Source organism: Mesoplodon bidens, assembly GCF_964165515.1.
Source record: "Mesoplodon bidens genome assembly, chromosome: 3".
Classification (NCBI taxonomy): Eukaryota; Metazoa; Chordata; class Mammalia; order Artiodactyla; family Ziphiidae; genus Mesoplodon; species Mesoplodon bidens.
The window spans coordinates 123,522,335-123,743,655 of record NC_138178.1 but is presented as its reverse complement, the minus strand read 5'-3'; the positions used below and the strand labels follow the sequence as shown (position 1 = coordinate 123,743,655).

General features: G+C 37.2%; 4 protein-coding genes across 4 annotated transcripts; 1 reads left to right on the top strand and 3 right to left on the bottom strand.

Moving 5' to 3' along the window:
• Window positions 1-4,126: 4,126 nt before the first annotated feature.
• TOGARAM1 (TOG array regulator of axonemal microtubules 1) lies at window positions 4,127-81,366 on the bottom strand. The gene is made up of 21 exons (XM_081229063.1): window positions 79,126-81,366; window positions 64,509-64,665; window positions 61,646-61,780; window positions 55,012-55,305; window positions 53,437-53,699; window positions 50,989-51,221; window positions 48,088-48,188; window positions 44,280-44,432; window positions 32,894-32,992; window positions 30,658-30,830; window positions 30,028-30,172; window positions 26,157-26,310; window positions 21,045-21,150; window positions 20,509-20,744; window positions 19,945-20,103; window positions 16,800-16,926; window positions 15,449-15,567; window positions 10,600-10,789; window positions 8,810-9,029; window positions 5,890-5,976; window positions 4,127-5,267 (listed from the first exon to the last, which is right to left on the bottom strand). The coding sequence occupies exons 1-21, from the start codon at window positions 81,172-81,174 to the stop codon at window positions 5,014-5,016; spliced, it is 5,454 nt and encodes a 1,817-aa protein (XP_081085189.1). The 5' UTR covers window positions 81,175-81,366; the 3' UTR covers window positions 4,127-5,013.
• A 270-nt stretch (window positions 81,367-81,636) lies between these two features.
• KLHL28 (kelch like family member 28) lies at window positions 81,637-109,362 on the top strand. Its single transcript, XM_081229064.1, has 5 exons — window positions 81,637-81,742; window positions 97,584-98,482; window positions 100,742-101,185; window positions 103,171-103,379; window positions 104,518-109,362. Exons 2-5 carry the CDS (start codon window positions 97,584-97,586, stop codon window positions 104,679-104,681), a joined length of 1,716 nt encoding a protein of 571 aa, XP_081085190.1. The 5' UTR covers window positions 81,637-81,742; the 3' UTR covers window positions 104,682-109,362.
• A 12,356-nt stretch (window positions 109,363-121,718) lies between these two features.
• On the bottom strand, window positions 121,719-129,676 carry DORIP1 (dopamine receptor interacting protein 1). Its single transcript, XM_081227140.1, has 5 exons — window positions 129,573-129,676; window positions 126,536-127,060; window positions 124,684-124,773; window positions 123,348-123,482; window positions 121,719-122,509 (listed from the first exon to the last, which is right to left on the bottom strand). Exons 2-5 carry the CDS (start codon window positions 127,057-127,059, stop codon window positions 122,326-122,328), a joined length of 933 nt encoding a protein of 310 aa, XP_081083266.1. The 5' UTR covers window position 127,060; window positions 129,573-129,676; the 3' UTR covers window positions 121,719-122,325.
• A 29,072-nt stretch (window positions 129,677-158,748) lies between these two features.
• LOC308614704 (cold shock domain-containing protein E1-like) lies at window positions 158,749-162,435 on the bottom strand. The gene has a single exon (XM_081229283.1). It carries the CDS (start codon window positions 161,939-161,941, stop codon window positions 159,638-159,640), a length of 2,304 nt encoding a protein of 767 aa, XP_081085409.1. The 5' UTR covers window positions 161,942-162,435; the 3' UTR covers window positions 158,749-159,637.
• Between the last annotated feature and the right edge of the window lie 58,886 nt (window positions 162,436-221,321).

The following is a 221,321-nucleotide window of genomic DNA, read 5'->3' as shown; positions in this document are numbered from 1 at the left end:
CAAATATCAAAACCAGTCTTATCTTTCACTTACATCAAACTCCATCTAATTGCAGCTTTCCCTTTGCATTGCCTCTTCTACTCTTCAAGCTAACTTTTTTGAATTCTGTGACAGTGCAGCCATGCTTTTTACTGGTGTAACCAGTGACGTTTATGTTCACTATGGGAAGGAGCAGTTAAGGGTCTCTGATACATTGGGAAGGCATGCAGACTTTTCCACAAACACTGTCATTCAGTGGCTCTGAGTGCCACAGCTTTCACTCCTCTCCTGATCCTTTTCAAACTTTCCTAAAGTAATCTCAAATTCTTCATCAGTAAATAGGATTATCTTTGAGATTCTCATCTCCTCTAAGAGCCATTTTCTAAAACTCTACCTGCTTCTTCAGCTTTATTCACTGTGATTCATTGTTTCCCTTTATCTGGTTTTCTACATCTTAACCTTTCAAGCCAGTACTATTGCTTTCACGGTCCTGCTTAAAAACCTTCACTGGTTTCCCCCAATGCTTTTAAGAAAAACCTAAACATTTTAGCATTGAAAATATAGTCCTTCATAATAACACCAGCCCTCTTACTGGTTTCCCCATAAATTTACAAAACCCACTGTTCCCTTTTAAGTGTCTATGTCCCTTTTTTTTTTTGCTGCGTGAGGACTTCTTAGTTGCGGCATGCAGACTCTTAGTTGCAGCATGCATGTGGGATATAGTTCCCCAATCAGGGATAGAACCCTGGCCCCCTGCATTGGGAGCACAGAGTCTTACTCACTGGACCACCAGGGAAGTCCCTTGGTATTTTATGTAAGCAGTATGATACAGGACCATGGAGCCAAAATTCCTAGATTTGTAACCCATCTGTGCTACTAACTTGCCCATGCCAGTGGGTTTTCTTTTTTCCTTTTCTCTTTCTTCTCTTCCCTTCCCTCCTTCCTTTCTTTTTATCCTCTTGGCCATAGATTTAATAAATGTAAAGCCGTAATTTAAATTCAGAACTCTGCCGGGAATCCCCTGGTGGTCCAGTGGTTAGGACTCTGTGCTTTCACTGCCAATGGCCCAGTTCGATCCCTAGTCGAGGAACCAAGATCCCACAGGCCTGGCGGCGCGGCCATAAATCAATCAATCAGTAAATCAATCAATCAACAAATTCAGAACTGCCTTCAGAGTCGGTTCTCTCACAGGGGTCTGAAAGCATTACAATCTTCTTTTCTCCACCACCTGCTTCTCCTCCAGTGTTCTCCATTTCAGTTAATGGCATCAGCATTCACCAGTCTCTAGTGTGAGAAACTTTGACTCCTTTATGTTCCAAATCTAAGTACGTCATCAATTTAGTCAGTCCTGCCATCAGAATACCTTTCAGATCTATTCTTTCAATTCTCACTCCTGTTATACTATTCTTTAGACCTTTACTATCTAGAATCTGGCTCTGAGCCCTGGATAGTAAGTAGATCACTATACTCTTTCCTATTGAAACTTGCTAGAACCTCACAATCTTTTCAACACATTGAACAGGCAGACCTTATCTATCCATTAGGCTGGGACATCCTATGAAATCCATTTGCCACAGGAGGCCTTTGGATCGGTGTTTCCATCCAACTATCCCTCTTCTACTAGTTAACTTTTAAAATACACCACCTCCACCCTTGAAAACATTGCTCCAGAATAAATTTCAAACGTATATAACATTTTACTCAAGTACTATTTATTCAGCACCCAGTATAGGCCAAGGCACCCAGTATATGCATAGAGGTGAACAACTCATTCAAGACTGGTCATACCACACCATTGTTTTCATCTTACATAACATTGTCTCACACATTCCATGCTCCAGTATTTAAAAAGAAAAAAAAAAAAAAAAAAAGACTATTTGCTAAACCTACAACTCACTTTGAAATCTGTGTTTATCCCATTGTTGCCCAGAGAAGAGTTTAAGTATGAATTTAGGTACTCTTTTACAGAACACATTATGAGACTTGAATTCATTGATATAGTAGTTAAATGATTTTGCCTTCGTTTGATGTATTTAACCTCCTAACCAGTAATGAAATAAGTAGGGTTAGCTTATCTTGGCTCTAAAGATTTCTGTAGTGTTTCTGCCCATCTCTCCTCAACTTCATTTTCTGCTGGGAATAAGTCACCTTTGTACAGCATTTGAGGTTTACAAATGCTTTCTTATACATAATCCCATGTTAATTTTGTACCTCACACCAACTGGATATATGTAAGGTTTAACAAGTAATAGTAAACCTGGGTTCTAAATCCATGCTTTCTGAATCAAAGTCTTATGCTCTTTACCTTCACAATTTCTTGCTTCCCTTTCTTCTCATCTCTCTTCTAGTCGTACCACTGTCTACCTCCCTTTGCACTTTGATATTCACTACTGTCTCTTCTTTGCCATGTTTTCTTCTCTTCACGTTACCCTTATTTTCAGATTCTCTTCAGATTACCATATTGTAATTTAAACTTTATTACACAGGCAATACATGTTGCTCATTTCTGAAAAAATAGAAATTGCAGAATAGTGCCCTGAAAATATTAAAATAACTTCTTTACCCACAGATTACCACCACTAACATGTCAGTGTATATAATTCCACTTCTGTTTTCTCTGTGTATATATATTTAATAAATAGAGATACTGTATTTTGTAGTCAGGCTTTTTCCCTTTAACACATTGTGAACATGGTCCTGTGATTTAAATGATTAACATTTTTAGTAAATATATGCTATCAATTCCATTGGGTAAATATGCCATTTATATTTTTTGTTGTTTATTTTTTAGTTGCAGTGCTGGTGGGGTTAGACTTTTATCACTATCACTGCTTGTAAAAAAAAACAATTCCTTTATTTCAATTTATTCAAGCCTTCAGCTTTTCTTTAGTTCTTTCCATCAGTGATCAGTCTCCAATTCTTTTTGATTTCTGGGTTGGTAACAGTTCTTGGAAACAGAATGCTAGACTTCTGAGTGCTCAATATCAAGAAGTTACTAATATAGAGAAAAAACTTTTAGGCGTGGGACTCTGTTACATTATGGCTATTTTCTTTATAATAAAAACACACAGATTGTGTGAAGTAAAGTTTCCACATTATTAGTCGCGATATATTTACTGTACTTTTTTCAATGTAAAATTCAAACTATCTACTGAAAATAAGGGATGATTAAGCTTTAAGTAACGTAGTACTCTTCTTTGGCCTTTGAAATTTATATATTTCAATATATCCAACAATCAATCAATGCAAATTTACTAGGCACATTTGCAACGAAACAAGGGCTGTGGTAAAAATTAATAAAATTTAGAATCTGTAACTATTGTTTCAGTAATGAATATCACAAAGGTTGAAGCAAAATTTAATGATTTCAGAGTTACAACTGAAGTCAAAGAATCTAAGCCAGGTGTTGGCAAACTATGCCAGAGGCCTGAGCCAAGAATTTTTTTACATTTTTAAAGGGCTGTAAAAAAACAAAAACAAAAACAAAGAATATGCCAGAATCTGTGGCTTACAAAGCCAAAAATATTTATTTTCTGGTCGTTTACAGAAAATGTTTGCCAATTTTGGACCTAAATTATAGGAACATAATAAAATACATTTAGAAGAAAAGGAACTTTAGAAGTATGTATTTAATTATAAAACAGTATATACAAACAGAAAAAGTAGCCACATCTTACTCTCCTTTCAGATCAGCTTCAAACTTTTTTTTTTTGCTTTTTTCCTCAGAAACTGCAGATAATACAAAGAATCACAATTTAAAAAGTAGCCAAATATCAATACATTAGGAAACTAGTCAGTGACACAGAAGTGAAAAGGTAGTTTACAATTATAATAAAGTGATCTTAAACTACAACATAGAATCACAGAATTTTAGAGCAAAATGGAACCTTAAACATCATCTAGTCCAGTCCTCACATTTTAGAGATGAGAAAATTGAGGCCTAAATCTGGCAAGTGACTTGCCCAAGGTCACAGAGTGAATTTTCTGTAAAGCTAGAACTATAACCCAAGTCTATTGTTAGGTCAATAGAGATAGGTCAATATTGTATCAAGTATAACAAGTGAAAATGATAGGTCAATATCAGAATACCTATTTCCCCCATTTTATCAAATACGGAGTTGGAAAAATAGGACACCTCTCACACATCTACAGAAATAAATCCTTTTATTTTATAACATTCCTTTTCTTTTTTAAGATGCATACAGTACTTGTTGCCCAAGAATTCTGAGAAAGGCTATAGAAGACCTGGCACTATATTTGAGAATTACACAACTGGGCAGCAAAATAACACCTTTATAAATGTCAGGACATATAGAAATAAAATTTAGTGTTTGCACACAAAAATAGGGAAATTACATTCAACACGTTTTCTTAAACGTGCATTTAAAATGTTTAAATGTTTTCTAAAACTTTGGTCGTCATGCTTTATTATAACTTGTTAAATTTCACAATTATATAGATGATTAAACCCAAATGGTAAGCAAATATATCACATTAACACAGCAGCAAAAGCAAGCTAATACTGCACAATCATATTAACAGACTGATTTCAGGAATACATGTTTTTCACAAATAGCACACAAAACTTAGTTTGTGATAACATAGTTCAGTGACTTTTCTTCCACTTCATAAAATAAGGCTGAGTAATGACACATAGCAAAACATGATTACATAATAAAAAGTATATTTTTAATTAAGAGTCTAATTGTACATATAGGGCAACAAATTTCAGTTTCTATAAAATAGTGCAAATGAGCAGGACTTTTCTCAAAAATATTAAAATTGGATTCATTCCACATGCCTCAGATTCCATGAATATTAGATTATATTATTTTAGATTTTTGTGTGATGGGTGCAAGTGATAGGGTTGATATAGGACAGATGTGTACTCACAGGCTGCAAATAAAAATAGCTATTGACTTAATTTACGGGATGAGAAGTGCAGGCACTGAAAATCTAACTTTAAAAAACTTCCATTCGTCATCATGTAAACAGTTTTGTTCATCATATTTCATCAAAAATTCGTAATTCATTTCAAATTGTCATATCAAGCAATTCTTCTAAACTCTTTTTTATATGTGATGGTTGAGATGCAGCCTGATTTAACAGATTCTGACCCATCTGTGTAAAAAGTGCTTTTGATAATTTAGCTGTGGCTGTGCGTATATTTCCTCCAGCTCCAGGCAGCGAGCCACTATTTGTCATGTTCCCTAAGAGATGCCATAAAACAACCAACACTTTCTGTTCTGTGGCATGGGGCTTCCTTTGATAAAGTTCCGTAACAATATCTGAAACACAAAAATATGGTAAACAGTGAGGTTTAAAAAAAAAAAAAAATTCGAGTTTTGAGAATTAAAAAGCATATAAAATAAAATAAACTTCTTCTCTATGCCATTTGCCCTGAAATGTTTGGTATCTTAAAAAAAAGTAAAGTCAGAAACTTTGTTCCCAAAGATTGGGATCTTCAGGTATTAGAAATCTATATATTACAGGCAAAAGTAGTAAAGACAGAAACCAAACCAAAAATTCATGTCAGTGTTTTCCAAATGTAGTTAAATCAAGACATATACAGTTTTAACTCATGGACCTTTTATTAAATACATAATTTGAAATAGTAGTTTTCCATCTGTACCAATATTTGACTTTAATGTCTTTTTATTTATCCTGTTTATTTCTACTAACAAGAAGACTAAACACTTACTGGGGAAAAGAGGAATAAAATTCTTTTGAAGAAAATTTTTGGGTAAAAGTCTTAAAAGGTCCTCTTTCGGATCATTATACAATTTATTTCTACTCCTTGGATAATGATATTGAGTTTGGTAGCTATCCTAAAATTGAAATGAAATGTCTAGCAGTTTATCCTTAGTCAATAAATTATTTCTTTAGAAATAACAATTTAAAAATATTTACCAGCAAGCTTTTCGGTCATATCCTGTTTTGCCTTTCCATTTAAAAACTGGGCTTTTGTGCAAAATGGCTGTAGAAGTAAGTAATTATCTAAACAAAAAGAATAACACAGAGACACATGTTTAAAGAGTTATAAGATCTTATTTATTTTCCATTACATAGCATTGAAAGGAAAAAAAATCCATGCAAGTGAATGCAAATGTGTTAGAAAGATTTAATCTACATAGTTAAACACTTTTTAAAATTCTCTATAAAACCTTAACAGAGTAATATTCTTACAGCAAATGAGAAATAAAAATAGCTCACAGAATACTGAAGGAGCTGTCATATGGTATAAAAAAGAAAAAGAACTGCCTATCTCCTAGGCATCTTATTCCAAATGATAGTACATAGGTTTATCAAAAAAAAAAAAAAAAGAATTGAAATTTTGGGGATAGTTTTTACCTTTACTGATTTTTTTCAAATCTCTAATTTCATAGTTTCACAGGAAGTTGCAAAGACAGTACAGAGAGGTCTTGTGTACTTTCACCCAAATGTTACATCTTACATGATTATAGTACACATCAAAACAAGGAATCTGACATTGGAACAATATGTGTATATAATTCTAAGTCATTTTATCACATGTATAGATTGGTGAAACTATCAGTACAATTAAGATACAGAATTATTCTATCACCCCAAAGATCTACAGTCACATCTAGCCACTCCTCCTAAACTGCCCTTAAACCCTGATAACCACTAATTTGTTATCCATCTCTGCAAATTTGTCATTTTGAGAAGGTTATACACATGGAATCCTACAGCATGTGACCTTTTGGCACTGGCTTTTCTTCACTCAGCATAATGACCTTGAGATCCATCCAAACTGTTTCATGTATCAATAATTCATTCCTTTTTATTGCTAACTAATATTTTATGGTATGGATGTATCAGTTTTTTTCACCATTAGCACAGTGAATTATATCTAGTTTTTCGCTATTACAAACAAAGCTGTTATGAACAATCATGTGCAGGTTTTTCCATGGACATAGGATTTCATTTCTCTGGGATAAAGGCCTAGAACACAACTGATGGGTAAGTACATGCTTAGTTTTTTTTTTTTTTTTTTTTTTTTGCGGTACGCGGGCCTCTCACTGCTGCGGCCTCCCCCGCCGCAGAGCACAGGCTCCGGACGCGCAGGCCCAGCGGCCATGGCTCACGGGCCCAGCAGCTCCGCGGCATGTGGGATCCTCCCAGACCGGGGCACGAACCCGTATCCCCTGCATCGGCAGGCGGACTCCCAACCACTGCGCCACCAGGGAGGCCCACATGCTTAGTTTTTTAAGAAACAGCCAAACAGTTTTCTAGAGTGGCTATGCCATTAAATTTACATTCTCACCACCAACGTAAGAGATCCAGTTTCTCTGCAACCTTGTTAGCATTTGGTGTTGTCACTATTTTTAATTTTAGCTGTTCTAATACTTGCTGTGGACTGAATGTTTGCATCCCCGCCCAAATTTATATGTTGAAACCCAATCCCCAGTGTGATGGTGTTTGGAGGTGGGGCTTTTGGGAGGTAATAAGGTCATGAAGGTGGCACCCTCACGAATGGGATTAGTGCCTTTATAAAAGAGACCCCAGAGAGCTCCCTTGCCCCTTCCACCATGTGAGGACACAGCCAGAAGATGGCTATGTATAAACCAGGAAGAGGGCTCTCACTCAATACCAAATCTGCTGGTGCCTTGATCTTGGACTTCCCAGGCTCCAGAACTGTGAGAAATAAGTGTTTGTTGTTTTTAAGCCACCCAGGCTGTGGTAATTTGTTTTAACTACCTGAACAGGCTAATACACTTGTATAATGATTATGGTCTGAATTTGTATTTGCATTTCCCTAATGACTGGCGATGTTAAACATCTTTTCACGTGTTTATTTGCCATCCATATAAGTGTTTCTTCACATCTTTTGCCCATCTTCTAATTAGATTTTGTTTTTAATGTTGAGTTTTAAGACTTCTTTATTTATTATTTATTTATTTATTTATTTATTTATTGGCCAGGCCATACTGCACGGCTTGCGGGATCTTAGTTCCCGAGCAGGGATCGAACCCAGGCCCCCTTACAGTGGAAGCATGGAGTCCTAACCACTGGACCGCCAGGGAATTCCCAAGAATTTTTATATATTCTAGATATGCGTATTTATCAGATATGTGATTTGCGAATATTTCCTCCAAATCTGCAGTTTGTCTGGGAGGGTAATTGGGATGATGACATAGAGGATGACTTGTCCAATTAGTTATGAGCTAAACTATAGAAATATGGTTCTAAGATGGAGACCTCATAGCATCCAGAACAAGTATGAAGCAACCTAAACTTGAACTGTTTACTAACTTCTAGGACAGAGAGCCCAGGATGGGACACTTAAAAAATATGTTTATTTCATTATCTGCTTGGATTTATTTTTGTTTTTATAACACAAAAATAAATATTTTCATGTAAAAAAAAATAAGGTCTTTTGCAAAGTAAATGTTTTACATTTTGATGAAGTCCAATTTTATGGACTTTTTTTGGATCATACTTTTTTTCTTCTTTTTCACCAAGCATAGGTCCTAAGGATTTTTTCATGTGTTCCGAAAGTTTTACAGTTAAATTTTACATTTAAATCTGTGATCCATTTTGAATTAATTTTGTATCAGATATGAAGTTGAGGTAGAAAATAAGAATTGAAAAAGTCAAAAAGAAGGGAAGAGAAAGTCAATTTAATGGGATGGTATTTAATCACTAAAAATAATTAAAACTGTTACTGAGAAAATAAAAATTTCTGTCACAACATTAATTGACAAAAATTTAACAGCTAGGTTTTCAGCATTATAAAAAATGTGTAGAATCAGAAAATACAAAAGTAAAGCCAAAATAATTTGAATGCCAAAGTAAGATTTCTTACCTACATGCTGACTCAGTGCCTGAACAACATTTGTGGCAGCAGCATAGATGCCTGGATTCTTGGAATTCAGATTGTTATCTACTATTGCTGGGATGAGCATGTTGATTATAGGAGATAAGTTGTCTCTAAGCAAAGGAATCATTTTGTGCATTGTTTCCAGAGCCACCAGGTTTACTTTACTATTGGAATCATGAAGTCGAGATTTAAAAGCATCAAAGATCTGGAAGTAAATTGGTAAATTATTTAAAGTGAAATAATGTTGATATCTATTATATTTAAATTCCTTATGACATTTCATAGTATTCATCCTACTAAAGGAGAAATGTACTATTTATAAAAACACACACATCTTACTTAACTTGAACTTAGATAATAGGAACTTTATAAAAATGTTGATGCTAAATCTAAGTGTCCAATCTTCTTATAGCAAAAAGAGAAGGCTTCAAACATCACCTAAAAAGACACCCTACTAAATTAAGGTTGAGAAATTTGGTTCAGTACACAGATAACTGATTTACTATAAATGTGATAAAAATGCTGTTTTCTGAAATGTACAGGTTTAGCTAACTTTAAGAACTTAAGAAAAGTTTCTATTCTTATCTCTATTTGTAACAGAAGTAGTCATGTCCGTTTTACTACAGAGATTTAACGTAGTTTCAGTTTAGGTTTCTCATGAGAATTTTAGATGCAATTTCAGAGTTAAGTTTTTATTATTACCTCTTAACCTGAGTACTTAAACAACTGCTCCTTGCTCTTCTAATTCTTAGCTTTCATAACTTCAAGATATAATAAAGTGAATGCTAAGCAATTCTTTACCTATATCAGGTGGGGGAAGAGTTATTCTGTGAAACCAAGACTATTAACTAATTCCTGATATATATAGATATAGATATATGAAAATTACTCAACAGGTATCAGAAAATGTAACTTTCTGATTCCCATGACATGGTAACATGGTACTTTTCTTCTGAAAATTAAGAGACACCACCACTAGAATAGAGTTGTTATAGCATGTTTGCCAAGTTTAATGAACCTAATACAAATTTAAAATGGAATTTAATAAATAAATTACTAACGGGATTAACTGAACTAAACTCTGATGAAGCATAAGTAATCTCTACTCTGGTACCACTAACATTTATTAATTTACTACTGTCTCCCTTTCTATTGCTTCTTGTCTTCCTATACAAATTATAAAATATAAATATATATTTATAAATATATATTAACATAATATATAAAAATTAGCATACGCAGATTTCTAACCTACATATGAAAACTTTTACTAACTATTCCTAAGTAATATCAAGTCTCTTAAATGCCCTGGTTTTTAAAATACTTATTGATTCATTCAACACTTTTTTTTTTGGGGGGGGGGGTTGTACCTCATGGCTTGCGGGGATCTCAGTTCCCCGACCAGGGATTGAACTCAGGCCATGGCAGAGAAAGCCTGGAATAATGACCATTAGGCCAACAAGGAACTCCCTCACTCAACATATATTTACTGAATGCCAGGTTCTAAGAGCTCTGAGAATACAGAGCTTTCAAGGAGTTACCATCTAGTGGGACGAATAAATAAACTGCTATTTTCTTACCTCTTCCTCAATTACTTTCAATTGTCCTAGAATGCTTTTAACATTGCAAAACCTAAGCAGTGCATTCTTTTCACTAAGTTTAACACTTTACAGTAATATATATATATAAAATATTAAGAAATAGGGCAATTTTTTATGCTAATGAACTTTATTAACCACAGATTGAAAATGAAAATTAATCTTGACAGTCCTTACCTTCACAATGTTTCCAACAACAAGCTCTTGATTGTTTTCAGTATCTGATAAAAGCTGCTTAATCCCATTAATACGATCACGAAAGTCTTTTGCATTTAATAAACCTGTTATGACTTTAATGTACTCAGCACTTTCTAAGGAATTGCGGGGAACTGATTTTCTGGTGATTTCACGAATTTCAGTTACCTCTCTAAAGTGAAAGAAAGGTAAAACACAAGCACAATGAATAATTCTCAACATGTATTCATTTTTGAAAAATTCAAAAAATGACTTAACCCATAGCCATGATACCTGTGTTGGGGGTCCCTAATATCTTCCCTGGGTTTGGTGATTTGCTGGGAGAACTCAGGATTCAGCATGTAGCTTTACTCATGGTTAAGATTTATTACAGCAGAAGGATATAAAGCAAAATCAGCGAAGGGAAAAGGTACATGGGGTAAAAGTCTGAAGGAAACTAGATGGAAACTTCCAAGAGTCCTTTCCCCGTGGAGTCACACAGTATAAACTTAATTCTTCCAGCAACAAACTGTGACAACACATATGAAATGTTTTCTACCAAAGAAGCTTATTAGAGGCTCTGTGCCCAGGATTTTTATGGGCAGTTGGTCATGGGTGGTCTTCTGCCTTGGACATACCAAAATTCCAGACTCCCAGAAGGAAAGCAGGTCTTCAGCTTTAACCATACTGTTTGCCTAAATAATACAGGCACAGTAAACTACTCTTATCAAGTTAAAGAATGGGAGGGAAATCCTCCTGAAATTCTAGTTTCCAGATGCTAGCCAAAGGCTAACCTCACAAGCTGGCCTTTCCAAGGATACCAGTCTCAGGCCCGATATGTCAATCCTTTTCTGAAAAATAGCCATGTGAACATGCCTGGGAAAATTAGAATCTCAAGACCAGCGGGATTTACTATTTCAATGACTTAGTATTAGTAGCATAATGTTTTCCATATAAAGGAGTGACTATAAAGGAGTGATTCAGGACTTCCCTGGTGGTCCAGTGGTAAAGAATCCGCCTTCCAATGCAGGGGTCACAGGTTCGATCACTGGTAGGGGAACTAAAATCCCACATGCTGCGGGGGAAACTAAGATCCCACATGCCGCAGGGCAACTGAGCCCGCTCGCCACAACTATTGAGCTTGCACGCCTCAATGTGAGAGCCCGTCTGCTGCAAACTACAGAGCCCATGCGCTCTGTAGCCCTCACGCCACAACTAGACAGAAGTCCACGTGCCACAACTAGAGAGGAGCCCGAGCACCACAACGAAGAGACCACGCACTGTAACAAAAGATCCCACATCCCTCAACGACGATCCCATGTGCTGCAACTAAGACCCAATGCAGCTAAAAAATAAGGAAAATAAATAAGTATTAAAAAACAAAAACAAAAGTAAAAACATGTGTTGGCCTCTGAATCTTGGCTCTGGTACCTAACAGCTCTGTGACTTTGCACATGTAAATTATGAGAAAAAATAAAAAAGGAGTGACAATGTGACAGATGATGATCCCTTTGAAATTAGAGTCATACAAATTGACAGGGCAAGGCACACCTTTAAAAGAATGACAACCACCGAGGACATGGCATAAACTGGTTAGAGCCAAGGTCTTAAAGACAATGGTAATAATTTCCAGTTACCACCATTTGTTGGACTAGCAGTATTAAAATCGGCATTAAAGTCATCTTTTTTTTTTTTTTTTTTTTGCTGCGCCACGTGTCTTACGGGATCTTAATTTCCCAACCAGGGATTGAACCCGTGCCTTCAGGAGTGAAAGTGCCAAGTCCTAACCACTGGACTGCCAGGGAATTCCCTAAAGTCATCTTAAGAGCAATGATTAATGAATGGCTCAGAATCATTCTGAAAGTGGACTCAGGATGATGATTTTTTATTTTTTTGGCCGCACCCTGCGGCATGGGGTATCTTCCCTGACCAGGGAAGGAAACTTCACTCCTTGCAGTGGAAGCACGGAGTCTTAACCACTGGACCACCAGGGAAATCCCAGGATGATGATTTAAAATGTAGAACCTAGATGTATTTATCCATTATTTTTAATTTGTTTACATAAATTAATCTGAGGTTAATCTGTGAGGTAATTAATTCTATACAATGAGAAAAACAGAATTAAATTTATATTTAAACTAAGAACTATATGATATATAAAAGTCAAATAACAGGGCTTCCCTGGTGGCGCAGTGGTTGAGAGTCCGCCTGCCGATGCAGGGGACACGGGTTTGTGCCCCAGTCTGGGAGGATCCCACATGCCGCGGAGCGGCTGGGCCCGTGAGCCATGGCCGCTGAGCCGGTGTGTCCGGAGCCTGTGCTCCGCAGCGGGAGAGGCCACAACAGTGAGAGGCCCGCATACCACAAAAAAAAAAAAAAAAAAGTCAAATAACAGAAGAACACATCAAGAAGCCACTGAACTATTGAAACCTATCTTTAAAGATAGTTTTTTGTTGTTGTTGAAAACAGGATAGATTTGATAGTGAAATAACATGTAATATACTTTAGGGGGAAAAGATGAAGTAACAGTCAAAAGGAGAAACTCACTAGGTATATTAACATTAATAAAATTTATAAAAAAGAGAAGACATTAAAAATTATCATAAATCATAGATGGAAAAATCCTCAAAAATATATTAGCAAACTGAATATAACAATACATTAAAAGAATTATAGACAATGACCCAAAAAGGATTCATTCCAGGGATGCAAGGATGGTTCCACATCCACAATTAATTTATGATATATGGTCAATCAATGTAATATATCACATTAACAACATGAAGGATAAAAATCATATGATCATCTCAATAGATGCAGAAAAAGCATCTGGAAAATTCAACTTCCATTCACGATAAAAACTCTCTACAATTTGGGTATAGAGGGAACATACCTCAAGATAATAAAGGCCATATATGACAAGCCCACAACATCATACAACAGTGAAGGGTTGAAAGCTTTTCCTTTAATCTCAGGAACAAAACAGGGATGCCTACTCTTTCCATTCTTATTCAACATAGTACTGGAAGTCCAAGCCAGAGCAATTAATCAAGAAAAAGAAATAAAAGGCATCCAAATTGGAAAGAAAGAAGTAAAATTATCTCTATTTCCAGATGTTATAATATTTTATATAAAAAAACTCTAAAGATGTCACCAAAAAATGTTAGAACTAATGAAAAATTTAGTAAGGTTGCAGGATACAAAATTCACATACAAAAATCAGTTGCATTTCTATATACTAACAACCAACTATCTGAAAAAGAAATTAAGAAAACCATCTCATTTATAAATGCATCAAAAAGAATAAAACACCTAGAAATAAGTTTAACCAAGGAGGTGAAAAAGTTCCACACTCAAAATGAAAGAAATTGAAGACACAAATAAATGGAAGACATTCCATGCTCATGGATTCGAAGAATTAAGATTATTAAAATGACCATACTACTCAAGGCAATTTACAGATTCAATGCAATCCCTATCAAAATACCAATGGCATTTTTCACAAAATTAGAACAAATAATTCTAAAATTTGAATGGAACCACTAAAGCCCGATTAGCTAAAGCAATCTTGAGAAAGAACAAAACTGGAGGCATCACACTTCCTGATTTCAAACTATATTGCAAAGCTGTAGTAATCAAAACAGTACGGTACTAGTATTAAGACAGACCCATAGATCAATGGAACAAAGTAGAGCCCAGAAATAAACACACAATTAATTTATGATATATGGTCAATTAATTTATGATAAAGGAACCAAGAATATACAACGGGAAAGCACAGTCTTTTAAATGGTGCTTGGAAAACCAAACAGCCACATGCAAAACAGTGAAACTGGACCCCTATTTTACACCATACACAAAAATCAACCCAAATGGGTTAAAGACTTGAATGTAAGACCTGAAACCATACAACTCCTAGTAGAAAACACAGAGGATAAGCTCTTTGACATTGGTCTTGACAATGATTTTTTGGATTTTACAACAAAAGGCAACAAAAGTAAAAACAAACAAGTGGGACTACATCAAACTAAAAAGCTTCTGCGCAGCAAAAGAAACCATCAACAAAATTAAAATGCAACTTACAGAATGGGAGAAAATATTTACAAATCATATATCTGATAAGGGGCTAATATCCAAAGTATAAGAGGCACTCATACAATTCAATGGCAAAAAAAACAAACAACCTGATTAAAAAATAGGCAGAGGAACTGAGTAGACATTTTTCCAAAGAAGACACAAATGGCCAACAGGTACATGAAAAGGTGCTCAACATCATTAATCATCAGGGAAATGCAATCAAAACCACAGTAAGATATTATCTCACACCTGCTGGAATAGCTACTATCAAAAAGACAAGAAATAACAAGTATTGGTGAGGATGTGGAGAAAAGGGAACCCTGTGCACTCTTGGTGGGAATGTAAATTGGTGCAGCCACTATGGAAAATAGTATGGAGGTTCCTCAAAAAAATTAAAAATAGAACTACCATGAAGAACTCCAAGTGTGGGAAAGGGAGTGAGGCAGCCACTCACTGTTTTGGAAGATGACAACTGGGTGAGGAGGCCTCTAACTATGCCTCACCAGGGTCTTTAAAAAAACAAACAAACAAAAAAAACTACCATATAATTCAGAAACTCCATTTCTGATTAGCTCATGTAAAAGCAAGTTGCTGTGAATATACAATTACCTTATTAAATCTAATTACCTCACACTTTCTAAGTCCTTACCAACTTTTAAAACTCCATTAAATTTTGACAAATACCCCTGGGATAGTTCATGAAAACATTCAAATAGACTATCGTCACTATTAGGGAGTAATTTCTGTAATAATGTGGACTAGCAAATGCTTCTACCTTTCTGCTGAATTGAAAGCATCTCTAGAAACAGATGATGACCTTGTATTTCCAACACTGCCAGTATGAGATCGTCTTCCTTTTGCTGAAGGAGTATCTAGTGGTATCTCTCCCAAACCCTATAAGAAAGGCAGTATAATAAAAGTCTTAAAACTTGTAAAGTGAAAGAATGTGTACAATGGAATTTTCATAGCAGTCATTGTTGAGCTCTCATGGTTGAAAGCATTTTAATAATCTGCTATACTTGTGCTTTAAAGGGTTTCAGATATATAAACTATCTTGTAATTAGTAGTAAATTAACAAAATATGTACCCAACTACTAGGAAATGATATTGGCTTGGTAAAACTGTTTAAATGAAAAACTTAACATCTATGTTTTGTAACTACTCTTCTTCAACCTTAAAATCTATACAGAAAATATGAACACATTATATAAAAGATGAATTCCTATGCAACACTAGTATGAAAATAAACATTTTGAAATAACTATTTAAAACCTCTTTTTTTTCCTGATACCTGTACTTGAAATAACTCACAGATATAATTTGCCTCATTTTAGTAAGACAATCTTTTTGCATGTTTATTTTGATAAATTCTATATGAATTAAGCTGAAATCTTTAATATCAATAGAAAGAAAAAAATGCTCTAAAATGTTTACCACAATAGATATTTGAAGTAGTATCCCTTCATAAATGAATCCTTTGCCTAAGCTTACCAGAGAGGAATAACATAAATTACCACAGAAAAATTCTACATTATTAAATTAAGCACATTTTTGCAAAAAATAATGTGTAAACAGATTACTTTATAAGACACTTTTCACATTTCATTTCACTTGATATTCCCTCAGTCACGCATTTTACAGACATTTTTGAATCCCCATTATCTGTCATGATATATAAGACATGCGGCTTCCCCTCAAGGATCTCCTTATCAACACTCCACAGTGTGGTAGGAGCTCTAACAGTAGAACGTACAAGGTAAATAAAGTAGGAATCAATTGTAATAAACATCACTCTCCTCATTTTATAAAAATAAAAATTCTTGGTTAAAGAAATGAAGTGATGTGCCTAAGATTATACAGTTGCTAATTCTGAGTTGTGATTCAAACCTGTCTTGTAATTCCAATAAACCACACTACATTCTACCAAATATCAAGCTTCTGTTCAATAAACATCTACTGACACTATGAATGTCTACTCAGTACTGCAGTTGTTGAAATGCTACTGTAGATATATTCTAAATGGTTAACAGAAATAATCAAAGAAGTAATTATTTCTATCCTTTACCTTCCTCAGCAAATGAACTTTGTTTTTAAAGTTGTTTATAAAATAAACTTCTTCTACATACCTTTTGCCGTAAGCTTTTAACAGATTCCTTAATATATGGCAAATCTTTAGATGGGACATACTTTTCAAGCATTTTATCAAAGTTAGGATGACACATCATGAGGAAAAGCATCTTTCGGCCATAATACCTATGGATATTTAAGAAATATGTAAATAATTCTAGAAATCTTAACAAGCTCAGTTTCTGTCCTTAGACACAATTTTTTTTCCAATAGAAAAAACCTATCAACATCAAGATTATCATCTCTATTTTAAATAAGCCATTGAAATGTAGTTACACTAACTGGATTAGAGAGTACAGCATTCTCTTGCCACCCATCTTTAAAAAAACATGGCTTCAAATCTTTTAGCTATGTGTCAGATCAGAGCCAAAAGCTCTGACTCTATTTTTCAGGCACCCGAGGGTCCATATCAAGGCTGGCATTTGGCAGAACTGTGAATTAAGAGAAGTGTGTCTTTGTCCTGGGCTCCTTGCCTGGTGACCTTTTGCTGCGCACCTGCTGGCCAGATGTTCTGGCCTGAGACAACCTTCCAAAGGTTCTGTATTTCTGACCCTCTCTCTTTTCCTTTTCCTGCCAAAACTTACCTGGGTTTCAATTCTTCAAAAACCTACTCTTTGCTACTTAAAATACAACCAAAGTCAGTTGGTAAATCATGGCTGATATATTAATGAATGTCTAATGTTCTCCAAACTAGGTTTTTTATGCTATATGAATTTTAAAATAATTCTTTTAGGATAATACCTTAAGCCAAGATATCATTCTAATGGTAAACGATATGGTGGAAGTGCATACTGGAGATATTTTTGGATGGGGTGGTCGGTATAGTACCTCATAATAAAAATACATTATTATTCTTCAAGGAGGCTTGGCCCTAAAATAATTACAGTTATACTTTTACCTACAACTTGGAATTATGACACTAGAAGAACCAGGGAAGGCAAGGCTTTTGTGGGGGAGATGAATAGGATGATCTCAGCATCATTTATATTAACCAGACTCCTTCAAATGTAATGAAATTACAGAAAGGGAGGTAATAACAGAGAATAAAAATTACTTTTCTTGCCCCACAACCAGAATAAGGTCAACACCCGGATAAGTAGCTCCTAATCAGTTATAGTTTAAAAGGTGACTCTAAAGCTTATCCCAGAATGTTAAGGACTATAGGTCTATCATAAGCCTTAATGATATGGGAATGGCTAAAGCAAACAAGTAAACATGCAAAAGGGACACAAAGTGTAAGAAATACTAAAACTGGAATGTTGTAATTATTTTATAATTTTAAAATTTCAAATAAGAATCTAAGAAATGACAAAATGGATTAGAAAAATTACTATGCCATTAAGGAAAGGTTAAGATGTATACAAAACAACTATTGTAAATTTTATTTTGTTCCTAACTAGTCTATTATGATCCAGCCCAGCCCTCCTAAATTGTTTTGAACTTTACTGTAGTATTCAGGACTTCTAAAATGGTTCCCCCAAAGATGTCCTGCTCTAATTCCTACAATTTATGAATATGATGAGATATAACTTCCAGGATTATGTTATAGGCCACAGTTGACTTTAAGATAGGGGGATTGGGCTTCCCTGGTGGCGCAGTGGTTGAGAGTCCACGTGCCGATGCTGGGGACATGGGTTCGTGCCCCAGTCCGGGAAGATCCCACATGCCGCGAAGCAGCTAGGCCTGTGAGCCACGGCCACTGAGCCTGCACGTCCGGAGCCTGTGCTCCACAACGGGAGAGGCCACAACAGTGAGAGGCCCGCGTACCGCAAAAAAAAAAAAGGGGGGGATTATCTGGGTGAACCTAATCTGATCACATGAACCCTTAAATGCAGAGAACTTTCTGTGGCTGGTAGAAGAAAAGAAGTCAAAGAGATTCCAAGCATGAGAGGGATTCAACTTGCTGCTGCTGGCTTGAAGATGGAGTGGGTTGTGTGAGAAGGAATTCAGGTGGCCTTAAGGGAGCTGAGAGAGGACCCTAGCTGACAGCCAGCAAGGAAACAGGGACCTCAGTCCTATAATCACAAGAAACTGAATTTGGTCAAAAACCTGAATGAGTTTGTAAGCAGATTCGTCTATAGAGCCTCTAGATAAGAGCCCAGCACTGTTATTACCTTGATTTCAGCCTTGTGAAACCCTAAGCAGAGAACCCAGTTGAGCATGCCAGACTTCTAACCTAAGAACAGTAAGCTAAAAAAATCTGTGTTGCCTTAAATCACTATGTTTGTGGTTATTTGTTATGCAGCAACAGAAAATGAATATATCTACTTTCTATGTTGGCTTTTGGCATAATGACTTCTGCAAGATTTAACTGTAGTTACCTAAAGTACTGAATATCTTTGTCTTAAAATGTTAAAAGTTTGATATCCTTCTTTACTTTTTAGTCTCCATGAAGTCAGGATCCTACCTTCTTCCTTTAATCTATGTTCATATATAACTGCCATAATTTTTAGATTTTGTATGGGACATTATAAATATCTGGCCCAACCTTACAAATTTGATAGATGAGGAAACAGAGGCTAACAGAGGTTAAGTAACTTGCTTAGGGCAGACAGTGACTGGAGCTAGGAGTTGAACCTAGGCTTCTGACTACTTCCAAAACTTCTGTCAGCACTACAGCTATAGTACTATCCACATCTTAATTATTTTGTTATCTTTCTCTGACCTTAACCTTCATAAAACTGTTCTTCAAGTACAGACAGCAATCAGAAATTCATGGAATTTTCTAAGTGAACGTATCTCATGTTATCCATTTTGCTTCCTGTATTTTTCCTTGATTTTACCTGGCTACTTGGAAAATATATCATTTACCCCTAAAGGCATTACCTTACATTTGCCCACAATGAAGTTCTTCAGCCACTTTTCTGCCCACTCATACAGTCTTGTGCCGTTTTCATGCAGATCATCCCTGTGACACGGCATCTCACTACCCAGAGTATGTAGTGTCATCTGTAAATTTGGAGAATTCACTGTGCACTCCCTCAAGACCATTTACAAATTGGTTAAATAAGATCATCCCCCAGCACTAATCCCTGGGGATCCCACTTTTCCATTTAGAAAAATGTTCATTCTTCTTTAGCCTTTGTTTCTACATTTAAGCCCTTAAAGTAAGACATTCAGCAAATACTATTAGCAGCTACTCACCTGGTTTCTGGTGAGCTGTCCTGAGCAAATTTAGCAGCAGCTGGTAATATACGGTCAGCCATATCCTTTGTTCCAGATAAAATACGCTCTGGTTCCATAAATTTTACTACATCTGATAAGTGCTGGGCTGCACATCTTCTTACCGCAATGTGTAAATGGCTACAGGGAAACGTGGTCAATTAAAATAAGAGTTGATGTATAAACAATTTTTCAAAGATATACCTTAAAAGTCAAATGATTACTCCTAAGCCTCAGCAATCATCCTTGCAGGCTAAAATGACAAATTATTTGCATTAGCTATCCCTCCCCAAGAAGTTAAAAACAAAACTCATAATCACTGACATTTATTTAGCTCCAGATGTATGAATGTAAGTAAAGTCAGAATAACAATATTATTATCCTCTGTATGCTTAGTAACTAATATGATGTTTATCACGTAGGAATTATTTAATACATGTTTTTTGACTGAAATAACATTGAAATTTGCTTGTTTTTTTCTATACCCCAGATTACAAGCAACTGTATTTTTAATTAAGGACGTGTCCAGATTATTTTGAACATTACCTTTGTCCTCCGTTGATAAGAGACACAACTGCACGTGCAGGAGTTACATTAGTGATCATAGCTCTCAATGCCTTGTCAACATCTTCTCTTATAAATGTATTTGATTCTCCTGATTTATGCAACAAAACTTTTACTGTATTATCTAGTTCTTGATCCATGCTCTTTTTCAGGTAAGTGAAAAGATCACTTAAACAAACCACAGCAGCACGAGAAACTCCAGAGCGTAAATTTTTCACCTAAAAAAAATTTCCAAAATGTACATTTTGCTGACATTCTGAAAGAAAATCAGTAATAATGACTTTGAAACCAAATTTACTATCAAAGTAATGTGCTTTAAATATGTATTATATTATTTCCTAAAAATATCAACATTTTAGAAATTTTTTCAAATGTGGCAAAGTAAGGCATGAGTTACTTTACATACAAGTCTACTGATTTCATTTAGTACAACTTTTCTTTTTTAAGGTCAAATAAATGCGGCGTATTTATACTTTGTTATTCAAACAATCCTTAACTCAGCTGAAAAATAGGATTACCTCTTGAACTACTGCAAAATTTGTTTCATGCAACTTTGTGTTCAATATTTCAGAATGAAAAGCAGCTAAGCATCTAATAAAGTTCAGTCCCTCAATTTTCTTCTCCCTGTGGGAAAAAGAAAGAAACAACAAAATCATGCATTAAATGGGGCTCAACTGGAACAGGATCTCAGATTTCTTCTTTTGTGTGTATGGAATACTGTCAACGAGGCGACCCTGAGTATTTTCCCTTATCACGTAGGAAGCTCAAATAAAAAGATATGGAAAGTTTTGTTCACTCCTATAGTTCTCTTTCATGATTCAGAACATCTTTTAAGAGCCAAAACCACTATTGACAGTCAAACTAAGTTCATGCATTGTAAATAAAAAGGAACATTTCTCCACCAGTAAGAATGTCATATTCTTTTTAGAGAACAGAAGGGAAAGGAATGGCAAATAAAATGTGAGGGAATCAGTAAAACAAAAATGGAAGGAGATTAAGTTAACTATGTATTACTTTGTTGGTGAGTATATAATCCAAGTGCAGAAAACCATCAATAGATGTTTCTGTAACTTGTATTTCTTTTTCATTATCTTGCCTAATGACCCAGATGAAGGGTAGGTGAATACTAACAACAAGAGGGTAGATTCAAGTGGGATTAGGATATAACATTTTAAACTTGATGGTTTCCATCTTATATGTTTGAAAAATGTAAGCTGAGTTTCCTTAGTTGGTAATATTGATGGTGGTTATTTTTCTCAGCATTTAAATCCCCTGAATAAGTTATGGAAAATAGGGAGAAAAGACCTAAGATTCCAAGGTGGCAAGAGTAAACCTATTTAATAGCTGTCTGGTTCAAGATTTTCATTTTTTGATTAAGCATAAAACTGTTACAGTTACCGTTCAGATGCACAAACAACCAGATTCTGTACACAAACTAAATAACAGAAAGTGGAGTCAAGAGAGAGGAAAGCAGAAAAAGAAATTAAGAAATAGTGGCTGAAATTTTTTGATCAAAGCTATAAATTCTCAGATCCAAGAACAAATCCTAAACAGGATAACCATAAAATAAACACAAAATGAAACATCATTATCAAATTACTAAAAAGTGTTGAAGGGAATATTCTTAAAAGCAGCCATAGAAAAAAAGGGCAAATTACACACAGGAGAACAAAGATAACAATGATAAAAGACTTTAGCTCAGAAATGTGCAAGCCAGAAACCCACTGAACAAAATTTAAGTGCTAAAAAGAAACCGACAAAAAATCAACTTAATTTAAGGAGGAGTATACAAATCTTAAACTATAGTTGGAGATTGCAAAAGCCCAGTAACTGATGGAACAAATAAACAGGAAATCAGCAAGGATACAGAAAACTTAACACTGTCAACCACTACCAACCAACCTGATCTTCTTAACCTTTATAGAACACTACAAACAACTTCAGAATGCAGATTCTTTTCAAGTTCATGTGAAATATGCATCTGTATGGTTTTGACATCAGGGTGTACTGGTTTCAAAGAATGAGATGGGAAGTATACCAGCCTCTTCACTGTTCTAGAAGTTTGTATAGAATTGATTTCTTTCCTAAATGTTTGGTATGATTCACTAGTGAAACCATCCAAGCATGGAGTTTTCTTTGTGGGAAAGAAACTCAAATTCAATTTCCTCAATAGATATTGGGTTGTATAGATTATCTACTTCTTTTTGAGTGAGTTTTGGTAGATTCTGTCTTTCAAGGAATCTGTGCATTTCACTAAGTTGTCGAATTTATGGGCATAAAGCTGTTTATCGTATTCCTTTATTATTTAATAGCTGTATGATCAGTAGTGACATTCCTTCTCTCATTCCTGATGTAGTAATCTGTTTCTTCTCTTTTTTCTTCATCAGTCTGACTAGAGGTTTATCAATTTTATTTATCTTCTCCAAGAGCCCGCTTTTGATTTCATTTATATCCTCTATTGTTTGTTTTCTATTTCATTGCTTTCCATTATGTTATTATTTTCTTTTTTTTTTTTTTTTTGCTTATTTTGGGCTTCATTTTCTCTTCTGTTTCAGTTTAAGATGAAAGCTGAGGTCACTGATATAATGTTTCATTCTTAATTTCATTAAATTCAAAATACTTTCTAATTTCCCTTATGATTTCTTCTTACAGCCATGGGTGATTTATAAGTATGTTACTTAGTTTCCAAATATTTAGAGATTTTACAGGTATGTGTTTCTAACTTCTAATTTAATTCCACTGTGGTCAGAGAACAAAATTTGTATAATTTGAAACCTTTTAAATTACTTGTTTTATGTTCCAGAATATGGTCTTTCCTGGTAAATGCAGACTTGAAAAGAATGTGAATTCTGTTGTTTTAGGTGGAGTGTTCTATAAACGTCAATCTGGTCAAGTTGAAAGTCTTCTATATCCTTACTAATTTTCTTTCTACTAGTTTTGTCAATTAATGAGAGGATTGTTTGAGTTCCAACTATAACTGTGGATTTGTTTATTTCTCTTTGAAGTTCTACCAGTTTTTGCTTAATGTATTTTGAAGCTCCATTATATGGTAATATAATATATATAATATTATATTATATAATAGAATATAGTTCAGGATTGCCATGTCTTCTTGATCAATTAACTCCCTTATCAATATAAAATGGCCCTCTTTATTCGTGATGTGATAGAGTTCTAAGATGGCACCTTGATTCCTGTCCCAGGTGTACATGCCCTGAATAATACTCTCCCCTTGAGGGTGAATATGATGGGATATCACTTCTCTCAATTATGTTACATTATATAACAAAAGGGATTTTGCAAGTTGTCCTACAGCTCACTGATCCTCTGTTCATGTCTTTCCTCTAGCTTAACACATGGATTAGAATTATAACTATAGTTATAATGTCTTCGTCTACTAATTCTATCATCTATATCATTTTTGGATTAGTTTCAACTGTTTGCTTTTTTTCCTTTTCATTATGGGTTGTATTTTCCTGATTCTTTGAATGCCTGGTAATTTTTTATTGGATGCCAGGCCTTGTGAATTTTTATCTTAGATATTTTGTATTCCTATAAATATTTTTGGGCTTCATTATGAGATATAGTTAAGTTACTTGGAAAGTCTGATCCTTTCAGGCCTTGCTTTTATGCTTTGTTTGGAGAATCAAAACTAGTCTTTAGCCTAGGGCTTATTCATTCCATAGATGAAGCAAAACTCTTTTGAGTATTCTACCCAATGCCATTTGAATTATAAGGTTTTCCACTCTGCTGGTGGGGAGAGAAAGTATTCTTGGCCTTGTATACATCCCAGGGAACGTTTGTAACTTCTATGAGTGGTCCTTGTTCTGGCTTCACAAGCATGCCTTGACCAAATACTCAGCTAAACATTTGAGAATAATCCTCTGAAGGTTCTTAGAGTTCTTTAAGGAACTGTATCCTCCTCTGGCATTCTGCCCTGCAAGCTCTAGCTAGAGCTTTGGGTCTCCCCAAACTCCCAGCTCCATCTCTATCTCTGCTGGTATCTACATGGTTTTCCCCTCCCTAAGCTGTGCAGGAAGTTAGCAAGGGCTCACCTTGTTTGTTTCTCAGGGATCACTGTCTTTCACTGCCTGGTTAACAATATTCTGCAAACCATTGTTTCATATATTTTGCATTATTTCTTTAGTTCTTTCTGATGTGAAGGCAAATCTAATGCCTGTTAATCCATCTTGGCAGGAAGTGGAATTTCAAGAGTTCTATTTTGGCCATGTTAAATTTAAGATGTCTATTGGCATCCAAGTGGAAATCAAGGAAGCAGTTCGATTACAAGTCCAGAGCTCAAGAAGATACCAGGGATTCAGATATGCATTTATGAGAAATCAGAGTACAGATAGAATTTAAAGCTATCAAACTGAATGAGATCATTTAAGAAAGGGGTTGGCAAACTATGGCTCACAGACCAAATCTAGCCCCATCAGAGTTTACTTCTATAAGTAAAATTTTTATAAGTAAAGTTCACTGAAACACAACCATGCCCATTCGTTTTCATACTGTCTAAGGCTGATTTTGCACTATAACAGCAAAGTTGAGCAGCTGCAACAGAGACAAGTGGCCCGAAAAGCCTAAAATATTTTACTATTTGGCTCTTTATAAGGAAAGATTGCCAGCCTGGATCTATGGAATGAATGTAGATAGAGAACACCAGTGGATTAAATTCTGGAGCACTCCTAAATTTTGAAATCAAACATTAAGTACTGAAGAAGGAAAAGAACAAAGAGTCTCAAATTTTTCCAGGGTGAAATGAAAAAAAGTATATGAAGAAGGGAGTTTCAACTGTGTCAAATGATGCTGAGAGGCTAAGTATCATGAGGACTAATAAGTGACCAGTGTTTAGCAAATGGCCACTTTTGCAGTTTTAGTGAAGTGGCAGTCACGGTGGGGAGAGTTGAAAGCCAACTAAAGAAGGTTGAGAAAAGAACATGAGGTGAAAAAGCAGACACAATGAATTAGGCTTTTTGAGGACTTTTGCTAAAAAGGGGGGAGAAAAGAAATGTGAAAATGTGAAGAAGATGTGCAGTTTAGGAAGAAGTTTTAAAAATAGGAAATATTATGGCACATTTTTATGTTGATGAATATGAATCTAGAAAAGAAGCAAAACTGATGATGAGGTATAGGAGGCAGATGCAAAGAGAGACTGAAGGAATAGGGGAGGAAATGGGACAAGGGGAGCCAAGAGATGTTCCAGCTGAAGCAAGTGGAATGCCACTGTCTTTTTTTTCCCCTTGAGTTATTGGCTGGGTTGGCTGGGTGGCTGCTGTAGCTGTGGTATGAACAGAAAAGTATTTTCAGGATTTTTATAGGATATATTTCACAAAGAAACACTTGGAGAAATGATGAGATTTATACTTAATACCAAAAGGTTTGCATAATCCATAATAAAGCTAACTATGTCCTTATGGTATGTAAGTTATAATATAACTGGTAATACAGTGCTATTAGGACCAGAGTTCAGCTACATTAATAAGTTGGAAAAAACTCAGACTGCCTAAGAACTAAAATAATCATTCCTAAGACTATTTTAATAGGAAATGTTTCAAGGTTTCTAAAAATAAATTTTCAGAAAACTTTTGGAACTCAGCTTAGTTTTAAGTTAAGGATGGTGAACTCACCAATCGTCATCAGCTAAGAGCCTCAGAGCTTCTGTCAGTGCTAATTCTGGTTTGGAAAATGGCCGTAGTTCTGATGAATCCATTATTTCTGGACTATGAGTGACAGAAGGCATCCTTTCTTTATACTGTGGAATGGCTCCAGGAGATGCTTCATCTAAAACAAAGAAACATACTAAATAAAGCATCGAATAACTCTGATACAAAGGGGCACAAATAATATTCTGACCATAGACTCTATGAATATTTCTTATAGAAACTAGTAACTATTAGTTTAGTCTCCAACAAAATTGTAATACCTGGATACCAAAGCTATTTAAAACTATACTTTTATATATAAAATTATTAAATTACATTTACTGTAAGTATATAAGTGGTTTTTCAGTCATGAGTCATATAACAAAGTCTAGCTTTAAGAGCTAAAAGTCAGTAAGAAGCATATGATCCCATTTTGTAAAAACATGTGGATATATACCTGTTTTACTGTACAACCGATAACAGAAATGAAGCTTTGTGACAACTGTATATAAATTACCAATTTTTGCTATTATTATTGAATTAATGGTATACTAAAAATCCTAAGACCATGTGTAGTAATGTGGTCGATGTATCTTCCATAATCAAACATTTACTTTCCATTTTCCAGATGTAAGGCATTGCCCTAGATGTTGGGGAAACAAATCATCTGAGCGCTCAGGGTAATACCTTGAGGGCACTGCATAATGTAAGACACATGCAGTGAAGGTGTTAGAACGGAATAGACCAAAAAGATAAAATAGAATGTGTAATGATTTTTGTAAATGGGCAAAGATTAGTTATTTTTTCATGTTAAGAGATATATATATATATATATATATATTTTTTTTTTTTTTTTTTGCCGTACGCGGGCCTCTCACTGTTGTGGCCTCTCCCGTTGCAGAGCACAGGCTCCGGATGCGCAGACCCAGCGGCCATGGCTCATGGGCCCAGCTGCTCTGCGGCATGTGGGATCTTCCCGGACCGGGGCACAAACCCGTGTCCCCTGCATCAGCAGGCGGACTCTCAACCACTGCGCCACCAGGGAAGCCCCGTTAAGAGATATTTTTAAAAAGGTAATATTAAGCACTAGAAAACAACTATAATAAAAGTATTTATCAACCATGCTGTTCTTAAGAAAATGTTACATGAAACACGAGATACACAAATATAAGAAATTACACTTGATGCTGTATATTAATTACATATTCAGATGCAATTAAAAGCCAAAGGCAACAAGATATTAACGATATTAGTTAACATTTATTAAATACTTTGTGTTAGATGTTGTGATAAAGGCTTTACAAACTTTACTACATTTATTTCTCTCAACGAAGGTGATGGATATTCTCATTATGTCTAATTAGCAACCGAGAAAATAACTGAGTTTTACAGAGGCTAAGAAATGTATTCAAGGTCCCAATGCTAATGAGTGGCAAAGGCAGGATTTTCATCTAGGTCTGCTATCACCCTAGATTTTATACAAAGAGGTCTAAGACAGAATCCCTGCTTTCCAAACTTTATCACATACCTGATGAGAAGAGACATGCAAAAAGATGAATATGGTATTCTGGATTACTGTAGTGATAAATTTGTACCAGTTTTTGTTAGAGTAAATCACATATGAAGAAAATTATATGACAATTAATGAATATGATAAATAGACATCATTAATTTTTTTTGATGATTCAGATGCACCCTCATTAGGTTTCATATTTAAGACTGACATGTATTTAAAAAAAAAAACCCAAAAACTCAACTTTGGAATTTTACAATCCAGAAAGAATAGCAAATACAAAATAGCACTACTAACCGTCATTTATTGACATCTTGCCTGCACTGTGCTAAGTGCTTCACTTACATTATCCCATTTGATTCATTCAACAACCCTATGTGATGGTTACTATTATTCCTACATTAGAGGTGAAGAAACTGTTGCTAAAGTTTTAAGGATTCCCTCTCTATATCTACTCCACCTCCATTCTCATGAGAGAATAATTCATTAGGAAGAGATGCAGATAAACACCAAGTTATCAACCTTGGGGTTATACCACTATTTCTACTGTTTTTACCTGAAAAAAGTGAAAAAAAAAACAGAACAAATACTACTCTGGAAAAGGAGGTGTACAGAGTAGCAATCTAAAGCAGTGCTGACCAAACTAAGGTTTTTTTGTTTAAACATCCCCTCCTGAAGCCTGATACTTTTATAAAATACAACAAAAGTGTTGTGTCAAGTCTCTAAAAGGTTACTCTCACTTTTTGTAGTTATCCTGTAAGCATATTCTTCTGTTCAAAACATAAGCATGATTTCAAGGAAGAACTCTCCTTATACTGCTTAGAAATAAAATCTGCAAAGCCTATATTATAGGCAAGAAAAATCACAAAATTAGTTGATGTCTCTAGCACGAATGAATATGAAACAATTTATGATTTGCTACTCTTTGTATTATTTGCTACTATTTGTACTTCTATTCCTACTGTTAACTATTGACTTAGGTAAGAAGTTTTGTGGGTTTTTCTCCCCCTAGATTCTATGACAGTAATAATTAGTGAAACTATTTAAGAATGCTGAAAATAGGCTTAAATGTCACAAATGCCTAGATTTAACTGGTACTCAGGGCCGTGTTTAACCAGTAATTTTACAGGCCAACACCTCTCATCAGGCATACTCTCAATAATTACTAACTTTGAGGATACAGAATTTTTAAAACGTTTTCTACACTTCCTGCATTATTAAAAGAAATACAAGCTAGGAAGTATTGCAAACATTCATCTAGTTCAATTCTCTTTTATCTTTGGGAGAGGTTAAGTATGTTGTCTAAGATCACATTTATAAATTTACATTTTCTATACTTCTTGGGTTTTTTGTTCACACCTAGACTTCAGATCCAACATCAATTTAAGAATGTTTGTTATAGTTCATACAGTTTATTCCTTAGAAAAAAAATGATAACAAAAATAATAAGCAGTAATTTTTAATGTTTATTATAGTTCACACAATTTTTCATTTCAATTTCTGATTTTCCTAGCTGCTACTATACCTAAGACCTATTCAATATTTTTTAAAATAGCACAGGAAACATGGAGCTTAATCTTGACCAGGTATAGAACCTATTAAGTACACAATGACTAGCTGAATAAATGATAAATGCAATGATTTTTTTTATCATGATCTAATAAACCAGCTTCACAATCTCAGTTACCTTAGCTATAAAATGGAATACTACCCTCAGTGAAACAAGAATATTTTCAGAAAACAAAGACGAGATCTTTGAGATAATCTGGACCTTTCAGATAGTTTAGATATTTTACATGGCCAGAAAATAGAGGCCTGTTTTCAGGTCACAAAGCTAATTAAAAGGCAGAACTAATACTAAAGAAGCCAGGTCTGTCTACTGACTCCTACTGGTTTAGTGTTCTTTCCATCACAAAATGCATTGAACCACATGTGGTCTCTTCAACTTAAATAAGCATTTGTGACATTACTCCCTATATTTAAACATATCTTACCTGAATCTGAAAACACTAAAGATGGTGACCTTTTTAAACTGGCCTCTTTTTTTCAATGGAGGGCTGAAGGCAATGTTTTCTAAAGGAGAACTTTCATTTTTTTGATATTCCCACCTCATCCCCCAAAATATTTAAGTCTAGAAGGGAGAAAAACAATCAATCAGCTTCCTTTTTAAAAGAAACAATATTTATTACAATAGTTAGAAGTTACTGGGTCTTTCAAATTTCAGTGTTGTAGTTCAACATATTCCACTATTAGCCATACATCAACCTCAGTTAAACTAGAGTACATTAGTTTTAGAATATTACGAGTTAAATAAAACCACAGCAAATGTTAAATTCCACTTACTTTCAGATGCCATTTTCTCAGTTCCTGTATGTTTCATTCGTTCCCAAGGATTCTTTTCACAATCTTTAATGTCAAAAAGTTCTTTTTCCTCTTTTCTCTTTTGTCTCATGTTGTCATAAGTAGATTTTGAAATAGAAACTTTAATCTGCAGGAAAAAGTTGAAATACCTGAAATCATTCAGGGAGTTTGACATTTAAAATAACTATCTTCATCTTAGACAACTGTAAGCTATACAAAATAAACTATACATTTCTTAGTCCTTATTTCAGTAATTCTAAAACTGAATAGAATTACCTAGTGCGAATCTCCAACTAAATTTGTGCCTGAAGATACTAGTTTGTTACTCCCTGAGGATATCCTAGGAAACTGTTGAATATATACATACACATACATATATGTATATAAAGTACATGTAGAGTATCAAGTACACTAGATACTTTACGCCAGAATGACAACATATTTGGTGGGAAAGCAGAATAATCTATCATTTAAATGATTAAAGTTCAGGAATTTCAATTACACTGAGATTTAAAAAATTTTAATCAAAACACTTTCACTACCCCAAATCTGATATACACAAAACAATGATGCATCATTGAATTTATCCTAATAATTAGTAAATAACCTTACATCTTTTTCATTATCAACATCAACACATGATGGAATACTCTGCTGGACTGCTCTTCCATAAATCCCTGATGGTGGTTCAGTACTTTTAACTGAAAACGTATCCCCATTTTCCACAGAAAATATCACTGATTGGCTGCAGGTTGCTGGTGCTGGGACTGGACTTCCAAATACCCCTGAAAGCAACCATCAAACTGTCATTAAGTATTTATGTGATGTTACTCTGGACAGCAAAGTTTTAAAACAAGGCTCTTTTCTTCAAGAAGTATACGATATAGTTAATAAGAAAAACATGTTAAATAATCACAAAATATAAAAACACTCTAACAGGATGATAATATAAGAGGTACCACAAGACATTTCATGATAATATCAAATGAGAACACCGTATTGTAAGTTCTGAGCTCACAAGGAAGAAAGGTTGGGTGAGCTGGGGGCTTAAGATGGTTTCAAAGAGCAAGGATTTGAGCTGGGATTAGAAGACACAAAGAATTTGGATAGACAAGTGAGGAAGGAGGGGAGGACGTCCTATGAGATGGGATGCTCATAAGCAGAGCTGAACAAGTAGAAAGCATGTATGTGGAGTGAATAAGTTTTGTTGGGCACAAGGCAAATAGAGGAAAAACAGAAAATAAGTTTACAAGGGTAGGCTGGAGCCAATCTGAGGAGGGACTTTTATTTTTTATCATATATTTCCTTTAAAAATTTATTTATTTAATGTATTTATTTTTGGCTGCGTTGGGTCTTTGTTGCTGCGTGTGGGCTTTCTCTAGTTGCGGCGAGCAGGGGCTACTCTTTATTTATTTATTTTTTTAAAGAAGATGTTGGGGGTAGGAATTTATTAATTTATTTTATTTATTTTTGCTGCGTGCGTTGGGTCTTTGTTTCTGTGCGAGGCCTTTCTCTAGTTGTGGCAAGCAGGGGCCACTCTTCATCATGGCGCGTGGGCCTCTCACTATCGCGGCCTCTCCTGTTGCGCAGCACAGGCTCCAGACACAGAGGCTCAGTAGTTGTGGCTCACGGGCCTAGTTGCTCCGCGGCATGTAGGATCCTCCCAGACCAGGGCTCGAACCCATGTCCCCTGCATTAGCAGGCAGATTCTCAACTACTGCGCCACCAGGGAAGCCCAAGCGGGGGCTAATCTTCATTGCGGTGTGTGGGCTTCTCATTGCGGTGGCTTCTCTTGCTGCGGAGAACGGGCTCTAGGCGTGCGGGCTTCAGTAGTTGTGGCACACGGGCCCAGTAGTTGTGGCTCATGGGCTCTAGAGCACAAGCTCAGTAGTTGTGGTGCATGGGTTTAGTTGCTCTGCAGCATGCGGGATCTTCCCGGACCAGGGCTTGAATCCGTGTCCCCTGCGTTGGCAGGTGGATTCTTAACCACTGTGCCACCAGGGAAGCCCTGAGGAGGGTCTTAAATTAACTTAACAAGACTCTATCAAGCAAAGAAGTTAGGAAAGCTTTCTGAGCATTTCATTCTATTTACCAAAAATAAGATGTACACCCTCAATGTCTATCATCATATTCTAGTTTTTCAACTAGAAATGAAATTAAAATTAAACTAAAATTAAATTAAAATTTAAATTAAATTTTAACTTAAATTAATTTTAATTTAATTTAAAAATTAAATTTAATTAAAAAATTAAAAAGCAATCTAGTTGCATTGTGTTAATGAACTTGATGGGGAAATCCTTTCACAATGTATATGGATATCAAATCATCACACTGTACACTTTAAATATCTTACAATTTTATTTGTCAATTATACCTCAATAAAGTTGGGGGGAAAAACACTATTTTTAAAGGATATTTGCAAATATGTTGTTCAAAGGTTTCCTAACTCCCCTAAAATATATAAGAGATATTAAGATTTGTCTAGTCTTTGCATGGGAGACTATACAATTATATTAATTTATATTGATGACAAAGTCAATCAATAAGGACTACTATTTGAATTTAAACTGAGGTAAAATGGTCTAAGCTATCCTAAAAGTGTCTTAGAAGTACCTAAACTCCACCTGTCACATAACACATCTCTGAAAATTACTGACATGAATTTATCATTTCATTAGAGGATACAAATGTCATGTTACGTTTTCACTTTTAATTCTTTCAATTTAACAATTTTTAAAAAGAAAGTTCTACTCAACACCTGAATCACACTCTTCTCTATTCTTTATTGATATGCTTTGCTTATATGTGAAGAACATATTCAATTAAAAGCTAAAAAACTTTGAAATACCTTTTCCAACAACTACTACTGAGTCTTCTGATAAGGTATTTGTAGACATAAAGTCGAAACTGGAAATTTGGTGGAAATTTGATGATGACCCTGTAAATCCTAAAGAAACAAAAAAACCCACATTAAAAAGTACATATTTATATAGAATTTTAGGATATCATAACACAGTCTTTTAAAACTGAAAACTAACTTCATACAAAGAATTTACAACTTATATATTTATGCATGTTCATTAACTCAGTAAATATTTATAATTAGAATACCTGGTTTGTCTATTGTATATTCTTGCCTCCTTTGTCATAGATTGACTGTAGGTGTGTGGGTTTACTTCTGAGCTCTCTATTCTGTTCCATTGATCTATATGTCTGTCTTTGTGCAAATACCATACTGTTTTGATTACTGTAGCACTGCAGTATTGTTTGAAGTCTCGAAGGGATATGCCTCCAGCTTCGTTCTTTTTTCCTCAGGATTGCTTTGGCAATTCTGGGCGTTTTGTGGTTCCATATAAATTTTAGTATTATTGTTCTAGTTCTGTGAAAAATGTCATGCGTATTTTGATAGGGATCACATTAAATCTGTATAGTTTGCTTTGGGTAGTATGGACTTTTAAACAACATTAACTCTTCCAATCCAAGAGCACGGGATAGCTTTCCATTTCTTAAAATCATCATCAATTTCCTTTATCAATGTTTTAGAGTCTTCGGCATATAGGTCTTTCACTCATTTCATTTCATTTCTTCATTTTGCCACACCATGAGGCATGTGGAATCTTAGTTCCCCTCCCCCAGGGGTCGAATTCATGCCCCCTGCATTGGGAGTGCGGAGTCTTAACCACTGAACCACCAGGGAAGTCCAGTATTTTTTTTTTGACGTGATTTTAAATGGGATTTTTTTTAACCTTCTCTTTCTGATATTTCATTGTTAGTGTAAAGAAATGTAACAGATTTCTGTATCTTAATCTTGTATCCTGCTACCTTGCTGAATTCATCTATTAGTTCTAATAATTTTTGTGTGGAGTCTTTAGGGGTCTCTATATACAGTATCATGTCATTTGCCAATAGGGACAGTTTTACCACCTCCCTTCTGATTTGGATACCTTTTGTTTCTTTTTCTTGTCTGATTGCTTCCAATACTATGCTCAGTAGAAGTGGTGAGAGCAGGTATCCTTGTCTTATTCCTGAATTTAGTAGGAAGGCTTTTCACCATTGAGTATTATGTTGGCTGTGGGTTTGCTGTAAATGGCTTTTGAGATATGTTCCCTCTATACTCGCTTGGGTGAGAGTTTTTACCATGGATGGATGTTGAATTTTATCAAATGCTTTTTCTGCATCTATTGAGACGATCATATGGCTTCCTGTTGATGTAGTATTGATATATCACATTGATTGATTTATTATGATGAACCATCCTTGTGACCCTAAAATTAATCTAACTTGATTGTGATGTATGATCCTTTTTCCATATTGTTGGATTCAGTTTGCTAATATTTTGGAAAGTTTTTTTTTTTGATTGCGTGATTGATTTGGCTGCATTGGGTCTTAGTTGTGGCACGCAGGATCTTCGCTGCAGCACACGGGATCTTTCATTGCGGCACGCGGGCTCTAGAGTGGGCAGGCTCAGTAGCTGCGGTGCAAAGGCTCTCTAGTTGTGGCGCACGGGCTCCAGAGTGCGCGGGCTCAGTAGTTGCGGCACGCAGGCTCTCTAGTTGTGGCACATGGGCTCTAGAGCGTGTGGGCTCAGTAGCTGCAGCGCACGGGCTTAGCTGCCCCGCGGCATGTGGGATCTTAGTTCCCCGACCAGGGATCGAACCCACGTCCCCTGCATTAGAAGGTGGATTCATAACCACTGGACCAAATCAAAAAATATTTGCTAATATTTTGTTGAGGATTTGTACATCTATGTTTATGAAACATATTGGTCTGTAATTTTCTTTCTTTTTTCTTTTCTTAATGTCTTTGTCTGGTTTGGGTATCAGGGTGATGGTGGCTTCAAAGAATGAATCAGGGAGTGCTCCCTCCTCTTCAACCATTTGGAATAGTTTGAGAAGGATAGGTGTAAGGTCTCGTATGTTTGGTAGAATTTCCCAGTGAAGCTGTATGGTCCAAGATTTTTGCTTGCAGAGAGCTTTTTTAATTACAGATTCTATTTCACTTCTAGTGGTCAGTCTGTTCAAAATACATTTCTTCTTGACTAAATTTTGGCAGGCTGTATATTTCTAAAAATTTGTCCAATTTGTTGGCATATAACTCTTCATAGTATTCTCTCATGATTTTTTGTTTTTCTGTGGTATCAGTTGTTATTTCTCTGTACTTTCTTATGTTTTTTCGGGGTCCTCTCTCTTTTCTTCTTGGTGAGCCTGGCTAGAGGTTTGTCAATTTTGTTTATCTTAAAAACAAACAAACAAAAAACAGCTCTTGGTTTTATTGATCTTCTCTCTTTTAATTTTTTTTGATCTCTATTTATTTCCTCTCTGATATTTATTTATTTCCTTCCTTCTGCTGGCTTTGGGTTTTGTTTGTCCTTCTTCTTCTAGTTCTTTTAGGTGGTAGGTTAGGTTGTTTGAGATTTTTCTTGTTTCTTGAGGAATGTCTGTATCGCTATAAACTTCCCTCTTAGAAATGCTTTTGCTGCATCCCATAGATTTTGTAAAGTTGTAGTTTCATTGTCGCTTGTCTTGAGGTATTTTCTGATTTCCTCCTTGGTTTCATTATTTACCCACTGGTTTTTTACTACCATGTTGCTTAGTATCCATGTGATGGGTTTTTTTCTTATTTTTGTTTCTGTGGCTGATTTCTACAGTTTCATACCATTGTGGTTAGAAAAGATGCTTGAAATAATTTCTATCCTCCTAAATTTGTTGAGGCTTGTTTGGTGACCTAGTATGTCATCTATTGCAGAGAATGTTCCATGGGCACTTGAAAAGAATGTGTATTCTGGGTTTTTTCAATGTAGTGTCCTATAGATATCAATTAAGTCCAACTGGTCTATTGTATCACTTAGGATCTCTGTTCCTTTATTGACTTTCTGTCTGGAAGATCTGTCCATTGATGTCAGTGAGGTGTTAAAGTCTCCTAGTATTATTGTATTCCTGTCAGTTTCTCTCTTCATGTCTGTTAGTATTTGTTTTATATAGTGTATTTAGGTGCTCCTATACTGAGTGCATATATGTTAATGAGAGTAATATCTTCTTCTTGTATTGATCCTTTTATCATGATATAATGTCCTTCTTTGTCTTTCTTTATGAACTTTGTTTTAAAGTCTATTTTGTCTTTAGAAAATGGACTTGAGGACATGGGGTGGGCGGGCAAACCTGGGGTGAATTGAGAATAGCATCGACATACATACACTACTGAATGTAAAATAGTTGGCTGGTGGAAAGCAGCAGCATAGCACAGGAAGATCAGCTCGGTGCTATGCGGTGACCTAGAGGGGTGGGATAGGGAGGATGTGAGGGAGGCTCATGAGGGAGGGGATATGGGGACATGTGTATGCATATGGCTGATTTGCTTTGTTGTGCAACAAAAACTAACACAGTATTGTGAAGCAATTATACTCCAACAAAGATTTATTAAAAAAAGAAAAAGTCTATTTTGTCTGATATGAGTATTGTTACTCCCACTTTCTTGTTATTTCCATTTGCATAAAATATCTTTTTCCATCCCCTCACTTTCAGTCTGTATGCGTTCTTTGCCCTAACGTGAGTCTCTTGTAGGCAGCATATTGCAGGTTCTTGTTTTTTAATCCAATCTGCCATTCAGTGTTTTTTTTTTTGGTTTTTTGTGGGTTTTTTTGCAGTACGCGGGCCTCTTACTGTTGTGGCCTCTCCCGTTGCAAAGCACAGGCTCTGGACGCACAGGCTCAGCGGCCATGGCTCACAGGCCCAGCCACTCCGCGGCATGTGGGATCTTCCGGGACCGGGGCACGAACCCGTGTCCCCTGCATTGGCATGCAGACTCTCAACCACTGCACCACCAGGGAAGCCCCCATTCAGTGTCTTTTGATCAGAGTATTTACTCCATTGATATTTAAAGTGATTATTAATAGGTATGTACTTATTGCCATTTTAAACCTTGTTTCCCAGTTGATTCTGTAGTTCTTCTTTGTTCATTTCTTCCTTTTGTTTTTACTTTTGTGGTTTGATGATTGTGTATTATGTTGGAGTTCCTTTCTTTATGGTTTTTGTGAATCTATGTACGTTTTTGATTTGTGTGATAAACTTGCTGGGTAGAGTATCCTAGGTTGTAGGTTTTTCCCTTTCAGGACTTTGAATATATCATACCACTCCCTTGTGGACTGCAAAGTTTCTGCAGAGAAATCAGCTGATAGCCTTATGGAGGTTCCCTTGTAACTGACTCTTTGACTCTTTGTTTTTCTCTTGCTGTCTTTAGAATCCTCTCCTTAACTTTTTCCATGTTAATTATGATATGTCTTGGTGTGGGTGCTTGGATTCATCTTCTTTGGGACCCTCTGTGTTTCCTGTACCTGGATATCTGTTTCCATCTCTATGTTTGAGAAGTTCTCAGTCTCTTCAGCAAGTGGTGTTGGAAAAGCTGGACAGCTACATGTATATTAATGAAATTAGAACACTACCTCACACCATATTCAAAAATAAACCCATAATGACCTAAATGTAAGACATGACACCATAAAACTTCTAGAACAGTACATAGGCAAAACATTCTCAAACATAAATTGTACTAATATTTTCTTAGATCAGTCTCCCAAGGCAAAAGAAATAAAAACAAAAATAAACAAATGGAACCTAATCAAACTTAAAAGCTTTTGCATAGCAAAGGAAACCATAAAGAAGATGAAAAGACAACCTAGGGAATCAGAGGAAATATTTGCAATTGATGTGACCAACAAGGGTTAATATCCAAAATATACAAATAGCTCATAAAATTCAGTATCAGAAAAACAAACTCAAAAAATGGGCAGAAGACCTAAACAGACATGTCTCCAAAGAAGACATACAGATGGCCAACGGGCATATGAAAAGATGCTCAACATTGCTAAGTATTAGAGAAATGCAAATCAAAATCACAACGAGGTACCAGTCAAAATGGCTACCATCAAAAAGTCTACAAATATTAAATACTGGAGAGGAGGTGGAGAAAAGAGAACCCTTGTACATTGTTGGTGGGACTGTAAATTGGTGCAACCATGATGGAAAACACTATTACATGATCTGGCAATTCTGCTCCTGGGTATATATCCAGAAAAAAATGAAAACACTACTTTGAAAAGATACATGCACCCCAATGTTCACAGCAGCACTATTTACAATAGTCAAGACATGGAAAAAACGCAAGTGCTCATCAACAGATGACTGGTTTAAGAAGATGTGATATATATGTATATATTATATATATATAATATATGTATACATACATACATATATACACATACACAATGGAATATTACTCAGACATAAAAAGGATGAAATATTGCCATTTGCAGCAACATGGATTGATCTATAGAATATCATACTATGTAAGTCAGAAAGAGAAAGACAAATATTATATGCTATCACTATATGTGGAATATAAAAAATAATATAAATGAATCCATATACAAAACAGAAACAGACTCACAGACATAGAAAACAAACTTCTGGTTACCAAATGGAAATGGGAGGGAAGGGAGGAATAAACTAGGAGTATGGGATTAACATATACACACTACTATACATAAAATAGATAAGCAACAAGGATTTACTTTATAGCACAGGGAACTATATTCAATATCTTGTAATAACCTATAATGGAAAATAATCTGAAATATATATATATATAACTGAATCACTTTGCTATATATCTAAAACTAATACAATATTGTAAATCAACTATATTCCAATTAAAAAAAGAAACCTAGTTCAGACTAGGCACTAGAGAGAAAAGAAACCTTGAAACACTTAAGGAGTTTATACATGCCAAGGTTAAGAGTGGGAAAGATGGCACTTCCTTGGTGGTGCAGTGGTTAAGAATCCTCCTACCAATGCAGGGGCCATGAGTTTGAGCCCTGGTCCAGGAAAATCCCACATGCCACAGAGCAACTAAGCCTGTGTGCCACAACTACAGAGCCTGTGCTCTAGAGTCCACGAGCCACAGCTACTGAGCCCACATGCCACAATTACTGAAGCCCGCATGCCTAGAGCTCATGCTCTGCAACGAGAAGCCACTGCAATGAGAAGCCCATGCACCACAACGAAGAGCAGTCCCCACTTGCCATAACTAGAGAAAGCCCAAGTGCAACAACGTAGACCTGACACAGCCTAAAAAAAAAAAAAAAAAAAAAAAAAGAGTGGAAAAGATATACAAGAAAATAATCACCATATGATAATCAACCAACAAAAGGATAACTTTGAAGGAAAGCTTCTAACCCCCAGGAACAGATCAAGTCAATTTTACGGCAATCTGTACTTTCTGAGGTTAACTTCTAGCTCAGTTTGTGATTATTTATTTAATTATCCTCTCTCTCCTACTAGACTGTAAGCTCTATGGGGATAGGACCTATGTCTAGTTTTGATTATCATTCTTTTCCAGAGACCGTTAGCACAGTGCTTGGCACATCGTAGGTGCTCAATAAATGTTAGATGAATGTTATAAGGCAGAAAAAATGGAAAGCAAAATATAATTAATTTAGGGTCAACTGACAGAAACATCAGGTAGCCCCAAAAAGTGTTTGGTGACAAAGAGAAACAAATCTCAGTAAATGGAACAATATGCTCCACAATAGTTCACAAACATAAAATCTACACATAAACTATTATGAGATGATTGATAATTAGACAAATCTCATGAGGAAACACATAAAAAACATATTTAAGTAGTTTAATTTCATTTATGAGAGAGGCTGACATAACACCATTTTTTTTACCTTAACAAAACAAAGCTTTATTTTTCAATCATATAATATTCATTCTTGAAACAGGGGAGAGGTTCTGCTCCATATAGTCCTTACTCAAGGACCAGGGTTCATCACCTAGAACATCATAATCATAGTGGCAGGAGAAAGATGGAAAAAGAGAATAATGAACCTGTTCTAAAGCCCTTCTACCCACATGTCACTTCTGATTACGTTTCATTGGTTAAAGAAACTCATGTGATCATCTAACTGCAAAGGGTCAGAGAAGTGTATTCCTGCTGATTAGCCAAAAGGAGAACTGGAAATAATTAATGAGCAGTGATCATAACATCATTTTTAACGTTACTTTTACTTTTTACCCTACAGTTTCTTCTAAGCAAAGAATTACTGAAAGAAATATTGCTCAAATCTCAATTCTAACATATAAAGAAAAAATATGGGGCTTCCCTGGTGGCGCAGTGGTTAGGAGTCTGCCTGCCGATGCAGGGGACACGGGTTCGTGCCCCGGTCCGGGAAGATCCCACATGCCGCGGAGCGGCTGGGCCCGTGAGCCATGGCCGCTGAGCCTGCACGTCCGGAGCCTGTGCTCCGCAATGGGAGAGGCCACAACAGTGAGAGGCCCGCGTACCGCAAAAAAAAAAAAAAAAAAAGAAAAAATATGCTTAAAAGATTTTTTGCATATGAACTATCCTTATATAATCTTTTTTGTTGTTATTTCTGTCCCATTCATTCAAACAGAGAAAGAGAAAATATTAACTCATGGAATCTAGTTTGCTAACACTCCAAGCATCCATGTTAATCACTTTCTCAAATCATTAATTGGGGCTCCAGGTTAATATGCTAGAAAATGGGCAGGTTCAAAGGGACAACCAGCAGAGCAAAGGAAGAAGAGGTAGTTCTGAGAGCTAATCCTAAAAAAGTCTGAAGTTTCTTGTAAAAGGAATCCATTCACATTTGCCACTCATTGCCAATATTTCTTTTGGAAGTTTTTTTTTATTCCTTTCAGCATTGCACTCAATATTTACTTTAATCTGATTATTTGAGGATGCAAGTTTTGTCTGATTGTGCCCAAGGCCACACTATTAGTTTTGGTTGGCTCGTTACCACTCCATTCATTTAACATGTGGCATGAACACCATTATATACAAAGCATAATAGGGATATAAAGATGACAGTATCTTAACTTTATCTTATACTACTCCAGACCAGAAACATGGGGAAAGCTTCCTAAAGAAATGGCTTTTAGCCAGTATTCAAAAAACAGACATGATCTGGACACATTAAGATTAGGAAAGGGCATCAATGCAGACCGTACATACAAACCAAGAAAACTTTTAGTATTAAGAATTTTAGAGCATTGGGCATGAAAAGTAGTGAGAGGTAATGCAAGAAAGGTAAGCTGAGGCAAGATTATTAAGGGTCTCAAAAATTATGCTACAAAGTAGGAAATTTATTCTGTGAAAACCACTCAAGGTTTTGAGCATGGAAGAGATGATGACTGTACCTTAGAAAGATAATTCTGGAAGAGCATGTAGCCTTAATTAAAAAGAACTGAAAATAAGTGACAAAATGTCTTATCACAAGGCTACTGTAATTATCCAAGGAAGAAGTAATGAAAGCCCAAATTAAACTGAAAAGAATTGGTAAGACTGGTCACTGCCTGAACTTGGAGGATAAGGAGAAGTAGAAAAGATGACTGTAGGGCTTCCCTGGTGGCGCAGTGGTTGGGAGTCTGCCTGCCGATGCAGGGGACGCGGGCTCGTGCCCCAGTCCGGGAGGATCTCGCATGCTGCGGAGTGGCTGGGCCCGTGAGCCATGGCCGCTGAGCCTGTGCGTCCGGAGCCTGTGCTCCGCAACGGGAGAGGCCACAGCAGTGAGAGGCCCGCATAACACACACACACACACACACACACAAAAAGATGACTGTAAAGTTTTAAGTCTCCGTAACTGGGAAAATGGTAATGCTGCTAATAAAAATAGATAAAAAAGGAGGAGGAGCAGATCCAGAAAGAAAGGTAAGTTTGGTTTTGAACATGTTTATTCTTGTTGGCCAGATAGACCTAGTATATGTTTGGTTTAGAGTTGGAAGTCTGAGTGTGAAGTAATTTTCTGGAGTAGAATTAACTATTGATCAAAGATACAAATTTTTTTTTTTTTTGCAGTACGCAGGCCTCTCACCGTTGTGGCCTCTCCCATTGCAGAGCACAGGCTCCGGACGCGCAGGCTCAGTGGCCATGGCTCACGGGCCCAGCCGCTCTGCGGCATGTGGGATCTTCCCGGACTGGGGCATGAACCCGTGTCCCCTGCATCGGCAGGCGGACTCTCAACCCCTGCGCCACCAGGGAAGCCCAAAGATACAAATATTTTTATGAGTCTGTTGTCCAAAACAAAAAAAGCCACTGGCAGTAAATGAACATATTCAGCAATTATTTTAAAACAATTAAATTATATTACCTTTAGGAAGAAAAGTATTTTTACACTTGATTTTTTTATATAAGAAATAAAATATGTAAGTAAATATGAAAAAACACTGTCATTCTCTTTTGTAAAAACAGTGGACAAATGATCTCTCCTAAAAAGAACAGATACTATGAATTATATTAAGGATTAAATTTTAAGAAATTTACCAAAAAAACAAAAACAAAAAAACAAAAAAAAAACACAAAAGGTTTCTAATCAATTTCCCTCTTACTGAATTTGTGTTAGCTCCATGAAAAATATACATGTCTAAAATGCCTGATTACCTGCACATGTATGACTTAAGGTGATCAGAAACAAGAGAAGTTGACCATATGATAACCAAGATGGCTACACTCAAAAAAATGACAGCTCCTTACATTTACCGGTAGGCCACAATGCTTAAATACAGGTGACTTCTATTTACTCTACTGATATATTTATACCCTTCAAAATCACTCCCTCTTTGTTTTTTGACCCACCTCCTAGAATAACAAAAATAAAAACAAAAATAAACAAATGGGACCTAATGAAACTTAAAAGCTTTTGCACAGCAAAGAAAACCATAAACGAGACGAAAAGACAACCTTCAGAATGGGAGAAAATATTTGCAAATGAAGCAACTGACAATGGATTAATCTCCAAAAATATACAAACAGCTCATGCAGCTCAATATCAAAAAAACAATAAATGCTGGAGAGGGTGTGGAGAAAAGGGAACTCCTTGCACTGTTGGTGGGAATGTAAATTATACAGCCACTATGGAGAACAGTATGGAGGTTCCTTAAAAAACTAAAAATAGAGCTACCATATGATCCAGCAATCCCACTCCTGGGCATATATCCGGAGAAAACTATAACTTGAAAAGATACATGCACCCCAATGTTCACTGCAGCATTATTTACAATAGCCAGGACATGGAAGCAAACTAAATGTCCATCGACAGATGAATGGATAAAGAAGATGCAGTATATATATATATATATATATAAATGGAATATACTCAGCCATAAAAAAGGAACGAAATTGAGTTATCTGTAGTGAGGTGGATGGACCTAGAGTCTGTCATACAGAGTGAAGTAAGTCAGAAAGAGAAAAACAAATACCATGTATTAATGCATATACGTGGAATCTAGAAAAATGGTACAGATTAACCTATTTGCAGGGCAGGAATAGACACGCAGACGTACAGAATGGATGTGTGGACACAGGGGAGGGAGGAAGGGGTGGTGGGATGAATTGGGAGATTGGGATTGACATATATACACTACCATGTGTAAAACAGATAGCTAGTGGGAACCTGCTGTATAGCACAGGGAGCTCAGCTTGGTGCTCTGTGGCGACCTAGATGGGTGGGAGGGAGGTCCAAGAGGAAGGAGATATATGTATACATACAGCTGATTCACTTCATTGTACAGCAGAAACTAACACAACATTGTAAAGCAACTATACCCAAATAGTAAAAAACAACAACAACAAAACAAAATCACTTCCTCTTTACCCTGAGGAAAAAAGTTTAAATGCAGCTGAAATAGGATCTCCGAAAAAAACAGAGCAGTCACAGAAGTGCTGCTTGCTACTAAGTTTAAAAAAAAAAAAAGGAATGTAAATTATTAACAATGGTTAGTGATAACAAAGAAGCTTCCCAGGTTCTACCACAGGGAAATTATATTCCTGTTTCCACAGTTTTACTCCATAGTTACAACCTAAGTAGGCACCTGGGAGTCTTTGTTCACATGATTTCTCCGTCGCATTTTAATGGTAAAATGTCTGTATGTGTGTGTATGCGTGTGTGTATCCTGGGGTTAAAGGTCAGCAGGGAAACCCTAGTTTTAACCTCTTGGGTAATAGCTTCCCTGCATTGGCTCCTCAGACTAAAAACCATAAATTAATATGTGAACCTATGTGTTCTCCTATTTTGCAAAATTATTCAAACAACAACACAGCAGCAGAAGGGTAAGAAGAAAAATCTCAAAACTGAGGATCCTCAGTTAGTTTTTCTTTATTGGCATGCTTACAGAGAGACACTGAATCTTAAAAATGAACTTATGAAATTTACTAACCTTTTGTATGCTTATAATGTCTTGGGTGTTCCTTATTTTGTATCTTTAAAACACTAGGTGAAATGTCATGTGACCTATCATCTTCAAAATCACCACATCCAAACCCATAGTTCACACGTTGACCAATTATGCTTACATTGGCTGTTGTAATCCCTATAAAATAAATAAAATACATAAAAACATTTATTTGAATGATATAATACCATAGGTACATATCTCTCCTCTAAATCTATCTTGGCTTCTAACCTTTTAAAAAGGTTCAATAACATAATATTAAAAATTATAACATTTCAGTAATTTTTTAAAGTTTTATCTTATTTTAAATTTTTATAATACTTTTTACCTTACTAGCAGATCAGAACATTTATTATAAGCCATACTATCACGTTTTATAAAAGAAGCTTTAAAATTACAATGACATACAAAATTCAATGTTTGAAAGAGATAATCAAATATATATATTTTTAAAACATGACAGGCATTTAATGTTTAAACGACATTTTACACTTTACAGCAAAACAGAATTTTTTTAAATCTAGAATTTTTAAACTGCTTCCTGAGAGAGGCCTATATTCTCCATTTCTCTCTTTTCTCCCACTCTCATGGTCTGGCTTTGGAGGCAATAAACTATATAGGAAAGGAGCTCAGAATCTGGAATTATGCTTCCTGGCTTTAAATCATAACACTGCCACTTAAATTGCTGACAGAAGCTGGTCAAGACACTTAAGCTTATTTGTAAAATGGGGATAATAGTAGTAGCTCTTCCAGAACCTCTGTGAGGATGGAATGAAGAAAATGTAAAGGGGTTATTAGTTCAGGGACTAGTGTACCATAAATATGCAAATGTTATATTCCTAGTTAAAAACAAATCAAACCCTAATGTAGGCCTCCTTTTAATAAATACCTAAAATTTTAATCTACATTTGAATGTTTAAACTGAACACCCTATACTAATACTTTGCAGCTGTTAAAACCACAAAACTACTAAATGGAAAATCCTAGGCAATATATATTTAAGTCACCATCCATTTTTATGTATTGCTGCCATGTAAACCATTAAGTAATAACAATAAAATATAATTTGTTTTTCATACTGTTGAGGGTATTTTAATAAAAACAGGACAGCAGGGAGAGGAGGTGGCTGGTGGCCACTGGGCTAGAGAGTACTGCAGAGTATAGGGCACTAAGTCAGATTCATTGAGAAAGATTTAAAAAATATCTGCTATTAAATGATAGAGACCTTCTGGGAGTAACATGGATACCTTTCTAAATTCTTCTTAATTTTGATAGTTAATTCATAAAGTAAGCCTCATAAAGATATTGGCTTTGGATGGAAATGCTTTCTACTAATAGTTGATACTAACGTAAAGCTACAGGAAAAAAGTTTGCTACAACAACATTCAGGAAATTCAGCACAATGTGCTATAGTAGGTAGTAGTGGAATCTATGTGGAAATCTTTATTGGAAATGCTGATGTGAAGACAGATGAATTTATAATTTTTACGTAACTATTTTTGTTTTTATCTTCAGGTAGTCCTTATTCTGAGCATTACCATTTTTATGTTTCACTAATTAAACAATAAACTTGTAGAAATCACTTGCTTACTGAAAACAAAACAAACCCTACCCAAATAAACAAAAAATGTAAACCCAAATTTATAAAATCCTAAACCATTAGCAACTTAACATTTTGGAAGCATATTAAATTTAACCAAGAATATCTTACAATAAATACAATAATAGTGTTTCTAAAACTTGATCCTAGAAATATCTAACTTATTTGTTAAAAATACAGATTTCTAACTCTGAAGATTGATTCAGTAGGTATAAGGTGAGGCCCCAAAACCTATATGTTATATGCATTCCTAGTGATTCCTAGGATTAGGCAAGTTTGAGAAACACTGACTATTAAACAAGTTTGGGAAACACTGAACATCGCATACAGAAGCGTGTATTACTGTAAGACCTATCACTCCACTAAAATTTAAATGACTCACAAGGTTATACAACTAGGGTCAGAGGGAAACTCAAATCTCGGTTTTCTAAATCTACCCTTTTCTAATTCCAAGAATATTCTTCCAAAAGAGGGTTCCATTTTTATAAACTAGATACAACCTGGCAACAAAGTCTCTTCAAACTTAAAAAATTATTTGTAAAGTAATAAATAATTTATTAGGATAATCAGCCTTAAAAAAGAATTAAAGAATAAGTTTATGTATTATATTTCTTTGGGTCTTTCCCTTTAGGAGAACAAATACTTACCAAGTGCCCACTATGCACTAGGTACTTTATATATGTTATATACTTAGATCTTCACTACCCTTCTCAAGGTTTACATCATCAGATGAGGCAACTAGTTTCAAAGCAATTAAGTAACTTGCACAGAGCAAGAATATGATTATTAAAATATCAAACTGGGATTCCAGCTGGGGTCTTTCAGACTCCAAAGCACATATACTATTGCCTTCCTGTGCCTAGTAGAATAACTATCTCTTAGTCTAACACACAAGCTTTGTGGAAGCCAGTATACCAGACACACATAGCTGAGTTGGGCTTTTATAACTATCACAGGCACTTGTTGGCAATCAGGGGTAAATAATCTCTGGGGATCAAGAATCTGAGAGTCCAAAAAAGTAAAATAATTGCAATACCACTATAAAAATGTCAGTGCAAAATGTAATGATATTACAAAAGAGGTAATATCAATTTTATTTGTGAATTGGTAAGGCTTCCCAGAGAAAGCAACTGAGTTGTTTTCACAGCTGAATGGGGTGTGGTGTGGATTTCAGAGGTCATCCAGAAGAAACAGTATGTGCAACTGCAAAGAGATAGGAAATGGTACTGAAGGTAGTCTGATTTAAGTGGATCACAACATACAAAGCAGGAAATGAAAATGAAGCTGGAGATGTCTGCACGGCTCTGATCAAAGAAGAATGCTCTGAATAAATTTAGGCTGGGCAATATAGTCAGTTTTGCATTATGGGAAAGGGATTGTAAGTGGACGAGACTGAGCTGGAGAGAAATGTTAGGTGGCTAGGTAAAAAATGAGTAAGAGTGATAGTGGGAACTAAAAAGAGATGAAATTAAGATATATTTAGGAGGAAGAAATTTAAAATCTTAGCAAACAGTTAGATACACACACAGCTTTTTAGGAAAGTAATTATAAGGTAAACCTTAAGGTTGTTAGGACTTTCACACTGAGATCATGCAAAAATAAATATCATATCCCAACTTGCTACAATTAATTCATAATTCAATAGTTTTACAAATCATAAAGAACATATAGTTCCCATCCTAAATTGATCAGAATTCAAGTATTTTTCTAATTTATTACTAATACCTGAATCTATTTTCTAAGAACTGCTGTTATAAATTAGTGATTTCCAGGTTAGTTTGCAAAATGCATAACACAAGATATTTACACTAGTTAAATATTATTTTTAAAAGAAATTGTCTTTTGTGGCCCCTGGTGGTTTCTAAACTATGCTGCACTTTAGAATCACCTAGAGAGTTCTCAAAAACTTTGATGGCCAGGTCACATTCTGTATCAATTAAATCAAAATGTCCTGGTGTAGGAGCCAGAACGGGTAACTTATGGGTTTAAGGGGTATCAATTATTCAGGTAAGTATTTTTTCTTCCAAGAATAATAAGTATTCTTGCCAAAATGGCCTTTTAAGGAGTTAAGAAGATGGTTAGTCTTAATTAGTAATGACAAAATTCTAAATCTAAATTACATTTGCCATCATTTTTTAATCATTTAAAAATCATACTTTCTATAAAACATATTTATAAAACAGTCATAAATACCTGCACTGGGGCTTTGTTCAGCTACCTGAGAGTTCTTATTCTTTGCAGAAGAAAGTCTTGTTAGACAAGGTTTTGATCCAAATGTTGGAAATATGTCTGACCTACAATGAAACAAAGTAATTTCAATAAACATTGAAGATCTAGAGCTATTCAGCATTCTTATATCAAACATTCTCTATACTTTTATTAACTCACTAAACTTTGATAGTGAGGCAGCAACAAGTATGATAAACTATGGCTAAGAATATTTCTTATTGGTATTCCTATTGCACCTTTTGAACTTCCAACCTTTTCAACATATGGTCAATCCTTAATTATTCATGAGAGGATTACCAAAGGAAATGAAGACACTACAATTTGTGCTGTTTAATCTTTCTTTGGGTAAGGGGATAAAAAAAACCTGACCTAAAGACAGTCCATTCCAGAACTAAGCCAAATGATTCTAATCATCTAGTATATTATCTACCTTCATACATAATATAAAAATAGGGACTTAATAATATTATAAGAGATCAGCAACAAGTGAGTTTTAGCAAACGCCGCTGTCTTCGTGGACTATTTTTTGCTATACTTTCTTGACTTTATAAAGGCCTACAGGCCTTGTTTCACAAAGAAAGTAAACTGAAGAATATTAAGTCTGTACATAAAGGGAATTTTTTAAAATCAGTAAGAGCTAAAATGCCAATAAGTCAGTGATGGATATTATTAAGAAGAGATTTTACAAAGGAGTACATTCTTAGTAGTTGGGTAGGCATATTTGTTAATTGGCCTAGTGAGAAATCAATGTTAAATATTTTAAAAGAGTAATTTCTCTAGACTAGATGACTGTCAATTTACATTTATATTGAGGGTATTTGACTTAGATGAAAGAAAATAGTTCAGTCTCTAGAAAGTGGTTCTCAATAATTTTTCCTTCCCAACCCACGTAAGGATGAAAGCTCTGCAGAAGTACTAGTGACTTTCTTTGGCCATGATTCTTAAGGCAGGATGTAAGCTGGTTGAGAATAATTGCTCTTAAACTAATAAAATAAAATGTGGAAATACTAAATTCATTAAAGATAATTCAGTCCACAAATGAGGGTATACTGAACTCCTTTCTCACGGAGTTTAATATCTGAAGAGAATAACTATGAAACAATATTGTGAATAGTGAATTCTAAATGTTATATCAACAATATAAAATGAACTTTCCTTCCCAATTGCGTTCCAGATTACTTACAGAACCTTGAAACTGTAAGAGTATGTAACATAAAATTTCACATTCATGTAAGATAAAGGAAAAACTTTAGGTCTAAGAGATAAATGTATATATTTTAAATGTCTGGTAACTTAATGTAAACATAATTCCTTCACCAGCCCACATAGCCATTCCAAATTCATTTTGTAAATATATTGCATTACTCTACATAGGTAATTACAACAAAGGAATTTCCAGTAAGAAAAAATTTCCAACTGCAAAATAAGCTGCTGTTTCAGCTAAAAAATGTGGGAAAGGAAATCATGGAATGAGACAAACCTCTCACAATGGGACACAAAAATTTGGTTTAATTCTATGAACTGCTGAAATAAAAAACCCTTTTACATTAATGTTCAACAGAACATCATCTCTCCTTGGATTATGTAATCTCTACCTATTAGAGGTTCTAGTTCACTTAAGTAAAAATAATTTAAATTTAATTTTAAATATTTACCTCTATATGTAAATATGGTATGGATAAAATCAAAGGAAAATGAAATTAAACAGACTGACAACACCAAAGGTTAATAAGGATGTAAAACAACTGGAACTCTCATACATTGCTGACAGGAGTATAAAATTGCACAAGCATCTTAGAAAACTGCTTAGCACTTATTTAAAAAGTTAAATGTCCATCTACCCAAGACTTAGTAATTCTATTCCTAGGTTTTTGTCTAAAATAAAGAGGAATACACCTGAAACACAACATTGCAAATCAACTATAGTCCAATATAAAATAAAAAATAAAATTTAAAAATAAAATACAATAAAGAGGGAAAGGATTCCCCAAAATTCTAGAATAGGGTCACAGAGATTTTCAGAAATCAAGGTAGGATCACTGTTTACGATTTAAAGGTTATTGAGGGGGCTTCCCTGGTGGCGCAGTGGTTGAGAGTCCGCCTGCCGATGCAGGGGACACAGGTTCATGCCCCGGTCCGGGAAGATCCCACATGTCGCGGAGCGGCTGGGCCCATGAGCCATGGCCGCTAAGCCTGCGCGTCTGGAGCCTGTGCTCTGCAGCGGGAGAGGCCACAACAGTGAGAGGCCCACATACCGCAAAAAAAAAAAAAAAAAAAAAGGTTCCTGAGGTAATCTGGAAAAGTTTGTCGAATTGCTATGCTGTCAGTGTGGGGTGACCAGGACTCTAATTCTAGCACTGCTGTGGTAAGGAAACTCCTAAGAGGGCTGCAAAAGCTACTGCATGGAGTCCTAAACTCACACAAGATAATGGAATAACAAAATATAAGAAATAGTTGGGTAATGGCTGGGTGGAATTTATCCATCGATTAGAGGAAACTGGTGCTGAGTTTTAAACGAAAACAGTAATATCAGCTATCGGTCAATCGTCAAAGAGTCAATGATACAGAAAAGAGCTAAAGGACAAGGAATATTAGAATAAATCTTAGATAGCCATAAGAATAAGTGGGGCTTTGGGACTAGGATTTATATTAATTTAGTTGGGGTTGTGTTCTGTCTCTCCACCACCACCCCAAACCAAAGCCAACCAAGGTAATATCTGTAAATTTTCTGTTGTCTTTTAAATGTATTTCAACGTTTCAAAAACTAGAAAATGGTCTTAAAGTTTTTTTAAAAAATATGATATTAGAGCTTCAGACTACAAATTACAGATCAGAATTCATTTAACATATCAAAAAATAAAATACATTATTCTCTTCCCCTGGGGAGTTGTTGACAGAGAAGAAGTCAAAGATTCTTGGCTGTAAACTCCACTTTCACTGTAAGAGCTGATGTTTGGAGAGGAAGATCGAGATGGAGAGTCCACAGTCAAGTCGAGCTTAATTGCAGAATCAGGGCTTTCAAGATCAGAAGTACTGCCACTCAGTTTTGCTCTTTTCTTAGCTGCACTATTACGAAGGGACCTAAGAGAGCTCTGCATCTAAAAAAAAGTAAAACAATTAACTTTACAAAATAATTATATAAGTAAAAGTTATCTTTAAATTTCAAACTCCAATAACTATACCTAGCTAGCCACTCTCCAATCCAATACTAACAAGATGGATGTAAACATATCTGTACATAGTATAAATACAGATTTCATCACTCAGGTATTTATTTATAAACAACTTCCTAGGTTATAAGTTCCTTAAGAGGAAGGATCTCAAGATATTATTCACCATGGTATTTCCAGCACTGGGTACAATGACTAATATATTGTAAAAATTCATTCATAGGTGAATCACTGAATCAGATGGTAGCACAGTTGAAGTCACAGAGGTCCATCTAACCTTAGGTCAATAGTGTGCTGATGTGGCTATTTAGAAGTTCTATGAGAAGTTCAGCAAAAAGTAATCAGCTTTCTAAATTTGAAGTTTACACCAAGCTTGCCAGTGATAGAGTTCAGAGAATAATAGATCAACGTATGTAACATCTGAAGACAAGTATTTATAAAAATGCAGAGTAGAGATCTTTATCACATATATATTAAGTTTGGGAATAGAGCCTTGAACAAATTAAGGAACTCAGAAATATACATAAGCTGTGTTTTGCTTATATTTTGATTATAACAATTATAATAGTTGATTCGATAGTACAGCCACTTCTTTAGTAAATCCTTGGAAGGTTGAATATCCAAAAACATAAGTATCCACCTATATTTACTAATAATTATAAAAAAGAAATTACCCTTTCAAGTACCCACTAAAAGGGATATTTTTTTATTTTTTTTTGCAGTATGTGGGCCTCTCACTGTTGTGGCCTCTCCCATTGCGGAGCACAGGTTCCAGACGCGCAGGCTCAGCAGCCATGGCTCACGGGCCCAGCCGCTCTGCGGCATGTGGGATCTTCCCGGACCGGGGCACGAACCCGTGTCCCCTGCATTGGCAGGCGGACTCTCAACCACTGCACCACCAGGGAAGCCCTAAAAGGACTATTTTTAAGTTATCATAAAAAACAATATGTAGGATCAGATGAAATTTATGAGTTACACAGGAAAATGCCTCTTCTGTAAGTTTGTTTCCTGTAAATAAATTCCCTTCATAGTACCACTGGACTATGACTGGAAAAACAAAAGAAAAAAGAAAAAAACAAGAAAAGATTTTACAAGCCATTAGAAGTTGGAATGACTAATTAATTCATTAAGAACTAATTTTGATTCTTTATAAGTTAGTTTTACACATGCTTAATGTTAAAGAAATGCTTTTTAAATGAATATGCATTAATTTTTTTTGAGCAAACTATCAGTACATGATGCCTTACGTCTTAAAAACAGGCTAAAATAAGACCACAAAATATCATCATTGGGTGTTTCAGTTTACATATTTAATGTAAAACACTTTTCAACCTGACATCAGGCAAACTGAAATGATAAAAAGGAAGCATCTGTGGAAATAGTGCTCTGAATCCAAAGTAACATAGCAGCCACATCCCTTCTCTGGCATAATCAATATGTAGAGTTATCATATTGGCAATACATTTTTATAGTATAAATGGAGTGATCTAGGATTCAAAGATGAAAATACAATATGATGTCAATTTCATAAAGATAAATAAACTTGCACGTATGCACAAGGGACATGCTCAAGAATGTTTACTGCAGCATAGTTTGCAATAGCAAGACTAGAAATAAGCCAAAATCAATTATATGAATACATTATAAATATATCAAAATACTACTATATCAATATAAAAAGTACATAAATACAAAAAACACACAAACTAATGGTAACAGTGGTGCCTCCAGTGAAGAGGAAAGAGAAACTGGATTGGGGAGGGAACTATGTTATGTTTCATTTATTAAAAAAGTAGGAAACAAAAATGACAAATTGTTCATTTGGTAGGGGTTAGTGCATGGGTATATTGCTATATTATCTGTACTTTTAATTTGAAAAGGAATAATATATGCACAGAATACTGGAAGGGAAGACACTAGAGTGACAGTGATAAATTATTCTGGGTAGTGGAATTTGGTGTGATGAATTTTCTTCTTAATACTTCACTATAGTTTCCACGTTTTCTATTGTGAACATAAAATATTTTTACAAATAAGACACCATGTTATATGATAAAAAGTACTTGATTTTTCCTTAAATAACAACTATTATTTATAGACAATTACAAGCATTTAAAAATTACTGAAAATATTTGGTTCTAACCTCTTCTTGATCCAAATCTTTATCCCTGATATTTAATTCTGAAAGATCAATTTTAAGACTATCTTTTTCACTCTTCCAAATGTCTTCTGGCTCTTTCTTTTTGGGTCCCACTGTACTTAAATCAGCTTTATCAGGCAAAAGGCTGATACCCCGTGGTATGGGAGGTACAGGCTTGGTCCCATTTAAGCCTCGTCGGGAAGATGGTGATCTCACCAAGGCAGGTGTAAGTTGAACTGGAGAAGGTTTCTCTTGAGAATTTTCTCCTGCATGAAAAAGACATATTTTACTTTTTTTTTTCGACTTCAAGTTGAAAAACAGTTATCAATAGCATTAAAATCACAAGTGTTTAGGATTAGGTGTTTTTAAATTAAAAAGCACATTATATTTTACTAGAAATAAAGATTGCTACTTCTTAAGATGAGATAAAAATATCAGTGTCCCCTAACAAGTATAACAAAAATGGACCACCTAAAATCCTTTCATATCAAATAAAAATATTATATACCAAGTGAATCTTTTTTTTTTTTGGCCGCGCTGCATGTCTTGTGACATCTTAATTCCCTGACCAAGGATTGCACCCGCACCCTTGGCAGTGAAAGCACAGAGTCCTAACCACTGGATCGCCAGGGAATTCCATGAAATTTCTTCATACACATCATCATGATTAATACTTGTAAAGTCCGTAATAAGCTAGAAGGGTTAATTATCTGGCTTGATATAACTATGTAAGCAACACTTGAATGACTACTATGTGCAAAGCAGTAATACTGGGCACTAGGGAGAACAAGTTGAATAATGTCTCAGCTTTCAATACAATATCTGATTTTGGAGGAAAGACAAATACAGAAATAAATTAAAGAAGAGAATGACGACAGTGCTGAGAGAAAGTAATAAAATCGGCTGACTATGCAATAAATTGACCTTATGATTATAAACTGGAACATTTGCGTTGTAGGGTAGTTTAAAGGTGAAATATCTGACCTCAGGGGCTAGGGATAGAAAAGCATTTGGGACATGGGGCTTGCCTTTAATAGACTTCTTATTTTGAGACTGAATCTGTCTTAAGTAAGCTAACATGCTAATTTTATGATTTTAGACTGGGCTATTGTTAAGAAAAGAATATTTTAGTTAATAACAAGTAGTAGAAAAACCATCAAAATAATTTTAACAGAGATGTAATTTTAACAGAGAGTAGTCAATAAATGTTGAATAAATACTAGACATTATAGTAAATATATGAATGATATTTTATATTTGTAAAGCTAAAACTTGTTAGTAGGATCTCAGGCTGTTCCTGTTCATGTACATTATAAAGCATTATTATTTGTTTAGTTCCGAAAAAGGATTTTGAAGTGCCAATATAAGAAAAAAAAGAAATGAGAATTTCAATTGAATTTTATATTACACATTTGATCTATTTAATATTCTGTTAAAAATTTCTTAAATATTTACTAATTCAGAGAAATAAAACACAATTTACCAGCTTTTAAAGATCTAACAACCCGAACTTCAAAGTAATTATTCGAACATACAAATAAATTTGAACAAAGTATTAATTTTTACCATCATGTATACCTGTATGATCAGATGACTTTTGGCTGACAAGCTTTTTCTGCGGACTTGGCTTTGAAACTCCTTCAAAGCTTTGAAGAGGCCAGGAATTTGAGAAATTAACGGAATTATCTTGGGGCTTCTTCGGAGATACAGTAGGAGACGTGTGCTTTGGACTAGTTCGAGGTGATGAGAGAGGATAGGATGGATGAATGAAGCCTCCTGAACTTGGATTTGGACCAGAGTATGATGAAGTACATTCTGTCTGACTACCAAATGTTTGCTGTGTCTTACTGCCAAAATTTAGGGTAGCATAAACTGTAATAAAACAAAAGAGAATGTAATTTATTTATACACATCTTCTGAGAGTTTTAAGTTTTCTTGCTTTTCACATTCAGGTTTTTAATCCCATCTGGCATTTATATTTTTGTACGATGTGAGGTAAAGACCTAAGTTAACTTTCTGCTATATAGATAGTCCAGTTTTCCCAATGCCACTTTTTGAGTCACGCATCGTTTCTCTTTCATCTATAAATCTCCCATATGTATATTTAGGTCTGTTCTTAGGTACTTCTTATTGGTTGCCTTAGTCTTTTTGTCTGTTCTTGCACTAGCACCACAATGTTTTATTTATCATCATGCTGATAGGATGAGTCTCCTTCCATTTTTTTTCCAGTTTTATTGAGAGATGGTTGACATACATTACTGTATAACTTTCAGGCATACACCATGATGGTTTGATATATATATATATATATATATATATATATATATACACATTGTGAAATGATTACCAAAATAGGTTCAGCGAACATCTACCTTCTGACATGGATACAATAAAAAGAAAAGAAAAAGGAAAAACAAATTTTCTCTTTGTGATGAGAACACTTAGGATTTATTCTCGTAACAACTTTTCTGTATGCCACACAGCAGTGTTAACTCTAGTAATCATGTTGTCTCCTTCCATTTTGATCTTCTTTAGAATTATCTAGGCCATTCTTGGTCCTCCATTCTTTCGTATGAATTTCAGGATTAGCCTGTCAGGTTCCATAAAAGATCCTGTTGAGATTTTGACAGAAATGACACTGAGTCTCCTTGTTTAAAAATATAGGATCTCTTTTAATTTATTCAGGCTTTCTTTCATGTCTCTCAAAAAAGTAGTCTAGTTTTCATAATAAATGGTATGCAAATCTTCTGTTAGATTTCCAGATACTTACGCATTTTGTTGATACTATAATCTTTCTTAAAAACTACATTTTCTGAATGTTGCTGGTGTCTGGGAGCTTTATTGACCTTTCCTTTCAGGTTTTATATTTGGCAACCTTGCTAAATTATTTATTATTTTAATAGTTTTCTGTATATCCTTTTGGATTTTCTACATAGATAATTAATCCAATAATGGTAATAATGATAATGATGAAGACTATGATGACAATGATGAGAGCTAATATTTATTGAGCTAATGTTTATGTGCCAGGTGGTGTTCCAAGTACTTTATATGCATTAACTAATTTAATCCTCACAACAATTTTGTGGGGTTGGTACTATTCCTATTTTATAGATAAAAAAATGACAGAGTAAATTGCTAAAAATCGCACACTAGGAAATTATAAAGCTGGGATATGAACTCAGGCACTCTGGCTCCCAAGCCTGTGCTTTTAACCACTACATTGTACCATGTTTTATCTGCTTAGAAAGGTATAATCTCCCAAGACTGAACCAGGAAGAAACAGAAGATATGAACAGACCAATTACCAGTACTGAAATTGAGTCAGTAATTTTAAAACTCCCGACAAACAAAACTCTGGTACCAGATAGCTTCACAGGTGAGTTTTATCAATTCACCTATCCTCAAACTATTCCACAAAATTACAGAGGAAGGAACACTGCCAAACTCATTCTATGAGGACAACATCACACTGATACCAAAACCAGACAAAGATGCCACAAAAAAAGAAAATTGCAGGCCAATATCACTGATGAACATAGATGTAAAAATCCTCAACAAAACACTAGCAAAAAAAGTCCGGCAATACATTAAAAGGATCCTACACCATGATCAAGTGGGATTTATGCCAGGGATGCAAGGATTTTTCAGATAATGTGACATGCCACATTAACAAACTGAAGAATAAAAACCTTATGATCATAGCAAGAGATGCAGAAACAGCTCTTGATAAAATCCAACATCCACTTATGATAAAACCTCTCCAGAAAGTGGGCATAGAGGAAACATACCTCAAGCTACTGAAGGCCACATATGACAAACCCACAGCTAACATACTCAGTGGTGAAAAGCTGAAAGCATTTCCTAAGATCAGGAACAAGACACAGATGCCCACTCTTGCCACGTTTATTCAACATAGTTTTCAAAGTCCTAGCCACAGCAATCAGAAAAGAAGAAGAAATAATAAGAATCCAAATTGGAAAGGAAGAAGTAAAACTGTCACTGTTTGCACATGACATGATACTATACACAGAAAATCCTAGAGACACTACCAGAATACTACTAGTGCTCATCAATGAATTCAGTAAAGTTGCAAGATACAAAATATACAGAAATCTGTTGCATTTCTATACAATAACAACAAACTATCAGGGAATTCCCTGGTGCTCCAGTGGTTAGGACTCTACACTTTCACCGCCAAGGGCCTGGGTTCAATTCCTGGTAGGGGAAGTAAGATCCCACGAGCCGTGTGGCACAGCCAAAAAACAAACATGAAAAAACTATCAGAAAGAGAAATTAAGGGGCTTCCCTGGTGGTGCAGTGGGTAGGAGTCCGCCTAGCAATGCAGGGGACACAGGTTCGAGCCCTGGTCCGGGAAGATCCCACATGCCGCGGAGCAGCTAAGCCCATGTGCCGCAACTACTGAGCCTGTGCTCTAGAGCCCGCGAGCCACAACTACTGAGCCCGCGTGCCACAACTACTGAAGCCCACGTGCCTGGGGCCCATGCTCCACAACAAGAGAGGCCACCATAACGAGAAGCCCACACACTGCAATGAAGAGTAGCCCCCACTAGCCGCAACTAGAAAAGGCCTGCGCGCAGCAATGGAGACCCAATGCAGCCAAAAATGAATAAATGAATAAATAAATTTAAAAAAAAGAAAGAGAAATTAAGGAAACAATCCCATTTACCATTGCATCAAAAAGAATAAAATACCTAGGAATAAACCTACCTAAGGAGGTAAAAGACCAATACTTGGAAAATGATAAGACACTGATGAAAGAAATTGAAGATGGCACAAACAGATGGAAAGATATACTGTGTTCTTGGATTGAAAGAATCAACATTGTTAAAATGACCATACTACCCAAGGCAATCTACAGATTCAGGGCAATGCCTATCAACATACCAATGGTATTTTTCATGGAACTAGAACAAAATTTTTTTTTAATTTGTATGAAAGCACAGAAGATCCCGAATAACCAAAACAATTTTGAGAGAGAACAGAGCTGGAGGAATTACACTCCCTGATTTCAGACTATATTACAAAGCTATAGTCATCAAAACAGTATGGTACTGGCACAAAAACAGACACACAGATCAATGGAACAAGATAAAGAGCCCAGTAATAAATTCATGCATTTATGGTCAATTAATCCACGATAAAGGAGGCAAGAATAAACAATGGAGAAAAGACAATCTCTTCAAATAAGCAGTGCTAGGAAAACTGGACAGTTACATGCAAAAGAATGAAATTAGAACATTTCTCTAACATCATATACAAAACATAGACTCAAAATGGATGAAAGACCTAAATGTAAGACCGGATACTATAAAACTCCTAGAGGAAAATATAGGCAGAACACTCTTTGACACAAATCGCAGCAGTATTTTTTTGGATCCAACTACTAAAGTAAAGGAAATAAAAGCAAAAATAAACAAATGAGACCCAATTAAACTTAAAAGCTTTCATACAGCAAAGGAAACCATCAACAAGCGAAAAGACGACCTACTAAATGGCAACAAATATTTGCAAATGGTATGACTGATAAAGGATTAATATCCAAGCGTATAAACAGCTCATATAACTCAACACCAAAAAAACAAACAACCCGATTAAAAAATAGGCAGAAAAACTGAATAGACATTCTTCCAAAAAGGAAATGCAGATGGCCAACAGGCACATGAAAAAATGTTCAACATTGCTAATCATCAGGGAAAGGAAATGCAAATCAAAACCACAAGGCGATAGATATCACCTCACACCTGTCAGAATGGCTATCATCAAAAAGAACACAAATAACAAATGTTGGCAAGGATGTGGAGAAAGGGGAACCCTCAGACAGTGTTGGTAGGAATGTAAATTGGTGCAGCCACTGTGGAAAACAGTATAGAGGTTTCTCAAAAAATTACAAATAGAACTACAATATGACCCAACAATTCCACTCCTGGGTATATATCTGAAAAAAACCCAAAAACTCTAATTTGAAAAGATACATGCACCCCAATGTTCACAGCAACATTATTTACAATAGCCGAGATATGGAAGCAACTGAAGTGTCCAACAACAGAAGAATGGATAAAGAAGATGTGGTATATATCTACAATGGAATACTACTCAACCACAAAACAGAATAAAATTTTGCCATTTGTAGCAACATGGATGGACTTGGAGGCTATTATGCTAAGTGAAATAAGTCAGACAGAGAAAGATAAATACTGAGTGGTATCACTTACATTTGAATCTAAAAACTACAACAAACTAGGGCTTCCCTGGTGGCGCAGTGGTTGAAAGTTCACCTGCCAATGCAGGGGACACGGGTTCGTACCCTGGTCCAGGGAGATCCCACATGCCGCAGAGCGGCTGGGCCCGTGAGCCATGGCCACTGAGTCTGCGCATCCGGAGCCTGTGCTCCACAAGGGGAGAGGCCACAACGGTGAGAGGCCCGCATACCACCAAAAAAAAAAAAAAAGAAAGAAAGAAAAAAGAAAAATACAACAAACTAGTGAAGGTAACAATAAAGAAGCAGACTCACAGATATAGAGAACAAACTAATGGTCACCAGTGGGGAGAGGGACGGGAGGGGAGGGGCAATATAAGCGTAGGGGGTTAAGAGATACAAACTATTATGTATAAAATAAGCTACAAGGATATATTGTACAATGCAAGGAATATAGCCAATATTTTATAGCTATAAATGGAATATAACCTTTAAAATTTGTGAACCACTATATTGTACACCTGTTTCTTACATAATATTGTATTGGGTTGGACAAAAAGTTTGTTTGGTTAATGAATATGCTGTTCAATAAAGTTCTTGGTGAAAATGAAAAATTTGTCTTTTATTTTTACTTAAAACCAAATGAACTTTTTTAGCCAACCTAATAAATCAACTATACTTCAATTTAAAAAGTCTATTTGTAATCTTTTAGAGGTTCCCTCAAATTTTCCTTAAAATTTTTTGACGACTTTCTAAGACAACAGACCTAGCTTATGTATATAACAAATAAAACATTTTTCTGAAGACTTAAATGACTATGTATATCATGTATCATTTACTTTTAATTTACATCTGACATGCTTAGGACCTCTACTTCTACCTAAATCTTATTGGAGACTTAAGTGGTCACAAATTTACATACACAACCTACTAGTAAGTTAAACCTTGACCTTAGAAAAACATGATATTCCTTTAGTAGCTGCTCTAACAAGTATTCTGAGAGGTTATAAAAACCAGAGCTACTATGAAGATCTGATTAAACACTGAGAGTGGAGGTAGTCTACAAAAGTAATGTAATCATCCCGGGATATCCAAAACAGGAAGAGGCTAAGCAACACAGAGAAGCCTCTCTGTTTCTACTAATCACCAGTCACAAAAGTATCTCATCCAGATTTGGGAAAAAAAACCTATATCATTAAGAAAGATAAACTATTTTATTGGGAATAACACCATAAAGAAAAACTTTATGGAGTCATGTGGCCCTTTGGAGTGGGTGGAGGAAAGGATGGCTAAAGTGTAAGTGCTTTACTATTAACTAAATCTTCACTAATTTCTAATGAGCATTATATTTTCATCAACAAATAAAGACAGAAGTACAACCCTATCACTCAAAAAATTTTAGTAAAGGATATACAACAAAATCAAAATATCTCTAGAAATATTTGATTTGATTCTACTAAATAATAATTGATATAGCTATTAATTAGCATAGAAATTGAAGAAACATCTTCATATCCAAAATTCATATGACTGACAGCCAGCCTCAAATCCTCCCTTTTGTTCTATATCTTATAAATATGTAAGATATCTGAAATGATAGCTAGTCAGGAAGTTATGGTTCCTAACAGGAGACATAATAAATTGTTTAAAATTTAAAACTGTTATGGAAAATAACTGTCTTCTGCTAACACAGTAATCCTTAATGGATAATTTTATTTCCAATTACTTGGTATTAAAATGCTCATCTGTACCATGAATTTCTAAGCTCTCTAATTTTAATTAGTCATATATATATATATATATCAAGATTACTAAATCTAACATTTTAGGATAACAGTTATAAAAAATTTGATTAAAAAATTTTTTTTAAATACAACATCCTTTTCTTTTCTGTAATGAGTATAATTACCCAAAATAACACATAAAGTAGATTTGGAAACCCCACATAATAATTATAAATCATCTGTATCCAAATAAAGTTGGAATTTAAACCTTTATCTTGATGACTGTTAGTTGTCCCCAGGTACTGTAAGTCAGAATCCACACTGCCAGTTTTACCACATATCTGTGAAAATCCAAGTTGTCCACGTTTCCCAGAAAGATCTGTCTGATGAGTCCCAGTGGTGCCTTTGGAAGGAAGGAGGAGAAAAACATAAAGTCAAAAGTTAACTTTATTTCATGAACACATCTAATTTCACAAATGTTCGTGTCATTTGTGTGGGAATAAATACAGGAGTATATATACAGTGAGCCAGGAAGGCAAGAAAGGGATAAAGCTTTTGCTATTGGCAGATCTGATCAGTGACAGGGGTTAAAGGACAGAAGACAGACTGGTAAAGTACAGAGAAAAGAAAAATATATTGAAAAATATGTACAAAGGCAGTTTCTTCCTACATGCTCCCTTCTCTCACCATGGAAGGTTTCTCCAGACCTGGCTTTCCTTCTTCCCAGTATTTGTAAGTACATTTACACTCTACCCAAAAAGGTCTACTGCAGGATTCTTCTTTCTTTCCTAACATGTAATACAGCATCTGCACAGTTTCCAAGCTTATCCAGGCATATTTCCCAGATCCCTTTCCCCTTCCTGTGGCTGGTTAAGGTTATTCCTGGGCAGGGGAATAAGTCTGAAGAAAAGAAGGTGATATTGATCTCTTTGGTATTTAGTTTATTCATCTATAAAACCCTTTGTATGTATTTCTAAAATTCTGATTTTTTATAATTCTTTCTCTACGATTTCAAGCCCCTTTATCCTTCATGTACTGGACATCTTCTAAGGTAATTCTTACCTCCATGCTTCAGTTATACTTTCTCCTGAAATCTTGCCTCACTGCCAATCACAAACACTTCCCTTCTTTAAAATTCAGCTCAAGTCCAACCTCTTTCCTGGAGTTGTTGTAAACCACTTCCATACCTATGATCTTTTCCTTTCTTGAATCCCTATAGTACTTGTAATTCATATCATTCAATCTATCATTAAATTACATGTTGTCTCAGTTATTTAAAATCTGTAAAATTAGGTAAGAACTTCCAGATGGTACAAAAATACATGAGCCTTATAAAAATCCCAAGTAATGGTACAAGCATAACTGGATATATTCTTGCATTTCTTTTTGTCTATTAAATAAACATTCAACTACACAATCATTATAACACTTAATTTTTGTATGAAAATATTATGGAATTTTACTGCATAAAGGTCTATAAATTCTCCTAGGGTAACAATGTTTTCTAAATATTGTGTCTGAACTCATAGCAAACAAATTTCAATAACTGATACCATTTGGATCTTAAATAAAAAACAAACTCAATCTTTATGTTATACTCCATTTTCCCTTCCTAACTGGTTTCGTTCTGTCAACACATTACCATTTTTCTAATTACCTGGGTACTAAGTCTTGAAATTTTTATTCCCCTTCTTTATTTTTTATATCCAGTCATATTTTCCTGATTATTCATTTCTATTCAATTTGTAAACAACCTTGTAACCCTAGCTTCTTTTTTCCTTAACAGAAAAAATCTCTATTAGCTCCCTATAGCTCAAATTTTTGAATCTAGCACACAAGGGCTCCCCACATCCCAATTTATCTTTGACCATCTAAAATGAATCTTGCCTTTACTCAGTTGCCAGAACATCTCAAGCCCATTCCTAATGTGAGCCTTTGCTCTCTTCATACCTCCCCTCTAACATCTTAAATCATATATATCCCAAAAAGATGCAGTTCAAGTACTATCTCCTCTTTAATGCCTTTTCTATCTGATAAGGCCCATGATAGTGACCATGTTCTCTGAACTACATAATATTTCCTTTCTGTAACACTTACTTAGGCAATTAAACATCTTTCCAGTTGCTCTGGCCAAAAAACCTTAGAGCACTCTTGACTTCCCTCTCACGCTCCTACACAACCCATCAGCAAATCATATCAACTGTACCCTTGACATATATTCAGAATCCAATCACTTTTCACTACATTTACTGCTACACTGGTCAAAGCCTCCATCAACTCTAGCCTGGATTACAACAGACTCCCTGTTTTCTCCCTTGTCTCCTTTAATCGATTTCAAATATAACATCCAAAACAAGCCTGGAAAGCAAGGCAACTGATGTTACTTCTTTCCTCAAAAATATTCCTCACTCAGAGTAAAAGCCAAAGTTCATTCGAAAGACCATTAGGCCTTAAAATAAGAATCCCTATTATCTCTTCAAGTTAATTTTCCATTTCTCTTCCCCTTAACGCATTTCATTCCAGACTTACTAGCTTCTTTGATCTTTCTCAAACGTGTCCCATACTCTGCACTAACTGTTCCCTCTTCCTGGAATTATTCGCTGTTCTCTCTTGATATCTATGTGCTTTGCTTCAAATATTCCCTTCTGAATATGGCCTTCTTTCATCACTTTATTTAAAGTAGCCCCTCCTCTATATTCCTCTTTTCTGCTTTTTTTTCCCATAGCATTTATCACCATCTAACCTACTCTGTTTTGCATTTATTTAATGTTTGCTTTGTCCAACTAGAATGAAAGACCTATTAGGCAGAAAGTTTTCCCTCTTTTGTTGACTGCTATATCCCTATTACCTAGAAAAGTACCTGCACATAGGATATACTCAGTAAATATGGGTTGTTGATTAAGCAAATATTGCCTTACATTACTACTTAAAGGATTTCAGTAAGAAACACTCCCAGGGTCTTATGAGACAATTATGTCAAACTGTCCATTCTTATCAGATCTTTAACAAATATTTATTGAATCTGAACTGTCTACTAGATTATAAGTTCTATGAGCTCTTAAAAGAACCATGAAGTTTAGAGGAATCTTTAACTTGGTTCAAAATTTCCATTACCTGTAACTTTCACTTACCAGCAGCACATGTAGGAAGAGAATCTGAGTTAAATTCCCAACTCTTCTGAAATAAGTTTCTTGACACTCTTTTTCTGCTAAAACATAAACCATCATTGACTGGCATTCCTTGAGAGGGCTTTAATTTTGGAGATGGAATGAAATCATTGGCTGAAAACTATAAGAACAGAATAATAAATTAGCAAATGTGGATTAAGTCTACTTGGCAATAAATATGACACAATTTAGACCTAATTATGAAATTCAGATTAAAAGAAAAAAAATAAATTTATCAAATATACAATGATACAAATAAACGTCCACATACAGTATGGTACACTAGCAGTATTTTTTCATGCCATGATAGAAATGCTAATTTTTTTCCTCTTTCTTATATCTCACCCCAAACCTTTTCTGTACCTTACCTTCCTAGAGTACACACCTGGCAGCTAGGAAGGAAAGAAAGCAAATGACAAAAAGAGTGAAATGACAACTTGAATAGAGAAAAGGACATTTCTGATTCAGCAGCATGGCCAGTCACACTATGTCATCTTTGAGCATTGGACAATAAATGTTAATTGAAGATCACTGAACCTGTAAGCATCCCATTTTACTATTCTTAGTGAGACAAATTTACTATCCATATTCTGCAGCCCAAATGTAAATGTAACCTATGTCACAGTTCCCTTAGGAAATTTCTGTATGATAGGTCTTTCAGTCAAAACCAAGTACATAATACTTTATATACGTCTAGTACTTTATAGTTTCCAATTCCTTTTCCACATACCCACTTTGATCCTTAAGATACAAAAGTGCCAGGATAGAATTTTGAATTTCTACCTAATCATAGTTAAAGAATTAAGTGAAAGCATGATTCAAGTGTTCAGAATTCTTCACCAATGATGGCCTCAATTGCTCTGGATCATTTCACATTGATCATAGCTATAGAACATTTTAAAAATTGAGTGAACACACAAGAAATTATACTTACTGTCCATATATTTATTTGGCGCTTAGACACAATCAAATCTATACATGCAGTGAACTGTAAGTCTTCTCAGGAATCCTTCTCTACAAACTTTGTCAAGTGTCAAATCACAATGAAATACAATAAAATTAAAGATACATCTATTTGAAAACCTCTTAGCTACTTGACCATTACAAGATTAAGACTATAAACTACCAAATATACCTCAAGTAACTTCTTATTCCTCATCAAATTTTGTGAAAAACCTGTTAACTCCTTCAAAAATTAATCCCAAAACACCAGTGAGAAATAATGAATGCCTCAGCTGAAAAAGGCCTGACTTTACTTTCTCAAAATCCAATGTTATAATTTCTGTGACTGATTATACAGAAGGCAGTATGAAAAGGACACAATGGAATAAAAATGAAATCAATTACAGTCAACTTTTGGTTAGATACATTAAAAGAAGGTATACGAACCCAGTTAAAATCATGAGTAATCCAGAAATAATTCTCCAGTATGGAATATACTTGCATTAGAATTACTCCATAATTAATTTCTGCTTAGAGAACAGAACATGAATATGTATGACAGTGAATACAACAGCTAGTGGTAGTGGTGGTGGGGTGGAGATAATGGGGGCAGTGGTAGCAGTGGAGAATGTGTTTGTGAATCTGGCATTTTCAAGAATCTAGAAGTCAGGAATTACATTTTGCTGTAGAAAAATCTGCAAATATTTGAAAGCAGACTGTAGACACACCAATTATTATTAACATGAGAGGTCTCTTTTGGTCTCTCTTAAAAGCAGTCAAATGATTTTCATCAGGATAAGCTTTGATGGGACTAAACAAAAAAATAAAGGGAAAGGGAAATGAGTTAGCATAAAAGAGAAAAGCACACATATATTTTGAAAATGTTGTGAGCTAAATTTACAAAATATGAAGCAGTCTGTTTAGAGCACCTTATGACTCTTAGGAAGATGGAACTGAGTTTTAAGTCTTTGAAGTTAATATCTTAAAATTTAATTCACTTAATTCCTTACAGTAAATGAAACTGTTATAAAAGGCAAGTTTCACATTTAATATTAACAATGATTTGAAATTCACATAGTCTTATCTACTATTTTAATCTTGCTGTTTATTATCTCTTAACCTTTACACTTGATTGCTTATATATTTTTCATAAAAACATTTCTTTGACCTAACACATCTTAGTTCAGCTTTTGGCAAGGTATGTTAAGGACATCACAAAAATAGTTGTTGTTGTTTTCTTCTTTCTTTTTTGGCTGTATGTGGGCTTTTAGTTCCCTGACCAGGGAAAGAACCCGTGCCCCCTACATTGGGAACACAGTCTTAACCACTAGACTGCCAGGGAAGTTCCATTACAAAAATAGTTTTAATTCCACTTTGGTATAGTTAGTAGTAAATTATCAGGAAAAGACTTTTTAATAGCTAATTCTCTCAGAAACCACCTACACTCTTGCCTTTATTGAGCTTGTACTAAATTTATCTTAACCTCCGGCCTCCAGGTTTGGACCCATTCATATTCTACCAGTTCTTTCTGGTTTTACCTGGACTCCAAACTTGTCCCTTAATGGTGGCCATTAAAAAAGTTTATTCCGGGGCTTCCCTGGTGGCGCAGTGGTTGAGAGTCCGCCTGCCGATGCAGGGGACACGGGTTCGTGCCCCTATCCCGGAAGATCCCACATGCCGCGCAGCGGCTGGGCCCGCGAGCCATGGCCGCGGAGCCTGTGTGTCCGGAGCCTGTGCTCCGCAACGGGAGAGGCCACAGCAGTGAGAGGCCCGCGTACAGCAAAAAAAAAAAAAAAAAAAAAAAAAAAAAAAAAAAGTTTATTCCAATTACCTCCAAAGTCACCTTCTGAAACATCTTTGTGTGTTTTTTCAAATCATTTTCTATGCAACCTTTAAGAAAACAGAGTTGTGATACCATATATAACAAGTTTTATACCCCAGTTTTCCACTTAACATTATAATGAATTATTATAAACATTATATTTCCCATGTTATTAAAACCTCTCATAAGTGCTACAAACTTTCATTACAAAGAGTAGTAACTACTTATAGTAAAAAAAAAAAGATAAAAAGTCAAATTCTTCTTTGGCACCCTTTTCACTAGAATCATGTGGATAAACTCTGTTAACAGTTCTTTCTCAACATATATACATTTTTCAATAAGCAATTTTAAAAAGAAACAAAAATAGATCATATACTACTCTGGCACATAGTTAGTACTCAGCATACTGTAGACATCCTTCCATGTTAATCCGTACAAATCTTCTTACTCTTTTTAACTGTTGCCCAGTATTCCACATTATGGTTGGACTCACAGTTCCCAACTGATGGACATTTTCCTTGTCACAACTTTTTACTATTACAATCTTGTAGTGAACATGATTATGCACATATCCTTGTGTATTATATGCTCTACAGAAATATAATATATATAAAGAGAAATATATAGTTCTACAGAAATACTAAAAATGGAATTGCTAGGTCTAAGGACATAAACTATGCTTAAAGCCTGCATAATATTCCATTGACTAGATATGCCATTCTCCTATTATTGAACATTTGGGTTGCTTCCAAATTTTTTTTGTATATTGATAAGTAAGGAATTTCAATGAGGGAAATGGTACATACCTGGCATAAGGTACCAGTGCTGATGAAAGGAGACTAGCAGACCTTAGAAAGATTGTTGCATAGTAAGTATTTTTTAAAAACAACTAAAATGGTTTCTTTGATATCCTTAGTCTTCCTACAGAAGAACAGAATACCCAGACTGAACTCTTTGTATGTATCAGCTAACCAGTTTACCCACAAAATGTGCAAACAAGACTTAACTATGTCTAGTCTGTAATAATTTTTTTCTCTTTTCTCACTCCTGGTTTTTCCTTGATTTAGCCTATTAGCTGACTCTCCCTCATGTAAGAAAACAAATTGCAAAATAACAAACCAAATGCTTCTGACTGCTCTTTGATGTCTATTTCTGGAGGTGTCAGTAATATACTGCCCTTCTGGGTCCTAACTTGAGGATCAAACACATGGCCTCAAAGTGTACCTTTTCTGAGACTTGGACCGTTGAGTCCTCAGTGAACCTTTCCTCACATAACTCACTGAGCAATAGGGCTCTTGCAGTGAATCTGATTCTTGATAAAGTCTGTTTCTGGTTCTGATTTTGACTGGGCACATGGACAATAGTTTCCACACAGATGGCATCAATGGTGGAAATGGGTTTTGACTTCATGGTCTATCAGGTGATTTCTGCTGGACAGCAGTCTGCTTGTCAGGTGGCAGCTGACAGGGAATCTGGAATCTCGTTTCCTTATTGGTATGTTGTTTTTGCTTGTTTTGTAAATGTATGGATATGAGCTACTTTACTCCAATAACCAGAGTCCTCTTCCTCCACCCAAAATTAAGGTTTTTTTCATGTTTACTTATTATGGGCCCAATACCTGACAATATCCATAAAAATCAAATTCTTATACCAAAACTAAAGAAAACAAAACCCTTAACATTCAATGGTCAGCTTTCTTCGATTTCGCTAAATAAATAACTGCAAATTAACATTATTTTAGAATTCTAAAGCTAAAGAAAGGACAGTAAAGAAACTTAATTATAAATTAGAAAAACTTAGAAAAATGATGGTTTCCAAAAGCCAAACAGCACAATATTTAATAGTTTTCCAAACCTTAAGCAAGTTTAGCCTTTTAAAAACTAAGAAAATTTAATGCTGTTATTATAAAGGATATGGACATTGGAAAAAAAAATGTCTCACCAAATTCCTGGGAACCATAATTCTCAATCTAATAGTTATCTATTGCTGTGTAATGAGTTATCCCAAAATACAGTAGCTTAAAACAACAAACATAATTGTCTCTCTTTCTATGGATCAGACATTTGGAAGCAACTTATTAACTGGATGGTTTAGATATCTCTGAGGCTGCAATCAAGATGTTGGCTAGGCTGCTGTCAACTGAAGGCCTGACTGAGACTGAAGGATCACTGAAGTTCACTCAGGTGGCTACTGGTAGGAGGCCTCAGTTCCTTGCCATCTGGGCCTCTCCAAAGGGCTGCTCACAACATAGCAGCTGAGTTCCTCCAGAGCAAGTGATCAGAGAAAGAGAGCAACCAAGGTGGAAGCTAAAATGCCTTTTTAAGACCTAGTTTATGAAGTCACGCACCACCATTTCTCCTTTATTTGTTAGAAGTGAGTCAGTAAGTCCAGACACGTTCAGGGAGAGGGGAACTGGACTCCAGTTCTTCAGGTGAAGAATTTCAAAGTATTTGTGGAAATATATTTAAAACCAACACACTCAACAATGATACTTCCTTGATGAACCTACTGAATCTAATTATATTTTTGTTTCTTTAGCTGCTCAATATTCTTAATAGATTGGCACCTGCTTCTACCTTAAACTCTACTGATTTATCATAATTAGATCCTCTAAGTTATGTAGAAAGTAAAAAAAATTTCCATTTTATGAATATGAAGTTTTTTGAGCAAATTGGTATATCTTGTCTCACTACAGACAATATTAATCAATCAGTACAATATCAACTGGAACAAACTCTTGTTCCAATTGGCTTATAAAAATCATTATTACTAGGTTAAGTGCTTATATCACATTAAACTAAGTAAAACCCAAAAAGAGAATTTAAGATTTCTTTTATTTCTGATGCTTTAAATGTACTAGCTCTTTAAGGAAAAAAATGGTCTTGCCAAAAGTTATACATTCAAGGGAAAACACAGACTAGCTGTGGGTTTCATTAATGACCTTGGTTACTCGGTTAAAGAACAAGGAAAAAAAATGTTTTTAAACAAAAGTTTTAATACACTGTATATACTTGTATAGAAAAAATTCACATAAAAATTCTATTTAAGATGGCTCTTTGGACAAATCAGACTCATCTGAAAACTTGCCCAGATTTTATCACCATGTAAAAATAATATTAGGGGGCTTCCCTGGGGGTCCAGTGATTAAGAATCCGTCTTGCAATGCGGGGGATGCCAGCTCGATCCCTGGTCAGGGAACTAAGATCCCACATGCCACAGGGCAACTACTGAGCCCATGCCACTAGAGAGAAGTCCATGCGCCAAAATGAAAGATCCTGTGCACCCCAATGAAAGATCCCACGTCCCGCAACTAAGACGTGATGCACCCAAAATAAATAAATAAATAAATATATTAAAAAATAATATCAGTATGGTATAATTGTTTGTGCAAACTTGAACTCATCCTCTCAGGAAACGTCTAATTAACTTAAATTTCTTAAATTTCCTCTACTGGTTTCACTGGTTGGATACATTAACATCACTCATTTTCAAAATATAAAATTGTAAAATCACGTGTTCAATTAAATTTTATAATAGATAATATCTTTATTAAAAGGGATCAATTCTTATAATGCCATAAATCTTATAATGCTTAATACATTAGCTTACATTATAATTTCTAGACTCAGTTAACTTTAAGATTTTAGAGTAATACAAAACTGGGGCTTCCCTGGTGGCGCAGGGGTTGAGAGTCCGCCTGCCGATGCAGGGGACACGGGTTGGTGCCCCGGTCTGGGAAGATCCCACATGCGGCGGAGCGGCTGGGCCCGTGAGCCATGGCCGCTGAGCCTGCGCGTCCGGAGCCTGTGCTCCTCAACAGGAGAGGCCACAGCAGTGAGAGGCCCGCGTATCGCAAAAAAAAAAAAAAAAAAAAAAAAAAAAAAACTGAACTAATGAAAAATCTTTAAAACCTAATTTCTAATTAAGATAAAAATGCAAATCACTGATCACAATACTTTTTAAAAAATTTTATTGAAGTATAGTTGATTTACAATGTTATGTTAATTTCTGCTGTATAGCAAAGTGACTCAGTTACACATATATATATTCTTTTCCATTATCATTTACCACAGGATATTAAGTATAGTTCCCCATGTTAAATTTACCCTTGTCTGTTATACATTACAGGATAACCATCAAATAAACAGGTGAAAGGATATATAAATGACTTTGGATGATGACATATCCATGTTTATTTTTGCCACTTAAATCATTATGAAAAGGATATATATATATATACTCATGGAGAGAATAAAAAGACAGTTCTTGGTTACATGACTTTTAGTTTTTTGTCTGTGAGGAAACAAAAGTTGGTGTCTTTGGGTAAGGTTATATTTAATATATATAGCTGATGCTGCCTTAGGTTAAAAAGTTACAGGGCAATAAAAATATGTATACAAGGAAATGGGTATGTTTTATCCATTTATCAAGGGAATTGCTATAGCTTTTTTTAGATCGTAAAATCAATATAATACATAGTCTTATTTAATATGCTTTTTAAGGTTTATTTTTATTTTATTTTTATTTATTTATTTTTTTATTTTTTTGCGGTACACGGGCCTCTCACTGTTGTGGCCTCTCCCGTTGCGGAGCACAGGCTCTGGAAGCGCAGGCTCCGGACGCGCAGGCTCAGTGGCCATGGCTCATGGGCCCAGCCGCTCCACGGCATGTGGGATCTTCCTGGACCGGGGCACGAACCCGTGTCCCCTGAATCGGCAGGCGGACTCTCAACCACTGTGCCACCAGGGAAGCCCTAAGGTTTATTTTTAAAAACTTATTTTTAAATTATTTTTAAGTTTTTAAATAGATTGTTTACTCTGAGAATAGATACGCTTTTGGGTTACTCATGATTTTGACAAGCATTAAAAATAAAAGTTTTTTTGGGAATTCCCTGGTGGTCCAGTGGTTAGGACTTGGCGCTTTCACTGCCCTGGCTGGAGGTTCAATTCCTGGTCGGGAAACTAAGATCCTGCAAACCACGCAGCTTGGCCAAAACCAAAAATAAATAATTAATTAATTAATTTTTAAAAATTAAAAGTTTTTTAAATACTTCAGATATCTCAATAAAATTTTAAAAAGAAAATTAATGACTATTTATTGAAACAATCCAACATCTACACTGATATTAAATATGCTTTCAGGATTGTTTATGATTTTGACATGTTTTAAACTAAGGGTTTTTCTCTTTCAGATATTCCAATCATATATATATATATATATATATTTTTTGGCTGCATTGGGTCTTCCGTTGCTATGCACGGGCTTTCTCTAGTTGCGGTAAGCGGGGGCTACTCTTCGTTGTGGTGCGTGGGCTTTTCTTGCTGCAGAGCATGGGCTCTAGGCATACGGGCTTCAGTAGTTGTGGCACATGGGCTCAGTAGTTGTGGTTCGTGGGCTCTAGAGCACAGGTTCAGTAGTTGTGGCTCACGGGCTTAGCTTCTCCGCAGCATGTGGGATCTTCCCGGACCAGGGCTTGAACCTGTGTCCCCTGCGTTGGCAGGTGGATTCTTAACCACTGCGCCACCAGGGAAGCCCTCCAATCATATTTTTAAAAGAAAATTAAGGACTACTTACTGGAAATGATGTACTATCCAAGGAAAATTTCAATTTTTAGGATTAAGTTCACACCAAATACATTAGTGCAACTTAATAATTTGGGATTTTCTATTACATTTAAATTTGTCACATTAAGTATTCTAAATCTTTCCCACATTCTTCAAATCCCTGATCCTCTATTTTCCATTCTCAGCTTGCCTCTTAGTGTACCAGAATATGGAAGCCTAATATTAGAGCCCTGCCCTCAAAATGTGAATCACAAATCAGCAGCATCAGCAACACCTAGCTTATTAGACATGTAGTCTCAGAACCCCTCCCAAACTGAACCAGAATCTGTATTTTAACAAGATACTGAGGTAATTCATATGCACATTAAAATTCGATAAGCACTATTCCAGAGCTCATGTCTTCCTTTCGACTTCAAAAAAAATTTTGCTGTCTCAAAATTTTTCTGAATCCTAAGTCATCGTCCTTTTATTTTTCCTCCAGTTCTAGAAGAAAAGACTTCTGCCTCTATTCCAAAGCTAACCTCTCTATATACCTGTGTTCTTGACTCACTCAGTATTTAGGGACATTAATTCCTTGCCTTTCTCTCTCAAATTTGATTCTCAAATATGATTACAGGGATCAAATCATATGTTCCTTGCAAATCTAAAATCTACCACAGTACAAGACAGAGTAGGCAAGTTGAAGTCAGTGGTGGCTTCTTTCTCTGCTTCTTTCAAATCGGGTGTTTCCTATTTAAAAATAAAACATAGTAATAACTCATCCCACTACATCCTGCTATACCTTGCTTGGTCTTTTCTTTCACCCTCAAACCCTTAGATTCTATTTTCTCACTTAACAGATATTTGTTGATACTGATTGTAGGCACAGCACTATGTTAGTACTGTTATATAAACAAACAAACAAAAACAGTCCCTATCAGCACAGTGCTTACCATCACTGAGAAGAAAGAAGACATGGCTCACGTGCTAAATACAAACAGAGGAAAAAAATGCTAGGCGGTGCTTTATAGAGTAATCTATAAACTCGAACTTGGCTTCACACATAGTGGATGATCAAAAAGATGTTTAGTAAATGCTTACTGCCTGTATTTCCTTATCAATTCATCTCATAAACTTATAAATTTGGTCTGTCTAAAACCACTTTCGTCCATGTCCCAATTACCTTCCAATAACCAAATCTTCTACATTGAAAAAGCTACAGACCTAGTAACTACATACACATAAAGCACATATGCTCCTTACTTTTCAGTCTAGGTTACTGTAACTCTTAATACGTTGTAGAGAAATCTGTTAGGAAAAATATAGCTAACACGGCAGCCAGCTAGTGATGCCTGATTACTGGACTCCACTAAACCATTAAAAGTCATAAAAGCACAGAAAGAGATGCAAAGTTTCTGATAACCAGAATACCAGAGGAATCTGGTTATCAGTCTATATATCAGGGCACAAAAATAATCAACTAAATGGTGGAAATAAAAACAGAATTGAAAAGCCTAAATATTCAAAAGTAAGAGAACTGCTAAACAGACTTATATGATCTAATATTAAACAGCCAATAAAGATCCTACTACAAATTATTTATTTTCAAGAAAAAAACGTTCATGGTAAAGTTAGTGAAAGGGGGAGACGTTTGTGTATGGAAAAAATAATCTACATTTGTATAAATAAATTGAAATGATACTTGAAGAACAGGCAATAAAATATTCACAGGAAGCCTCAGTAGTGAGATTGCTGAAAACTTTAAATTTCTTCTTTGTGCCTTTTTATATTTTCCAAATTTTCTATAATAAGCACTATAATTTTTTACAATCAGAAGAATTATTAAGAGGAAATTAAGAAAGATAAAATTATGAGAAAGGTACCTTCAAAATTATTTTACAAGTAGCAGGCTGAATATATAAGAACAAATCATGCTTTTTCAATCTCCCCTGCATTTAACAGTACTGATGTGCTTCCTGAAACACTTTATTTACTTCACTTCTAAAACCTTTGTTCTTTCTTGGTTCTCTTTCAACTCTTAGGCACTCTTTCTCTTTGCCTTGTATGGTTCTATCTCCTACTGCTATTCCTGAAATGGACCTGTAGGCTAAAATTGAGTCTTAAGCACTCTGCTCTTACTCTAAATGCCCTTCACTGGAGAGCCCCTCCAATCTCACAGTTTCAACAATTACTTCTCAATATGGGACTTCCAAGTTCTACATCTCTAGTTCTTTCCTTGTCTCTTGAATAGTGGTCTTCAACAAACTGAGCTGAGTGTTCTATCTTCCTCTACCTAAAGCTCATTTTTCCCCAAATTAACTTCCATTTTTTTGGGTCTTCCTATTCATGGATTTATTATGCATTTTGTTACCTCATTCAAATTTGAGTTATCTCTCTTTACCTCCCTCTCCTCCTCTATATTTTAGAGCAGTTTTAGGTTCACAGCGAAATTGAAAGTACAGAGAGTTCCCATATATCCCCTACTCACACCCACACATATAGCAGATACCCACCCTCCACTAACACCATCCCTACCAGAGTGGTACATTTGTTACAACTGATGAACCTACACTGACACATCAGTATCATCGAAAACCCATAGATTTATATTAGGGTTTACTTTTGGTGTTGTACATTCTATGGGTTTGGAGAAATATATCCATGACCAGTATCCATCACTGTAGTATCATACAAAATAATTTCACTGTCCTAAAAATTCTCTGTGCTCTATTCATCTGCTTGAAAATATAGTATTTATTAATTTTTTAAAAATATATGTACTTTAAAAAACTGCACACATAAAAATATTTAAATATTTAATCCATGTCCTCCATTAAGATAATTTCCAATGTAGTTATTCTACAGACCATTTCTGAGCAAGAAAGTACAGTCAGCCCTCCAAATCGGTGGGTTCTACATCCACAGATTCAACCAACAGTGGATGGGAAATGTTTAAAAAAAAAAAAATTTCCAGAAAGTTCCAAAAAGCAAAATTTGAATTTTCCATTCCTTGGCAATACATAGCATTTACAACTATTTATATAGCATTTACATTGTATTAGATACTGTAAGTAATCTTGAAATGATTTAAAGCATACAGGAGGAGGTTATATGCAACTAAAATATGACATTTTATATAAGGGACTTGAGCATCTGTGGATTTTGGTATGCTTCTGTGTCCTGACACCAATCTCCCTCAGATACTGAAGGACTGTATAACTTAATTTCTGGGATAATTTTTAATTTCACCATAACTTCTTTCAAAAGCAATATATATCTACACTAGAATTTCAGAAATGTGTTAATTTTCAGATTCTTGGTGCTTTAGCCAGTATCAGAATCGTAATACATTAACTTATTTTTTTTTTTTAGGCCACACCACACAGCTTGTGGGATCTTTTTTTTTTTTTAATTTATTTTTGGCTGTGTTGGGTCTTCGTTGCTGTGAATGGGCTTTCTCTAGTTACGGTGAGCAGGGGCTACTCTTTGTTGCGGTGTGCAGGCTTCTCACTGTGGTGGCTTCTCTTTTCGCGGACCGCGGGCTCTAGGCATGTGGGCTTCAGTAGTTGTGGCACGCAGGCTCAGTAGTTGTGGCTTGTGGGCTCTAGGGTGCAGGCTCAGTAGTTGTGGCGCACAGGCTTAGCTGCTCCGCGGCATGTGGGATCTTCCTAGACCAGGGCTTGAACCCGCGTCCCCTGCATTGGCAGACGGACTCTCAACCACTGCGCCACCAGGGAAGTCCCAGCTTGTGGGATCTTAGTTCCCCAACCAGGGATTGAACCCAGGCCACGACAGTGAAAGCACCAAGTCCTAACTACTGGACTGCCAGAGAACTCCCTACACTAACATTTTAGATTTGACACATAACAAGCAGTGTTAAAATAAATGCTTACAGAAAATCATTCATTTCCCGGTACTTATGAGAAATACATGAGAAAAACCATATGACTAAATTATGTAAATACAGAAAAATTTTTTTTTAAAAATGAAAAATTTTAGAATTAAAAGGAACAAGAGAGAACACAGTTCTCCTCCATACATTCTGAGAAAGGCACGAACTACTTACTTACAAAAATGATCTCCATACTTGGTCCTTGCCTACATTTCTAGTTTCATCTTCTGTTGCTTCCCACCAAACTCCTTGTTTCAGCTGTTTAGAAATTCACCATTTTTTATTAACTCGCTAAGTCCTTTTATAATTCAGTGTCTCTGAACATATATATCTTCAGTCTGAAATTCACCAGGATGCATCCACACTTAGCAAATTCCTATTCATCTTTTATCATACCATTTTGATTATAATCACCTATAAACAAGTTAATTTAAGAAAAGTTTGACCATATGACTGTTGGATAATTCTAAGCATAAAAACAACTGCAAAGAAATCTTGAACTTTATTTATTAGGTAGTTAGTTGTTGTATTACTGGTGTAGTAATTATATTTTGTGTATTGTAGGCTACAGCATATGAATAAATATAACTGATATTGGGGACCAGAGTTATACTGTGGGAGAAGGGAGATACAAATATGGACTAAAGGAAGATGAGTAAGAACATTGTAGTGCTGGATTTGAACTAGAGGTATCAGTATGAATTTGTTTTAAAAAAATAAAAAAGGTATTGGGACTTCCCTGGTGGCACAGTGGTTAAGAATCCACCTGCCAATGCAGGGCAGACAGGTTCGATCCCTGGTCCAGAGAGACCCCACATGCCTTGGAACAACTAAGCCCGTGCGCCACAAATACTGGGCCTGTGCTCTAGAGCCCACGAGCCACAACTACTGAGCCCATGCACCACAACTACTGAAGCCCGCACGCCCTAGAGCCCGTGCTCCACAACAAGAGAAGCCACCACAATGAGAAGCCTGTGCACCGTAACGAAGAGTAGCCCCCTTGTTGCAACTAGAGAAAGCCCACGTGCAGCAACGAAGACCCAACACAGCCAAAAAATAAATTAAAAAAAGAAAGAAAAGAAAGAAAAGAAAAGAAAGAAAGAAGGAAAGAAAGGAAGGAAGAAAGGTATTCCCTGGTTCTATCCACTGAAAGGACCAATGCATAATGATAAGCAATAGCAGTGAGCACATCTATACCCAGACTTTGGTTTTAAAATTCCACTCTCCACGAAAAAAAGCAGTTCTTGGGCTCTTGGAAAAAAGGTTGATTCCAGGTCTGGAGCAAGAAAAATACAAGGTAAGGCTGGGCATCATACTGTTCAAAGACTGAAGAGTCATGAGAAAGGACACAGGAGCCAGCCACTGGTCAAATCAATTTTAGCATCAAAAGGAATACTAATGTATTTAATTATTACACATAAAATAAAAAAGAATGCCAGGTAACAAATACAGAAGGACCATTAGAATTTTCAGAAGTGTCACCCTTTTTTGTAGTTCCCAATGTAATAAATATACAGGTAAGGATCATTAGTGGATGCTAACAACAGGGGTCGAAGGTCATTGACATATCCATAAGGTCTCAAAATATCATCCTGCAGATCATGTGCTAATTATAAAGAGGAAAGTAAACCTTTGCAATGGAGTGATATGGCTATCACCACCTTAACCAAATGATAAAACTTAGCATCACCAATAGTGGGACACCTGATATTACATGCCTCATGAGGTGATGTCATGTAAAGTTCATCTCATTATAGATGGTAATGTGGTAAACACAGATGAAGCACATGAATATTCACTGTACTATTCTTTTAAGTAACCTACAGATTTGGAATTTTCAAAATAAAAACTTGAGGAAAAAAATCTCAGTTCAGATGTCGTATCTTATTGGAAGGCTTTTTTTTTTTTTTACTTTTCCAGTGGAATTATTTTTTCTATTTTCAGTATTCCCACAGGACCCTTTATATTTCTATTTCAGCACTTAACAAATTTGTAACTGCCTGTTTATAGGTATGACCTTTTCCCTAAACTCTGCAGAACTGGTCTCATCTTCCTTCCCAGAACTTGGCTCTTTATCTGGTACCTACCAGGTATTCAGTGTTTGTTGTATGAATGAGATAACTGATATGCCAAAGTGACAGGCCAAAACTGAAATCCAAGCATTGTCTATATCAAATTGTGCCTCAAATTTAATCCAATCAATCAAGCAGGAAACCTACCTAACCTACCAAACCTGTCTCATTATAATAGATACATCAGCGAATTGACTTAAAAACGAAGCATACAGTCCTCAAGGAGCCTCCCCTTTAAGTCATTACAAGCATACTTTCATTTTAAATTCTTTCATTGCTTCAACTCAAGGAAATTAGGGAAGATGCATACCTGTTCTATATCCTTTGAATTGGAGGTCTGGTTTTCTCCCGTGACTCCAGGCTGCTCATTTTCCCATGGTAATTTATTTTTTCCTTTTCCTGCACTTAGTACCCTTCGAGTACAGATAGTTGGACTATAAGATCCATAAATTTGCATGCTATCCCTTGTGTGGTCACCACAGTGACAGTGCGCACTCTGAGTTCTGTTACCCGCCAAAAGCCAGTCTGTATCTGCTCCATGTGCCAAATGGCCTGATCTACCCTGGGCAGATGATGGCATGAGTACTGCATACTCCACAAATCCCTCTTCTGTTAACTTTGGGAGGGTTTTCCTAGCCAATCTGGCCTGCACAGCATTCATCACTCCATCTCCGTTATCCTGCAGCTCAACAGTATCCACAGCTTTGAAAAGGATGCTGGTTTTACCTGAGCCCATTGATGATGCCAACACAGCAAAGGCTTCAAGAGCTGCTTGGCGTACCCTGCGTTTGCTATCTACAAGAGCTGGGGCAAGATCAAAAGACAGTTTGGATAAGTCAAAATCCTCACTGGGATAGGTCAGGAGGGAGCAGATGCAAATGTTCACCACTTCCTCTCTCACTCTGGAATGCTTATGTTTGAGATGTTCCAGGAGTAAGCAAAGCACCTGTTGAGGACCTACTTCCTTCATTAGCTTGAGGAAGATTTTCATGTATTCTTGTTTGATCACCAACTTGTTGTCTGCCAGCACTTTGACAGAAGCTGCTATAACTGGTCCCAAGAACTGTTGTACCTGCTCTCCAAGACGAACAACCAGTAAATGAAGAACTTGAAGTGTGCCATGGACCACTTTGAAGTTAGAATCGTCTAACAAATTATACATCAAACTAATGAAACTGACGAGGCTAGAATGAGAGGTGGAACTAGGGTTAAAGCGTCCCATCACCTGTTTTAGCTCCTCAATAGCCTGAGTCCGGTTCTTATAGTCTTCCTGATCTAACAACCTTGAATGCAGCTCCTGAGGAATAATCCCAAATTTAAGATTGCTGTTGGAAAGAGGCACTGCACTGGGAAGGGGATCTTCAGGAAATCCAGAGGCTTCAAGTTCCAAATAATAAGGAACCTGACTTCCAAACTGGGACTCCAGGCGGCGATTGTAGTGTCTCCTCAGGGCAGAAGGCAGGCGAGAGATATATGACTGAAACCTCTCTTGGCCAAGACGCTCCCCAATTTGTTGAAGTGCAGAGAAGGCTGTCTCAGATTCTTCTTCTATCTCCTGACCGCCAAGCTTTCGGGCTAAGGATATTATCACCTCGGTAAGATCTAGGCCGAGCAACAAATCCTCAGGAGTAAGCAAGATAGGGAACAGTAGTGCCGTGGAAGCTCTAAGCCGGGCATCGGTACTTTCCAGTCCTTGTTGTATAAGCATTCTCAGTACCTCTCCAGAACTACGTTTCAGACACACGTGTAGGATCTGCAGCGCATCTTTCCGCAGGGCTGGATTCTCTTCTCGTAAGGAGACAACTAGTTGAGGCAGAAGTGCTAGGCTAAAGGCCTCTTCCAACTGGCCTGCCTCCCCCTGACCCCGGAGAACGTCCGAGAGGAGTTGCAAGCAGAGTCGCTTCTCATCACTACTACCTCCTTCCACAAGCACTCGACCCACGGCCCGATACAATGCTTCCTTTCGTCGGGGGAAGCCAAGTCTACCGCCCCGGCGCGGCAAAGCAGCCTGTAAAGCCTGGAAGGCCTCGGAAGGATCCGGCGCGGTCCGGAGTTGTTGAAGGAGCCGAGTCTCCTCTTCATCTCCCCCTGACAAACCACCTCCAGACCCAGACCAATTACTTGAGATTGCCTCCGCGGGCATGAAGAGGGTAGAGGCCAGAGGCGAAGGTGTCGGGGGGCAGGAACCGTGGTCTCCAGCAGCTCCACGGCAGCAGTAGTTTTTCTCACCTCTCATGGCGCCCCCACCTCGTCTATCATCAGTCTCTGGGGCGGGAGGACGACTGCGGCTCCGGAGGCGATAGGCACAGAGGGCTGGAAGGGGCGGCAGCGGGAGCAGCGCGAAGGGCGCAGCCGCCATGAAGGGTCGTCAAGTGGCGGAGCCTGTAGGAAACCATCTTCTCCGAAGGGCTCGATGGAGCCCAGCCTTCCTGTTCTTCTCCAAGCCTCAAGCTGCAGAGGAGGAAAAAGAACAGCTTAAGCCCCCAACTCCCGGAGACTGCCTTCGGCAAAATGGCCCCCGTCTGAGCCCCAGACCCCACAGCTGCCTCCGGGCGTAACCAGGGGCACCACGTGACCAAACCGATCGCTTCCATGGTGATGTACCCAGCGCGGACCTCTTGACCCGGGAATCAATCTGCCGTGATGAATACTGGGTCATGTAGTCCACATTGGAAGATCGGACTAGGCAGAAGGCCCCTGGAAACGGAAGTGAAAACATTGCGAACGTAATAAACGAATCTGGAGCGGAGAAGGCGAGGAAGAGAGAAGGCATAAGGGGAAGTGACGCTCTCCTCGCTCAGGGCGGAAGTTCCCCGCCCCACCCGTAAGAACTGGGATTTGACTAAAGGCAAAAGAGGATCTTGCCCGGGTTCCCCTTGTCCACGGCTCCTCCTCCTGTTGCTGCGGGCGTGATTCCTGGGACTCAGGTATTTTCCTTTTGCTGTCCTTCTGCGGCACAGGCTTTGGCAGAGTTCTGCTGGAGTGCCGCTGGTGCTGGAGTAAGATGTAAAGAAATGAACGGGAGCAAGCAGGGAGAGAGGCGACACCTTCTTGTGCAGGGCTCAATCGTTGTAAACGCGTTGCTATCTACAGCCCTAAGTGCGATCCTTTCCGCCTGCCGTCCGCGTACCGGGACGGGAGATCCGACCCAAGGCCAACCTCAGAGCTCGCGTACTTTTTTCAAATCCTGGTGTTTTAGGCCTTTACTCTCCTCGCCCTCCCCCCCAACCCCCTTTTCCTACTTCGCTTACCCTCCGGTTTTGGAGGGTTAATGGTTTTCTGTCAGTGGTTTTCTGTCATTTTTCCTTATCCTCATCATTTTAAGTTCTCTTTGAAAACGTACTTGATCTGGAGATAAATCTGTTTTTCCTTGTAGCTAACCTTTCCCTCATAGTTCTCAAAGTCTAATGCAGTTCCTCTGTGGGACTCACCCCTTCCCCTCTCCCGCTCCCTCCGCAGCCCCAGCCTCCCTGCAGGATCCTCCCGCGTCTCTGCAGCCTTTCAGTATCCTGGAAACCGAGATTGCAAAGAATTTCAGTTGCTGTTGAAGTTCTTGGCATCACTGTCCTAAGAGAATTCTGCCCTGTAGATTTAGAGTTGATAATAGACGTTTTTTTGTTTTAGGCGAACTGTGAGTTTGGTGAGCATTTTTTCCTTCTTGTAATTAAACTTAAGCGGAAACAATTGAAGACCTGGAGTGCCTGGTGTGAGGCTGAGTTCTTTGGAGCGTGGAAGAAAATATTTTTGGGAAGGAATAATACAGTTGCTTTTGAATGACCCAGTGAGAAAAGTCTGTTATCATTTGAAGTCCACAATTTATGCACTTAAAATGCAAGTGTTCCTACCCTGTTCTGTACCACACGAGATGTCTCTTAAATACTTTTTTAAGTCTTAGCATACCAAACCACTTTATAAATAATTTTTGCTGGATAATGGAAGTTCAAAAATAACTTCTGGGTGTTGTCTTAAAGCACAATTTGATTATTATAGGTTTCTTTTCTTTTTTCTTTTTCCCCTTTCTTTTGGGAGTAGAGTAAATGTAAATGGGGCTTGTGTAAACATGCATCCTTCTGTTTTGGTTTAAGTTCTAGGTTGTTACTTTGATTTTAATTAGTCATTTCGGTGTTTAAATGAATCTGCCTAAACTTGGTTTAACTAAAAAAAATTTTTTTTTAATTTTAGGGGCAGGGTAAGGGCAGGGGAGTGAAAACCAAGTGATGATTTTAGAAGTTGTCAGTGAGAAGGAATGTCTGGTTCTCATATTTCCAACGTAAGAAGTTCAGATTTATACTTTTACTCATGTATGCTCAGACTTCAGGAACTCAATTCAGACTTAACTAAAAGAATGATGTACACATCAGAATGTACACATTAGAATGCCAGTTTATGTTGTAATAGAAGATAACCCTTTCCAGTAATCAGAATTTTCAGGTTGAAAATCCAGTGCACTCTTTCCTGTATGCAAGAACTTGGGAAGTTGTGTGGTAATCGTGGAACAAAGAAAGTGAACTTGGCAAGTCCTGAATTATATATCATCATCAAAATTATGGTAGAAGCTTAAGAATTACCCCTTCTCTCTATAAAGAATACATTTTCAAGGGGCTTGGATACTTAAATCAACTAGTTATATCCTTTTCCTTGGAACAAAGCACGATGAGTTTTCATTTTGAACCCTTTTCTCAGGGCCCTGTAGATCACTGTGTTATAGATTGCAGTCTATTTTATATCTATCTGTTACCTTTAATTTCCTTGATGAAGACTTGGTAGATGCATTAGTCTTCATGGTGGATGGGACCAGGAAATGGGACCTTATCAGCATCCCATATCTTACTATCTTTTAGAGTTATTTTGTGGAAAATAAATCTCATCCAATTAATGTATATTCTGTTTTTCTATCATGAAGCAGATTTTCAATAAATCTTATTCTTGAATTCTAGGAATTGTGTACTGACTAGAAAAGTCTTTTATATTTAACCATATAGAGAGGTAGGATAAAAATTTTTAAATCAAATTCCAGAACAATGGAATACACTATTAGGTGTATTAATAGTACACCTCTGAAAGTTGAAAGGGAGTAATTAAGAATACATTGAAAACAGCACATTCAGATAAAAGAAGTTAAAATAATAATTTCAAGATAATTTCAGTAAGTTCAAGAAAGTTTACTTAAATTAATGGATTAGTTAGTTAAATTAAGGAATGTTTCTGATACATACCTTAATTTTTTGAGCTTAAGTTAAGGTAAACACAGTTGCCCTAAAAGCATCCTTTATTTCCACAGTCAGAATAAAATATTAATTGGTTGGATGAATCACTATAGTTTTTTCCTTGTTCTTACTCAGATTTTACAGACATCCAGGAATATTGGAAACCAGTTTGAATTCTGTAAACTGTTAAGAATTTTGTATAGTTTAAGAAGTTATTGTGAAGAATTGCTATGGAAATGAAAGGTGCTATTAACATTAACAAGTAATTATAATTACACTATTATTTGAGTGTTTGCTGTGTGCCATACACTTTGCTGGGTACTTAATGAATATTAACTCATTGAATCCTCAACAATTTTTTGAGGTCACATCATCTACATTTGTACTGTGGCACATTTTGTGGGTGTTTGCATCAGAAAGTAATTACTCAAATGAGTCAATTTAGCTATTTGCTTAGAGCTTTGGAAAACTTTTGGTGGGGGAGAGTGTTGAAACTATAGGATAAAATTAGATTTTTCCATCATTAATCACTCATCTATTATTATGTATTATTTGATTATATGTATTTTAATCTTCCTCTTTGGGTTTATGTTCTGAACGCTTTTGGTTTCTTGTTTGAGTCACAACTTTAATAAGGTTAATAAATTATGAGCTTATTTTTATACATGTAGGATTAAACAGTTTTTCTTGATGTGTATCAGTGTTATATTTCATTTACTTAGGTTTATGCTCCAAATCCATTGTGCATTTCTGAGTCAAAATGCTACTTTTAAACAAACAAAAAAATTTGTTGCATTTTAAGCACTAATCTGTTTGTTAACAGGATTTCACATTTTTTGTAACCAGTTTTTCAGTAGATGGCTTAATTATGTAACTTAGAGCTTTTACTGGATGTAGTAATGGCTTTGGGGACTTGCTTTCTTCTGTGTTATTTTGGAATCTATGATATAATGACTCATAACAGGCTTCTAATTTTTCTTTTGTTTCTCTAGATATAATGAAAGTCAATCTCAGAGAAAAGGAAAATATGCCAACTTGTTCCATAGGCTCACTGTCAAAATTACTATGCCATCATTAGTTGAATTCTTCTGTGAGGAAAATTGAACTGTGGGAAAGAAATTTAAACAATTCTTATTTCTCTTGACCATTTATTTGCTCTCTTTGTAGTAGATAATTGCCTCCCAGCTGATTTCAGCACCACTGTTTTGTAGCTTAGGTGTCAATTAAGTATAATAACTCACAACTTGACCTTTAATCACTTGATTTCAGAATCTAAAATTGTGAAGCTGCTGTAGACTATGGAATGTTTGATTTTATTTTAAATTTATCTAATGTTATCTTTATATTGTGGATATTTATGTAATAAGAATGTGATTAGAAGTGAAGTACAATGCTATTACCTTTTTAAAACTTTTCAAATGGATACCATTTATTCAATTTTGACTAATCAGTCCAGTTACTTGGATTTAGAGTACTCCTAAGTATTTGTTTTATGGTACCAAAATTAAAAACAAAAAAGTATGGCAGGGATGTGGGGGAAGAAGAATCAATCCTACTATTATATAAATAACAGAAGGGAATGATTGTTCCATGGACCTCTCTTTATTTCATTTTAAAGCTCTGATGTATTCTTGTATCTGATCTACATAGAGTGTGTGTGTGTGTATATTTTATATATATGTATATGATCTGTCCTTTTTGGATTTCTGTTCTGTACCTTTTTAGTTTCTTGTTTGAGTTAAAACTTGAATAAGATTAAGAAATTATGAGTTTATAAGTGAGGCAGTATAACATAGTATTTAAGAACTCTGGAGACAGAGTGCAAAGGTTTAAATCTTGCCTTGGGCTTAATTTCTCTGTGCCTCAGATTTCTTCATCTGTTATATGGGAATAATAATAATAACAGTGCTTATCTCATGGTGTTACTCTGAGGATGAACGGAGTTAGTACATGTAAAAAGCTTAGAACAGTAGCTGGTACATTATGGCAATCAGAGATATTCTAGATGCTCTTTATAGAATAATTTAGTCTTATCAGGAATAGCAACAATTATAAATTGGTTCAGTAAATATTTTAAGCAGGTCAACACTGATCAGCATTGTAATTTTTTTAATGTAATATGTAAAGAACATTGTTCTAAGGTTAAGAAAACATTATAGCCCCAGTAACGTCTTAACTAATTGTGTGATCTTGTTAATTCATCTAAACTCTCTGAACTTCAGGTTCTTCATCTGTAAGTCTTATGTGAGGTTTAGTGCCATATATTTTTTTCTTTATTTCTTTTTTCCTGTACAAAATCTCATAAACATGCAAATGTATAATAATGTAATGAACCCTTATGTACCTGTCACCCAGCTTCAGCAGGTATCAACTCATGGCATCATATCCATTTCTATCCAATCCCTCATCCTATATTAATTTGAAGCCAGTCCCTGACATCATTTTATCTACCAATATTTCAGTATGTATTTGTAAAAGATAAAAACTCTTAAAAACAAAACTATGGTATCACTGTTCAACAACAAAGAATAAAATAACAGTGATTAGTTAATATAATCAATAATACAGTCAGGGTACAAATTTCCCAGTTGTCTCCTAAATGGTGTGTGTGTATGTATATGATATGTGTGTGCACGCACCTGTATGAATCACAGGTTGTATTTCGTTGATAATGTCTTTTAAGTTTATAGTAATCTGTAGGTTCATTTTCATCCTATTTCTTTCCGTTTATTTGTTGAAGCCGTCTACGTTATTTATTCCATAAAATTTCTCACGGTCAGGATGTTTTTGCTGATTGCATCCTTCTGTTATAGTTTAACATGCTTTTTCTGTTTTCTGTATTTCTTATAAATTAATAGTTGGATCTAGTCTGTTGACTACATGTTTGATTTTGGGGTGTGTGTGTGTGGTGAGTGGGAGTATGCAAAAATATTTATAGGTGGATTATGATCTTCCATCAGAAGACCCTGATGTCTGGTTGTCTCTGTTTTTGTGACGTTAGCAGCCCTTGATAATCAATGCCTACCTCTATTAATTCATTAAGATTGTAAAATGGTGATACTCTATCATTCCTTCTTTAATAACTGGAGTACTTTTATAAAGAAAAACTTACCCTTATCTATTTGGTAACCCAGTGGTACAGTTATTATAGGAAAGGCATGATAAATGCTTGATTCTTTCCCTTTATTTGCTAGGTTTCAAATAATGAGTTGATTCATTAGTATCCTCCAGTGGTGATCACTTTTTTAAAATTATCATAATTTTATTATCATTATGAACTCATGGATTTAAGCATGTCTGCTGTGTTTTAATCAATTGCAGTTACTATAATTGATGATCAGTTTGTCCTATCTCTTTGACTAATGAGAGCCTATTCAGTTTGGCTCCTAAGTTTTTTATGACCTTAGTCATCATTGATAGCTTTATTGCTACCTAGTATGTAAAGATTCCAAATTTATGGTGACATTTTCTGCCCAAGGTCTGGAATCAGCCATTTTTCCAAGGAGTTCTGTTCCCTTGGAGGGAAACAATATTTAGGGACCACATCTGGTGCTAGGAGTGCTCTTTGCTACTGGGTTGGTCATAATTTCTAGCCCTTTTCAGTAGCCAGAGCTAAGAAATACAATTTTTTTCTTAATGTACATTTTATACATTTGTATATCTCATATATTTCATATGTATAATACATATGTATTAGTGTATATAATGTTGTTTCTATATACTGATATTTTTAATTAAAAATCAGACTACAAGGTTTATATTTAATGTCTCAGTCTTGCATCTTTCTCTTCTCCCATATTGAGAATCCCAGATCACAAATGACTCTAGGGACGATAGAATTAGAAACGTCATGTAATTATGCATTGTGGCAATGAACAGTAACAGTTTCAGAATACAAATAACACTCTCACCAACAATGTGATTACTGAAAGTGATGTAAAAATTTTTAGGGCATACCCCACTAGGGATGGACTATCAAATTACTGTTTTAAAGTTATTTGGAATGGTATGGTTAGGCTACTAACTAGATGAACATTGGGTTCCTTTGCTTCCTTTTATTTTCAAGTTTCTTATGGATTGTGTTTTTAAGGTTTAATTTTGCTTTATAATTGGGTAAAATAATTCCCTAATTCCACAGTCAAATCTATAAATGGGATATATTCAAAGATGTGTAGCTTCTATCTCTATCCTCTCCACTCTTTTCTCTCCCTTCTCTGTTAGGTAACGTTTTAAAAAATATACCATGTAATATTTCCTTTTTTTAAAAAAAATAAGTGGGTATGTATATTTGTAACCTCCCCTTTCTTAGATAAATAGTGACATACTATACACACATTTCTCTTCCTTGCCTGGATCAGGGAGGTCCTGCCGAGTAGTATATGCAGAGATTCCTCATTTCTATTCACAGCTGCATAGTACTCCATTGTGTGGATGTGCCATAGGTTTTTTCAGCCATTCTTTGGTTGGTGGGCATTAGAGTTGTTGTAAAATTCTTGGTCAGTTGCCTCTTGGTCTCTCAAATATGAAAGTACAAAAGCATAAGGTATTATTCTTTTGCTTGTACAAATAGACCTACGATTATTACCTTATGCATTTGCCTTTATATATTTTTTGCCAGTGTATTTTTTGGATAAATTCTTAGAAGTAGGATTGTTGGATCAAAGGGTAAATGCAAATGTAATTTTGCTAAACTTACCAAATTTATCTCCAGAGGTCTGTATCATTCAGCATTCCCACAAGGATGTATGAGTGTGCCTCATTCTTACAGCCTCACCAAGAGTATATTGTCAGGAGAGAATTGTTAACTCCATATAGTTTTAATTCATTTGATGATAACTGAAGTTGAGTGATTTTTCATATACTTAAGAACCATTTGTATTTTTTAACCATCTGTTCATTTCTTCAGCCTAATTTTTCTACAGGGCTAGAGTATTTTAGGAATGTTTTATTTATTGCTGATACATTTTTTGTATATACTGTAAATTTTTCTCAATCTCATTTATATTTTGTTCTTTGCTTATGATTTTTTTAGCTATTCAAAGTTTTTTAATGTAATTAATTTAATCTACTTTTTCACTTATTGCCCCTGGGTTTTGTACCATAGTTAGGAAACTGTTCTCTAATCTCAAGTTATAGAGGAATTCACTCCATTTTATTCTAATACTTGTATGATTCAATTTTTTACATTTATACCTTTGATCCATAAGGAATTTATCCTGGCATAGGTATATGGAAGGGATCTGATTTTATCTATTTTCCTGAGGCTCAGTTATCCCAACATGTTTATTTAAAAGTCCCTCTTTTCCTCACTGATTTTGAGATGCTGCCTTTATCATAAACTAAATTTGCATATATTAAATTATCTATTTCTGTATTTTCTATTTTTCACCATTGACTTGTTTCTCCAAACCATTCTATTTAATCCACAACAAATTTTACAGATGAGAACGTTCAAGTTTAGAATAAGTAATTTGCCCAAAGTCTACAGCTATTAAATAGTCAAATGTTGACTTGAACCCACTAATCTCTCTGGCCCTGAAATTCACACTTTTCCTCACTGTTCTTTCCTGTTTTCTATGGTACTTGTTCTTCATTCTGCACAAGGTTGTTATTGAGATAAATGAAACTGCCAGTGTAAAACTGACAAAGGTTAGGTTTTGAAGATTAGGAATTATTGCTTCTGTGAGTTATTTTTAGCCATTTATGGGTAAATAACTAAGAACCAAGTATAGTCACAGTTGTAATTCATAATTTTGAAGGAGTAACAGTTATAATTTGCTATAATTTTTAAGCAGTTACACTTGTGCTGGAAATATTCTAACCGATTCTCAAACATTAGCATACATAAAAATACTAATGCATTCTTAAAACACAGATTGCTGCCCCTTCCTTAGTTTCTGATTCCTTAGATGTGTGGTTGAGCTCATGAATTTGCATTTCTAGCAGGTCCTAGGTGATGCTGATGCTGTTGGTGCAAGGATCATATTTGGGGAACCATTGTTTTAAAGCTCTCTCTTTTTAAAGTTCTGTTAATTTCTCTTAAGTCAGATTTCTTGAGAGAGAAAAGGAGTCAAATTTAAAATGTTAAGAATGATGTTATGGCAAACCTCCAATGTAATTCATTTTAAGTTCCCTATATTTACCTTGCCCTTTTAAAGTTCTTAGTTCAAATTGTTTTGGTTATGTGTTAAGAGTATAATCTCTTAAACTTTATTCTCAAGACTTCTTAAAGGGATTAAACGTCATGTCATTTGAATCCAGTACAATGATAGAAATATGTATGGGTTTTCTTTTATGAAGTCATCTTTACCAGTATCCTTCTTGAGTGGTTTTTAAACCTTTGATCATTTTTATTATTTTGGGGGGTAATAGGAAAGTGAGATAAAGGAAAAATACTACAGAGGGTATAAGTATAGGGGAATAGCTTCATCCTGGCATTCTGGTGACCTTGCATGTGTCCACATAGGCAAAAGCTTGGACTGTGGGACTGAAGTTTATCTGAGTCTTGGAACACCTTGCGATTCTCCTGGAACATGAGAGGATGCATGGTCTTTAAGGAGCTGCTGCAAGGCCATCTCTGACCTACCTCTCTGTCACCCCTGGGAGTCTGCCGTGAGACAGTTTCTCTTTACCTCCCTGGTGTGATGAAGTATGGGACTTTCGTGTCCCGCTGGCCCGCAGAATAGAGCTCCAGAATATTAAACTGCTGCTGCTGTAGTTTGGGTTCTTTACAACTTGTATTGCTGCCATCCAGCCCCTTTTGTTTCTGTGTTGTCCTTTTTAGTATGTGGGACAAGGATCCAGGGAGCTTAGTCTTCTTTCACTGTCTGTAAGTAATAAACTGTCTAAATTTAAAAGTGGCTCACTGTATCTTTTTTGGTCAAATTAGTCAGGTTTTGGCCTTGCCCTGTTTGTATTTATTCATTTGACAGTAAGTAAGCTTTGTTCCGTTTTTGGTGAGTGTGGAAGGGAGTCACATGGGTTTAGCTGGCAAAAACCGAGTCTTCTTAAAGAAGATAATGATAATAATAAATAGCACCTAATGATTATTGAGTGCTATGTGTACTATTTTGTCTGTACTTTACAGATGAGAAAACTGAGCCTTTAAGATCACTTTCCCAAGGTCACATAGCTATTAAATAATACAAACAATATTGTAACCCTAGGAACCTGATTCCAGAGCCCAGTCTCTTAAAATTATACCATCCTGCATATCTGGATATGTGTCATATATACACACAAACATATGTTCTTTTATGTGTTGCATGTGTACATATATATGTGTGTGTATGTATATTTACAAATCGATATTGTAGTATGCTTTTATATCGTGTTGATGGTAATTTACCAGTCTTGAATTGGATATACAAAAATTAGTATAAAGACCTATTACTGTACGATTTCTATTTATACTAAAAATGAATCTAACCAATAACTCATTAACCTGATTTGAGAATCAACAATTCTTCAATACTTTGTGTGGTCCAAGATGTCCACTGACATCTTGTACAAAGATGGTACTTGGTACAAAGTAGATTTCTTAGCCAGTAGTAAGAGATGGTACAACATAGAAAGCAGAATACCTCTTAAGCAAACAACGTAAAAAAATCACTAGTAATAAGATAACTTATTAATAAATAAGATATTTATCATGACCTTACTAAGTGATAGGCACTATTCTAAGCACTTTATATGCATAAATGCATTTAATCCTCAAAACAATCCTATTTTATTGTATTATTACTGAGTAACTTTCACCCTTTGGCTTTGCACATAACTCTCAGATTTCCTTTTTTTTCTTTGGACTCAACACCCATAAGATGTCTTGAATTTCTTCTCTTCATCAGGTCTTTTACTTTGTTTAGATCCCTTTTAAGGGATGGTACTCCAAATCTGTATTCCAGATGTGGTCTGACATTTGCAGAGCCAAATGGAATGTCTCCTCTCTAGTTCTGTATATTATAGTTCTATTAATGCACCTTAAACCTCCATAAGATTAGTGTGCTAAAGTATTGCTAAAATTAAAATCCCTAAACCCTTTAAACGTATCCTACAGATGAGTCTTTCCTCTCTTTTTCTGTACTTGTATAGTTGTTTTGAAATCCACTATAGAATCTTAACATTTATCCCTCTTAAATTTCTTCTTATTAGATGTCAGGTCTTTTTGGATCCATGTTTTGTTAGCTGATGTATTTGCTGTCCTCTGCAGCTTCATATCATCTGCAAAGCTGAAGAGCCCGCCTGCAGTATCTGCATCTCGGCCTTATGGTATACCATCAGAAACCTCCCTCCAGGTGGACCTCAGTTCATTAAGTAGTATATACTTCGGTGTGGTTGTCCAACCACTTGCTAATTTAGTTAACTGAACTAGCTTATATTTTTTGGTTTTGTTCTCAAAATCATAAAAGCATTATAAAATTCTTTACAAGTATCTAGTTAAACATTGTATATTTTTCTGATCTGCAAGTCTAAATACATCAGAAAAAAAAAAAAGGTTAATCTGTGACACGTCTTCTTGTTAACTCAAGCATCCTAGTCTTAGAGGTCACTACATCCTCTTCTAAGTTTCACATATCAAACCTTTGATCGTTTGTTTTAAAGTGTTATCTGAAATTAACATTAACCTTACCAGAATGTTAGTAGAAATTACACTCTTATTTTTGAAAATAGTCTCCTGTCTTGTGGCACTGGCAGTGATTCAGGGATCTCATTCACAGGTTCTTTTAAATATCTTGGAACATAATTGTTTGGTCTGGGAGAGATGTGAACTTATAAGGTAGCTAGGTCTCCTTTTTTTTAATTTACTTTTTTAAAAGACTATTTTTTTAGAGCAGTTTTAGGTTCACAGCAAAATTAAGAGGAAGGTACACAGGTTTCCCATTTATACCCTTCCCCAACACATGTGTACCTTCCCCCATTATCAACGTCCACCACCATGGTGGTGCATTTGTTACAATTGATGAACTTATATTGGCACGTCATTATCACCCAAAGTCCATAATTTACCATAAGGTTCACTTTTGGTGTTCTATATTCTGTGGGTTAGGACAAATATATAATGATACATATCTACCATTATAGTATCATATAGAGTAATTTCACTGCCCTAAAGATCCTGAGTGCTTTGCCTATTCATCCTCCGTCCCCCTTAACTCCTAGCAACCATTGATATTCTTACCGTCTCCATAGTTTTGCCTTCTCCAGAATGTCATATAATTGGAATCTTGCAGTATGTAGCCTTTTCAGATTGGCTTCTTTTACTTGGTAAGACATTTTCTCCATGTCTTTTCATAGCTTGACAGCTCATTTCTTTTAGCACTGAATAATATTTCATGGCCTTGTTGTACCATAGTTTATCCATTTACCTACTGAAGGACATGTTGGTTGCTTCCAAGTGTTGGCACTTCAGAATAAAGCTGCAATAAACAACCATGTGCAGGTTTTTGTGTGCACATAAGTTTTCAATTCATTTGGGTAAATACCAAGGAAGGCGATTGCAGGATTGTATGGTAAGAGTATGTTTAGTTTTATAAGAAGCTAACAAAGTGTCTTCCAAAGTGGCTGTACAATTTTGCATTCCCACGGCCATGAATGAAAGTTCCTTTTGCCCTACATTCTGTCCAGCATTTAGTGTTCTCAGTATTCTGGATTTTGACCATTCTAATAGGTGTGTGGTACTATGTCGTTGTTTTAATATGCAGTTCCCTCATGACACATGATCTTGAACATCTTTTCATCTGCTTACTTACCATCTGTATCTTCTCTGGTGAGGTATCGGTTAAGGTCTTTAATCCATTTTTTAATCAGATTGTTACTTGTTTAATTTTAAAAGTTCTTTGTTTATTTTGAATAACAGTTCTTTATCAGTTGTGTTTTTTTGCAGATATTTTCTCCCAGTGTGTGGCTTGTCTTCTCATTCTCTTGACATTGTTCTTCCCAAAGTAGAAGTTTTTGTGTGTTTTTTTTTGTTTGTTTTGTTTTGTTTTGTTTTATAGAGACATCCAACTTATCATTCTTTCTTGTGTGGATTGTGCCTTTGGTGTCTTATCTAAAAAAAAATCATTGCCATACCCAAGGTCATCTAGAATTTACTCCTGTGTTATCTTCTAAGTGTTTTATGGTTTTGCATTTTACATTTAGGTCTGTGATCCATTTTGAGTTAATTTTTGTGAAGGATATAAGTAAGGTCTGTGTCTAGATTCATTTTTTACTTTACATTCCAGCACCATTTATTGAAAAGACTATCTTTTCTCCATTGTATTACCTTTCCTGCTTTGTTAAAGATCAGTTGACTGTATTTATGCGGGTCTGTTCCTAGACTCTCTATTCTGTTCCATTGGTCTATTTGTCTGTGCTTTCACCAGTGCCGCACTGTCTTGGTTACTACAGCTTTATAATAATGCTTGAATTTGGGTAGTGTCAGATGTTCAACTTTATTCTTCTTTTTCCATATTGAGTTGGCTATTCTGGGTCTTTTGCCTCCCCATAAAAACTTTAGAATCAGTTTGCAACATCCACAAAATAACTTACTGGAATTTTGATTGGGATTGCATTGAATCTGTAGTGCAAGTCAGGAAGAACTGACATCTTGATAATGTTGAGTCATCTTATCCATGAACATGGAATATCTCTCCATTTATTTAGCTAGTTCTTTGATTTCTTTTATTAGAATTTTATAGTTTTCCTCATATAGATCTCGTACCTAATTTTGTTAGATTTATATCTAAGTATTTCAATTTTTAGGTGTTAATGTAAATGGTTATATGTTTTAAATTTCAAATGCCACTTGTTCATTGCTGGTTTATAGAAAATTGATTGACTTTTGTATATTAACCTTGTATCTTGCAAACTTTCTATAATTGCCTATTAGTTCCACTGTCTTGGTTTTTTTTTTTTTTTTTTTTTTGTTTGTTCTGGATTTTCTACATAGACAGTCATGTCATCTGCCAACAAAGACAGTTTTGTTTCTTCCTTTCCAATCAGTGTGCCTTGTATTTCACTTTCTCATCTCATTGTATTAGCTAGGTGTCATTCTTCATTTCCTTCTCTTATTTTCTGTATCATTCATGTTTCCTGTTTGTTGTTCACTTTTCATCCTGAATAACGTCTTCTTGTTGAATCAGACAAATGAGAGTTGAGACGGGTATGTTTCACAAAACAGCACTTATAATTAAATTAATTGCATGTAAAGGAATTGAGTACTTAAATGTTTATAGACTTTCAGATGAAGTTAATTTTGAACCAGCCTTTTGAAAATTTGAATTGGATGAAAAGAACATGGGAGAGGAGAAAGTTTATAGGCAAAATCTGGCAAATGTAAGAAAATATTTATATAGAGCTGTGGTAATTACATGAGCTTTATTGGAATGAAAGGTCATTATGGAAAGAATGGGAAATAGTGAAAGTGGGGATCATGAGAAGAGAATGAGACTTAAGTGCTGTATTTATAGCACTTCAAGTTGTGTGGAACTTTAAACTTTACAGAACAATTTTCATGTAACCTTCTGAGATAGGTGGGAGGTATTCTTATTTTAGGGATGAAAAAATTAATACTTAAATTAAGAAATGTACCAATTTCATATAATAGTATATGACCCAGTTAGAACTAAAACTCATTATATTTCCAAGGTCCCTGTTCTTCGCTGATACTGTTACATTTCTGTTGCCTCACCATAGTACCCTGTACTCATAACTCTTACAGTTTGTTATATGTTCCTGTGCATTATCTAATTTGATCCTCAAAAACCTTGTGAGATATATATAGTTCAGGTATTATTATGATCTCACTTTACAGATAAGGAAAATGAAGATAAGGTAAAGTTAATGATGTAAAGTAGCTAGGACTACTTCTTAATCCTGTCACTTATTTGCTATATCTACTTGCTTTCCTGTTGTTCATTTTTCTCTTTTCAGTCTAGATGTTAACTTTTTCCATTAAACTGAGGCTAAAAGAAGTTAAACAAGTTTAAGAGGTCAACACTATAGTAAGTAAAAAGAACAGACCCAGATCTAAACATGTGCCTTCTGGTTGCTGTTTTCTTACCAATATTCTGTTCTGGAATAAAGTACCTACTGGAAGACCAACAAGTTTCTTGAGACTTGTCTGTACCCTGATTGAGAATTATTCTGTTAGATGTGTGCAAGATTAGTTGGAGAGATCAGAAGTGGAGGCTGGTGATATCAGCTATAATGTGGTCATGTTAACAAAATTTGTTAATGGACATAAAATTCAAATGAAACAAGTGTGAAATGATGGTGTTCTTGATGAAGATAAAAGTTTTAATATTTGTATATTTGCACTTAAAAATTCACAGGAATGAAGTGCTATCCTCTCCCAGTCCTACCAACATTTATATTATTTAATAATGTTCAGAATTTTTAAGTTTATTTGATAATACTTTTAAAATAGGAACCAAATTTTCTGCTTTTTAAAATTATCCCCATTACTTGTGTTTGAGGTATGAATGAGACAGGAAAGAAACAGTTCATAATGTGTAGATGTCTTACATTCCTTTCATCTATTCTAAGCAACTGCTATGAGCCATTCTGAAGTATCCATGTGTTGATTTCTTATGGCTGCTATAACAAATTACCACAAACTCAGTTGCTTAAAATAACAAAACTTTATTCTCTCACAGTTATGGAGGCCAAAAGTCTGAAATTATTATCACTGGGCAGAAATTAAGGCGTTGGCAGGGCTCTGTGCCCTCTGGAAGTTCTAGGGAAGACTGTGTTCCTTGCCTCTTCCAGCTTCTAGTGGCTGCCAATGTTAATTGGTTTGTGGCTACATCAGTCCAATCTCTGCCTCTGTGGTCAGATTACCTTCTCTTCTGTCTGTGTCAAATCTCCTTCTGCCTTCTTATAAGGTACATGTGATTGCACTTAGGGCCCAACTAGATAACCCAGGATAATCTCCCCATTTCAAAGTCCTTAATCATATCTGCACAGTCTTTTTTTTTTTTTTTTTTTTTGCCATAAAAGTACCATTCAAAGTTTCCAGGGATTAGGATGCGGATGTCTTTTGGGGGAGCAATTATTCAACCTACCCCAGTCCTTATTGCCTCTCATTTTTTCTTCTTCTTTTCTTTCTAGTCTCTTTTCTTCTCTTCTATTTTTAATCTTGTTCATCTTCTAGAAGCACGGAGTGTGCTTAATATCTATAATAAAGGAGTTGAATGATTGTTAACTTCCCTTCTAACTCTAAAAGCCTCTGTCTAGTATTTAGTATTTAAAAAACAACAAACATGGGCTTCCCTGGTGGTGCAGTGGTTGGGGTCCACCTGCCGATGCAGGGGACACGGCTTCGTGCCCCGGTCCGGGAGGATCCCACATGCCGCGGAGCGGCTGGGCCCGTGAGCCATGCCTGCTGAGCCTGCGCGTCCGGAGCCTGTGCTCCGCAACGGGAGAGGCCACAACAGTGAGAGGCCCGCATACCGCAAAAAAAAAAAAAAAAAAAAAATGCAGATAAACAACAAATCTCATTTATTTTGTGCTACCTGTAAAAGTAATCACTTGCAAGATTATTTTGAAATAACTATTCATGCTTTTTGTTTTTCTGTAGATGGACCACACATCCCCGACCTACATGCTTGCTAACTTAACCCACTTACATTCTGAACAACTTCTACAGGGCTTGAATCTTCTTCGTCAACATCACGAACTCTGTGACATCATTCTTCGAGTAGGTGATGTTAAAATCCATGCTCACAAAGTGGTACTTGCCAGCATCAGCCCATATTTCAAAGCTATGTTTACTGGAAACCTTTCTGAAAAAGAGAACAGTGAGGTTGAGTTTCAGTGCATTGATGAAACTGCTCTACAGGCCATTGTGGAATATGCCTATACAGGGACTGTTTTTATTTCACAGGACACAGTTGAATCTCTCCTTCCAGCAGCAAACCTACTCCAGATAAAACTTGTCCTGAAAGAATGTTGTGCATTTCTTGAAAGCCAACTTGATCCTGGTAATTGTATTGGAATTTCTCGCTTTGCAGAGACATATGGTTGTCATGACCTTTATTTGGCAGCCACTAAATACATATGCCAGAATTTTGAAGCAGTTTGCCAGACTGAAGAGTTTTTTGAGCTTACGCATGCTGATTTGGATGAAATTGTTTCCAATGACTGTTTGAATGTAGCTACTGAAGAGACTGTTTTTTATGCACTTGAGTCTTGGATCAAGTATGACGTCCAAGAACGCCAGAAATACTTAGCACAGCTACTTAACAGTGTACGATTACCATTGCTGAGTGTTAAGTTTCTCACTAGATTATATGAAGCAAATCATCTTATTCGTGATGATCGCACTTGTAAACATCTTTTGAATGAAGCTCTAAAGTACCACTTTATGCCTGAAAACAGACTCTCTCATCAGACAGTTTTGATGACACGACCTCGCTGTGCTCCCAAAGTACTTTGTGCAGTAGGAGGAAAATCTGGACTGTTTGCCTGTTTGGATAGGTAAATAGAAGGCTTTTAAAGGATTGATGCTAATAGATTTTATACTCTTAACATTTGCTAATTTATTATATTTTTTAAATAGTTTGATTTTCCTGTTTATTTCCTTCTTTTTGTTGTTTTCTTTTAAAATCACTTACCTGATTATTTTAATCACATTGTCATCCATTCTCTACAACACTCTCAATTTTAAACACCTCTTCTCCCTCCCAGTGCACAAATTTTATCCATCCTGGTTATTCATGAACTTTTCTTCTACTTTATGCCCTTTTTTCCTTTGTGAAATCATTTACATCTTTATATGAGTCAGACCAGGTCAGAGGGGATTTATTATTGCTAGCTATATCAAAAAATGCTAAAGAGGAGAGCTAGGAATTTGTGATGAGAGCAGACTGGGACAAGAATATGTTTGAATGAATACAGTTAATCAGAGTAACCACCAAGAAAATAAAAAACAGGATATTGATATAAATCATGGACTTTACATGCAATTTATTTTCTTCAGCGTAAATATTTTTTTAACAACAGTAGTAAAAAGTGCTTTCTTTTCTGATAACTTAGAGTAGGAGTTGTCAGACTTTTTCTATAAAGAGCCAAATAGTAAATATTTTAAATTTTGTCATCGTCATATGGTCTCAGTTGTAACTACCCAAGTCTGCCATTGTAGTGCAAGAGCAGCCATAGATAATACATAAACAAATGAGCATGGCTGTGTTCCAGTAAAACCGTATTTACAAAAGTAGCTGGTGGGCTGAATGTGACCCGTGGCCATCATTGATTTAGAGCATTCTACAAGGAACTTTTTTTGTTTGTTTATTTGTTTAATTTTTATTTTATATTGGAGTATAGTTGATTAACAGTGTTGTGTTATACAAATAACTTTTATACATTGAAAATATAGCTGGATGTTACCTTCCTTTTCCCTTAAATGGGATTGCTTTATGAAAACTTTTGTGTTTAATTTATTTCTTTAATATTCTAAATATTAGAATAAATATTAGAATATTTAACATTCTAAAATATTTTGAAACATTTGGTAGATTGCATTTCTTTCCTCCAATAGGAGGAAACTGTTGATGTTTTATCAATGTCAATTGATATGTCCTTTATCTTTTAAAAAGTCTCAGTGTACATTTTAATTGTGGTCTAAAATAGTATTGTTGAGATTGGGCTAACAATAGTTTTAAAGTTCCCTTGTGCCCCTCCTTGATGCCATCTCCTTCTCTCCCCTAGAAGTAACCAGTATTCTGAATTTTTAATGTATTATTCCCTTGCTTTTTGTTATAATTTTGCCACATATTATATGTGCCCCAGTATATAGTTAGGTTTTACACATTTTTATGTAAATGCAGTAGTACCATGTATATTCTTCAGAGATGTGTTTTATCATTGAGCAGTAAGTTTATGAAATTGAGATTGCATGAGGAAATAATTAATTTAGTTTCATTGGCATATGGTATTATAGTAGATGGACATAATACAACATTTTCTTTCTACTATGAATATGATGACTGAAAATTAATTGAAATGTTTCACATATACAGAAAAGTCCACAAATTCCAAGTGTACAGCTCAATGAATTATCACAAAGCAAACATTAAAAACCATTTCAAGAAAAGAACATGAACAATACCCAGAAACCACCCTTAAGGTCCCTCCCTGCCCTCCCCAAAGGTAACCACCACCCTCATTTCTAATCTAGAGATTAGAAGTGTTTTTGAACTTGATAGAAATGAGACTATACTGAATATATTCTTTTGAATTTGGCTTGTTTCCCTCAACATTATATGTGTAAGATTCATCACTGTTACATGTAATTGTAGTTTGTTCATTTTCATTGCTGTATAGTATTTTCTTATATGATATGCACAATTTACTTATGCATTTTATGGTTGATGAAAAATTTGGATTGTTTCCAGTTTTCAACTATTACAAATAATGCTACTGTGAACACTGTTGTACATATACATATGTGTGCATTTCTCTTGGGTGCATATCTAAGAATGGAATTGCTTTGTCATGGGGTGGGTATACCACATCTTATTTATCCATTCTCCTTTTGATAGATGACTGTGTTGAGCTGCTGTAAACCTTTCTCTATTTGTGTTCTTTTGCAAAACTGGCTGTAATAGGCATTCAGTAGAGTAGATACACAGGAATGAAATTGCTGTGTCAGAGCATACGTGTATCTTCAGTTTTGCCAGATATTGTTTATGGGCCATTTTGATGTTTTAAATTTAATTTTTTCTGTTTATTCTTTAGTGTGGAGATGTACTTTCCTCAGAATGACTCTTGGATTGGTTTGGCACCCCTAAACATTCCTCGCTATGAATTTGGAATATGCGTTTTAGACCAAAAAGTGTATGTTATAGGTGGTATTGAAACTAACGTGCGTCCTGGCATCACTATCAGAAAACATGAAAATTCAGTCGAATGCTGGAATCCTGATACAAATACCTGGACTTCTCTTGAGAGAATGAATGAGAGCCGAAGTACCCTTGGAGTAGTGGTACTTGCAGGAGAACTTTATGCTTTAGGTGGTTATGATGGACAATCTTATTTACAATCTGTAGAGAAGTACATTCCCAAAGTAAGAAAGTGGCAACCTGTGGCACCAATGACTACAACAAGAAGTTGTTTTGCCGCAGCTGTGTTGGATGGAATGATATATGCCATTGGTGGGTATGGTCCTGCCCACATGAACAGGTATTTAACTTAATCAAGTTGTATATGCTTGTAGATTTTTAAAAGTATCATTAACAATGATTTCTGGATTTTAAACAATTTGTGTATATGAATGAACTTCCCTTTTTAATTTTTAAAGTAATATTGATAGACATTTGGGAAACTTAACCTGCTCCATAAGTATAATTGTAATTGTTTTACATGGAGATTTAATACAAAGCTAAAAATCAAATCCCTTTTATTAAATTTTACATTCATTCATTCAATATAAATGGACTGGATTTTAGAATTCAGAAATCTGAAAATAAGATGAAGTTAGATAACTTTAGATTTTGGGGTGGTGTGTGTATGTATAAATGTGTGTGTCTATATGTCTGTGTATGGATGGATCATCTGTTACTACATTGTTTAATAGAATAAAAAAGTGGAAAATGTAATTTCTATATGCTTACACAATATTATAGCACATCATAAACTTTAAGCCTTATTTAACTATTCTGTTCTGGATTCTTATTCTGTAATCATACATGTATCATTATGTATCTGAGCTGTGCTGAAATTTAAGTGTGAGATTTCTGTATTTTATAGTATTCTCTGAATAAAGGAGAAATATATATATGAGAAAAACAAAAGCATAAAGTGCTTATATGGAAAATTAATCATAATTCTGAACCTTTGTTGAAAGTCGATCTTCCAAAGATTTTATCTCTAATAGTATTTTATCTCTAATAGTGGTATGTGTTTTATTTATTGTGAGCATTTTAATAAAAGAGAGTATGTGGTGGTTTGTTAACAGGCTGAGAAAATAATGCCACAACAGCATTTCATCTATAAGTTTTTATTTCTGTGTAGGCTAAATTTTTCTCCCTTTTTATTGCTCCTTTAGTTGAAGGACAAGTATTTGGGACCCAGACATGCATTTCTATTTTTTGAAAAGCTGCTAGCAGAAATTTCTAAGATAAAAGGTTAAGTACTTTAATTTTGAGATAATGTTCTTGAAGTTTAAGTTCTTGTTACAGTTTTTCACAGGATTTTTCTTGTCTAGTGATTTTGCTCTAACGGTTTTTATCCTGGTGTCCTTTCAGAAATAGTTGTAGTTTAGTCTTCTAGTCTAGTCTAGTCTATCCCTATTCTGAACTTACTCTCAAATGCTTTAGGCTTTCTTGAGAAGTTAGGTTAGGACCAGAACAAGCTCAACCAACTTGCCTTTGCAACCATTCAGGGAAAGTGTAGGCTTAAAGGCCTTCTGGGATTTTCCAGGAAAGCTTATTTGGAAATTCTGATTTGATTTGAATTTCCATAAAGCAACTTGGAAATGCCAAGAATTCTCTGGCATACAGACTTTATTTAAATCTGTGAATTCTCATAAATTACTCTGATTATTATAATCATTACAATAATCATTATTATGATTAGCCAGTTTGTGTTATGAAGTATGTAGTGTTTGCTTTACAGTTAGTCACCATGAATTCACCTATAAGAAAAACATTCCTCTTCTTTCCTTCTCTTCATCTTCCCTTTTCCTTAGCTGTGTGGAAAATCCTTAGTATCTTTAGGAACCGTCTATATTCAGTTTGTGATTTTCAGAGTTCTTTCACATGCATGCTCATTGGACTTTATTCTTACATGAATCCTTGAGGTTATATTATGCCCATGTTTACAGGAAATGACTTATCCAGGAGACACAAATCCAAAGTGGTAGGTCTAGGTATGTAATATTAGTACTTGAACCCAGATTTTCTGACTTCAAATGCTCCATGCTTTTACTACACCTTGCTGCTTGTACAATATAATAGAGTAGGGTATGGCTATTATTGCACCAGTCTACAAGGTAAGCTTTTATCCCTGTGATTTTATCAGCAAAATCTGAACATTTGGGACAAACTACTCTTGTTTTATATCTGTCCGTTTGCACTTTTAAAACTCTGTTGGGTTTTAGTTGCTTTAGTAGGAAGAGTGACACAAAGGATATGTGAATTAATTCTTTCTTTTGTGAATATTTGCAGTGTGGAGCGTTACGATCCAAGTAAGGACTCCTGGGAGATGGTTGCATCTATGGCAGATAAAAGGATTCACTTTGGTGTGGGTGTCATGCTAGGCTTTATTTTTGTGGTGGGTGGACATAATGGTGTTTCACATTTGTCAAGCATTGAAAGATATGACCCTCATCAAAATCAGTGGACTGTGTGTAGACCAATGAAAGAACCCAGAACAGGTAATAATAACATACCAATTTCTAAACATATAGGACAATATTTTTTATAGTGATGTTCTTGAAATAGTAGTTTCTTGGGATATAAGAGTAAGAGTATTATTACTTGTCCAGAAAAAACATTTTTTGTGATAAACTTGACTGACAACTTGATTAGACAAAACTATATAGATTTTGTTACTGTGATTTTAATATGCCAAAGTGCATATTTTTATTTTTTAAATTTCTACAACACATCCTGAGAAATACTGATAATAGAAAGTATCTTATAGAAGCCCTTTGTGTCCAGGTAACAAATGTAATTGTTTTATGTGTTACACGCACATGTGCACACACACCCAGGATCCTAGGGTTGTTCTGTTTTGTTTTTTATTGTTCATCAGCAGTCTGTATGTTACTTTCAAATGTTCTCTCCTCCTAAAGGGGTATAGTTATAGTTGATCTAGAAAGGGTTGGGTTTCAGGTTTCATAAAGAAAAACAAATAAACCTTTGAGGAAAAGAAGAAATTATCCTTAAGCCCAAACTCAAATCACATTATTTTAAAAGGAACGTTTTAAGTTACTGGTGGAAATGCTTTAGGAGTATTCCTTGCATTTATGATTAAAGCAACTCCTGAAAAGTAAACATACAAAGGAAATTGAAAGGCTTGTTTACTAGAATTAGTTTCTGTGGTACCATTGAGAAGGAAAATCTTAAAACAATGAAAATGTAAAATATTTGCATAGCCTTGTTCTTTTTAGAACTATATATATATAAAGTAAAATTTTTTAAGCATAAATTATATAGTTTATATATTTAAAATTTTAACACATTTGAAAACAAAAATTAAAGATTTTTGAAAAATATAAATATAAATTGAGAAGAAAGCATATGGGAAGATATATACTACATTCTTAATAATATTTAACTGTGGTAGAGAGAGGCAGAGTAGGATTGAGGAGGAGAGATGAAGGAAGACTTCAGCTCTTTTATACTAAGGGATTTTTTTCCAGTAAGTACATATTGCTATATTGCTTGTATAATTAATAATAGATTGTTGAAATTATTTTAAGAAAACATTTAAATACAAATTTACTTTAGTGCGAAGTCTGCTTCATGGTTAACATATTTTTTTCCCCTATTTTTACCCACCTTTCCTAGGAGTTGGTGCTGCAGTAATTGATAACTACCTTTATGTAGTGGGTGGTCACTCAGGGTCTTCCTATCTGAATACCGTGCAGAAATATGACCCCATCTCAGATACATGGCTGGATTCAGCTGGCATGATATACTGTCGCTGCAATTTTGGATTAACTGCACTTTGACAAGTGTGGACTTGTGGAAATAGCGTAGTGATGAACCTTGTGCTGCATGAAAGGATGCCCAGTTTTCTGAAGCCCAAAAGCTACATTGCTTTCTTTTTAACTTGAAATGGCATGAAGACTCAAAGTTTTGTTGGGTACTTTGAACTGACAAGTAGCTTTGGTTGCTCTTGATTATACAGTGAATCGATAATCCAAGAAAAAAAAAAAGGAAAGATCTTGCCAATTGAATTGTGCACTTTTTTTTCCTAATACTGGGATAGAATAGTTTTATGTTCATAAGTGTACATGTGGAGAAAACCTTGTTGCTTTTTTAAAAAAAAATTAGCTTTCTTCCCTCTCCTTGTTCTGCACAGTTTTTTACCAGGATGAGAGATACTTAGATGCTGGAGTATACTGAGTGACTAGACAGAGTGCTGATACTATCTGTTGGATATAAATTCATATGCTTCACATCTTAAACAAACAAAGGGCTGCTTTTTTTTTCTGGTACTTTTAAGGGTTGTAAATTACATGCCATACTGAGTCACCTGGATATTCTTACTGCTAAATGGCTTTAGGGCTGGGGATGTAATAAGTTTGCAAGATAAATGCATTTACTGTCATGATTTCGGGCCCTATTTTAAGCAATCAGATACTTACTGTGTATGCCTTTTTTATATGGGCAGGTTAATGCTGGATGAATTTAGTTACCCATCTATGGTATGCTAAGCATGGATAGAAAGAGTTAAGCATATCAGTTTCAATTTTTTTTTAGTAGTCCAGCAGGCTTCCCAGTGTTGATGTAAATATTTGACAAATGTTTAGTACCACCCTTAGTGCACATTGAGTTTTTCATATATGCTTACAATAATTTTAGTTTTTTTAAGACTTTTGTTTGCTTTTTCAAAGTATTCAGATATAAAAATGGTGCTAACTGTAGGATCTGTAACAAGGCTATACCAATGTTCTTTTGGATGTTAAATATGAGATATGCATGACATGTTTTGATAGTATTTTTCATTTTTACTGGTTTGGCTCATTTGTGCTTATTAAAAATGTTAGTGTTTATACTAATATTTACATCCAAAAAACATTCAAATGGCCTGTTATGCTTTTCATGGTTCCTGAATAGTGATTTAAAGAAAGATACATTTTATCTTCTTTCTTCTTGTGCTAGATGTTATATGCCCTTCTTAAAAACAGAAATATATGCATTAAATATAAAGCACTAGGCAGTTAAGCATTATTTTGTACATTTCTTAGGTAACTGAATATTTTAAAGTTATTGAGGAAAACTGGAACTTGATGTTTACTTGAGTAATGGTTCTAAATTCAGTTCCACTTTGACTAAAGAAACGATCTTTTAAAGCAGAATTGTTTGCTTTACCCAAGTGACAGCTTATTTAAAAGAACTGGTTAATTCATTTTGTTTTGCATGTTTTAGTAAATGTCTCTTAATCTTGAATACATTACTTTGCATTTTATTAGGATGTTGGTACTTGTATTTTTGGTACTGTAGTCATTTTGTTTTCCTTCCCTTGATTTTTTCTTTCTCTTTTCTTTTTTTTTAACTTCCCACTATCTCTTTATAGTCTCTACAAAACTATATTTGTTTCCTAAGAAAAAGTTCTTATTGCATTCTTAAGTGCCATAATGTTCAGAACTATTGTTAAGAAGCCATTTGTAATTATAAAACATAGGTTCATTTCTTAGCATATATGTTATTTCTTGAAAACTATTTATAGCCAGGCAATTTTCAGTTTTCCTTGTTCTTCCATAAACTACCAGTTGTAGACTTAAATATGTACTGCAAAACTGTGTGAACTCATCTTTAATCATATAAGTAGTTTCATGCTGTATGAATATTTGCACAGATTATAAAACCTTGCAAGTGATTTTTAGTCTCTTTCTAATTAAGAACTCAACAGGAGCTACTAATAAAATTGACAGGCTGAATATTTTCTATGTTGCTTGTTTGAATAACTTAATGATATATAGCAATAACTTTATAATTGATTTGAATAAATCTGTTGAATAGAGACAAGGTGCACTATTGTGATTGGCCTAGACTTTATTTAAAGAAAGCAATTTAGGGCTTCCCTGGTGGCGCGGTGGTTGAGAGTCCGCCTGCCGATGCAGGGGACACGGGTTCGTGCCCTGGTCTGGGAAGATCCCACATGCCGCGGAGCGGCTAGGCCCATGAGCCATGGCCGCTGAGCCTGCGCGTCCGGAGCCTGTGCTCCGCAACGGGAGAAGCCACAACAGTGAGAGGCCCGCATACCACAAAAAAAAAAAAAAAAAGAAGAAAAAAAAAAAGAAAGCAATTTAAAATAGATTCCATCACATACTTAATTTTAAATCCCCATCTCAATTTTCTTTCTGTTTATATCAATTAGAAAGAATTGTTATTCTTGATAACATTAACAATCAATTATTAAATACATCCTATTACACTGTTTTTAAGCCCCTCTCCCCAGAAGATAAGGGAATTTGAAAGACTATAGAAATTTATTTTAATTGTAAACAGATCTATACTATACATTTTATTTTCACAATGTTTTCTTCACATATCATCCCCACTATCAAATTAGTATAAAATATATAATCGTTTGGTAAATTAGACCAAAGATATAAGTTGATCATTGTTTTGGAAGAATCTAAATTTCATCTCAGTGAAGACTAAATGTGAAACATTTTGGGCAGTAGTAAGAGCAATATACTAGAGAACAAACTATGAAACCCTGTGAAAGGAAGAGAAAAAAACCCCCCAAATTTAGAAATATTTATTTTAGGTTTGCTAAACCTACTTAATTGTGCATAAGAACCAGAGGTATTATGACCTGACAGCTGATAACTTTACAACAGAGCCTTCTCGTTCAGCTTGTGAGAAGTTTCATCATGAATACTTTGCTGACAAATTGTGAATTTAAAGCCACATTTCTAGTGTTAAAAAGGTTCGAAATGTTTGATTATAAATTCCCAGGGTTAAAGATTTTAGAAATAATTTTATATACTCAGGCAAGGAGGAGAAAGCTATTTAAGATTGCCCAGAACTATTTTGGAAAAAAGTAATAGTGGGAAATAGAAATTAATCATTTAGAAGATAATTGCCTTCTATAATTATGTTATGAAGACTTAATCTGTTAGAAATGTTTGGCTATTTAATATTTGTTAAATATAGTAATAGAACTCAAGTGATTTTTAATGTAACCCAAAGGATAGTTATATAAGTTCCATATATTATTGCTAATACTGTTTTAAACATGAATGAATATTACATTTAGGACGTAAAAGTAATAGGAGAATGGCCTTAGGTTTTGAAAAATTATTTTGTTAACTTGACAAATATGGAGGGTCTACTATATGAGATACTGTGCTAGATGCTATGGGGGCTAGAAATATAAATAAGATATAGTCTTTTCACCCAAAGAGTAAAATATAGTAAGGGAGACCTATACCCAAATAACTATTATGGTAAAGTGTGAATCTAATTCCTTATTTCCGACATCATGAAAAGTGATTGGAGATCCAATTTATGTATAAACATTTGTGTCCTCTAGTGTCCAATTAGGTTTTATTGACATGAAAGAGAATTATTTAAAAGCTAATATTTATAGAACTCCAACTTTCCTAAAATTGGATAATATATTTTCTAGTAGAAAAACAGAATTATAGAAACTTAAAAAAAAAATTATGTTATCAAGGCTCTGGCTAACATTGAAGGAAATATATGTAAATATAATGCTGTTTGTTTTCAGTTTTGGTGTTTGATTTCTGGTATTGTCACCGAAGTGCTCATTTTCAGGAAAATCAGATTCTACAATAAATACACTGCTTAAAGTTCAATAAACTTGTGATAACCTCTATAACCTCTGTAGTTTGAAAGTTAATAACTTATAAAGATGTCACACGTCAAGTTAACATCCAGTTCTACTTCTTAACCTCTTTTTTTTTCCTTTGTAAGACAGCACTTTAGTTAGACATGATTTAATTAGATACAGTTATTCTGTGGCTGGATGTTTATTAGATTTTCACTTACAGTATATTGATTCAGTATTGATTCACATTTGAAGAATGAGGAATACAATAAGTTTTCAATATTACAGGTTTACAGGTTTTCTTACTGGTGTGAATATGGAGTCAAAAATCCAGTTTACATCTCTGCAGAGAGAAAAATTGTTATCCATATCTTTTTATTTTATACATATTTAACTAGAGATAACTTATTGTTAATTTTGTCAGGTTATCATGTGTTAAGTCCCATTTAATTTAAAATCCTAAGCAAAAAGTTCCAAGTTTGCCTTAAAAACAAGTGATATTAAAGAACTGGATGATAATGCCTATATTTTTGCCTTATGAATTGTGCTGTATCATAAACCAGAGATGGTTTTGATTTTAACAGGATTTTGAAATTTTGTAGATGTAGAGTACTAATATCTGTACTCTCTTGCAAAGAATGTGATCTAGTTGTGGATTATGTTAATGTTAAGTGTTTTTGTATATGTATTTTACCTCTGAATATGTATCTTTTTAGCATCAGGGTTTTATTTTTGTTTACATAGTAAAGTGGCATTTAACTTGTTGAAGGTTGTATTCTTTTGTCTTTTATTTTTAAAGTTCTTTGTGTGTACTATTGTGGTAATGCTCTGTACTGAGTATGGTTAAATTTCATTTAATGTGAAATATTAAAAATAAATTTGAAAAACAAGACTTTGTGTGTGTCCATTGTTGTGAATTGACCCAAGCTAACTTTGTCATGCTTAACTTTTAGGTTCTTTTAGGTAGATAGTGGCCACAGAAGTTGAGTTGGATGTGGGATAGCCACTCCTTTACATCCTGATTACCAGGTTATAATGAAAACATGTCTTAGGCTAAATACTGCTGCATATTTAGACACTTATTAAAGAAACATTCATTAATAAAGCAGGCAGAAAAGAGTTCAGTTGATAAGTTCATTGCAGTCCCAGCTTTTTATCTTTTTAGATTCTTGAACCAGCCTTATAAGAGGGGTTTACTTGAGGCAGACATGGCAACATTCTAGAGGTTTCTGTTATTTTTATGGCCAGGATCAGGTAACCAATAGGCCTCCTAAAGGAAGAGCTGTAAACCTAGGTACTATCTTTAAGGAAGTTGTGAACTACAGGCCTGAAAGGATTCTGATAACCTGTCCATACAAGGGTTGGAAATGTATTTGTAGACAGTCCACGTATCTTGAAACATTAATTTCACCAGTAAGAGCAACTTTCTGGTATCAGGCTACAAGCCACTATTCCCCAATAAATATCCCTGACAATTAGTATACTAATTAGTATATTAATTAGTATTAATGTTAATTAGTATACTAATTACTAATACTAGCAAAACATTGGGTACTGATCAAATTATGGATAAGAGATGTATTTGTAGCTGCCTTGAGAATGGGTTTCCTGGTTAGCATGCCAGCTAACCATCCCTCAGCTGCATTCTTAATAAGGGCAACTCCTAAAGTTGAAGTAGAAACAACATATATGCTGAAGTATTTAAAGTATTATAGATGACATATGTTAATACATGTTTTGAGAGTCTATATTAAAATATTGGATTTAGATTTCTTGACTGGATGCTTTTGAAGTTCTGCTTTTTAATTCTAAGATATGCACAGATAGCTCTTAACATTACCCAGAAGATCTGTCAGCAGACAGTTATTAAGAGCTTAATATGTTTAAGACATGATGGAAGGTATAGAGGAGTAACAAGCCTTATCTTACAATCTGCTTGAGGAATGAAAAAGACACCTCGGTTGCTTTTGGGGTTTTTTTGTTTTGTTTTTTGAAGGGAGGGAGAATTGAAGAGATAATGCTACTCTAGCAGAGCTCTACTGGTGCCTCTCATGTTCTTTCTAAAATTACTAGATGCTTCTCTTGTTTGGGGCCAGTGCAGTAATGGAAGTAGAAGTTTCACTGAGTTTGGAAGACTGTGATGAGCGCATTGTAGGAATCAGCAATAGACTGATAATGGGATACAAAAAGCTGTTCCAGGAGTCCAAACTCTTAAGGCTAGGAGTAAAATTGAGTTCTGTGTCAAGGTAGTATTAAAACAGTACACATGGGTTTTGATATGTCTTCCAGGCTTTGTTTTTTTTTGGGGGGGGTTGGTGTTGGGTCTTCGTTTCTGTGCGAGGGCTTTCTCTAGTTGCGGTGAGCAGGGGCCACTCTTCATCGCAGTGCGCGGGCCTCTCACTGTCATGGCATCTCTTGTTGCGGAGCACAGGCTCCAGACGCACAGGCTCAGTAGTTGTGGCTCACGGGCCCAGCCGCTCCGTGGCATGTGGGATCTTCCCAGACCAGGGCTCGAACCCGTGTTCCCTGCATTGGCAGGCAGATTCTCAACCACTGCGCCACCAGGGAAGCCCCTTCTTTCCCCTCTTTTTAATAGAAATGGAATCTGCATGTACCCATCCCCCAGCTTCAACAAACACATTTTGTTAATCCTACTTTTCCTTATCTATTCACCCTTTTTTTTTTTTTTTGGCTGAAATATTTTAGAGAGAATCCCAAACATGCAATATAATATGACTGGTAAATAATTGAGGCTGCATCTCTAAGTGATAAGGACACTTAAAATTTTCATTCTGTAAGCTACACCAATATAATCACACTTAAAAATTGAATACTTTGTATTATTTAGTATAGTCTATTCAAATTTCCCTTGTCTCAAAAATTTTTTTCTGTTAGTTGGTTGAGTCAGGATCTAAATAAGGTTTATACATTGCATTTGACTGTTACATCCCTAAGTCAATTTTAATCTCTACCAGTCACTGCCCTCCTCCCCCTTTTCATGCCATTTACTTGTTAGTAAATGTGATTGTTCGTCTCGTAGATTGTTCCACATTCTAGATCTGGCAGATTGCTTTTTGTGTGTTTTGTTTGACTTACTGTCCTATTCTGCAAATGTTCTATAAACTAACTGATGGCTGCAGAGTCTTCATTAGATTCAGGTTTGTTTGTTTTTTGCAAGCATAGTTGATGCTGCATATACCTCCTATTGTATTGCATCTGAGGCATATTATGTCTGGTTATCCCACTTTTAGTGATGCTAACATTAATCATAGTTTGGGTTCAGTTGCCAACCTGATGGCTTCGTTATCAAGTTCCCCATCAAACTCTCACCAGATGGTTTTAGCAGCTATTAGTGACTACTGCTGGATCCATTATCATACTGAGTTGTAAAACAGTAGTTTTCTAACTCTGCCATTCCTTCTGCATTTATTAGCTGGAATTCTATAAAGGGAAGCATTTCTTCATCACTTATTTGGGTACCTTGAGATACGGTCTATTAAGGAAAGGCTGGGGAAATTGTGTGATTCATTCCTTTCTCAATCTTTAATGAATTAGTGCCCTAAAAAACTCCAAAGGTGATCAAGTATCATGAACTCATGATTTTTTTTAATATATTTGTTTGAATATATGTGTTTAAATCAACACATCTTAAGCCTGTGTATAAGATTAAGTTTCATTGAAAGCCTCCTTGCTTTTAAAGAATTATTTTCACATAATTTAAAATAAAGACAAACTTACAGAGATGTTGTAAGAGTAATATAAAAAATTACTATATACCTTTTTCAAGGTACACCAGTTTTTGACATTTGGCCACACTTGTTTTATCATCCTTTCATCTTTTTCAAGCCATCTGAAAGTAGGTTGCACACATTGTCTTTTTATCCCTAAATACTTAAGCACATATGTCCTAAGCATAAGGATATTCATTCTCTTATTAACCACAGTTCAGGTATCAGATTCAAGCATTGTTGTGTTTTGGCTTTTCCTTTTCATTTTCTTCCTCAGATCTAGAATCTCTAAATGGTATTTAGAGGTCCCAGTGTTTTGGTTGTGTTTTCTGCTACTGAGTTATCCTTGCTTCTGGCTATTCAATAGGCAGAGTCAGGAAATACCTCCTTTAAAATTTTACTTTATTTTACTTGAATTCTTGGATTTTAATGTTTTTTACTTAGCTTGAAAATATTGGTTTCTATCAACATTAACATAATTTAATTACCTATTTGATTTGTTTTACAACATATTTATAATGTTTTCAAAATAACAATACTGATATAAATAATAAGACCAATGAATGTAGTTGAGTCCTTTGTGACATTTTTTTGTCCTTAGAATATATTTCACAAGGATCAAAAATAAAAATACTGGTTTTAGAGTCAAATGAAGTGATATTTTTATTTGGTTAAAGCATAATTGATTCATGTACAGTGAGGCTATTTTAATTGAGGTTTTAATTTTTAGAACTATACTTTCTAATCTAATTTTATTTTTAAATTATATGGAATATTTACTTGACTACAAAGTTGAAACTATATGAGAAGATGCATTCACGGAAGTTTTGTCTGCATTTCCTTCTCTTTCACTCTTAATTTTTATTACTTTATAGGTAATCATTTTTATTAGATGCTTGTTCCATTATTTCATTTTGAAAAAATCCTTCCCCATTTCTTTACCAAAAAAATAGCATACTATAAAAACACTTTTTTCCACTTAAAATATTCTGGAGATTATGTCATGTTAATATATTAAGATAATTCTTAATCTTTTTTAAGATTACTTAGTACCTTGCTGTGTAGATATACCATAGGACTTTTATCTAGTCTTGTGCTGATGGACATTTGGGTTGTTTTTAGACTTTTGCATTTACAAATAATGCCACAATGAATTGCCTTGTGCATTTGTCATTTTGTGTTTTGAGCACATATATATATATTTTTTTTTTGGTGGTACGCGCGCCTCTCACTGCCGTGGCCTCTCCCGTTGTGGAGCACGGGCTCCGGACGCGCAGGCTCAGCGGCCATGGCTCACGGGCCCAGCCGCTCCGCGGCACGTGGGATCCTCCCGGACCGGGCCACGAACCCGTGTCCCCTGCATCGGCAGGCGGACTCTCAACCACTGCGCCACCAGGGAAGCCCCTGAGCACATATTTTTTAGAAGTAGAATTTCCGGGCTAAAGTGTAGATGATATGCAATTTTCCTAGATCATGCCTGTTTTAGTTCAGGCTGCCATAGGCTAAATACCACAGACTGAGCAGAAATTTATTTCTCACAGTTCTGAAGGATGGAAGTCCAAGACCAGGGTGCCAGCATGGTCAGGTTCTGGTGAGAGCTTCTTCAGGGTTGCAACTTCTGACAACTTCTCACATCCTCACATGAAAGAGAGTAGAGAAGGGGAGTAAGCTCTCTCATGACTTTTATAAGGACACTAATCCCATTAATGAGGGCTCCATCTTCATGACCTCATCTAATCATGATTACCTCCCAAAGAGCTCACCTAATACCAACACGGCAGCAGTGGGGGGGGGGGGCAGGGGGTAGGGTTTCAGTATTTAAATGTCGAAGAAACACAAACCTCCCATCCATAACATTGCCCAATTCTCCCAAGACGTACCATTTTCCATTCCCATCAACAATAGAAAAGAGGACCTTATAGGCTGTTTTTATTAGTTCACCTACGCAGTGTCCTATTAACAGGTAACACTTGGGGGCTTCCCCGGTGATGCAGTGGTTAAGAATCCGCCTGCCAATGCAGGGGACACGAGTTAGAGCCCTGGTCTGGGAAGATCCCACATGCCGCAGACCAACTAAGCTCATGCACAACTACTGAGCCTGCGCTCTAGGGCCTGCGAGCCACAACTACTGAAGCCCATGTGCCTAGAGCCCGTGCTCCTCAACAAGAGAAGCCACTGCAATGAGAACCACGCACCACATCGAAGAGTATCCCCCGCTGGCCGCAACTAGAGAAAGCCCACGCGCAGCAACGAAGACCCAACGCAGCCAAAAATAAATAAATAAAATAAATTTATACATAAAAAAAAGGTAATACTTGGTTTCATGTTCTTTTTGGTTCAAATTATGTCTAATATTAAAATATAATTAAAGACATGAAAAACTTCTTATTTTTAGAGTACATGAAAAGTGCCTTAAACCTTATTGAGTAAGGCAGGATCTAAATAAGGATGAACCAATCACTTTTGTTGTCCTGATTAGAAAGAAAGTATTGGAAAGGATATTCTTGTGTGTGCCCTGAGGACAGTTAGAGTTTAAGTAAGCAGGGGTCCTCGAATCTAATAAGGTAGGTGTTTCCAATGAATAGTGGACTATGTCTCAAAAACTTTTAGAGCCAGATGGCAGATAAACTATTTTGGACTGTATCTGGTGGATAAACGATTTTGAGCAGGAACAAGATATGATATTTCATTATTATTTAGTATCTAGGAAAACTTAAGCTATTCACTTTCCTCCAACATTTTTACTTTTGCTTTATTTGTTTTTGCTTTTCAAACTAATTCATGAATTTAACTTTTTTTTTTTTTACTTTTCTGATATTATAGTTTGTTCTGTGAGCTTATTTGCCACAGAAAGAGCAGCAATGGTTTTCAGTGTGAACTGAAAACTTCATTGTGAACTTGAAATCTTCACACAGAATTTATTCATCTCCTGCAGCAGCACTACTTACCTACTAATTTAATTTCTTAATAGAATATTGAGGACCTCCCTGGTGGTCCAGTGGCTAAGACTTCACACTCCCAATGCAGGGGGCCCGGGTCTGATCCCTGGCCTGGGAACTAGATCCCACATGCATGCCGCAACTAAGAGTTCGCATGCCTCAACTAAAAGATCCCTTATGCTGCAACTAAGAACCAGCGCAGCTAAACAAACAAATAAATAAATATTTTAAAAAATAGAATATTGAAAGAGGAGTCAACAGTAACTGTAGCAGGACTTCCCTGGTGGCGCAGTGGTTAAGAATCTGCCTGCCAGTTCAGGGGACACAGGTTCCAGCCCTGGTCTGGAAAGACCCCACATGCCACGGAGCCACTAAGCCCATGCGCTCTAGAGCCTACGCTCTAGAGCCTGCGAGCCACAGCTACTGAAGCCCACATGCCTAGAGACCATGCTCTGCAACAAGAGAAGCCACCGCAATGAGAAGTCCATACAAGGCTTCCGCAAGGAAGAGTAGCCCCCGCTCGCAGCAACTAGAGAAAGCCCGCACGCAGCAACGAAGACCCAACACAGCCAAATCAAAAAACAAAAACAAAAACAAAAATAACTGTAGCAAACACTTTCATGGTGTTTACTGTGTGCTGGGCACTACGTGCTATAATAATAATTCATCAAATCTTCACTGCAACCTTATGAGATATATTCTATTATTATCTTCATTTTACAGTTAGCAAACTGGGAACAGAAGAGTTAAGTAATAGGACCAAAGCCACACAACTAATGACAGAGTCCAAATTTGGACCCAGGCAATTTGGTTTCAGAGCCTAGGCATTTAACTGCCATACTCTTGCCCCTAATTGACATCAAGAAAATCAGTAGTCGAGAACTGATGGTAATAAAGAGAATCCAGTGGTAATGTGATCACGTAACACGATTCACCTCAAAAGTCTGGAATTCCATTATTTTTTTCCTAGGTGAAAAATGTCAATCCTGAATTAAGTCTTCTGGCATTTCCATAAACTCTCTAGGGACAGGAATTCCTAACCCTTTTCAAAGAAGAGCTGAAGAAAGCAGAGAGGAGGCCAGAAACATGAGGGTTGTGGAAGTGATGAAGAAATCCCAGAAGTCAATTTACAGGTATAATTTGAGCTGGGTTGTTGTTGGCATAGAGCATAGTCAGCCTCACCAAGGACAACACCATTGTATGTTATCCCCAAGCTATTAGTGCTTATAGTGTCATAGAACTGAGGGAAAATTGTACTTGCCTTGCCCAAATTTTAAAGGCCAGAAAGTTCAGGAATGGGTCTTGCTCCGTCCTTTACATTCTATACTGAGGAGCTTCTGCCACCTAGTGTTCATATAGAAAATGGTAAGCGTTTGGAATCACCAATCCTGTCCCTCCACAAATCCAGGAGTATTTAAAGAAGACTGGTCCCAATGGCTGTCTCATTTTTTTCTCAAGTTATCTTCCCTCCAATGAGAATTAGAAAATATTTGATATTATTAATTCTTTGTGGAAGAAAGAATTAATAGAAAGAAAGAACTTCAGCTACAATAAATTTCTTTTAAAATTTGATGGGGTTTGAAATTTGTTTTATCTTTAATTTTAGGATTTATAGCTTTCTAATGGAAATTAAAAATGGTTAGGCTTTGAAGTTAGACGTAGAGGCAATAATGAAACAGACAGAAAGGGGACAGGGCACAACCTTTAAAAGAATGACATAGCCATTGAGGACACAACAAAAACTGGTTGGAAACAACTAGGTCCAAGATGGCAGAAGATTCAGCTTCCAGTAGAACTTGAGCCTTATTATACATTCATTGTAATGTATTAGCATGCTAAATGACACACCCACAGGCACCATGACCGTTCTGAGACCAACCATAAAAGGCCAAAAATTGGGTGGTGGCCCAATTCCTGGAAATCTCCACCCTTTCTCCAAAATAGTTGGAATAATCCTCCCACTCATTAGCCTGTGAAATTATCCAGCTGATAAAAACTAACCACCCCATATTTTGGGGTCTCTTGCCTTCTGAGATGGCCCACACTCTGTCTGTGGAGTGTGTTTCTCCCAAGGCTGTTCTTGCCTTTTGAGATGGACCACATTCTATGGAATGTGTATCTCTCTAAATAAATCCACTTCTTACCTATCACTTTGTCTCTCACTGAATTCTTTTTGTGACAAAACATAAAACTTGAGCATCATTAAGTCCTGAGACCTGGTGTGTGATCTCAATTAAAATGCAGTGGTTCAAGTCCCAATCTGAGTTGTGCGGTTTCAATAGGACCTTACAATTGCCTTTGAAATCACAAGTTGAACAATCTGTAGTCTCTTTCCTCCAAAACCTCCTCCAGGGATGCTAGGTAGCAACCGGGAAAGGACTGTTTCAAAGACCTCACAGCAGTTGTCTGTAGAACCATCCCTCCTCTACTCAGAGCCTGAGGTGCTCACCCTGCCATAGTACTTCCCTCTGTAGAGTCATCATTGATTGACTCACTGTTCCCCCTTTTTAGACATGTGCATACCTCCAGGGCAGAAATCATTTCTAATTCTATTAGCAAGTAGTGGATATTAAGTATGTGTTAAATGGATGCTGCAGAGAAAGTATGTCTGCTATTAACTTGTTCCAGATTGTAGCCCTCAAATCAAGCTTAGCCTGCTTGGGCAAAGATTTCCCTAACCAGCTAACCATTTCATTTAAGCTTTAACCTGGTGTCTTTTTGACCTGAGCACAAATCAACTCTCCTGTGTTTCCTGTCTTCACTCCTCTTCTCCTTTCCTTCCTTCCCATATGTTGGGTATGCAGAACTATTTATCGTGCTGGTTTCCCCACTCTTCACAAACTCTCTCAGCCAACTTTTTCCTACTCTACTCTTAAAGCAAGCTAATTATGCTCAGTGTACTTTGATTTTTCTTTGTTACACTCTCTGCTAGATTAACAGGGAAATACAGAAAATCTATTTGGTTGTATCTGTTTGGAGACAGTCTATACCATCAGGGTCTTCTTGCTTCCCAACTCTGGCACCTGGGATACTAGTTTTGAAATGTAGGTAGAGGAACATAAAGGAATGACATCTTTCATAAAATAGAATAATGAGTTCTTGAAGATTTGAGAAAATAAAAGCATCTGAAGGCAAGTGTCCAGGTAGAAAGAAATGTCTGAACAGGTGACCATTGCAGTTTTCTTCAGAGTCTCACTTTCCTGTACACATTTTGTCAAGCTGATTACTTCTATCACCTCTATGCTGGCCCCCAGGAGTATACACTTCTTTCTTCAAAGCCTGAACTCCTTGGTTCTTGGTTTTCTTCAGTACTGTGGAGCCATGCTGGACTTTTCAAAAAGTCTTTACCAGTATGAACCAATGATTATAATTGGGTGGAGAAATCGTGGATGATCATTTTCTTCTTTACAGTTTTTTGGGTTTATTCATTTCTTACTAATTTATGTATTATTTTTATAATCATCTGAAAAATTAGACTTTACAAAATTCAAAGGGAAAAGAAGCAAGTAATAAAAATATAGCTAAGCGTACAAACAGCAGGTTTCTAATTTTACCACACTGTTGTCTGCACAACTCATAGGCTCCCCAAGCTCTTGTTCCATACCACATTATTTTTGAGGGCCTTACCAGAGTAGCTCACTTTTTCATTTTCAGTGGTACTCATTTTTTTTTTTTTTTTGTGGTACGCGGACCTCTCAGTGTGGCCTCTCCCACTGCGGAGCACAGGCTCCGGACGCGCAGGCTCAGCGGCCATGGCTCACGGGCCCAGCCGCTCCACGGCATGTGGGATCTTCCCGGACCGGGGCACGAACCCGTGTCCCCTGCATCGGCAGGCGGACTCTCAACAGTGGTACTCTTTTTGATACCTTATAGACCTCATTGAGAAAACAATGGATGGACTGTGGAACTGGTTGCTCTTTGAGGATAAAAGATTTTATATGCTCAGGTAGATATCAGCATATAAAGAAATCTTCTAGCTACAGAGCCCTCCCCACCAACTTCCTCAACTTCCCAGAAATAAAGTAAAAGGTTGTTTTTCCTGAGATCAAATTAAATTTGAAGTTAAAGGCCGTCCAGTTGACCAGACAGTGAACCCTGGGCCAGTTGGGTGGGTAGGAACCCTGTTTGTTAGTAAGGCATCAAGTGGTTAAAATGAACTTTAAAAGCTATGTGATCTTAACTTTTGATTTTAACAAAGGAAGGTGAGAAGAATATAAATGTTTGCAGTTTAGTAGTAGTAATTGCAGTCATTTTTACATGAACTGTTTACCTTTCCTGCTTAGGTATAGTGCATTACAATTATTGTCAAATAATTAAATGTTATTAATTCATTTAATTATAAAACTAAACTGTTGATATATGCTCAATACGTACAGCTTATTATGTGTCACAGTAGTCATCTGCTTATATAGCTTAGTTGTTTGCTCATACTCTTAAGAATGAAATAGAACCTAGGATTCACCCTAGTAAGCATGCCTGTGGTGGTGATCTTTGTTCCTCTTTCTCTTTGATTGGATCCGATCCAGTGACAATGCCTCAGATGTTAAGTCAACCCTAATAATGAGAAGCTACTTTGAAAGATAAATCTAAGATTATTTGTTAAGTTTTGGGTGGGGGGGGGCGGGTAAAGCTTCTTCGGCTGAAGAAAGGTTGGAGACTTCTTAAATGTTGGAGATTTCCCCTTAAGTTTGCTTTATTTGTTCTTTATCTCCCTTTGATTGAGGTGAGGGTTTTAAAATCATTTCTGTTCTCCCCATAGGTATAGTTGTGATTTGTGGCACTTTGATTAAAAATATATTCTGATTATTCCCTCGTATCTTTTGCCCATCCCCACCCCCAGCATTCCGATTTCTCTGTTTATGGTTATAAAAAATTTTCCATACCCTCACCTTCACATTTTGTGATAATCTTGTTTACTTCATATTTTTTCATCCCTTTTCTACTCACTATTTGGTCAGCAGGGAATAATTTCTTCAATTACCACCATAACAGCAAAATACCTATTATCCTTAAATCCAAACCATCTGGAGTCCAGAAGGCATACTTAAATTTCATTACACATTAATTCTGTTACTGATATGAGCTACTGCTTAAGTAATTTTTAAAAAGATCTGAAAAGTTCATTAGTAATAGAGAATCTAGGAGACTTGCCTGTACATGAAAGAGGTATAAAAAATATTTTTTATTAGCATGTTCAAGGTAGTCAAGATATTAACAAACATTTTAATCCTCACAACAACCCTGTGAGGTAGGTAAGTCATTGTTTTGTGACAAACTAGTATTAATCCAAATAAAGTGCAATTCATAAAAGAATAAATCTGCATCCGGAATAATTTTGTTAATGATACCATTTATGTATATGCTAATATTTGTGTTTTTGTATACTTTGATTCATGCAGTTGATTCATGCAGTAAGGTGTCCCCAGAAAAGTTTACTATAATCAAATCCTATTTAAATACATGTGGGAACAATTTAAATAAACTCTGGGGTGAATTTTTTAATAAAATAGATCACTATTTTGAGTAAATACTATGAATGTTCCTTTTTTACACAAAATAAAAAGGCATTCTCATCAACATTGCCCTCACATTTATTCATTCTTCAGTAAGTTATCTCAACATGGCACCAATGAAATGTAAGACTTAATTTATTGAATTAAACCTTAGCAATTTGGTATATGGCAGTGAACTGTGTTGCTGTGTAGAAATCTCCAAATATATTGCGCTCAATCTCAACCCAAAACCTAGGATGGACTATTTATTGAAAACACTAAAATAAATGATGATAAATTTCAAAAAGTATTTTCCCTTGAGAACATAACTTATTTTTTTCCTTTAACTTGCAAAAGGAAAAGAGATCTTAGGGTCTTTGAAAAGAAACATAATATTCTGATAACTATAAACTTCTGGTGATTTATATTACAAATCAAAGAAAGCCTCATGTTATCAATTTACTACTTATAAGGGAGCAAACAGATGTTATCCCCAAAATTTATGTATTTTTTCCTCTGTGCCAATATGACTTACTAGGAAGAGAAATACAGTTGACCCTTGAACAACATGGGTTTGAACTGTGTGGGTCCACTTATACGTTTATTTTTTTCAATAAATACATACTACAGTACTACATGATCCGAGGTTGTTTGAATCCGAGGATGTGGAACCACAGATATGGAGGGATGACTGTAAAGTTACATGGGGATTTTTGACCACGTGGGGTTCAGGGCCCCAGCCCCCGAGTTGTTCAAGGGTCAACTGTATTCCCAGGCACCCATTTTCTCTTAAATCCATATTTAAAGTACATTTCCATTATTCATCCAACATTAGTAAACATAGAGTTTGCCTAGCATTTTTTTTATAATTGTCTTATCTGCAAAATAAACTTTTACTAGAGAACTCCTATTACATTTAATTTAAACATTTAGATTAGTTATATAATTTATCTGTAACAATAACTTTAAGTTTGGGAGCTTAGTTAAGTTAAAATCCACTTAGTTAAGTTAAAATTTAACTTAAATTTAAGTTAAAATTTAAAGTATTAAAAGGTTTTTAATACTTTAACAAGTGGTTAAAGTAATTTACCATTACAAAGAAATAACTGAAGTCCAGAAAAACATTCTCACCAAAGTATTTTAAAAAACTGTTGCAGGAACATTAGGCAAATCAACAGATAAAATAGACTAAGCCATCTATAAGTTGTACATTCAAATCCATACTAGATCCAGTAGTGCACTTTGGATTATAGTGAGGTAGGGCAAATAAACACAGTCAGATACATTTTGAACTGTTAAATTTATATAAACTGAAAATTGACTTATACCCAGGTTTTATTTGTATATCCAAAAAGAAAAACTGAGAATTCAAATGATGAAGTATTTTCTCGGATTCAAAGACAGAACTGTTAAAAACCTTTGAGGTACATATACAAAGTCTACAAGATATATTTTATTTCAACATAAAATATGCTTGTATAAAAATAACCTGGGATATAGAAAAAAGAAATACAAACATTTTTGCATAGATTCTCTATATACCTGGGGCTAAACACTAGATAATACACCTCTGAAACTAATATAGCTGAACTATTTCCTTGGATACCAAGTATATACAACATAAAAGCCCTTCATCTGGGGGAGCATGGGAAGGAGGGAAAACAATTTAATTTAGCATCAGTCTATATTTATTTTTCTGTTGCTCGGATATAAACTAATGATGACAAGAGGAGAAACTCTGGGGGTTTATTTAACAAAATTAAATTCACATTTCTGAGGCCATCATAGTGCATCCAATGTCCATCAATTTGAAAAGCTGCAGAATAATGATGTTCCTCTTTGTTAAACAGTGTGGCACCTTCCAACAAATACCTGCAAATTAAATGACAAAGTGTAGCAGAAAATCACAATACTTTGTTCTTGAGAAAAACATTCCCTAAATTCTTAACTAATAAAAAACTGGGATTATTTACATTCTATTCTCTGTAAAAGATATCCGTCTGTAAAAATCATGTATTATAATTGGTAATTTGGAGAAAGATGTTTAAGAATTTTAAAAATTGATATAATTTAAGAATTTTTAAAAGCATATTTTAACAGATTAACCCATAATCTGCATGGTTCTGTTATATAAGAGAAAACACACACAAGAAAATTTTTAAGGCAAAAAGTTAAAAGAACACTGTATGTCCTAATTTGTATGTAGATATCTTAATCTAATGATGACAGTAACATTTTATGTTTAAATGATGACCTCATACTATACACTACTTTGACTTGAAATACAAGTAATAGCCAACCAGAATTTACTATTTACTATCTCTCAGGTACTAAACACTTCACATGTGCTATCTTATTAAATCCTCACAATAATGGCACCAGATAGATACTGTTATCTCTGTTCAATAGATAAGAAAACTGATGTGTAAACTGGTTGTTACTGGCTCAAGGTCACATAGCTTGTAAGGTAGGGCTATTCCATAGTCTATTCCATAGTCTAAGCACCTAACCACTATGCACACTGCCAGCAATGACTCCCTGCAGTAGATTCTGACCTTATCCAGGATACATAAATTTAGAGACAGCTATGACTTTTCCAACAATACGTATTTCCCTTAAGGGCTACTCAAAATCATGATAGAATAGCAAAAAAATATAGAAATAAATTTATTTTTTACTAGTTTTATAAAACAAACAAAAAAACACATACTTGTGATCACATAAATCCAAGTAATAGGGTACATATGCCAGATCTTCAGATTTCCAATGCTGCATATTTAAGACAACAAAAGGGGGTGCCCCGTGGCAGAACACTCGTTGGGAAAATTCCCTTAGGCCACCACACCTAAAATTGAAAATAGGCATGAACTTTACTACGCTTGGGACAAAGCTGCCTTTTATCACTCTGGGTTGCCTTTATTACATAATTTCATAATAAGCATAATTATCTATTTTAGGTATGGGTATATATCAACAGTATGGCTATATTAATACCTTATATGCCTAATTCCGAGAGTTAATAAACTTTGAGATTCTCTATGTAGGAAATGATACTTTTAAAACTCCAGGAAAGGCTAGCTATATTTATCTAAGCTTATAAAAACATGTATCTTTTAGACTGATAGAAAAGTTTTTATTTGTAAATACATTTTTCTTTCTCTAGGCTGGTTTCAAATGGGAATAATGGCAGAGAGAGAATAAGATGACTCTTACAGTCTTCTTTAGACTGGATGAAATTCCCTAATTGCTTCCTTTTGCCATTAGGATGAAGCAAATTCTGTTTTCTTAGTAGTATCAGGTATTAAGCATATGGATCAGAATAAAACAAACACAATTATACAGTAAAATCTCGATTAACCGGAATGCTCAGGGCACAGTATTTTGGTTAAAAAACACTGACTAAACTAAGTTACCAGAAAACAATTTTGTTTCAGTATTTGTTGCAAAAATACACTAGTTCACTTTCTGGACTTAAGTACAATTAACTGAAGGTATTTTATTCTTTCCTTCTTTTGTGATTAATTAGGTGTAGGATCACCCTTCTAAATATTAATTCTCATTGCACAATACTGTAGATATAAAAATTGTTGAGACTGGGATGAATATGTTCTGCCCCTTTGGATTTCCTTTTTCTTTTCTTTTTTTTTTTTAACCACGTTGAACTTTTTGGTTGTCATTTACCTCTTTCTCCTAAATGAGGAGTGCAGAAAAATATCCAGTTAATTGAGGGTCCCGATTAGCTATGTTCCGGTTAACCAAGGTTTTATTGTACCTACTCAGCAGTGGGGAAAAAAAGAAAAGGCATTTGCTTTGTATTCATCAAGTAACTGTAGTATTATATTCTATATAGTGATATTGATAATGACAACACAGCATAAAATGGCATAGTAAACTAGAAGGTGTTAAGATTCCAAAACTATTAGGCTTTCTAAATACTTATGAGTTGCTATTTCATAAAATATTAACATCAAAGAACATACCAGTACAGGTTTCTTCATAAAAAAACATACAAATACTTTCATCTTAAATGTCTATCATACACTCACCCACACTCTTCACACAGTTCAATCCTGGAACAGAATAACTCATCCACAGCCAGTCGTATCAAGTTTCCATGTGGAATTTCTTGGGGAGGACTACAACAATTGCAAAATGCATGTAAGAACTGCTTCAATATTTTATATGTAAATACATTATTAGGATAACAAATTTTACAGGTCATTCATTATTAGAAAACCACATATCAAAGTATAACCTCTGTTATTCATCTTTGTATTTCTTATAGACAGTATAGAAACCAGTTGAACTTAATAAACATTAATGAATGAAGCTTTCAAGAAACATTAAATCTTTCTGTAAACTGATCCTGAAACAGGCAGTCGTTACTTTAAAAATTTCCGAGAGGATTCAATAGAGTGGATTCTGGTCTTGATGGAAGAAAGCAGGTCCCAGAATTAGGAGAGTAGCTGCTTAGTTACCTGACTCAATGCAAGTTACAGCCATTGTTGGCTTCAGTTTCCTGATTTGTTAAAAAAAAAAATTTTCCTACATACTTCAGAGGTTGTTTTAAACATAGGATTAAAAAACAGGCAAAAGACTTAAAAAGTTATATAGAGTATAATGAAAAATATTTTATTGAGAGGCATAAAATACTAGTATTAATATAGGACTGTAAATATTTCATTATAGTTTCAAAAGATATACATGTAAAAAGAAACTGGTTTTTTAAAAACAAGGCAAATTTCTGAAACACTTTCTTGAGTCCATTATGATTTAGAGTAACAATATTTTCCCCTGATTTCAAAACCAACATCATCATATCAGCAATACAGGAAAATGGACAAAGTGTATTTCAGAACAAGAGAGACATTAATTGGTAGACCCTAAAAAAAATAACATATCTTCAGCTTTCCCTAAGTAGCATGATGTTATAATACAGTATTAAAGTAAATATGCTATACAGAAAGTGTGAATTTAATAAGTTCAGGTATGTGACATACATTCCCAAAAGGGAGCAAATCTATTAGGCTGTTTTTCTGGACCACAGGGCCAAGCAGGCTTTCTGACAACAATGTGTTTGCTTCTGTTTTTCTGGACCACAGGGCCAAGTAGGCTCTCTGACAACAATGTGTTTGGGTCTGTTTCTCTGTCCTGTTTTTTTTTTTTTCCCACTGGCAATTATCCCTTTTCTTGCTCATGTCCCCTGGGGGCATTAATGTTTCCCAATACTCTACTAGGGCTTGCCAGTTTGGCCTTCCTCCCTGTCATTTACCAGCTTGGAGGTCTTTCTTCTCTCCGAAAGCCAAAAATACTCAGCAAGCGATCAGAACCTTTATAGCCAATGAAAAATTCCTCACATCCAGGTCCTCTTCAGGTATTAACATTCCAAGTTTGGGGTTCCTGTCTCTAATTATGCCCTGGCTATGACATGGAGTACTTCCAATCTTCCTGTTCATGTAGAACTAGCCTACCTGACAGAGATCCATTCAGAGTGAAACATCCCAATATAGTATTAAGTGTTGTTCAAGAGGCTAAATTTGTGACACAAGGAATTAGTTATCTTCACAGTCATATTAGTAAATTCTGAGCAAGAGGAAAACATTTTGCATACTGAATAGTTCATTACTTTGCAAGTGAAATAGTTATCAACTGGTTTTGTAAAGTAAATTCTGAGATGTTTGGATGTAATAGAAGAGTTACATTTTTGTCATGGGACCTAATAAAGAGTCTTGCATTTGCGTGGTTGCTTTATGTGTAAGTTGTTACACAGGTCTATACTTTAAGAAGTACTTTGACTATATCTATCTACCTACCTCCCTAACTCTATATATATCATTCATTATAAAAAAGTATACTATTTTTGCTAAAAGTGACAAAACAGACTTTAGAGCAACTTACTTTATATTAATTGTGCGCTGCTGATCTTCCTGCACTCGAGTTGGGCATCGCCAGTTGGAACAGTAACTCTCTTGTATGGTCGACATGAGATTTTCAAGATTTTTTGTAAAATTATCATGCTCATTCCCAAACAAATCAATTATTAATGAAGCTTTATGAACTTCAGATTTGTATTGCTGTTTTTCCATTTTGTCCCAAATCCAAAGTAGCTTCACAGTTGTAAAACTGTAGGTGTCCATTAAATAAAGAAAACAGTCTATAAACTCTCTACCTAAATGAAGAGAGAGTTCCCTGGGGAAATTTTCATTTTCATTGAGAATAACATACAATAACATCAAGAATCCATCTATGGTGCAGGTATTTTTCAGTCTTATTTCAACATAGAGTGGTGTACAGGATACTGCTTTGCGGCCAGCTTTGATAGTAAAAACACCTCCCCAAGGAAGAACAGGCCTCCAAAATGAGCGATCTTGGTTATAGTTATTTTTAATTGATGCTTTGATCTCTTCAAACAGTGTCTTCATCCTGCATTTTAAAAGTTTAAGATAGTACTTGTGAATTTGACTTTATATTTTAAATGCATGAGATATGTTTAAATGAAAATAAAGGTATCTAAAGATTCAAATTAAATTTGATTAGCTGGACCCCCAATGTAACAAAAAAATTTAAAACAAGCTATGAGCCATTTTTGGGCAAACAGCATGGTCTCTGGAAAGACCATTTAAGAAGCTGCAACCTTTTCTTGAGGTACGGAATGGTCATTTGATAGGCCTTTATATTAATTATATTGCAGATTTTATCAGTCATAGAGGAAAACCCTGTAATAAAAAAATCCTAAATAAAAATAAAACTATTTAAAGATACAGTCTAAATTTGGTGGGTGTATTCCTAATGTAAACCTCTTCCTCCCCTCAAAATATAAGCTGTACTTCATTTTCTTGATAATATCTGTGGCTCCACTTATGAAATTGATAATGGAATTCTTTGTTGGGCTACAGAATAATGACCAACTGGCTTTGAAAGACAACATATGAAGAGTAATTGTGAGAACTTAATTGAATAGTAGCACAGCTAAAACAAAAATCATTTCTATGCACTTTGGGATTTTTACTTGAAATTTAGGACCATACTAGATACCCTAAAATTTTAAATACAGAGGCCGTGCTGGGAAGAGCTGATTCAGAACTTGATAATTATCTTGATTCCTCTCTGCATGTTTTGGGAATGAACTGAGGTGTCCTCCCTATTTAAACTGGTACCTATCTTTCCCTCAAACTTGAGGATAGCTAAGCACTTGGTTTTAACGTCATTGACAGTATTCTAATAAACATATTGGTGTCATATGTATGTTATATAAAGCAAAATTGAAAAAAATTAAAGAATGAGGTCCTAATGAAACTGAATTGAAAAAATTGCTTTACTTTATTTGGGACAAACACATGTCTAAACTAAAAACATCACAGGGTTTTCCAGTATGTTTCATCCTTCTGTTTTCATGAAAACGGGAAGCACCTGAGGAATAGGAACAGAGAAATTAGTGACTGAGGTCAGGGTCTTACTTTGTCTTTTCAAGTGCCACCATCCTCCCAAGCACAATAGGAATCCAACACTCAGTGTTGCAGACCTATGTGTTTTGTGTGAAAAAGTAAGTTCAAACCGATTTTGTAACACTAGCAGACTAAAAATTCAGTTTTACCACACACACAGAGTATTTTTGACTTAGGCAAGATACTGTGGACTCTAAAATATTCAACACTATATTTAGCCTGAAGTGTAGATGTTTATATATAGTTGCTAACATGTGGGCTCTAGTTAACCACTTAGGAATAAGAGGGAGTGGAAAATTTAGAGCCTAGGAAACACAAACTCAGTTTCTTCTAAATGAAGAAGAAATGCTTCAGAGCATATTTTTTAAAAATCACAAGGCATTTAAATACTTTAAAAATGAAAAAAACTTTCTTCATGGTTTGACTGATTCCTGTTGCATTTTAAAGAACTCTGTAGCAAGGTCATATGATTAAGAGCCCAAGTTCAGATTCCTAAATGTTGCACTGGAAAGGAACTGTAAATTTCTGTAGTATTTTTTTGCCAAATTATCTTTTATACATGACCAAATGAGTAACTATAGCTCTGTAAAGCAAGTTACACTCTAAGAGAATTAAACTACAATTATATATATATATTAAAAAATATATACACATACATAAAATGAAACTAATTTCTTTAGGCTTTTTCTGGGGGGAAAAAAGGAGGTAAGAGAGGATGGAAAGAATTAGAAGACAGTGTAGCTTCTGCAGTACCGTGGTGATTTGTTACAAAGTAAATTACAAAAAAAAAAAAAAAAAAAAACGGCTAAAAGAGATAGAAAAATGGCTGCAAAGAGCTTTACTTAAAATTGTCTTAAGTTTTGGCCACACCGTCAAAAACATCGTTTAGAAGCCCTGGAGAAGGTATTCTGCTGGCTTTTTCCCCCTGCCTCAACATGCACTCCAGTTTGAATAAATCTGGAAAACTCCCTGGACTTCTATTTCCTTGGCAAAATGACACATTTCTTCTGCAGTCGTTTCCAGGGGTGACAATCTGTACTCCACGCAGGTCGTGAGGACCAGACCATTTGCCCAAGGCATTGAGTGCCGGACGCCCTAACAGCTCGGGGGTCCCAAGGGTACCCTCCCGAGTCAGCGCCCCAAAATAATCTGGAAAACGGCCCTGAGCTCCCGCTCGAAGCAGCTCCGGGCTGGGCGCAAGGACTGGCTGGGGGCGCGGTGGGCGCTCACCTCCGCCCCCCGCACTCCGGCCACGCCCACCCCGCCCCGGGTCCGCAGCACCGGGGAAGGCCTGGCACTGAGGGCTGGCCGTGCACGGCGGGCGGGTCCCCGAATCTGGAGCCGGTGAAAGGGCTGGGCGTCACCTGCCCGCCTCCAGGCAGTGGCCCGATGAGCGCCTGGGACTGCGGGTAATGGGCGGGAGGGCCGGGCCGCGGAAGGCGTTCTCACACCGGCCAGTCTCCGTCCACCAGGAAGCCGACTTTTCGTACCTCCCCGGGGACCGAAAACCGCCGGTGCTCCCGCACCCGTCGCCGCCGCCGCTTGCTCATGGAGAGCCCGTGCCGCCGCCGCCTCATCTATTAGAACCTCCGGCAGTCTCGGCCTCCCCCGGCGTGAGCGCTGGGCCCCGGCACAGCCTCCATCGCACTCGCCGCGGCGGCAGCCACAGCAGCTCCAGCGCCCAGGCCCGATCCGACCGGACCCACGGAGCCAGGACCGCGGGACGCGTAGCTTCTTATTACGGAGGAAGAGTCGGCCTGACCTCCGCCCCCCTCCCCCCAGCCCCCAGTCCCCAGTCCCCAATCCCCAGTCCCCAGTGTCCAGTGCCAGTGCCCAGCAGCCTGACGGTGCTGCTGCGCAGGCGCGAAGACGCCCCTGCCAAAAGTCCGTGTGTTGGGTGTATATACAGCTTTCGTATTCGCCCAATGGGAACCAGGATCAGGTGCATGGGGCGGGACCTCGCGGAGAGGGGCGGTGTTCCAGTGTTAGAAAATGGGTGGGGCAGCCGGAAGTGGGCAGAGTTTGCACGGAGGCGGAACTTTGTTGGCAAACCTGCTCGGCTTCTTGAGGCTTGTAACGTTTTAGGACTTGGCTTGATTTTGGTTTGCTTCTACGTCTCGTCTTTTCAAATTCTTAACTCAGAAGAGGAAAGCTTTGTTTTCTCCGTAAGTTATAATTATTCAAGCATTTAAGTATATATTTAATAAAAAGTTGAGTTAGTGTGTTAAATGCTATTTTTAGTGTTCAAGTTAATAATTGGCCAGTCTGCTGTAATTTATAATGGAAGTTAATAATAATTAAAGAAATTAGATGGCTTTGGCCCCATTATAGAGATGGAAAAAAATTGAGTTTTGGAGGTGATAAAGTCCCACACATTTCGACAGCTGGAAATTGAAGCTAGAGCCTCTTAATGCTCCAGTCTGTGGACACAACCACTTTTCCTGTTCTGTGGGTCCTAGTTCTTGTATCCTCCCTTAAAGAGTCCAAGCCCAGAGAACACAGGCCATCCTGGAAAGCTATCTCCACTTGCAATTAGAAATGGGGATGCTGTTGAGATACTCCCCATCCTGCCGTGCAACAAAAAATGATTGTCTGGAAAGTGAAGCTCAACCTCCAGAATATACAATGCACAGAGCTCAAGGCCAGCCCAAGACATCAGTGTGGTACCCAGTCACAGCAGAGTCTTGGACACCTTCTTGACTAATTTAATGGCCAACCAGGGCAATGGCAGGGACCTTCCTCTTGAACCTCTCTTGAGGAGTCTAGTGATAGAGGAATGAAACTTCTGGGAGAGAAGCTTGACTCACTCAAGATAATTACTGCTGGTGGAGTTGGGAAGAAATGGACACCTCTCAAAGCAGAGAGGGAAGAAAGAGGCTCTGCCCAAAAAGGAAGAATGAATAAATCTGGCAACATCTGCTCTTTTTAGCTTCCTGGTTTTTATTATTTCTTATGGATTTCACAGGTGAGAAAACTGAGGTGCTGATGCATTAAATAACGAGTGTGTCTGTATTGGAATTCACATACAAAACGTTCACTCTCAATATTAAAATTATCTTGCAAGGAGAAAGCCCTTTACAAATGTTCGTAAGTGTGGATTATATGTTTAACTGGCAATCTCTCACAAGACAGAATTCATTTTATACTGATTGGGTCATTTTCTAAGAGAAAACAGACCCAATAATGACGATTGTCACCATTTCTGGAGGATATCAGGGAGATGGCTCCTTAAACTGTGCTGAAGCTCAGCTAGGCAGAGGAAGCATGAATTCCTGGCATACTTGGATAATTCACAAAATTCACTGAGACCTTTAACCAAGATTTCCATTCTGCATCCTTTCTGCTTCTTTCAAAATCTGACGGCTGAGCTGTAGGTTTTTTTAGACACTTAATTGAGATATAATTGACATAATATATGGAGCATATTTAAAGAGTATAAACTGATAAGTTTTTATATATGTATACCCCCTTGAAAACATCACTGTATTCAAGTGAATAAATCCATCATCCTCAAGTTTCCTCACACACCTTTGTAATTTCTTTCTCTTATCCCTCCATGCCTACCACACCTAAGCAGCCACTATTTTACTTTTTGTCATTATAGATACATTTGTCTTTTCTAAAGTTTTACATAAATAGAATCAGACAGTATGTATTACATTTTTTCTGGTCTGGTTTCTTTTACTTAGTGTCATTTTCTTGACGTTCATCCATGTTGTTTTGTGTACCAGTAGTTCATTCCTTTTTATTGATGAGTATATTCCATTATATGGATGCACTGCAGTTTGTCATCTGTTGATGGACATTTGGGTTGTGTCTAGTTTGGGGCTATTACCATTAATGTTGCCATGAACATTTGTGTACAAGTCTTTGTATGGACATATATTTCCTTTTTCTCTTGGATAAAAATCTAGAAGTGGAATGGTTGAATCATAGGTAGATGTATGTTTAACTTTTTAAGAAACTGCTAAATTTTTTCCCAGAGTGGTTGTACCATTTTAAAATACATTCCCATCAAGAGTGTATTTGTGTTCCATTTCCTCCATAAAATAAAATGTTTATAAAATGTCCTCATGGACACTTGGTGAAGTCAGTCGTTTGTAATTTGAGCCATTCTAATAGGTGTATAGTGTTATCTTGTGGTTTCAATTTATATTTTCCTAATGACTAATGATGTTGAGCATCTTTTTATGTGCTTATTTGCCATCTGCATATCTTTTTTGGTGAAGTGTCTGCTCAGATCTTTGCTACATTTTTTAAAAATTGGGTTGTTTGTTTTCTTAAATTTTCAGAGTTCTTTATATATTCTGGATACAAGTTCTTTGTCAGATACATGCTTCCCAAAGATTTTCTCCCAGTATGTGGCTTGTCTTTTCATTTTCTTAATAGTGTATTTTTAAGAGCAGAAGTTTTAAATTTTAGTAAAGTCCAATTTATTCTTTTATGAATTATGCTTTTAATGTCATTTCTAAGAAATCTTTGCCTAACCTAACTCAAAAAGGCCATTTCCTATGTTTTTTTCTAGAAGTTTTACAGTTTAGGCTGTATGTTTAGGTCTATGATGCATTTTGAGTTAACTTTTATTTATGGTATGAGGCATTTTGGTTAGTATTTGTTACATATGGATAACCAATTGTTCCAGCAATATTTGTTGAAAAGGCTATTCTTTTTCCACTGTGTTGCCTTTGTGCTTTGACAAAAATCAGTTGTCCAATATCATTTTATAAACATTTTGTGTTTTATTTGTTCATCATCAGCTATGTATAGATCACGGTGTGCTAGCACTGGAGTTATGTATCAGTAGGTACTTTCCAGAGAATAGAGACTAAATATTGCTAACTTAAATAAAATGAGAAATTTATTGGAAGAATGTGAGATATAATAGGATTTTTTAAAAAGCTGAGCAATTATCAGGTCTCAGCTACCTTGATTCACCCAAAGGGAGGTAGTTCCCCAAAGGACAATGAGACTCTATATTATAGAAGAAGAGGTCCTGGGCAGATGTCTCCTGTAGCAGTGCTTCCCTACTTTTTTTACATCCACACATGATAAATGGTCAGAATTGGGCAGTGTGCAAGGATAAACTGATGGAGATTAGGAGGTGTCTATATGGGATGCAGTGGAAAAAATCCATTATTTTTCTTTATATTATGTAATTGTAAGTAAAAGGCAAAGTGTTAGGGAGATATGAAATATTGAATTTATATAAAACATCTCAATAAAATCTAAAAATTTGATGAGAAACTTGAGCTTGTTTCCATGATATTATTTTTATTTCAAACCTAAGTATAATATATGTACAGAAAAGTGTATACAGTTATCCCTTGGTATCCATGGGGGATTGGTTCCAGGCCCTCCTCCATCCCTGACACCAAGATCCTTGCATGCTCAAGTTTCTTAAATAAAATGAAGTAATCTTTGCATGTAACCTATGCACATCCTCCTACATACTTTAAATCATATCTAGGTTACGTATAATACCTAATACAATTTCAATGCTATGTAAATAGTTGCCAATGTGCAACAAATTCATGTTTTCTTCTTGGAACTTTCTGGAACTTAAAAAAATATTTTTCATCTGCAGTTGACTGAATCTGCAAATGTGGAACCCATGCATATGGAGGACCGACTACATCATAATTATGCAGCTTAATGAATTTTCACAAAGTAAGTACACTGGTTTTATGTTCTAGTTACATATACTTGCAGAACTAATCACCCCTAAATTTAGTGGTTTAAAATAACATTTATTTTGCTTATGAATTTGCAATTCGGTCAGGGCTTGGCTGGGATAATTTGAAGGCTGGGGGCTGGAATCATCAGAAGTTTCCTTCACTTACTTGTTTGGCTGTTGATGCTACCTGTTGACTGCAAACTTAGCTATGTCTGTGACTAGAATACCTCCACAAGGCCTTTACATGTGACTCCTTGACTTTAGCAAAGCATGGTAACTGGGTACCAAGGGTGAATGTCCCAAGAAAGAGAGCCAGGTGGAAATTCTAGTGCCTTTTCTAACCTAGCATTGGAAGTCATACGTTGTCAGTTCCAATGCATTCTGTTTGCTAGAGGTGAGTCACTAAGACCAGCCATATTAAAAGAGAGGGAATTGGTCTTCATTTTCTGATGGGAGAGTGTCAAAGGATCTGTGGAGATGTTTTTAAACTACCATACATATCTAATCAACTCCCTGATCAAGAAACAGAACATTACCAGTGACCCAAACTCGCATTCCTGTCATTACCTGCTGTCCCATGAGTTACCACTCTTCCGATTTTTAAGAGCATAGATTGGTTGTTGCCTGTTTTTGTACATTATATAAATGGAATACTACACTATGTACTTTAGCTTTTTTCTCTCGACATTGTGAGATTCATTCATGTTGTTCCATGTAGATTATTCTTATTACTGTTAAGTATTCTATTTTCTAAATAGCACATAATTTTTTGTCCAATTTAAAAATGTCCTTTTAATTTACCCACGTATTTACCATGTCTGGTGCCTTTCATTCTTTTGTATAGATATAAGTTTCCATCTGGTATCATTTCACTTCAGCCTGAAGAACTTCCTTTAACATTTTCTGTAGTACAGATTTGTTATGTTGGTTTTTAAAAATGGCTGTACATTCTTGGACACTTTTTCCACTGAGACACTGGGTCTCTGTCTCCTCCTCTTGAATCTGGGTAGACTAGGGGTTTATTTGACCTATACAGCACAGCAGAAATGAAACTCTATGACTTCGGAGGCTAGGTCATATGAAAGACCATGAGGTTTCTCTCTTATTTACTTGGATACTTGCTCTCAGAGACTTGAACCACCATATGAGAAGCCCACCATGCTGGAGAGACCATGTTCTGGTCAACAGAGCCAGCTAAGCCTAGCAGTCTAGTTATCCCTGCCATGGTGCCAGATATGTGGGTGAAGCTGTCTTGATCCCTCCAAGCCTCCCATTGGCCAGGTGAATACCACTGAGTAACTTCCTTTGGTAATAGGGGTGGGGCGGGCACGAAACCATTAGCGCTTGACCATAAGCACGAGACCCTGAGAGCGGCAGTTAGAGGTCCCGCTCCGCCAACAATCAGTTCTCAGTGGTCTGCGCAGCAGAGAGTGCAGTGAGAGGGAGATGGCGGCCTTCTCCCCAGGGCCCTCCAGGCTGGCGGTTGAGCTGGGGACCCAGGGACAGGCTGAAGGCTGTGTCCCACAGAGCTCCAGAGCCCTCACCACGGTAACCCACTGGTCAGGCCCAGACCTTGAAGCAGCAGTGAACCTCTCCCCTATACCCGCTTCTGTGACCTAACAGCGGCAGCAGTCTCCAGGGATGTATATGGACCCTGCTATTTAAGGTAACAGCTTTACCCAGCTTCAGTCTCTCCGTGCAAATTTCAAAAATTGGTCCAGCTTAGATCAGTTATCTACCCCTAGAAGGTGGCCAAATGTCAGGGTTAAGTTGCAAGGACATTGCACATCATTACTTCAGGTCCACCTCTATGGTTGGGGCTATTCTCCAAGAGGGGCAATTGTTGTGAGCTGGAAATTCACCTGATTGGTATTTGTATTCCTATTGATCCTAAATAAATACTTCTCTCCAGTTTAAATGGAAAGCCTGAGGGCCGGCTGAGTCCTGGGCACCTGGCTCCCTCAGTGATGACAGCTGGGTAGGGTCTGGGGACCTGGCCCTGAGGGCACCACCAGCTGAGATCTGCCTCTTCAGCCTGGCCTGGGCACTGGCAGGAAGACCCTGACTGTGTGCTGGACGAGTGCTCCTGGGCAAGGTAACCAGCCTGCACAGGGTCCCTCTCTTAGCCAGGGCCTGGACCTTGGAGGGAGAAAGTTGAGCCTTGGGATCTTGCCCTTTCTTGTCAGAACAGAGAATAACATTTCTTTTGGTAGAGGTTTACAGGAACATTGTGATCTGACCATAACCTGACCTCAAAAACAAAGGATCTTACACCAAGAAGTTTGCAACAACTAACCACACCCCTCCCTTCCCTTTCCTATAAAAGAGCTTTGCTGAAAGCTTTCGGGGAATTTGGGGTTTTTAAGACATGAACCAGCTGTCTCATTGCATGACCCTGCAATAAACCTTTCTCTGCTTCAAACTCTGACGTTTTGGTATTGTTCGGCCTCACTGTGCATCAGTGGGCACACAGACTTGCATTCAATAACACGTTGATGGCACAAAGAATAGAATGAGTACCTAGCTAAAACCTGCGTAAATTCCTGATTTTCTTGATTGTGAGTTGTAATAAAATCATTGTTTTTTCATGTATTTTTGGAATAGTTGTACAGCATTACATAAGTGGAACAAGATTGGGGGTGCTGTTGTAACAAAAACCTAAAACATGTGGCACTGACTTTGGGACAGTATGTCAGGCAGAAGTTGAAAGGGCTTCAAGAAGACTGTTAGTGGAATCCTGATAGGCATCGAGAAGGGTGTCAATAAGGACCTAAAGGAAAATAAGAAAAATGTCATTGGAAGCTCGAGGAAAGGAGGCTCTTGTTATGTCATGGCAGATGGTTTAGCAAATGTGATAATGTGGAGAATTAGAAAATATATTTAATGAACTGATGGATCTGGCTTAGGAGGTATCCAGGCAGAATGTTCAAGGTGTCAACTGTTTTTTGTTTATCTGTGTTTAAACTATGCATCATAATGTATGGGTAGACAAAGCTGTACTAAAGAAGGAATTATTCAATTTTCAAACAGAATTTAGAGGAACTGTGTAGAACCAGATCTGAAAATTAAATGATTTCTTATCCTTAGTTTCTCCCAGTAGAAGATACTCAAAGTAAGATAGAGCCACAGGACAAAGATCAAATCCAAGACCCTGTTAGAAAAGCATGGACTCAAGGTAGAGATGAAGCCAAGGGTGTGATTGTAAAATCTTTTTGCTAAGAGTTCAGAAACAGATAAAAGGCTTTGTAAAGTTCTTAAGTGGTTGTAAACAATAAACAATTGTTTAAACATACAATTGTTAGACAATAAGTTTCTAAGAATCTTTAACAACAAGTGTCTTAAGAATATTAAGGACACTGTCCCACAGCAGCCCAACAGGGAGCCCAAGGTAGAAAAGAACTTATCTAGAAGGAATTTGTGTATATGGCTTTTATCTAATGGAATAAATTATAAATTGACTCACAAAAAATCCACAAACTTTTTATAGTGGTTATTTTAGCTTTTACTGAGAAAACCGGACTGTACAAAGTGAAAAAAATCTTTTGGACCCTCAAACTTCTGTGGGCAGGAAGCAGGCTGAGTAGGCTACTAAGCTGCAGAAATGGGGTAGCTCTATGGAGATGGAAGAATGACTTAAAGGGCAAAACCAAGATCTCAGAGGGAAGAGCCAAAAATCATGGAAAGTCATTCCCAGGGAGCAGGGTTGGGCCCCAGTCACAAACAGGTAACATATACCCAGCTGGATTTTAGAATTTCAATGGATTGGTGACTTCCTGTTTTCTTCCTTTAAATTGATATTTATTTATTCAATTATTCTATGCCTATCCTACCACTGTATTTTGGATATGTGTGGGGCAGATAACTTGTTTCTTTAGTTTGCAGGTTTTCAGATCAAGATCTGAACCTAAGAAACTTTATGGAGCTTCATCCATACCTGGGCTTATTAAGATGATAAGATCCTGGAGATCTTAGTTCCCTGACCAGGGATTGAACCTGTGCTCCCTGCAGTGGAAGCAAGGAGTCTTAACCCTGGACTGCTAGGGAAGTCCTAGATCCTGGACTTTGAACCTCAGCTTGATGCCATAATGGGATGAGACTTTTGGAGAGTCTTGGGAAGAGGTGAATATATATTGCATGAGGAAGGGATGTAAATAATTTTTGGCCAGAGAGAAGACAGTGGCAATTTTAAAATCATTTCCACAAATTCTTTGGCATTCCTCCCATCTAGAGGTCTATGTTCTTTCTCCTTAAAATGCATGAGCTTGTGATTGCTTCAACTAATAGGATACAGCAGAAGTAATGCTTTGTGAATTCTGGGTTTAGGTCATAAAAGATGATATAGATTCTATCTTATTTGCTAAAACTCTTGCTCTTGAAGCCACTAGGTAAGAAGTCTGACCACATTGAGGTCCCATGTTGGTGAGGCTGCATGCAGGCTCCTTGTGTAACTGAGCAGGACCCTACAGGGCCTTCCTGGGGCAGGCCCTTCCCCCAAATCCTCTGCTTTAGTTCCTCTCTGAAGTACCTAGATAATAGTGTCTGATGCACATTTCCTGAGTTGTTTTACAGATGTGAAAATCTCCCACCAAATGGAAGATGTTACTTGATGACCATGAGCAAGTAACCTCCAGACTTGCTGGCGCCTAAGGATAGATAATGTGACATTGCCCTTTTACCTCACCATCAGCCAGTCAGAATTGTGCACGAGCTGATCACATACCCTGTGATCCCCTTTCTTTACCTGGCCTTTAAAAATGCTTTGCTGAGGGGCTTCCCTGGTGGCGCAGTGGTTGAGAGTCTGCCTGCCGATGCAGGGGACACAGGTTCGTGCCCCGGTCCGGGAAGATCCCACATGCTGCGGAGCGGCTGGGCCCGTGAGCCATGGCCGCTGAGCCTGCGTGTCCGGAGCCTGTGCTCCGCAACGGGAGAAGCCACAACAGTGAGAGGTCCGTGTACCGCAAAAAAAAAAAAAAAAAAAAAAAAGGCTTTGCTGAAACCCTTCGAGGAGTTAGGGTTTTTTTGGGGCCACGAGTCACCTGTTTCCTTGTATGGCCCTGCAATAGCCCTTTTTCTGCTCCAAACTCTGATGTTTCGGTTTGTTTGACCTCACTGTGCATCTAGCACAGGAACTTGCTCTAACATGTGGTCCATAGTCCCTTCCTAGCCTGGCCTTCTAGCCATCTCTGCCATTGTGCTAGATATGTAAAAGAAGCCATGTATATGAAATCAGATGAGTGAACACCTCTAAGTATACTCAATTGATGTTAATGGAGAAAAAAGGCTCACCTAACAACGTCTTGCATAAATGACTCGTAATATTGTAAAATATAATTAAATGGGTGATGTTTCAAGCCACAGAGTTTCACAGTAGTTTATTACCAAGTAATACACAACTGGAACATATGTTAATGATGAATTCTCTCTGCTTTTGTATTTCTGAAAGTATCTTTATTTTTGCCTTAATTTTTTTTTTTTTTTGCGGTACGCGGGCCTCTCACCGTTGTGGCCTCTCCTGTTGTGGAGCACAGGCTCCGGACACACAGGCTCAGCGGCCATGCCTTACGGGCCCAGCTGCTCCACGGCATGTGGGATCTTCCCGGACTGGGACACGAACCCGTGTCCCCCGCATCGGCAGGCGGACTCTCAACCACTGCGCCACCAGGGAAGCCCTATTTTTGCCTTAATTTTTAATCATTACTCATTATTATTGAAATTCTAGATGTAGAATTTAGATAGCCTTTTTCTTTCAGCACCAAGGTAATATTCATTTTATTGTTTTCTGACTTGCATTCTTTCTCTTGAGAAGCCAGTGGTAATTCTTACTGACCCTGAGTATAATATGTCTTTTTTTTTTTCTGAATGTGCTGAAGATTTTCTCTTTATCTTTGGTTTTCAGAAATTTGATTACGATGTGCTTCCCCCCCCCCATCCTGCTTTGCTTCATTGAGCTTCTTGGTTCTCTGGTTTTATGTTTTTCATGAAATTTTGAAGCAGAAAATTCCCGTTATCTTGAAAAAATGTATTTTTCTGTGCCAATGTCTTTCTCTTCCCCAGTTACACATATGGTAGCCACTTAATGTTATCTCATAATCCACGAAGGCTCTGTTCATTTTTTTTTTCCAGCTGTTTTTCTTCTCTGTGTTTGCTTAGGATCTTTTCAGTTCCCTCTCGTCAAGTTTACCTGTCTTCAGCAGAGTCTAATCAGGTGTGAAATCCATTTAGTAAGATTTTCATTTCAGTTATTGTATCTTTCCAGTTGTGGAATCTCTTTTCTTTCTTTTTGTATTTAACAATTAAAAATTTTTTTGAGATGTCCTATTTTTCCTTGATTATATTAATGTTTTCCTTTAAATCACTGACTATATTTTTAACAGCTATTATAAAATTCTTGTCTGTAAATTCATCATTTCAGTCACTTCTAGGTTGGTTTCTATTGAGGGATTTTTTTTCTTAGTTATAGATTATATTTTCCTGCTTCTCTACATGCCTAGTAATTTTTAAAGTATGCTCTTCAAAATGAATGCTATCTTGTTGTGAGTCTAGATTTTGTTGTTCTTAATGGAGTGTTTTCTTCTGGTAGACAGTTAACTTACATATCAGTTTGATTCTTTGGAAGCTTTTTTTTTTAAGTTCAATTTTGAGATAATTCTACATTTATATGCACTTGTAAGAAATAGCACAGAGAGCTCTCATGTACCCTTCAGCTAGTTTACCCTAATGGTAACATCTTGCACAACTATAGTACAATATTACAACCTGGAAATTTATATCGATAACAACCCAGTGAACTTATTCAGATTTCATCAGTTTTACATGCACTTATATGTGTGTGTGTGTGTGTGTGTACATTTAGTTCCATGCAGTTTTATCACGTGTAGATTTATGTGACTACCAACACAATCAAGATACACAACAGTTCCATCACAAGAATCTCTTGTGATATTCTTTAACCACCACAGTGGGTTTTTCACTCAGCATATTTCTCTTGAGATTTATCCAAGTTGTTGTGTGTATCAATAGTTCATTCCTTTTTATTACTAAATAGTATTCCATGTTATGGTTATACTAGAAGTTAACCATACATCTGTTGAAGGACATTTGAGTTTTTTGTACATGTTTTGGTAATTATGAATAAAGCTGCTATGAACATTTGTGTATGGGTTTTTGTGTGTACATAGTTTTCATTTCTCTGAGCTAAATACCTAAGAGTGCAACTGCTGAGTCATTGGTAACTTCATATATAGTTTTGTAAGAAACTGTCATATTTTTTTTCTGAGAGTGGTTGTACCATTTTACAATCCCACAAGCAATGTATGAGCGATCCAGTTTCTCCAAATTCTCACCAGTACTTGGTGTTATAACTATACATTTTATTTTAGCCATTCTCATAAATGTATAATACCATCTCAATGTGGTTTTCATTTGTGTTTCCCTAATAGCCAGTGATATTGAACATCTTTTCATGTACTTATTTTCCATCTGTATATCCTCTTCAGTAAAATGTCTGTTCATGTCTGTTCCCCATTTTCTAATTGGATTGTTTGTTTTCTTTCTTTCTTTCTTTCTTTTTTTTTTTTTTTACTGTTTTTGAGAGCTCTTTGTATATTCTAGATTCAAAACTTTGTAGGATTTGTGGTTGAAAAATATTTTCTGCCAGTCTTTTTTTTTTTTTTTGCGTTACGCGGGCCTCTTACTGTTGTGGCCTCTCCCGTTGCGGAGCACAGGCTCTGAATGCGCAGGTGCGGCCGTGGCTCACGGGCCCAGCCGCTCTGCGGCATGTGGGATCTTCCTGGACTGGGGCACGAACCCGTGTCCCCTGCATCGGCAGGCGGACTCTCAACCACTGCGCCACCAGGGAAGCCCTTTTTTTTTTTGTTCTGCCAATCTTTATCTTGTCATTTCATCCTTTTAACAGGGTTTTTCACAGGGCAAAAGTTTTGAATTTTGATGTGGCCCAATTTATCAATTTTTTATGTTACAAATTATGCTTTTGTTATCAAGTCTAAGAACTCTTTGCCTAGCCTTACCTCCCAAAGATTTTTCCTATGTTTTTTCCAAACTTTTAAATAATTCTGTTTTATATTTAAGTCCAAAATCCATTTTAAATTAATTTTTGTATTACATGTGAGTTTTAAGTCAAGGTTCATCTTTTTTTTTTTTTTTTTTTTTTTGCGGTACACGGGCCTCTCACTGTTGTGGCCTCTCCCGTTGCGGAGCACAGGCTCCGGACACTCAGGCTCAGCGGCCATGGCTCACGGGCCCAGCCGCTCCGCAGCATGTGGGATCTTCCCGGACCAGGGCACAAACCCATGTCCCCTGCATCGGCAGGTGGACTCTCAACCACTGCACCACCAGGGAAGCCCAAGGTTCATCTTTTTGTGTCTACATGTCCAATTGTTCTGGCACCATTTATTGAAAAAAGGCTATTCTTTCTCCACTGAAGAGCTTTTGTAACTGTCAAAAATCAGTTGGGGATAACTGTGTGGGTCCACTTCTGGGTTCTCTATTCTGTTCTGTTGATTTGTATGTCTATCCCTCTGCCAATACCACACTGTCTTTATTAGTATAACTATGTAGTGATATAGCTGTATGGCATGCAAAAAAAGTTAATAGACCTGTCACTGCTGTCCTTAGAAAGGTCTGCTTCCAAGGTTGGCCCTTGGCTAGCATCTGGAAATTAGGATTTCAGGAGGACTTTCCTAACTGATAATGACCACCCTAACTGATAAGAGTAGCTCATTGTGCCTAAACTGTGTAAACAATGATGGTTTATGCTGAACACCTGCTTTCCTTCTGCGACTCTGGAATTTTGGATTGTTAGGCAGAGTGTGCTATGTGACTAGTCCCCATTAAAAACCTTGGCACTGAGTCTCTAATGAGATTCTCTGGTAGACAATATTTCACATGTGTTATCATAACTTGTTACCGGAAAAATTAAGCAAGTCCTGTGACTCTAATGGGAGAGGACTCTTGGAAACTTGTGCCTGATTTCCTCCAAACTTTGCCCCATGCACCTGTTTCCTTTGCTAATTTTGCTTTATATCTTTATGCTGTAATAAATCATAGCCATGAGTATGATTATGCTGAATCCTGTGAGTCCTCCTGGCAAATCATCGAACCTGGAGGTGGTCTTGGGGAGTCAACACAGTAAGCCTTAAAACTGGATAGAGTGATTCCTCCCACTTTATTCTTCTTTTTCCAAAAAAATATTTTTAGCTATTTTAAGTACTGTGCTTTTCTGTATAAATTTTAGAATAAGCTTGTCTATGTCTACCAAAAAACTTCATGGATTTTGATAGGAATTGCATTAAGCCTATCAATCAGTTGGGGAGAATTATCTTTACTATATTTAGTCTTCCAGTCCATGAACACAGTATGGCTCCTATGTATTTAGGTCTCCTTTAGTTTCTTTTCTCAGCATTTTGTAATTTTCAGGATACTGATTCAGTACACATTTTGTTAGATTTACACTTAAGTAATTGGTTTTCTTTGAAGCAATTGTAAATGGTAGTATTTAAATTTCAGTAAAAACAAGTATGAAGCTTGTTTTTAAGTATTATTAAGGTGGTATAAAGTGGCCTTTTAGGACTAGATTAGCCCTACTCTAAAAGTGTATTTTTATGAGGTCTCTAATGAATGCTGCAGGATTTTTAGTAAGGTCTCTCCACTCTGGAGATCAGACTCGAATGGCTCCCAGACTTAGGTGAACTCTAGTAGTTGTTCAGTTCACAGCAGCCTGGTTGTTATACTTTTTCCAGTAGTGGTTCTTTGTGCAGCTTTGTAGATTCTCTGTGTGTGTGTGAGTATACCTTAATACTTGGCAAAAATCTCAAGGGAACCCAGTGCAGATTTCTGAATCTCTTTCTCTGGTCAGCTCCCTTCTTTCTGGTACTTTGCCTTACAACTTCCAGCAACGTTGTCAATTATACCTAGTAAAACTGGAAAAAAGATAACATTAATAGTCAGATATCATCTCCATTGATTTCTTATTTATTTATTTATTTATTTATGGCTGCGTTGGGTCTTTGTTGTTGCGTGCGGACTTTAGATGCAGCGAGCCGGGGCTACTCTTAGTTGTGGTGCGCGGGCTTCTCACTCTGGTGGCTTCTCTTGTTGAGAAGCACGGGTTCTAGGTACATGGGCTTCAGTAGTTGTAGCTAGCGGGCTCTAGAGCGCAGGCTCAGTAGTTGTGGTGCACGGGCTTAGTTGCTCTGCGGCATGTGGGATCTTCCCAGACCAGGGCTTGAACCCGTGTCCCCTGCTTTGGCAGGCGGATTCTTAACCACTGCGACTCCAGGGAAGTTCTCCATTGATTTTTTTATACTCTCCTCCCTACCCTGCTGATGAGATCCCTGTACTTAATTTGTTTTATTGAGGTATAATTGACATAACGTCATATTATTTTCAGGTATACAACATAATGACTTGGTATTTATATATATTGCAAAATGATCACCACAGTAGTCTAGTTAACATCCATCACTATACACAGTTAAAGATTTTTTCCCCCTCTACTTAATTTTTCAACAAGAGTGTAAGCAGAACTGGAAATACCTTCTTGTCAGTCTTCAATCCTAGAAGAGATTGACTGAAGGAGTATAATCATGGTCAAGCTATAGAAATTACCTGATTACTGCTTCGTCCCTCTGTGGTGATCTGTCTCCTGATTTTATACCCAAGGTGATCCCAGTGATGTTATATGATCACTAGTTTTCCTTTTTATTTGAAGTCCTTAGAGGGGTCTTCCTTTAAGACATGATAATATGAAACAGCAAAAATGCAAAGATGCCCACAACTGCTCAGGATATAAAGACTGTAGAACACCTGTCCCTTGACATAACATATAAATTATCCTGTGGCAGTGATTGGCCTAAACTTTGCTGAACCATGATGTCATAATGCCAGTTTTAAATGAGTATATTCAGATGTAAAAGAATCATTATGACATTGCAAATGGCCAAAAAATGCCCTGCCTGTCCCACCACACTGCCTCACAGGATTGTCCAAGAGACTCCTGGCCAGAGGTTTCTTATATCACCAACTTGAAACTGAGCCTTGATGTCATTGTTTTAAAAAGGTGCTTTTTCTTTGCACTTGGTAAAATATATTAGTTTACCAATTTGTACTGGTACAGATATAAAAAGATGGAGATGTAAAGAGATGTAGGAACATGGCTTGACCTTGCTGTGTGCCATTTAATACAGAAATTTGCATTAGATGTCCATGACTACCCACTCTGGTTCTTATGCTGGTTTCATGATAGAGAAATAAAGGAGCAGTAAACCTGTATATATATACCCCCCCACACATTTGTGATTATAATACTCCTCCCAGTAATGATTTCTATCAGTAGAATTAAGAAAAATCAATAAATGCTATAAAAGTGTTTAAAAAATATTCTACTGATTTTTCTATTGGGAGCAACAGAGTTTAATTGTGGTCAGTGTGGGGAAACCTACCTGTTTCCTTTATAGGATTCTAGACTGAAAAATCCATGCAATTCAAATAGGAGAAAGCCAATTTAGAATTTGAAGTTTGTTTTTTTTGTAATAGAATAGATTAGTGGTTGTCCATACTGGCTAGGCCTCAGAATTATTTGTGGAGTTAAAAACAAAAATACAGATGTGAGGATTACACCCCTAAAGATGCTGAAATAGTAGTTTTTAGGGGCCTAAAAATAGTAGGTTGGGACCTAAAAATCTGTATTTTAAAAAAACTTTTTAGGTAACAGCTGTGTTTCCTGGTTTGAGAACGACACAGAGATCGAATATACATATTAATTAGTAAGAAGAGTTAGCTTGAAACAAGCCTGTATTAGTCAGGACACTTTGGTTATAAGCAAATGTCAGAAAACCAAACAAGCTTGAGCAAAGTGGGATTCACTGGCTTTGGTAACTGGGAAGTTCAGGGTGGAACTGGCAGGAGTGCTCCAAGACACTCTACTGGGACTCAAATGATATTAGCTTTCTCTCTCCTTTCTTCCTCTCTACCAACAGGTCCTTCCATGTGATGGGAAAGGTGGCTTCTGACAGCTGTAAGCTTTCATTTTTATTGTTCAGGACTCAAAAGGAAGAGACATTCCCTCTCCCAGTATCTTTACATTAAATTGCATGGATGGACTCTGGCCCTGCTTGGCTCATGTAACTTTGACCAGTCACTGTGAAAAGGAGGATGGTCATGTGATTAGCTGGGGGTCAGACAGGGCCCTGTGATGACCAGTTTCATCAGAACCACATAGGAAGGAGAAGGGGCAGTTTTTCAGTGGAAGAAAGTATGCTGGGGAGGACTTCCCTGGTGGCGCAGTGGTTAAGAATCTGCCTGCCAGTGCAGGGGACACGGGTTGGAGCCCTGGTCCGGGTAGATCCCACATGCCATGGAGCAACTAAGCCCGTGCGCCAAAACTACTGAGCCTGTGCTTTAGAGCCCATGAGTCACAACTACTGAGCCCACGTGCCACAACTACTGAAGCCCGCACACCAGAAGCCCGCTCTGCAACAAGAGAAGCCACCGCAATGAGAAGCCCGTGAGTAGCCCCCGCTCACCACAACTAGAGAAAGCCCATGTGCAGCAACGAAGACCCAACACAGCCAAAACTAAATAAAATTTTAAAAAAAGTTATTACAAAACAAAATAGTGACTATAATAGTGCTGTACAATATATCCTTGTTGCTTACCTTTTTTTTTTTTTTTTGCGGTACGCGGGCCTCTCACTGTTGTGGCCTCTCCCGTAGCGGAGCACAGGCTCCGGATGCGCTGGCTCATGGGCCTAGCCGCTCCACAGCATGTGGGATCTTCCCTGACCGGGGTACGAACCCGTGTCCCCTGCATCAGCACTGCGCCACCAGGGCAGCCCTCTTCTGCCCATTTTTTGATTGAGTTGTTTGTTATTTTGATATTGAGTTGTGTGAGCTGTATATATTTTGAAGATTAACTGCTTGTCAGTCATATCATTTGCAAATATTTTCTCCCATTCAGTAGGTTGTCTTTTTCTTTTGTTGAGGGTTTCCTTTGCTGTGAAAAAGCTTTTAAGTTTAATTAGCTCCCACTTGTTTATTTTTGCTTTTATTTCTTTGGCCTTAGGAGACAGATCCAAAAAAAATATTGCTAGGATTTATGTCAAAGAATGGTCTTCCTATGTTCTTTTCTAGGAGTTTTATAGTTTCAGATCTTACATTTAGGTCTTTAATCCATTTTGAGTTTATTTTTATGTATGGTTTTATGGAATGTTCTAGTTTCATTCTTTTACATGTAGCTATCCAGTTTTCCCAGCACCACTTATTAAAGAGACTGTCTATTCTCCATTGTGTATTTTTGCCTCCTTTGTTGTAGATCAACTGATCAGAAGTGAGTGGGTATATTCCATTCCATTGGTCTATATGTCTGTTATTGTGCCAGTATCATGCTGTTTTGATTACTGTAGCTTTGTAGTATAATCTGAAGTCAGGGAGGGTGATACCTCCACGTTTGTTCTTTTTTCTCAAGATTGCTTTGGCAATTCAGGGTCTTTTGTGATTCCATATGAATTTTAGGATTATTTGTTCTAGTTCTCTGAAAAATGTCTTCGGTGTTTTGATAGGGATTGCCTTAAATCTGTAGATTGCTTTGGGTGGTATGGACATTTTAAAAACATTTACTCTTCCAATCCAAGAGCATGGGATATCTTTCCATTTCTTTGTATCATCTTCAATTTCCATCATCAGTGTTTTACAGTTTTCTGGGCATAGGTCATTCACCTTCTTGGTTAAGTTTATTCCTAGGTATTGAATATTTTATTCTTTTTGATACAATTTCAGTGAGATTTTTTTTTACTTTCTCTTTTTGATACTTAATTCTCAGTGTACAGGAAAGCCACAGATTTCTGTATGTTAATCTCGTATCCTGCAAATTTACAGAATTCATTTATTAATTCTAATAGTTTTTTGGTGGAGACTTTAGGGTTTTCTATATAAAGTATCATGTCATCTGCAAATAGTGACACTTTTAGTTCTTCTCTTCCAATTTGAATGCCTTTTATTTCTGTTTCCTGTCTGCTGTGGCTAGGACTTCCAATGCTATGTTAAATAGAAGTGGTGAGAGCAGGCGTCCTTGTCTTGTTCCTGATTTTAGAGGAAAGGCTTTCAGCTTTTCATCATTGAGTATGATGTTAGCTGTGGGTTTGGCTTAAATGGCCTTAATATCTTGAGATATGTTCCCCCTATACCCACTCTGATTTATGATGAATGAATGTTGAATTTTGTCAGATGCTTTTTCTGCATCTATTGAGATGCTCATGTGATTTTTATCCTTCCTTTCATTAATGTGGTGTATCACATTGATTGATTTGTGAATATTATACCATTCTTGTGTCTCTGGAGTAAATCCTACTTGATCATGGTGTATGATCCTTTTTATATATTGTTGGATATGGTTTGCTAATATTTTGTTGAGGACTTTTGCATCTTTGTTCATCAAAGATATTGGCCTGTAATTTCCTTTTTTTGTAGTGTCTTTGTCTGGTTTTGGTGTCAGGGTAATGTTGGCCTTGTAGAATGAATTTGGGAGTATTCCATTCTCTTCAATTTTGGGAAATATTTTGAGGAGGATAGGTATTAGTTGTTCTTTTTATGTTTGGTAGAATTCCCCTGTGAAGCCATCCAGTCCTGGACTTTTGTTTGCTGGGAGATTTTTTTTTATTACAAATTCAATTTCACTGCTAGTGATCGATTTGTTCAAGTTCTTTGTTTCTTCTTGTTTCAGTCTTGGCAGGTTGTATATTTCTAGAAATTTGTCCATTTCTTCTAGGTCCTCGAATTGTTGGCATATAACTGTTCATAGTATTATTCTCTTAGGATATTTTTTATACCTCTGTAGTATCAGTTTTTATTTCTTCTCTTTCATTTCTTATTTTATTTATTTGGGTCCTCTCTCTTTTCTTCTTGGTGAGCCTGACTAAAGGTTTATCAATTTGTTTATCTTGGTTTCATTGATCTTTTCTATTTTTGGTCTCTATTTTATTTATTTCCTCTCTGATCTTTGTTATTTCCTTCCTTCTGCTGACTTTAGGCTTTGTTTGTTCTTATTTTTCTAATTCTTTTAGGTGGTAGGTTAAGTTGTTTATTTGAGTTTTTCTTGTATTGCTGTAAACGACCCTCTTAGAATTGCTTTTGCTGCATCCCATAGATTTTGGAAAGTTGTGTTTCAATTTCATTTGACTCAAGGAATTTTCTGATTTCCTCTTTGACCCATTTTTTTTTTTAGGACAATGCTATTTAGTCTCTATGTGTTTGTGTTTTTCCCACTTTTATTCCTGTAATTGATTTCTAGTTTCTTAACATTGTGGTCAGAAAATATGCTTGATTTAATTTCTATCCTCTTAAATGTGTTGAGGCTTATGGCCTCACATGTGATCTATCCTAGAGAGTGTTCCATGTGCACTTAAAAAGAACATGTATTCTGCTGTTTTTGGATGTAATATCCTACAGATATCTATTAAGTCCAACTGGTCTATTGTATTATTTAAGACCACTGTTGTCTTATTGATTTTCTGTCTGTATGATCTGTCTGTCCATTGATGCAAGTGGGGTGTTAAAGTCCCCTACTATTGTTATATTATTGTCAATTTCTCCCTTTATGTCTGTAAGTATTTGTTTCATATATTTAGGTGCTCCTTATTGGGTACACATATGTTAACAATTGTAATATCCACTCCTTGCATTGATCTCTTTGTTATTATATAATGTCCTTCTTTGTTTTTCTTTGTAGCCTTTGTTTTAAAGTCTATTTTGTCTGATATTTCTATCCCAGCTTCTTGTCATTCCCATTTGCATGAAGTATCTTTTCCCATCCCCTCACTTTCAGTCTGTGTGTCTTTAGCTCTGAAGTGAATCTCTTGTATGCAGCATATAGATGGTTCTTTTTTTTAATTTATCCAATCAGCCACCCTATGTCTTTTGATTGGAGCATTTAGTCCATTGACATTTAAAGTAAATTATTGATAGGGATGTACTTATTGCCATTTATTACTTGCTTTCTGGTTGTTTTTGTAATTCTTATCTGTTCATTTTTCTTATTTTTGTTTCTCTCCTTGTGGTTTGATGACTTTCTTTAATAGTATGCTTGTATTCCTTTCTTTTTAGTTTTTGTATATCTATTGTAGGTTTTTGATTTATGGTTACCATGGGGTTTATATATGTTGACCTATAACTATATCTACTTATTTTAAACTGGTAGTCATTTAAGTTCACATACATTCTAAAAGATCTACATTTTTTACTTTCCTCCTCCACATTTTGTGTTTTTGATGTCCTATTTTAAAACTTCATGTTTATCCCTTAACTGTTTATTGTAGTTACAGTTGCTTTTACAATCTTTGTCTTTTGTCTTTGTAGTGGCTTATTTAAGTGGTTGATCCTCAGTCTTTACTTTATATTTGCCTTTCCTAGTAAGATTTCCCCTCTCCTATAGCTTCTTTTCCACTTAGAGAAAACCCTTTAACATTTCTTTTAGGGTTGGTTTAGTACTGATGAACTCTTGGTTTTTTGCTTGTCTGAGAAGTTCTTTATCTCTCCCTTGATTTTAAATGATAATCTTTCTGGGTACATGGGGCCTTCTTTAACATTAAGCATTTAATTGTATGATGCAAAACTGTTGGGGTCACTGAATGTCAAGCAGGAAATTTGTTTGAGTTCTTGTACAAGTTAAGTGTAGAATATACCTGTTACAATTTGAAAAGTGTATCTTCTCTTAACCCTGATTTTCATGTGTGGTAGGCAGCCTCCTAGAATGGCTTCTAATGATCCCCTCCTCTTGGTATTCACATGCTTGTGTCATCTCCTCCTGTGAGCTGCACCTAATGACTTGCTTCTAATGAAGAGAATATGCAAAAGTGGTAGGATGTCACTTCCAAGGTTGGGTTATAAAAGACTGTGACTTCCAACTTCTTGGCACTTTCTTGCTTTTTTTGCTTTCCTTACTTTGATGAAGGAATCCCCTTTTCTGCGCCCCTTTGTGAGCATTTGTATGTCCTAAATGAGTGCTTCCAAGAATCTCCTTGGAGGAGGATGTCATCAATGTAATGTCATACCTGTGGTCTTCAAGAAAATTGGATGCAGTTAAGATCTTGCTGGCAAAGATAGTGTGTGATATTAAGGTTGTTGAGATATCCCATGAGCTGCTGGGTAAAGGCATATTGTTTCCCTTTGGGGGTAAGGCACCTGAGAGGATGTTGAAATAGACACTGAACAGCATATATTAGCTAAATTTGTAACAGCAAAATATTTACCAGTTGTTGATTGGATAGAGTCAGTAATTTCACTAATATTGTGTATAGGAGCCTTGATGAGTAGGACCACAGCATTTAAGGTTGTGGTAATTCACCATGAGGCACTGTTCATTCTTTCCAAGTTCAAATATGGGCAAAATTGGACTGTTAAATGGAGAAGCAGTGAGGATAATCACCCCCTTCTCTAAATAGGTCTTGTATGATGCATTTTGATCATTGAGTACTTTAATTTTCAGTAGGCCATGTTAACTATTTTAACAGAGGGAGAGAAGATCCATGGTATCCTACTTTTATCAAATGCCAACAACTTAATTTAATTTTAACTAATTACTCATTGGGTCAGAGCATTCATGCCCATTATATTATATTTTAGGGCGATGCTAAGGCTGTGGGGATTTTAGGCAAGGCAATAGTTCCAATGGTTAAGGTGAGGCATACTTATTTGTCCCCTATTTTATACTTGGTAACTCCCCTAAGAGTATAGGGGGTATCTTGTTAAAATGCAGTGGGATCCCTAATATTGATAAGTTCATGAAAATTTGCCAGTTGGTGCACTTTATCAGGTACTGAGTTAATTCAGAACCTGTGTTATATAAGCACAAAAGCCAATCAGTGCCCTTTTATCTTTTGTTGTATAAATTCTTTTGGTAAATTTTGGATTTTCATTTTGGTCAAATTGTAGACCTTTGTTTCAGTTTTTTGTTTGTTTGTTTCCTTCCCCCATATCCAGGCTTCTTTCTTTTTATTTTATTTATTTATTTATTTATTTTTGGGGTGTGTGTGTGTGTGTGTGTATTCGTCAATGGCAGGGGACATTCCTCCAACCTGCTTGTACTTATGAATTTGTTTTTCCAGAGAACCTCAAATCAGTATAATCAGGGTTAGGGGTTTCCCCTGTGGCAGTGGTTGTTTTATAGGGTTTAAGGACTCCAGTCTTAAGTCAGGTTTGAATTAGCCCCTTTGCTGTGTCTCAAGGATGCCATGGGTGTTTTTTTCATTATAACCCTGAGGATTAACATCTTAGTTATGACACAGGCACATGCAGCACAGCAACAGAAGTATTTAAAGGTCCTGGTGTGCAATTTGCTCTTAGGAGTGAGGACTTCAGCACATCATATAATGGCTGTTTTTTCTCTGTTCTCTCCCTCTCTTTCTCCCTCCTTCCCACCCTATCTGACTGCATAATGACTGTTCTTTCATGTGTGACCACCATATCTTGCATGCACCATATCAGTCTTTCCCCTGAGCACTTTATATATTGGACACAGTGTCTGGCTGAGATACCACCAGTTGGTAACAGGGTAAGAATCTTTCCCCAGAGCTTAGGATCCGTCACAGCTTCATTCTAAGACACACAGTTCTTATTTGAATTTTCAAACATGCTGAATTTTGTCTATATTTGAGATCCTACAATCTCACCTCAAGCTCATCTTGGTAATAACTGATTCTAGAATTATGCCTGAGGCTGCTGTGTGTCTTGGATAATGTCTTGACTTTTACAAAGTTTCTCCTTTTAGCCTGGTTATTCCCTGCAGAACCTACTGGGCAGATCATTCTCCAGGTCTTGGCTCTTTCTCCTTCTCATGTTGCCACAAATGTACCTTCCTGCTTGTGCTCCAATTTTAAACTATAATGTTAGTAGCCAACATTTAATATGTATCACACTACACTAAGAGTTTCTAATATGTAATCCAAATGCCAACCGGTGTGGTAGTCTTTTTTTTTTTTTTTTTTTTTTTTTTTGCGGTACACAGGCCTCTCACTGTTGTGGCCTCTCACGTTGCAGAGCACAGGCTTGGGACGCGCAGGCTCAGCGGCCATGGCTCATGGGCCTAGCCGCTCCACGGCATGTGGGATCTTCCCGGACCGGGGCACAAACGCATGTCCCCTGCATCGGCAGGCAGACTCTCAACCACTGCACCACCAGGGAAGCCCGGGGTGGTAGTCTTGACTCTTGGATATCTAGATAATATTATCTCACATCTCCATTTTACGTCCTATGGAAGCCCAAAGCTCTTCCCATGATAGTACAAATTCTTGTGGTTCTTGATATTCCTCAAAATTGTGTGCTTAGTTCAATTTATGGATTATCTTACTAGCACATGTGTATGTTCTTGCTCCATGCCGTGACCCAGATGTAAGAATTAACTCTGCACTCTTGGGACTTCCCTGTGGTCCAGTGGTTAAGACTCCACACTCCCAATGCAGGGGGCCCAGGTTCGATCCCTGGTCAGGGAACTAAGATCCCACATACCACAACTAAGCTCGCGAGCCACAACTCCTGAGCCTGCACGCCTCAGCTAGAGAGCCTGCAATTAGAGAGCCTGCGTGCTCCAACGAAGAGCCTGCATGCAGCAATGAAGACCCAGTGCAGCCAAAAATGAATAAATAAATAAATTAATTTAAAAAATAGGGCTTCCCTGGTGGCGCAGTGGTTGAGAGTCCGCCTGCCGATGCAGGGGACACGGGTTCGTGCCCCGGTCCGGGAAGATCCCACATGCCGCAGAGCGGCTGGGCCCGTGAGCCATGGCCGCTGAGCCTGCACGTCTGGAGCCATGCTCCGCAACGGGAGAGGCCGCAGCAGTGAGAGGCCCACGTACCGCAAAAAAAAAAAAAATAAAATAAACTAACTTAAAAAAAAACCCTCTTCACTCTCAAAGGCATTTTGATGTACAGTTGACTTCACTCAAGAATTGGGAAGGATGAGGAAGGGTTTATATGTTAGCAATGCAAGAGTTCTAATTAAACACTAGACATTCTCCTTTCTTAGAAAAACTTTGGCATCTTCAGCACTATGACTTTTTTCTAAAACTTTTTATTTTGAAATAATTTCACACTTTCAGAAAAGTTTCAAAAATAACACAAAGTGTTCCTGTACGTCCATGGTTTTCCAAGTCTTCCTATAGCCCTTGATTAACGGATTGTCTGGGATTGTTGAAAAAAAGAACTAACAGTTTTTGAGATCCTGACAGTCACTGTGTTAAACATTCTACACTTGAAAATGTAGGCAGATTAGAGCTCCTTTGTATAAAGTCTCTATTTAAAAAGAACCTCAAATAAGTGATTAATTTGTGGTGGTCTTGTAGCTTAAACACAGGACTTTGAGGGACAGAAGGACTGCTGATGTTCTGAGGCTTGCTTTTGGAGCAGGGGAGATGGGAAGTGGGGGAAGTGGTAGAGGACATTGTTGGCAGCAGGATGGGGGGTAGAGGAAGTGAAATCAGCAGCATCGGTGGTGGTGGTGCACAGGCAGTGCGGATGGTAGAAGAGAAATGTTTGTTACAGTCTGCTTTCCTCAGAAAGCAGAGCCAGAGGATAGAACTTGGATGCAGGTAATTTATTTGGGAAGTGGTTCTTGGAAGCAGGAGAAAGAAGGGTGGTGTTTGCTTGAAATGGCAAGCAGTGGGGCTGAAGTTGAGTCTGAGGTCACAAGGAACTGTCCATCATTGTTATAACTGAAATCAGAGGTGGGCCTTGAAGGTGAAACCTGGACCCTGGAGGCATTTACTGTTGTCCACACAGTACTGTGCCCTTAACACAGCTCATATTCACATGTATCCCACATTAAGTCCATGGTTTCACTGAGTCTTCAAGGAGATGGCTCCCCTCAACATCTATGTCAGACAATATAGTAGGCTAGAAGAACAAACTTTAGTCTCTGCTTTTGCAGTGGGTCAAAAGGTCATGACTGATATTTTTTTCTTCTCTACCACCCATTCTTGATTTCTCTTAGTCAGCATTTTGTTGGGTGTCACTTGCTTACTTGGCAGGGTAATCCACACAGATTCTGCCCCTTGGTTGTCTTGCTTTCATCAGGTATTGGTTGCTGCACTTGCCTGCTTGCTGTTATCACTGGACATGAGAGCACCAGAAGACGCAAGTTGATATCCCAGGTACCAATATACATCTCCATGCCCGCATTACATAGCAGCAATCCTGGTTCTCATGATAATCAGAGTCCATGGCCCCTGCTACATAGTAACATCTTTCATTGTCTGCTGGCCCACTGACGGGTAAGGCTCCCAAAGTGATCAGGTTGCTAATTGTAGTTTCAGGTTCAGTGCAGTCCTTGCCATGCCCCCTGGTGGAAATAAAATCCTCTGACAACCAGAACCTCTGAGAACCAATTAGAGGTTGTGGTTCTTGATATTCCTCAAAATTGTGTGCTTAGTTCAATTTATGGATCCAACCTCTAATCAGAGAGCCCAAGATGGTGGGAAGGGAAGAACACATTCTGTACGTGGAGTCGCTAGGAGTGATGGATGGATGGACCAATACCACATCCACTCCTTGGTCCTGTACCCATGTATTCAGCTATAGGGGTGTAGATCTCTGTATCAGTCACTGGTTGAATTACACGTACTGCATCCTGGAGGACAGTACCCCTGTATTGCAGAGTATCAACCCTGAATTTGTGTCTCAGCTGAACTTTAATAGGATGCTCTATAATTCTTTTAGTCTAAGTTGCTTCTGGGTGAGTCTAAGCTCACCCAGAACTTTCCCCCAAAGTTGCTGCTGAAATTAAGGGTAGGCTGAGGGAATGTGACTCAGGCTTTAAAGACATCTGCTATAGGGGAGAACTGTTGGTATTTAAGATGACCAGAAAAGTTTTGAAGGCTGCCTTAATTTTTGCCTGGGGAAGGATGTTGATCTAGCCTCACAGATGATGATTTTCCCTACCTTTATTGAGTAATGATTGACAAAAATATTCAAAGGTATTTATTTATTTAAGGTATACAACATGGTGTTTTAATATATGTATACTTTGTGAAATGATTACCATAATCAAGATAATTAACATATCTGTTACCTCACATAGTTACCATTGTGTGTGTGTGTGTGTGTGTGTGTGTGTGTGTGTGTGTGTGTGTGGTGAGAACACTTAAGGTCTACTCTCTTAGCAAATTTCAAGCATACAATATTTATTATTAACTATAGTCACCATGCTGTACATTAGGTCTCAGAACCTACTCATTTTATAACTGAAAGTTTATAACCTTGACCAACAGCACCTCATTTCCCTCAGTCCCCAGTTGCTGGTAACCACCATTTTAATTTCTGTTTCTATGAGACTAGTTTTAGATTCTACACATAGGTGAGATTACACAGTATTTGTTTTTCTGTACCTGGATTATTTCTCTTAGCATGTGTCCCCAGGTTCATCCATGTTGTCACATATGGCAGAATTTCCTTTTTTTTTTAAGGCTGAATAATACTCCACTGTGTGTGTATGGTGAATGGATAAAGTGAGAGTGGTAGTTCACATATCGTTACCCATTATATACCACATTTTCTTTATCCATTCATTCAATGGCAGACATTTAGGTTGTTTCCATATCTTGGCTATTATGAATAATGCTGCAGTGAACATGGGTGTGTGGGTATCTTTGTACCTTTGAGATACTGACATCATTTCCTTTGAATATATACCCAAAAGTGGGATTGCTGGATCATATAGTAGGTTCTATTTTTAATTTTTTGAGGAACCTTCATACTATTTTCCATAATAGCTGTATCAATTTACATTCCCACCAACAGTGTATAAGGAGTCCCTTTTCTCCACATCCTTGCTAACATTTTTTATCTTTTTGATTTTTTGATAATAGCCATCCTAATAGGTATGTGGTGATAGCTCATTGTGGTTTTGATTTGCATTTCCCTGATGATTAATGTTATTGACCATCTTTTCATATACCTGTTGGCCATTTGTATGGCCAACAGTCTTTTTGGGAAAATATCTCTTCAGGTCTTTTGCCTATTTTTTAATGGGATTATTTGTGTTTTTTGTTTTGTTTTTGCTGTTGAGTTGTACCAGTTCCTTATATATTTTGGATATTAATCCCTTACCAGTAATATGGTTTGCAAGTATTTCCTCCCATTCTGTACACTGCCTTTTCATTTTATTGTTTCCTGTGCAGAACCTTTTTAGTTTGATGTAGTCTCAATTATTTATTTTGGCTTTTGTTGCTGTGCTTTCAGTGTTATATGTGAAAAATCATTGCCAAGACCAATGTCAAAGAGCTTTTCCCTATGTTTTCTTCTAGGAGTTTCAGGTCTTATGTTTAAGTCTTTAATCCATTTTGAGTTGATTTTTGTGTTTGGTGTAAGATAAAGATCCTATTTCATTCTTTTGCATGTGGATATCCAGTTTTCCTAGCATCATTCATTTCCCCATTGTATATTCTTGATGCCTTTGTTGAACACTATGTGTGTGGATTTATTTCTGGGCTCTTTCTTCTGTTTCACTATTCTATATGTCTATTTTATGCCAGTTCCATACTGTTTTGATTACTATAGCTTTGTTATATAAATTGAAATCAGGAAGTGTGATGCTTCCAGCTTTGTTCTTCTTACTCAAGATTACTTTACTATTCAGGATCTTCCGTTTCCATGCAAATTTTGATTGATTTTTCTATTTCTGTGAAAAATGTCATTAGATAGGGGTTGCAGTGAATCCCACAGATCATATTTTAAGGACTAGTGAGTGACAAAAGTAAAATTGCTTTCTGATTATACCCCAAGAGTCCTTCTTGTTCAGTGTGACAGTTATGCAATCAAAGCCATTATTCACAGTTCACAAAACCTTTGTCTCAGTGTTAGCATGATTGTGAGAATGGGAGATATACGAGTGGCCTGAGGTGAGCAAAGGTGATGCTGGGCAGGACATGAAAACCAGCAAAGCTAGAATCTCTTTGGAGTCATTCTTTGTCTGGTGATCTAAAGGTGAATGCCAACTTGCTTGCACCTTGTTCTGCCTCCCATCTAAAGATTATTTTTGTTTGGTAAGAACAGACATCATGAGATAAAACCTGTCTTTGTGAGTTCAGGCTGCTATAACAATGTACCATAGACTGGGTGGCTTATAAACAACAGCAATTTATTTCTCACAGTTCTAGAGGCTGCAAGTCAGAAGTCAGGCTGACAGTGTGGTTCAGTTCTGGTGAGGGCCCACTTCCTGGCTCATAGATGGCTGTCTTTTTGCTGTGTTCTCACATTAGAAAGGGTGAGAGAGCTTTCTGGGATTTCTTTTATAAAGGCACTAATCCAATTTGAGGCCTCCATCCTTATAACCTAATCACCCCCAAAGGTAGCACCTCCTAATACCATCACACTGGGGATTAGTGTTCAACACATGAATTTTGGAGGACAAAAAACATTTAGTCCATTACAATACCTTCAACTAAAACTAGGTAATACAAATGCTAGATAAGTTGTAGTTACCCCCTTCCCACCAAAGGAGGAGGAAAATGGAGGAAGAACAAGAAAAGAGTGACTGATTTTGAAGTTGAAGGTATAAGAAACAGCAGAATCCTGCTAACCTCCCCACCTTCTTCCCAGCTTAAAAAAAACTCTTTATGCTTGGGGTTTGTCCCAGATACACAGGCCCTGAATGGAAAATCTGAACATATGTGTAATATCTAAAGGGACTTACAGGTTTTAAAAATTCACTAATATATCAGTTACATGAAAATAATCAACTTTACTTTCTCAATCTTAGAATAACGAATTCATGCTTAACATGGCATCTGTTATGGTGGAAAGACTTTAAAATTCCTTGTGCTCCCTGCTCTGCAGTGTGGTGGTGCCTGAGAAGTTAAACAAGCTGAAACACAGCAACATCAAGGTTGAGTGGAGTGTAGGAAGGTATAAAATGTCCAGAAAAAATTGACTCCATGATACATTTCAACAACCACTTCACCTTCCCATGCCTCTTTTTTTTTTTTTTTTTTTTGTTTTTCAGGCACAACTTTTTAATTATTTTTTGTTTGTTTTGTTTTGTTTTGAAATCAGTAAAAGAAACTGGGTCCTAGAAGCTGCAGTGATCTAAGCAGCAGCAAGTTTGTGCATTCATCCTTTTGTTTTTCTTTAAATATGTTTAAATTATCACACTGCTGGCACACCTCATTTGCATGAAATTCTGCACCATATATACTAATTGTGGTAAAGTTACACCCCCCATCCCGGGGGGTGGGGGTGGGGAAACTACCCTGGAAGATAATTTTCACTGAAATCTAACCAAACTTCATTAAGTGGACTGTGACAAGATTATAAATGATATGAAAAATAACATTTTAACATTTGGCCATCAACTTAAAAGAACTGGTTTGCCTATACAAATTTTTGTAATTTTTAATATATTCTATCATCATATGGTCCTCAGAATTAAAGCATAATGAACAGAAAAGGAAAAAGAATGCAACTGAGTGCTAAGGCAGAACACCTTGCCAGAAGTAATGAAGGTAGAGTACATACTAAGTATCAAGTGCAGAATTTCAGAGGGCCAACAAGGTAACAGTCTATATTTTTCACTTACACAGGCAGAAGTGGATTTTGCAATTACCAGTTGCGTTAAATGCACCAAATAAAGCTCCTAATATTGATTCTATAAGGCGCCACCTTAAGTTTTCCAGGCTGCAACTGTGCATAATTTTAAAATGGTTTTCTTAAATTTATTTATTTTTTTAAACATAACACGAGGAAGGTATTAAAACTGGTGTAATAGCTCAATAGAATAAGTATTCCAGATTTTGGGAGGGATGAAGAGGGAGATATTCAGAACCCTTCACCAGAATCCCCCCAACTTGATCATAGTGGATTAATGATGTGCTTTGTGGATGTGGTTAGTCAATGACACCAGCTTGACGGATCTTTCTTTCGGCAACAAATCCCATTGAGTTATCTGGTCCCCTTGGCTGACGAAGAACCATTAGGCGAGGAGCACTGGCATCATCCAGGGTGATGTTCTTCAAGCGATTGACCAACCTATCAGGTCGTGGAGCTGCAACAGCCTTGGGGCCCTCGCAGACTCGCCAAACATTACAAGCACTGCACTTGCCAGTGCGCTGATTAAAAATCACTGAGAATTCCACCTCATCTCCTGCCTGTAGCTCAATGCCATCCTGAACTTCTTTCACATGGAAAAAGAGCTTCTTGCTATCTCCTACTTCATAGTTAATGAAGCCAAACTGATCTTTCACACACTCCACTGTGGCCCTACGCAGGGGTGTGATGTTGTAGGCCATAGTCTGTGCATTTTGGCCCAGGACACACAACTGGAACTTGACGCTCTCCCCTTTCTGCAGGCAATCCCCTTTGTTGGCCATCCCAACTATGCCAAATGGATAGACCTCACCTTTCATATCCCCTTCGTCCATGATCTCAGTCATTCCTTGGTACTCAGTCTGTGTTGGATCGACACTCCTCAAAGGGCGAATAACTTTACCAGAGTAGATGGTGGGATCAGCTTCCTCAGTAATGCCGTTCACTGAGTGTGTTTTGTTCACTTTTTCTGCACTGACTTTGTTGCCTTTTCCTTTGGACAAGCTGTACTCGACCATGTCCCCCAGTTCCAGGCTATCAACATCACCAGAGAACTCACTGTAATGGAAAAAGATTTCCTTATCATGATTGGCTGTTTCAATAAATCCAAAATTATCCTTCAAAGTTGCCACATAACCCAAGAGCCTCTTGGAGTTGGAATTACGACCTAAGAGTCGCACACAAGTTGCAATCTGCTGTCCAGGCCTCTGTTTTTCACTAATACTAAATTCAACCTTGTCTCCTATCTGAGGAGAATTAGATCCTTCCACGTCCTTGGCTTGAAAAGCAATAGTCAATTTCACCCCACAATCATCATAAGCAATAATACCATCCTCAGCCTCCTTTTCTTTGCCTTTATTTGGGCTAGTGGTTTTAGGATTGGAAAAAGTGGCTTCTTTTTCTACAGTGCCCAGAAAATGATGATCTGAATGGGAGTGGAATGAAACTGTGCCCTTGGGAAGTTTTTTAATCCTAATAGCATGATTTCTTTGGGCAGAGAGCATATCAGGAACCACAGTAAACTCTACTTCATCTGCAATATGGAGCTGGTTCCCATCCAGAATTTCACTGAAGTGGAAGAACATACGAGCATCGCGATCCACACACTTGATGAAACCAAAACCATCTCTCATGGCAGCAATTACACCCATTTCTCTGGCTTCATTAGTGAACTGAAATGTATTTGATAGAACTTCTATGTTGGTTGCTCGTTCTAATTTGTCACGACGGTCTGTTGAAATATTAAACCTAACATGGTCGCCTTCCAGCAGGGTCACCTTGGATTTCGTATCTTTGTCTCCAAAGGGAAGTTCTTTAGGAATCACAAAATCAACTTTGATGCGTCCTGGCAATGGGTCATTCTGGTTTTTACTGGGTACTTTTGGGATAACTTTGGTTACAGTTCCTTCAAAATGTTCAATGCTGATATCTTCAAAAATGACTGTTCCTTGAGGCAATAGTCTGACATCTGTTGCAACTTCTTTACCATTTCTGTCCTTGATTGTGAATTCCACATCATCTCCAGGCTGCAAGGCTTCTAAGTCACCCTTAAATTCACTATAGTGAAAGAATATCTCCTTTACAATATCACCTCTTTCAATAAAACCAAACGCATCCTTCATGGCACAAACTACTCCCTGACAGCGAGCTGGTTTCTTTTTCAACAGCATAATATTATGAGCACTTACAGCACCAGTATGTTTATTGTTATCAATTACAAAGTTTATTTTATCTCCTGTTTCCAGCTGAACGTTCCCTTCAACATCTTCAGGGGTGTAAGTCAGATAAAACACTTCTTGTCCATTAATTCGTTCTTCAGGGAGGATTTCTTGTTTTATCTTCACCAGTTTAACAGCAATGGGTTTCCCAGTCCGCCGGTCAGATGATACTTCAAATTCAACATCATCTCCTACTTTTAAGTCCTGCAGGTTGCCATTATACTGTGAACAGTGGAAGAAAAGTCTAGCTTGACGTTCTGAACACTGAATAAATCCATAAGAGGTTAGTAGTTTTTCAATAACCCCAGTTTCACGCAGTGCTGCTGAAGTACCATTGGGGTACCCATTATGCCCATTGTTGTGGAGAAGATTTGGATCAAAGCTCATCTCGCAGTGATAATCAAATATTGCACTTTTAGTAGTATTTGCTGATTCTTCTTTTTCAGCACACGTTTCAAAGGATGAAAGTTGCTAGTGTTAAAAAAAAAAAAAAGAAAAGAAAAGAGAGAGAGAGAGCGCGAGGGCGAGAGAAAATGACCTATCAAGCTAATAAAGAATACAACTGCTGCTGCACCAGGCAATCTCACAGTACAGCAATGAAGAAAACAAAGACTACTAGCAGCGTTGGGAAGTGCTCTTTCAAAGCTGTTGAGTAGGCACAAACTTCTTGTTTCAGATCAAGTGTTGTGTCTTCAACTTAAGTGTACTCTTCTTTGGTCTTGTTGGTTGTTTCGAGGTTTGTTCCTTGCCTGATCTGAACTTGAAGCAGCAGTTTCAGGTGGTAAAGTCTGTTCTGTTACACTTCATACCCAACAGCTCAGCGCCCCCTCTCCAGCGCCGCCATAAGCAGCACGGCCCGGTACGTAGGAATAAATCTCGCTTCTCTCCCCATGCCTCTTAACAGTTTGAGAGCTTTTGATTAACTCTTTTTTGATCACTTTATTGGACTGTAATAGCACTTAGAAAAATCTATGGCACTTTACAAATGTAAGATAATATTTTGCCAAAGTACCATGTGAAGGAATTGGAAGACATGAGAGAAGGTGGTTGCTAACATGCTCTTGGGCCAAGAAGGAAGTTGAGTTAATTGACTCTTATTCATCAGAAGAAAAAAAGTTATTTATAACTACAACTAACTGACAGCACCTGCTTTTGCCTCAAGGGGGTGTCATACATTTTCCCCATATTAGACTTTTAAAGAACAGGATTATCTACTCTCAGTGTTAGTTTAGTAGCTTTTTTTTTAATGTTGGCTTTTATTCTGTTTATTCTTTTTTTTGAATTTTATTTATTATTTTATACAGCAGGTTTTTATTAGTCATCCATTTTATACACATCAGTGTATACATGTCAATCCCAATTGCCTAATTCATCACACCACAACCCCCTGCCGCTTTCCCCCCTTAGTGTTCATACGTTTGTTCTCTACATCTGTGTCTCAATTTCTGCCCTGCAAAACCAGTTCATCTGTACCATTTTTCTAGGTTCCACATATATATGCATTAATATGTGATATTTGTTTTTCTCTTTCTGACTTACGTCACTCTGTATGACAGTCTCTAGATTCATCCACGTCTCTACAAATGACCCAATTTCATTCCTTTTCATGGCTGAGTAATATTCCATTGTATATACATACCACATCTTCCTTATCCATTCGTCTGTCAATGGGCATTTAGGTTTCTTCCATGACCTGGCTATTGTAAATAGTGCTGCAGTGAACATTGGGGTGCATGTGTCTTTTTGAATTATGGTTTTCTCAGGGTATATGCCCAGTAGTGGGATTGCTGAGTCATATGGTAATTCTATTTTTAGTTTTTTAAGGAACCCCCATACTGTTCTCCATAGTGGCTGTATCAATTTACATTCCCACCAACAGTGCAAGAGGGTTCCCTTTTCTCAACACCCTCTCCAGCATTTGTTGTTTGTAGATATTCTGATGATGCCCATTCTAACTGGTGTGAGGTAATACCTCATTGTAGTTTTGATTTGCATTTCTCTAATAATTAGTGATGTTGAGCAGCTTTTCATGTGCTTCTTGGCCATCTGTATGTCCTCTTTGGAGAAATGTCTATTTAGGTCTTCTGCCCATTTTTGGATCGGGTTGTTTGTTTTTTTAATATTGAGCTGCATGAGCTGTTTATATATTTTGGAGATTAATCCTTTGTCCATTGATTCGTTTGCAAATATTTTCTCCCATTCTGAGGGGTGTCTTTTCCTCTTGTTTATAGTTTCCTTTGCTTTGCAAAAGCTTTTAAGTTTCATTAGGTCCCATTTGTTTATTTTTGTTTTTATTTCCATTACTCTATGAGGTGGGTCAAAAAAGATCTTGCTGTGATTTATGTCAAAGAGTGTTCTTCCTATGTTTTCCTCTGAGAGTTTTATAGTGTCTGGTCTTACATTTAGGTCTCTAATCCATTTTGAGTTTATTTTTGTGTATGATGTTAGGGAGTGTTCTAATTTCATTCTTTTACATGTAGCTGTCCAGTTTTCCCAGCTCCACTTATTGAAGAGACTGTCTTTTCTCCTTTGTCATAGATTAGTTGACCATAGGTGCGTGGGTTTGCCTCTGTGCTTTCTATCCTGTTCCATTGATCTATATTTCTGTTTTTGTGCCAGTACCATATTGTCTTGATTACTGTAGCTTTGTAGTATAGTTTGAAGTCGGGGAGTCTGATTCCTCCCGCTCCATTTTTTTTTCCCTCAAGGCTGCTTTGGCTATTCAGGGTGTTTTGTGTCTCCATACAAATTTTAAGATTCTTTTGTTCTAGTTCCATAAAAAATGCTGTTGATAATTTGATAGGGATTGCATTGAAGCTGTAGATTGCTTTGGGTAGTACAGTCATTTTCACAATATTGATTCTTCCAATCCAAGAATATGGTATATCTCTCCATCGGTTGGTATCATCTTTAATTTCTTTCAACAGTGTCTTATAGTTTTCTGCATACAGGTCTTTTGTCTCCCTAGGTAGGTTTATTCCTAGGTATTTTATTCTTTTTGTTGCAGTGGTAAATGGGAGTGTTTCCTTAATTTCTCTTTCAGATTTTTCATCATTAGTGTATGGGAATGCAAGAGATTTCTGTGCATTAATTTTGTATCCTGCAACTTTACCAAATTCATTGATTAGCTCTAGTAGTTTTCTGGTGGCACCTCTAGGATTCTCTATGTATAGTATCATGTCATATGCAAACAGTGACAGTTTTACTTCTTCTTTTCCAACTTGTATTCTTTTTATTTCTTTCTCTTCTCTGATTGCCGTGTCTAGGACTTCCAAAACTATGTTGAATAGTAGTGGTGAGAGTGGACATCTTTGTCTTGTTCCTGATCTTAGAGGAAATGCTTTCAGTTTTTCACCTTTGAGAATGATGTTTGCTGTGGGTTTGTCATATATGGCCTTTATTATGTTGAGGTAGTTTCCCTCTATGCCCACTTTCTGGACAGTTTTTATCATAAATGGGTGTTGAATTTTGTCAAAAGCCTTTTCTGCATCTATTGAGATGATCATATGGTTTTTATTCTTCAGTTTGTTAATATGGTGTATCACATTGTTAATTTGCATATATTGAAGAATCCTTGCATCCCTGGGATAAATCCCACTTGATCATGGTATATGATCCTTTTAATGTGTTGTTGGATTCTGTTTGCTAGTATTTTGTTGAGGATTTTTGCATGTATATTCATCAATGATACTGGTCTGTAATTTTCTTTTTTTCTAGTATCTTTGGTTTTGGTGATGGTGGCCTCATAGAATGATTTTGGGAGTGTTCCTTCCTCTGCAAATTTTTGGAATATTTTGAGAAGGATGGGTGTTAACTCTTCTCTAAATGTTTGATAGAATTCACCTGTGACGCCATCTGGTCCTGGACTTTTGTTTGTTGGAAGATTTTTAATCACAGTGTCAATTTCATTACTTGTGATTGGTCTGTTCCTATTTTCTATTTCTTCCTGGTTCAGTCTTGGGAGGTTATACCTTTCTAAGAATTTGTCCATTTCTTCCAGGTTGTCCATTTTATTGGCATAGAGTTGCTTGTAGTAGTCTCTTAGGGTGCTTTGTATTTCTGCAGTGTCTGTTGTAACTTCTCCTTTTTCATTTCTAATTTTATTGATTTGAGTCCTTGCTCTCTTTTTCCTGATGAGTCTGGCTAATGGTTTATCAATTTTGTTTATCTTCTCAAAGAACCAGCTTTTAATTTTATTGATCTTTGCTATTGTTTTCTTTGTATCTATTTATTGTATTTCTGCTCTGATCTCTATGATTTCTTTCCTCTGCTAACTTTGGGTTTTGTTTGTTCTTTTTTCTCTAGTTCCTTTAGGTGTAAGGTTAGATTGTTTATTTGAGATTTTTCTTGTTTCTTGAGGTAGGTTGTATAGCCATAAACTTCCCTCTTACAACTGCTTTTGCCACATCCCATAAGTTTTGGATCATTGTGTTTTCATTGTAATTTGTCTCTAGGTTTTTTTTTTTGTTTGTTTCCTCTTTGATTTCTTCAGTGATCTCTGGGTTATTTAGTAACATATTTTTTAGCCTCCATGTGTTTGTGTTTTTTATGGTTTTTTCCCGGTAATTGATTTCTAATCTCATAGCGTTATGGTCAGAAAAGATGCTTGATATGATTTCAATTTTCTTAAATTTACTGAGGCTTGATTTGTGACCCAAGATGTGATCTATCCTGAAGAATGTTCCGTGTGCACTTGAGAAGAAAGTGTAGTCTTCTGTTTTTGGATGGAATGTCCTATAAATATCAATTAAATCTATCTGGTCTATTGTGTCATTTAAAACTTGTGTTTCCTTATTAATTTTATGCTTGGATGATCTGTCCATTGGTGTAAGTGAGGTGTTAAAGTCCCCCACTATTATTGTGTTACTGTCTATTTCCTCTTTTATAGCTGTTAGCAGTTGCCTTATGTATTGAGGTGCTTCTATGTTGTGTGCATATATATTTATAATTGTTATATCTTCTTCTTGGATTGATCCCTTTATCATTATGTAGTGTCCTTGTCTCTTGTAACATTCTTTATTTTAAAGTCTATTTTTTTCTGATATGAGTATTGCTACTCCAGCTTTCTTTTGATTTCCATTTGCATGGAATATGTTTTTCCATCGCCTCACTTTCAGTCTGAATGTGTCCCTAGGTCTGAAGTGGGTCTCTTCTAGGCAGCATATATATGCGTCTTGTTTTTGTATCCATTCAGCAAGCCTGTGTCTTTTGGTTGGAGCATTTAATCCATTTACATTTAAGGTAATTATCGATATGTATGTTCCTATGACCATTTTAAAAATTGTTTTGGGTTTGTTTTTGTAGGTCCTTTCCTTCTCTTGTGTTTCCCACTTAGAGATGTTCCTTTAGCATTTGCTGTAGAGCTGGTTTTGCTTTTGCTTGTCTGTAAAACTTTTGATTTCTCCATCGAATCTGAATGAGATCCTTGCCGGGTAGAGTAATCTTGGTTGTAGGTTCTTCCCTTTCATCACTTTAAGTATATCATGCCACTCCCTTCTGGCTTGTAGAGTTTCTGGTGAGAAATCAGCTGTTAACCTTATGGGAGTTCCCTTGTATGTTATTTGTCATTTTTCTCTTGCTCCTTTCAATAATTTTTCTTTGTCTTTAATTTTTGCCAATTTGATTACTATGTGTCTCAGTGTGGTTCTCCTTGGATTTATCCTGTATGGGACTCTCTCCCCTTCCTGGACTTGGGTGGCTATTTCCTTTCCCATGTTAGGGAAGTTTTCAACTATATCTCTTTAAATATTTTCTCGGGTCCTCTCTCTCTCTCTTCTCCTTCTGGGATCCCTATAATGCCAATGTTGTTGCGTTTAATGTTGTCCCAGAGGTCTCTTAGGCTGCCTTCATTTCTTTTCATTCTTTTTTCTTTATTCTGTTCCACAGCAGTGAATTCCACCTTTCTGTCTTCCAGGTCACTTATCCATTCTTCTGCCTCGGTTATTCTGCTATTGATTCCTTCTAGTGTATTTTTCATTTCAGTTATTGTGTTGTTCATCTCTGTTTGTTTGTTCTTTAATTCTTCTATATCTTTGTTAAACATTTCTTGCATCTTCTCGATCTCTGCCTCCATTCTTTTTCCGAGGTCCTGGATCATCTTCACTCTCATTATTTTGAATTATTTTTCTGGAAATTTGCCTATCTCCACTTCATTTAGTTGTTTTTCTGGGGTTTTATCTTGTTCCTTCATCTGTTACATAGTGCTCTGCCTTTTCATCTTGTCTGTCTTTCTGTGGATGTGGTTTTTGTTCCACAGGCTGCAGGATTGTAGTTCTTCTTCTGTTTTTAATTTTTGGCCGTGCTGCCCTGGATGTGGGATCTTAGTTCCCTGAGCAGGGGTCGAACCTGTGCCGCCTGCAGTAGAAGCGGGGAGTCATAACTATTGGACCACCAGGGAAGTCCCAGTTTATTAGCTTTGTGGTTTTGTCCTCCAAACCTTTGATTAATTATGGCCCTCCCTGGTGGTAGTGGTGTTTTATGAAATTAAAGAAAGAGCTTATTCCAAATCAGGGAATGATTGTGGAGGTGAGATTCTAATGCGTTAAAGAGTTCAATAGGAAATTGAGTGCAAGGCAATTTGAGATTATGAGCCCCTGGAAATTCTAAGGAATCCTGAGGAGGCAGTAGCCTTCCCTTTAGACCTGGAATAGGTGTGTGAAACAGTTCTTATATATTTCAGAGATCAGAGAGACCTCAAATGACATCCAGGTGACACTTACCTTCTGTTTTCCTAAACCTCCTAATTCTGACACAGGAGCTATTACAGTTGAGTGGAACCCAAACTCAGAACTCTGGTCAAAAGGAGGATCAGGGGCTTTCAACTTTGGGCAATAAATATCAATATTTGAATACATTCTTTCTTTGGGATGATCAGGGGTCCTGGTTATAGTTTTTCTTTTTTTAAAAAATAAATTTATTTATTTATTTATTTATTTTTGGCTGCACTGGGTCTTCATTGCTGCTTGTGGGCTTTCTCTATTTGCAGCAAGCGGGAGTTACTCTTCGTTGTGGTGCGCGGGCTTCTCATTGCAGTGACTTCTCTTGTTGCGGAACATGGGCTCTAGGCACACAGGCTTCCGTAGTTGTGTTACATGGGCTCAGTAGTTGTGGCTCGCAGGCTCCAGAGCGCAGGCTCAGCAGTTGTGGCACACAGGCCCAGCTACTCCGTGGCATGTGGGATCTTCCCAGACCAGGGCTCAAACCCACGTCCCCTGCATTGGCAGGCAGGCTCTCAATCACTGCACCACCAGGGAAGCCCCTGGTTATAGTTTATAATATTGTTTTATGTTAAATGAAATTCTGTTGAAGATCATTTTTACAAATAGTGTTTTAAAATGAAAATGATTCATAATTTTACCAAATTAGCTACTTGTTATTGAAAACTGAGTAACCTTCATTGCCTCTGAAAAATTCTGGACTATCTTTTGCTATTCAAGTGATTAATGATTAGTGAGTAATAATTCCCAGCAAACTTTTCCTTTTTATGTCCCCTCCCCCAATTTATTTTTACCCATTTATATCTTTTTTAAAAAAATTATTTTTTATACAGCAGGTTCTTATTAGTTATCTATTTTATACATATTAGTGTATATATGTCAATCCCAATCTCCCAATTTACCCATTTATATCTTGATCTTTGCTCTGCTGTAAGTTCCATAGTAAATTCACTTACTTTTACATTTCAGATTCTGGGAAAACACATATCTTTTACTTTGAAACACCCTTGCCTTATTTTTGATTCAGAAGCCTATTTCCTATTGAGGCAGGAGTTCTTTGAAAAGATTACTACTCTAGAATTTCACATCTTCTATTTTACCTTAATTGTACTTGCATTTGTTTTAGATTTTCAGTTTTAACAATTTTAACCATCTTGCATGTCATAGGCATGTTACTGTGCCTCTAGATGGCAATACAGTACCATTAAAGGAGCTCAGATTTTTCTGCTAGTCATAGACTATTGGTGGTCCTGCTTCTAGAAAGATGAACTTCATTTGCAAATGATACCTGCTTCTCCTTTCATTTTTTCCCCTTTTTACCCAGCCTTGAAATATATGATCACTAATTATATCTAGCATCAAAGTGAAATCTGTAAAACACCAAGGTAGCTACAAGGGTGCTGGATCAGGTTTTAGGGTGCTGCCAAGTCTTATTATCCATTAAACTTAATAGAACTTAATTAAACTATAATTCGAATGTTGGTGCGTTTAATGTTGTCCCAGAGCTCTCTGAGATTGTTCTCAATTCTTTTCATTCTTTTTTCTTTATTCTGCTCTGCAGTAGGTATTTCCACTATTTTATCTTCCAGGTCACTTATCCGTTCTTCTGCCTCAGTTATTCTGCTATTGATCCCTTCTAGAGAATTTTTAATTTCATTTATTTTGTTGTTCATCATTGTTTGCTCTTCTAGGTCCTTGTTAAACGTTTCATGTATTTTCTCCATTCTATTTCCAAGATTTTGGATCATCTTTACTATCATTACTCTGAATTCTTTTTCAGGTAGACTGCCTATTTCCTCTTCATTTCTTTGGTCTGTTGGGTTTTTACCTTGCTCCTTCATCTGCTGTGTGTTTCTCAGTCTTTTCATTTTGCTGACCTGTGTTTGGGGTCTCCTTTTCACAGGCTGCAGGTTCGTAGTTCCCATTGTTTTTGGTGTCTGCCCCCAGTGGCTAAGGTTGGTTCAGTGGGTTGTGTAGGCCTCCTGGTGGAGGGGACTAGTGTTCTGGTGGATGAGGCTGGATATGGTCTGTGCTCTGGTGGATGAGGCTGGATCTTGTCTTTCTGGTGGGCAGAACCGCATCTGGTGGTGTGTTTTGGGATGTCTGTGACCTTATTATGATTTTAGGCAGCCTCTCTGCTAATAGGTGGGGCTATGTTCCTGTCTTGCTAGTTGTTTGGCATAGGGTGTCCAGCACTGTAGCTTGCTGGTCGTTGAGTGGAGCTGGGTCTTGGTGTTGAGATGGAGATCTCTGGGAGAGCTTTCTCCATTTAATATCACATGGAGCTGGGAGGTCTCTGGTGGACCAATGTCCTGAACTTGGATCTCCCACCTCAGAGGCACAGGCCTGACACCTGGCTGGAGCACCAAGACCCTGTCAGCCACACGGCTCAGAAGAAAAGGGAGAAAAAAAGAAAGAAAGAAAGAAAAAAAAAAGTTATTAAAATAAAAAATAAATATTAAAAATTAAAAAATTAAAAAGTAATAAAGAAAGAAAAAAGAAAGAAAGAAAGAAGAGAACAACCAAACCAAAAAACAAATCCACCAATGATAACAAGCGCTAAAGCTATATTAAAAAAAAAAAAAAAGGACAGACAGAACCCTAGGACAAATGGTAAAAGCAAAGCTATACAGACAAAATCACACACATAAGCACACACATACACACTCACAAAAAGAGAAAAAGGAAAAAAAATGTATATCAGTGCTCCCAGAGTCCACCGCCTCGATTTTGGGATGATTCCTTGTCTATTCAGTTGTTCCACAGATGCAGGGTACATCAAGTTGATTGTGGAGATTTAATCCGCTGCTCCTGAGGCTGCTAGGAGAGATTTCCCTTTCTCTGTTCGCACAGCTCCTGGGTTCAGATTTGGATTTGGCCCCGCCTTTGCATGTAGGTCACCTGAGGGCGTCTGTTCTTCGCTCAGACAGGACGGGGTTAAAGGAGCAGCTGATTCGGGGGCTCTGGCTCACTCAGGCCGTGGGGAAGGGAGGGGTACAGAATGCGGGGCGAGCCTGCAGTGGCAGAGGCCAGCATGATGTTGCAACAGCCTGAGGCACGTCGTGCATTCTCCCACGAAGTTGTCCCTGGATCACAGGACCCTGGCAGTGGCGAGCTGCACAGGCTCCCGGGAGGTGTGGATAGTGACCTGTTCTTGCACACAGGCTTCTTGGTGGCTGCAGCCCGTCTCTGGTGTCCGCACTGATATCCGCGGCTCGCGCCTGTCTCTGGAGCTCGTTTAGGCGGTGCTCTGAATCCCCTCTCCTCGCGCACCCTGAAATAATGGTCTCTTGCCTCTTAGGCAGCTCCAGACCTTTTCCCGGACTCCCTCCTGGCTATCTGTGGTGCACTAGCCCCCTTCAGGCTGTGTTCATGCAGCCAACCCCAGTCCTCTCCCTGGGATCTGACCTCCGAAGCCCGAGCTTCAGCTCACAGCCCCCACCGTCCCGGAGGGTGAGCAGACAAGCCTCTCAGGCTGGTGAGTGCTGGTCGGCACTCATCCTTTATGCGGGAATCTCTCCACTTTGCCCTCCGCACCCCTGTTGCTGCGCTCTCCTCTGCGGCTCCGAAGCTTCCCCCCTCCACCACCCACAGGTCTCTGCCCACGAAGGGGCTTCTAACTGTGTGGAAATCTTTCCTCCTTCACAGCTCCCTCCCGCTGGTGGAGGTCCCGTCCCTATTCTTTCGTCTCTGTTTTTTCTTTTTTCTTTTGCCCTATGCAGGTACATGGGGAGTTTCTTGCCTTTTGCGAAGTCTGAGGTCTTCTGCCAGCATTCAGTAGCTGTTCTGCAGTTGTTCTTCCACATGTAGATGTATTACTGATGTATTTGTGGGGAGGAAGGTGATCTCCACGTCTTACTCTTCCGCCATCTTGATGGTCTCTCCTTCAGCCCATTTTTAAATTGGGTTGTTTGTTTTTTTGATGTTGAGTTGTATGAACTGTTTTATATTTTGAATATTAAACCCTTATCAGTCATATCATTTGTAAATACTTTATCCCATTCAGTATGTTGTCTTTTCATTTTATTGATGGTTTCTTTTGCTATGCAAAAGCTTTTAAGTTTCATCAGGTCCCATTTATTTATTTTTGCTTTTATTTTCTTTGCTTGATATGTCTTGGTGTGAGTCTGTATGGGTTCATCTTGTTTAGGACTGTCTGTGCTTCCTGTACCTGAATATCTGTTTCCTTCTTCTGTTTCAAGAAGTTTCAGCCATAATTTCATCAAATACATTTTCAACTCCTTTCTCTTTGTCTTCTCCTCTTGGAGAAGAGGTGATGTGAATGTTGGTATGCTTGATGTTGTCCCAGAGGCCCATTAAACTGTTCTTATTTTTTTTAATTTGTTTTTCTTTTTGCTCTTCTGATCGGTGATTTCCCTTGTTCTATCTTCCAGGTCACTTATGCATTCTTTAGTATCACCTAGTCTGCTGTTAATTCCTCCTAGTGTGTTTTTCATTTCAGTTACTGTATTCTTCAGTTCTGCCTGGTTGTTTTTATATTTTCTAGTTCCTTGTTAAAATTCTCACTGTGCTCATCTATTCCTTTCCCAAGATCAGTTAGCATTCTTATTACTAATGTTTTGTACTCTTTATGTAGTAAATTATTTATCTCTCTTTTATGAGTTGTTTTTCAGGGTTTTTTTTCTTGTTCTTTCATTTGAAGCAAATTTCTGTCTTCTCATTTTGCTTAACTTTCTCTGTCTCTATGAAATTATGTGAAACAGCTACCCATCCTGGTTTTGAAGGGATGTCCTTTTGTAGTAGCATTCCTATACAGTCTGCATGTGCCCAGTGGCTTTGGTGGGAGAGCTGGATCTGAAGTAAGCATGAGTTGCACCTTCCTGCAGGGTGTGCTTGCACCTATCTCCTTGGTAGGAGGTGGGGCTGGAAGTGAAGGGGTTAGAGCCAGAGCCGGGTGTAAGCTGCGGCTTCTCCTCTGCTTAGTGGCCAACATCACTCTGTCAGGGGCAGGGTTGGGTCCCCAGCTGCTGGAGCAGAAACCCTGAGGTTTGGGTCTGAGCTGGTTCTCTTCTCTAAGTGTGTGTTCTTCGCTTTCCCAGCATTGGCACCTTCATCCCAGTGGGGAACAGTACTGAGCAAGAGGTTTTTAGAGCAGGTGCTTGGTGTGGACTGGGGTGCATGCTGGGGTGGTCCTGTCATCAGTCACCTTTCTGGACCACTCCTGATTTGCTGTCTCTGCAAGTGCTAATAATAGCTGCCCTTATAACGGTTTGGCTGTCATTCCAGGTGGGAGCCGGCTCCATACCCCATAACCGCACACTCACCTTGGCTGCAGTAGTCTTTGCTCTAGTGTGGAGCTACACCATGGAGCCAGAGGAGCCAAGGCAGGTGCTCGTCTCAGTCTGGGGCATGTGCTGGGATGGTCACAGGAAACTGAGCCAGAGTCCTGGGCAGTTTCAATCTGCTTCCTCTGCCTTGTTTCAGGAGTAATCAAGTGTGTGCATGCTTTTCATGAGCAGAATCTAGGTTTCTTACAGCTCTGTTGTCAGTCCCACTGGTTTTCAAACCAACTAAGGGGACTCGACCACCCAGTGTTGGACCCTAGAGCTGGGGTGCACAATATGTGGTTCACTCCACTCACTCTCCAGGGAGGATCTCTAAGCCTGTGTAATCCCCTCTTCTTCTCTGTCCCCTCCCAGTGGCTCAGGTCCTAAACTTATCGCTTCTCTTCCCTTCCTATCAGACTTTGTGTGGATTTTTCTTACGGCATTGGTTGTATGAGTCTTTCTGCCAGTCTCCAGTTTGTTTTCAGTGAGGATTGCTCGACATGTATTTTTGCTCCAGATGTATTTTTGATGTGTTCATGGGGGAAACTCCCATAAAGTAATTCATCTTTTAAAAGGGAACTGAAAAATCTCACTCTTGCAGCATGAGTTTTTAAGGATTCAAGTATTACTTGAAAATTCCTTCATTACCACTTAACATATTTGCATGTGAGAGATGAAATATAAGAGCAAGTCTTCTTGTTAAGCTATTGGTTATCTTCTGAGGATTACCTTTCTAATACCAGCTAGCTTCATGCTCCTAGGTTTAATGTTCAGCATAATATAACTGAACTTGTAAAGATATCCTGATGTTAAAATCTTACATTGTGGGGCTTCCCTGGTGGCGCAGTGGTTGAGAATCTGCTTGCCAATGCAGAGGACATGGGTTTGAGCCCTGGTCTGGGAGGATCCCACATGCCGAGGAGCAACTAGGCCTGTGAGCCACAAATACTGAGCCTGCGTGTCTGGAGCCTTGCTCCGCAGCGGGAGAGGCCGCGACAGTGAGAAGCCCGTGCACCGCGATGAAGAGTGGCCCCTGCTCGCCGCAACTAGAAAGCCCTCACACAGAAACGAAGACCCAACACACCCAAAAATAAATAAATAAATTAAAAAAAAATAAATAAAAAAATCTTACATTGTTATTTTAGGCCAAGGTTTCTCAAATTGCCCAGTTATTAGAATTAGCTTGGAATACTTGTTAAGAATAAAGCTCACCCCTTCCCCAGTCAGAATCACCAGATGGTGAGGGAGGTCTAGCAAACTATTTTTCAGTGTCCCGGTGCTTTTTATCATTAGGCAATTTTGAGAAATTGCTTAATACCAATGATATTTACACTGAGTACACCTAAGGAACTTATTAAACGTGTGTTTCTGGATTCCATCCCCACGTATCCAGATTTTAAAAGATGTGAGTGGTCCCTGGGAAAATAGGGGCTCAGGAGGGTCGGCGTCAAGACTCCGGATCATCAGAACGAGGTCTGTGGTCATCAGAGATTGACAGTTTGTGGAGCTTGGAAACCCCAGAGGGTAGGCAAGTGCTGAAAGGACATAATAGGAAAGAGCCTCAAGCCAGGAGTCATGACATTTATCAATTATGTCACTAGAACAACTCTCAGAGCTTGAGAACACACGCCTGACTTTAACATGAAGTCCATATGAATCAAGGTGCAATTTGTATGCCTGTTGACATACAATGTGGACACTTCTAGGTTTGGATTTGCAGGGTGAGCAGCAGGATAATTGTAACTGGTTAGGAAATGAAATAACTATAATTATAAGGAGGTGTTGATACTGGTTGAAGAAAGAGGGAGGGAGCTATAGTTGCCAGTGGTTTTTTTTTTTTTTTTTTTTTTTGCTGTATGCGGGCCTCTCGCTGTTGTGGCCTCTCCCGTTGCGGAGCACAGGCTCCGGACGCGCAGGCTCAGCGGCCATGGCTCACGGGCCCAGCCGCTCCGCGGCATATGGGATCCTCCCGGACCGGGGCACGAACCCGTATCCCCTGCATCGGCAGGCGGACTCTCAACCACTGCGCCACCAGGGAGGCCCTTGCCAGTGGTTTTGACGATCTAGAGTTCCCTAGTCCCAAAATATCTTCCTTTGTAACACTTCCTCAAATAGTGGTCTTCAGATTGCTTACGTAAGCATCATAGAGGGTGGGGGGAGGTTATTTGCTCTAAGTGCAGGTTTCTGGGTCCTACCTTAAATTTATGGATTAAAAATCTGTAGGAGTGAGACTGGGGAATAGCATTTTAAATAAGCTCTTAATGATTCATATACATACTGAAGTTTAAAAAATCATGACCTTATCAGAGGCCCTGAAGCCTGAAATATATCTAGACAGGCATTTTACCTGGTAAAATGCAAACCCGCTGGGAAGGATAATACATTATATAGATTATCAGACATTAAATGAATTAGCTCTCTGGAGGAAAATGGAGCTGAGATAAGAATTTGATTGAGGAAGGGGAAGGAGGAAGTAAATGAAAAACAAAGGCAAAGAAACTTTCCTGGTTCAGTTTACCTGAGTCTGGTTTTACCTTTGTATGGGGGAGAAACATTCAGAGGGACAGGACACTTGGGGGCTTTTATGATGGGCTCCAGTGGTACCTTCAACCCAGAAGCATGCTGGTATGGCTGTAGCCAGTCAGCGGGGTGTTTCTATCATAAAATGAAGAGATGTTTTATGGGAGAGTATAAATACTCTCCTGGAAAACTTACTTTAGTGTTTTTAGAGTTCCTTAATAACTGTTATAGTTCTAGCATTGATTACTTTAAAGACACCTGGAGCCTATTATGTTTTGCAAAGTACTCTGTTTCTAGTGACAGTTTCTTTTGAAAGAAATATTCTAGAAAGGAGAAAGGATTTAAAAATTCAGCTCCCATAGTTTTTAGACCTATTCTGTAAGAATATCCAACAATCATTTTTCTAATTCTAGCCCCATAAAACAACCATCAGATTTTAATTTGGCCTCTTGAATGTACCTAACATTCTAAGCAACAGCTGGTCCACTTCTCATTATAAATTATTAAATTGATATTTTGGGTTAAGAATAATGCTGTTGTGAGTTTGGTGTCAAGTGGGCATGAATCTATGGACTCATTATTTTGGGGTAACCTGAAGAAGTTGAGTTTATTAACTTGTAAAGCAAAAGATCAGTTTCTTCCAATCTCACCAAGATGCAGATGCCTTGTGTAAGTAGGTAGAATTTGTTATTGATTTGGTTGCCTGGACCGCATCAGGGTCCTAGCCCAGGCCAAGACCCCTTGTCTCGGCAGGGGAAGTTATTTTTTTGCTCAGATTTGCACAACCGATAATAAAATCGATGCTAGGACTGTAATAGCGCAAGCTTTATCTAATGGCCAAAGAATGGAGAAGTGGGAAATTGGTTTGCAGATCAACTCCTCAACCTGACTGAGACACCGTATATATAGGAGGGTTGAGGTAAAAGGGAGGGAATTGAGTAAAGAGAGGGAGGGATGTTCATGACTTATCTGAGAACAGGAGTGTGGTTTGGACCTGGAACTGAGGCAGTACTCCTTTTCAGTCCTTGTATGAGTTCTTCTGGTTGTTGTCATGGTAACTGTCAACTGTCAACTGTCATGGTGCTGGTGGGTGTATCACTTAGCATGCTAGTATTACAGTGATCCTATAATGAAGCTCAAGGTCCCCTGGAGGTCAGGTCTCCTGCCATCTTGGGCCTAGCTGGTCCTAACCAGTCCTTGTTTTTCTTTTTGCAGCTTCCTCCTTCAGATAAGAGCAGTTAGTTCCTCCTTCAGATAAGAGCAGTTAGTTTCCATTTGAGGGAGGAGCAGGGATATGATTCTGGGGCAACAGCCTGGTAACAGTAGGACACCTACCTATCAGGTTGAGAAAGTCAGTGTATTACTTATTGCTGCATAACAAATGACTTCAAAACCATGGCTCTTTAAACAACAAACATTTATTATCTTATAGTTTCTGTACGTCAGAAATTCAGAAACAGCTTAGTTGGATGATTCTAGCTTGGAACTTTTCATGAGGTTGCAGTCAAGATGTAAGCCAGGGCTGCCTTCATATAAAGTCTTACTGGGGGCTGGAGGATTTGCTTCCAAAGTGGTTTGCTCAAGTGGTTGACAAGTTGGTCCTGGCTAACAGTGGTACGCCTTAGTTCCTTCTGATGTGGGCCTCTCAACAGTCTGCTTGAGTGTCTTCATGACATGGCTACTGAATTGCTAGTAATCCAAGACAGAACAAGGAAGAAGTGGTAATGTCTTTTATTTCTGTAGCATTTGTTATACAGGCTAGTCATGATTCTGTCAACCTAGATAAACCTAGGAGTCAATAAACAAGTGAAAAGTGTTTATTTGGGATCAAAGAATTACAATTCAGGACACACAAGTTTGGGTAGCAACCCAAACAGTGTCCTGCTAGGGAGTAAAAGTCACGGGTTTTTAAAGGCAAAGAAGGAAAGTTTGCATTACACAGAATTTTAATTGGAGCTGGAGGCAGAAGCTAGTCTTGGCTAAACATGACTGAGTGCTAAGGCTATCACTAGAAGGAGGTAAGTTTGCTCCTGTGACAACTTGCAGGTATTCTTGCAGAGTCCTTGGAGTATTTGTGGTTTGGCCCAGTTCAAAATTTCATGGTTCCACCAGGTGAGGGCATATGTAAGGTCCACCTCCTTAATGGCCTCCCAGCTCCATTTAAAAGCCCCTTTACAGGACTTCCCTGGTGGTTCAGTGGTTAAGAATCCGCCTGCCAGTGCAGGGGACACAGGTTTGAGCCCTGATCCAGGAAGATCCCACATGCTGCAGAGCAAGTAAGCTTGTGCACCACAACTAGTGAGCCTGTACTCTAAAGCCCGTGAGCCACAACTACTGAGCCTGCGTGCTACAAGTACTGAAGCCCACGCACCTAGAGCTCATGCTTCACCTCAATGAGAAGCCTGTGCACCGCAATGAAGAGTAGCCCCTGCTCGCCACAACTAGAGAAAGCCCGTGTGCAGCAACGAAGACCCAATGCAGCCAAAAATAAATAAATAAATAAAATAAATATATTTATAAAAAAATTAAAACCCCTTTACATAAGTGACTCCATTTTGTTTCACATTTCACAGTTCAACGTGGGAGAAGACTACCTGAGTGTGTGGGTATGAGGAGAACCAGGAGGCAGTGATTACTGGGGCAGTTTTGGAAGGCTGGCTATTACAATATTGATATCACAATATCATAAATACCATATTTATTACACTATATTTACGTAGTGTATGCTTCTTTAAATTAGAATCATAGAATTTCTCAGGCTCCATTTTCAAAATAAGAATACCATTTGCTTTTAGATTCTTCTTATATAATAGACTCACTATTTCTTTCTTTCCCTTGGGAATTTTTTTCTGACTCTTGTGCTGTGGAGGCCAGATGAACAGTTTTTGGTATAAGGAAAATTATAATTTCTCTCTTATTTAAAACCATTTTAGGGACTTCCCTGGTGGCGCAGTGGTTAAGAATCCGCCTGCCAATGCAGGGGACACAGGTTCGAGCCCTGGTCTGGGAAGATCCCACATGCTGCGGAGCAACTAAGTCCGTGTGCCACAACTACTGAGCCTGCGCTCTAAAGCCTGTGAGCCACAACTACTGAGCCTGTGTGCTGCAACTACTGAAGCCCTCCCGCCTAGAGCCCATGCTCCACAACAAGAGAAGCCATTGCAATGAGAAGCCTGTGCACCACAAGAAAGAGTAGCCCCTGCCCACTGCAACTAGAGAAAGTCCGTGCACAGCAACGAAGACCCAACACAGCCAAAAATTAAAAAAAAAATTAAAACCATTTTATGATGATAGACTACATTTAGGTTTGTTTCAAAAAGTTCCTAGCTGTGTGTCTTTACATCTTCCACTTTTTGTTTTATTCTTTGGCTAGCAGTGAGACTCCATGGATTTAAAAAATCAAAAGGAATATTTTTCAGGACTTCATGTAGAGCAGTTTTTAAAGCTATAAATACAGTTTATGCTTATGCATGTCTTCTCAGGTTGTTCAGATAAGAATATTTATGTAGTGTTATTCCTACATTTTCAGGAATGTATTATAGAAATTACCATTGAAGAATTCATTGTTTTTCTGACAGTAACATCTTTGCTGCACCATTCTTAGAGGAAATTTTCTTGACAGCATTATTTGTGTTCTATGTCTGGAAATATCTATAAATTATATTCAATTCTCTGAAAATCTCAAAGGAAGAGTTGCTGTGATAAAATTTTTGACACAGATATTTCACATTTCTAGCTGTGGCAGCAACTTCACAATTCTAGAGGGAAAAAGTGTGTGTGTGTGTGTGTGTGTGTGTGTGTGTATATATATATATATATATATACACAAATAACTCAAATACATGGATGGTGACTTCTATTTCAAGAAGATAAAAGGAAAAATCTTTATCCTAATTTGTATTTTTCTAGCTTTAGAAACACATTTCCCCTTGCAGGTGTGGTACCATTTACAGGTAGCAAAGAATTATGATCCCTTAACTATTAGTATATATGCTTGCTGACTGTGACTTTGTAAATGCTACTGGGAAAGTTGAGAGAGGGGCCTTAGAAGCCCTTGCTGTGAATGTGAGAAAATGCCTACTGAAGCCAGAAGATAAATTGTTAGCGGCCCAAGATCTTGTGGACAACAGGATGCTTATGAAATATTGAACAAAAAGTTGAATTGGGCAGAAGTCATTAGAAAAATTTGTATTGCAGTCACATTAACATGATTCCTTGGACTGTTTAGTTGGTAATTATGACATAGTATGAAAAATTAAATAAAGTATTTTCATGTGACTCAATATATGAAATTTAGAAATGTGTGGGATTTAGAAAAAAAGAGAATTTGAAAGAAAACTGAAGGTTCTTGTTTGACAACTGAGCATGGTAAACTTCTATTTGAATTGATGATCTCAAGTCTGTAGACCTACTAAGTTGAGAAACCAGATCACAGATTAGTGAAAAGAATGCTAGAAGTTTCCTAAAACAGCCTTCTTAACTTTACAGCTACTTTGTGGTATGTGGGATAGTTCTTAACCAAAATCTTTGCTCCAAACAAGTTTACCTGGGCAGGAGTTGAAGCAAAAGATTTAGCCCCAAGCCTGTAGTTTCTCTTGGGTCCTTCCCCAGCTGCCGTTTTGATGCAGTATGAAATGGTAGAGGAACAGTATCTTTGGAGTCAGACTTATGTTTGAATCTTGGTGTCTGCCAGTTGCTAGTTCTGTGATCTTGGGAAAGCTACTTAATCTCACTGAGCCTCAGTTTTTTCACATAAATGAGGGATAATAGTACCACCTCAGGGCCAGCTATAGTAAAAGGAGAATGCCAGGCTCCTTGTCCAAAAAGCAGGAAAAAAAAGTGCTATAGTGATATATAAAGCTGTTTTTTCCATTATAAATATTTTATAACATAAAACATAATGGTATAATCATTGTAAGTTCAGAAAAATTAAATTTCAAATTATTAGCATGAATTTTACCATTCATCTTTATATTGTATAATGCCAATATATATTTACAATATATAATTGTAAATGCAAGCATAAAGGCATTTAATTTGTATGTGGAATCATTGGTATTTCATAGGTTGTTCATGCATATATAGTTCATTCTTACCAGAATAGTGGGGAAAAAAGCTGCACAAAATTAACTTGTAATTTCAATTCTTTATATGTGCATATTATACCAATACACTCTATGTCTAGCTTACTGATGAGGAAGAAAGGTCTGAAATGAACTCAACTGTTGGTGGCCTTATCTTTCCCATTTTTACTGTGTCATCATATTTAGCATTAGTGGTACTGGGAAGTAACATGATTAAAAAAGGATATGGTTGCGTTCCTTGGTTGTTCATGTTTCTTAGAACACCATTATTACCTTCTGTTTGTGTTCCAAGCAAGGCCCCATTCAAAAGGGTAAAGCATGAACTGTGATCTGTCAGTGACCCTGCTTACACAGACACAGATGTGTCATAAGGAACATGAGCACAGAATTCTGGTGGAACCACTGTGCATTGAGTTTTAGTGAGACTCAAAGTGAAATACTCATGTTATGGAAGCCATGAAGGCTATGTGTGAATGGAGTGGCAAATTATAGCTGACACATGCGTGTATTTGTTTCTGCTCATATGCATCCTCCATTGTCCCACTGAACTTCACTTACAAAACATGCTCAAAATTAAAATCATTAAGAATTTCAAGATGGCAACAACAGAGCTTTTAAGAGCAGGGCTCTATCTGATTGTGCTTGCAACATGCCCATGAAGCTGGCCCTGTACCTACTTTATAACATTGTAAGTCCCCTAGCAGAGTACATAGTAGGTGCCCAATAAATTCCTTTCATTTTCTTATAGAAAAACGTTAGATTCCTTCAGAATAGACATACATGTTGGCAGGACTCAGAACCTTGATGCCCAGGGGGTGATGAAACTACTCACCTGTTACATTTTATAAGAGGAAAAGCACAGCATGATTTTTCAGGTTCTTGAGAAACCAATTGAAATCCTTCTGTACATTTGTGCTGATTCAGCCACCATGATTGGCCTGGTCACTAGATGAAACAAGTAAAGAATATTTGCTGTGATTTGCAGGGCCTTATAAGTCTTCCTCCCCCCATCAAATCTCTCTCCACTATTCACTTGCTGTAGTGCTTCCAGGTTCACCATTAGATATTCATTCTTCTGGGTTAAAGTGCTGTCCTATTTTAAAATGCTATAGGTGAAACTACTGTGTAACTGAGCATAAAGGGGTTTTGTTCAAATCACTTAAAGTACTTAGAAAGAGAAAAGGGCAAGGTTTTTACGGGAAGCATTTTGGCTTTGACAGTCATATTTACCCGGAATTTAGAAAGAAATAGATTCCTTTAGAAAGGGAGTTGGAGGAATCAGTGATAATTCTGACCAAGTCCTTCTATATCCCTAGGATATAGTAATGCTTTCTTCAAAGGTCAACTTTGGACCATTGTGAGTCAGATCAGAAGCTTTGTTGGAGGCAAATGCATAGTGCCAGGAAGAGCTTATTAAGGCTTATCTTGGCTGTGTAAGTCAGGAGAGGGCTAAAAGGATGCTAAGTTCTAGGATTTTGGTCAAGCTACTTTCTCATTGGAGACTCTTTGGCCTGAATGTCCTCTAAAGTGTATTCTGCCTCCCTAATTTTCCAAGTAAACGCTTTTGTGTTTTCTCCCTCCTCTTTCAGCTATCCCTGAACGTTTTCACTGTGGGCCTTCCCAAATAGGCATTGTGGCTTATTAGTGGGCAGAGAGTATCTAGAGGCCTCAACCAGAAGCTGAACTTACAAATTCAACCATCCTGTTTCGGGAAAACATTTGAAAACACAAATAAACTTGGGAAAGTAACAGATTAATCAAATAACCTCAAAATTACTCTATTGTGTTTTTTTGTGGGCCATCCCCTACCTAAGGATTTTACAATTTTTATCTCATTTATTTCTTGCTCTAATTGTTTGAGTTAGGTTCTTTTTATTATTTCCATTCCATAGATAAAAGCCTGGCTATGGAAGGTAATATTGATCATTATTGCCCTCATGAAAATTGGTTCATTGGCCAGGGTATTATTTAGTTCTTGCCACAATAATGCTGAGTAACAAACCATCTCAAAGACTCAGTGTTTTGCAAAGACAGACATTTATATATTTTTGCTCATAGGGCTGTGGGTTGTCTGTGGCTTTGCTGGGTTTTGCTGGGATCAGCTGCATTTACATATCCCCAAATTTTCTCATTCTCCTTGGACCAGCCACTACCTGTTATTTTTCTCATGGAAAATCAGGAGCACAAAAGTACAAGCCAAACTATGTAAGTATAGTTAAGGTCTCAGCTCATGTCATGTCCAGTAACATTCAATGACCAGAGCAAAGCAATATCAAAGGGGAGGAAAGCATATTTTACCCATAGTGGGAGGGCACTACAAAGTGACATGGCAAACAGTGTGGATGTATAATCCTACAACAGGGGAACACTTGGGACCAATAATCCAATCAATCTCTAGTTGGGAGTAGGCACTGAGAGAATGTGAATCACATTGGGCAGGGAGGGAGGGAGACAAAGAGAGAAGGTGAACTATGATGCTTGGTGCACAGTGTAGCAGGTCTGGCACTAAGCAGCAAGAGGGTCCAGACTAGGTGGTGGGCACGCCAGAAAGGAGAGTAGCATCCTCTCATCTCCTTTTTCTGAGCCCAAACAAGATTGTCTACTTGGAAAAATCTATTTATGGGGACCGTTCAGAGAGAACAAGGGCAGCATAAGACCCCAGGGGCCATTTTTGAACCATTACATTATCACAACCCAGAGGAGTATTAGGAGTATTAGGTTAGAGTTTGTGGTCACTGCTTATTCTCAGCGGATTTTATGGTATTCATTAAAATTCTGGCCTGAATCTCCTTCACTGTGGCACAAATACTATTCTACGTAGCTTTCCTAAAAAGTCCCACTGCTCACAGCAATGAGGATGCTTCTTAATTTAAGGGCTATGTTTTGGATCAGAGTCTAACCATTGGTTCCTTTGAGGTTTTGACAAGACTGTTTCTGGGAAAGAGTTACCATATTATTGTCCTAGCTGCCACAGACAGTATGAAGTTATAACAAAATTAATAGCATTTTCCAAACTTCTCATTTGTAGTTCAGGGAGATATTCTGGCCTTTTCAGGGGAGGGGATGAGATTGGAAAGAGGGGCCAGAACCAGATGATAAAAGGCTTGGGGAATCCATGATAATGAGTTTGGACTTTATGGAGGTTTATTGAGGGAAGAAAAAGGAGGAAGTGAAATGCTAAGATTGATTTTTTTAGACAGATGGCTCTGACAGCCTGGGAAAAATGGATCTGAGAGGAGACAGTGGGTAGAAGGTAGGGACACCAATTTGGAATTTACTGTGATGTTTTAGGCAAGAGGTTGTAAGAGCAATCACATTCTCATTCTTGGGAGCACCAGTTTCAGATATCCTTTTGAGACCATCTGTCCCTAACATCCTCTAGTACTTTCAATTCTAAAATGACAAAATCCTGGAGGGCTTTAGTTGGAAGTACCATATGATTTTCAGATTGGTGCTATTTAAAAAAAGCCTTCCTAAAATGCTTCACAAAATGTAGGTGCTCACCGTTTGCTTTTTTAAAAAAATTGAGTTCTATAAGCAAACTGACTGCTTGCTTTATCTCTCTTTGGTTGTTGTTTATGGAATGAAAAAAAAATGTACCTTGTAATATGTCCAAAAAGTAAGAAGGCTTGTTAAGACTCAAGTCTATAAGGGGAAAAAACATGCCCTTGTTTTTGCTTGCTGCGGGTATTATCTTCTTGTCTATAAAGGCCATGCACCACCCCTATGTCAAGGAAGGGAGGGGTAGTGTGCTGTGCCAAAGGCAGATATGCTGTTAGCTGGTCAAACATGTCTAGTATCATACATGAAGCCCTTCAGTTCAGGCTAAAGCAATATATTCTGCATCATACACAGGTCAGAGTGTGGCGGAGAGTAGCTTCTTGTGTAGTTTCTCTATGTAATGCATTTGTTCAAGGGTCTGGGGCCAACCCTGAAATTTGGCAGAAGGGTCTCCTCCTGGATCCTTTTTTTCCCATTGTTAAAAAGCAGTCCTCATTCTTGGCAGTGCCATCCCAGGCTCAGTGATCCATCTTTGCCCTGGACTCTTAGCTGGGTCCAGTGTGCAAATGCTGCTGCTGCGTTGGATTAAGGTCTGCTGGAGGATGCCCACTAGCTCTTCACATATAAAGCTTGTGGAATTGCCATGTAGGCATGGTCTCCTTTTTCAAAGCGTCTCCTGTTCTATTAACACCTTTTCTTCTTATTTTTTCATCCCTTCATGTGGGTGTGTGTGTCTCTTTCAACCATCCTTAAGAGTTTGACTGATTAGTATCATACTGGGTATTGTGGGGAAGTGAACCCTGTGCCCCAATTTGGAACCTGGGTCAGGCCTGGGAAGTTGTAGTTGTGTTTCTGCTTTATCACCTTGCCTTAGCTTAGTTTCAGTATCCTTTGCTAAGTAAACTAAGAACCCAGTCCTGCGGAATAGAGCCCTTTACATCAGCTCCACAAAGGTTGGAAGAGTATTGGAAAGCATCACCCTGATAGTGCTGCCCGCTTCTTTGGCTCTGCTTTGGAAACTGAAAAAGGGATTCTAACTGATGAATCTCCAAATGTCAGGTCCTCATTCAGTAACCTCATCATTTTCTCTAACCCTGTGGCAAGACTCAAGCTCTTTTTGTGGATCCAGGCCCTGCTCCTAAGTGCCATTTTCTCCTCACATTTACGTTGAGCAATCCCAATAGCTGTCACATAAGCTGCTTGGGTGAGACTGAACTCTTCTGGCCCCTTGTCACTTTCCCTAAAACAGAGGTCATTGAGTATGATATCAGGAAATGGAAAGCGAAGCTGGTGGCTTCATTCTTAGTGACAACTTGTGTGTGATAGGAAAGTATTTCAAAGTATGAATCTGTGCACCTAGGGGTCATCTCATCAGATTCTTTCACTTATAACCTAAAGGTCTTTCCCATCCCCTGGTGCAATCAGATACACATGAGTCACCCAGAAACACAGGATGTAAACACTCTATTGTTAGGCTAAAAAAAGTTGATGGCTTAAGAAGGAATTGTTTGGAAGCATACTTGCAGAGATTTTTTTTTTAATTCCTAGTTATATGCTGTCATGGGTAGAGAAGAGTAGGGGAGAGACAGGAATCATGGATAAATGGGTGATGTTTCTGAGGCAGGACCAAATGCCTCCATGTATTCAAAATATTTAATGGTTCATTCCATTCATTCATGATAAGTTTTGCTATTTCTGGAGCCAAACCCAAATACCACTGAAGAAAGCTGTAGCCTCTCAACCAACAGGGCTGAATGTTTTCAATGTGCTTTCCTCCACTCACCTCTGAGGCAAGAGTGAGCACTTTAGGTTTATACACTTCATGGCTCCTGAGGATACAGCTCAGGGGGGCACTAGTCTCAGGATGTCAGTTATACTGCCTTACCCTTGGGGACTCATCAACTTCAACATTCCAAATTGTTCCCCCTTACTTGCTGGGTGGGGCCCAAATTGCCAGAGGTTGGGGCTGGTACAAAAGAACATTTGTATCTCTATTGTTACATTTATCTAATAACAAGTTCTGTCATAATTTTCTTCTTTACTGGTTTAAGGTTATACATTTATGACTTAGTTTATCATAGTTCTGTTACTACAATAGTAACATGCATGAATCTAGGGATGATTATTACCATAACTCTATAATTTAGCTCTCCCAAGCTATTGCTAGTGAAGCCAATTTAAAGAATGATATAAAGATGTGTTATATTAACCCTACACATTATGATCATCCTTCTTAGACAATATATAAATAAAGGAAACTGGGGCATCCCTGGTGGTGCAGTGGTTGAGTCCGCCTGCCGATGCAGGGGACATGAGGGGACACGGGTTCGTGCCCCGGTCCGGGAAGATCCCACATGCTGCAGAGCGGCTGGTCCCGTGAGCCATGGCCACTGAGCCTGCGCATCTGGAGCCTGTGCTCCGCAACGGGAGAGGCCACAACAGTGAGAGGCCCGCATACTGCAAAAAAAAAAAAAGGAAACTGTCCTTGTACTGGAAAAGGAGGCTACAGATACTTTTGGGATATAAAAGTGATTGTAATGATAACTCAATGTGATCGGGAAGAGTTTATGGAACATGAATGTTAGATGTTTTGTGCCTTCCCACCATCTCATGCGAGGAGAGGAGAATGTTCTACCTGTCCATCCTGTCTTAAAGTTAGGGCCCCCCAAAATTCTCTTTTGGAATTGGAGGTATTTATTATAGGCACTGGTGCTATCTTCTTGTCTGGAGCTCTCTGAGAGGCAGAACATATAGGCATAACCCACCCCTGGAACTGGGAGTAGGATAGCAGAAAATTGGCAGGGTGCAGCCTGTCAGAAGAGGCAAAGATAGTCCCTAGATTCCTATGGAGTTGAGCTTGTCAGAGTTGATATTAATAGGTTTCCTTGAGGTCTAGAGCAGCCTAAAGAAAATAACCTGAGGCTGTAGGCTGGCTTACTACCTCCAAGGCTTTTCAGTAGGATGAAAAGACCCAATACAGAGGCTGTGTGGACAACTAACTGGGAGCTGAGCTGGCAAACCACAACCTTTCTTCTGACACTAAGAGGTTATGGAGAGACTGCCCAGAGAGATGCTCAACAACCTTCAAACCAGCCATAAAATAGAGCCAGTGACCGGACACCACCAGCACCAGAAACCAGATCAGTGGGGATGCCAGCAGCCAGGACCAGAAGAAAATGGACTGTGAACAAGCTGTGCATCATGTCTCTTATACGCAGGCTCTCTGTCTTTACTGACTTGCTGCCAGGATGCACCACGGGCTGGTTCGTCTAGGAGTTTAGTGGGGGAAGAAAACTCAAAGAGAAAACTTTGAGCTGTGAATAGTGACTGAGATAGTACTTGAATTTCATTGGAAGAGGAGGACCAAGTTTTAAACTAAAAGTGACTAAAAAAGTTCTTATGTTTGACTGTGTTTATCAGAATAGAATAGATTAAATGATCTATTGTGGGCAGATTGGGAATTCAGAGCCAAAAAAGTATATATAGTTGTATAATAAGTATAGTCTCATTTTTGGGCTTACTATCTTGATGATTCTTCAATTCATACCTGCTACAACAGTGACCTGGGCTTCACTGTTCCACATCACCTGGCAGAGCCTTTCCTCAGTCTGTACCTGCTCCTATGCTGGAAGTTCCACCAATCCTGATGGAAGGGATACGGAGTGACAGGGGACAGATTCAGAGCGTCAATAGGATTGAGCTGAATGGTGTTCAGGGCTGGCTGAGCTATAAAGGATGAGAAGGAGCTAGCCACCTGGAGAGTCACATGAAGGGTGGAAGACCAATCAGGAGTTGGCCTTGAATCTCCCCTTTTTCTCATGTCCTTAAACTCATCTCCTTAAACTCATCTGGTAGAAGGGAGAGCAAGGAGGAGGCAGTTGCAGGAATCTAGCTAAGAGGTAATGGTCACCTGGTATGCTACGGGCACAGAGCAACAAAAGACGTGTGGGTAGAGTCAAGATCTATTTTTGGTTGAACGGCATGAGAGAAAGGGGGGAATTCAGGGATGACTCTTTGGTTTCTGGCTTTAGTAACTGGATGGGATGCTGGTGCTACCCTGTTCAACTGATAGATAAAATGGCGAAAATTCCCATTTTGAATATGTTAAGTTTGGGAGGTTTGTAAGACCTGGGACTAAAGGTTTCAAATGGCTTGTTTTTGTCTGAGTCTGGAGCTCAGAGAAAAAGGTCTGAGCTAGAGATGTAAATTTGGGAATCACTAACATTCGAATAGTCTCTAAATGAAAATTGATGAGATCACTTAGAGAATGAAGACAGAGAAGGGTGCCCAGGAATAACCCTTGGGCACTTCAAAATTTAGAGGAAGAGCCAGGAAGTAAATGGAGGAGAAATGACCAGTGAGAAAACCTGGAGGGATTGGAGTCATGGAAACAGAGAAGAGGGGGATTGATGTGGGAAAATAGTACTGGAAAATAGAATAAGATAAGAACAGAGAAAAGCCCATTGAATTTGGCAGCTCTGGTATTGATACTTCAATATAAGTGATGGGTTATTTTTTTTCTTTTTTGGTTTTTAAACTGTTCATTGATAAGGAAGTCCAATAACTTATAGTCTCTAATCAAATAGAAAATTTTAGACACTTATTGTACATGAAAAATTATTTTTATAAAAAACTGGCTTTATATTGTTTAACGACTAGTTCTTGGGAATTATACTTGTCTCCAAGGGTATTCTAAGGAAGCTCCGATATTCAGCAAATTTTAAGTGGTGGAACTTTCTAGGCTTCATGGCAAAGAGGAGTAATTTTGAAAAATTGAGCCATTTAGCATACACCTCACATTATACCAGGTGGCAACCTGGATTTTACCTAAGTATAAAGTCAGCCCTCTTTATGGACTCAGTCTGATAATAACAATATAAACACATACATGGAGGCTGAACTAGTATAAGTATACATTAATAAAACAACATTTATGTGTGCTAATGCATTTCTGAAAGCAGTTTTGTTGGATTAAAACAAAAAGAAAAGCCTGAATTATATTTCAAAATCCATTTGGTGATGAAAGAGAATGGGTTAGAGGCAGTTACCTGTCAGTTCCTTTTGAAGGTATGACTTGAAGATCTCTTAGAGCCACACAGAAAAAATTGTCTGGCAGTTTTGCCTCATAGCTAAGGTGGCGATGAAGGTGACAGCTGCAGACCTTCTCTGGATGACCTGGGACCCGCAGTGTGTCTTATTTATTCCATATTAAATAGGACACGTAACAAACATCCACCTCAAATGAAAGGGAGGCCAGTGTCTGTAGATGTAATACTTCCCTCTACCTAATGGACTCTTGAATTCCTGAACCCTTTGGTTCTGAATTCTTTAGTTACTGCTACTATGAGAGCATAATGGTAGAAACATATTCTCTTTTGTGTTTATGGTCTCTCAGATTACAAATAAAGCTGCATTTCCCTTTTTCTTTATTGTCAAGTAAGCTTAAATAGTAGCATTGAAAGCTCTCTCCTTCTCTTTAGGTGTTAGCTACACTTGAAAATTTATAATAACTAACACTTAAACACGGAGCACAACACAAACCCATCTCAAGCTGCTGACAATCAATTATTTCAGACAGCTGGATTCAGTCTTGGTTTTCGTTCTGAAGTCTCTGCTTCCTGAAACACACGAGCTCTCTGTTAGTAGCACCTTTCTCAATTCAAAATCATATTAAAATGTCTAAAACATATATAAACATACATGCTTACATATTTTAATTATCATTACTTAGGTGTTTCTATAGCTAGATTGGGATAAGTTATTACAAATTATTCAATTCAGTCTTTCCTTTAGTTTGTTTTGTGAGTAAATGAATGCTTTTGTAAGGGATGGAAACAAGGGGAGTGTTGTATGAGCTGGCATCTGACCTTGTAGAAAGGGCTTTGTGTGATGTGCTTCAGACAGGAAGAAAAAGAATTTACAAAATGTGTTTTTATTGTTGATTTGAAAACCTTGACTTTTGAGGTGGGATATTTATACAAATAGAGAATGGGCTGGTAATTCAATTCCCTAATCTGCAGTCTTTTACTGCAGAGTTGAGTAGGGGAGCAGAGCTGATCAGTGTTTAGGTGCACGGATGGATTAGGCAAAGGATAGAGAATGGACTTGCTTAGGGCATCAGCAAAAAACCATCTGCCTCCACTACTGAAAAGAGAATTCTGAACCCGAACTTTGTAAGTAGAACGTTTAAACAGAGGCGACTTTAATTTTAGTGTATATGTGATTTTTGTATCACTTTGAAAAATTACATATGAAGGATCTAATATCTTCAATGTTTATTTAGGCCTCTAAAGAGCCTAACCTGGCCCTTGATTGGCAGATGGTAGTCCTCTATAGTGAAATTTGGAGGTATCTCAAGGGTGTCTTACCTAAAATTATCTAATGAAGAATTTGCGATTTAGACATTGCCTTCCAAGTGTAAAGAAATGGAGAATTTTCTTGCCTGCATTCTGGTGTGTGTGTTGGTGGGGGAGGAGTGGAGAGCTTCAGATTCTCATGAGAATAATAAATAAGGCAGGGGATGAATTACATTTTCCCGGAGGCTGTGACGAAGTTATAGTCTTAATACCCTAGGTTTAGTATTTATTCAATATATAGTATATGAATCATCTTTTTGATAGTTGGGATATAAGAATCCTAGATTAGGTAGATATCATTTAGAGAGTTAAGATGACTTAAATATGCTTTTATGTCTGTGATTACCAAGGTAATATGCAGTTATTGTAGTATTTTGTAAACTTGTAAAGGTATAAAGAATAAAATGAAAATTAATCATTCCACCACCCAGAGATGGTTGCTGTTAATTAATATTTGTGTGTGTGTGTGTGTGTGTGTATAATTGAAATGATATTTGTAGCTATTTGTGTATCTAGATGTGCTGCTTGGATTCTACTCTTTATGACATACTTTTTGATGATAAAAGAATATTTAAAACCTTTTTTCTGCTTTCTTTTTTATATTTGTGCTATAATGATATTTTAAACCAAGTTTTAAAATTTTTGTATTACCATAGTGTCTAATATAGTGCTAAGCATGATTAGGGCTTCAACAAATTATGATGTATTTATGGATGACAGTTTTTCCAGTATAATCTTATTTTAGTTTTTAATGCCCAAGAAGTATATTCATCACTATATACACTTCCTTTAGAGTAAATTTTGTTGAGTAGTTCATCTGCTACCCCAGGTCTATCTCAGGTCAGAGCACTTACAGTTGGGAGTTTGGCATGACTAAATAATGCCTTCTGTCATTTTGTGCTTTGATTTTTTGATAACTGGTCCAGCTTCAGGTTCATAGCTTAAGAATCATTTATTTGTCAAATGAAATTTGCTTTGCCACTTTATGATTTTGATCACTTGCAAATGTAAATGATTCACGAATTGCTTTCCTTATTAAGGTCCTTCTTATCTTATTCATGCAGTCACAGATGGAAAGATGTCAAATGGTTCCACAGTTGCAGTTTACTTGAATTTTGGGTTAGAAGGAAAAGCAGGGTCATCTTAGGCCACTATGACTAAAAATTAAAATGAACAAAGTTCTGAGGAAAGAGAACAAAAGAACAATAATATAAGCATTTATGGTCTTTATGAAATTGAAAAGGAAAGACTGTTTCAGAAAACAATCCAATTAAACTGTGAGACGTGATATAAGCTCTTTAGAGGCTGACAGTTATTGCAATTCTCAGACAATTCAATTTTAGTTAGGAATAAATGGTGAACCTGTTGGTTTTGTCACATAAAATACAAATGGGCAGAATATTCTACTATGCTCTTCCACGGTGGATTTCAAATCACATTAAAAACTTCTCAAGAAATGTAATATAAAATTGGATTTTAAAATTCATGCTCTCTTGGAGTATGCATCTGTGTTCCAACAATTTAGCTAATCCATATTAGGATGTAATGACTTGAGTCAACAAGCCTGATGAATGTATCATAAGTGCAATCACACAGTGATAAAGAGACATGACATCTCACTTTTTTGTGAAATAGAGTCCTACTTTTCTCTTCTATAGACTAGATAAAAGTCAACTAATGAGAATATATTTTTTAACAGACCTTTTCCTCGTGACGATTTCTTTCCCATCTGTCAATTACAATTTTTTTTATTGAATTCCTATGTATTTTCTTCCTTTAACTGATTAGTTTTAACTGTTCTGAATAAAAAGGTTTTCATATAATTTCCTGGAACCCCATGATATATTTTAATGATTGAAATATAACAGAAGTAGAGGATAAACAGCAAGATCAGGAGTTCCCTCTGTCCTCCTCCTCTTCCCTTCCTCCCAGGTTTCACATGTTTCCCCCACTGCACGTCATGGGGAGAAAATGAGGTCCTCAGGCCTGCAACAGATTAGCTGCAGGACAATATGACAGATTCCTGGAGACCTGAGGCCGCATAATAGTCGTTTAACCTGAAAACATATGTGGCAAGAGGAGAACATTCAGACTATTTTAAACATGGAAACATATTTTTTTCCCCTTCAACTCAGTGTGCTAGATGGATGTGAAACAAATATCTTCCTTTGCCTCCAGGGAGGGTTTGGTGATTAAACACTCTCTGCTCATGAAGACAAGAAACCTAGTTGTTTGGTGGCTAAATTGTGTGTTCAACACTTATTCAATGGCTATTTTTCAAGTGTCTATCACAGATCAGGCATTATTCTAGGTATTAGTTTACATTTTATATAAATGAATAGAAAGATATCTATCTAGGGGGAAATGTATAGGAAGAGCTATACAATTAGAAATACAAATATCTGATTTTCAAAAAAGTGCTATAAAGAAAACAAAGCAAGTAAAGGAGTGAAAGTTGAGGGATTGAGGCTCCTGGGGGGAGGAAATTTGTTTAGGTAATGACTTAGATTCTGGGTTTAATCAGTCACTGTCTTAGTTTATTCAGGCTGCTGTAACAAAAATATCATAAACTGAGTGGCTTACAAACAATAACTATTATTTTTCACAGTTCTGGAGGCTGGGAAGTCCAAGATCATGGTACTGACAGATTTGGTGTCTGGTGAGAACTTGTTTCTAGATGGCTCTCTTTTTGCTGTAACCCACACAGTAGAAGTGGCCAGGGAGCTCTGTGGGGCTTCTTTCTTAATAGCTCAATACCATTCACGAGGGCTCCACTCTCACGACTTAATTATGTCTCAAAGGCCCCCACTTCCTAATCTCATCACATTGGGTATTAAGTTTCAGCATATGAGTTTTGGCTGGCGGGGGCGGGGGGAGAAGGGGGCGGGGAGGATACAAACAGTCAGACCGTGGCAGCCACCAAAGTGTTTTGTTAAAAAAAAGGGATGACAGGGTTTGAGGGAAGAGGCAGGGTGTCCCGGAGAAGCCGGAGGGAGCATGGGGATACCGTCTGAGACTGAAAGGAGAAGGGGGTCCGTGGGGTATGGTTTGTAGGGTGCACTGCTCTGGCCTCTGTTCCAAAGGTGTAGCCAGACTAAAGAGGGGAGTTTGTGTGAGCAGGGAGACAGCACCCAGGGCTGTGTTTCCAGCCTCAGCAGACTCTCATGTCCCATTTGTGACAAGAAAGCTGGAGAGGGCTGTTGGATTTGAAGGAAACCGTGAAGATCAGCTCATGGGCATGACCTGTTCAGGCAGATGCCCCATGTCCAGAGTGACCTTCCTTCTGCATTGGTGTTAGGTAAGACCATGGAGCCTTGGCTCAACCCTGGGAGTGTGTGTGGGAGCACTGAGAGCGCCTCAGGTTTTCTCCTGGCCAAAAATTATATTGACCCATAGTAAATAGAAGTGATTTTTCTTTCACATGTGAGTTTGTTGAATGAGATCCATATTGGCTACATTTAAATGACTTTCCCAAGCTGCATCTTATCCTCTTCTGCCCACTCCAGTCTCATCCTACTCAAATGGAGAGCACATTATTTGCCGATTTCAATCTGAACATTATTTGAACAATCTTGCTCTCTAGAGTTTACTAGCGATTTGACCTTTTATGGCAGTATTTCAACAGCTTAAGAAAAGTTCACTGGGGTAAAAGTTAATTTTACGGCAGAATTTTATGATCTCTTTTACATGTTAAAGTGCTATCTGTCTTTAAGGAAACCTAAATTTAAAACTTAACGTTTAAACAATTGCTGTTTCCTTTGAAAAGACAGTGGAGAAATAGTTTGCTTTTGATGTCACTTTTTTATTCTGGAGGTCAAGGTATACCTATTTTGGGGCAGCTTTGGAATTTGAGAAAGAAAGGTCTAAATGACAGTTCTTGTCTCCCCCTCAGAAAAATGGTTGTGAAGAGGTTTCCGTGCTAACGTTTATTATTTTACAAAATGATTGTGGGTTATGAGTCATTGGATTCTAGCGTTTAAAAATCTGTGGCTAGAAATTTTATGGAAGAAAACAAGGTTGATATTTTACTGAACTGCTGTGCAAACTTTTCTCCTTCTTCTTGCCTTGCAAGGAGATGCAAAGGCATTTCACTTTGTGTGAAACAGGAATTGGGGTAGGCTCAGATAATGCTGTATCCCCTTGTTATTCTCACTCTTCCTTAACATGTGGACTCAGGAATGATTCGAGTCAGATAGCAGGGGATACTCTCCTTGAAAATAATTCTCCCTGCCTTAGGCCCTAGCTAAAGCATAACCTCCTATGCGTGTGAAACCTTCTCTAGACCTCTTCAGCTACGTTTATCACTCTATCTTTGGAGTTTTCTCATTTCCCACTCTGTGGTGGGAGGATTGCCAAATAACTCCGTCCCCCAACCTTTTCATGAGAGAGAGACTCTAGCTCAAAAGGATACAACCTGAGCTGGGACCATTACCTGGGAGGCAGGATGCAGCTGTGTGACTCTCTGCCTTGTCGTAGCCCAGCTGAAGAGAACCCTAGTGTTCTGAGTGAAAATGGGTTGCCCATTGTTTCTTCATGGCAAGCCAGAGTGCTACTACCGGAGAAATGTTCTTTTTTCTACGTTGGAGACTTATTTGTCTCCAGGGAAAGCTAATGTTTGTCACTGAGAAAAGTGCTTATTTAATTGGTACCCTAGTAAGAGAATCAGCAGGCTTGCCACTTGCAGGAGGAAAACTGGAGCTAGAATTGGGGGACACATGTTCGCTTTGGTTAAAGAACGGCAATAGGATGGGGGTAATATCACCACCTGATGTGAGGAAGAAATTGAGAATGGCTTTTTTACGTGTGAAGTAGGGAGTGGGTGGCCAGGCATATCAGTTAGGGGAGCAGAGGGTATGGGATAAGGGAATTATTATAGGAATTAGACCTATACAGTTGAAGAGCTGGGCAAGTGAAGATCTGGAAAGGGAGTTGCTGGATCAGAAAAGAAATGACTCACTGGTCCATCTGAGAAGCTAAGCATGTCTAGCAAGCAGAGTGGGACTGTGAAAAGGAAGGTCTATGGTGGGCTCTTGCCTCTGTGTGGCTACTGCCTCTGGTGAGCCTGCAGGCAAATGTCCGGTGGTGGGCCTGCAGTCAAAAATGTCAGCATTTGGGAAGAAAAGTTGGACACGGATCAGAGGAGAGTGAGGGTAAAATAGAATCTGCTGGTTCCTTCTACATCTGCCCATCTCTGTATCTATCAACAATGACCTTCAGAGAGTAGTGGTCACTGCTTTACTCCTGCCTTTCAAATCTCATGCAGGTTCTTCTTTTGTACAACCTACCTCAGAACCATACAGGGAAGGGGATCCTGGGAAATGTAGTTTCTTAGTTTAACAGTTGCAACCCTCTCCCTACCCACAGCAGGTCTGTGAACCTCAGGGCAGTGGGCCTGATCAGAATCAGAGGGAACTACAAGGTGGTCACCTTCCTTGTGAGGGATGAAGGCCAACATCTTGAGATGCCTCACTTATATGGTGCATGTAAAAGTCCAGATTAACCGGGATGCTAATTTTGCCCATCCTGCATGGTATTTCTCTTTTGAAGTTCCCTTCAGTAAAGAGCTTCGTAATTACATTGCTCTCTAATATGTTAGTCTTCTGGAGGCTCAAAGGACAAAGTGACGAGGAAGGAAGGACTGTGTATTAGTTAATCATGATTTTGATAGTAGCAGAAAACCCAATGAAGAGTAACTTAAACAGGTGTTTTATTTTTTGCATAAGGTAAGAGGTCAGGATGACGTCTGTGCTGGGCTGGAGCAGAGGCTCAGTAAGGTTTCAGGACTCAGGTTCTTTCTCTCTTTCTGCTTACGGTTCTCAGCATGTTGTTTTCTGTGCTTGTGCTTGTTGCCTCATGGTCTCAAGATGTCTGCCTTAGTTCCAGACATTACATTTGCTTTTAAGACAGGAAAAAGGAGAAAAGGTCTAAAACCTTTCTCCTATCATGGATACATCTTTCTAGGCACCCACTCTCAGACTTCCCCTTCTATCCTATTGGCCAGAACTGTGTCACATTGTTACCTGTAGTTACAAAGGTAGCTGGGAAAGACCTTATCTGTCAAGGGAAAGTGTTACCATGACTGCTTCAAATTGATCATGATTCAACTCCTGGACCCACAGAGGGAAGCCTGAATTCCATGATATTTACCTAAACACAAAATTGATGTTCTGGTTACACAGAGGAAAGAAATGGTAGTGGTGGGTGGGGAGGATGTCTGTAGTAGCCAAAGAACAGTGTCTACTGGAGGGTGTTTTGTTGTTTCTCATTTCCTCCTGGATCTCAAGAGGGAAGGGAGCATCTACCTACAGAGTGGACTGTGATGGAGAAACCCTCTTGGCTCTTAGTGGCAGCAGAGTCTACAGAACCACAACTCTGAGGTCCTGGAGAAAAATTCACCTGCTGTGGAGAAAATAGGACCAACTCTTCTGAATACTGTGACCATTAACAAATGGCATCCTTTAAACTGGAAGGGGTGGTAGTGTGGTTGGCATCTGGGTTCTATCACTATCACAAGACTTATTAAAGATATTGTGATTGTCTGTTTTATGTCTGACACTTCCATGAAGAAGTAAGCTCCTTGAGGATAGAGATCTTGTCTTATTTATCTGTGTCCCAGCACCCAGCACAGTATTTGCCTCAGAGTGAATACTGACTGTTTGTTGAAAGAATGATCTTTCCAAGATCATTCAGTGATATAGTGATACAACCCCTTGTATGGGTTTCAGGGGCCTGTGGCTATACATTTGAATAATGGGGTGAAAATTTTAAATTTCAATACACAGGCCATACCTGAGACATATTGAATTAGATTCTCTGGGTTAGGACACCAGGCATCAGTGTTCTTTTTTTTTTTTTTCTTCAAAAAATAGTTTTAATTAGGTAATACAGTCCCATAGTCCAAATACCAAAACACTCCTATTCCTATTCACTCCATTTCCTCCCTTCCCAAGCCCATCCTACTTCTCTAACACAGACCCTTTTTTTTTTCTCAGTTTCTCACCTAGTCTTCCAAAACTTCTTTGTGCAAATACAAGCAAATATTTCCCCCTTTCTTACACAATAGGTAGCCAACTGTTCAACGCTTACTGTTTTTCACCCAGCAATATGTGTTAGAGATCTTTCCCTATCAGTACACAGAGAACTTCCCCACAGTTGTCTAACATGCCATCTTATGGATGTGACATATGTCACTGTTGATGTGTTCTTGAGTGTTTCCCCCAACCTTTTGCTATTATGAGAATATTACAATGAGTAACCTTGTATATTTTGTATGCATGCAGTTATATATAAAGAATAAAGTCCCAGCAGTGGGATTACTGCAAATTCATGTGTAATTCTGATAGATATTACCAAATTGTCCTCTAGTGGAGTTGTACCAATATTCACTCCTGCCAGTAATGTACGAGAAGGCTTGTTTCCCCATAGTGTAGCATATAAATGGTGTCAGATTTTTTTATTTTTTACAATCCAATAGATAAAAATGATAGCTTGTTTTAATTTGCATGTCTTATTTTGATTAATATTAAGCATCTTTTCAAATGTTTGAAAGCCATTTGAATTTTATTTGCTCTGAACTATCTTTGTTGATTTTTCTTTTTTTAAATTAATTAATTTATTTGTTTTTATTTTTGGCTGTGTTGGGTCTTCGTTGCTGTGTGTGGGCTTTCTCTAGTTTCGGTGAACGGGGGCTACTCTTCATTGTGGTGCATGGGCGTCTCATTGTGGTGGCTTCTCTTGTTGTGGAGCTTGGGCTCTAGGCACGTGGGCTTCAGTAGTTGTGGCCCATGGACTATAGAGCGCAGGCTCATTATCTGTGGTGCACAGGCTTTGTTGCTCCGCGGCATGTGGGATCTTCCAGGGCCAGGGATCGAGCCCCTGTCCCTTGCATTGGCAGGCAGATTCTTAACCACTGCGCCACAGGAAAGCCCTGTTGATTTTTCTTTTAAGTTGTTCTTTATCCTTATCAACTTTTGGAAGCTGTTTATATTGATATATTAGAGACATTGGGCCTTTGTTTGTAATATGAGTTGCAAATATTTTTCCTAGTTGGTCAATGGCCCTTTGACTTTGTACTTAGTTGCTTTAGCCAGGCACAATGCTTATCTTTTAATGTAATCATATATATCAGTCTACTTTCATGGCTTCTGGATTTTTTTAAATAGATCTTTATTGGAGTATAATTGTTTCACAATACTGTGTTAGTTTCTGTTGCACAACAAAGCAAATCAACCATATGCATACACCTGTCCCCATATCCCCTTCCTCTTGATCCTCCCTCCTGTCCTCCCTATCCCACCCCTCTAGGTCATTGCAAAGTACCGCACCAATCTCCCTGTGCTATGTTGCTTCCCACCAGCCAACTATTTTACATTTGGTAGTGTATATATGTCGATGCTACTCTCACTTCGCCCCAGCTTTGCTCTCCCACTCTATGTCCTCAAGTCCATTCTCTATGTCTACCTCTTTATTCCTGCCCTGCAACTAGCTTCATCAGTACCATATTTTTTTTAGATTCCATAAATATGCGTTAGCAAATGGCATTTGTTTTTCTCTTTCTGACTTATTTCACTCTGTATGACAGACTCTAAGTCCATCCGTCTCACTACAAATAACTCAATTCCTTTTTTATGGCTGAGTAATATTCCATTGTATATATGTGCCACATCTTCTTTATCCATTCATCTGTCGATGGACATTTAGGTTGGTTCCATGTCCTGGCTATTATAAATAGTGCTGCAATGAACATTATGGTACATGTCTCTGTGAATTATGGTTTTCTCAGGGTATATGCCCAGGAGTGGGATTGCTGGGTCATATGGTAGTTCTATTTTTTGTGTTTTAAGGAAACTCTGTACTGTTTTCCATAGTGGTTGTATCAGTTTACATTCCCACCAACAGTGCAGGAGGGTTCCTTTTCACCACACCCTTTCCAGCATTTATTGTTTCTAGCTTTTTTGATAATGGCCATTCTGAGTGGCGTGAGGTGATACCTCATTGTAGTTTTGATTTGCATTTCTCTAATAATTAGTGATATTGAGCATCTTTTCACGTACCTCTTAGCCATCTGTATGTCTTGGTGAAATGTCTCTTTAGGTCTTCTGCCCATTTTTTAATTGGACTGTTTGTTTTTTTGATATTGAGCTGCATGATCTGCTTGTATATTTTGGAGATTAATCCTTTGTCTGTGTTTCATTTGAAAATATTTTCCCCCATTCTGAGGGCTGTCTTTTTGTCTTGTTTATGGCTTCCTTTGCTGTGCAAAAGCTTTTAAGTTTAATTAAGTCCCATTTGTTTATTTTTCTTTTTATTTCCATTACTCTAGGAGGTGGGTCATAAAAGATCTTGCTGTGGTTTATGTCAAAGAGTGTTTTTCCTATGTTTTCCTCTAAGAGTTTTATAGTGTCTGGTCTTACATTTAAGTCTTTAATCCATTTGGAGCTTATTCTTGTGTATGCTGTTAGGTAGTGTTCTAATTTCATTATTTTACATGCAGCTGTCAGGTTTTCCCAGCACCACGTGTCGAAGAGGCTGTCTTTTCTCCATTGTATGTTCTTGCTTCCTTTGTTGTAGATTAGGTGCCCATATGTGCTTGGGTTTCTCTTGGCATTCTATCCTGTACCATTGATCTATATTTCTGTTGTGGTGTCAGTACCATACTGTCTTGATTACTGTAGCTTTGTAGTACAGTCTGAAGTCAGGGAGCCTGATTCCTCCAACTCCGTTTTTCTTTCTCAAGATTGCTTTGGCTATTCAGGGTCTTTTGTATTTCCATACGAACTGTAAAATTTTTTGTTCTAAGTCTGTAAAGAATGCCATTGGTAGTTTGATAGGGATTACATTGAATCTGTAGATTGCTGTGGGTAGTATAGTCATTTTCACAATATTGATTCTTCCAATCCAAGAACATGGTATATTTCTCCATCTGTTTATATCATCTTTGATTTCTTTCATCAGTGTTTTATAGTTTTCTGAGTACAAGTCTTTTGCCTCCTTAGGCAGGTTTATTCCTAGGTATTTTATTCTTTTAGTTGCAGTGGTAAATGGGTGTGTTTCCTTCATTCCTCTTTCTGATTTTTCATTGTTGGTGTATGGGAATGCCAGAGATTTCTGTGCATTAATTTTGTATCCTGCAACCTTACCAAATTCATTAATTAGTTCTAATAGTTTTCTAGTGGCATCTTTAGGATTTTCTATGTATAGTATCATGTCATTGGCAAACTGACAGTTTTACTTCTTCTTTTCCAATTTGTATTCCTTTTATTTCTTTTTCTTCTCTGATTGCTGTGGCTAGGACTTTCAAAACTATGTTGAATAAGAGTGGTGAGAGTGGACATCCTTGTCTTGTTCCTGATCTTAGTGGAAGTGCTTTCAGTTTTTCACCATTGAGTATGATGCTGGCTGTGGGTTTGTCATATATGGCCTTTATTATGTTGAGGTAGGTTCCCTCTATGCCCATTTTCTGGAGAGTTTTTATCATAAATGGGTGTTGAATTTTGTCAAAATCTTTTCCTGCATCTTTTGAGATGATCATATGGCTTTTATTTCTTAATTTGTTAATGTAGAGTATCACATTGATTACTTTGTGTATATTGAAGAATCCTTGCATCCCTAGGATAAATCCCCCTTGATCTTGGTGTATGATCCTTTTAATGTGTTGTTGGATTCTGTTTGCTAGTATTTTGTTGAGGGTTTTTGCATCTATGTTCATCAGTGATATTGGTCTATAATTTTCTTTTTTTGTGATATCTTTTTCTGGTTTTGGTACCAGGGTGATGTGGCTTTGTAGAATGAATTTGGGAGTGTTTCTCCCTCTGAAATTTTTTGGAAGAGTTTGAGAAGGATTAGTCTTAGCTCTTCTCTAAATGTTTGATAGAATTCGCCCGTGAAGCCATGTGGTCCTGGACTTTTGTTTACTGGAAGATTTTTAATTACAGTTTCAATTTCACTACTTGTGATAAGTCTGTTTATATTTCCTAACACTCCCTGGTTCAGTCTTGGAAAATTGTACGTTTCCAAGAATTTGTCCATTTCTTCGTGGTTGTCCATTTTACTGGCATATAGTTGTTTGTAGTAGTCTCTTATAATCTTTTGTATTTCTGCAGTGTCTGTTGTGATTTCTCCTTTTTCATTTCTAATTTCATTGATTTTCATCCTCTCCTTTTTTCCTTGATGAGTGTGGCTAAGGGCTTATCAATTTTGCTTATCTTCTCAAAGGACCAGCTTTTAGTTTTATTGATCTTTGCTATTGTTTTCTTCAGTTCTATTTCATTTATTTCTGCTCTGATCTTTATGATTTCTTTCCTTCTACTGACTTTGGGTACTCTTTGTTCTTCTTTCTCTAGTTGTTTTAAGTGTAGGGTTAGATTGTTTATTTGAGATTTTTCTTGTTAATTGAGGTGAGCTTGAATTGCTGTAAACATCCCTCTTAGAACTGCTTTTGCTGTGTCCCATAGGTTTTGGGTCGTCATGTTTTCATTGTCATTTGTTTCTATGTATTTTTAAATTTCTTCTTTGGTTTCTTCAGTGATCTCTTGGTATTTAGTAGCGCAATGTTTAACCTCCATGCATTTGTGTTTCTTACAGTTTTTTTCCTGTAATTGATTTCTAATCTCATAGCGTTGTGGTTAGAAAAGATGCTTTATATGATTTCAGTTTTCTTAAATTTTCCGAGGCTTGATTTGTGACCCAAGATGTGATCTATCCTGGAGAATGTCCTGTGTGCACTTGAGAAGAAAGTGTATTCTGCCACTTGCCAGTGGAATGTTCTATAAATATCAATTAGATCTATCTGGTCTACTGTGTCATTTAAAGCTAGTGTTTCCTTATTTATTTTCTGTTTGGATGATCTGTCCTTTGGTGTAAGTGGGGTGTTAAAGTCCCCCACTATTATTGTGTTACTGTCCATTTCTCCTTTCATGGCTGTTAGCATTTGCCTTATGTACTGACGTGCTCATATGTTGGGGGCATAAACATTTATAATTGTTATATCTCTTCTTGGATTGATCCTTTGATCATTATGTAGTGTTCCTCCTTATCTCTTGTAACCATCTTTATTTTAGAGTCTATTTTATTTGATACGAGTCTTGCTACTCCAGCTTTCTTTTGATTTCCGTTTGCAGGGAATATCTTTTTCCATCCCTTTACTTTCATTCTGTATGTGTCCGTAGGTCTGAAGTGGGTCTCTTGTAGACAGCATATATACAAGTCTTGTTTTTGTATTCATTCAGCCTGTCTGTGTCTTTTGGTTGGGGCATTTAATCCATTTACATTCAAGGTTATTATCGATATGTATGTTCCTATTACCATTTTCTTAATTGTTTTGGGTTTGTTTTTGTGGGTCTTTTCCTTCTCTTGTGTTTCCTGCTTAGAGAAGTTTCTTTAGCATTTGCTGTAAAGCTGGTTTGGTGGTGCTGAATTCTCTTAGCTTTGGCTTGTCTGAAAAGCTTTTGACTTCTCCATCAAATCTGAATGAGATCCTTGCTGGGTAGAGTAATCTTGGTTGTAGGTTTTTCTCTTTCATCACTTTAAGTATATCCTGCCACTCCCTTCTGGCCTGCAGACTTTCCGCTGAAAAATCAGCTGATAACCTTATGGGGATTCCTTTGTATGTTATTTTTTTGCTTTTCCCTTGCTACTTTTAATATTTTTTCTTTGAATTTAATTTTTGTTAATTTGATTAATACGTGTGTTGTTGTATTTTTCCTAGGGTTTATCATGTATGGGACTCTCTATGCTTCCTGGACTAGGGTGACTATCAGCGCCCGCTTCAGGGGTGCTGATCTTGTCTGGCCTCCACTTCTCCTCCCCCCTCAGTCTCCCTACATCCTACTGGTTCACTTTGGGGTTCCTCCCATCTCCTTGGGTGTCAGAGTACCCCACCAGTGGTAGGTGGGTGCCCTAGTTGTGGGGAGATGCTAACTCACATCTTCCCATACCTCCATCTTGACTCTGCCTCTTGGATTCTCAGCATCAGTGTTTTTAACAGCAGTATTTCTTTTTTTTAACATCTTTATTAGAGTATAATTGCTTTACAATGGTGTGTTAGTTTCTGCTTTATAACAAAGTGAATAAGTTATACATATACATATGTCCCCATGTCTCTTCCCTCTTGCATCTCCCTCCCTCCCACCTCCCTATCCCACCCCTCTAGGTGGTCACAAAGCACCGAGCTGATCTCCCTCTGCTATGTGGCTGCTTTCCACTAGCTATCTATTTCATGTTTGGTAGTGTATATATGTCCATGCCACTCTCTCACTTTGTCCCAGCTTACTCTTCCCCCTCCCCATATCTTCAAGTCCATTCTCTAGTAGGTCTGCATCTTTATTCCCATCTTGCCCCTAGGTTCTTCTGACCATTTTTTTTTCTTTTTTTTTAGACTCCATATATGTGTGTTAGCATACGGTATTTGTTTTTCTCTTTCGGACTTACTTCACTTTGTATGACTGTCTCTAGGTCCATCCACCTCACTAGAAATAACTCAGTTTCGTTCCTTTTTAGGCTGAGTAATATTCCATTGTATATATGTGCCACATCTTCTTTATCCATTCATCTGTTGATGGACACTTAGGTTGCTTCCATGTCCTGGCTATTGTAAATAGAGCTGCAATGAACATTTTGGTACATGACTCTTTTGAATTACAGTTTTCTCAGGGTATATGCCCAGTAGTGAGATTGCTGGGTCGTTCTATTTTTAGTTTTTTAAGGAACCTCTGTACTGTTCTCCATAGTGGCTGTATCAATTTACATTCCCACCAACAGTGCAAGAGGGTTCCCTTTTCTCCACACCCTCTCCAGCATTTGCTGTTTGTAGATTTTCTGATGATGCCCATTCTAATTGGTGTGAGGTGATACCTCATTGTAGTTTTGTTTCGCATTTCTCTAATAATTAGTGATGTTGAGCAGCTTTTCACATGCCTCTTGGTCATGTATGTCTTCTTTGGAGAAATATCTATTTAGGTCTTCTGCACATTTTTGGATTGAGTTGTTTGTTTTTTTTGATATTGAGCTGCATGAGTTGCTTGTATGTTTTGGAGATTAATCCTTTGTCAGTTGCTTCATTTGCAAATATTTTCTCTCATTCTGAGGGTTATCTTTTCGTCTTGTTTATGGTTTCCTTTGTGGTGCAAAAGATTTTAAGTTTCATTAGGTCCCAGTTGTTTATTTTTGTTTTTATTTCCATTTCTCTAGGAGGTGGGTCAAAAAGGATCTTGCTGTGATTCATGTCATAGGGTGTTCTGCCTATGTTTTCCTCTAAGAGTTTGATGGTCTCTGGACTTACATTTAGGTCTTTAATCCATTTTGAGTTTATTTTTGTGTATGGTGTTAGAGAGTAACAGCAGTATTTTTAAAGCTTTTCAGATGATTCCAGTGTGTAGCCAAAGTTGGAAGTCACTGAAAGAGAACCTTTCAGTTCTTTCCTTTTTAAAAATATTCCCTGGAGAAGTACTAAACACACCGAGCAAATATCCAGTGGTGTTAGGTCTTAAGGAAGGTCTGTGCTTGGAATTCTTGAGGGCTCTTTCTTACTGGAATTCAAGCAGTAGTTAGGGATTACAACCCCAACAAAGATGGTGTCTTCCATTGAAAACATCTTCTGATCATGCTTATTAAAAATCTCCATAAGGGAGGGACATGTGGGTGAGAAATGAGATGAGATGATACCATCAGAACTATAGCAGTATTAAGGATATTACATAAATTAGTGATTCCGATTTTTCTCCATGGATCTCTAAGACTGCCTTTTCCCCTCTTTCCTACTCTCTAACCTGCCATTTCTTCATCCCTTCCCCCAATTCCTGGTTGCTCAAGGCAGCTCAAAATTTCTAGGCAGCTCTAAATTTTCATGTTGCTAAAATACAAAGCTGGCAGTTCTAAGGGCCAGAAAGGATCTTTCTGGTATGTACTAAACTTGAGAACAGATTCTGTTTATACAGAGTGTCATCATCATATTTTGTACTGAATGTGTCCCCAGTCCTAATTAGATATGAATTATATTATCTGGTCTTGCATGTAGTTGGTACACAATAGATATTTGTTGGGAGGCAGTATGGCAAAGTGGAGTCAGTCCTGGCTTTAGGACCTGGTTCAATCACTTTTTAGCTGTATTATTTAAGACTAATTAATCTTAATGACCACTGGGTTCCTGATCTATAATATGTGAACCAAAATGTCTTCCTTTCAGAGATGCTGCGATTCTCATCAGTTTTAAAGCATATTCCTGTACCTCCCACTAAACCATAGCCAAACCAAGCAAAATCCTCCCCCCGCCCCCACTGGCATCCCCACTGTCCTAGTCCTGGTATGGTATAACAAAATACCATAGACTGGGTGGCTTACACAGCAGACATTTATTTCTCAGAGTTCTGGAGGCTGAGAAGTCCAAGATCAAGGTGCAGGCAGATGTGGCTCTTCCTGGCTTACAGATGGCTGCCTTCTCACTGTATGAGTACTAATCCTATTATGTAGGATCCACCATCATGACCTCTTCTGTACCTGATTACACCCTATCTTAGTCAGTTCGGCTGCTACAACAAAGTGCCATAGACTGGGTGGCTTATAAACAACAGAAATTTATTTCTCACAGTTCTGTAGGTTGGAAGTCTGAAATCAGGGTGCCAGCATGGTTGAGTTCTGACAAAGCCCTCTTCTGGGTTGCAGACTACCAACTTCTCTCTGTATCCTCACATGGTGGAAGGACAAGGGAGCTCTCTGGGGTCTCTTTTATAAGGTCCCTAATCCCATTCATGAGGGCTTTGCCTTTATGACCCAATCACCTTCCAAAGGCCCCATCTCCTAATACCGTCACATTGGGGATTCGGATTTCAACATATGATTTTGGGGAGACAAACTTTCAGTCTGTAGCACCTCTCAAGGGCCCCACCTCCTAATACCATCACATTGGGGATTTGAGTCGCAATATATGAATTCTGAGGGGACACATTCAGTCCATAATACTCATAAAACCCAAGAAACTATACCTCAAACATTTTGTCAACCTCATAGCTATTTCCTTCCTCTACTAGGAAAATATCTCAAAATGCTTCTCCATTTTCATTGCTTCCATACTTCATCTTGCATTCACCCCTCAGCTAAGCCCTGAAACAGCTCTCACATATTCCTAAATCAATCCTAACAGGTCAGCAGCATCCTATATTGGTGATCATTCTCTTCTTAGATTCCATGACATTGTACTTCCTGGGGTTTCCTCCCACCTGTCTGTTTACTCCTTTATCTTTGGAGTTCCTTAAACTCAGTCCTAGGCCCTTCTCTTCTTACTTTATATTGTTTTCCTAGGTATTTCCACTTACACTTATGGCTTTACTTACTACTTACAGGTGAATGACTCCCAAATTCATATCTGTAGCCCAGATCTCTTCTCTGGGCTCCAAACTTGTCATTCTAACCAACTTCTTGAAATTTCTGCCTGGATGTCAAAGTAGAGGAATTCAGACTCAACCTCAGACTCAACTAAATAGAGCCAAAAATAGAACTAAATTTTTTTCTTTCCAAATCTTGTTCTTATTCACCTCCCTTCCTTAAAGGATGGTGGTACCACTTTTATTTATCCATTTTACAAGCCAGAAACCTGGAAGGACCTTTCTCCGTCACCCCCCAAAACTAAGTAATTGACATGTCCTTGTGGCAGTATCTCTTAAATATCTCTTGAATCTGTCTATATCTTTCCATCTTCACTGCTCTCACCCTCCTTCACTCTATCACTTCTCTACAGTAGACACTGAAATAACTTCCTAACTGGTCTCCTCATTCCTTTCTTGTCTTGCTCCCTTCTCCAGCTGGAGTGATCTTTAAATTCAAAATTATATTATCCCCTGCTCAAAGCACATTAATGATTTCCAATTTTTTCAGGATAAAGACCAAAATCTTTAACTCTTGGCCTGCAAGTATCTGCATGATCTGGGCTCTGTTTCCCTCTCCAGCTTCATTTCAAAGCATGCAGCCATTTACTGCCTGCATTCTGGCCATATCAATTTCCCCTTACTTCCGGAAATACGCCCTGCTTTTTCCCACCCCAGGGCCCCGTACAAGCTCTTCCTTCAGCATGGAGCATGCTGCTTCTTCCTTTCAGACTTATTAACCTCTACTCATTCTTCAGAATTCATTTTTCTCTGACTCTTTGACTAAGTCAGATGCTCTGTTACATGTGCTCATAGTTCTTTGAACCTTCCTTAAATGCCATTTTATCACAGTGTATTAGTTTGCTAAGGCTGTCACAACAGAATAACACAGGCCGGTGGACTTAAAAGCAGAAACTTATTTCTCGCAATTCTGGAGACCAGAAGTCCAAGATCAAAGTGTCAGCAGGCTTGGTTTCTCCTGAAGCCTCTCTCCTTGGCTTGCAGAGAGGGATGCCTTCTCACTGAATCCTCACATGATCTTTTCTCTGTGTGTGTATTCACCCCTGTGTCCCTGTGTCCACATTTCCTCTTCCTGTAAGGACACCAGTCAGATTGGATCAGGGCCCATCCTAACAGCCTCATTTTAACGTAATTACCTCTTCAAAGGCCCTATCACCAAACACAGTCACATTCTGAGGTACTGGGTGTAGGGCTTTGACGAATGACTTTTAGGGGGACACAATTCAGCTCATAATACAGTTATAAGTTTATTTCAGTTTGGTGATTATTGTTATCTTCTCCAGTGGCTTATAAGCTCAGTTAGGACAAGGATTATGCCTGTCGTGACCCGCCATTGTCATTACATGGTCTGGCCGCACTGTAGATAGTCTATTTGTTGAATAAATGAATAGTTATGAAATAGAAGAGCCTAGCAGAGTGTGAGATGTAATAAATGCTCTACAAGCAGTAGATGCTGTTAACAGTGATGGTGATGAACCCATGGCTCAGCTGACTGAGGGGATCACTGTTAGTTTTGTTCTATGATCTAGTCACACCTATTAGCATTTCTAATTAACATTTCTGAGGTCTTGCTGCTGAGTTAAATCTTTAGGCTTCCTTGCAAGAGTTTAACCAGTGACTGTAACACCAGGCAAAACAGTTCCAGCACAGCTTCAGTAAATATAGACCTATAATGATGGATTTCCTGTGACTAATCTTCTAACTTTCTTGTAAGAAACTCTCTTAAAGCTTGTTTCATGATTCATGTGTAAACCCTTTCCTGAAATATTAATTTTCCAACTCCTCTTTCTTATAGAAAAATGTAGATGAAACTGAAAAATCCTTGATTGGTTATGTTTTATTTAACACAATGGTTTCAATTCTTTAATCTCCATTATAAAATTGTATAGAATGGATTCATAAATTAATATTTAATATTCAAAGCCCATTAATGTATTTTATGCCTGCTGTATTATGTTGGATTAATTTGCATTACTTTGCTAGACTTTTATATATGCTTTGAAAGTAAAATGAACATATACTAATATTTCTCTTAAATATATTCCTCTTTTTCAGAATTTTAAGGTAAACAAATTGATTAAAACCAAAGAGTGAAGGTTGATGTGATGGATAATGTGGACTTTAGTTGTTCAAAACACTTTCTATATAACAAAGGATGAGCTATAGCCAAAGAGCTTATGCACAAATCTACCTAGGATTTATGTAACTCGTTTCCCCTAAGACAGTAGGAAAACTCCTTGCTTGGGCCAAGACCACAGAAATTTGCCAGTTTACCAGAATATGTAATTCATTTCTCTGACCACTAGATGTCAGTGTTGTCTCACTATAAACACAGAGGTTGAAGAGCCAGAGAGGATTTTACCTAACTGCTTAATCAACACTGGCTTCTGAGGGTCACCAAAGTTCTTTTGGTATCACAGAGACGCGAAAGACCTTATATTCGCACACGCTGCACAGAATGTACTTTCTTTTATTAGGCAGATGAAGGATGAAGGGCAACAAGTTTCAAAGTGCCAAAGGCAATTTTTGCTTAATAATAACAACTACCAACAGATATTGAATACTTATTATGTGCTAGGCATGGTGTTAAGCATTTTACACAGATTCTCTTATTTAATGCTCTTAATATAACAACTACAGGAGAAATTTCACTCTTATACTCAAATTTCACATGTGAAGAAATTAAGGCACAAAGAGGCTGAATAATTTGCTCAGTGCCACAGAACCAGGAAGTAGCAGGGAAAGAATTCAAACACAGGGAGACCAGTTGCTAAACTTACCTTTGCCCTTAACTACTAAACCATGTGGACTCACATTTAAATTAATCACAATCGGGAAAAATCTTTGTTAAAAACAACGTGCAATATTTTGAAAGAAACTCAGGAATTACTGTAAGTACAAATTGTGTATTGTGACTTAGTTTAGAATCCCCTGGAATATGAAATCCTCATTTCTGAGTGTTTTTAGAATACTCACCCAACTGCAAATTCATAATGTTTGCTAAATGATCCCTTGAGGTAAGGGTGTCCTGATGTCTGTCCTTGGTGGCATCTCTGGGCCATAGGCAGTGATGGGGGAACAATGACCCCTGAGCTCTAATTGATACCTATTTGGTATACTGGAGGCCAACATTGTGAAAGCCTTTTGAATGAACCATGGGAAGATTCTAGCTGACTATCATTTTTACTCACCTGGCTAGCAGCACAGTGAACTAAGTAAAACATGGAACACTTAAAAAAGAGCCATCTAGATATTGGGCAATATATTCCAAAACATTAAAACATACATATAAGTTAACGTAAAAATTCCCAATTCCCTTCTAGGAATGTTTCCCAAGAAAACAGTTTTTGATTAATCTACTAGAGTATTTATCAAAGCATTATTTATAGCAATAAAGAATTAACCTGTAATCTCAGAGACTTGTTAAATACCATTTTAATTAAAATAATTAGTAGAAGAATATTTAATAATGTGAAAAAATGTTTGTAGTATATTATTGTTTCCAAAACTATATTCTGTGGGATCTCAATTTTATACAAACTAAAAACATTTTATATATATATACAGGCATGGAAAGAAGTTTGAAGTACACACCAGAATGTTAGTAGTTACTTTTTTAGGTGATGAGATAATAGGTGACTTTTGTTTTCTTCCTTTGTACTTTTTTAAAATTAATTTTTATTGGAGTATAGTTGATTTTAAATGTTGTGTTAGTTTCTGCCGTACAGCAAAGAGAATCAGCTATGCATGTACATACATCCCCACTTTTTTGGATTTCCTTCCCATTTAGGCCACCACAGAGCATTGAGTAGAATTTCCTGTGCTATACAGTATGTTCTCAGTTATCTATTTTATCTTTCTTTGTACTTTTATTTTTCCTTTTTAAATTACACATAAGTATTGTGTGTTACTTATGAATTAGAAAAAAATCTCACAAGCTATTTATATTTTTAAAAACTTTACACAATTAAAAAAAACTGTGTTCAAAACTTAGTTTTGTTATTTAGAAAAGCTGATTATTGCCATATGTTTTCTGATATCTTCAGTGTTGTTAATAATTCATGGTGTGTGTGTGGGCAGGAGGCATGAGATAGCTCAAAAGGGTTACTCAGTTTTATCTAGGTCCAAAGGAATGGACAGATGATTAAAAAAAAAAATCTTTGGTACTGTCTTACGAAACTCGAGGATTATTACTGAGGTTTTGAATGTGTTTCTTGGAAAAGTTCCAATTTAGTATTTCTAAAAAGGGCCATTGACAGGCCCAGCAACATTCACAAAGTAAGCCCTTCTGAAGTCATCAGTGTGTACTCTCACCTCCCACTCGAGAGGTCTGTGTTTAGTGGCAGTCATAAAAAATAAATAAATAAATAAATAAATAAATAAATAAAAGGGCCATTGAGCTTTTTGTAGGCCAACACGCAAAGTAGGCACTGTCTTTTGTGGCTGAAAAGTGCTTGTTCTCTTTAGTTCCTATTTAGTCTGTTTTCTTATTAATATGAAAGCAAAGTAGTGTATGGGATACTCTAGAATGTGTTGCTGCTTTTAATTCTGCTTCTTTACCATCTTGATTGATCCTTTAGATTTGTTGTTTCTTCTTTTAATGTGAGGTTGCACAGTACAAGGATTCTGGTTTATTTTATGAATGTTGAACATTATTGAAATCACATAATTCTAATCAGACAGTGAATGCTCAATTAAACAATTCCAAATGTTCTCAAATTTTCTTTTGGGGATGTCACTTAGCAATTTCTTCACAAACATTAAGTAGAGTTCATTTGCCTTTAAAATACCTCTCAAGTTTTGTAAAGTGAAGACTTTTACCATCAAATTATTTTTTCAAATTGGAATTATATGTGTCTTTAACATGCTGAATTTTATGAAACATCCATACCAAATGTCAGCGCTTTAGATGGACATCGCTTCATGGATCACAACTTGAATCTGAGCAGAGGATGAACAGAACCATGACAATAGATGGTAATCTTGTTGTGGCAGACCTTAACCTTCTGGTCTCAACCTTACAAAGGCTATTGGTGAAAAGTGGCTAAATTGATTAGTTACTGTCCTGAGGTTTGGAACTCTGGCTCTAAGCACATATTGAATTGAAAACATTAAATGCCTTGTTTCCAGGAATCTCTCTCTCTCCATATCTATATAAATAATCCACATTTTTTTTTCCTTGAGTGCTTACTCTTTGCTTCCTTACTGAACAAGGTCAACTGACCAACTTTCTTCTGAATATGTATGAGATTTTGGCCATTGGCTTGTTTTGGTCCACACTACTCTAGTTAGGAATTACAACAGGTGATGTCAATATTGGCTAGAAATCAGGATTCTAAATAGTCTTACTGCAGAGAAAAATCTGAAGTTCCTGATGCAATGGATTGCGTAGCTAGTATTGAACCTGCTTAAATCAAATTGCTCTGAGTTATGGCTGTAGCCTGTAATACAGTACTGCTCAAACTGGCCTTAGCTTCCATTTACTTCCATTAAAATACCATCCAAAATTGAAGTACCACAATGAAATGCATTCAAGATAGCTATTTTGATGGAAAATACCACCTTTAGCTGCATCTTTTTGTACTGGCTTACAGGGTTTAGTAACTGAAGACTTTTTTTTTTTTTCTACTTAGTTGTGTTTGTGCTTGAAAGCACAGCCTGCAAATGAAAAAACCATAGGGAAATAACCTAGACTATATAGTTTTCCCTATGTCATTTAGAATGAGAGAGTATGTTATTAAGAAAGAGTCGATATTTGCAAAAATCCACTCAAGTTTAAGCTCTTTTGCTAGGTACTGTAGTGTTTAGGGAAAAAAAACAAAGATGCTTATCTAAAAAAATGCAATTTTGAGTTTTATTTTATGTTGTATAAGGTAGAAGAATGGGGGCCAAGGAGTTCTAATGCCAAGCATGTAAAATTTTTGAAAGTAAGGGAACAAAGGTGACTGATTATATATATATATATTTTAAGGGCTTCAAATGCTTGGCTTTTTATTTATTTATTTATTTTTGCTGTGTTGGGTCTGTTTCTGCGTGAGGGCTTTCTCTAGTTGTGGCAAGCGGGGGCCACTCTTCATCGCTGTGAGCGGGCCTCGCACTATCGCGGCCTCTCTTGTTGCGGAGCACAGGCTCCAGATGCGCAGGCTCAACAGTTGTGGCTCATGGGCCTAGCTGCGCCACGGCATGTGGGATCTTCCCAGACCAGGGCTCGAACCCGTGTCCCCTGCATTAGCAGGCAGATTCTCAACCACTGCGCCACCAGGGAAGCCCTATGACTGATTATATTTTAATCACAAATGGGATTGGTACATAGATTACAATCTACATTTTAAAATTACTTTATTTTAACAAGCCCCAAATTTATTTTGACAAGCTATTTAATGTAACCTATGAGCCAGGTACTATTCTAAGCACTTTGACACTTAATGAGTATTTATTTACTTAAACCTCATAACAACACTATGAATATTGGTACTGTAATTATCTTTAGCAATCCCATTTTCTAGATGGGTACTTGCTCATGTTGATACAGCTTGTAGTTAGCGTAGCTGGGGTACAAGCCCAGCAGGCCAACTCGAGTCTGCAGGCCACCCCGCTGCTCTCCAGTGCTGGTGACTGTTGTTGAATCCCCTGGTTGGAGGGGAGGAGCCTGGAGTTGTATTACTCACTAGACTTGACCAAGGGTCACAACACAGGGTGACTGCATCTCCAAGCCTAATGCCCCCTGTGATCACATGCCCTCCCAAGAAGTTCCTTTTGTGTTAATTCAACAAAATAAATATTTTGTTCTTGGGGAGTAGCAAGTGAGAATTTCCTTTAAAATGGAGGGAGGGGGGAAGTTAAAGAAGTCAGTTTAAGAGGTGGTAATCTCTCACATGTAGTATGTATCCTATTGTTTCCTGACCTCAGTTTCCTTTGAAGAGGGCTTAGCAGAAGGAAGAAGGAAGATTCTTTTTTTTTTTAACATCTTTATTGGAGTATAATTGCTTTACAATGTGGTGTTAGTTTCTGCTGTATAACAAGGTGAATCAGCTATATGTACACATATATCCCCATATCCCCTCCCTCCTGCATCTCCCTCCCACCCTCCTTATCCCACCCCTCTAGGTGGTCACAAAGCACTGAGCTGATCTCCCTGTGCTATGCAGCTGCTTCCCACTAGCTATTTTACATTTAGTAGTGTATATATGTCAATGCTACTCTTTCACTTCATCCCAACTTACCCTTCCCCCTCCCCACGTCCTCAAGTCCATTCTCTACATCTGCATCTTTTTTCCTGTCCTGCCCCTAAGTTCATCAGAACCATTTTTTTTGGATTATATATATATATATATGTGTGTGTGTGTTAGCATACAGTATTTGTTTTTCTCTTTCTGACTTACTTCACTCTGTATGACAGACTCGAAGTCCATCCACCTCACTACAAATAACTCAATTTTGTTTCTTTTTATGGCTTAGTAATATTCCATTGTATATATGTGCCACATCTTCTTTGTCCATTCATCTGTCAGTGGACACTTAGGTTGCTTCCATGTCCTGGCTATTGTAAATAGTGCTGCAGTGAACGTTGTGGTACATGTTTCTTTGTGAATTATGGTTTTCTCAGGGTGTATGTCCAGTAGTGGGATTACTGGGTCATATGGTAGTTCTATTTTTAGTTTTTTCAGGAACCTCCATACTGTTCTCCATAGCGGCTGTATTAATTTATACTCCCACCAACAGTGAAAGAGGATTCCCTTTTCTCCACACCCTCTCCAGCGTTTATTGTTTGTAGATTTTTTGATGATGGCCATCCTGACTGGTGTGAGGTGATACCTCATTGTAGTTTCAATTTGCATTTCTCTGATGATTAGTGATGTTGAGCATCCTTTCATATATTTGTTGGCAATCTGTATATCAAGGAGAAAGATTCTGAGCAGGGGAGGAGAGCTGATTGGTAAGTAGGAAAAGAAAAAGAAAGATCAGAGTGAGTTAGATAGATTGGCAGGAGGTGACTGACTGACAGAGCCATCTCTATCACCTGTAAATGCAGCTTCCATTCCCTTTTCTGAGAAGCTAACCCATTTAGGCACTCTTTCGACTCACATTCCATACACGGGCACACCCTTTATTTTTTTTAATTTTTATTTTTTTAATTTTTTTTTTTTTGCGGTACGCGGGCCTCTCACTGTTGTGTCCTCTCCCGTTGCGGAACACAGGCTCCGGACGCGCAGGCTCAGCGGCCATGGCTCACGGGCCCAGCCGCTCTGCGGCATGTGGGATCTTCCCGGACCGAGGCACGAACCCATGTCCCCTGAATCGGCAGGCGGACTCTCAACCACTGCGCCACCAGGGAAGCCCCCACTCTTTATTTAGCCGCCTATTTCTGAATGTGACTCTGAGAGACTTCACGGAAACTTTCACAGTTGGGTACCTCTTGTGTTGGCAGTTTGCCCAAAGGTAGTTAGTAGCCAGAGTCCTTTAAGGGAAGGATTAATGGAAGGTAGGAGAATGTCTGTGAGCCCTTAAACTGCTGTTTCAATCGCTTAAAAGCTGCAAAAAGCAAAACTGTGTACGCAAATTTCACTATTAGAATTCATATTACTGGCAACCAAATACTATTTTCTCATTCTGATGTCTTTTGGTAACAATAAAAGTCTTCGAAAGTCAGTTCTTGTAATCATCATCATTAAGACGTTTAGAAACCAAGTTTTTCAGGATTTATACTGTTTCAGAAAAGGGAAATTCTGGCTCCAGGGATTTTTCTAAATTGAAGCCAGGACACAGAAACGTTGTTATATAACAATTTTGAAGCATTGTAATTTAAAAAATTTTTATTTTGCACATTCAAAAATCCCTTTTTCTCTGTGTCTAGGTCAGTAATAGTGCATTTAGTCTCTGCTATTTTTGTTTTTCTTTGAACTATCAGTATGTGGTAAATAAAACTCAAAACACCATTTCTCTTTTTCCCTTGGCTGAAAAACTTTGCTTTAGGTGAAATAGACACTGCCATGCGGACCCTGGGCTTTTTAAAGCTCTGTTGTATAAGCTATAAATGGTTTCTTAACATGCCCCTCACATCTCAAATATCTTTGTCCACAGGACTCCAGAATAAGAAAATGTCCGTCCAAGGCTTTGACACACACAATGAAAATAAAAAGGGGAGAGGGGAATTCATTTCTTTATTAGGGTGGCTTACGCAAGGGAGAGGAAGAAGCAAAGGGCTTACTTATCTTATTGGTCTTCTATAAAAGAATTGGGGTGCTTCTTTTCCTGATCTCTTAAGGATTCAATTGCACAAGTTGGTGAATGAAAACATATCCAAATGTGGAGTAGTTTTTAAGGGGTTCTTTTCTTAAATATGTCCTTTGTCCTCTTAATTTTTATTTCAGACAACCCCTTCCTCGTATTTCTTTCGATTCTGTAATGGTAAAAAGGAAGCAGATTCCCTCTCATGAGAGATCACCATGGGACAAAGGTAAGGAGGAAAGGGGAAACCAGGAAAGGATGGGGAACAAATGGATAAAGGAGAGCAATTAGTGCGCGCATTTGTTCTGGAAAATGTTTTGCCTCAGCTCACAGTGGGATCAATTTTAGAGCTATAGTTTCTAGTCTGTGTGTAGGAGAGATGCATAAAATAACTTGCCTGAACCCTTGCTTATGCCTGAGTCTCAGGTCTTCTCTGATGGTTCCAATTTTATATGTAAAATGTAAGCTTAGTTTTTATTGAAATCCTACTTCACTATATCCCAGAGGCATAGTGGGCTACAGGGGAAAGCAGAATTCCAAAAGACTGCAGCTTTTAAATATTTCTTGGTACAAGAGACCCTTGACACACCAGTCTTGATCTTAAAGATTCTATTAGTGACAACCTTGGCAAAATTGATTAGAGTTACTTGCCTATCTGGGGCTATTACCGAGCTCACATGGAGCTGAAAACTTTTAATCCCTGGTTTCCAGATGTCCCTTTTAGCATCAACAGCAGTAATAAAAACAAACCAGTAGCTGTAATAAGTGGTGTACACAGAAAAAAAAAAAACAACTTAGTAAAACATGATTCTGTAGAGTGGTGCTTATTTGGCCCTGTACCCTTGGCATCCTCTTTGCCCCAAAGTCCTGACTATGGTCAGTAAGACTAACCCAGTTAGGGCCTGGAATGGTTTCTTTATTCTGGATTTCGAGGAAAACACAAAAGGATATGTTGAGAATTATAAAAATAATAACAGGGGAAAATACACATTTTTATGAGGTATACATGCATCTATACACAAATCTTAAACTCCATGAGGAGAGTTATCACTGGTATAGGGTTCATTGTTGAATCCTTAATTCCTGGCACAGTGCCTGACACCACAGTCACAATGTATGTTTGTTAAATAAATGAAAGAAATAGTGAATTCTGACAATAACTTCTGTGAGGGTACTAATGATAACCTTTGCTTAGTGCCACTAAGAGAATAATTCCGAATATTCTGTTCCTTTTGTATTTCCTTTCCCTTTTCTTTCCCTTCCTTCTTTCTGTCTTCAATTCTCCTTTTCTCTCTCCTGAATACCCTCCCTCCCTCAGTTCTTTCTTATCTTTCTTCCTTCTTTCTTTCATCCCAGGGATATACTCCTACTTTTCTCATGCCATCTGTTCTGGACTGTCAACTTCTTGTTTTAGGACCCTAATTAGAATCACAGAAATTTCCTAGTCTTTGTCTAGTATTTGCTCAAAGTATAGTCTTTATGTAATGAGCCTCTGTTACTAGATATGTAGGGAAGGTCTGCTTTCTTCTAATATGTTCTTTAAAGTACTGGAGCCCCACTTGATTACACCTGTTGGGTCTTTGTTATGCAGTTCTTTGATAGCTTCTTATGTAGCATCATTAAGAGTCATCACACCTGAAGTAACAACTCACGTGAATTAATTACGCTTCAACTACTATAAACTCAATATCATGTAGGTTACATAGTTGTTCATTGAATACTTATCTTATGTTGGTAACTTTCGGCATTACAATAAAGGATGCATTATAATCCCTGGTCTCACATACCAGTTTTGGAGGCCAGAAAAATATATGGAAGATAAGTTTAAAAAATTCAAATAATTTGTGAGAACAATAAGCTATCAATATTTCCTGGTTCAGAAATACCAAGATATTTTTCATATTTGAAGAAACATCTCGCATCCTCTATAATTCAGTGTAGTGTTACCTTCAAGAAAGGTTGAAGGGTTGAAACAAGAAATAGGTGATTTTAGTGGAGGAAATATAATGTCAGGAGTAGGTAATTTGATTTTATTTCTTCAACTGTGTCAAAACACTGCTTTTTATTTTTTTGGAATGAGTCATTTTATACTTTGTATTTTTCTCTTTTCAAATTAGAATTTCTGAATTGTGGATTGAAAATTACTTTCTTTTGCTGCCATCCTGATGATGGACTGTGTTTCTGGGTCCCATGTCTTCCTTTGTTGTTTTTTTATTTCTGTTTTATATAAAGAAATTCTTCAACAGCTGCTTCAGAAAGGATGTTTGAGAAATACATTTTTATGCTTTTTTGCAAGTCTGAAAATATCTTTATCTCATCTTCCTATGTTTAATAATTTTGTTTGATATAGCATTGTGGATTAAAAATGTATTTCCCTCAGAATATTGAAAACATTGTTTTCTTATATTCCACATTTCAGCATTACTATTGAGGCTTGCCATCCTGTTTCCTATGCCTTGTATTATATGCAATCTGTATGTTATTATTATTTATTTATTTATTTATTTATTTATTTTTTTGCTGTACGCGGGCCTCTCACTGCTGTGGCCTCTCCCGTTGCGGAGCACAGGCTCCGGACACACAGGCTCCGCGGCCATGGCTCGCGGGCCCAGCCGCTCCACGGCATGTGGGATCTTCCGGGATAGGGGCACGAATATTATTTTTAATATATATTTCACTGTGGATTTTTTTTTACTTTTTTATAGCAACATTTTCTATACTTTAAAGCAAATTTTATTGGAGTATAGCTGATTTATAATGTTGTGTTAGTTTCTGCTGTACAGCATAGTGAATCAGTTATATACCAAATTCTTTGTGGGAGAATAAGAGGATAAATGACTCACCCCAAGCACATAGACAGTCAAGATACATTCATTTTAGAGCAACGAGTTTAAAATTTTAATGCAGCAGATTTTAGCATTCTTATATCCACATTTCAGTGGGGCAATTGGAATGATATAAAATCTATCAAAATAAAATTTCCATTTTGATACACATTATAAACCTCAATCTACTATTTCTGACCCCTAAGAATATAACCCTTTTAAGGGATACTCTTTCAGACATACTCCTAAATTGAGACAGGTGCTTAATTTTCTTCACGCAAGCAATACTCTTTCAGAAAATTACATGTTATTACAGGATAAAAATCTTCTAAAGTTTGAAATTAGTACTTAATATGGGCAGCACATTTTTGAAAACCTGAGATTTAAAAAGTGCAAGAAATGCTTGAGTGCCATTCCCTTTTAAAAAGTGGTAACAGTATGAAAATATGGTTCCTTCTGACCAGTCATTTGAAAGCCAATTTTCTTATGGTATCTCAAGAATTCTATTGTTGTTATTGTTTTCTAAAAAGTGCCATTCGAGAACTCCCACCCCCCATATCACTGCAAACTATGAAGCGCAAATGTAAGTTTTTTATGCTGTGGATGAATGTTGAGCAAATGGATGTGCTGTCTGAGTTGTTACCCAATCACGTTGTTTTCAAATTAGTGCTTTATTCCCCTCTAGCCCCACTGGCCTCCAACTATATTCTGAGCAGCATGTGAAGTAAGCGCTCCAACCTCCCAACTTTTGCTTTTGCTTATTTCCCCTCCCCACTGGCCTGGAATGTTCTTTCCCTAGATAGCAACATAAGTTGTTTCCTTACTCTTTTTATTTTATTTATTTATTAATTATTATTTATTATTATTTTTTTCGGTATGTGGGCCTCTCACTGTTGTGGCCTCTCCCGTTGCGGAGCACAGGCTCCGGACGCGCAGGCTCAATGGCCATGGCTCACAGGCCCAGCCGCTCCATGGCATGTGGGATCCTCCTGGACCAGGGCACAAACCCGTGTCCCCTGCATCAGCAGGTGGACTCTCAACCACTGCGCTACCAGGGAAGCCCCTATTACTTTTAAATTTATTTATTTTTTATTTATGGCTGCTTTGGGTCTTTGTTGCTGCACGTGGGCTTTGTCTAGTTGCGGAGAACAGGGGCTACTCTTCGTTGCGGTGCATGGGCTTCTCATTGCGGTGGCTTCTCTTATTGCGGAGCACGGGCTCTAGGGGTGCGGGCTTCAGTAGTTGTGGCATGCGGTCTCAGTAGTTATGGCACGTGGACTTACTTGCTCCGTGGCATGTGGGATCTTTCCAGACCAGGGCTTGAACCCGTGTCCCCTGCATTGGCAGGCGGATTCTTAACCACTGCACCACCAGAGAAGTCCCTTCTTTCTCCTTTTAGGTCCTTACTAAATGTCATCTCAGTGAGGTTTCCTCATTACCCCATTTCAAAGCATACCAACTCCTGACATCTCTTACCTCTTCCCTTTTTCTTTTCCTCTTCAGCACTTATCACTGTCTAACTTGTGTACATCTGTCTCCCCTCCCCTGCTTCATACTGTAAGCTCCTTAGCAACAAAAGCTTTGACTGTCTCCTTTACAGCCGTATCTCCAGGGCCTAGAATAGTTAGTGTCTGACACAGAGTAGTTATTTAAAATATTCAATGAAAGAGACAATGAATTCAAAATCTTTTATATATGACTTGGTATTTGTGAGTATGTCTGATGTTCTGAGAATTTCAAACAAAATAATGAATTCACAATGTAAAGAACAGATATATAGAACACATCATTATTTTTGTAACGTTCTACACATTTCAAAGGCTATGATGTTCATAGTCTTTTCTTCCTTTTTTTTTTTTTAACATAGCTATTA

Coding starts and splice junctions, on each gene's coding strand:
- TOGARAM1 (XM_081229063.1), bottom strand. CDS start 81,174: ATGGCGGCTGCGCCCTTCGCGCTGCTCCCGCTGCCGCCCCTTCCAGCC. Junction 30,173..30,657: donor ATGTTGATAATGAAAAAGAT/GTAAGGTTATTT, acceptor TTTTTCCTGCAG/ATTAAAGTTTCTATTTCAAA. Junction 10,790..15,448: donor GCTTTCAATTCAGCAGAAAG/GTAGAAGCATTT, acceptor CTTTCACTTTAG/AGAGGTAACTGAAATTCGTG.
- KLHL28 (XM_081229064.1), top strand. CDS start 97,584: ATGGACCACACATCCCCGACCTACATGCTTGCTAACTTAACCCACTTA. Junction 98,483..100,741: donor CTGTTTGCCTGTTTGGATAG/GTAAATAGAAGG, acceptor TTTATTCTTTAG/TGTGGAGATGTACTTTCCTC. Junction 103,380..104,517: donor AATGAAAGAACCCAGAACAG/GTAATAATAACA, acceptor CACCTTTCCTAG/GAGTTGGTGCTGCAGTAATT.
- DORIP1 (XM_081227140.1), bottom strand. CDS start 127,059: ATGAAGACACTGTTTGAAGAGATCAAAGCATCAATTAAAAATAACTAT. Junction 123,483..124,683: donor GAACTGTGTGAAGAGTGTGG/GTGAGTGTATGA, acceptor TTTCAATTTTAG/GTGTGGTGGCCTAAGGGAAT. Junction 122,510..123,347: donor TTGGATTTATGTGATCACAA/GTATGTGTTTTT, acceptor TTTAATTTGCAG/GTATTTGTTGGAAGGTGCCA.
- LOC308614704 (XM_081229283.1), bottom strand. CDS start 161,941: ATGAGCTTTGATCCAAATCTTCTCCACAACAATGGGCATAATGGGTAC.